The 245,122-nt window shown below is 40.2% G+C and overlaps 1 protein-coding gene across 4 annotated transcripts; it reads right to left on the reverse strand.

The window, feature by feature from the left end:
* Positions 1 to 27,602: 27,602 nt before the first annotated feature.
* LOC306770124 (RNA-binding motif, single-stranded-interacting protein 3) lies at positions 27,603 to 243,000 on the reverse strand (the record flags this gene model as incomplete). 4 transcript variants are annotated; one of them, XM_079258937.1, is made up of 14 exons in its annotated part: positions 241,813 to 243,000; positions 206,084 to 206,241; positions 188,637 to 188,695; positions 167,676 to 167,767; positions 113,747 to 113,904; positions 105,500 to 105,579; positions 73,800 to 73,906; positions 65,953 to 65,996; positions 62,269 to 62,365; positions 57,602 to 57,652; positions 38,655 to 38,765; positions 31,156 to 31,245; positions 29,706 to 29,830; positions 27,603 to 28,207 (listed from the first exon to the last, which is right to left on the reverse strand). In XM_079258937.1, exons 1-14 carry the CDS (start codon positions 241,885 to 241,887, stop codon positions 28,144 to 28,146), a joined length of 1,311 nt encoding a protein of 436 aa, XP_079115063.1. In that variant the 5' UTR covers positions 241,888 to 243,000. The 4 variants fall into 4 exon arrangements, with proteins under 4 accessions (XP_079115063.1, XP_079115060.1, XP_079115062.1 ...); XM_079258934.1 differs by having other exon boundaries at positions 27,603 to 28,211; XM_079258936.1 differs by lacking the exon at positions 31,156 to 31,245 and having other exon boundaries at positions 27,603 to 28,211.
* Positions 243,001 to 245,122: the final 2,122 nt, after the last annotated feature.

Genomic DNA, 245,122 nt, shown 5'->3' on the forward strand with positions numbered 1-245,122 from the left:
TCAGGATGTACCTCCACAATCCTTCAGATACCACTTTTGCTCCAGAGATCTAGCTTCATCTCTCACAGTATTAAAGTCAAACTGCTCAAGACCCAATATTGTGCAGTTTTCAGGGGTTTTCTAAGGACTTGAGATGAATGAGGACAGCGAAACGGAAAAGATATGAAGTTTGCAAGTGAAGGCAAAAAGAACAGAGAACTGAGAAACCAAAGCAGAGCACATGTGATCAGGTCGAGCTGCTGCTTGGATAATTGGCTCTGTCAGGATTTTTTTTCTTTCAATCTTCCAGGTCTTTCACACAGAAAAGCTTGAAGAGGTGCACAGGCTTAACATTTTTGTTGCCATGTTTTCACTGCAGGGTGTCTATCAATGAGCAGATTTAGAAATATAGAAATAGCAAAAAAGGTCAAACGTTTGTGGATGATGGAAAATTAATGAGTTATGCCGGCTTATAATAAAAAAAAACAAAAAAAACCCAAAGTTCATACATAAAATGTTGATGAAACTGTTCTCATGTTGCACTCGGAGCTAGCTTTTAGCAAGTTTCCTCTGAAAACAATCACTGACTGATTAAAAAAAAAAAAAAAAAAAAAAAAAACCCAAAAAACCTTGCAACACAACAAAACCAATTCTCCGAAGCGAGACAGCTGAAAAATGTTTAGCTTGTATTCACATGTGGAAGTTGTAGGAGGATATCAGCGTGCACACAGTCACATTTCAGCAATCACTATCCGACAAATGAGTGAGAATTCAGGTCAGATATAGAGCGCTTATAACCTCATGCTTTACAGTTTGATGCAAACACTTTACCAGTGTTTCTGAAAGGCTGACTTCAGCGTGACATGCATGTGGCTTTGTGTGCACGCTCAGGCAGACGCAATTAACATCAGAGGCATGGTTACATCGTCATGCATAATAGCACAAACACTCCTACACAATGGAGTTTTCTTGGTGTCACAACAGTCTCTGTCTTCTCCCACTGCTTGTCTCTCCCAGCGTTTGTTAGAAGCTGTGGAGGAAGGGAGGGTTTACTCTAAAAGCCTTAAAGGTTACAACCTTTCGTATTGCAAAGCTTTTAAGGCTATTGTTCTCAGGCAGAGTACGAATAGGTGTCTAAAACTGTGCCAAAAGACGTTTTAGAAAAAAACACAGCACAAGTAGGAGAAGGGGGGGGGGGGAGTGAACGTGTGAACAAATGCTGCAGCATGTGACTCCTCTCTGTGGGACAGGCAACATCCTGTTTCATGTGTGGTGAAGAAGTAAAAGATGTCAGGTGAAACGATCTGATCTGGTGTGAAAATGTAAATTTCAGAAAGCTGTTGTCCATGAAATATAGTGATTTAAAGAAAAGTGAAATCTTTCAGATTCAACGCATTAATTATCAGAACATTATTAAGAAAAAAAATCAACTTATTGTTACCATGTGTGCAAACAACATCCATATTAGTTCATATGAATTTCAAACAATATGTTACCCTGTTATTTACAGCAAACAAAATCCACAAACAGTGAGGGACAAGCTGGGTACATGCTGGCACAGGAATTAGACAAGTTTAGTTATAATATATAGTACTGCCGCATATCAATACAGTTACTTTATGCCACCGGACAGCGGAGGAAGTCTGGTGATTTAAACTTGTTTTGGACCCACAGAACCTGGACTTTTTGCTGTCACTGGGTCAAATATGTTGTTATGTTATATGGACTCACATGTGACTGAAATGTAAAATGAAGAGTCAGCACATCAGCAAATCTAAAACAGAATAACTGAAAAGGAAAAATAAAGTGCCGACCTCAGTCTGGCTGAATTTAAAAGAACAGAAACAATGTTGTGAAGAAAAGTGGACCAAAAGTCCTCTCCAATAATGCAAGACACTGATAATGTCATGAAGAAAACGTCTTCAAGTTGTTGCTGCTAAAGATGGTTTGCAAGACTTCTTTCAACTAATTCTTTTTTTTAACAAGCTTAGTTTTTGCTGAATAATTGTAACATGACATTGAAACCCCATATGCAGTTATTTGGCATCATTTTTTAGACCTGCAGTTTTTTTTTGTTTTTTTTTGCATTATGTCCTCATGCAAAACCTGAGAACTGAAAGATGGTCCTATTATGTTTTAAAACAACTGTATAGGACTTAAAACAGTAGATTGGGTTTAGCTAAAGGCAAAAGGAAATGAAACATATCCTTGCACAGTGTTTGCAAATCACCTCTTTGCATGAACACTATTGGTCACCTTTGGCCATTTGATTCCTTTTAACCACAGATTTTGCTTTAACAGGAGTCACGTCGTGAACTGCTCAGTGTAAGGTTAAAGCATTTTCAGCCTTTTTCTGTTATTACTCCCCAGCCTCTAACTACTTCTGTGGTTCAGCAATGCAGAGACAAGATGATGAAGATGATGGTTTGGCCATTAACCAAACCCAGATTACAGGGAACAGACCATTTAAGCAAAGAGGGGGGAAGATTTAGTTGCCCTGCCCTCAATAAATGTTTCAATATGGCTCTTAATGTTGCAAGGGATATAGTTACAATCAAGTGTAATCGAGGTTTCTGATGCTGTGAAGAAATAAATGCAGTAAATCAAAGAATTCCATGCATACTAAACAGGAAACATTATGCACTGAATGTTGTCTCTGCATGAATAAACGTACGTTATTACATTTTTTGTTTCCAACATATAAACCACAGATATGTCAATTAATACTTTCCAGACCTATCCAAGTGAGTCAGTTAAGCAAATCTAATCATACAGAAAGTAAGGATGAATAGAAAGTGTAAAACTAAATAAAGTTTCAACATAAACTCTGGAGCCATGATATTACTAAATGTTAAACCACCACCACCCCTCCTGCCTCCTGATGCAGAAACTGTCGTACGTGTCTTTCTGTTATGGTCCATGTACTCCAAAACAGTAATTAATATTTCTAAAATGAATCAAATTTTTAATTTTTTACAAACAAAATGGTATATGTTGTATATATTTCCAAGCATAATATACCTAAAGTAGCAGCAGAGACAGCAATGTGATGAAAATCCTTAAATCAGGGATCAGGCAAGTTCCGGTTTTGTCTCATCCAGTAAATGACCAGCTAAGTGTTGGCTGTAGAAACTGACATACTCAAGCTTTGTTGTGTATTTGATGCTAGTTTTACTATCTGCTATCACTAAGCAACTTCACCCCCTCATATTTTTCAGCATAATTTCTATTGGTGAATTTATTTTTTAGGAAAGATAGTTTGCCAAACTTATCAGTAATCACTTTCTTTCCCGCTGAGCTGTCGGTGTGTTTTTGCTTTGGGGGGGCTAAACTAACATGGTGGGGCAATGGAGGAATAACTTTTCACAAAAACAACAGAAACAAACAAACAAACTAAACAAAATATAATGCTAAGCCGAACAAGTGTTATATTGTAGATTTTTTTGTTTATCGCCGTTTTTGCAGCTGAATACCACCTGTTGCTCTGCATTATTGGATGCATGATGATATCTTGCATAATATAATATTACTCACTTTTCAAATGTTTTTGTATTATAGACTTTACATTCATGCTAACTGTATTAGTGCACACTAAGATACATCCTGAATGGGACAGATTCAGATCTGGTATGCAGCCTGGAAAAGGGATGTTGAAACCTCAACTATGAGCTGGACCTAGGGAAGAACTTATTAAAGTGGAACTATTATGTGCATTTCAGGCTAATTTATTTTTATTTCTGAGCCCAGAAGGGCTGGGATTGATCGAGTTATTGTCACAAATCGCTTTATTTACTTCAGACCGACCCTCTCCGTAGGCTGTCAGATCAGCCTGTGGGCAAAACGAGTGGATTGAGACTCTTCCGCATTAAGCCCCGCCTCCCGCCACTGCGCTACATCGGGAGCACGCACCTCAACTGCTTTTGCCGTCATTGTAACATCTCATAAACAGAAGGATAAGGCTAATATGAACTCATTAAAAAAAAACAAGATACAAAGTCAACACACATATACAGCCCTACATGTTGGAACCTGAATCAGACCCTGAAAACGAAGTGGAAAACAGCAACCCACAGCAATGAATTCTGCAGGATGTCTCTCTTTGGTAAACTCACCAGCCATCATTGGAAATAACTTTATCCGACGTTTTCCACCCGCCTGATGTATTTGTACATGCCCTTGTTAACCAGTAGAAGGTAACCAATCACCGAACCTTATCCCCCGGGACGTCACAAGGAAAAAACTCTCTAAAACGACACGTTTTTTGTCGCCATGGAAACCGAACGGAGAGCGTGCTGGAACTCAAACTCAAACTCAAACATTCGTTTAGGTGATAAAAAACAGTGTCGTTCATATGTCTGATGAGGATTCAACCCTGTAACACTGTAGAAAGCTCAGAAAACTCCAAATACCATAATAGCACCCCTTTAATGAACGCCTGTTTGTTATGATGTGGTGGTTTGTGCTTTGCCTAAGTTTCAGGTTTCCTGTTTTATTTTGTAGTTTTTCCTGTTTGGTACCCTTGTTTGTTGTTTAGATGTATTGATTTCCTCATTGAGTTCACCTGGTCTTGTTTTAGTTCATTCCATACACCTGTTTCTTGTTTGGTTCCCCAGTATATTTATACCCCTCAGTTTCAGTCTTGCATTGCTGGATCATTTTGTTGTACCTTGTTGTTAGTTCCCTGAGTGCCTTGTTTAGAATAAACCTTCTGGAATCTGCATCCCTGTTTCCCTCATCTCTGCATTTGGGTCCACACCTTTACCATCCCTCACTGCCACCCCATGACACTGTTGGTCCGGCCCAATGCATTATGTAGACCATTAAAATATTAAAATAAATCATGAGGTACTGTTTATCATCATGAGGTATAGATATATGTTTTGGGACAAGTTTAGGACATGTGCTTTATGTTGCACTTATGAGCAATGCATTAAAGGTGTTACATCATTAACCTGCACCATGAAATAACGTGGAATCTAAAGCAAGTTCCTGATTATAACACATGACAGGAACTAGTTGCTTTTGTTTATAATAGCACAGTGCTATTTTTGGTGATCATTGTTTCCTTCTGCAGGAGCCTAGTTTTCAGAATAAAATAACCTGCTTTCCACCAAAAAAAAGGAGATCAAACCTATAACTCTTCAGTTATTTCATACCATCCTGACATAGTGAGCTTCTGTATGTATCACTGCCTATTGGATTAACGATTCAAATACTAAGTTTGAGAATAGAAATTCACCCTCTTATTTAGAATCAGCACAGCGTAAGCTGCAGCTTGAAGATCTGGATGAATCAAGGAAACTCAAGTCCAGATGACACACCACAGGCTGTGCTCCAAAATACATCTACAGGGCAATCCCAGTGATCATGGCTTCCAATGAAACCCACTTCAATAAACACTCAACATCAGAGTGTTGGAAGGGCATGTCCTCCCGGGTTTCAGCGGCTGCTTGCATATTTACAATCATCTGCAGATCGCCTCGATGAGACCGAAGTTTCTCCCATGTCCTTCCCATGGGAAAAGCTGTGCTGAGCTCGAGATGAAACAACATTCCAGTCAAACACGGTTTCCACAATATAAACAGTGACTGACAGTATTTTAATGTCACACAAAGAGCCCTCCTTACCCAAGAGGGGGCTCTTTCAGACTCATAGGGAGGGTCGAAAAAGAACACTGAAGTGGAGGATATTAAAGTGAATTTTAAAAAACATCAAAGGCAAAGTTAGAGCATGTTTGCTGACATTTATCCTTTTAGTTCAAGTCAAATATTGTCCAGATAAAGTTTCCCTCTGAAAGCATGGAATTAATGAGCTTTCTAGTCTGTATTTATAATGTCAGGGATTCGTGCATTGTTAATCTAAAATGCTCTACACTGGAAGCCACCCTCCTCTCTTTATCTTAATCTTGTGATTATGGCAAAGCATTTTAAGCTTAAGTAGCACCATTTAAAAGTCTTACGATTCAACACCTCTAAAGGTGTTTGAGTGTCTTATGCCCCTGCTAATGATAAAAGGGAGTTTGAAAGGGAAACCACTCGATTATAACCGGCATAAAATTGTTGACCCAGTTTTTTTTCTTGAGCGCACTTTGTCAAATGAACATAAGCATATTCATGAAAAGCCATTAATCTCGTTTGCATGAAATTGCAAATGAACTACTATGAGCTAATCACTTTGCTGCCATGTTGCAGTTATCTTTTGATCTCCGAGAAACAGATGTATGAGTTAGTGGGTGAGGACGTGCACTGTGCATTGGGTGAAACTCCACGATCCCACTCTAACACTTCCTGCGACCACAGAGCAGGGTGGATGGGGCCAGTGGGTACATGCTGGGTGTGCCAGCACAGGAAGCAGCACTCATCCTGTGCCACCTTCTGCTCTTGTTGCAGGCAGGAAATACCAACATGACCTGACACTGATAAGAACAGAGAGCTGAACTGCGGCCATGTAGTAAACATAGTGAGACAATAGAAGAACTCATATGATCTGTGTTTATGTGGGTGCAAAAGGGAGGAAAAGCGTCGGATTTTATTTGTTTTCTGGTCAGTTCTGCTAATGTTATACTTCGCACAAAACTTTTAAAACGAGCACAAAAATGGAAAACAGATGATGTGTTTAGAAACAAGTCAGAAATGTGAGGGTATATAATAAGCATCACAGGTTGGCTGAATGTTTCTGCCAACCTATAAAATATGGGTTGGTTGAAAATAAAATATGGAGAGGTCCATTACAATGTTATTAGTGCACTAACAATGTTGGACAAAGTTATTTGGAAAAAAAGAACAACTAATTTTTACTTTCTTTTTTTAAGTCAGCAAATACTGTTCTTTATTTTGTTAAACTCTAATAATTCCTTGTGCCCTTTGTTTATAATGTCAGACAACACTTGACTTTGAATGAAGAGGCTACTTTACCTCATCCCACACTGTTTAATGGTATTTAATCTGATGTTTTGCAGGCTAATGACAGGAATGACAACATATAATTTCCTCCTTTGAAGCAATAGCTTTGACTTAGTTGAAAGCTAGCTATTGTTTTGGGGGTGTAGCTGTGGACTCACAAGTGTTGTGGAGCTTATTTTGTGTAGTATGAAGATGCTTTCAAGCTTGAAGTAGAGTCCTTGGGTGCTGACAGACAGTTTTAATAATCCATCACAACATGCATTTCAAAGTGCTTCTGTTTTCACTCAAAAATACAAAATAATGTGATGTGAGTCTTCATGATGCAAACATTGTCCTCTAGCGTGTCATGCTAGATGAGTTAGCTGCCCATGTGCTAAGCAAAACAAATGCAAAGCAAGTCAAGGATTTTCTTTTTCATTTCATCATTTCTGTTTAGCTTGTTATATGTCAACAAAATGCACAGACTGATATACTAAAATTACAAGAGTAGGATTGGATTTGTGAGAAAGAAAACTTTATTAACAAATGTGTCACATCAAGTATTGTTCATAAGCTAGCATCTGTGTGGAGTTTGCACTGTTAGCCTAGCGAAGGATACACAAGTTGGGAAATTTCTAGCCACTGCTGATGTTGAAAATATTCATTTGGCTCACACTGATTACTTTGGTCTTTTATTTTTCCTAGAATATGCAGCAACAACGGGCACACTGACATAGTAAAAGTCCAAAATTCAAACTCATATTTAAAGAAGAAGAAGAAGAAGAATGGGGACTCAAATGAAAGAATAATATGGTGAAATGATCTGGTAATAGAACTGTAACAATGTAGATGTATAAATGCTGTATTTTGGTAAGAAAACTGGGAAGGCCTATTTACATTCCACTTACGCACGCATAGGTACATCTGTGTTAAAGGTTGCTACCCTCATCCCTTACATTGTCATGGTTTTGCCAATACATCCACTAGAGGGGAGGCCAGAGTTCACTTCCGAGTTCTGATGTCAGTTTCAGACAACAGCAGACACGGTGACAGTGGAGGGGCTCATGATAATGCACAGTCTCAGAGGAGACATAAAAAAAAGTCAGTGTAGTAGCCAGCAGTAGTCTGAGCAACCTTTTTCTTTTCTTTATTCCTTTTCCTGGTCACATATCAGCCATACTGCTCAACATTGCCCTTGTAGTTTTTGGTGATACAACTCCTTTTGTTACGACAGGGGACACATTGGCAAAGCCCCTGAAAACAGAATAAATTCTGTTTGTAAATGATACAGAAGGCAAACAAAACGCTCTGTATTGGACTTTAACATAGTGCACAAATGGCCCTTTGAATATTAACAAAAACTAACTTTTTATTATAATATTGTATTATTTATTATATATTATTTACCAACAGATTATTAACCAATCGACATTATATTTCCAACTCTTAGCAAACCCATATTCCTAAAGTTCCCACAAAGCTATTATGTTCCACTTTTTGTTTTTACATGGTTATTATCTAATCATCACATATTTATTACCAGAGTATTATACCTCTATTACCATCTTATTACCAAGCTGGAATGTAAAATGAAACCACGCCACTGCATGTGCGTTTATAGTGTGTGTTACTTTTTAAACTGTGTAAAATGAATTTATTCTGAGAAGTTGCAATCGCAATAAAGTATTCTGTTTATTTGGCTCATCTCCCTAATACTAACACGTTTGAGGATTTCATTATGAATGACATATGTATTGATACAAAAATAAACTGTTACAGAGATCATCTAAACTCTCATATTACTGCAGGGGAATACATTTTGACATTTGTAGTACACTCACTTCAGGAGATCAAGAATGCCCCAAATACGTTTGACATTACCAATATCATATTAAGCAATCCGCCAACATGTTCATGCTCTCGGCCCAGCGAGAAATATGTCAAACATTTTAAGATGCTGTTGAAAAGCACTGCTGTGACGTTGTCAGTCCAAATGGATTTAATTTAATGCCTCATTCCATAAGCCTTTCCTTAGCCGAGGCACTCATTTTCCATCCCTGGTTTGTAAATTTACCATGACTGTGAACATGCATTTATTTTCAGCCATTCAATAGATGGAAGTCGAGGCAAGATCTGCTTTTGTGGAGAACTTTGATGAGAGAAACCTGCTCCCTATTTCTTCCTTTTTTTAAACAAACTTTCATGACTTAGCGTGAGCTTGAGTCTCCGAAGATTTCCTGCAGCTTGTGCACCCACTCAGCATGAAAGATGACAAGAAAATTACAATCCTCTTCTAAAGGAGCTATTGAAGGCTTTATTCCTCTCATGCACTGTGTTACAGCTGCATACAGTCCAGCTAATGAGGTTTCAAGCAAGCTGCCTCTCAAGTCATAGGTTTAGATGTCAGGGTTGAATGCTTGCGCTTGCTGAATAAACTTCCTCTACATAAAATGATTTCTCCATTCGGGTAAAGGCATCAATTTCACCTTCCCATACATTTTTTCTCTGATCTGATGATTTTTACTTTGGCTGTCATAATTCTTTATTTTGTCTCCAGATCTAAAAAAAAAAAAAGAAAAGTGACTGCCAGCTATCTCATGGTGAAGAATTTCCTTATAGAACTCTCCCACCACCTCCGCTGACAGCTGGATGATTTAGATATTTCAGGAAATCAGACTTAAGCTGCCAATTCCGCCAACTGCTGGACGTTTTAACCATCATTTTTAGAGGAATTGCATCATGAAGTCGAGTTTAAAAATAATGATTGCTCTCATGTGAATTGCACCTTCCTTAGTTAAGTCATTTCGGTTCTCCACCCCCAAACCCATCATGCACTTTCAGTCTTTGTTTAGCTTGGTTATGTTATTCAGCACTAAGTGGGATCCAGTTTATACTGTATATTAAGATGTAAAAGTCAAAACAGTGCAGAACTTACCCTATAGTCTTATTTTCCAGTGCAAAGCAAGATTAAAATCCAAATTTTCTTGTTTTGTTCTGCATCTAGTCATCACTGTGACTGGGATGCAAAAAAGGGGTCTTACAGCATAATCAGCTGCTGCTCACACAATACAGACACAGTCAGAAATGTGTTGGTCTTTGTTAACAAGACAACACAACAGGTCTTTTCTTTGCTCTCTCAAGCAGTTTTCACCAGCAGGAAAAGAACTGAAGAGCACTAAATGTTTCAGATCATTTTCTTTTAATAATACAAGATTGAGAGTTGAAGGAAGGAAGACGAGAGATTTCAAAGCTGCCAACGTATTACTCTGAATCTGCAACATTTATTCCGCAGAGCAGACCAGACCAGACCTCAGCCATTATAGATTAGCAAAGGAGGATCTCGAAAAATGTGCTTTCAGTGTGCTAAGATGAAAATCTGAGAGGGGTTAGGCAGAGCAAACCACTGTGATCCAGTCAGGACTTTATATTCCACAATGTGTTCCACAAAAAAAGCCAATTTTGTCCACAGCAGCCTCTTTTCTCGCATGCTGAGCTCTGTTCTAAAAACCTACAGAGGAAATAGAGCATGGTGCGTTTATTTCCAGGACATCCTCTCTGGTCCAGCCTCATTATAATGCTCTGCCGTTATTGCTCTACTAAAACCCCAAGTTGCTGCCTAAACTCTTTGTTTTAAGCGCAGCTGCCAGGTGAGTTGAATTTTCCCTCGTCTACTCTCCTCACAGATATATTGTTCGAGGCCCACGAGATGAAAAGGTTCAATGTTTCCAATCTGATAAGCATGACAGAGAAGGAGTGTGTGCGTGGAGACTTTCCAAATGACTCAAACTCTGCGAGCATTCTCTAACCGCTGGACAGACTGCAAGAACAATGATGGCAGCAGCTGTGTGTGTTGGAAGGTTTTTACATTGTAGGAACCGCTGCTGCTACTGTGGGTCATTGCTGCTCGGAGGAAAGACAATCAGACATAAAATTACAGCCCACTGTCGTGGTGAGGAATTTTAAAGTGCCTATTGTGTCCGAGACAATTTGTGGCGCACTAAAAAAGAAACAAAGTATGTCAAATATTTTCTTCAAGAGAATCCCGTAGTGCATGGATAAGACCCGAGCAGGAGTAACACACACTGCTCTGCAAGTTCACGCCCACTTCAGCACGTGAACATTAAATGTGCTTGAGTGTGTCTAATTACAATTAATCTGCATCAGTTATGTTATTTTTGTGCGTTTATTATTTATAACAACCCATTTATGCTCATTTGATTGGAGCGGATCAGCCATGGTGTGTGTGTTCAAAATGACCAGTGGGTTGAAACCCAGTTGCCACATGACGCTCCAGGCTGGAACATAAAGCTGTGATTTGCAGTTTTCTCTGCTGCAAGACGCGGCAGGCCAGGAATGTGCTGAATGAATGTCAGTGTGACATCAAAAGGAATCAAACTCACAGGGGAACATATGGAGGGTTGTTTTCTGGTTTGTTGTGGACCGCATCGATAATTTTCTGTATTTTATGCCAACATCTTCTTATTTTGGTCATTCTGAACCATCTGAAACATTGCTTTTCCTCCATTCTGCACTAAATTGGTTCAAAATGTCAAAATGTGAAACTGATATTGGACCTTTAGACTTTTTTACATCCTCTTTGTCTGCAGTTACTCCATGGATACATAATAGGTCACCAATTCTTCTATTATCTTTCTTGTATCCTGATTTTTTTTTTAACAGAAAGAGACTTTATACACTTTATGCTACAAACCAGGCAACAGAAATAGTACACAGAACATGACAAAATGAGCTCACAGTGCAACTTATTGCAGAGCTGTAAAATGTGTTCCATGGAAAGAGCGGCCAGATGTGTAAAAAGAAAAACTTGAGCTTTTCAAAAACTTTGTTAAAACTTTATATAAACTACATTTTTCATTGTTTTAGCCTGTATTATTAAGCTTTTGGAAAAGTAAAGCAAAAACATTACATGGCTTGGGTTTTGTAATGGGATGAAAATAAGGTGGATCATTTAGTTAAACAGAAGTCTTGTGGGGGTTTCTTGACATAGATTAGCTCATAGTTTCCCCCATGTTTCCAGTCTTAATGATAAACCATGTTGACCAGTTCAGCTTTGAGGTTAATCTTTAATAGAAAGGTATGACAAAACCTCTGATCCGACTGTTGGGGAGAAAGACCAAACACATTCCCCAGAGTGAGATCTTGCTTTATAAGGAAACGTTGCGGCATACCTCGGCCTTTCCTCTGTGTTTCCAGTTTGCTGAAGATCTTGCAGATTAAGCTCAGACCCCTCCGGTCTTTCTCAGCCTTTTGCATCTGCAGGGACGCAGAATGACTTCAGAAAGACTATATATGCACACACAGGTATATAATTTCACCGTTACACTCCTACTCATCCAGCACTCATCTTTCATCTAATGAGGCTCAGAACTCCAGATGTTTTGACTCCAGCAGCTGCTTGCTACATCCATCAAGTATTCTGTGGATCAGCGCCACTTTCTCTCTCTCTCTCTTTCTGTCTTTTCTCCTCTTTATCTTTCTGTCTTTTAGTTGCTTTTCGCAGTTTCATGGAAAACAGTGAGGAATGTCCTGGCGCTCTGAAACAGCATCATCAGCCACAATGAAGCTCTTTTTCATGCTCACTGCCAGCTCCTGCCTACACGTCTTAATCTTCACTGCTGTGTACACTTATTGACCAGCTGGTGCCATGGCAACGGGGCTGCGCTCCACTGGACCTTTACTATGATATCTAGAGTTTCAGAGAAACACACACACACACACACATACACACACACACACACACACACACACATTTTGGCTGAAAGACTAACAGGAGGAATGGCAGTATAGAGAATCGTTTATGTCGGGCAGCTCCTAAACAAAAGCATCCAACTGAACATGAAGCCCGTTCACAGAGCTCTGTTGGTCTTAGATAGTGATGGTTTGTGTTTGATGGTCACCCAGTAGCTCTCATCATTAGTCAGTTACAAGTTTCACCAGAGTATAAACCACACACCAGAACAAAGGCCAAGATCTACTTAAATATCAAAATATATACCAGTCCTATTTTCTTTTTAAAAGAAAAACAAACTAATTGTGGCCAAACGCCGGGCACAAGTCCAAACAAATGGCAAAAAAAAAGAACACATAACTTTCTGTGTTTACGGAAACAACCCATAGAGCTGAAGTTTAGAGGCTGGCAGATGTTTCAAACCCAGCTGATCAGCCAATCAATATTCCCCCAACTGCTTGATTGACAGGTCTGTTGTTCTGACAGGATGCTTATAATTATTAAGCCCATCTAGCTTTGAGCTGATCAGTTTTTCCCCTGTGCTAGCGTGCTGCACCTAAAAAAAAAAAGCATACTATTTCAGGAGAATTAGTAGAATTGGTTCATTTGTGTTTTGGAACTGTAACTTCTTTGTTTTGTACACATGAATATGAATTGTCACTAAAAAGGACATAAAGTATATCAGGAATTTATGTATCTGCAAGAGAAGGACTAATTGCATCAAATACATGGAAGCGTAGCGCCGTCGCCAAACATTTATCCTCAACAAGAAGAAATGAAATGTTTCTGTTTTGTGCCAGTATTTGTTGGTCACAACATCTGCATAAAATACATGTGAATCATGATCTTACAATAAAATGATCACAGTATAATGTGATATGGTTCATGCTTTTACAATAAAACAATTGGTGAAAAGGTAATTTCTGCTACATTTCTGACCTTAAAACTGCTTCTGATTTCTTATGATAGTACACTGACACCCATTATGCACATTCCTGGAGACTTTATTGTCCTGTTGCTGAGAAACTGTACTTCAAATTTGTGTGCTCCAGCCGGAAGCATCACATGACAGCTGTGCTTTTCTTTATCATCCCCTGTTACACACCCGCAGCCGGATGTCAACACTATGGTCATTTCTGATACGCATCACTGCCGATTCAAATAAACCGAAGAGGCAAACAGAGACAAAGACATAAGATACGAGTTGACAGACTTTTACAGGATACAAAAGATGCTGCATTGGCCTTTTTTTGGGTTCCAAAAAAGTACAAAAATCTGCCAAAGTTCAGTAGAGCTGCTTTAAAATAAAAAAATTGCAAATGCCACCAGTCACAATAGCCACCATGATGAAATAACTGCTTTATGTTTTGCTTTTAACTCTTTCAAATACACAAAGAAGACAGAAAGACAAACATGTTTCACTTTTGGACAACAATAATAAAAACTAGAAAAGCACTCGGAGAACGAAAACCTCCGCCAAGGCCTTTTATAAGTTCTTGGATCCAAATGGTGATCCAGATCACCACCAAAATGAAATCAGTTCTTCCTTTTCACATTTCCAACAACTCCTAAAAAAATTAATGAAAATCCATCCATAACTTTTTACGTTATCTTGAACACAAACAAACAAACAAACAAACAAACAGATAAGCACCAGGTAAAACATAACCTCCTTGGCATAGGCAATAAGTGTTTTTTTTTTTAAATTTTTTTATTTTTTTTTACAAATGGTTGAGGTAGCAGTTAATGATGTAGTAACAGCAGTGAGCCATATTCCAAAAACTATCAAACTTGTTTGAGGTGGGGGCAGCCATCTATGTTTAGATGAACACTTTAACTTTTCATAATATCTTAAACATGGCTACTTTAGCATTTTAGGAAAGCACATTAAAGTGCATCGAAGACAATGGGCTTTACATTTACAGAAACTCAACTGTTTGACTGCTTCCGCTCCACCTCGACTCTCCAGGTGGGAATGTTGCCTCATGAGCTTTATTGGAAAACCTTTTTCATGGAATCCATAGCAGACAGTGTAGATTCCAGCGGTTAATCTCTGCTGGTGGATACTTTGCTTTATTCCTTTATTTTTTGTCCTCAGACCCTATCCCATGTGACAGACACACGCTAATGTAAAAATGATGTCATGCTTGCACGCATTCATGTGGGCTGGCTGAGTTCCTAAATATTAAAAAAGAAAATTGCACAGAAATGTGCAAACACACAAAAGCTGGCACATATAGACACGCACAGCACCATGTGGGAGTGCTTAGGAGAGTTTGGGCCCCTTTCTGACTTCAGCCTCACCTATGTCGAGCCTCTGTGTAGTTCAGCAGTGGGTTAGTCTACTGAAGCCATAACATGTGTAATGTACCGTAACACTGCAAAGATCAGAACGCACTGTGCTGAACTTGGAAAACACAGTACGAGGTTTGGTGAGAAGTATGTATGTGTGTGTGAGGCAAAGAGAAAAAATTGACACTTTCTGCGTATTTGTAGGCTTGTTTTAGGTGTGCTTTGTGAATGTCTACTGATCCAGAATAAGCAGCTTGATTGTCTTTGCTCCACTTACAGTCTGCACTCCCCTGTGTAGTATTAAATCCAGATCCACCTCCGTTAGTCATCACAGACCTTTCACAGACACAGCGCTCCAAATGTATTTATAGACCGGTATTTCCCCTGCTTGTTGCCCTAAACCAAGTCCTCGTTCCATTGTTACTCTTGCTGTAAGAGGGCATGTCATTCTGGCAAGATACACCACTCTTTCACTAAGTGTTCATAACTTGAGGGCAAAGGGTTATCCAGCTGACAGATGATAAGAACAGTAAGTGAAGTGACAACAGGAGCAAACAATGTCATTTTCCTGCTTTACTTTAAAATATAAAACCATTGCAACACCAGCTGAAAAAGTTTCTGGTAATAAATGCTGAGAAAAAGAAAACAAGGAGAAAATGTGTTTGGATTGGGAGGATGGCCGGTAAAATGTCTTTTTTGTTGCATCAAAATAAATGTGGAGCTTTTCTTGTGTGCAGTGAGCAGAGGATATTGAGATTAAAACGACTCTTATTACCTGTCAAAGTATCGCTAACATAAATGAATCAATATGCAGCTTGTTTGTGTTCGGGGCTGTTTTCTACAACATTACCTTAGCAAGTCTCATGTTAGATATTTAACACATAAAAGGTCACATGTGGAGGTGTGGGGCCATGTTGGGCTTTCTGTGGAAGCGCTGGTGCAGCACTGGAGCCGGCTCCCTGGAGCACGTGTGGTCCTCTTCTTACCAGGGAGATGTTTATCCACCTGCATGGTGCTGCTGAGGATTGCTTCACTTAGCCTGGAGGTGATAGTTAGCCCACATGGCCTGCCTAGCTGCTCATGTTCTTTTCCTCTTGCTCTTTTGCCATCTGATACACTTCTGCACTCCTATGCTATAAATTTTGCATCGTCTTGGAATGCTGTGCATTGTCTCACATTAACTTTTCATTCACCCCCTGAAACACAGCGAAAGCTTGGGTTGTTTTATATTTGTGCATAATGTAAAGGATTGCCTCTGGTTGAGGATGGCTGACTGTGGCTCTCAGCTGTGACTGCTCCTGCAGTGGTTTGCACAGACGTATGCAGACAGATCTAGAGGAAATAACTCAGTGGACCAGATGAGATGGGCCGTAGCTGCAAGTATTACTGCAGCCAGTGTGATGGAAAAGCCTTGGCTGGGCTTCGGTTGTTAAGCTATAATGTATTTGGTTATTATAACGGGTGGAGGAGCTTACTGGTTTTTTGCAGTGGCAGCACAGCCATCATGCACAGCTTTGTAGATTTAACCAGGAAACCTTCAGCTGTTTATAAACTGCAGGCCTCAGCTTATTAGAGGGAACAAAGCAGAATAAATACATATGTCTGCTGCGTCTTCCTGAAATGGTAGAATATTATTTATACAGAGGTATAGTTATTAAACAGATTTATAAACCAGTGTGCCACAACAGCTGAAAGACTGGAAAACTCTTATAAGACGTATATGGACGAATTGCATGGTGGAGCCGTTTGTAATCCATTTTATTTGGAATTACCTGGGATTTACATGGACGTGAGAGGGTTGGAAAATGAGTGTGAGATAGTGGAAAAAAGTCTTAAAGTCTTAAAGTCTTGAGTGATTTGTATTTTGTTAAAATAGTGAATTTAAGTGAATGCACCAGAAGCAGACGATTCAGTGCAGCGGTCTACTAATAGTGTGTAGAATATGAAACAGGAAACCGTGGGTTTAACAAGGAAAAAGCGGTTTTGTACTGACACTTGTTATAGTAAAAAAACAAATAAAACAGATGCTAGCTTGAACTGGTTTTCAATACAAGATCAAGACAATACAATAAAAACCCTTTACAGCCCAACATTAGACCCACTGGGCAGAAAAGTACAGGTTTTAAAATCTGTAGTCTTTTTTTGCCCTTTAACAAAATTTAAAAAAAAAAAAAAAAGATTATCATCATTATTTTTTATTTTTTGGTATTTTCATTATTCATTACCATTTGAAAGGTCAAAATGATTGTGGTGTAATATTTTGCTTTTCCACCAGGGGGCAGGAGGCTAGTATTGTACAGCGTACAACGGGGTTTTGAGTAAAGTTTCTACAATAAAATGATGCCAAATGTCTCAGAAACTGCATGCATCAAATATGATAAGTTTACCTATACAGTGTTAGGATCTTTTCATGTTAAACCAGATGAGGTGATCAATGTGGATCCGAGGAAATACGTAAAACAAATATTGCGAAGAAAGCGTTCTCACAACAACCCTTTCTGAACACTTCCAAGCTTTTCAGCAGCTGAGAGTGCCCAAACACACACCGTCCAAGAGGGACTGCAGTCACTTTCAGATCCTGCAGACAGCTGAATGGCATAACCCTCATGTTAGACTCCAATAGCGGTAAAAAAAAAAAAATCTCTTAGCTTGGTTAAAAAGATCCAGATAAAAATAAAGAGGCTGGTGGCTAACCTCAACTTCTACTTTAGTATTGAGAATTTAAAGTCTTTTCTTTGCATCTCTACTTTAACACTTGTAAACTGCTTTTCCAGGAGCCACGTGAATCATCCAGTCATCAGTTTAACCACTTTCATCTTCTTATTTCCGCTCTGGTTCATCATGGTACATCATGGTTCATTGCAGCATTTAAGTCAGAGTTATGGACATTCTTCACATCTTCAACGAACACTTACCATCATCAGTGTGTTTTAGAGGAGCTGCTTCGCCACCTGGGGAACAATACCTTCCGTGTAGCCCCCCTCCCCCCATATCTCCTGGGAAACAATTGTTCCCCTAATGTTGCTGAAAACTTCAATAGCCTTTGGCAATTCTCCCAATTCCTGCAACACAATGACAGTAATTCATCATGGGAATATTGAAATGGAGCTGCTGTCTGAATGAGTGTGTTGCCACATGGTTGCCACATGGTATTTGCACATGGGGGGGGGGGGGGGGGGGGGGGGGGGGGGCAAGACGTCCGTGCTTTTCATTTGTTCCTCGGCTGGCAGAGGAGCACATCTGGCAGAGACGTTTGCAGCATGTTTCTTAATACACGCTGTAAAAAAAAAAAACAGCTTTAAAGCTGCAAGTTAAAGTCGTGCTGCCCACTAGGGGGCAGAACTTCCCCATTAACATGGCAGAAAAAAGTCCCACAGAGTTGATGTAGTGTGTGTGAAAGCTTATAATGTTGTCCAGCTGATTTCAGTCATGGTTTACTCACGCAGCTCAACGTTAACATGCAGCTGGAGTCATATCATGAATGACTTGTTGAATTTATGGCTAGTTAGTCTTCTTCTGAGGGGAATATGGCTGTCGTGTTTATTAACCTGATTAACTCATTAAGCCCCTGTCAGAGCTGGGTGTGGATGTGAACCACAGTGTTAGAGTTTCTGTCTGTAAAGTAATGTGCAAAAATATCCAATCTACTCACAGCTTAAATGAAATGACCTGCAGGAAGACCCAAACTCAACCCTTGTAGGTGGAAGAGAGACATGCAGGAAGGGGGGTATTTGCACATGGTAGTTGCAAGTCTGGACATATGCTCACTGAATGTGACTGTAGGCAAGACCAGACAACTAAAGAACAGACCAAACAACAGGAATGTAGATTATAAAACAAGATAAATGTTGGACAAACTTACCCAAACTCAACTAAGAGAAACTGGAAATCAGAGCAACAAAAAACACACAGATTAGCAAATTATATGAGAAACTGGAAACAATGAGTGAAATATATGTATAATAAGACAAAAGCCTGGAGGCTTTGGTACATCGACAGCTTACAAATACAGAAAGATAAAATGAACTGTGACATATGATAAATTAGGGATTAAAATGGAGGGATGTAATAAATGCAGTGGAATTAATAATACTTTTATTTTTTAAACTGAGGTGTGCAGATATTATTGCAATTAAGGTCATGGCTTGATATGATACATATTTGGGAAAGTGACTTATTGTATTGCTTCCTTTTGTTTTTTATGTGGAAATTTGATCAGAAAAATAATATAAAAATATGACGTTACTGTAAATTACAGACCAGCCTCGGCTTTGTGACACTGGAGGAATTTGCACTTTCATTTTAGTCATTTGCTTAGTATCCGGGATGCATTTTCATATCATAGTAGAATCATCACTTTTCACAAGAATGTGACTGGATTCAGACTGAAACTCAGTAAACTCGAATAATCATGTCGTCTTGCTGCCCTGCTGACATATTACCTATTTAATAACAAACATAAAAAACGTAAAAACACAAATCATGCATTTTTCTATCTAATGACATGCACTCCTTTGGCTTCTTGTGATGAGGTTTACTGGCCCAGTGTCGCAGTTCCAGTCCCCAAACTTATCATATAATGAATTTCCCAACAACATCTGCTGGGTGGATATTATTTAGATTTCTGTCCAGCAGCACAGATACCCCTTCTGGTTAATTATGTCTCTCGAAGGAGGCGCCAAGTGTGTTCAGTAGTTGGATTAAAAATGATTTAATCTGCTCTTGGAGGCGCTGGGCCATTAAAGACCACAGCCCCAAAAATGCCAAATTTAACAGCAATCCTTGTTCAGACTAGTCTGCAGTGAAATGAGTTGCTGGGAGCTGAAACACCATCATCCCAGAGGTCCACAAAGATCATCTGTTGGAGGCAAATTGATAACCTTTACAACCTAAATAATGATTAAAGCTAATTACTTCTGCTTGCTCTGCACCATGCAAGTCATGTTTATTACATCAGGACAATTAAGAGAGCGCAGCGCTTGCAGTTATGTCCCCTGGATGAAGACATGAAGGGGAAAAAAAAAGCTCATTAACTAATTAACGGGCAGCAGTTTTTCTTAAAACATTTTTATGTTTGCATTGCTGCACTTAAGTGCGTCTGGCTGTAAATTAGACGTCCAAAGCATTTTTAAACATTTTAATAATGATCTGTGTTACAAACTAGACAGATTTATTTAATATGTCTGAAGAGTTTTGGTTCTTAATTTTTTGCATATACTGAGCAGATGGCACATGCTTGATGGAAGTGCTGGCTGTGTTGTTGTTTTCCCCAGTGGAGATGTCCTTGATCTCTATCCAGCGTGTGGATGTGCCATTCTGTGCATGCTGAAGGGGGAGAGGGGGAGGAGGGGGTCGTCCTCAATCCTCTGTGAAATGCACACAAAAGATAACATCTGTGTTGGTATGCTGCACCCTTGTGGTGCTCAGCTGCTACATCTCTATAAGCTCAGATAAGGAGGCTGCTCGGCTGCAAGGGAGCCAGATTGAATCTGTGGCATTTCACTCGATAAAGGATCCCACACCATTTTCACAGCTTTGACAGCCATATACTGTGAAGTTGAGAAAACCACAGTACACGGAGAGGGTCTCTCAGAGAAGTATACATTTTGAAATAGCTGTAAAGGTAACACACGTCTGTTATCTCTGCTGAGCACTGAGGCACTTGTGTTTATCTCCAGATCAGCAGCTGGAAGAGAGAAGCATCAACACTTGATATTCAATCCAAGTCAACCAGTCAATTGTTCTCCATTAAGCCATCTCGGAGTGTCGGTCCTGTTGTTTTCATCTTGCAGACACGGCTCAGCAAGCGGCTACTGTGCAGCTGCAGCACTGACAGTGAAGGGGTCCTAGGAGGTGACAAGGACAGCAATTGATTGGGCCTAAATGAGAGTGAAGAAGAAGATTGATTGTTATTGATCCACTTCTTCCTCCAGCAGACTCCTTCGTCTTTGATTATGACCACTTTACGCCCAATCAAGTGCATGTGAGCTGCGGTGGGGGGGGGAGGAATCCCATCGAGAGGTATTAGCTCGATTTGTGGAGGCTGTAATTATGTGAGGCTGTGAGGGCCCAAGGTCAACACGCAGCAGGTGCCATCAACCCGGATGGTAATGACAGGGCTTCTTCTGGCTTCCCACTGCAATTTAGTCATATAGATAATAGGCTAGGAGGAAGATTTTTCTGTGTGTTACTTGTGGGATAATAATCACTTGACAGGAGGACAGCGAGTTGTGATGAAACAATCATTTGTGAAGTAAGCTGAAAAAATGAAAACAAAACGCACACTCCTGGCTGCTTTTTCCCAGATTTTCTTTTTTTTATTGAAAGCTTCATCAGAGAGAAAAAAACAACTCATAAAACCCAAGTCAAATCCTAACATCCACAGATGAACAGATAAATTCTCAAAGATCACACACACTGAGCAGCGTGTGCGAGGCGTGACCACGTCCTCCTCGGTGCTAAAAAAGAAGAAAAGTGGAGAACACAACTGAAAGAATCAAACTAACAAAAAACAAAGTAAAAACCGCTCTGCTGTCCTTATAAATAGTTCCTCTTCTTCTTTATTTTTTTAAAATTCTGGTAAATGAGTCCCATTTTTTTGTGCTGGCTATCCTAAAATAATTTCTTCAGCCATTTCCTACGGATTGTTGGATTCAGTACTTTTCTCGGAGACGTTTGAACTCCACATGGGCTGTGCTGGCTGGAGCTCCTGGGGTTGTGTAGCCAATCGATAGCTCTCATCAAAGGTGGACCGAAGCATCAATTAAAAGCCCAGGGCCTTGCTCTTGTAGCAGAAAGGGGGGGGGGAGTAGTTTGAGCAATTTTCCCACTGCATTATGTGTGAGTGTGTGAAAGTGCTGGTCTGCGATGAGTTATTGAGCCACTGTTCTCCTTGACACTCTGCTGAGAGACAGTCTGCAAGAGTAACTCTGAACTACTGTTTTCCTAACACACAAACGATCAATGTGGAATGGCTTCGAGTTCGTTCACAAAAGAACCTCACAACAGAACATGACATGGAATATGTCTAATGAGTATACAACTGTGACACTGTGGTGGCAGTGATTCTGAGAAATGGTGAGTTAAGGATGTTTTTTTTTTTATTTAAAGGCAGTGAAGTAAGCACCTCGCCTTGAGAGAGACTGACACCGGAGAAGATGGAGATGTAGTTAGAGAGATTTCATTGGGTAGCTCTGGGTGGGTAAGCTCATGGGAGATTAGAGCTACGCTATCGAACATGTGAGAGCTAGCTTCACAACGTTTACTCCTCATTTACTGAACTTCTCCTCTAGCTAATTGAAGTCGGGTAAAAACTCAAACTTAGAGCCTCCAGTGAAATCTCATCGGGGCATCATGCCAGTGAGATTTACTGCATGACTTGGAAGTTGGACAAAATGAGATATGATTGCATAAACTTTACCACGAAGCTGTGAGAGTAAGGCCCAGCTGAAAAACAACACAAATGATAATGATAAGGATGCTATACCCCTCCAACCTGATATTCACACTCAGCATGAAGCAAAGAGGACTAGAATCCTGACACTTATCTTACAAAGCTAAGTAAGAGACAACGATACTGGATCCATCGCGTTTTAAAGCTACTGCATTGTACATGCATGGGTTGCAAATCTAATGCTTGTGTTATGTGAGAAAAACCATGAGAACGTGGTCCCAGGTTGCAAAGCACAGATTAGACTCTTGTGCTTTCTCCAACAGAAGAAAAGGATACTAATGTTGACATGCGGAAGAAAAAAACAACAAAAGGTCTGATGTGAAGTGATGGCTGGAAGAAGGACAGAAAGTATGTCAGAGTTGAAACTGAAGACTCAGAGAGGCACAACATGATGAGCAGTTATGTGTTGGTGTGATGGACAAAGAAAGGAGGAGAATGCAGTCTTAATTAGAGAGGGATCACATCGGTCACCTCCTTTAGTGCGGTACAGGGCACATAGAGCTGGACGAACTAGAAGCTAGGACCAGTTTTGCCCGGCAACAGGAGCTAATGATCATCCTCTCCTTTTACACACAGCCTTTCTCTCCTGGTATGGCTGGCTCCTGGTTTGTGCTGACACATGAGCTGACTGGGGGCAGATTTTTTTTTTCTTTTGCTAGAGCCTCCTTAAAATTGCAGGCATGCCCTCTGCAGACTACCAAGAAGGTATTTTGTATTCAGAAAAGGTACATTATGCCATTGTGCTATTAAGAAAAAGCCATTTCAGTTTGTTGGGTAATCTTTCAGATCTTTGTGAAATATTGGTAGCAAACACCTGCCTTCACATCTTTTTCTTTCTTGAATCTCCATTAGCAAAATGGAGCTGATGTTCTTTGTTGTGCATTTTTTCCCCTTAATCTCTTGGCTATTTGTAACCCTATTTCCCATAAAGCCATCACTACAGAAACTCAAGCCATTTGTAGGACGCTCTGCTCTTTGATGTGCAACCCGTACATTACGAGTCCTATTAGACTTCAAATGATCCTCTGTACTATAAAACAGCAGCTATAAAAGTCTGGAGAACTCGGTTTTAGCTATGCTGGATTCCAAACCTTGCTGAAAAGTTGACACATTAACAAAAAATAACTCTTCGCACATGCACACAGACGCTCACATACTAGCTTAAAACTGGTAAAGTGAAAAATGTAGCAGCTCTGTTGTTCCGTCAGGACAATTAAAATGGAATAAGTACAGATGAGCGGTGTTGGCACATCCAGCTAGCGTTAAACCTCAACATTAGCAAGTTGTTAAAGACTCTGTTTCACCGGCAGATAAGAGAAAACTGCAGCTTCGAGGCAAGTGAAAGCAGATGCTGAGTGACAGATCCGATGGAAGAAAAAGCAGCAGAAGCTGAATTGACTGGACAGTAAACAGCTGGATGGACAGTTTGACGACACATGTGGCCTCTGTTGGCAGATGGAAGACAATCTACAGCAGGTAGTGGTTTGTTTGATTAAAAACAAATGCAAAATTATGGCTTTAACTCAAGTTCGGCTGAAGAACTTGTGTGCCTGTTGTTTTCTTTCTGCACTGGCCAGCGAACATGGTGAGTTCTGGGCCAAATGATCAACAGTGGCCAGCTTTTCACTGAAGACAGGGCAGCTCCATCTTTAGCACCATTGAGCAGGTTTAATATTTGAGCGCATTTCCTTTGCACCACTTCCTCTGCAAGCTCTTCCATGTGCTTTGCTTTAGTAACTACACACAACGTGGAATCATTTGGAAGCTTTGTTAAAAGGCACTCAGTATGCAGTTTGATTGTTACGTACAAACACCGTCATGCATGACGACACAGTTCTGTAATGTGCAGGCCATCGGTTGCACTGTATTTGAATGAGTCACATGAACTGCAAGAGCTCACTTGCAATTGTCCCCAAACAAAAAGCTCCCTCTCTGTCAGGAAGAAAGGAGTCTTTTGAGGGACACTGGAGTGGATCCTATCGCCCTGGAGGGAGACAAATTGGGCCCGTCAAGCCTCATTGCGGGAGTGACTGAAATTGGTTTGTAGTTCTGCTTCTGCACCGTCCAATAAAGAGGAGAAACCTCAGAGAGAGTGTGAGAGGAGGGCGGGGGGAGAGGAGGACATGCGAGGAAAATTAGAGCAAAGGAGCCCGGCTTGACCATGGCACATTAACGGTGCCAGTGGTCTTTTTTCTTTTTTTTTTTTTACTGCTGTAGCACCAGAGCTGGGGCAGAGTTGGAGGGCACGGGTGAATAGAGAAAACATACACACAGGCTGCTGTAATGTGGGTTGTAATGGCTGCAGTCCCAAAGGCAATTTCCTTGGGGACAATCCTCAGACATGAAGTCAGTGAAAACCTCATGTAGCTCAGGGGTGGAAAGAACGGATCAGAAGGGAGGGGGCTGTTTGTGCAACCTGGTGGGATAACGAGGGGTGGAACTGACACTCAGCGGAGAGGTCGAGGATGGAACTTCCATCAACATCTTGTTATGGCTGGTGAGGAGCCCACTTTGCTCCCACAGGTGTGCTGAACTTGTACTGGGCAAATGATCAGGAGGATGTTCAGGACATTCAGTCCTGTTTTATTTTATTTTTAGCTTTCTGCCTTGTTAGTGTCACAGTGATGGAAGAGTAGAAATGTAGTTTGTTATGTAAATGAAATCTTATAAACACAGCAAACGATCGGCTTTGCTGTTGTCCAATACATCTGAAAGGAGTTGGCTCTGATGGTTGTGGTCGACCTCGCAGTGATGACTGTGATGACCTGCAACCAGCCAAACAACAGTCCAGCCGGCCCAGTAGTCGTTTTTACAGCTTTTTGTGAGAACATTTAACGTGCTCCTGCATGGACTTTACACGTGCAGTTACACACACATGCATGCAGTTTAGGATGTCTCACTTATACATTTCTAATTAAGACAACAATTTTCTCTTCTTACAGTACTTCTAAAACAATATCAACCCCATTGCCAAAGTAAAACTTGTTTCAGATTGATAAAATCCTTGGCTACGTTTCACTCCAGTGACTGTCATGCAGGGTCTGCTTTCTTACCTCGACATATAAACTGGTTAAGAATGCACTAATTTACCCTCAAACCCCCATGTATACTTGGATCTTGTGAGATTAATGTGATCAAAATGATGATAATTTATCTAGCAAGTCTCTAAGATATCCATTTGTGGGCAAAAGATAAAAGATGCTATTGCAGCGAGTTTTAGATGTGAAAACAGTCAACAATATGGCTCCTATTCAACAAGTGGCTCATGAGAAGAGCTCTTGTTGAGCCCTCTGTAGAGTTGATAGGCTGAAGTGAAGGAGATGTTTCGTGCAAATGGTTTCTATGGAGAATGTTCCGGATGGTTCGGTGTGACAAACCATCTGGCATGCTAAGCTGCAACCAAAAACAATGCCATGTCACAGGACTTCAGAAGAAACTGTTTGGAAAGCCCAGCGACGTTTACCACCACGATTTGCTGGCTGATAAAACACATGTCATATTATGACTTCCTGTAACATAAAATGATTTTCGACACTGGTGATGGGTTGGCTGGGCTTCAGATTGGTTGGCTTTTAGATACATTAGACGATGCCGTTTAGTGCCATAAAGTTTATGCAATCATTGCTAAAATGTCTAAATCAGTCCTGAACATGATTTATAACTTACCTGCTGTACAAAAACAAAAAATATGATTTATGACGAGCCATTTATTAAACATGAAAGAATGTGATCTGTGGTGGGATGACAAAGTGATCAACGTAGGGTCAAACAGCAGCAGGGAGATTCCTACTGAAGCTTAGTATGCTGAACATGGATGAGTTAAGGATGGCTGAGTCAAAGAGAAAAGAGACGGACAGAAATCACAAAGAGGACAAAAGCTGGATGCAACACATCGATGACCACAGAGCGTACGAAACAACATTCCCCCGTCTGTTTCTTAAAGTTTTCCCTGCAGGATCCAAGAGAAAGGTGGAACGCGCCCACGGTTTTGTGAAAGCGTCATAGAGGAGATGAGACATACAAACAAAAGAAAAGACAAAAGCAAGCTGGAGAAAACCTGGCGTGTCACACTTTTAAATACTGTCTGAAGTGTGTGTACGAGTTCAGAGTGTGAGCGTGTTTTGTGATATGGGTGCACAAACAGTATCTGGGTGTGTGTGTCTGTGTGTGACAACTTGAACAACCATCAAATGATTAGAAACCCGGAGAAAAGAACATGAACAGAAGGACAGTAAGGACTGGTCCGGCCATCAAGGTCAGAGGAAAAATAAAAAAGGAACGACAATAGCAACAACAACAGCAATATCAACAATAACATCAACAACGACATCACCATCAACGACAACAAAATCAAACTGAATAAAGGAAAAAAAAAAACAAAAAAAAAACAAAGAAAGAACAAAGAAAACCAGAAAAACCAAACTCTGGTTCAGAGTGTCTCTTCATCTTTGGTATAAAAATGGCCATCCATGGGCTGCATTTGATCCACAACTAGGAAAACTACAGAAATTGTCAACAATTTCTTCTATTGCTTTTGCGCTGATTGGTTTCAACCATAAGCTCCTACTGAATCTACTGTTTCTATTTTACTGCCAGAATTTTTTTCCACAAGGTTTTTTTTTTTATTGATTTTTTTTGTTTTTTTCTGCTCATTTTGTAGTTTTTTTTTCCTCTTTCTGTTTTTCTTTTCGCCGTGAGACAAGCAAAGCGGGCTAAAAACATCTTAAAGCTCATAAAAAAGGTAAAATGTGGCAGATAAAAAGCACTAATGTCATCGACAGCAACTTTGCCATGTAAAATAATAATGATAATAAAAAACAATTCAGCATTAGCAACAGACTGCATCCACAGTGCAGCATGTCTTCTTATGTTTTCTTTTTTTCTCCTCATTGTGAAAAATCTCTTCAACGCTTCACCCCCACCTCCCCACCTCCCTCCCCAACCCGAGTCTTTTTGTTTTTTAACCTCAAACAGACATTTTTGTTTACTTCTGACACTTAGTTACCTCTGACGATAATAATTATCAAAGTTTTCTTCTAATGAAGAAAAGAAAACGCTTTTCTCTATTAAATCTGTACAGCTTATGTGATAGATTCTTTTTTTTTTTCCTCTGTAGAGTAACTCGTTCAGCATCTTGTACCCTCCAAGTGGTCCAAGAGACTGTTTTCCCCCCACCCCCCCCACCCCGAACAGACGTCAGACTTCAACTCTGTAAAAAGTTTCTGGCGCCCTTGAAATTAAGGCCATGAAGATTCAAGAAAGAAAAAAAAAAACCACTTTGTTTTTGAATATATCTAGAAAACTAAGATTTAACACTAAAACATAAAAAAGACTGAAAGGAAACGGTAGCTTAATATCTGAGGAAGACAATCTCTGCGTATCTTAAACTTGACTCCCCTTTTTTCTAATTAGAAAATAAACTTCATCGCCTACCTGCACATTCAACCTTTTCTTTCCTTTTTTAAAATGTGATTTTCTGTATTTTTTAATTTTTTTTTGGTCTTTTATTTTTCTTAACTGGTTGGGAATTTCCTTTGAGAAACTTTTCAAGCTTCAGCCCAGCCCTTCAGGCAGGTTCCCAGACTAAACTATTTCACTTCTTTGCACTGTGCCCAGTAATTTCCCCACATCCCCTTTCCTCAGCACTCTTCGCCTCAGTCTTGACTTTTTTCTCTCTTTTTTTGTTTTTTTTTTCTCATAGGCCAGGTAGGAAATGAAAAAAAGTGTCTCTTTTTTTTGGTGCCTGGGCAATCTGGAAGCAATCTCTTTCTTTTCTCTTTTCCTCACATTCACAGTGCAGCCACCCTCTGTCTCAAGGCAACGCTGTCACAGGAACATTCGCTCAGGCCGTTGCTATCTGATGAAAGAGGAGAAAACAGGGCGGTTTGTAATGAAAGCACAATTTTACAAACACAGAAGAGCAATAGAGCTGACAGCTGACAGCGCATTAAAGAGTGAAAGCGCTGCCAAAATGACAGGAAAATGACAACAGCAGCCAGGAGTAATTTGAATCGTTTTATAATGGCACTATTTTTCATTTTAAGATCAGCGTTAAAACCCTGCGCTGCTCAACAAAAAAACATTTGTCACACAGACATTCCTGACAAGCTGATTACTTCGCTTATTCATAAAACATCGCCCAAATTGTGATGGAAGGAAAATTCCTTCAGTTTAACACATACTTCGCAGGAAAGAGGCTCATCCATTCATGTTGAAATAAAACTAGAAGTTTGCGAAAAACTTCTCTTGCAATCAGTTTTTAATCTTAGAAGATTATCTTATCTCCAGAATAAACAACATTTTAAACACTATTAAACAAAGATATGTAGTGTTAAAGTTTTGAAAAAAGTTTGAGATTTTATTTAAGTTTTATATTTCAATCAGAAAGCTATGCTTCTTACTTTCTGACTGAAGATTTAAAAAGCTTTATAAAAATTCAGACTCTTTAAATCATGTTCTAACAATCAGCTGACTTTTGCTTCTCCAAACTCACGGTCAGACTAACATAAATGATTTCAAAAGGTTGGAAAAGTCTGTAAAATCCCATTAAAGTCTTTTAATGTGGCTGATTTTATTCATTTTGCTGTGCGACAGAACTGTGGAGGTAGAGCTGGGGTTTGGAAAATTAAAAAAGAAATAAAAAACTAGGGATTGCAATGATTTGCAATAAGCAACAGAAAGTTTGGAGAAAACATTGCACCAAATTTCATAAAAAAAAGAACACCTCTCCAGCTATTAAAACCCGCAGTGGATCAATTGCACCTTGGGTCTGTGTGGCAGCCTGCGGTACAGAAAACATTTCACTCCTGGAGTGAATAATAGATTAAATTAAATAGCAGCAAATTCAGAAAACAAACCTACAGGCTGGTAAAAAGGTTAAGGTGTTACCTTGACCCTCACAGTTCCTCGACTTAAACATTACAGAAAATATGAGGCAACCCCAAATCCTCTCCTGTATAAAGGGAAGAATGAAGGAAAATTTAAAACCTTAGCAGGCTACAAAAAGCTTCTGCAAGCTGTGGTGAATGCCAAACAGGGTGTTGACATGTACTGACCACACAGGATGACGTCGTCTTTCACTTTGGGCCTTTTCGCTTTTAGTTCAGATAAAACTAAAAACTATAAATGATTCATTTGTTTTTCTTGCGCTTTGGAAATCAGGTCATATTTTACTTATTTAACTTTCAAAACAAACAGAAAATTTGACCGACGGAACTCAAAGTCTGCTGATGCCATTTATACATTACACAAAACGTAACGAAAATAAGCCGAAATGTGTAAAGAAATGGCTGAAAGAAATGTGACACATTCAAAGCCTGATCGGATCTGACCCCTTCCGTGTTGGACTTACTTGGACTGGTATGAGTAAGCAGGAACATGGTCGGCAGCACTGTCCACCTGGATCTGTTGCTGCTGGCCAGCCACCTCCTGTGATGAAGGAGCCACTGTCTGGGGCGAGGCGTCTGTCACCACTCCCTGGAGGGGACACATGAGAGGATGTGTGTCAGTTCACCAACAACAACACCGTGTGACTAGTTAACTTCTACTCCACAAAACTCTGCTTCAACATCTGCTGTCTCGGAGGAGGGCCCTCCTCTGCTTCTGCTTTTTACTTTATTTACATTTATTTCTGGCAGAATTTTACTCATTTTAAACATCGGATAAGGACAGAAGAAATAAATGAACAAACAAAACACAAAAAAGTTGAGGAGCATCAGCTTTCTGGGATTTGGATCCACAGACATATTTGTGCGTGGGAACGGTCTTTGGGGGAAAAACATCTTAATGCATGGCTGCGTGCACTGAATCCATCACAACAACCTCTTAGCCTTTTTATGTGTCTAGCATTACTGATTGCTCCCATTACTGAGTCATCTCAATCACCTTTAACAAGCTCTCAAGGATACGTCGTCCTGTCCATACATCAGGCCTGCAGACACAGGCTGATTCAGTGATGTACACCCCGCTGCCGACGTTGGCGCTGAGAGGACAATGGTCAGGATGAAAGAGGTAGACGGTGCCGTGGGCAACAATACAACTACATCTCTTTTCTCCATCCCACTCCCTCATAAGGAAGACTGCAACTTTCTGAGGAGGGGGATACCAAGAGGGGCACACAGGAGAGGAAGGAGCAACTAATGGGTCTGTCAGGGGGGACTGTCATCGTCTGAGGCTGGCGGGCTAACCAGAGCTCTGTGGCTGACGGATGCATGCGTTCCAGCTACCTACTGGCCCGAACAGGCTGTTGGGGGAGAGAGACAGCGCTGCCGGCACTGTGTCTCACTTCAGCTCCTGTCATCTGAAACACGACTGATAGTCCATCTGAATATGACCGCCAGACAGCTGGCCCGCTCTCCTCGCCGGCCTCCCTTCTATCCCGCCCGCCCGTTCTCCACGTTCATCATTTCTGGGGCTGGGCTGCCCGAACCTGCCAGGAGCTCAGACAGCCTCCGAGAAAGTGAGAGTCTAAACCGCACTTCAAATGTCTTTCCCAAAAACTATAAAACTTCTGACTCATCTCGCTTTGCTTGCAGTTTGAATCCTCGTTATTTGCCCGTGGTGCTGAGCTATTTTTTTTTTTTTTTTTGAGGAAATAAGAGCAATTTTCAGCTCGCTTTAAAAGCAATCTGTCAGTTTAATGACTGCTTTAGTCTATAGAGGTGGTGAGCAGGTCCTAATAGCATGAAGAGAGTGTTTGTGTAAGCAAGTTGATGGGCTCTTAGTAGGAATGATATCCTCACTCTGAGAAGCAGCGAGTTCTGATTCATGGTAGGTACCGTGTGCATGCATGCAGGTCTTACTTCGACAGGGACGGCTGTTGGAGGCACAGGAGTGTACTGGGGAATGTATGTCCCTTGCATAGGCGCCGCGGCAGCTGCAGCAGTCATGTACTGAAACATACACAAAAGACACACATCCAGTCAAACAAAATCCTTGCACATGAAAATTCTTGCGACACTCGTTGCAATTACAAATCCCAATCTCACATTAGACAAAAATACTTTTCAGACATCAAACACAGACTGTAATTCCCCGGAACGCTCATTCAGTGTAATTATTCCCAGAAGTACAAAAGAGGAGAACTTGCTATGCCTTGAGCATCCTTTAGAGGGCGCTAAAAGAGCATGTGAACACGTGCAGGAGAGCATCAGATAAGCGTTTGTGAGGGAGAGTCAGGAAAAGGAGGAGATGGCCTACTGTCCCACCAAGACATCACATGAAAGCAAATACACAGCTGAAAAGATTGAAAATATATAAATAAATAAATGTTGTCTAAAGTGAATGAACTGTGTGTGAAAGAGAGTGAGAGAGGAGGAGGATAAGAAAGCAGGAGGTCTGTTGCTTGTGGCCTATATTCCTTTAGTCATGCCTACCCGGGCTTTTAACCGGGCGCTGGCTCGCTCTGCGATGGGCATTTTACAGACGTGACACAGGTTTGGTTACATGACAGCCAGGGGGCTTTCACATGCAATATGGATGAGGACACGCACTTCATGCAAAGCTTTTTCTGCAACTCGCTGTGCACGCTTTGAGTGTAAGGTACTGAGCCTGATTTGCCATTGTGAGTGTGTGTGTGCTTATTTTAATTAACACATGCCTCTGCATAAAATAAGACTTATCACTACTTGTGTGTGCAACTGTGTATGTATAGGCTACATAAGGGTTCTCCTGTGCAGATGTGTGTGTGGGATGCATATATTGCATGCCTGTGCCTCTGACTGAGAGAAAAAGACAGACAAAGACAAAAGGGCTTGGAATGATAATGTTGCAGTACAGCGCCAGCGGATGTGATCCTAGATAAAAGCCAACAGGCTGCCTCCCCTCGCCTTCCTGCTGCCTTCCGGACTGAGGGAAAAGGAAAGTACAATCCCTTTCTTTGGTTTTATTTTTTTCCTTTGCCTCTCAGTCCGCCTGCCAGTGCTAAAAAGCGTGGTGGCAGTTTGCAGTAGGAGGTGGTAATGGAAGGGCTACGGCGGGGCTGCGAAGCCTTTTCTTGGCTATGGGCCCGGCGGTGCTGGTGAAGTGTCATTACCGGCAGCGTTGCTAATGGATCGGGTACGGCTCCACCGCTCACCGCTAATGAGAGCAGCTAAAGGCCATGGACATGGGTGATTAACTCCCCACCGTCGCTACACAGAGCCAGGAGGATGCCCTGGGATGGATGTTAGTGTGCGTTCGCATGCGAGTGTGATCGTGTGGGTCTTTGTATGTGAATTTAAGGTTATCACACCTCCAGGGCTGTCACACTCAGAACAGGGTGAGGCAGCATATCCAGACCTCCTGACACATTACCACATTACCTCTCCGTCTAATCCCTTCTTTCCTTCTCACCTTCCTGTCACTCTCTCTTTCTTACTCCTTCGCTTTCAACCGGCTATCTTCTAAAAGGGCCTATCAGATTGTTGAAGTGACCTTCTCCCTGGTGAATTGAAACCATGCATACAAATTTTCCCCGGGACTTAAGGTCTTCGCCTCTACTCCCCATTAACTTATTCAGCCAACTCACCTGTGAGGGCTGCATGAAAGCAAATGAAGGAAAGTAAGAGATAATTAGCCAATATCACAATCCCCCTGTCATGGGGAGAATGTCTGTTTGAAATGTTATATTTCTCTGCAGGACGGCAAACGGAATTTAAATTAGATTTAACAAGAAAATTTAATAAGATCAGATTTTTCCTCTCACCATGGCTATTAGTTAACCTATTTAATATGGCAGGTTGAGCAAAGCATATTTTTGCGATAGCATCAGTGGCAAGTCAAAGGGACACTGAGCCTGGCTATAGTGAATTGGGTTGCTATGGCGATAAAGATGGTTTTTTTTTTTGTCCAATTTCAACTCCTTTAATACTTTGTCCATAGTCAGGGGATGAGTTTGGGTAATATAAAACATCCCTAATTGGCCATAAATGGCGTTTCATCTCGCAGTCACACACAGCTGCACATATACATCCATGCTCATGCACACACACCTGCGCCTGAAGCAGATGGCGTGCGAGTATGTTTGATGAACGGGAGACCTGAATAACTCCTTAACGAGGCTGGTGTGAGTAGACTCCTTAAGTCTCTTCTCTGCCATCACTCTCCGTGACACACACCAATGACTACAGTATAAATTCAGACTGCAATGCAGCAATGCCAAGATGAAAATCCATAGCATAGACAAAAATACTCTGGTACCACAGCGGATTGAGCCTCTGCATCACACCGACTCATTAGACAATTTATGTTTGGTGGCTGCAACGAGGAACGGATGGTTTGGCTGCTGCATTTAGTTTTCAACATCAACGAGAATTTCTCCATAAATTGTTGTTCCGGCAGCTACGTGGCGTAGCACAGAGGCTCAGCTAAATATCCCAATAAATCCCCCGCCTTCCAGTTTGTCACCCTGTCTCTATATCCATCTTCTTGGTGATGACATGCTGTTCTGTTGTATCATCTGCAAGGTGAAGGATAACAGTTGGTCAAGGCAAGAGCATCCAGTTACTCGGTGTAGGTTATTAATGGCAGTGCGGTGTGGGGGGATGGGTTTGATGACAATTGATCCAAGCTGTGGGTGTTCAACACTACAGGAAATATTGCAGTGAATGACTTTTAGCACTCAGCTACTTCACCAGAAAAGCTCTTCATACCTTCATTGCTGGGCTTTTTAAGTGCTTATGCTGCAGTCTCTTTCTTTTTAGCATGCTTTCACTGTAGGCAACTCTGCTTCTTTAATATTGACTTAATCAATCACATGGACTTTATGTTACCTGAGTGACCTAAAATTACATTATGATTCGTATTTTGAAGATTATGTTTCTGAAAATGACAAAAAAGAGAAACCAAACAAAAAAAAAAAAAAACAAAGTCCAGTAACACGATGCTCAATGGGATGTATGCAAAGTTTGAGTGCCTTTTTTAAATGTTCATATTCTGGCCCTATGACTTTAGATTCTACCACTGACTGATCACCACAAGCCAACTGGGAGTTATGGGTTTGGATTGTTGGATGTTTGCAGGTTTCAGCCCACAAACTTTTTAAAGGAGTTTTAAATGTTTTATACCATTTCTTGAGCAAATCACTAGTTCATATATGGACCCACCAAGAAAAACACAAAGCAACTCAATGCATTGGAGAGCATTTAGACACAGTCAAGACAACTTGCTGAAGTTCAAACATAAGAATTAGGATGGGGAAGAAAGAAAATTAAGGTGACTTGAACTCAACATGGTTGTCATCTGTAAGATTTAAAGAGAATTGTCCAATAAAGAGACAATACCCAGCGAGGAGCAGTTGTCTGCCTTGTTGTCAGAGGGAAAAAGGGCAAACTGGTTGAAAATCACAGAAAGGCAACCAAAAGCTACACCACACAGAATCCGGACACTGTCTCTGAATGCACAACTTGCTGAAGCTTAAAGCAGATGGGCTACATCAGCAGAATACCACACAAACTTTCCCTCCTGTTAGATAAAAATGTTCAGCCAAAGTTATTTTACACTGGGCATCAAACCAAGCTATCGAAGGTTTCACTCTCTGCAGGTAAGATGTATTTTAAGGATTTAAAAGGCAATAAATGAGTCTATCCTCCCATGGTAATTGCCTTAAAGGCCTTGCAAGAGGCAAACTGCTCTGGCGTACTGGGAATCACCCTAGTGTCAATATGTCTTACTGTTTGAACGTGAAGAATGAGGACAAAGTGCATCCTCAATCAGCTTTCTGTGCAGGTGAAGGTTAAATATAGTAATTCACATTTAAGGAAATGTAGAATAACATACTGTCCTTACAGTTCCCACAGAAGTCTCAGATAATAGAAGCAAGTGCTTCTTACAAATCTGTCTAGAAGGGACACAGAATCTGTCAATCATCACTGTCACCATGACAACAAAGACTTGGGTTCTACATGTCATGACAGGAATAGGATGGAGAGCACAGAGGGAAGGTCACCTCTTGTCATGTCAAACATCATGTTGCTCACACACAAACGCAGACACTGGGAGGTTTGCAAACACACACACATCACACACACACACACACAAACAAACAAATGTGGAAGTAACAAAGAAAGCATCTGGACTTCCATGCATGCACAGCACCTAACAAGTGCACGCTGTGTGACAGGCAGACTCCTGTAAAACTGTGAGAGCGTGGAGATGGTAAATAAATCAGTAACTGAGCAATATGCACCAAACATGCTAAGATAAATCAGCGAGGATCAGGGATGGCATGTTTATGTGCACCATCCATAAACATGAAGCCTGAGGTTCTTCAGCCTTCTGTAATTCCAGCCAAACAGACTCCAAGCTCAACTGGATGACATGAAAACAGAGCATTTTCTGGAGAAGCAGCTAAATTCCAAGGCAGTGACCATCTGCCGGCAACGGTCCATTCTTTTTCGCCACTTCTTTTTAAGGCCTAACCCTCCGCGCCGATCCGCACTGCAAAACAACACGACATTCTCGGAAAGCTACGGTCACCACACCAGTGTCACAGCTTTGGGCGGACAGGGAACATTTGGTTCTTTTTTGGGAGAAGAGAAGGAAGCCACAGCCATACATGACCAGCCGCAGCGAGCCCTGGAACAGCCAAGAGTATTCTGAGGTATGGCTTCTCCTTCAGCAGCCAGAGGCTGTCGGGGTAAGCTGACTATGGAGACGCGGCTCACTGCAGGTGCTCCTTTGTGGCCATGCTCGAGTCATGTGACCAGCTGAGGAAATCAAAACAACTTCACCGCATGCGTGTACACTTGAGGAATGTGCATGGGGAGTATGTGGTGTCAAGTCCAGTTTACTACACGGATAGTTACAGATCCTGGTTTCTAATGGGCTTTTCCAGTCAAGCTGAATGAAAGAGCTTTCACATGTTGCGTAAGAGTCAACTTTTACAGGAAACGTGTCTCAACTCCCATTGATGATAAAGTGCGGCATGGTGTGTGAAGTAGTCCAGCCATAGAGAAATTATGCTACGCGACACAGTGCCTCATGAAAACTAGGCAAAGAGAGGGGAGAGCCGAAAAGTCGGAGGGGGGGGGAGCTGAATTGGAAAAAATGGAGAGAAAGTAGCATAACCCACTCTCCCCTTCAATGCAGTCCATCAAACATCAGAAGCCATCATCATAGATTAGCCTGTCTCTAATCCTGGCTGTTAGCACAGCTGGGGCAGATTAAGGATAGGGGCATTCCTGACAGAGCCAACATGGCGTCACAGTCGCTGACAGCTCACCTGGAAACACATGGCTAACTGTACAATACAGCACTGTTTCAATCATGCACACACAAACACGCACAGAGAGATCAAACATCGTGCTGGAGCAAAGCTGTCTGCTTGACTGCCCTTGGGCAGCGGAGTTAGGGCAGGAAGTCAAGCTTCAGAACTGTGTGACACCTCTAAGTCGACTTGATCCTGAAACGGGGGTGGGGGTGGGGGTGGCTCATGGTTTAGGGGCAGCGACTGTACAGCCGGTGAGTGCATGGAGTCAGGAATACTGATGTTGCGATAGATTTGATGTGTGATTTAGAGAGTGAGGGTGAGGAAGTGTGTGAGAAAGAAACAGAAATTAGTGGGTGAAAGTGAAGAAGGTGGAGAACAGAGCAGTCTGTCACACTGTTAAGCTGCACAGGAAATCTGTTTAATGTGGAAGATCAGGGAGGAAATACGCTCTCTCACTATTTGCCGGTGAATGCATGCAGTTTCAAACAGATGATACGGCAGCTCATGGCTGAGCACATGTGGCGACAGTCTGAGCGCTTTGGCTCTCTGGAAAGGAAACGTAAAATCCATTTCTTACTCAGCGTGGACTAATGTTTCTCGACTAAACCAGCGATGTTCCCAAAGATAAAACCTCCAACATGGCCGTAGTGAACAGAAACCAACAGTGCAATGCCCAGAAGAATCTTTTTCTGCAAACATTTAATTCTGTAGGTTTTCACTTTGAGTAGTTTGAAGTAGTTGGAATATTTTCAGATATTTTGTTTTATTTCTGCAGTGAGAATGTTAGATTGAAAACCAGAAAACACCTGGCCTGAAGTATATGTCGTGTCTTTGATGCATGTATGGAAGTGGTTTTATTGTTGGACACTGATGATACAATAAATGTTATCCTACACATCATGTGTGTGAGAGCAATTTCCCCCCTTATTGTTTTTTTTCTATTTTTTATTGCAACAGATTTAGAAATGACCTGTAGATTTTTTTCTTATCAGGGATGCAAGTTTCTTAACAACTCGTACATAATATATCAAATGTTGCTCAAGGCGATGTATGGTGCCAGAGGGGAAGCTGAGATGGCAGGTATGCACACATCCATACAATAACTTTTTGTTTTGTGAAGGGGGCAAGTTTAAGCTTGATTTAAACTAGGTTTTATGAGGACAGGGTATCTTTGTGTAGTGAAATAAGAGTAACAGACTAGATAAGCTGTCATTTGCATGCAGAAACCTTTGTTCAGGAACTAGGGTCTTTTGTGGGGTTCTTCCCTCAATCCCCGTTCATTTCCATAGCAGGAAACAAGGGATAAAAAGATTTCCAAGAAAGAAATGTTACCCCTAAAATGCCCCCAGTAAGGAAATAGTACGTTACTTCTTATATTAACCAGGACTTCAGGATAGGAGTTGAAGTTCTGACAGATCTAAGTGGTTGAACATTTTTTCTGCCTTTTTGTTTCAGTTGTCTCACTTAACTCTAATCTGTACTGCATGAATAGTTGTTTCTGTATGGAAAGACAGCATTTAAACTCAGCCAGCTGTGCTGGCTACAAACAGTTGGGGATGTGCACACCAAGCTATGGCGGTGAACTTGAGAATTAATGAGAAGGGAGACTGCCAATCGCAACAAGACAGCAATAAATTAAACCTGTAAAATGTTCACTTGATCTAGGAAAGACAGGATTTAGTTTGTCTAATCTGTTCTGTACTTTTGGTCCAAATGCACCTGACTTCAGACAACAAAAATCTGTTTATATTCTAAATCATCGTTGTTAGTTGATTTACATTTAATTGAAAGTATCGAGCATTAGCTTTCCCTGGCTGGAGGCTAACACAGCCGTGCTGGTGAACCACTGCTTCGGACAGGATTTGTCCTTCTATTTGTTTAAAATTTGAAACCACGCAAAAAAAACAAAAAAACAAAAACAGATAAAGCTCAAATCCTACTGCTGTGGTTACATAGTGATAACTGAAGTCCACCTTGAGAATCAGAGTGTAGAAACGCTTCTCTTTTTTTGTCAGCTTAGAAGTCCTTTTGGGATGACTGCGGCATGATGTGGGCCTGTGAGAGAGCGTGTGTGTCTGTGTGATTCATTGTGGCACAATGAAGAGTACTCACACTTCCTGTAGTGCCCAGGGACAGATGGTTCATCTGCTGAGTGAGAGGGCCCATCATGCTGGCAGGCTGCATGGACATAGTGTGGTCCATGGCTGGCGTGATCACTGCACCCTGGAGGAAGAGCATGAAAGATAAGGACAAGATAAGAGGAAGGCAACAGAGGAAATGATGGAGACGGCAAACATTCCTCTATAACATCAAACGTCGCTTCGTCTGATCCCTCTTGGAGCCACAATTTCTATCCAATGACGAGTAACTTCCACAAAGTAGTAGCTAGTTACCATGCCGTCCTTGCACAGATCATTTAAATATAAGGCACAAAAAAAGAAGTGAAACAACTTTCAGGATGTGACTCTGGTGGCGCTGAGAGAAAGAAGACAGTAAGTAGGACAGAAAGAAGGACGATGAATGATGAATTATTGTGACTTTTTTTAAACAAAAAGAGGGAAATGAGGTTCTGACAAAGAGAAGAGCCAGAAAAGAAATAAAGGAAAAGTATCAACAGAGCAGAAGCACATTTTTGAGATCAATACACACTACTGTCTTCCTGCAGCTGATGTATCAACACTGTGGGTGTGTCTGCTTCACTAGTTGCAGGAAAAGGAAGCTTTCTCCGTGTCCCTCTTCACTGTCTCACTCTTGAGCCGCTGCTCTTGGTAAATGCACAGCATGTTTTCCCTAACGGGTGGATGAGAGCGCTAGAAGCTTCTTTTTCACGCTGCGGTGAAACATGAGGGAAAGTGACGAAACCATTGTTGCTCTTTTATCTCCTGTCATGATAGCTCCATTTCCCCAGCATTGAAGCCTTGGGAGGAACACATTTAAAACCACTCCTTGTCCTCTGTTCGGCTCGCCTCTCTTCTCGCTTTGTGTATGTGCCTGTACTGTAAGTGTGTGTTTCTGTAAACCAGAAACACACAGTGTGTAACTTGACTGACAGCGTCTGTCTTTCTGTGTGCGTGAAAGAGAGTGCGCAACTCAATAGTGCATGTTTGCAAGTGTGAGGCTGTGTGCACCCCACTGGTGACTGTGTGTGGGCCTATTGGAGAACAAACTGTGCAGACACAGCCTGTCAGAATCGCTCTGCTTGTCTACATCCTGCATTCACAACACAGCCAGCTAACGCCGTTTCCTCCCTTCTCCACCTCCTTTTCCGTCTCTCTCCCTCCTTTCCTCTCCAACTCAATATGCAAGCTTCATGTGATTCCTGTTGGAAGTTACAATCCCACACAGATAGAAAGCAACTGGGTGGATCAGTGGAGGAAGGTGCTCCTTTTGCAGGGTGTTTAGACTATGTGCAGTTAACATGACTTTTGGGATGAATACTACTCAAAGAAATAGGTTAAAAAAGATTTAATAAGCAACAAATTGATCTTAAATGCTTAATTAAAGAATATTTATGAATTTTAAGCAGTGAGTTTTATTATTGCTGGCAGTCAAGAATTACACAAAACCTCCTTAAGTAATAAATGAGGGGAAGATAAAGGAGAATTTTATCAATACAATCCCAAGTCTATGCTAGAAAGACTAAAATAATTACATATGCCTGGGTGTCTTATAACTTGGTTAGGTGTGTAAAGCTGTTCTATTGCAATTCAGCATATTTGTCATTTGATTACCATTAGAGGGTTGCATAGTGATTGAATCTGCTGGGTCCTTTGGGACCGAACTCATGGGAGCAGGTATAAGAAGAACATACATGTTGTGGGAAGCAGGAAGTAGTAGTCATGACACAGCAGGACACATGCAGAAGTATCACTCATGCAGAGGTGTGTCACGTTGTCTGCATCTACAGAAGTTATTCCGAAACACTATGTTCACAACACATTCTCTACCTACTATTTAAACATGTACTCAATGAATACTAATAATAGTTAAGCTAAGCAAGTACTTTAGAGAGACTAACTAGATTAATTAAATAATTAACCTTGCTTAGAATAAGGAGAAAATAACATAATAAAGTCTAGTCGACATATTCCATATTAAGAGAGGGGGGAAAAAAAGGAAAAAGAAGTTGTAATGAGGGAAACTAAAGTTCAACAGAATTATATCAGGAATCTTCAGCTCTGGTCTTCTAGGGCCGCGGGGTCCAGCACAGTCAGTATTTCCCTGCTTCAACACATCAGACTCAAATTAACAGGTCATAGTGCAGGATCGGATAACAAGCTGTTGGATCCTTTTCATTACCACATTTTCATCCATTGTCTATCGTCTTATCCTGTGGTGCATATGTCTCATCCAGGTCCTCAGGACCCACTGCCCTGCAGGTTTTTTAGAGGTAGCCCTTCTTTCCCACACCTGAAGAACGGCTCATTGACTGGCTTACAAAGAACTTGATGAGTAAAGTAGTAATAATCAGAGTCAGGTGTGTTTGAACACGTCAAAAACATGCAAGTCGGTGTGTTCTGAGGATCTGGATATAAAAACACTGAATAGATTTGATCCCCAACCCTGGTCCTCAAAGCCCACAACCCTGCAGGTATCAGATGTTTTCCTGATGCAGCACAACTGAGCACATTTCTAAGTTTGCAGGTAGATCCCCAGTCTTTCCCAGTCAATCCCAGTCTATACAGACAAAAGCTTTAACATGAACTACTCTACATGTGAAGATAAATTTTAATAGCATACATGCTACTTGGAATTTTTTTACTTCATAAATGTAAACAAAAAAATTTTTAAAAATGTTACATCAAATCCAAGGGGCAACAAATCAATAGATCAGAATAAATTAGCAAATATAAAATACCTTGTACTCCATACCATTCCTCTTCTTGTAGTGAAAAGAGAATTACAGGAAGAGGGAAATGAGGGAGAGACTGCAAGACAGTGTGAGGAAAGATGATTAAGGAAAGAGCTGATGGAGGTCATGTGGAAGGTGATAAAAGATGGACAAGAAGAGGAAGGAAGAAGAATTAGAAAGGCTGAGACATATAGAAAAATGAAAGCGGGCATGGAGGAAGAAGAAAGAAAGAAGGCAGAAGAAGAGAGAAGCGAAGAGAAAGGGAAGAGCAAGAGGGAAGCAGCAGGAGCTGTGGGCTACCCGTTACTGATTCAGCGTCTGACAATGCCTTTATAATGGGAAAAGGAGAGCAACGGAAAAGCTTAATTCACAGACGTGTCAGGGAGAGTTAAGCCGATTTGTGATTTCGATTTTCTGTGTTTGTGAGACTGAGTGTCTATGAGAGAGTTGGCTTTAGTGGGTGTGTGCGTATTCATGTGAGCTCATGAGCTGATGTCTGCCTGGTCATGTGGCAGTCCATTGACAGGCTAGAGAGGAAAGAAAATGAGAAAAAGATTGACACAAATAGACAATATATGTTTTTGATTTGTCCTGTGTGTGTAGAAGAGGGGAGAGAGCATGATAAGGGATGCTGTAGACGTATCTGTCACAAATGTATGAGCTGATGTTTACCAAGCCCCTCAATGTATGCACATGATTTGGTGGTATTGATCCTTCTGTAGACACGAGACGAGATGATATCACCTCCCTAGTTGTAAAACACATTGATATACGCTCAATAATGTGAATAAATATACAGTAAATAAGAAATCTTGTGAAAGAAAAGAAAAACTTATGAGCAGCGTTGTTTCTAAAGAGCCCTCATTACAAGTCTATAGGAATCAGAAGCGATGAAGCACTGATCAGTACTAACGACTTGCTCTTTATGTTTGCTGATTAGAGGTAAAAACTGTAAAACCGGTGGGACACATGCATAAATGTCACACAAATGGAGACGGTTTTTACTGCCTGATCTATAATGGCTGAAGGATGTCCACCACAAGCGGCAGGCTGTTAAAGTAATTTACATTCTGGTCTGGATCCACGCACACAGCTAGCTTAGCAGCATCTTCAGGCTGCTAAGGGCAGTTTTTTTTTTTTTTTGGTACTTTTGGAGGATGATTTTGTTTTTATTTGATTTGTGGAAACAATTTTTTGTGAATGCAAGAACACCAAGGCAGGATCAAGGTTTGGGTCTCCAGCATATCACACAATGTATGAGGTAGATTGTAGGACGTATCTATTAAGGGTAGGAAATCAAATTAAAAAAAAAAAAAAAAAAAAAAAAATCAAATTTTGGGTTTTTTTGTTTTACAATTTAATTTTTTTTTTCTTTTTGTAAAAAAATTTTTTTTTTTGTTAAAATTTTTTTTTTTCAATTAAAAAATTCTATAGTAAAATTTTTGTTTTTATTGTTTTATTGATCTTTATACTTATCTTCTTGTGGATTATAGCAGCAGAAGAGGGTCTGGCCACTGTGTTGTTTTTTCCTAATTGAAAGAAATAAAAAACCTTGCAAAAAAAAAGTTTTGTACATTTCTTTGTTTTTGGTTGACAAAAATCAGCAATATCGAAGAGTTGTGAGAATTGCAATTTAAATTGATTCGGCACCCAAAAAAATTGGAATTAACTTGGGATGAAAGCATATTGTCACAGTCCTAGTATCTATCCACTGCAGTATCAGTCTCCTGTTGACTTGTTTGCATTCTGAAGCCCCACTAAACTTTGGGACCCCCTAAAAATGGTTATTTTGGCTTCCTGTCTCTTCTCTGAGCTACTTCCATCTAGTAAAAGTCAGTTTGGGGTGGACCCTTGTCTTGTCTCTTGTTTTGTCACTTTCTCTTTTATTTTCCCCAAGTCATCCTGTAATGTTCTCTTGTATTTCTTTACTTAGTCAGCCATGATATTTGTTTTAAAAAGCCAGTATGTTGATGTCCCGTGGCTGGTGTGTGACATTGTGCCAATAAAAAGAAAAAGAAAATGTAATGTAGATGAAATTTTCCCAGCTCTGGGCTGGGAAAATAAAAGTTGTGAGGTGCAATTTCTCATCATCGGAATGCTGCAGGGCAGCAATAGCTCCAGAAATGTACATAATGAATGTTATTGTGCTTTAAAAACAAATAAGAGGCAGAAGAGCGTTGAAGTTGGAAAGTTATTTAGCATGGCTTCAAGTTAAGCATTTATATCTCAGCGGCTTAGTGTTGTAAAAATCCCATCTTATAACTGAGTGGTAGATCTGAATGATTTCCTGACAACACAAACTGTGGAGTTACTGAACTGATCCAAACATGTTGCAGGTTTACAACAAGATTAAAAACTTGTGTGATTCTTATGTCCTTCTGATTTTTTTTAAGGAATATATAATCAACTCATGTCTCTTCATGATGACGTTCCTCTGTGATGTGGGTATTGTAAGTAGGATGGGTGAAGGGGTGGTGTCAGTCTTATGCAAGAAACCAATGGATTAAGAACCATATGAAATTAGCAAATTATGAATGAGCTCAGATATGTTGGAGTTAAATTTAGATTCAATACTTATAAAAAAAAACAAAACAAAACATGTAGAGAAGGTCATAAGTATTGTGAAGATTGAATAACCCCAGCAGACGTATTAGAAACATCCTTGACTGAAGGTCCCTCGATGATTACTTGCACTTATTGATATTTACATGCATAGTTAAGTGTACAACAAGCTGATCTTTTACAGGTTCAATAGCATCAGAAACCCCGAGAATCCATTACAAAAACCTCCAAATATCCTAGACAGTAAACTCATCATCATCTCATTGTAGTATAAAATCCAAATACTATTTGCTAAGTATCGAAAATTTCAGAAACTTTAAAGTAAGCTGCATGACTGTTAAAATATTACATGATTTAGTTGTGCCACCACTGCATCAAGACATTAAACAAAGACTTACTGGCAATGGCAGAATATGCACCACAAGGGCACTTAGCAGTGGTGACTGTGTACTACTATACAGAAAATACATCTTCAGCAAAAACACAGTTTCTGTTCTTGTTATAGAAAAGTTCATTAAAACAAAGTTCTAGTCTGTCTGTTTTCAAAAGAAACATGAAAACCTTTTTTCTTTTAAATTCCAGTTGGGTGAGTATGTAATGTAAGTGTATAAATAAAACACAATAATTGCACTTAATGATTGTTATAACTTTTTCTGACTAATATAATTTATTTAATAAATGATGATTTGCAATAATTTAGATTATGTAATTTTAAGCATTTCATTGTACTTTTTAGTGTTGTATATGACAACAGTGTGCCAAGGCTGAACAGATGGAGATTAGCCAATTGTTAAAATATGACACATTCACCTATCAGTGTTCATTAAAATGTACTTTCACTATTTTAAGTTAAAAAAAAAAAAAAAATCATCCACAGAGCTTTTCAATCTGCTTTCACTTAAAGTTCCTTATTTTTCTACTTTATTGCCAATTATGACTGGTTAGCATTCAGAGGTAAAAAAAAAACACAGTTAGGTAGCTAGAAAATACTCTGTTTGGGTTAAAATATTTCTATTTAATAATGATGATGCAAATCCTCCTACACGAATAAATAAATAAATAAATAAACAAAAAAAAACTCACTAAGCATCAACCTTCACAACAATGATGCCATCCTGTGATTCATGACCATGAACACTACTGATTTTTAAAGGTATATTTTTAATGACAAGTGTGCCATCATGTTTCAGGTGAAACTTGTCTGGACTGGGAACTATGGAAACTTATATCATCCCTGTACATACCCTCATTCATCATCTATTTTACTTTATTTGCAAAAATAACATCCAGCGTCAAAAATTTTTTTTTTCATACAGTCTGGAAGCCAAACGTATAAAATACAATGATCTGCAGTGTTTTATTAGCTGATGACATAATGACAGTAGCCAATCACAGTGATGCAATTTCTTCATCTCTAGAAGTTGTTTATCATGTTTATTGTTTTATTCACTCAGACTATCTTCAGTCTGAGTGAAAACATACCGAAGCCATGACGGGAAGTTCACAATCTGATGTCACCATGCGGGTCCTGACATTTAACTGCTTGCAAGGACACATCTGGTCATTGAAAGCAGCACGGTGGTCTGTACAAATAATGTACCCAAACTCACAGCCTGCCTGGTAAAGATGTGCTCATTATTAGTTAAAATTCAAGACCACGAAACGGGATTGAGGCTGTCTTTGCAAGTCTTTCACTACAACAAAGCACCACTTGTGTCGTTCACATGAAAGGAGACCGACTCAACACATTCCACGTCAAAACTGACAGTTGGTTTCTCCACGTGAGGCTCTGCGGTCGGGATTTTGACGCTGGTGTGTTGAAGTAGTGTACTTTGTGTCAGTGGGAATGTGTCATGAGCACGGCAGGGTTTGGGTAATTCTGCTAAAGCCTTAGGACTGCAAAGATATTTCTCCATCTTTGGTCACAGACCCACATAAAGAAACTAAGTCTGCTCAGTCATTCTTGGGGTGGAAAGCCTGGTGTAAAAGAACATCTGCTGATGATTGAGAGGTAACTTTATACAGAATTCCACAGACCCTGAAGACTACAAGCTGGCCCACCTGAAGGCAATACACTATAGGTAATGAACCTGACTCCACAGGAGCAAAAATGTTCACTTATTTTTTATGAAACGTAATATGAATAAAGTTTGAATTTCAAAACTCTTCTAACATCTGAATGGGGTGTGTGTGTGTCCTTAATCATCTTGTTCTATGCTTATGTTGTAAGAAAGTTCAGCGTGGTACCTATAAGTCTCCCCTCACCTACCTCCCGTCTCTGACCACATTTCCCAGATGCCTTCAGGCAGCTTTTTTGTTTGGATAAGCCTTGAAAAGGGAGCTGGCATCCTGAGTCTTTCCCTCTAATCTGCAGCATGAAACCCTCCTTGGGGCAAACAGACTTCCAGGGTTGCCCTACTATTACCAACACAGTCTGTTGAGAAGACATAAAGTAACCTGGCTTAGACAGAGTTAGGAAGGCAAACTGCTCATGTTTGAGCCAGCAGAGATGCAGGAGTGGACACTAAAGGCAGGAAATGAATGACACCCTCCCAAGCTGACAGAGTTATAGGTAGTGGCTTATTTATGTCTTTGCCATCACATGGAAATTTAAATGAAATTTTTTTTCCCCATTTAAAGGTTTAGAAAATCTTAATTGCAAACATAAGAAAGGCCTGTAGGGAGAAGAGAATCATTACTGTGAAATTGAATCAGCTATAAGTCAACAAAGTACACACTAACACACTGACATCTGGAACCTGACACAGATGAGGAATTTCTCATCTCTGACAGCAATGTTTATCTATTGTGTGTGTCCTCTTTAGCGTAATGACTATGAGAGGGATGGCGGATAAACCTCGCTTCCCTTTATTGATTCTTTCTGACTGGATGCAAACTGAATTACAGATCAAGCTAGATGTGTTTTTAATGCTGTGATTTAAAATACTCTAAATGACAGGAGGTGGCCTGTGAGGTACTGTTCTCAAACATTACATCTGAAAATCAGGGTATTTATGCAGCAACCTGGGCAATAGATGGTTTATGTTCATGCTGTTGCTTTGTCATCCATTGCTTTTTATGATGTCATGCAGCTCTAAGCCTTTAAATTGATTTGAAGAAATAACCACTAACTTGGCACTACTGGTATTTGGATAGATTTGTGGTGAGTATATATTTACATAAAGTTTGTTTAAAAGGGTGGGGGTGCAAGATGAAGCATGTAACTCCATTTGTCACATCGTCACTCGATTGTGCTCATTTATCTGTCAATCTTTTAAAGCTGCAGAGTGTAACAACGGTCTGTCACAGAAAAATGCAACATGACGTTAACAGCTGTGTTTCTATTAGTATCTAATCACTTTACTATAATAACTGCCATGTTTATATAATCTTAGAATGAACCATTTATACCCACTGGGGGTCCACATACATGCCAAATGCCACCATTTTTACAATGGTGACTCTGAATGGACAAACAACTCTGTGTTTCTTTGGTAGCAGCTAAAGAACTATTTGGTATTAGTTAAAGCACCATAGAAGAAGACAGTACACATTTAGTAAAGTTATCGCTGCACCTGAGACACTAGATCCACTCGCACATGAAAACAACTTCATGTCAGGAGTAATTTTGGCCACTGATGGCCACCGTACATTCACAACTGTGTTATACCCATCTTGACTACTAGATGTCAGTAATTTTTTTACACAGTAAATCTTTAAGAACTCTTTATGTATGGTATCATTTATTCACTTTCTTAGCCTCATAGTCCAACTAAGGGTTTAGGGTAAGCTGGAGCCCATCCCAGCAATCATTGGGTTAGAGGAAGGGTAAACCCTGGACAGGCTGCCAGTATTTATTTATAATAGTATTTATTACAGTTTTAAAAAAGTTTTAAAAAATCAACTAAAAATATACAAACAAACAAAATCTGTGTCTTTTGTCTCAATGTTTCTGCTGCTTAGCAAAATTTGTTGAAGGGATATTCAAACGCTTGGTGAAACTGTAGTGTCACCATCTCCAGTTGTTCACCATGTGACACCATGCAACAAGATCCTTTATTTGTATAAAACTTTAACTCTGAGCATATTGTTTTTCTGCTCTCTGGCAGTCGAGCTGCAGTTGTACAGTAAAGGAGGAGTGTGATACAGGCATGGAGAGAGATGATTAAAGAGATAATCGAAACAATGTATAGAAAAAGAGAGCTTTAGGATGGGAAAGACAGAGAAAGAAGAGAGAAATGACACCGAGAGCAGCCAAGGACAAATGTAGGCCTGTCTCAAATTCTGCCTCGGCAGTCAAATTCCTGAGCCCAACATCATGTTCCCCGTCTGAATCCACGGAGTGTTTTTAATGTCAAGCGGGGAGACTGGTATCAGATAGTGCTCTGATTCCCCTCGAGCCGATGAGGACAGATAGTTATGGTTCAGTTCTAAGAGGCCCAGTGAGCACCCGCTCAAAAGCAGTGCCAGAAAGTACTGGCTGGGGTGCAACAGAGAGGAATTCAATAATTCACCTCCAGTAGGTAGGAGCCAGTGCACGTTGGCAAATGCACACATGACGCACATACAGCTCAGAGTGAGATGCAAAAGAAAAAAGAAAAGATGGATAAGTCACAGAGAAAAACAGCAATGCTGTGCATGGCTGGCGCAGCAGTTACTCCGGCACTCTGAGCTAGTGTGAAGTGAATTTGAGTCTGTATTTGATTGATGATCTGTTCCTCAGTGAGATTTACCATTATGTGGAATGAGTTTCTGCACTCAGACAATATGTGTGTTTAGGCAGTTGTGCATCTGTGTGTGAGCTGCACATATGTATTTGTCATTTGGGGCTTTTAGTTCTTCAGTTTTCTCTGAAGTTTGTTTACCAAAGTGGAGGACAAAAAACTAAATTGGTTCTGCAGTTCTGACAACATAAACCTAACGGATGAACACAGCATACATCTGGTGGAGAGAAGACAAGCGATGAACTGAGGAGAAGGCAAAGAGGAGATGGCTCTACTGTACATCATGTGCTTCTTGCTCATTAACTCTGGATAAAGAAATAATTAAAATGAATCTCTAATCACTTTCTTGTCACTGCAAACAAAGAACTTGCTGATCTGTGGATAAAGACCGGTTACATATCAGGAGATCCATCCAGTTGGATACAAACACACAGGTTTGGTGAAGCAGTACAAGGAGCAGTGCTGAGCAATAAACCAACATTTGATCAACTTTGGCTTATTGTTATAAAACACATTCAATGTGAAATTCTGGGCAAACAGACGGAGACAAGTACCAACTTTCACTTTAATGACAGGAAATCAGTGTAAAATGGATTATAAAATACAACAGAAGAGGTTTTAAGTGTTTTAGTCCAAGTTTGCTAAAAAAAAAAAAAAAAAAAAAAAAAAAAAAAAAAAAAAGAATGAAAAAAAGGCTGGAAAAAAGCTCAAAATCTTTTTTAGGCCTACCAATATAAAGCATGAATACATTTAGCCAATTTCAATGACACACTTGATAAACATCTCCCACTGCCACTGCTTGCGGTTTTCCTTTTTCCACGCTGAATGTCAGCTGATCCAGATTCGACGCTGCTTCATCGATGCATCCCTACAACACCTTGTCAATTTCTTCCAACAATCACGATTCAACAGATTCTAAAGGAGACACGCGTTAAATGACTTCAAACAAGCGTAAGAAGATCTAGAGTCTTACAATAAACACAAAGAGCCTTTTGGAAAAATCCAATGAAATTTAAACCAACAACAGCATCTGCTGCCTTTTAAAGGTGGATTGAGTTTGGATGAAGTACGTGACATCCCCATCTACGAGGGAAACTGCTCTTTGCAGATGTTTCCATTTAGAGCGGAAAGCTTGCTGAGTTTCTTAAATTTGATATACGCTCAAAAGATGGACATTATTTATGGTCTTACTGTCATTTTTACATGAAGCAAAGTTGTACTACAGGTGGGCTTGAAATGATGCCAGAGTATGATCAGTCAAGCACATTGCCTCTGTAGAAACAATCCCCTCATCACAAACAGCTGGTTTCTGTTGAGTTTTCTGTTGCTAAGAGCAACCAGCCAGGAGTACAGCTTTATAACTCGCACAGTTCTTTGTTAATCTGCTGCAAACAAGCAAAAAAAATGTACGTATTATTTAGTTAGTATTTGTAATTTCTAAGTCTAGTCTCCTGTAAATTAAGCAAACAAACAATTTCAAATGCAGTCTAGAGATACACCTAGTTTTGCTTTGTGTTTTTGGTGCCTCTGTGTGGAAGTCCTTGATGCATCAAGTTGAGCCTCACAAGCTAAAAGTTCAAATTTGTTGAACCGGCATCAGTTGTTTTATTGACGCAGAAATTAGCTCATAAACACCAAATTAATTGAATAATGGAGGAAAATATATAATTTGTCCAACATAGCAGAGGAACGCCACACTAAAACCAGACATAAACAACTGCAAACATTTGTAACTCTAGGTACCTTACCACTGGCTGAACAGTAACGTCTGCTACATACTGCATGAGAAACGAGAACTTTTTTGTTGTTTGTCATTTCTTGATGTCATTTTGTTCTCACGGACGTGACTGAAGATAGTTCTCGACACATCAGCCCTGCAGAACTTTTCTCTTGTGGGGCTCTGAGAAGTGCTGTGTGATTGGTCCGACATTTAAGGTGGGGGTGATTAACACGGAAAAACATGACAATTGTTTTAATAAAACAGCTGATCAAGGTGGTGAGAAAGTATGAATGCGTTTACATGTAGCATTAAATCACACAGACACAGCTGCACGCAAAAGCCGCCCTTTCCCGGCAGTTTCTCGTTAAATATGAAATAACAGGGTTTATAGCACACGATAACAGACACCTGCAGTGATCCCGTCCTGTTGCAGACCAAGCATCTCATGGAGTATGAATGGACCAGACCAGACTTGTTCTTGTGGCCTTGTTCTCGCTTCTTGCGGAGTATGTTAGAAGCTTAAGCTGCTTGCAAAAATGTCTTCTGGTGATAACATTTTGGCAAAAATGTTCAATAATGTGACAAATTCTTATGAACTGCTTATTTGTTTTGAGCAAATATTAAGTGGTTTTATTACCTACAGAAAATACGTCTAATTCTGGATTACATATATATTAGAAATGCTTTTCCAGTTAAAATGTTTTCTTTCTTTCTTTTTTTTCCTTTTACTTAAATGATCTATTTGAGACATTTCATGCCTTCATAGGATGAACATTTGATTGACACAATAGACAAGGAGGAGAATTATCTAATGACTTTATTAAGAGATTTATAGGATTACACTCTGGGCGTTTATGTCCATGTGATATTCAGTATTACTATATTATTTTCTATTCTGTACAGTCAGTCTGGCTGGCAGTGACCTCTTCCCTTTTCATGCCTGGTTGCCTCCGTATTGCCCGGACAACAGAAGCACCATTGCACAACGCTCCATTGGTTTAACATGCAACATGAGTAGGGAGATGCCAAATTGTAGCACAATCAATTGGTTTTTAATGTTTTCAGTGGCCCCCTCAAGCACCTGAAGCTAGGCTGCTTGGCTAATTTGTTGTGAGCCACTGAGCTGATGGCTGATTGTGTGTGTGAAGAGTGGTCTGCTGTGTACGTAGCTGATAGTAAATATCGGCGTGGGTCATACGAGGGGTGGGGGGGGGTATTGGTGGCTATGATCCACTGATGGCAGTGACAGCTGGGGTTTGTGCCGAGCAGCCGTTTGGTGACAGGAAGACGCTGGAAGACAATGAGGACAGGGCCACAGGGAGAGATACGGCCACATGGCTACTGTTGGCATCAAAACATAATGGGATGTAGACCACAGTACAATGTGGCTGCTGGTTAATGGCTAGTGCCAAGCACTCCAAGAGGCCTCATGACAGAGGGCCGGAAGATGGATGGCCATCAGGCATTGCACAAACTCAATGGGAATAACCAGAATGAAGCCCACATATGGCAACAGGAAACACAAACAGAGCATGCAAACATGTGAAGACAAACATGAGCGTTGACACAAACATACTGTAGATGATCAGGCTGTGTATATTTTTCTACCACATGACAGACAAACCGTAACAACACATGACTAAACAGTATGAGACCAGAAGACGAATGCACGCATACATGCAGATGTATAGATGTTATTCTTCATTCGTTTTATCAGTGCCGTCTCCTGGCCGCTACTTCACACTCCCAACAGGGAGACCCGGCAGGAGAACCTTGCTTTAATAGTGCATGTCCCTCTCAGTCGGGTGTGCACTTACCTGGTTGTGTCACCAGGTAAAGGCACACCTGACTGATTGGACAGGAAAGTACAAGACGAAAGAAGAGAGGAGCTGAGTTTCCCTCAAAAAAGACTGAAGTTGCACAGTTGAAAGGCAAACTACCTCAGAGGGCAGCTGCTGCAGGGTGTGGTGTATGAGTGTGTGTGTGTGTGTGTGTGGTGGCCTGCTGTGACCAGATTACATGTTCACTGTCCCGCAGCGGGAGAGGAAGTGAGATGGGTAGGGCTGAGTGGTAAATGGCCACAGCGGGGAGCTGCTCGGCTGGTTGAGCTTTCCTCCAGTAAGGAAGTGCTGGACCATCGGCTACAGAGTTCCCAATTTGTTCACTTGTACGGACTCACAAGCAGTTGTCCTCTTGGCGGAAGCTTACAATACTACCAACACTGACAGACTGCTAGAGGCAAGAATGTTTCTTTCATGTAAAGAATCAACAACTAAGAGAAAACAGGAATGACATTTTACAGACTCCTGCTGAACCATAATTTGTGGGTTTAGGAAACTCCTTCATTTAACATCGGTGAATAATTATCTACAAGTGGTAGATTTTTTTTATTTTTATAATTCTTTATGTTATATTACCTCTTGTAGGTTGGCATCTTGTATTTCCAGAGTATTAAACACGTTACTTTAAGTGGAACTATTATGTGCATTTCAGGCTAATTTATTTTTATTTTTGAGACCAAAAGGGCTGGGATTGATCAAGTTATTGTCACAAATCACTTTATTCCCTCTCCGTAGGCTGTCAGATCAGCCTGTGGGCAAAACGAGTGGACTGAGACCCTTCCGCATTAAGCCCCGCCTCCCTCCACTGCACTACATCGGAAGCGCGCACCGCACCTGCTTTCGCCGTCATTGTAACATCTCATAAACAGAAGGATTAGGCTAATCAAAAAAACAAACTACAATGTCAACACATAGCATACAGCCCTACATGTTGGAACCTGAATCAGACCCTGAAAACAAAGTGGAAAACAGCAACGAATGCAGCAGGATGTCTCTCTTTGGTAAACTCACCAGCCATCATTGGAAATAACTTTATCCAACATTTTCCACCCGCCTGATGTATTTGTACATGCCCTTGTTAACCAGTAGAAGGTAACCAATCACCGAACCTTATCCCCCGGGACGTCACAAGGATTTCCAAGTAGAAAAAACTCTAAAACGACGCGTTTTTCGTCGCCATGGAAACCGAACGGAGAGAGTGGTGGAAGTCAAACTCAAACTCAAACATGCGTTGAGGTGATAAAAAAACAGTGTCGTTCACATGTCTGATGAGGATTCAACACTATAACACTGTAGAAAGCTCAGAAAACTCCAAATACCATGATAGCACCCCTTTAACCACATTGCAGTAGACGGAAAGATACTTTTGCCTCGGGCCAAGAATCCTACCTCTAAGATTCATCTGTTTGCATATTCATTTGCTCATTAGTACAGACTAGTGAACTTTGATATTAAAGCATCTTGTAAATTATGTGGCAATGTGATTCATTACAGGTAACTTTCATGAAAATAACCATAACCCTCAGGGTGGTAATTTCTTCTCCAAAGAGAAAATAACTTGTTCTGTAAATGAAGTTATATCCACAAAGCAATATTTACATGCTTCTTATGTGTGTTGCTGGCTTAGTTTAACCTGGTTCAGGGAGAAATATGCTTTATGATGGCAGAGCAAATCACTGAAGTTCATTAAAGTACAAAGCAGTAGCTGTAAGAAGTGTATTTACAGCAGCTGTGATGAAGTGATGCTATTTTGTAGTTGTAAAAAACAGAATACATAAGCCGTTTGTGTTGAATTCACTCTAATTTTGTCAATAAACTGAGAGCAACATAGAACAAAACAGACCGAATGTGTTTCAGGAGGAACAAAAACGCCTCAAGCGAACACCAAGACCTCTGGCAGAAAGATTTAAACCCCTCTAAGCAACTTAACAAGAACACTTGTGTTGCTAGGATCAATAAAAAAGCTTAACCTGGAAATAATTTACCTAACTGCTAATGCTCTTTATTGTAAAAACATTAGGGAGGAAGTGTGGCAAACATTTACATACAGTGCCACTGCTCAGAGGCGGCCTGTGGCGTCATTAGGCTGAAAAATGTCAGGGTAGCGCGGGTTTGCAAAAAGATAAAAACTGATAATATTACAGTAACATTAGCAATAAAAATGACATTTAATCATGAGAATATGTATTCTGCTCCATAGAAATGCCAAACAACAATTAAATTAACTGTCTGTTATTGATGCAAACAACCAAAGTGTGACAGCATGTGTGCAGGAGAGGGAGTCTAAAATCCCCTCCTTTATGTAAAAGAGCTATATGGATTATATGGTCTGAATATCAGGCCATTTTGTCATTATCCTGCACCAGCACTGAGCTACTAATATCCTATCGAGCACCAAAAACACAGTTTACCTGCCCAAGTTGCCAGAGGCAGATACACAGGCTTGTCTGCAAGACGTTGTAAATGAGACTCACCAGAATGCAGGTTTATAAAATGTTAACAGCAGCTGAACTTGTGTTTATTGCTGACAAGTGTTTGCAGGAGCCTCTCCTCTGAAATGAGGAAACATTGCACACAGCTTTCCACAGCACAAGGATTCACACAAGAATCCCCCAAAAAAACACTTTCGCAAATTTATGGACGTGGCACAAACAGTGTAATGGCATTAATTATGTATACCTGTCACTTATTCCAAAAACAGAGATGGGGTCATCAGGAACAAATGGTAAATCACCAAGAGCACTTTTCTACTCCAGAGACAGGTCAGATGTGACCTACAGTCAGTTTTCATATTGTTCACAAAGTGGCTTTTCTCAGGTTGAACACAAACTTCCTGTATAGAAAATTACTAAGGCTTTATGCAGAGTTGGAAGTAACTCAAGGAAAAATTAAATAACATATATAAAAAACAAATACAGTGAAAATAGAAAAAGAACAATTAGATTTAAAAACAAATCAACATATAAAACAGGGTGTCACTATAAAACCAGACAGTCATGTCTGACCAACTAAGTAAATTTAAAATGTTGGAAACACATCATACTTGCTCGAACACATCAGAAGATAAGAAGTGTGTTGCAGTGAATTGAGGAGTCAGACAGTTTAAATATTTTTTCCTGCAGAAGGCAATGAAGGAAAACAAATGCCAGCCCAGATGGTGCAAAACACCATCTGCCTCAACTGTGTATGTGACAACTAGCTAGCTAGCTGACAGATTCTGCAGAACAACTGGATTGGTTGGATTTGAACATGCCAGATTCAGAAAATCTGATTTGGTGGACTGATGCACAAAGTTAAGGATTTTATATCACAGTTGTTTGGATAAATGTCATACAGAAACAAAAAACCAACCAACCAAACAAAAAAAAAAAAGATTTTAAAAAGTAAACCCTAGAGGACAATAAAAAAATAACTTGACACCTGCCAATCTTAAATCTGATTCTTTTTACACACTTTCACCCAAGTCAGCAGAGATAAATATCACACTGCTTTCCACAGCCAGACTAACTCTCCCTGCAAACATGTTGAGTTGGAACGATGCAGGTCAGAGTGCAGCTCGGACAGTTTAATAACAGTGTTAACTTAGAGCACAGCTGACCAGGATGGGATTTCACATCCAAGCAGCAGGGTGTGACTAATAAACTGATCTTTGTTGAGCTGGTCTGAGATCTGTTGACTTCAGCAAAAACACCTCTAAAAGCAGTAATGGCACATTCTCTGTGAAATGAGAAAAATCTGTTTCACTTAAAGCAGAAATTATTAAGTGGTTGTGTGTGTGTGGGGAGTCTTAACTATTAAATAACATTTCAATAAGACATATGACTTTAATAAACTGTGAAAATGAAGATGTCTGTGGAATACCAAGCACGGTAATCTGTGGGGGTGGGGCGGTGCTGGGAGTGGTGGGCGTTGGTCATGGAGGCCCCCTTCTCTCATTCTTTCCTTCTCTCTCGCTCCCTTTTACTCTCTACTAGGTGTTTCTGTTTTTTCTTCCTTAGGGTTAAGGCTAAGAGGTAAACCCTGACTCTCTTTATGTCCCTCTTCTATCCTCTCTGGTCCAGTCCAGCAGTATACAATGCTGTCCATGTAATTCAAACAATTATGCAAAATAAAAATAAAAAATCCAGAACATCAAGGGGAGGATTGTGTCTTTAAAGCTCCTCTTGGATAATCATTCAAAAAAAAAAAAAAAAAAAGGGAAAAAAAAGGGATACTGAGCTCAGTCTTCTCATCTTTAGCCAACACAAGAAAATGTCCAGTTTTGTCTTGTCCAGTTAACAATTTTTTTTTCTTTTTAGCTTTTCTTCTTATTTAATGTCAATATTTTCAATATGAATGGCACGAGCGCAGCCCAGGACAGAACAACTCAGCACAAGGCAGTTAAACCTGCCCGAAACATCATCTGCATGAACCTACCAAACACAAGACGTTGCATCAGTGAGGGGCGGCGTCTACATACAGCTACAGTCTGCTGTTGCTTGGCGTGTCACACATTATTTTCCACGCTGTGACATAAATCATATATAAATGTATTTATGTATAATTTGTTCTGATATATAGTTTATGTTTACAACTGTCGAGGACTGCCTTATGAATTTAGTTGGTCACTGACTGAATCATGATGATACACATTGACATTTTCTCTAAGATGACACGTGAATCATCCATTAAATCAAATTAAAATGAATGACGTTTTTTTTCCCTGTTAAATGATTTTGGAAATGACTGCAAAGTGTGAGCAATAGAAAGTTTTTATACTCAGTCTTTCCAGAATGCTAAAATACCTCTGGATGCAACTTGGTCACCTTTACTGTTAAACTAATATTGCAGTTAATATTTTCTATTTTTTGCTTTGAAGGAATAACCTTGAGCATCAATAAAAATAAAAAATAAAAAAAGCCTGTCTTGTGAAGCCGTCTGGTAAATGCATCCCTTCCTGGCACAACCTGTACCTATAAACTTAAAATCAAAAAATGTGCTTGCATACTTGAGACAGATGGAAACTTGTGGCCATCAAAATTGGATAATGTGCTCCACAGAAGTCTAATTTGGTAAGTGCACACCAAAATAGTGTAATCATTCAGCCGTAAGAAGTTTTCATGCAGTCCGGTTGGTTTAACATTTGACCTGCAGCAGAAGGATAATGTTTTAAATGTTTTTTCCAGACAGTCTTTTCTCTGAGTCAGAAATACAGCACTAAATATATAGAAAATTCCACATTGTAAACTATTTTCAGTACAAACATAAAATAAATGTCTTTTCAAAAGTTGCTCCAAAAACAGTGTAGAGAACAAAACATGAGAGAAAAGTGCTTGAGGAATCAAAACGAAGACTCTAAATGTGATCGGTGGAGGACTTACTGTTGGTTGCATAACATATTGTTGATGAGGCATCCATGATGTACTCTGGACCTGAGGAGAAGCAGAAAAAGACTGAAATGATGGTGAAAATGCCAGTGATCTATTTAACCCTACAAAGCCAAACATATGCTTATACATTCAGTTACAGGGACCTTTTGCATCACTTTAATGAAGAAACTTTGCTCAAAACCCTTTTGTAGACAAGCTGATACCCGTCTTCTGTCCCTAAGTGCAGTGTTTTTCAACCACTGTGCTGTGGCACACTCGTGTGCTGTGAGAGATCATCAGGTGTGCCCTGAGAAATTATCCAAATTCACCTGGTTGGTCTAAAAAGCAGATCTGGGTTCAAAGAGGCCCAGGTGAAAGATTATAAAATTCCCTTTTCTTGTGTTTATCTTATTTCTATTCAAGACACTATGACAAGATGACTTTATATTAATATGTGCTTTAAAACAAACAAACCCCCCCCCCCCCCCCCCAAAAAAAAAAAACATTTTTGTTTGTGGTGTGCCTTGTGGTTGTCAGTGAAAAAAAGTGTGCCTTGGCTCAGAAAAGGTTGAAAAACACTCCCCTAGTGGATATAGGAAGCAGACAATAATTTGGACCTATCACACAGTAAGAAATGGTAAAAATTTAGGGGACTTAAATGCAATATTAAAATTAACTAATTACAGTTAGTGTCAGTGCACTATTTGCAGGTACAGCGATTACACTGATTCACACGGAGACCTCCTTTTCGAACTTGGCAACTTTGTTTATTTAGCCATTTTTCAGACTTTTTTAATGAGTCTGCTATAAAAAAACCCAAAAAAAACTATCGCCCAGCGCAGTGGCTTTTGGTGATATTGGAGACTTCTGGTGAGTAATAATAAAGAACGTGTAGTTTACTATCTGTTAACAGCAGCAACTGCTGCATAAGCCCCTCCCCCCAGCCCAAAAGATCACACAAGAGGCTTGGTCGCAGCTTCCAGCTTCAAGCTGCAGGCAGAGCAGGAGGCGGTCACTTCTGCAACATGACCAGACTGACACTGACTGATCCACCTTGGTTTACTGTCAGATATTAGTGCATATTAATGACGTGTGGATGAAAACATTTTTTAAAAATTACTGTAACATGTTGTAGACTCTTAATTAGAGAACATCTGGAGCTGGTAAAGTATTTAAAATGATGCTAACTTTAGACCTGATCAGTTTGGCATATTTTAATTTCTTTTTAACCATTTAAAAATCAAATTAATTTTTCCAGACATCAATACAGATCGAATTTATAATTATAATGCCTATGTCTGTTTTTTTAAATGAATTATTTAGCCATCCTCCAAAGTCCATTCAAATGAAAAGAATGCAGCTTTTAGGGGCAAATATTATTATGTGATTAAAATGTGATTAATCGAGATTTATTTATTACAAAATCTGTAGTTACTGAGATCAATTTATTTAATTGAGTCCCACCACTGGTATAAATACATTTCTTTGCAGATTTTGGTAAAGTGCCAAATAAAGACTTCAGATAAAAAAAGAAATTGACATTTTCCTGAGTTTTTATTAGGTGGGGCTTTAAAGAGTTGAAGCAAAAGTTGCTCAGAAATGTTCATATACTGTTTCTGCTTAAAGGTTTTTAAATGAAAGCTGCAATGGTTCATGTTTATGATGATCAGCCCCCAAAAATAAACATAATTTGAAATGCTTGAGACAGCAAATCTCCCACCTGCTTCCTTATTATTGCCAAAATGCAACTATTAATCAAGTCTGTTCGCTTTTAGCGTTGTGTTGCTGCCTGAAACGGTGCTGCGGCATGAACAGTAAGTGAGACCTCAACAGAAAATTCACAGAACAGCAACAACTATTTTGTTATTTTTGAAGAAGATTATTTAGCAGAGACATGACATGGTTCTACCAAAGGAAGCACACATTAATTTACAAATGTGGATTACAAAAATATATTGCTATTATGGTGCTGAGTTAAAAGAATGCTGTAACAGTGATCGTGTCAGGTACCAAGGAGCTAAAGGAATGGCCGATGAACAAACAGCTTTTTGATATGCTGGAGGGAGGAATTAGACAGCTTGTAGCTGACAAGCACACAGACTGGCCGCAGATCCTTCTAAAATGATTAGATTAAACAACGGCAAACAAGGAATAATCTGCTATAAGAGCAATCAATCCTCTGAGCCAACACAAATGCGTGATTTGGATCCCCACCTAAACAAGGCAGATATTCTCGAACACGCAGCCAAGTCTGCTTGTTTACACACAACAATATTTATTTTCTCCAGCTGAATGAGACAGCAGATTGACACAGAAAAAGCTTATCTTTAATCACTTATCTTAAGCATTTCTAACGATGAAGCTGCGTGACCACCATGTGATTTGTGCTCCGCCAAGGTGGAGCCGGTGCGGTGTGCTTTCAGAGAATTTAGCTCGTCTGTTTGCAAGATTAGACAAAATCTATCAACCTGAATTCCCAGAAACAGAGGAAATAATACACTAGATTTTGTTGCTGTGCTTTCTTTAAAACAGCGCCGGCCTCTGTAAAGGACGCGCACCCTGATGACCTTTTCAGCTTCACCGATGCCAAGGCAGGAGTCTTTAAACTTAAATGCTACTCAGGTTTCAGAGTCTTTCACATTAGCTGTCCAAGATCAAAGAGAATCATTAGAGAAATGTGGTAAAATCTTAACATTTTAATTAAAAACAGAGGTTTTAGAATGTGAGAAAGGCTGATCTCATGTTTATAAGAGCAAAGACGTGTGATCGCTTTCTGGCTCAGCCTTCTTGCTCTTTTGCAACTTTTCTTTTTTCTTCTTTTTTTTTTTTTTTTCCATAAATGGGAGATGTCGTGGAATAACAGTTTGATTAGGGGTATTTTTCCCTCATCTGTCCCCTTTCCTCAAACGACTAAAATCAGCTTTACTGAGTTCCAGCAATAAGTCACAGTGATACGACCGTATCGGCTTCAGAGAAAGTGAACGGTAAAATGTGCACAACCTAAGAAGATTCCTACCCCTGGCTGAACTTCACAGCTTGCATTACAATTTAAAAACAGCCTGTCAGCCAATAAGCTGGTCAGTCAGTTGTTCAGCCGCGCGGTCAGCCAGTTGGCTCCCCGTTTAACCAGTCAGCCAAACAGCCTGCCAGTTAGCTAGTTAGTGAGCCAGCCAGCTCCTCGTCCAGCCAGCCGCCAGTGATGTAAAGCAGGCCACGGCTGGCTGGCGACACTACAGCTGAAATCTTAGTAGTGATCTGGTCTGGACTGGCTCCTGTCATGTGGATCATCAAAGTTATTTTTCCAGGTAACAAAGTTAATCATCATTCACGCTCACAAAAGGCGGGCCTATAAGCACAACAGCCCACTCCTGTTGGTGCTGTACGGGTCATTTGCTGATTTGATAAATCAGTCCTATCAGAAGTGGCCCTCAAAACGTATCACCTCAACAGAAACATAAAAGAGTGAACGGCATAACAGAGTCATTTCGATGCACCTCAAGATTTTCAGCATAAAGCCAATTCTTTTCATCATAAAGGGAAGTGATTTTCTTTTGTGTGGCATACTGTGTATCGCTGCTACGTGGCTTGTCTTCTCTTCCTTTTTTTTCCCCGAGTCTCTTTGTACTTCAGCAGAAGATGAAGGACTCACCTTCCTGCTGTGACTGGCTGAAGGGCAATATTACAGGAAGCGGCAGCAGAGCTGCCTGATATTGAAACTGTGAGGATTAATATTCCTCAAAAGCCTGGTCATTGTTTTTGATAAATCAATTTGGGAAGCCTTCCGAGAGCGGATTAAAGACGTGCCCTGGCCCACTTTTCTCCCTTCTCCTCTCTCCCCTGCACCTACACCGCAGGTACTGGACTGGAGTTTTAATCAGGCGTGTCTCAAAGACGGGCACAGCAACCTTCAGCAGCATCCCTCCCTCTGCTCATCCAGCCAAGCCTTTACCATCGCTGCTAGTTGCCCTGTTGTCTCTCTCCCCATCTGTCTCTTATATCTTTTTATTTTTTACCTCTCCTTCATCTTCTCATCTGTCTGTCAGTGTGTACCTGGCAAAGTTGACAGTAAGTGATAGTGTCTGTGGGAGAGGGCACGGTGGCAGAGCCTCTTGATGTTTCAGAGTATGTTGTGTGAAATGTGCAGTGACGGAGGATGGTTGTTCTCCTGACATAACTACAGGGCCAATTTTAGCGTTCCTGCTCTCTTCAGTTGCCTGACTCCACGGATCACGGCCATGATGATTGTGGAAAATTGACTTTGGGAGAGGAAGGGTTTGTGTTTAAGACAGTGAAAATACACAAATGAAAAAGAAGAAAGGTAAGAAAAGTGGAGCGAGGAAACTGTTAGCTTTCGCCTCCATACAGTACTGTCACTGCAGAGGAGTGAGTCTTTTTTCCTCTCTGTCAGCCTTTTTATTTCTTTTCTAATCCACCTTTTTTATGTAGCTTGTTATCTGATGCCTGTTGTGTTTGCCGCCCACGAAACAGATGTCGTCGAGCACAGCTGGAGCGTTGGGAAAAAAAAACGAGAAGAAGAAGAAGAAGAAAAAGAAGAAGAAGAGAGTACTTCCTGCTGTTTTGCAGCCGGTCCTCTCTCTTGCATCTCCCTACACAAAGTAAACTTTCCTATTACACATGCAGACTGCAATCTAGCCATAATTGAGTGCATTATGGCCTACCTGATATGTGGAAACGGGGGAAGCAGCGATGAAGGGCGTGATGGAGGTCTGTGCGATCATGCGGTTGGTGGCGATGCTGTAAGGCGAGGAGTAAAACCTGAAATAAAAAAGAATGATAAAAACGTTAAGTGGAGAACAGTGAACAAAGTAGACAGAAGAGGTAGTTTGTAAAAGAAATATCAGGTAAATATGAATCTGGTATCCTACTATAAAGGAGTGCTAAAAAACCACTGAAGGAGATATTGATGTGTAAATTTACAACAGACTTTGTGGTTTCAGCTCAACAGCTTCTGTATAAAACCGGATATCTAAATATTCATTCTGCCCTCCGTTTGCCTAAAATGATGTTTAGGTTTTCGTTTTTTATTTTCAAGTAAGGTCTTTGTAAAGTATAAGCAGTCAGTGTCTGAATGTGCACTGACTCCAACAGTGCTTTTTACCAAACTGCTTTGTCATGCTGGGAATTTTTGACTTTTTCTTTCTCTCAGGTAACACTGTTTAGAACATGATGGGGTCAGCTGATCATGACAGGCAGAACTTTTTGGTCTTATTCAGACTAAATTTTCTGTTCCAACCCACAGACTACTATTTGCTTTGAAGAATGATGAATCCTTCCTTTCCTTCATCTACACAGAAGGTTTAGCAAGTCTCTGAAGAATGGAGTGTCACTGCTCCTTTTCAAATCAATGAATAAATGTATTAATTTGAGAATTTGACAATAAACATTAGTCAACATTGTATTTTTCCTGTCTAAACATCCTCACTATGTTGTATATAGATATATATTAATATTTATGCTTTTCATCCTCTCATGCACTCTCTTACTGCGTCACTACATAAACGTGGATAAATAAGTTAAGAGCTCTGTTCTAACCTCTGCTAAATGCCAGTATGTCTCAACGCACACCAAGCATGTGGCATTGCTTCCCCCCCAGCCCGACAAGAGGACACAAATTGGAGACAGCTAATGAAAAGCTTTTGTGAGGCTTTTATAGAAAAATATTAAAACCAAAAAAGTACTGGATAAAGCTGCTTCTTTGACATCTGATCTTCTGAACACTTTTTGTGCCATATTTAAAACAGGTTAATAACAGCATATTTATTTACCTACACAAACATCTGGGATGATTTCTGAATGTTACTGTAATTGAAGGAAGTATGACCTTTAATACAAAATAAACACGTTCAGAGTTTCACACCAAAGCAGTGAGAAAATGCTGCCAAAAATCACATGAACGTAACATCACAGCAGTGTGGTCGAAACTCGGAAAATGTGAGGGATGAATTGGAGGTTTGAAACTCAGCTGAAACAAAAAGCAAGGTTGCACCTGGATCTCACCTACAAAATAATGCTTGCAGAAGATTTGAACATTTCAAGGTTTCCAAAGTTTTTTGCAAACATGCAGACAGCAGTTTTCTGATCTCATATTACAGGGTTTCAGAGGTTCTTTGCAAACTGATGTGGTGGGACAACAACGTCATATCTGTCATATCTGTCATATCTGTCATATCTGTCATATCTGATTCTCGGAAAATGTTGACTTGAAACCTGCAATGCTGAAACAAGATATCTGAATCTTTAAAAATGGAGACTGAAACTCTGCAAAGTGCACTTATGACGAATACTAATTGAACTCTAAAGTCATGTTTGCCAAGATTCAACCTTTTTTCAAGCCTTTCAAATACTTTTAAAAGTTTAAAAACTTTATTTCAGGTTTTTAAGTTTCAAACACAGAATTTCAAGGTTTTAAAATGCTTTTTTTGGGTTTCGGATTATGGCCGAATTCTCAGCCCATACATACCACAGGCATGCTAAAGTTTGATTCCTAGGAGTAAGCATTCAGTTTGTCAAACCCTCATTATTTCCAAGTTTACATAAAATGACAGATTCTCAGTGAGGGACCCACACAAGACACACAGGTTTCATGTCCAGAGGATGGAAAATCTACTTGCAAAGACGCACCAACACATTGTGAAATGATCCTGTAGCCTGTTTAGAACAAATAACTGCCTTATATAACTCTCAAAGTGAGAAGCTGTTTTCACCACATCAAACTGAGTTTTGTATTTGCATAAAACAGGAGGAATTCTGTATTTATTTTCATGTTTGCACATGTAGCTTCTGGCAATTAGAGTACACTCTACTATGCTGGCTACTGACTTAAGTAGAATGCTTGCCGGCTAGGCTTTGAGAAACTTTGCATATAAAGAAGTTATGGCTGGAATTGCGGAGGAGTAAGGTGACTGCCTACATGACTGTATCTTTGTTGAAGGTTTAAAGCTCCTGAAAGTCACTGAGGTACCTGGAAGGCAGCTGTGTAACCGTCTTTGCCAAGTACAAAGGCCAACCCTCACACCGCATGTTGTTACAACACTATATTTAAACTTAATGTACTGTGTGGCGTCCTGGAGACCTTCAAATTGAGCAGAAATGTAAGTGAAATTATGGACAGCTGTTGGTCAAGAGGTAGAGTGGTTGTCTCTCAGTTGGAAAATTTTTGGTTTGATCCTCAAGTTTTAACAGTTTTTATGTCTAAGTCTGGACAAGACACTGAATTATTGCTAATCCCCCAAAGCTTATCTTACTTGTGGACCGTTTCTGATAACAGTACAAGCAGAACTTTGTTTTGTTTTATATAATAATTTGTGCAGATACTATTATAGTTCCTAAACAATGACATATTGAGCCAAATCATACACATTCTATTTGTGAGAGGCTTTTATTTTAGGTTTGATTCAGTCTTCTGGTAGACCAGAACAGGTTTAACAAATCTTTAAATATAGGTGCAAAAACAAACAAAAAAAGGGGGAAATTTAAATCAAATTTTTGGATATGCACGCATGCTCATTAGAATGAGATCATTTGCATCACAATTATTTGATCTAATTTGCAGTTGGATGCAAATGTACCTGTGTGCCAAAGTGCAGTGTGCTGACTGTGACGCAGCGCTTCAGGTCTACGCTTCCATTATTCTTAAGTTCTCTGCTTGGCTGACATTGAATACTTGTCTACTTTACTTGTATTATGATGATTTTTCAGGAAGCTGCCAAAATGCCAGCTGGGATGTCTTGAGAATGAAACATTTCTTTTCCAGCAGGTTTGTTGGTTCACAAAAATATCTTTGGGATCACAATTTGGCAGATTTGTAGCAGCAGAGGCATTTACATGGCAGGGAGTGTAAAGTGAGTGATGCTCTTCATCCAGGTTGTTGGTTAAGATTGACTCTGAGTCACAAGGGGATAAGTGGTTTAGGAAGTGGGAGTGAGGGGTTTCCTGTGAATGACTGAGGCCAGAGGGGAGATGGAGGCGGCCTCAGCGCTCTCCTTCCTGTCTTGGTAGAATGGGGGAAAATAAAACACATTGCCGGGCCATTTATTTCCACAGCACCATTAAGTCATGACATAAAGGCACACAGGAACGCACACATACGCTAAGACGCCAAGAGAAAACACACATACACACAAGCTAACTCAACTTCCTCCTCTTAGCTCCACATTTCTCATCCAACCCCACCAATGAAAACCAATACCCGGAGTCCATATAGATTTCCCTAATCAAACAGTAACAAAGTGCAGACACTACATTAATCTTTGTGTATGACAGTAGTATTGACTTGGGCCCTATGAGCCAGGAGGTGAGTGTATTAGACGGTGCCAAGGATAGATTGACTATCAAGCTCTTACCCATTCTGCATTGCAGCAGGATCATATGTTAACGCCATGCCAGTCTGAAAGAGAGACACAGAAAAAACATAGGATTGATCAGAAAAACACTAAATTACAGAAAGAATCAGCAGCCAAAGGAACATTTATAAATAAGGATTAAAAAAACACCTTGAGACAGGCCTTCATTGTTCATCCTGCTTTTCCATTACAGGAAATTATTCATATTATTTTAAGCGCTGGAAATGTGCTTCTTCGTTTTTCTTAAATGGTTTTTCATGTGAACTTTTTAAACGCTGCAACAAGCCAAGCTTGCAGGAATTTCTACATTTACAGAAGCAGGATAGCAGTTTTTCATTCATCATTTATCTGCTGAACCTACCGTACTATCTGCAGACTCCAGCTTTGTGTAAGCAGAAGGAAGACATTAAACTTCCCATCAAACTCCCAAATCTCCCAAGTGACCATTCCAATAACTCTTATTTACAGATGGACATGAAAACAAATATGAAAAGTAACTAAAACACTGTCACTGTCAACCACATGGGTTCATTTTATGAGTTTACAACCTTTCAATTCCACCCTGCATGTCCCTGACAAGGGCTGTCGATACGTTCCAATGTCACAAGATAATTCTTGTACGTTTATTGTACTTAGGGAATAACATGACTTAGATCCGGATTTTTTTTTGTGCAAACTAAATTAAATCAAACTTAAATCAACTCATTTTGAATTGGAAAAACTGACAAGTGACGAAGCCAATGTGGGACAAAGTTCAGTCAATAAGGCAAAGTGAATTAGTACCGAAGAGGCTCATTTTGTATCTCAGTCACGTGGGATCGTCTTTTTATGAATGAATGGGAAATGAAAAAATAGCTTTTAGAGAGAAAAGGAGCACGGGGAAAACTGAGTTCCTTGTCTTGTGATAGTGTGTGTGTGTGTTCATTGGTGTGTGTGTGTGTGTGTGTGTGTGTGTGTGTGTGTGTGGGGCCCTCTAAGAGTCCAGGGGAGAAACCTGTACGCCACAATCCTTCATCTGCATTCCTGAAGGTTCTCTCCCGGAGGAGAGCTAATCCGATTTCTTTTAACAGGAGGCTGCTGAGGATGGCAGATTTCATCAGAATACACACATACACACTTTTCTTGTCCTTCCTGTCTCTCTCTCTCTCTCACACACACACACACACACACTTTGCTCTGTCTCATTCTCCTTCTTCAAAATCTGGTGCTCTCCTTTTTTCTTTCTTCATCCCTCACTCTACTCATCCCTCCTCCTCTCCTCCCCATCCTTCTGTCCCCCCTTTGCCCTTGTTCCTCCAGAGACCAACTACACATGCAGTTGAGGGAAATGTGGCTCGGAGGAGCAACAAGATCAGTGAGCCTGGACCAAACCCCCGAGAATGAACAAAAAACGAGAATCTAGGTGGAGCAAAGGATGTGTGGACACATAGTTTCCAGCATCTCCAGTAAAAGCATCACATTCTGTGAATTAAACATGTGCAGGTCTTTGCATATGGGGTTGTAGCTTCTATTTACAAATGTGAGATGAAGAACATCTTAACGTCTTCTTGCCTGTGCTGTGTGCTAACAGCATATAGCATAGTCTTGCAGTAAGACTATCCTGTTTGCTAAAAGCACAGCATAGGCCTCCATTAAGACTATGCTGTGTGTTAACAGCATAAAGTGTAGGCTTCCAGTGAGAGTATGCTGCTAATAGCATAAAGTGTTGGCTTGCAGTAAGATTGTGCTGTGTTCTAATAGCATACAGTGCAGGCCTGCAGTAAGACATTGCTATGTGCTAACAGTGGCAGCAGAGATGGCCAGCTGTTTGGTGAGCCTGAAAACTCCCCTTAGTGTTGCCCTTACTTCCATGCGGTGATGAATTTCACAGCAGAGAAGCTCCTGACCGGAGACCCTGCATAGCCAATGACTGATTACTGATGCAGTCAGCTTCTGGCTCTGTCACAAGGACAGGAAATGAAAAGACACAGACAGACTGTGCTGAGCTTGATCCAAGAATGGAAAAAAAGATTCTTAATACTGTTCAGACCCCTTGAACAAAGCCTGGCTTGACTTTCAGAGGTGTTGAAGCTATTTATGTTCACTTTCCAAACTTCCTCCACTTCTGCTGTCAGTCTAGAAAAATTTGAAGAGATACTTTTTGTAATGAGACTTACAATTTTTGATGAAATGTGGAGCGTGAAGTGCACTCCAGCTGACTTTTCTCATGGTCGATCATTGATCCAGTAATTTGTGAAGAATTATTTTACATGAACGATCTTTTAGCTGGACTTTTGGCTTCACAGGATGAACTCAGTCAAGAATTTACCCGCATAGCAAACTAAAGAGGTGTTTCTGAGGTGTGAATTTGAGTTTGCATACTGAGGAAATGAAAAAAAAAAAAAAAATAAGCAGCTTTAAAGGACACCTGCTGTGCAGTTCTCATTCAGGAAACCCAAACTGGGCTATCGTCTATGGATCCCTTCTTGGATTTTTTTCCTTCCATGCACACATTTTCTCCCTATTTTTCTGCCTATTGGCCACATACGCACAGACGTCTGTCTGGCTTTCACGCAGAGTTAAAAGCAGGATGTTTTCTTTTTCTTCATCTACACTCCCCTGGAGTATATGCTTGAGAAGTGTGACTTTGAAAGTTTCTTTTTTTTCTGTGTGTGACTTGGTGAAAGATAGTGAAAACTGGGGGAAGGGTGGAGATAAGTACCCACGATGCCTCTGTGTACATGTGTCTGAATTCATGTGTGGTGTTAAACAAGAAAATAAATGGAAAAAAAACAACAAACTAACTAATATGTTTGTCAGCATGAGACAGCAAGAAACAGCACTTTCCAGACTCCCACTCTGGGTAGTTTACAAGAAAATCTGTCATATATTTCTCAATCCACGCCACCAGCCACCCTGCAGCACTCAGCCCTTTGCAACTCCTGACTGATCATGCAATGTGTTCCTTCTCTGTTTCTCTCTCTTAGTTTCAGTGAGTCACTTGCTCTTTCTCTCTCCATATGTTGCTGTGGGATCTTGGAAGACTTCAAACACAGTGAGACAAAGTGGAAGAGAAAGAGACTGTGCGAGGAAAAGAGCACTTAAAGACAGAACAAGAGGAGGAGTGAGCGAAAGCAAAAGATTGCAGGCAGCGTGAGATATACTGTAGAGGCCGACACGTAGAAAGAGATTAATGGATGGTGTGGGCTGGTTCTCTCCTTCATCTGCATGCCAGAGGGAGCAAAGTGAGAAATGTCCTCAGCTCTGATAAACAGACGAACATGTGATGCCTATCTCCCATCTCTCCTGCCCACAGCTGATCAATGACCACAGGGAAGCACACACACTTGCATGACATACTAAACTTATCGAGGGCTTTTGTATTGTGGTGTAAATTCATGCAGAAAGCATTGCAGCCTGACTGCTATCACATCAGCTAGACCGTATCTGAAAATGATCTGACACCCACTGTGTCCAGATGGGTGCCAGGTGCTAATGTAGTCTGCACTTGCAGATGTCAATATGTGAATAATGTATCAGAATGAATGTTTAAATCAGATCTCTGCTGTGGCCTGTTAACATAACATTCTCTGAAGCAACACAGGCCTTCAAACTAACACTTGGGTGTTTCACTTACATGTGTGATGCATTTCATAGTTAATCTTTGTTGCTTTTAAGATTATAATGATTTAGTTATCAAATAATAGGAATTCTAATGTTACCCAAGTTTATAAGCTACATCAGTAACACAGATATGGTGTAAATTTATTTAAAAAAAATGTATTAATACATAGAGCAATTTGTTTATTCTCAACTGTTTTTTTTTTTTTTTTTTTGTCAAGTTCAAAGTCTAATGATTTTATTATGAGATTCCTGCATTGAACCTAAATCGGGAAAGCTTACTTCCTCAGAAAAAGAGAGTTTGTGGCGCCGTTGGAGGGAATTAGATGTGTATAACCTCAATCTTATGACCAATTTAAAAATGATGAAATAAACTTAGTCTAAGCTCAAGCCCTTAGTGTGATATCTTTCTAAATTTAAGCCATGATTGCACTGGATCCGTAACAAGTATCCCTGTTGATCCAATTACAGCATATAGCGAAGGTGTGAAAGGATGCAGGATATCTCGATGATGAAGCTGGATGTGATTGCATGAGTGACTGAATCGGATTTAACATGTTTCTCCCACTTTCTACAAGTATCTAATGTTCATCTGCTACATTGTACCACATGCCTGCAACATCCGACAATGCATTTAACAATGTTCTGTAAAACGTCACCCATCATTAGCTAATTGCTTTGCATGATGCTGATTGTTTTTGTGCAGTAATTATATTAGAAAAGCTGAGATCAGGTTAACTGCACAGGGTGGGTCAGTGGATGCAGGTTTGTGAAACTACATCCATGCAACACAATGGCATGTAGTCATTGCAGATGGAATTTAAGAATGTTTTTTGTAGGAGACATAAGGAGATAAATTTATAAGCTCTTCTTGTGACTCCCCCCCCCCCCCTTCAAAGTAGCTTCTGGCTTGTTCTCGCCCGCAAGGAAAGTTTCTGATTCTCCAAAGTGAGTCACTGATGACTCATAAGTAATTTATTTAACCCATCTAACAAACAAAAATCCCTTTAAGTAGAGCCTCGTCATAAAATCACTTCTTTGGTCAAATATTTAAATCTGAAAAAAAACAAAAAAAAAAAAACAAAAAAAACCCCCTTCTGTTAAAACCTCTTTATTCTGAGTCAGGTCTAATTTTGGAAACCCTTATTAATAAATAAAGCTTGCAGGGGCATGTTCAGCTTCACACAAGCACACAACCTTGAATTCAAGCAGTTAAACCATGACTTCTAAAGCCATGTTGTGATGCTTTAACATTTTAACAGTGATGGGGGGGGGGGGGGGGGGGGGGGGGGGGCAGCATCGGAGGCAGAGAAAGAAAGGAGGAGATGGCTGTGAAGAAGAATAGATATGTCTTATACAAGCACACAAATATCTGCACACACACCTTCTACTTAAATTGAAATAAAAAGGTCCTAATTGGACGGACCTAAGCTACAAGCTAGCGAGCAACAGATGCAACAACTGTGTCTGTAAAAGTCGGGTTGTGTGTTTTTGTTCAGTTCAGCCTTTGGCTGAACTCAGAACTCTCCAAAAGTTCTGGGTCTGTTTTATTTCTCTCTGGCCTTTTTTCCCCCAATCTCCCTCTGGTCCCTGTATGTTTATAAAGTCCTGCGACACACATTTTTTTCTTAAGATGAAGCCTGAATTAAAGGTTATTTGGAGCCAAATCATCATTTTAACCACTTTCCGAAGCACATGCAAACGTCATGTTACCTTGTGAAGGTTGACTAAAGCAACAGACCTGACTGGACTGCTGTCGTACCCAGCAGTAGTGATTCCCCCCAGATCACTGGGTTGCTTCTGGGGTGCCTGGAAGTTAACCAGCTAGTTAGACAAGCTAATGGGCTTTTCTTTCCTCTCTCCTCTGAGGTGTCCAAGGGACATAGGTTCGGGACTGTATTCACAAGATGATGTAGCAAAAAGAAAAGAAAAAGAAGAAGAAGAAAACAAAAAAGAAAAGGAAAACAAAAGCAGAAAAGAAACCAGAAAATGCTCACAAGAGTAATTAAAAATAAAAACACTGGCAATAGTTGCACGGCCCGGTAAATGGAAAGAAAGTGTTCTGAGTTGGCTTTAGAGGTAGATGTAGATGGTGATTATAATGAAACGGTCGGTTAGCTATTGGAAATGGCAATTTCAGCGTGTAATGGAACTATACATAATATTTAAGTTCATTTGTTGCAAGATAAACACAAGAATGAAAAAGGGTAAAATCAGATGTGGTATGGTCTGATTTAAGACCTGGCTGTAAATATCTCCATACACAGATTTGTGGGGTAAGTGTGTTTCTCAGAGTCATTGTACCTGAAGTGAACTCAAATGCCTCTTCTCCAACTAGCAATTTACCAGCAGTCGAGTCCTCTTTTGGGACCAGTAAATCCTCTGGTCACCCTGTTTAATTTCCAACTGTGAAGTCTGTTGATCAATGAAATCCCACAGGACACCTTTACTGGTGCATCTTTTTCTGCTGAGGTCATTTGTCCAAACAGATTTACTGCACATGCACTGTCCAAACTTCTGACTGGCACTGCATGATGTATTTTTGCAGCAAAACAATTCGAGGAAGAATCTCCTCAAAAAGAAGCATCCAAATAATCACACTCATCCATATGCAGCAAACCGGTTTTATATCAAGTCAACTGAGGTGTTCGGGCTGCTGAATATGTGATGCACACACTCCCATACATGTAGAACCCCATCTACCACCAACACACCCACACAGACACACAGAGAGCATGTGTTTCCTGAAGGACAAACATTTCATCTCTCTTGGTCTCCCCTACCTTGCCGTTTCAGCATTACTGTCAGCCTCACTGTAGGCGTGTGGTGGGTGGATGTATGTGTGTGTGTGTGTGTGTGTGTGTGTGTGTGTGTTCCCTCTCATCTATATAGTCCGGTGCGAAGTACTTCTCTACACGTCTCCTCTGTGTGTCCTTTCCAGTATGGCTGTTTGGCAGCCAGTGAGGAGACTTTAACCTTGTTTTCGCATGTTATCGTTCTGCAACCAGTTTCATGTTTCCTGCATCCTGATGTGTGGCGGAAATACTCGGTTCAGCGAGGCGTTTGGCTTGAGATGCGGTTTACATGACAGTTCGTGTACATCCAGGGGCACTTTGATAGACATTTGGGGTATTTTTTTTGTCATATTTTTCTTTGACTAGTGCTATACATTAGAGTGAATACAAATGAAAGGCAGTAATGGTTTACATAAACAGCAGATGTTGCAGGCAACCTCTCCTGGGTGATTGTGAGAAGGGGTGGGGCTTGTTCTTGGAGACACAATTACTTCAGAGGTAAATGCCTTGTTCAGAACGTCATCATATTATTCTGGAGATAGTTTAAGAGAGATATTGTGGTAGCATTTTTATTTCAAGGACTGCGATATGTCATAACACTGTCATATCACACGTTTCTATGCAATATGACAGACTGCAGATGGATGGATGGAGCTATGGCTCAATCTGGTGTATGGCATCTTTTGTTATGTTTTTTACACATGGTCCCTGACAAATAAACTAAAAAAAAAAAAAAAAAGGAAATGAAAAGTCGTGTTACTGCAGCAATGATTTTTGTTTAAATTAAAGCGCAAAAACATTTGTTTTGATGCATTTCTCTCAGTTAAAAATAATTTTATATGGTAGATTTTGGTGAATTGGGTGTAAATGGTGTAAAAACTGTTATTTCTTAAAAAATAAAATATAAAGATATTCTTAAAATACATGAAAGTGTATTGTTTACCTTGGCAGAATTTAGGAAATATTATCATCACAAAGCACATTCATTGTTTCTTCCTGCAGCTCACTGGTCATGACCTAATTGTTTTAACATGACCCAAGCCTGGAGCTCATAGGATAACAACGACGTGTATATTAGGACACGGTGGGTGTGACGGAAGTTTCTTCCCTTGAGCTATTGTTTGATGATTGTGACGGATTAAAAGGAATGTTGGAGGACAGCTAGAGGAAGATCAAGGCGGCTCCTCTGAGACTCCTCGTGCACAGAAATGTAATTTACAGACAGATGACAGCTACTAGTAAATACTTCTATTGGCAAATTCTGCAGCACGTTCACAGAGATTTGTGACCAAACCTGCACAAGGTTCAGTAGAAAAAACATTTATTTCACTCAAAGTTAACGAGTAACAGTGATGGTGTAAGATGAGATCCACCAACATAGTTTTTTTTTCTGTTTATCTAGAAGCAAATAAACTGAACCCACTTCCCTCTGTGTTTCGTGGAACATCTTACCTCGCCTTCTCTGTGCCATGGCCTCCCATTTTGAGGGTACTTGCTCTGGCTTTGGCGTTTCTTCTGCCCTCCGTCGGCAAATTTGCACAGCAAAGGCTCCGTGGGGGCTGCAGAGAAAGTAAAATGAAGGTCAAATACTGTATCTAGTGACCCCACTGAAAGACACAAGCCCTCTTGAACTTTGTCCCTGTTTTTCCTCCGTCTTGTACCATTACCCCCCCACCCTCTCTCTTCCTTTTCTCTGCCTTCCTATGGAGCTGCTAGACAAATTCCCACTCCGGTGATGTTGGCAGGCCCTCCCTGTCCTTGCCCCGACTGGCAGCCCATGAAAGAGCGTTGCAGGGTATTGTTGAAATAATAATCACAATAATCGCTCTTGTAAATACCTCTGAGATGGTAATGCAGGACCGCTCTGTCAGCCAAAGCTTATTTCTAAAAGGCGTTCCTGTTCCTGACGCATAATCCCTGTGTGTTTTACTGTAACAGCCATCTCCCCTTTTATTTGAAATTTTATGTCTTTTTCCTTTCGGCAACCAGCAATGTAAGCACAACACTGTAGTGTATTGTTTGAGTGAAGGCTGCTGTTGATGATGCTGTTCTTCATACAAATACTGAGGAGAGTCTTAGGTTTTCTAATAATGAAAGGAAAAAGTTACAAAAGATTGAAACATGCCCTCTCCACGGAGCTGGCAAGTGTCTGTAATCAACAGTAGGAAAGCATGACATAGATGTTATAAATCCAGTTATAAAACGAAAGAAAAAAAAAAAACGCCCTCTGCAGCATGACCTTATCTAAGCTGTTGCTGTATCAACAGGCTTTTGTATGCATAATTACCAATCAAAGGTCAATGAAAGCGTTGTGATGACCTACGTCGCTCGAAAGATAACTTATCAAAGGGCACGTTCTCACGCTCAGGCTGCAGGTGAGCTCCAAGACAGACAAAAATGGATTCAGGCAGAGAATCTACTGATGAGATAGTGTGTATAGTGAGAGGAAAAAAGAACTGAGAAAAGACAGTCTCAAGGAAAGAAGAAAGTGAAGGAAAAAAAAGCATGTGAAACTGGTGGCTCTCTTGGCTAGGGATATGGGAGTCTTGACAGTGTCCGTTTCCTTTTTCAGTCTGCGTCAGCAAGATTGCAATCTCTTAAGAGGCTGGCTGTGGAGATGAGAGAAGGGGAGGGACACCAGTATGAGCACAGAAGACAAAAAAAAAAAAAAAAAAATGAGACAATAAATGATAATGGGAAAACAAGATCATATTAAGGCTACTGGAGATGAAAAAATTTAAATAAAAAATGCTCTCTAAGGGTGAAGTCGACATACACTAGGGAAAAACAGTTTTTGAGGAAAAAGTAGACGAAAGCTTAGAAAGATTGCTGATAAATTTACAAGAAGAAAAACCATTTTGCATGGCTGGATAAACCTTGTTACACCAGAAAAGTCACTACTTGTCTTGTTTTACCACAAGGACCTTATTAATTAAATAAAAGTTTGCAATAAATAAGTTATTTTAAGCCAGTAAACACACATTACACATCTTCATGCTTTGCTTCAGGCTGTGAAAAAGATCTTTTCAGGTTCGAACTTCATACATCATACAGCACTAACTGATTTCAATGATATTTTGTACATTAAAAATAAAACAAGACAGATGCAAAGACATCACTAAATACTTCTACAGGATATTTTTTATAGAATCACACAGAGACGGAAAAAACTTAGTTTCGTATAAGTCAAACTAAATATTTCTAGGCATGTTTTCCTTCTTCTCTGACAATAATTGCCCTAACACAGTTGTAACAACTGGCTGGGAAGGGGGCTGTACAGTTTGGTAATAGCAAACCGAGGGTGAGTAAGCCTGTGCAAACTCTGACCCATTGCCGCCGTGCACCTGTTGGCTCAGGAAGGACCTGATGGCTCTCCTGTCATCGCATTCACATTACAGGCCTGGCAGCTCATGACACGGCTGCTCTGTGACGACACAGGCCAATGACGGGGCTGTCTGCAGGAGGCTCTGCAACGGGACCTTTCATCATGCAATGCCAGAGACGACGCCCACAGAGAGAGCTGGTGATGCTTTAATCTACGTTCACAGATGTTTGAGGGTCTTGTGCCTTGATATCACATGACAGGAAAGAAAGAGGTTCTGCTTGGCCTGAAAGCAGCAATGGTGAATAAAACAACCTGAAGAGAAGGGACTTTTTCCAGCTGATTAAATGCCTTCAGCATAATTAAGCTAGGCAGGTGATTTGTTTATTCATTTCATTTGATCACATGTCAGAGCTGTATCTGCTGCCAGATGCTACGGATAATTATTTGCTAACTTCAGCAGGTGTCTGCAATGCAGATTAAGAAAATGGGGGAAAAGGGTGTGGTGCTTTTGTGTGGATTAATGCCACTAAATGCACACTATGGAGCCGAACCCATGCAGACAATTCTGTGGGAGAAAGGAAATAACTGGGTTTAGTGTATTTATGAGCCTTAAGGGTCTACTATAGAACTAAACCTTTTAGAGTCAGCTCAGGAGAATGTAGCCGGAAAAGGGAGCGCTTGAGAGCCGCCACAGAAGAAAACCAACAAAAGCTCTTCCAAACCTCTCCTCTGGCACTCTGGGAGATAATTAGCTATTGGAGAAATTTGGAGAATCTGACACAGAGCACGCTGACGCTCCCTGTGTGACTACATCCCCAGTTCCCACAGCGGACCAGCCAATTTGTTTAAAACTCAAGTCCAAGATCAACAGCCTCACACCGCCCCACCCACCCTGTGAATACACTCACCACTCTGTAGCCCACAAACAACCCCCCTCCTTTTTTGCCCTTAAAGTCTCCTTGCTCCAACCAATGAAAACACACACACACATACACACAAACACACAATACACACTACTGCTACCCAAAAGAACACCCCGTCTTAGACCCCTCACCACACTCAGTCATCACTGGCCCATCTCAGCATAAACTAATAGTGTAGCTTTCTGTGTGTGCTAGCTCGCTGATGTTGTGTCAACACATTTCACATTGGCTCCAGTGGCTCCAGAAAATGTGTTGTAGGGGGGCTTTAAAAAAAACAAACAAACCAAAACACACACACACACACAAACACACACACACACACACACACACACACACACACACACACACACACACACACACACACACACACACACACACACACACACACACACACACACACACAGACTTATGGACCAATTTTCCTACCTTTTAATGACCCTAAATCATGGGAGAAAGACATGAAGTTCTCTTGGTCAGAGGTCAATAACTGCTGCTAACAAGGTGCTCCATGGGAACTCCTAATTGTTTTTTTATTTGGCTGCTGTAGGAACTGGTAAATACATTAATGAGGGCGAGTACCAATGCACGCATATGCATCTGTACTTTGGTAAATGCACTCCGAAGCCACACTCAGAATTACACAAACACACACACACGCACACACACACGTACAAACGAGCAGTGGAAGACAATATACTGACTGTAAGAAGCCTGTGCTGCTGGCCTCATTCGATCATAAGCTCAGCTCAATCTTACTCCTCACTGTGCATTTGGCTCTGAAGAGATAGTCATGGCTTCCTGCTCATCAATGGAGGCATTACCACCCAGTAAAATGAACCACTAAATGCATGCACATGTACTTTTATACAAGACAGTACAATTACAACAGCAATTTAAATTGAAGCTTGTTGCTAGTTACACTTATTAGCACAGTGTGCATCAGTAATTATTGCTGTTACTGTTGCTGTTTCCTATGGGCCAGCATCTGGTTGAAATCAGTCCTTTTCTTTCCGGTATTCGTAGACAAAGAAAGATGGTCTCATAAAGCCTGTTGAAAAACATCTAAGTCCATAAATGCAAATCAGTACGTGTATTATAACCCCTCCATTTTAGCATCTCATATATTCATTTGCATGGTCTGAATAGGACTGTACATCTGTTTGGCTTGAATGGTGAAATCAATGCAGCAATGCCCCAGATTGAAAGCAAAGCTGGCAGATAGATTATGTGCAGTGAAACAGTCAGTTTTTCACCATCAAGACTGTTACAAAGGAGGCCTCTCACAAGGGTTTGGAGTCAAACTAGGCTGGTCTTGCTTAGCTCTTAATATCCAAATCTAGAAAAGGCAAACAGAGGGAACTGCTCAGCCACTTGCACCACAATATGTCCGTCTGAAAAGCTTCAGTAAAAAGAGGTGCTCTTTGTTTCAGCAATAATTTTGGTTGAAGAGTTGCTACAGATGACATGGCTGCTCCATGAACTAAGCACATCTGAAAAGTCTTTGGTTGGGTTGTTTGTGTTTTACTGCAAGGTCATATTTAGTGAGATCATGAAAAGGCAAGAAAGAGGACAGTGTTTTATTGGAAGGCTGCAGTGCTCTGGGTGCTTGAGGGGATCTCTAATTGGATCAACAACTGTCCGATTTCCATCAGCCAGCCTGACCCGTTTGTCCAGACTGAAGAGGAACTGTCTTATAGGAATGAGAATGAAATAGGCTGGGGATTGACATAGTGACAGACATAGGCTGAAACAAAGATATAGGAGAAAGACGAGCTTGCAAGGACAGTGTCATAAAACTAGATGAGGATGAGGAAAAATGGAGGCTGTAATGTGAAATATATGACAGGTGAGCATAATGGATGAAAAGTACAGCAGAGCCGCATATATGTCGACATTTTGAGAGTCAAACAAACAAGCTCAGAATGGCTGCCAACTAGGAAAGCAGGCAGCAGCTTTCCTACAGGGAGGGCTTTGACGGATCCCGGTCGATAGCTCTCACAACTGCCACACTGGCCTCACATCCTTCAGCTTGGAAATGAAGACAGTCTGCCAGCCGTTTTGCTGACAGGGATGGCACACATGGCTCAATGACACAGCCCAATAAATGGAGCCGGCGCTGAGGAGAGAGCAATGGCAGAGAGCGACACAAAGAGGAGAGGAAAGAGATAGATGGAAAGACAGATACAGTGTCATAGACAGGCAAAAAGACATGAGGAGGCCGTGACAGTAAGAGGCAGAGGGGCAAGAGATTCACAGAGGTTAGATGTGACAGGCACAGTCCAGCCCCCCCCTTTCAATCCATACTGTAGAGCTCATCTATATGAGTGGGATGGGTGTAGGGAGAAGGTTGTCAACAAACGCTTTGCTTCTCGCCTTACATTTGCTACACATGCTCCATAGCTATTGATCCTCTTTTACTCAGACATTTCCATGGAGAGCCTCTGCAGCAGGCCAAGCGGTTCAGGCCTGAGATCATATTATAGATTACGGGAGGGGAAATGCAGGGAAGAGCCCTGGATGCAGGCAGTAGAAACCTGATCGATGAGCCACTGCACACTTAACAAGAGTAATGTTATGTAGGGTGTCTCTGACATGCTAATCCATCTCTCACTTCTCTGTCAGTCTCCATTTATTGCATTTCTCTCTGCCATAGTTATTTGTCTATCTATCTATCTATCTATCTATCTATCTATCTATAGATTTGACATTCAATCTATACCAAAGACCATTGATCCCAGACCAGATTTACACAAATAAATAAAAATCATAGATGACATGAGCTCCATGTGTCTGGCTTTCAATCAATCCATAATGCAGCATTTAACAAGAATTGATTGAGACTTTTCTATAGTGATGAGAAAACTCTGGTGTGGGCATAATTAACAGGTGAGGAATTTCCTGCTTCAACAAGGAGGTGTTATTATTTAGCAGGAATGTGATTAAACATTTTCAGATTCTACTCTTAGACAGAATTTAATGCCAGAACAGCACCAGACAGGCAATAGGTTTCCAGTCACTCGCCACCTCCAGGAAGAGAAACTCTGAGGTACCGGTAAATTAGATCTTTGTTTTAGCTTAATCAGCTAATTCCACTAGCTGTTCCCGACAACATTGTTGCTATGGAGAGAAAACAAATTAAAAACAACAGAACAGACAGAAGTTTGTGAAGAAGTGGAATGTAGTGTACAGTGTAAGAGTTTGCCAGTAATAAAACAGGTCACGATCCTGCATCCATATATTCCAGTAACAATTATACAAGCAGACAGTCCTCACCACATTCGTTCCAAATGGCACAGCTGAGTGTCTATGGGCCCTACAGTCAGCAGCAACCTTATAAAGTAGCGGTGGCAGATGTTTCTAATGCTAAAGCCACAGATGCAGCTCCAAACTGCCAACATATTTGTTGGTGCTGTGGGTTTCAGTATCAATAGCTGCTTTAGACAGCTGTCCAAGGTGCAATTACTGTACAAGTAGCTGTATGTAGTTGGTTTAGAATTGTAAGAAAATGGCATGAAAGTGAGAAGACTTCTCGCAGAGAATTCAAATGATAATTTAAGCTAAGAAAAGGGCAAAGTGCACCAGACAATGTAGGATAATGTGTCACAGATGAATCAACAACCATTGAAACAAAGAAACTTCCTAGAATATGTCGAGGACGCATAAGACTCATGTAAAAATGTAAATCTCTGTCATCACTGAGCTGTTAAAGACTAAGTAGAAGAGTAAAGGACGCAATCTATTGTCTGATCAGTGACAGCAAATATACTAAATGTCTAGAATGACTTGGGAATTATGCTTGAGCCTATCCTAGCAATTACTGGGCAAGAAGCAGGGTACACCCAGGACAGGTCGTCAGTCCATCATTGGGCTTAATCGTGATTCATTAGTCAGATTCAGTCCTTATATCAGTTTGGTTGTTGTAGTTCAATTAGAAAAACAGGTATTTTCCTCCAATAAAGTCCCTTTTGCTTCCAAAAACACATACATGGCAAGCTTTAACGTATAGTAGCAGTTCTCAAAGCAGTGGGTGACTTCTTGATGTTTTTAATATAGAGTTTGAGGTTTACAGACATATACAACACAGAATGGTAACATTGAGAACAAATACATGTTGACTTTGAAAACTTTTTGATGATTTGTTGTTAGCAAAATGTGGTTTCAGCCTTAATTCAACAGGATGACAGGTGGAAAAGTCTTTGTGGTGTGTTTGAGTGCTATTTAGTCTGTTCAGATGTGAGGAGCTCCAGTAAGAGGCCTCCCATTTGTGTTCTTCACCTTAGTTTGTTGTACAAGAACCCTTAGACTTTACCATGAAAATCGTCATGTTTGGATCGGCTACTTTTGTATTAATCTCTTTCAAGATCAAAGCTGCCAGATTTATCTAAACACATAATGCAGACAAAACTTCAGCCCATATGTGTGGCAACTCACACCTCGATTCAAAAGGCTGGTGGGCAGCTGCTTTCTGTGCAAGCAGGAAAACCTGTTGCATTTTGAAGGAATTATCTCATCACTTAGCTGTTGTTGTTTACTTCACTTCAGCTCTCTTGGCTGAGAAGACACAACTGAGTACAACACTTAAAAACATACTCAAAACAATAGCAGTCTGTCGAGCCATATGTGCCAGTCATTAAATGTGTGTGACAGGTAATTGCAGTCCAACTGTATCAATTACATGCTTTAGCTATGTTAATTTGCTACATTAAAATAGCTCAGAGCTCATTTTCAAAGAAAGCTGCATTAAATCTGTCAGTCCACACGCAGCGTTTTACCAGCTGTGTGTAGACAAGCAGAAGTAAGACATAACAACATGACATGAAACTTGGAATTAAACAGGATCAACACTAGTCTGAATTAATGTATGTGAATAATGTTGTCGGGTGATGACAAGTATTCACCTTTTTGGTCAGCTCTCATTCACCTTGCAGTTTAAAACTAGCAGTGGCCTGCAGCGCTCTCCTTTCACGGTGAGCAGTTCTGGCTTCTGACGGACTGAAGAGTGGCTTTTACTGGACTTTGCCTGTGGGGGTTGACTTGTGCTTTTACTGTCTGTGTCACTGCCTGTATGGGCAGACTGCGAAGCTTTCTCTGTCCCTGTTAGCACAGCATTATAACATTGCCAACGCCTCCAGTGACCCGTGAAAACTCCTTTCTATAGAGATGAATCATACAGGTCAGTGCATTGTAATTCAGCCGAACTGCCCATCCAACAAACCTGCAACAAACATTTTTCAGCACATGACGCTGTGCCAGACTCACCACAGGCACTGAAAGTATACTTTGCAATTGTTTTGAAGGAAAGAATATAAGTTTTCTTATGAAAGATGTCATTGTTTACATCAAGCATTGGGATTTAAATGTATTTTAATGACTTTATCAGCCCCTCATAACCACTACCTGATGTTCCAGCCAAATAATGTAGATTTATTTATTGAGGCGATGTTATGCTGAGCAAGTATTTTATGGTACCTTAGAGTGACTCAAGTCCATGCTCATAGAGTGTATTACTAACATCCTTCAGTTATTGGCTATTGTGAAACAAAGGAAGAAGCAGATGTTTTGTTAAATAGCAAATTGCCTCTCTGAGATTCTCCCAGATGGTCTAAAGAGTTAAACTTTAAATCCTCTTGTTAAAAGGAGATTTTTCTAACCTTCAAGCTTGTAAATTGATACTGATACTGAAACAGAAGTAGTCATGTTTGCTGTCATTACTACAAAGCCATATTTGTTTTAATAGCATGGTGAAACAGAAAAAAAAAGGCAGCTCTTAACTTGGTTTCCACCGTAGGGGCTTCCAGTAACAATGTAATGGACGGGAAAGAAAATGAAATTACAGCACAATAAATGAATTATCAATAAAGAACCCTCAATACTGTATCTGAAGGTGGATCAATATGCCACAGCCAGGCTGCAATGTGGGCCCTGGGTTGAGGACAGACCTATAGCTGAGGGAGCAGCCGGGTCGATAATGTCACTGAGGGTGATTGACGATCAATGCTAGCAGTGACGTTGATTTATGATCAATGTAAGCAGGGCACCCGGCTAATAAGGGAGGAGGGTGTGGAGGTGGGCCATGTGTGAATGGGATTCCATAGAGTCCCCTTTACTGTAACTGATTGGGGATCAATGAAGGGTGGCACTGTGGCTGATTAGGGATCAGGTGAGTCTGTGTCAGAGGAAAGCAGCTGTGTGTGAGAGGATTTGGTTGGCTGAGTGGAGACCAGCTTGTCTGAGCTGAGCAGAGCTGCAGAGACTGTAATTAAAGCTGTGCTGAAAGGAGCTTTCCACTGTTTGATGGGAGCTGCAGGTGTAGCTCTCTTTGCTCTTTCACTTTCAAAAGTTAGCCACACACACAGGCAGACACACATATGTACAGTTTATACGCTTATTCAAACTCCAACATATATACACAAAAAAAAGAGAGCAGGAAGTGCTGAAGCTCTTCTATACCTGAAATCATGAACTGAAATGACTTTCATTTCTTTTAAAAAATCAGTTTAAAGGTAAGTACAGCTGTAGCTGATCTGTAGATGACTCTTAGCATCAGTCACCACCTTGTGCACGGTGTTACTCGTATGAGGACCCTGTTATAGTTCAACTCTTAATACTATATGATTTTCAATGAAAACATACATGAGGGTACAGATCTTTACACACCAACATCATTTACACTACTGGGGGGTTTTGGTCCACATACCGTAGGAACATCCGCATGCTACACATTCCAACTGTGCTCAGGCTAAAAAATGTCCTTGAACAAGAGGAGTGAGGAGTATTTATGAATGTACTACCGGGGCTAGAATTTCTCAACTAATTTTTTAAATATTTTATATGTTTAAACACCAGTTTGATGATATCCTGGCAACAGTGAAAGAAAAAAGATCAATTCAAAATAAACTAGAGACCACCATAGGACCACCTCGTTAAAGGCAGTATGATACTTTGCCATTTGTAATTTCTGGCTTTAAATATGGTCACTTAAACATTTAAAACTTATGAACCTGTAACCAAAGATGGGTGATATTAGAGAAAAAGTTATTCCTTGACTGTATATTAGTATAGAAAAAAAAGCATGAAAGGTTTGCCAGAAACAGCAAAAAATGACATCAATAAAGCATATAATTTTCCTTTATTTATATCTAATAAAAGTGATATCGATGATATAAATCAAACAGTGTGAAATTCAATCCGAGTTGTTGGCATTTCTACACCACAAAGGAGAGACGTGATCCAGCTGTATTTCGATAGGCTAAAAATATTTTGTTGTACATGAAATTGATCTGAAATTGAACCCACGGATGAAATTTGCCAATACTCCAGTTGTTAGATTAGTTGTGATGCAGATCCAATCATCTTTTCATAGTTCCCATCATAGATACAGTTCTTAGTGAGCTTTTCTTCTTATAGGAATGAAAAAGAAACTTTTTAGCAGAAGAAAGATTATGCTGGCAGAACAAGAAGAAGACAGCAATCTGTGTTGTTGCAGACTTACTTTTAGATAGTGAATGATAAATTGATGGATTGTGGCAAATCTCCTCACGGATTCTCTTTTCCAAACAGGCTACACATGTTCTCTTAAAATCTGAAATTACATCCAGTCACTACTACTTTTGTTTTTCTGGCTCACACACTCTGCAGTCAGTGGGGGACACCCCCCATGGACTGTTCAGGATTGAGAAAGATGAAAATGACATGGACACGTGTACCAAATTGGACACAAGTATGAAACTTTTCTGTACTTGCTGATTTTTATCAACAGTAAATATTTATGCAGTGAGTCATTTCGGTTTCTGACCAACTAAAAACTAATCTCATCCTTGGGGAGCTCCATAACTGACTTGTCTTTCATTTTTGTTGTTTCTAAATGGCATCCTGAAATGACATCACTAACATACAAAATGACCCATAGTCCTTATCTATTCTATGAGAAATGATTCCATGACCTTAAAAATAAAACAACTAACATGATTAATGAAGTATTAATACTACTTTCCACGGTTTCAAAGATTAGGCACCGACTGCCTTTGCCTTTAAACAAGCTGGACCATTGAAATTAGCCCTCCAACAAAGGTTGTTCTTCATGATCTGTAAATATAGTTTTATGATCTATGAAGTTAAAACCAACATTAGAAGCACCATTCAGTCATCTGTGCTCCATCTGAAAGATCAGTACATGTCTGAACTTCAAACAGTGCATCAGACATCCCAAAGGCTCATAATTCATTCATTTCTTAGGTATTCTCTTTGTTGTTGAGCAGCGTTGATGGTAATTGTCCTCGGTCTTTCCAGATGAGACAAGGAAAAGATTCTCATACAAACAGTTAAATCTTTGTTTTGACTGAATATGTAAACCATTCTCCACACAAAATGTAAAATCTCCAGACTTAATTGAACAAATCTGACAAAGAAGATTATGCTTTGGATTGTAAAGTAAATCTGGAGCGATAACATAAATCAAAATGTGAAGAATTTCCACCCAAATAAATATAAGATATCATGTGTTTGCTGTGTGATAAATATCCTGTCACATTTGTAATAATCAACATTACCATCACATGACCGGTGGGGTGTAATTTGAGAGAGGAGGAAGTGCCGTCAATTAAACTAAAATCTTGAAAATGTTTTTCTTGAGAACATCCATCTACGTTTCGCTCTCAGTCTTTCCACTTTCTCAAAGAAAAAGGTAGACAAAAAAATAGAGAGATTCTGATGACACGTTTCACTTGTGGGAAAAAATACACACATTGCAAACCCTAATAGCATCTACAGCAGCATTCCTCCCCTCCCCCTGGGACAGAAATATCAGAGCAATAACCAGAGAGAAAGGCTGACCTGTGTAGAACAACTTTGAGTAAGTCCTTGCTTAAACATCTCGGACATGATGAAAGGCTTTGTTTTTCTCAGTATGCGTTAATGGGCCTCAATCGATATGGTACAGCAGTGTTTTTTCTCCGCATGTCCTGACCCTTGGGGAAACACGGGGAGGTAAAGTGGGAGGGGAGAGATATTGACAACATCGATATCACTAGGGTTCAAAAGCAGCAGGACGGTAAAGGTAAGTCCTTATTTGAAGTTGAGGCTGGCTACCATGAAATCACTAATGCAGCATCAAGGGCAGAAGTACACGGTAACAGAGTCTGGCAGACTGTAAATTAGCAGTTAGATATAAACAAATACTGGTGTTATATTGATGGCATTCAGTAGCTTTCATGTTTCGCCCGTCCAAAACGGTCCACCTGTCCCTGACACAGCAATGAATTAACCTAAACCATGTCAGGAATGTGGGGCAGCGCTATGTGGCTGCAGAGGCAAGTGCATCGCCGTGCAGGCTCTCATCTGTCACCAACTGAAACGAGCCTGCCAGCCGCCATGATGTGCAGCCTAATTGGGGGAGCTGATGAGGTCTGATGAGGCCAGTACTTATTGAATTCCCCTGCCTGTTATTTAGATAATGCAGGAGAGGAGCGGCCTCCCCTCATCTTTCCCATTCTCATCTATTCACTGTCCCAGCAGGGGGCCATTGCCTAATCTACTCTTGCTTATAATGGCCGAATGAACGGAGGGGGATTTGGACACCGTCTCCTATTGCTAGCACACATTTATCACTTCCCACTGTTGGTTTTACCTCATAATGGGTCTATTACACAAGTTAACCAGGTTCCCAACAACAAGCTCAACTCCTTCAGTCTGTCTTTCCTTTATCTTTAGCTTATCCTGAAGAGATTTTTCCAAAAGCAGTTATCAAACATTAAATATGTGGTTCTTTGGTAATCGCTGCTTTACAAGACGAGTGTGAAAAGAGAGAAAGGTGTGGGGATAAAAGTGTGAGAGAGGGAAAGAAAAGCAGGGAGAATCAGGAAGTTGCAGAACAGATGGCTGAATGGCAGGACTACAAACTTTGGAGATGCAGACAATGAAGTCACAGAGGGATGCCAAGACTACTCCTCAGTAAGAACAAGCGATGCATTGCAGCTGATTAATGCCTCTGCTGCAGAACACAGTGATGGATTGGAATTTTAAAAGTAATTTTCTATGGAAACAATCTGGCAAAGCATATAATAAGGATAACTTCCCCTGAATATGACAAACACTACAGACTTTCTACTGACTTTGTGGTCCTTGGAGTATACAATGTTATCTAGAAAAACGAAAGGCTGTATTTATAGGGGGCAGTTGTTGTAGCCTTATGGATCAGGGACCGAGCTGGTGAGGGGGGGGGGCATTACTGCTACAACATTTAAAAGCTTACATGGAGAAGGTACAACCTGGAGTTCACCAGGGGCACGGCGAATCAATACTAGCTCGACTCAGAAATCTGCTGTATAATCCTTGATCTCCAAGGCCATTTGCTTTTCTGTCTGAAATTGGATACACTCAGGCTGCATCCGCCATGCACCCCTGTTGTGCAGAGCCAACTGCTCCCCTACCCAAATAAGACATCCTGAAAAATTGATCTGGATTCCTCTGTGGCAAGATTACATCCCTGGCTCAGAGAGAAATATGACCAGCTCAAACTAATTCATAAATCTGTGTGTCTGTGTGCTAGAGGATAAGAAGAGGGCCTGCTGAATGGGATAAACTTGTGTGTTTATTATCAAAGATGCATCACTGGTATCTGGAAGACCACTGCAGAAAAATAGGCCACAATGTAAAAACCTCTTCAAATGAAACTGGGTGGTGAAGGCTTCATGCTATTATAAATGCTGAGAAATGCTATTATAAATTCTATACAGTAGGTATGATTTACAATGACATAAGGAAAATAAATCATCTTTGTTTATTTTGCTGTAAGCAATGATGTCATCTGTGGTATTATACATTTTCTTTGATGAATGACTTGAGCAGAACACTCTGAAATAGCATTTTTGATTCTACATTTCTTTTTTTTATTTTAATCCATGTAACCCCTGGGTTTTTCTATAAACAGGTTTTTGCATATTTTCTTTGTTTGGTTGTAATTTTATTGATATATATTGTGAATGGATGTTTATTTGATTTGTAAATGTGAGTTGTCTGTTTTCCAATTACCTTGAATGTTACATGAAAATGTGGGAAACAATGTGGTGAAGGGAGAGACAATCTAACTTTATATGTCGTTCGTTTACTATTGGTTCCCCTGAAAACTACCAGGACCTTTATGGTGTGGGGGCAGGACAATCACGCTCCGGTCGGGACAGGTGGAGAGAAGAATAAACTGCTCGCTCTCTCGAACTTTCTACCGTCCATGGCTGCGGTGTTCCGCCACAACAAGAAGCGGAAGAACCGAGTAGTATAAGACGTTCTGCAACACGATGTTGCGTTGGACCTGCTCCTAATCAGCCCGACAGGAGAGAAGAGGCGGTAAGCTGAAACAGCGGACTTTTCATGGGACATCTACATGAAAGAATGGCGCCGTATGGTTGCTGATGAGGACGTACAGCCGCCGTTTGCCTCTCTCTCAGTTGGAGCCTGTGACTCTCTCTATTTTGGAGAAGGTTGTTAGTGGAATGAAGCCTGCGGGCTCACCTGATGATTCCATTCCTCCGCGCCTCTTTAAAGAGGTGTTTCCAACCATAGCACCCTTTGTTGTACATCTTGTGAATGGAAGCTTGGTAAAAGGAGTGGTGCCAAAATGCTTTAAGCACGCTGTTGTTCAGCCATTAATAAAAAAAAGTCTGGCCTTGATAACAATGATCCTTCAAACTTTCGTCCAATTTCTAAGCTTCCATTCCTGTCCAAAATTCTAGAGAAAATTGTATTTTGTCAATTGAAGGCATTTCTGGATGCACATGAGATCCCTGAAGTTTTTCAGTCTGGTTTTAAAAATTTGCACAGCACAGAGTCTGCTCTACTTAAAGTCTTTAATGACATTTTGATGTATACTGACTGGTCATACTGTTGCACTGGTTTTGTTAGATCGGACCGCTGCGTTCGACACAGTGGATCATGAAATCCTACTGTGCCGACTTGAGAACACAGTGGGCATTCATGGGGCTGCCTTGGAGTGGTTCCGTTCCTACTTAGCAGATAGGAGTTTTTGTGTGAGATTGGGTGACTTTGCTTCATCCTCGGCCCCCTTGAATTGTGGCGTGCCGCAAGGATCAATCCTTGGTCCGCTCCTTTTTTCATTGTATCTGTTGCCGCTGGGGTCTATTCTCCGAAGGCTTGGTGTGTCTTTTCATCTTTATGCTGATGATAGCCAAATTTACTTTCCCCTCAAACATCAAGAAAGCTTCAGTGCCACTGAACTTTTAAAGTGCATTGATGAAATTAAAATTTGGATGTCAATACATTTTTTGCATTTTAATGATAAAAAAACAGAGGTTCTTCTTCTTGGACCTAGCAGTGCTGGTGATGCTGTCTCAGTTAACCTTGGATCCTTGTCACAGTTTGTTAAGCCTACTGTCTGCAATCTTGGTGTGAAAATGGATCAGGAACTTAAATTGGACAAACAAATTAGTGCTGTGGTGAAAGCAAGTTTTTTCCACCTAAGACAGCTTGCAAAAATAAGGTCCTCACTCTCAAGACATGATTTTGAAATTTTGATCCATGCTTTTGTAACTACACGGCTTGACTATTGTAACGCCCTGTACTGTGGGATCAGTCAGTCCTCTCTCGCACGGCTGCAGCTGGTGCAGAACGCTGCAGCGCGTCTTTTAACTGGATCTCGAAAGTCTGACCATGTTTCACCAATTTTGTCTTCCCTTCACTGGCTCCCTGCCCGTTACAGAATTGATTTTAAGATTCTTTTATTTGTTTTTAAATGCCTGAACGGTCTGGCCCCTCGCTACCTGTCAGACCTGCTGGTGAGGTATTCCCCTACACGCTCTCTGAGGTCCACAGATCAACTTCTGCTTGTGGTTCCTAAGACAAAGCGTAAACTGAGAGGTGACCGAGCTTTTTCTGTTATTGGTCCCAAGTTGTGGAACAAGCTGCCCCTGTACATTAGACAGGCTGAATCGCTTCTTGTTTTTAAGTCTTGTCTGAAGATTCATTTTTTCTCTTTGGCGTTTGACTAATTTAAAGGGTTGTTTTACTATTAACAATGTGCTGATGCCCCATTATGATGTAAATATGTATGTTTTATTGTTTCTTCTGTACAGCACTTTGGTCAACTTTGTTGTTTTTAACGGTGCTTTATAAATAAACTGGATTGGATTGGATTAAAGAGCAAAACAGTGTTACATATCTAAATAATTTGTAAGTTTTAAAAGCATTTCATCCCTTATCACTAAATCTGCCTCTCCTTACATAACAGATTTCTCTATCTAGCAGACCATTGTATGAGTCATTTTTCATCAAATCTGCATTACTAATGACCACCTACTCCCTACTGACTGGAGGTGGACTTCGGTAATCGGATACGAGGGAAGAATAATACAGATTGTCCTCATTACTGCGAGCTTTGGCTGCAGTTAGAGATAAAACACATATTAGAACATATTAAAATCACTAAAAATAGTAAGAATCTGCTGGTACAGATTTTGACGCTGTTTCAGGATGGCAAGTTTCCTCATGAAATAAACTAGGAAGTCTCATTTAGGCCAATTAAAGTTGTGATGTCATCAATAATAAGTACCATCTTTTACACATTTACAGTTTTTGGGACTGTAGTAGCCTTTACAGTGCAGTAGATACACAAGAAAGAGAACAGAGAGGAAGGTGTTACGGAGCTAAAGTCCCCAGGATTCAAACCTGCACCAGATGGATCACAGAGCTGTAGTTTCTGTTGACAAGGCGGCTGCTCTACCATGTGAGTTAAATCCTGCTCACATATGAGCATTTAGGCACAACAAAACAAGCATTCAATTTCGTCTTTCAAGCAGAGTTTTTTACTCCTAATTGCAACATTTTCTGAACAGTTTAGTAGGCGAGTCCACAACACGCCGGCAGACCCATGCAAAAAAGGCTTCATCCCACATTATGTGCATTTGACTTGGTTGACCAGTTAAGTGAAATACTGCCAAGCTTACCTGTGTTTGGCTGCTGTTGCCAATGTCTGCTCCAGACTACTTCTGCTATTTGTGCAAACATAGTGCTGTATACGTTACTTCCATGTCTGCCTGGTGAAACATAAGTGTCTTCCAGCTCTGAACAAAAAAACTCGGAGAAATCGAGGTCAACTATGTGGGCCATTCTGACTTATTGACTAATCAACTAAGCCATTAGATGTGCACATCCCTAAAATGAACTTTTATTCTCTCATGGTAGCAAAAGGACTAGCTTTGCTTTAGCACCGTTAACACAGTTTACTAATAAAGGGCATAATCTACAGGAGAAGCTCCCAATTTACTAGATTATGTGACTTACTGACATAATGTAGTCCGATTTCTTTGGTGTTCATTTTTCTCCCTTATTCTGACAGCTGTAACATTTTTAACAATACCTGTAACTTAATATGTTGTTTTTATTTATCATTCCCTTGTTGCAACAAAGAAGAGCAAAGAAACTGAAGGAAACATAAAGTATCACAATAGTAATATAATAAAAAAAAAAAAAACATAACAAAATATGGCAGTGACTCACACTGAGCTGCATGGAAGTTAATATGAATTAAGTTAATATGAATGATATTTATTTTTTCTTTGGTTTGGCACAGTGAGGGACTGAGGCTCCAGAGTGCGACTGATTAGGCTTTTGATTTTTACTTGGCATTGATTCTAGCAGTTTAAAGAAATGATTATTTTAGCTTGGTGGGGGTTCTTGCTGGCTTGTTGCACTGCCAAACTTATATAAATGTCGAGAAAATGAAAAGGAACCCGCAGACACCTTAGATCACCACCTGGGTTTTCTTATTTGTTTTTTTTTTTGTTTTGTTTGTTTTTTGCACATTTGTAAGAATCATGAATGCAATACCTTCTCCAAGATGGAATATCTCCCTTAGACAATATAATGAAAATGCTTCAATTTAATAATAACTTGAGCAGATTTTCCTTAGTTTTTCTCTCTTTTTTTTTTTAGTATCCTAACCTTAAACATTGAATTCAGAGGTGGTTTTTTCCACAAACTTTTAAAGTGCTTCAAACTGTTTAGTTACCTGACCCTCTCTCGTGCCTCCTGGCAGGTGAAACAAAGCAAACAAAACATTCCTCTTGAAGACAAAAGCTGTACTCCAGTAACAACACTTTACTGCCGTGCAACAACCAAGACATGAAAAGTGAGGTTTGCAGGAGGTGTATATCTTTGGGTGCTTCTCTGCTGTTAGTGTGAGCTGCCTGTGTTTCATTATTCCCATGGTTGTGTGTGTATTGTTAGAGTGGCAGTTGTTGGACTCTCTGAGGCCTTTAAGCTTGCTGTTTTCTCCCCATTACTTGTGCCCGGTGGGGGACAAGCAGTTGTAGTGAGATGCGATGCGGCGCAGCAGGGGTGGTCCCCAGATACCATGGATTCATACTTTCCACCTGACGCACAGGATGGAGAGAACACAGAGCTGGCAATTACCAGACTTCTCTCTCTATACTGCGATTCTGGTCAGCTCCGCTCTGCTGTGCTCCACTCTGAAGGCTGTCTCAGGGCCAAGCTGGAGGTAATGAAAGCAACACATTCCTAACGGACTATTGATGTGAGTGTATTTGTGGGTGTGTGGATGTATGAGAGAAAGATAGGGAAAGAACAAAGAAAAAGAAGGGGACTGTAAAAAGTCCTTTCTTCTGGCATATTACTGCGCTCTTACTTTAATTTTTTTTAGCTGTGGCACAAAGTGAGCATCCATGTCTGTAGGGTGCAGTAAATCATCTATATGGGCTTAGTAAAAGCAGCAGAAATAAACTGTAAGTGTGATCCAATAGCCATAATGTGCTGTACTGCCAGCAAAGGAAAGAGACAGACAGAGACACTCTGTCTGAGACATGAGGTCACTGAGCAACCAGGTGTGTTTCCATCGTCCTTCAGCTCAAACACCAGCAGGCAGGTCTCATACAAACACACTCACATATAAAGAAAATGACACAAATAGCTCCAGATGACAAACACGCTGGCAACTTGGATACTATCACAGTAAATTTCACTGAATGGATCATGTCCCACTCCCGCTGATGGTCCACTTGCAGAGCCTGTGAAGTGTGTGCACATTCTTTTTTCTGTCACTGTGTGTGTCCGCTAACTTGCTGGCTGGCTATCGGATGAATGAATAGGCATCCACTCCTGGAGGTCCAGTGGCATTACAGAAATAACTCTGCTGACCAACGTGACCTCTGCTTGTTCCCAAACAGCCCGCGTCCTGTTCCAATGGAGGCTCCAGCTCTATTTCAGGGACAGCAGCTAGATTTATCTCACTGCCCTCTGTGTCCCGGGACGGTGACAGTGACGTGGCCTGGTGTAACTGATGCCTTGCCTTTTTTTTTTTTTTTTTCCTTCGTCCTACTTCCCTGACGCAAACACCCACAGGATACAATAAGTCAATTTTGGGCAGTCAGATGACCTGGCTGCCTCATCGCTGTTTGTTTTTATTTTCCATTTCATACCTTAAACCATGCTAAAAATACATCAGAGTGGTAAACAGAGAGCTGTAATGAATCATACGCAAGTGTTCGGGATAATGCAGCTTGATAGTCTGATGTTTCATGATGAAAGGTGGGGGAACAGCAAAGAGCTGACCAGTGAACCAGTAAAAGTAAGCTTGCTGAATTGCTTGCATACCACAGAGACCTTGGAGCATGATTATCCTCCTCAGCAAACTTAATCTTCATTCTGGTGGATGGGCAGGCTGGCAGAAGGCTATGAGCTCAGTGACCTACTGTATCTGCTCAGAGGCTGAATATTATTCTTTAGAAAAGAAATGCATTGCCTCGGGTCCTGCATTAGATTAAGTTGAGTGATAGCTAAAACCTGGAATCTACGGATCTGGGAAGATAACCTGCACATTTGAAGCCCTCATTTCTACAGGAGTGGATTGCCTTTTAGGATTTAGAGAAAAAATTGAGTGGCTCTTCCATATAATTGTGATTTTGACGTCTGATTCTAGAGTATGGCAGAGTTAAATTTGCAGTAAAAAAAAACAAAAAAAACCTGAAACTGTTAAACTATTATTGTACTGCAGAACAATGCATTTGCATTTTGGCATATGTGTAAAATCATAACTTCTTTTTTTAATAGAAACTGGGAACCCACAAGCAAATATGACTCAAGATTAACAACAGAAGAACTAATGAGGAAAAAAAAAACCTTCTTACTCAAAGGCAACCAGTCTGACTGCACATCTGGAGTTGGGAAACTAGCCCTAACTTTCACTTAAGTGCAACATAATCTAGCCAATCAAATAAGGTACATTCCTGCTAGATTACTTTGTAGCACTGTGTATTTCTGATGTTTACCTTGCGATAAATCTATTCCTAGCACGATAAGAGCTGCAAAATCCCGTGTTATAAATGGCTGCACAGTATTTAGCCATCTGATAAAACCCCCAAATCCATAGATCCTTTCGTCAAACAGCCCTATTATTTAGCAACAGCAAGCCCCCACCAGCACAGCCCCTTGTATTGTTTTTATGCACACAGTCATTTAAACAATGCAATGGCTGGTATGAATGTTTATGTTGGTGGAGTTTAATATAAACGCCATAACAGGAATGTGCTCACAGTGACAAAACTACAGCAGCTGTTGTGTTAACTTCTGTCTGCATCTTAGGGCCAAATTTACTAAACTGGGTAAATTGGAGTGTGGTGACAAATCTTGAATGGTGCTGATGAGTAAGGTCCAGCTCTGTGGGTGGCATTACAACATCAATGAATAGAGGTGAAGCAATTTATTTTCTACCAGGAACAGGGAAAGTCAGAGCGGAGTCACGAACAGAGAGATCTGGTAATAATTAGAACCTGGTAATTTATCTTGTTACAACACAGGCTGTATGGGCCTGAACCTGATTACCTGTTAACCTATTTAAGATGTGGTCATTGTTCTCATCAAAACAGGTTGGTTTATCAGTTCTACTTTGACAATTAAACAATCTTAGTGAGGGTCAGTAAGTCAGTCTCTGTTTAATTATATCAGGGATGTCCAGGCAGGTTTTCCATATATCCCTGTTGCAACAGACCTGACTCAAATGAATCAAATGAATGTGTACGAGGTATGTGGGAAGTGGGATGCATTGAAAACCTGCACGATTTTGGCCCTTGAGGACCAACTTTGGGAGCGCTGGATTATAGAAAAGACACATAAGCTAAGTTATACTCGTTTGCCAGTGGACAATGACAGTAAAATATTGCTTTCATTGATCAGTTTGTGACTCACATATCTCCCCCATAGAATTTAGCTCTCTTGAAGGGAAACTAAAATAAATCTATATGAAGCAGGTTTAGACCCAAAGGTCCCAATTTTCCTTAATATTCAGCTTTCAAGGTTGACCTGTTGATAAGTAAACCAAAACTCTAACATAAAACCAGGATCTGTCCCATGCACATCATGTAATCATCATGTCCTCACCACTACGGTAGCCTTCATTTGATGCAACTCTGAAACATTAGCATATTGTAACCACATGAACCACCACTAAACAAAGTGAGAGAAACAGAATGGTGGAAGGTGGGCGTGATTATTCAATGAACTACTCAACACTTTCAGCAGTTATACCAAAACAATGTTATCTCTGCTCCTCAGTCTATTTTATGTGTCTTTGCTGCTATGCTGTACACAAATCTTGCTTCATTAAAATCTTCATATAGAATAACTTTACTTGTATTAGTTATGCATAAAACATTTCATGAACATCAGTAAACTGTCTTGTATTGCTGTAGTTTGCACGTGAAGCATTATGGCGAGATGCCTTCCTAAAGAAAAACATAGATAAATCTCATGACAATAAATCCTGTGATAAATCCTGTGGTCAATGAGGCATTTCACCCATACTCACATATTTGTTGATCTCATGGTAATGAGAGAGGAAAAACATGGATTCTACAAAAATTCACTGGGATTTTTTCTTTAAGAATGGTGGACGTACAAGAAAACGAAGGGGGATTTTAGATTTCTGCAAAAAAACATCTAGTGTTGAGATCCCACTTCACAAGTTCCAACCTCCCAAGGACACAGTGTTCAATCCTCTACAGATTCAGGATTGTCCGTAACCCTTGCTTGGGCAGTCTTCACAGGTAAAGCAAGACCGCTGCGTGCTTGTTGAGAGGATCAAACGAAGGAACACATCACTGAAGCTTGCCCTCTTCAAGGCTTAGAATGAGGATTAGTCAGACTCCATGCAGCAAATTTGGAGGCAACCGGTGTGATTCAGGATGGTGCATTTGCCAAAACCAACAAATTTACAAAAGACTGCAGTCATAGCAGTCACTCAGCAGACCTGTTCCTGTAGCTGTTGCCTACATGAGCTCAGTTAGTTAAAGTACAATTTGAAGCATCGTATCCTTCATACATGGCTGTTAAATAAGTTCGTCAGCATTTAACACCTAGAAGTAAAACACTTTTTTTTTCTCCAAGCTCAAGTTTACATTGTAACCTTTCTTGCTTCTCTGCTTTGATGTGTAAAAAAATGTAAACAGAAGAACAAAAAAACTTGTGTCATATCAGTCAGCTGTCCACTCTGTCAGCACATTCGCTGCATAAAAGAAAGGTGAGCACATCAATGAGCAGGCTGAACTCATGTCAAACAAAGAAACAAAGAAAACATTTGACACAAATAAAATCTGTATTACTTGTGTGTGTATGTGTGTGTGTGTCCATTTGTTTAAATTCAGAAACATGAGTATGAGGGAGGCATGTGCAGGAATATGTGTGATGCTTAGTGTAAGACAGCGAATGTGTGCAGAGAAAGTGAGGGATGAAAGAGTGGCAGCAGGGCAGATCAGAGAGGGAGGGGTGGATGAGGGAGAGCATAAAAGCAAGGGCAACAAAAAGTGCAAGGAGAGGTATGAGCAGGGCGGGAGGGGAAAAAAAAAAAAAGACAGAAGGGGGATCAACTTGGCGAACAGCTGGGCCAGTGTCACAGGGGTCAAGCTCAGGAAGCGGTCGCACAGTCAATGTCATCCTTTCATCTCGTCTGCGAGAGATGCAGCAACCTAAACTGTGCTCAAATTTAACCTTCCAAAAGCACAGGTTGATCCAACTTTCATGCCTCTCTCTGCTGCACCACCCACCTCTTTCTTCCCCTCTCTGGCCTTTTCCATCTGTTCTTTTTTATCACCCTCACTTATTTCTGTCACACATCTTCAACTCTTAATACATTTCTTCCCTCCACATGCTTTCTCTCTATTACTCTCTCGTTATCAATCTTTTCCTCATGATAACTGCCCTTCAATCAGTCTCTTTCCATTTAAGATGTGGTTGAGTGGAGAGCAAAGTCGATCCTTCCTGTCTGAACCCCTCCAGGAGTTCGAGCTCCTCTCCTCTGCCTAAACAAACTTTGAAGCCAATCAAAGGGCTCATATTATTTTCTGTGGAAGGAGACGGCAGTAGGTGAATACTTTATATCTTGGTGACGGAGCCACTCACAACGGCTCCTCCTCATCTCTGCAAGCCATTGGCTTCGCTCATGAATGATACAGTTCAGTGGCAAAACAAACAAAGCGTGACAAATCCAGATTATTGTCTGTAGGCGAGATAAGGTTATAATGAGAAAGTGCATCGGGGGAAATTGATCCTTTTTTCAGGAAGCTGTCTGATTTACTGGGGGATGCCAATAATAACTTCCTGTGTGTCCTGCCCCTAATGGGTGGCGTGTGAAATGAGGGGTTGTGGGTGGAAGGTTTGAGCTACGAGGACAGATTTCATTATGATGCAATATCCTGATAAGTGCATTTGAAAGGGGGTATTTGGTGCCTAATTATTGTCTGTGGCAGGGTTTATTGAAAAGCTGTCTGATTGCCATTGATGGTCACAGACAGAGACAGAAATATAGCGACTTTACAATCGGTGACAAAAGCAATAAATGAGTTATCAATACATAAAGCTTTTGACCTTTTATTTCTGTCAGAGTGGAAGAAGGAAAAAGATTAGCCACTACAATTCACAGATCAGCACTAACACATGATTCACAGATGTAGCATAGGAAATACGTGCCTTTGTGTATTAAGAAAAGCAGTCATGTCTGAGAAACACTGACAGCCAAGCCACCAACCTACTTGGCTGCACATTAAATCTACATGCCATAGGGGAGAGAAATGGGCCTGCCGACAGGCCAGTTATTAGCTGGGGGAACGTGGGAGGAATGGCAGACATTAACATAGATTACTCGAGTATGACTGACAGTTTCAGAAGGGCTTTTTGTGACTTACCAAGTGATTTGGGACTTGCCTTAATTCAGCGAGGGACGCTTTAATACCGTGGGCTGTCTCTGCTATCTTGGCACCGCTGCCTTGGTAAGGATGCCAGCAGGGAGGAAATCTTTTTCTTTTCCTGCAATAGCATCCCCCTCCCCTCCCAGGAAAAACACCCACCACTCCCAGGGGTTTAGATTCTGTGTTTCTGCAAGTAATGATGGGAAGGGTTGTCGGGCCAGCAGCTGCAGTTAAGGGCCGTCTTTTGGACGATTCTGAATGTACTGTGGTGCCTGTGAAGTCTGTCTGGAGCTATGCAAGACGGATGTGGTTGTTCGCATAACGCCAGAGCGTAGCATGGACCTCTGAGAGATCAGGACAACAAATCAGGAAATGAGAAATGTGATTGAAATTGATTTTCAAACAATCACATTCAAGTCTTGTCTGGGACATTTACATGAGCAAGGAACATTTTGGCTTTTACTGTGGGCCTAAGTGAAGAAAACTTAAAGATAAGAATGAGTGACATCAGACAGAAAACACTCTGCTTTAAAACAAAATTCAAAAAACAGATCAAATGAAACAGAGCGACGCCAGAGCGCTGCTCCAGAAAAAAGCTGGAAAGCTTGGACATATTGCATGTTTCTGTTTGGTTCCATCTCTCAGGGCCACAGTGGCTCCTTCCTGATGTGGTTTTCATTATTTATCCAGCATCTATTGGACAATATTGGACCAGACTCTGAGCTCTGCTGCCATATTGGCAGCAGGACTTTGGAACAAGCAACAACAGCGGAAGTGAGGAGGAAGAAGCAGCAGTGTTACTGAACATTCAGTCTGGACTGAATCATTGTTTGCAAAGATTTAAAAATAAAAAAACTGTCTTTTACTTTTTAAAGGGTAAACACTATTGAGTCACTTAAAGAACACATTTCACTGTTTATTTAGCTGTTGTGTATTTGTTATAATATTACTGGTACGTAAATCCTACAAAGAGCAGCAATTTACTAAGCAGCGCAGCACATACAGTGTCTTAAAGGTTATCTTTTTACCACTGCAGACACAAAGTATGGTATGCACATGAGATTAGTTACCTGCCAAAACCAAACAAAGGCTAATGTATCTCCGGTTCAAATTACATTTACCATTGGGTGTCATCTCTAAGCTGTTTAACGCATTGTGGGACGAAGAGCTTTAATCAGAGAGGCTCCGTGGAGCCGGTGGATTAAATCACTTTTTATCTGCACTTCCTTTGACTTTCCCTGTGCAAAGGGTTGCAGTGTAAATCATAACACGTCCCTGTTGGGCTCACTTCAGTATAGTTTATTGCTGTAGTCACATTTCATAAATTCTATTTATTTTGTGTATTGAGTAAATCCACAACCAGTCAAAACAAGGATAACTCTTTTATCTCCTCTCCGGGTACAAAGTTGATCTTTTCCAAGAAAGGAGTAAACTGTGTATGAGTGTCATCTGTGTGACAATAATCTTAATGCTCAGAACACATGCTAACATTAATGTGAATGCATCCACATGTGAAATCACAGACAGGGGATGTGTTTGAAGCAGATTGTGCAACATGTGTTGTACAAGTTTTTTTGTTTGTGTGCGCATGTATGCATGCTCACAGCCAACAACAGCGACAGGGAGTGCCGCTGCCGCATTGCACAGAATACCTAAACAGCCGTAGTGCTCCATCAGGGCTATCGATCATGTCCCTCTCTCTGAATCACAATCAGACGTGGGCCGAGCCGAGCGGCTGGAGCAGGCCTCTGTGACTAGCTTGTTGGACAACTGCTACGCACCTCTCATATCAACGAGGCCTCAACAAACAAACCTGACCTGGATAGTTGATGGGATGCATCTATATCTCAGTGATATGGTGCATATTTCTGAAGAAGTTACTGGAATGCAGGACCATTACATGCAGATTTTACTTATGTTTCATTAATGAGGATGTCCGAACAATTCCAGTTAGAGGATGACATTAAAACATTTTATTTATGTAACATTATATTTTCTCAAATAAAAACTGATTAGATTGGGATGTGGTTCACATAAACAGTTCAATTCTTCTCCCAGAAGAGATACAAGCAAACAGATACAAGCAAAGGCTCTTAGCCATGGAGATATTGATCCCTTTCCTGTTTGTCACACTTCACACAGACACCTGTGAGAGTGATGGATACAGTCACACTGCTAATGTGATATAAATCATAAACTGAACTAACCAACTCACTACATGCAGCAGTATCAACCTGATAAAAACTTGACCTTTAACTTTTATTAAGGACACCATCTACAAATTACCTTTGCTATTTCCATGTCCACACCAAAACATCATAATTTCTTATATTAAAGAGGGCAAGGCAAGTTTATACGGCACAGTTCATGTGACAAAACAAGACCATTCAAAATGCTTGATGTAAAACATTAAAAGCTTTACAGATGGTGCAAAGAAAAAAATAAAACAGAATAGAAGTCCTAAATGGCAGCAACAAGTAGCAAAAATCTCAATAAAATCATGAATTAAATTATTTTAAATAAAAGAAAAGCTACTGAAGTTTGGCATAGATTTTCTTATTAGCCTAATAATGATAATAATTAGCCAAATAATGGCTAACTTGGCATCCATCTTGCATCCTACCAGTACTCTAAGCTCTTTCCAGTCAGTAACAGTCAGTCTGATCTCGGCTTTTCTCTTGCTCTGTGCTTCTCAGTCTTTCTTTTCCTCTCTTTCCTCACTGTGCCATCAAAATAAGTCAACACACATTCTTAATGATCAGAAAGCCACTTTAACATGTTGTTTTGCCCATGAAAAATAACATTAAAACTAACATGGAATACTGTGTCAAATAGGTTGCACTTGAGAAGATTAATCTATTCAACAGAAAAAGAAAGCTTCGGCATCACAGATCACTTCGCATCTGCTTGTTTTTTGGTTCAGTTTCTGAAGAGAAATCTGCCTGTGTGTTGCTTCAAAAAAAATCAAAGGTAAATCCACAAAATTGAAGATTAAACCAGCTCTGGTCTTTATTTAATAACGCTTTCTATCGCGTTTCTTTTAACACCTGATCATGTGTCAAATTAACCCACTGCTGCTGCGCTACATGTGCATTAATGTGACTGCAGCGGTTCACACTTGGAGCTGTTGAAAGTGATAGGAATACGTTACGAGCTTCTACCTTGTTAGACTGCTGTAACAAAATGTTACAGATGAGCACTGGGGGGAGTGACACATAACACCATCATGTTCAGCAGTTGTGATTAATGGAGAGTGGTGCATGTCTGCAAAGGGGATATAAAGGATAAAAAAAAGATAGTCATATAATGCACGATACTTAAGCATGGGGTATATTTATGTTAGATTAATTATATGACTCAAGCTATATAATTCCCAATAAATGTGCACGGTATGTTCTACAGGGTTCAAAGTGACAGGACGTTGGTGTTTGATTCATTCGTTCTGACTTCACTTTGCTTGTCCTTTAAGCCCACCCGGCTGTTGTTGCATATGGAGTGCCAGCATACCGTATGCTAAACTGTAAAAGCCATGTTAGAAAAGGAAGGGTTTCTATTCTCTGAAGTGCTTCAGGGCTGAATTCGAAATGCTCGGCTTTGTGGGACAAAATAGAGTGGATCAAAATGAGACTTTCTATGACCAATTATTCCTATCAAACAGAGAAAATTACAAGTAAAGGCTTGCTGCTAAAAGATAATGCAAACACAGCTTGACTCAAGGCAAAGAAACATACTGGTCAGTATTTGATGAAATGCATTTACACATATTTTATTCAGAACTTGCAGTAAAAAAAAAAAAAGGGGGAAGTAAGTATCATTAGCTACCATCTGCTAATGCATCTCTACATTGAAATCAGCTCAATATCTCTTGTAATCATAAGGAAGTTAGATGTCATTACATTAAAATTAAAGCGGGAAATGCGTGAAACCTGTCTATGGCCTTATTAGCTGCCATCTGCTAGCTTCTCCACAATTCCCTGCTCCGCTCCATATGTTCCTGCTCCCTGATTTAGTGTGTTATCTGTAACTCAGCGTTAACTTCCTGTCGAGATGGTGGCTTCCTCGTCATTTGTTTTCCCAAGGTCAGTTGAATTTAATGACCTGGCACATGACATCCAGAAATGCACTTCCTAGTGTGGAACAGCTGGGTTACAACTCAATATCCTCTTCTATCGAGACTGGACACACCTGAATAGAGGAGGGCAGCGATGACAACGCCAACTCCCTAAACACACATGCATGCACAACCTCATACACACATCCTCATCTCTCGACTTGACATGTGTGATTGAGTGGCTGAGATGGAAATGCATGGGCGTGTCAGATAGAGGCTGGAGAGGATTGGTGGGAAAGCATAGAGATGTGTGTGCGTGCATATGAGGAATACTGTTCCTGTGTGTGCTCCCACAGTCACTTTGAGATGTGGGTTATGTTTAAACACTAAATTGTGAGGGGTAAAAAACATTCTCATTAGCATTATATGGATGCTGACATTCTATTTGGGTCAAAATCATCGGTGCATGACGATGTTTGTGTTTATGTGTGTGTTTGTGTCAAAACTCAAACAGTACAGTCATGGCTGTCGCACGAGCGTAGCCATGCACGTGTGAAAGTGCAACTCAGACGATCCTGCTGTGCTATGTGTGGTGGGAGCCCATCCCGGTGGGTGCTGCTGAGATGTCAAAGCAGGATGGATAAGGAAGCTGGCCTGCATAGCAAAGGGCTCAGGGGAAATCCCACCACCATGACACTTACACACACAAAATTGTAGAGACTGTCAGTGCACAGGAGGCTGGTGTACCTGCTTTAAACTGCTAAATGTGAGCATGCATGCTGAAGTCTCAACACTGAAAGAAATCTAAACGTGAGCACACAGAAGGTGTGCACGCAACCACACACACACTGCATCTGTGAGAAACCGGAACAGCCCTCGGGGTCCTTTGCAGAGGAACATCTGAGTCTGATAACAGAAGAATGTCCAGAAATCCCCATTTAGCAGACAGAAGGGCAACATGGACAGTGTCAGAGAGGAAAGGAACAGCTCTCTCACTCAAACTCCTTTTCAAAAATACAAAACAGAAAGTCCTTAACCTTCATTATTCATGAACTGAAAACGGATCAGGAAAAAAAAAAAAGACCCAAATAATTCAACATTAATTGTTTCATCAATTTAACAACCTAAATGTTGTGGACGTTTTGCTCACGGAGATCAAAACTGTAGTCATCCAGTTCATGTGGTGAAATCTGGGAACTATTTACAGTGAACAAAGAGGTCAGTAAGGGATGTAACAAAAGAAGAGTTTTCATTCAGAAAATGTTACTGATTTGATTGATTTCTGATGTTCTGACTCGTGTTTTGGCTCACGCACCTATCCGCTGTCAGGCTGTTTAGAACTTGTCTGATTATTGGCTGCTTGTATTTCTTCCCCCTCAGGCTCTTTCACTATCTAAGATCCAAGCAACTACTTTGCAGACTAGAATACTAGTGGAAGTTACCGGTACATAAAAAATGGCAAACATGACAGAAATTAAGTTCAACCTTTTATTTACCATAAAAATCCTCTGAAGGATTAACTTATGCTGCTCTCTGGCTGAAATCACAACAGTGAAGAAAAGAAAAGCAGCTATGCTTTTCCACAGGCCAGTTTTTGGAAGCGCTTATTCAAGAACAAAGCAAGGAAGAGGGAGATTTCATAGACCCCTTAGAGGGAAGCATAGTAGCAACAGACCAAAGCAGACCCTGTAAATTTAACCATTCTTAATTCAACAGAAGGATTTCCTCGATCAGGGCGGTAAATCTCCATGCTTGGCACAAGCCTGAACAATCCATTAACAATAATAAAGCCTGAGCGGCAGGGAGATAGACCCTTAAAGGCGAAGGTCAGCCTGATATTACAGCTTTAAAGGTTTCCTATTACGGCTAAACTTCAATATAACCGCTCACCTTGCCTTTAATGGCTGCTGGCTATGCAGTGGCTGAGCACATATGGACATTCTAAATCCACTCTTTCTGAGATATTACTGGATAGTGGGGAACGATTTATGGGTCCGTTTCTGGGCTGCTGGTTGAAGGTGTGAGTGTTGTTAATAAAAATGCAACAGCGGCGAATGAGATCTCACAGTCTCATCCTCTCTGGCCTGCACATGCTGCTGGGATGCAGAGAGGGAGAATGTGAGTGCTGCACCACCTGGCCTCAAAAGTGCTTGAAAAGCATTTTTTTTTTTTTTTTTTTACATCAAGACCTTTTTTTCTGACACTTTCATATCTTTATCCTCCTTTTCTGGCTGCCACCCCCTGACACCCTTACACTTCTGAAGACTTGCTTTGCTTCCCGACTATTCCTTCTTTCTGGAATTATAATGCCTTGTTGGACACAGAAACATTTCTGTGCAAAACACACATTGGGTTGTAATCTTGTGTCTACATCTTTCGTGACATTCTTTCCTTAACCCACTTTTCCCTGCCTGTTTTCTCCTTGGCTGCTCTCTAAAGGGTGACTTCAGAAAAGAGAAAGGAAGGAGAGAGGACACTGCAACACCGAGCAGGAGCAGAAGAGGAAAGAGGCGAGAGTGCAAGCTCTTAAGTAGATTGCAAAGAACAGCACAGAGGCATGAGTGTGAATATTAAGAGGGTTTTCTCCTGACCGAGAAGTTCGAGTCTGCAGCAAGAGTACCACTGGGGAGAAAAAAAAGAAGGTAACACAGAGAGAAATAAGAGTCCAGCTAAATAATCTCAGCTATTGAGCCAAAAGCCACGACGATTAGCTTCAGGTGTCACACATCAGAGTGGACACAATCTGTCCGGCTGACCAGCTGAGCTGTGATGAGACATCTCTATAACTGAATTAGAAAGGTGATCATTTTTCTGTTAAAGAAATTAAACGGGTCAAAGGAGAGTAACTGAATTCAACAGAGGAGTTTAAGTTGATCTAATAACAGAAGATATAATACTTACGTTGGTCCAAATACCGTAGTTTCACAGTAAAGCCTCCATAATTGTACCATGACAACATTTCACGTGTATCTCTCTTCATGGAGCAATTAAGAGAGCAATGAATCGTGTTCATGTCCGGACTCACAAAGGACAGCGGGATCGAGACTGAGCTGACAATGATTTCCAAAGTTTTTGTGTTTCCATCTGACTCACTTGCAGACAGTCAGGGTTAGGACTAACAAAGCGCGTTAGGGATGGGAGTGTATGCATGGTTCGGGCTGGCACGTAATGTTTACCCTGTGGATCTGTGGATATCCTCGACAGAAAAACGTTTACATTCATGTTTACATTTAAGGCCGTCTCAGGATCTCCTGATTGATGACGTGACTATGATTTGGATACATGAATAAACATTCTCATCGCATGGAAACTAAACTATACTCCCTCAAGGATGAATCAAGTATTACTGGAAACCAAACATTCAGTCTTTTGCATTTACTCAGGCCAGACTATGAGAAGGAGTGGATTCTGCACCACCGCTGCACAACAGGCAAGAACAGCGATAGTACTTTTACTCTCTTCATACGCAGTCTTAATTATCTTGGTTTCAGACAGTAAGTAAGAAAATTAAGGCTAGCTGGAACTGAGCCCCCTGATACAGCAACAAGCAAACAGTCCCCCTGACTTTACACACACAAACTGTCACTCAACGCTTCCTTTCTTCAACACCTATTACATGTTTTCTTGTAAGACAAGCTTTAAGTGAGACTCACCTGGAATGCCTGGTGGGGTTTTCAGGTATTTCCCATTGAAATGCTGTATCACAACTTCACACTTCTCTGTAGACTCCATCCTGCAATGAAAAGTGATACAAAGAGTTCAATTTGAAATATGTGTTGCCCATATGAGGGAAAAGTTCAAATAAAACGATTGTAGTTACAAAAAGCCCAATCACCGATGCATTTCTCACTTTGTGTGGGAACCGCATAGGGCTGCTGTTTGGGTCATATGAATGCTTCTTTATGACATGACGTCCAGATGGAAAAGGTTCGATTCATATTTGGAACATGAGGTAAATACTGTCAACGATGCAGATGTAAAGAATAACTTAATGCGTCCCCCTGGATGGCTCGGATCAGTACGTTTATTCTAAAAATCCCAGGAAGACTATCCGGAGTTTCTGTTTCTATCTGCTGCAGAACATCATTGTCTGCATGCCAAAGAGGTTCATAATGAAATTCAGGGCTTTCAGGGAAAGACTTGTGATGCAGCCTCTCCCTATGCCTAATAAAAAATACAAAGGATCGAAAAAGAGGAGGAGCAGGTGTGAAAGCGGCAGAAATGCAGAGGAAGGTAAGGAGGAGGAGAAGATAGAGATGACAAGCTTACGCTGACTGGATAAAATAGTCTGATTTCAGACGGGCGGAGGAGAAAAAAATGCAGGAAACTGACTGACTTGTCTTCACTCCTCCAGACACTGGATCAAAGGCTGCAAACAGGCCAAGCAGCTGGCCAGCAGGGGGGCTCTGATCTCTTACATCACAAGCCTACAGACACTTGTGTCAGACACACATTACTTCAAAACATGTACATAAATATATCAAACACATGTGATGCACAAGCCTACAGTTTGTTGGCATATACACACACATTCTCTATTCATGCACTGATGAAAAATCATTTTAGCCCCTAAAAATGCCAACCCTTTTACTCTAATAAAGGCCAAAACAGTTGAATGCTAAAGTTTGGATACCAAATTATCTGAAATCTTTGTGAATGCAGGTGAAACATTAAGCCTTTTGCTTTATTATATTATTCTTTTTTTTTAATATCAGCCTTTTACAGTTTAAAAACAACAAAAGGGAAAATGTGCTTAATTCCCTCTCGGCATCCTGTACGGTCATTACTTGAAAGCAATCCCTACCGGGACCATCACAGCTGGTAAACTTTTCCATCCTTTCTCCAAACTGTTCATTCAGGGGATTGTGGTGTCTTCGGTTTGCACTTCATGAGCCGGTCCATTGTAGATTCAGCGTTGTATTAGGGATTATTATCCCACTGTATACAGCATCCTTCTTTCATCTTCAGCTTCCTTACATACTGTATGATGTTTACTTCCATAGTTTGCTGGTATTTAATTGAATTCATTCATCCTGCTACTGGGAAACTGTTTCACACACTGCTGCTTGCAACACAAGCCTGGAGTGTGACAACAAGTTCACAACTGAAGAAGTGGTCTGTTTTTGTTATTAAATTCTGTACCCATTGGTCTTCATGCATAAAAAGTTGTATTTTAACTTCATCAGTCCACTGAATTGGTATAATATTTACATTAATGTCCATCTCCAGACTTGGTAAAGTTGATGTTGTGTTGAGGATGCAGGAAAGGTTTTGCTTTGATAGCTCTTCCATGAAGGCTGCGTGATGAAACATGGCACAGTCTTTCTAGAGCAGATTAAATCTTCTTTAAGATTTCTGTAATCAAATGTGGGTGTGGTTGTTGTTGTTTTAGCAACAACACAAGCAGCTCTCTTTCAAAATACTTTTATACTCATAAAAACTCAACTTCACCATATTTTTTTTCACATCAGTCATGAAAACTTATGCTTCAAACCATGGAAACAGAAACATCCTCCCCATTCTGTATGAGTGAAGGTGTTGGACTGTTTACTGCAGGGGTGTCCAAAGTATGTCCTCAAGGGCCGGTGTCCTCCAGGTTTTTGATGTATTCCTGTTCCAACACACATGGCTTGTTTTAAATGGATCCAACAGCCAGAGAAATTCTGCACAGTGACTGATTTTATTGAGTCAGGTGTGTTGGAGCAGGGATACATTGAAAACCTGCGGGATTGTGGCCCTCAAGGACTGGAGCTGGACAGCCTGGTTTACTAGATGGGCTGAGCAACTTCTTGGAGCTCAGCCTGTATTAACCTCCAACTTCACTGATAACAGCGTTATGTGCTCGGCACACGGGGAACGACAAAACAGCAGCGACAGCGGCAGTGTCGCGCATCACACTCTCAGATCAATTGTCTCAAAGAAATTTGATTGGTTATGGTACTGGAGGGAATTCTGGCATTTTAACTTCAGTACGCGACGGATAAAGCATGAAGAATGACAAGACGGAAGGTTTTGCTTGAACTGACAGAAATCTTGCCGTTAATGCTACTTTACAAAAGAAAAAAAAATAAAATGCTGGGTTCATGTTATTTTAAAAACAATGAAACATCCTCATGAATATCATCATCTGATGTCAGATCTCAAGGCCGATCCAGAAAAATTCACATTTTACTTGAACAGTCAGTGAAAACCTTGTTGACTGGTTGTAGTGGCACGCAGCAGCGGCATAGGTTGAACATTTTTCAACTTTCTCGTGTGAAATTTCACATGCACGAATGTCTCCTGTCACTTGGCGGGACAAGGCAGCCATTTTTGCCTCATCACTATCAGAAATGAATGGAGAACATGCAATGTTGCTCCGGTGTGTTGAGCCCATTAGAAATACCTGAACACATCATCCAAGTAAAAATACATTTATTTCTTTACTTTTGCACATTTTAATTTGGACAAACATAATAACAGGTGAAATTTACAAAGACTTCTTGTTTTCTACTATAATGCTGACTTGAGCTTTGAGCCAAATGAAAAATTTTCCAAGCATCGTCTATCTACTAATACATTTATAGTAACTGGTTGTCACAGATCAGCGGGGGTGGCACCATCTACTACAAAATTAGATGCAAATGGACAATGTGAGGTAACAATGGTTTTGCACACATGAAAGAATTTCTACAAAACCTGCACATGACAAAAGCTAAGCTGAAAAGAGAAGCACAATGGCCGTCTCCTCTTTGACCTCTGCTCAGCCGCTCAGTGTCAGTGTGATGTGGGTGTGAACGCTGAACTGCTGGTCAGCACACACCCACTCTATCTGAGACCGGAAAGGTATCGGTGGGGAAGGTTTCCCAAGCCGACCGACCGTCCAACACAAAGTTCAGACAGACAGTAAATTCTCCTGAAATGAAGTATATAATAATCAAAAAAGGAAGGCCAGTGATGAGTCTCAGACCTGGATTTCCATTTCTCTGCACAAAGTTTGTTAGAAAAATCTGGTGTGTTGAACCGTTGTGACATATTAATAATAAACACTCTTCAGCATGAATTTGCACACGATTTACACAACACATTTCAGATCTCCTCGTGCGCACAGAGGACTGACATCATAATGGGACTGCTTTGGAAGGAGGCGTGAGCGATTGCTGTGCCTTTATGATTATATGCTCCTGGAATGTCCAGAATTCATCGCATTTCAGATTTTCATGCTTTTTTTCAGCCTCACCTCCTGAAATACTCATATCATCCTGTCAGCCTCCCATTTCTCTGTCCTCTGTCTCTCATCCCTCTCCTATCGCTACCCTCATCCTTCTTTTTTTCCCAACCATAGCTTCTTTATCACTCTCTCCGTCCCATCCATCTTACTCCCGGCCTGTCTACACCCTTTCTTTTTGACGTCTCTCTCATTCCTCCCCGTCTTTCAACCTTGGTTATTTCCTCCATCTTTCACCATTACCCTCACACTCTCCTGCCCCATCTCTCTCAGTTTCCATGCCCTCCTTTCCTTCCTTCTCTGTCCATTCTTTTCTTTCTCTATTATGCCCAGTGCACATCACCATGCTCCTGTCGTTCCTTTCCCTTCAAGTATATTTTTAAATATGTAATCTTGTACACTTCATGGCATAATCAACTCTCTCTCTCGCCATCTCATTGACCAGCTCTCTCTCCTCTGCCTCTGTCCGGTGTGTGTGTTTGGGAAAACTGACACAAAGCAGCCAATCTGACTCAGCTGATCACTGATCGCAGCAACTGGCCACGTGCACATCACTAGCACTCAGAAGGTCACAATTAGATTAGCAAAAATATCCAACTGAATAAGAATACACACACTGGAAAGGGGTTGGGACACTTTAAGACAATTGAATGAATTATTTTATATTGTGTGCATGGCATCTGTGTTGGCTTTAACAGTCAAAACCAGAAAACTTCAATGATAAATATCTAAATACAATCAATGTGAAGTCATCTAGATTTAGAGGCGGAGACATTTATATGTACAAACTTTGATGTCATGGCAACATAAAAATCACATTTGAATTGTTCATGCCCTTTCCACCAGGTATACCCTTTTATTTCATTTTTATTTGTATAAATGTTAACTATCTGTACTGTGTCTGCAAAGATGCTCTTACAAACACATTTTATTTTAATTAAGAATTATACTAAAATAATAGTGTTAAATAAAACAGAGTGTAGAAAGAAATGTCAATTAACTTGCGGATGTGTTCTTGGTAACTAGTGGGACATTTAAAGAGCTTAATAGAAAATTAATCTTAACGATGGGAGATAAAAGGAGAAAAAAACCTCCATACAAGGAGGAATAATTTAATCAGGAAAAGTAAATACATATGATTGAAGTTAGTTTTTTTAACGTTGTTTAAGGGGATTCTTTAAAAATGTACCTATTTGATATATTTTTCGATTTACTTTGTAATATTCCCTCTGAGATAAATAAAGTATTTTTTATATTTTCAGTTTAGTTGGGAAATTTGGACAAAATTGTACTGTTATTGGTCACTTGGTACATTTTGTTATAAATTGGGAAAATAAATTTAACAAAAAGAAGCACACATAAACAAAATTCTACATTACTTTGGGTAACGATTTGAAAAATATCCATCAGATAATAGCTCAGTTATAAAAATCAAATCGCTTGTAGGAATGAAGATGTGCAAAATTTTGTAAAAACAAATGATAAAAAAATAAACAAGAATTCTACAAATAAAGAAACAAAAGATAAATAAAAAAAAACAAATCCTTGAAGGGAGTTTTGTGGTTTATCTGTGATGTTTGGAGAATATAAACCAAGCAGAGCGCTTAGATCCAAATACTAGACCAGACCAGAGTCCAGAATAAACATGGAGAAGCAGCATTTAGCTGTTATACTGCAAACAAGTGGAACAAATCGCCAGTGGAGATTAAATGTAGACACTTCAAGGTTAAAAACATTTTTCTTCTCATGCACATTTGTATCAAATCTGCAAGGTAACTTTTAATTGACCATGGTTTTGATTATTCATTTATGATTTTATAGTGATTTTTGCCACTGAGTTGTCTTGGATACGAAAGGTGCAAATAAACAAACAAACCTGTTTTGCATAAATAAATCTATTAAAGGTTGGATTCTCAGGTCAAAAAACAAAAAAGCAAGAAAACTTCCACTCGTGTCTAAAAATAAGGGCACAGAAATAAGGGCACAGTTCAGGCACAGAAATGCAAATAGACAGGAAATGCCAGAGACTTTAAATGGTTAAGTCCATGAAATTTCCCTGATTGATAACTTGAATTAAAACAATAATTTTCTTCTGTACAAATAAATTTTGTACAAAAGTCAAACTAATCTTTTGTCTGAAATCTTTCTGTTTCATACTTTTTGAGATGCTGATTTTACAATCTGTAGAACATACGCTCAAACTTTACTCTTATTTGTTTAATGCAGTCAGGAACAGACTGAAGCCCTTTTACTTCATTCATTTAGGTAAAAATATTTATACTCCTGCATCTGTAAAAGAGATTGCAACTGGAAAATACTACTCCAGAACCGGAATAATTTAAATTTGTCCATCATGTGGCGTATATTCAGTCGAGATGAAATGAACAGGTACAAACTCTTCAACAAATGCAGAAAACCTGCGATATTTCTGATGCTTTACCTTGTGATATGATGTTACCTATTTAACGGGATTGTTTTGCAGCTTTCAACTATTAATTTGTTTACACACACACACACACACACACACACACGCTTCTAAATCTTAGTCCAGACATCCAATCATGCCATGTAATGCTTGTGTGTAATGTATATATGTATTGCAATGCATTTAAGTGTGCATCTTTTGTTTTAATAAAAGCCTAACAACCTTGTATGAAGTAATAATTTACGAAGTTGGGATCTTCATTGAGACAAAAGCTGTTTGAGATTTTTTGAGATGTTTTTGTTGATGTTTCTGACATGCAGAATACAGGATTGTGTGCTTTCGGCCTTCTGTGACTGGAACTGTTAATGCTGCTCATCTCTCAGTATCAACGTGTGTTCCACATTTTATTCCACCAAGAACACCACTCTGGTGTTTATTGTGTCTTTAATACCATTTCTACTTTATTCTCTTCATCAGAAGAATACACAGCAACAGTGAAAGAGTAAATCAGGCGGGCCGAGCAGGGAAACAAAGCAGTCAGTGAGGCTTTTGGCCTAGACAGTAGGTGCGAGTCGGACAGGTAGACAGTGAGAAAGGCCGGCTTTTCTATGTGTGCTGCTGGTTAATGGCATCAGGTGCTGCTGTCTACAATGATTAGTGCTGGGGCCAGGGTAATGGGCTCTGATAACAGTAATGGATCAGCCCACAAACACTTAGCTCAGTTTACTCTCTCTAATGCTGCTCACAGTCCAGCCCCGAGCAGCTGCCTGTATGTCTGTTTGTTGACACAGCTAATGGCAGTTTTACATTTCACAAAAAACATTGATTTGTTTTGTCTCCTTTCGATGTTTTTCTTCTACTTTTACTGACATGTTTTACTGTTCTCTCCATCCATATCTATTTTTTCCAGTTTGCTTTCAAAATATTTATATTATTACTAACATAACAATGTCTCTTAATAGTCTTCACTTCTTCAAAACTAGAATGAGTTTTTTCTACCTGACCAGTCTTTCACACACATGTCTCCCTGCCTCCCTGCTCTCAGTCTTCCGTTTCATCACGTTACCTCCTTCCTCCACTGAGAGCTGCTTGAACAGGTGGTGTGTGGCAGGTTGTTGCTGTGCTCGGCTTGTTGGTCTGCAGGAGGCTGCCTACCTGTCTGAGGGAGCACAGGTGAAAGCCTGCTTTTTAATGTGTGTTAGTATATGTGCACATGCACTTGCAAGTGCACCGATGCACGGGTGTGTAGAGGCCTATCTGTGCATATGTTGATATTTGTGGGTAAGTGCCTTGTTTGTGTGTGTGTGTGTGTGTGTGTTTTTTTGCTTGTCTGTCCTGTTTTAACCTCTGGTAATAGAGCAGGGAATTGGAGAGGAGTTCAGCCAGAGCAGGTGATTAAGAAAAATCCCTGCAAGATGGCGGTTATGTGGCCGTCAGCGGCCTCCTCTGGGTAAACAGGGAGGGAAGTGTGGAGAGAAATGAGAGCCTGGTGGCTGCTGTCGAGGACAAGGACAGAACGGTTTATGACTTTGGGGGATTAACAAGTTGAAGTGGAAACTTTCCTAAGTAGCAAAAAAGAACTAAACTTTGCAGTTATGGACATGGTTTTGGGAATATTGAATCAGTGAATCAACGATAAGGATTACAGAATTTCTAGTGTCCATGAATGTTTATGAATACACAGATACACACATGATGGTGCACTGAAACAAAGAGGCTCCAGAAAAAAAAAAAAGACTAAACAAGTCACTGCACACTGAATGTCAGTGCTCATATATTCATTCATGTACATGTGAATCTGTTTCTGTGCACATCTACAGTACGTTAGAAACCTTTATTCTGATAGATGAATGGCAGGAAACTTGTGTATGTGTACAGACATGGAATTTTTATTAAACTTGGACTATTATTATTAAACTTATTTCTGCAAGATGATTGTAAAGGTGCACATGTGATGAGCTAAATCTCATTCTGGTCCGTTCCTTCCTAACATTTCCTGTCACTGTTAGAATATGTCTCCAGAGAGCTTTCCAGTATTTACAATTTACTACAATTTACAATTTATGCTGATAAGTGTGTTTAACAAAAATGATCTCAACAAGCTTTTCAGGTTTATCATTTAAAACAAAAAGCTTTTTATTTTCTTTTTAACTAATTTATAAGATTAGACAAAAACTGCACAAAGGATTTTGAGTGTAAACTACAAATCATGTCGAGACTAAAAAGGCGCAGTTTCATGATAAGAATGGTTTCATTTTCCTTGTTTACCTTGCGAAGCCAACCCCTCTGCTGACCCCATTGGCATCCCTCAGTATCCTCGTGGAGATGACGTGACCCAGGGGCTTCAGCATATTCTCCAGCTCCTGCTCATCCATGGACACTGGCAGGTTGGAGATGTACAGGTTGGTGGGGTCCTGCTCTTGTTGCTGTGTGGAAGGATGTTGGGGTGCAGGGGGGCAGGGGAAAGGGGGAGAGATGTCAAAGAAAAAGAGAGGAAAAGCAAAGGTCAAATTAGAAAAAAAAATTGCATTTCTATATTTCGTGAATGTAAAAATTTCATCAGCTTTGTGGGTAATGACGTAACGTGTTGCAATATGGCAAAGTGAGCAACTAAATTCTGGATGAATATGTGACATTTGGCCCATCTACTCACATGCTAGGTGGATATAAATCAATAATTCAATGTGCCTCGGGCTTTGTATGTGTGACTGAATATGTGTGCTGGTTACATTACGAAGCTATCTGATCTGCAGCTTTTATGGCAGTGGAGTTTGGATTAACATGGACTACGATGCATATATCTACAATGACAGTAAAAAGTCGTCTGCTTGCTTCATGGCTGGATTTAAAAATCAGGAGAAAGACAGAGATGAGCTGCATCATGTGCAGCTCGTTGTGTTCAACCGCACAGCTGGTGGCTGGTTGAGCCTGAGGTGGCAGAGGGTGTACGGTGAGCTCCACATAAAAGCAGCTTGAGACAACGCCACCAGTCAATCAGTCACCGAGCTGTCACCGTACAAGTCCCAACAATATGCATCTATCTGTGTTTCAAGCCACTCAGTCTCTAAATTAAGCATGAAATGCCATCCGCATTGCTAATTATGTATTTATGATGCTGTAGGCTCCAAGCACATTAGCATACTTTTCAAACTTTCCAAATCACATTGAATCAATCCTTCCTCCAGGTAGTAGGTGACTCATTCAATCAGGCAGCCAGCCAGTCGCTCATGTTCACAATCCCATGTCAAAACCTTTTACTGAACAGCGGCCAGGACCAGAACAACTTAAATCCGTCAAGGACAAATGCAATACATCTTCGTGTGTTTACCAACAGTGTAGTATGATGACTAAACGCACAATGCAGTATTTTGATAAAGTTTGTATCATCTTCAGTCATATTTTGTAAAACTCAATATAGTACCAACCAGTACATTTAATTAGAGTATGATGAGTTATTTAATCTAAAGATGAGGTCAGTTTCATTCAAATGTAGTATCTTCTTTCATTATATAATATTAAAAAGCTGAGAGCGTTGTTGGATTGAGGGCAATTTTTGAGATTCCAACATTAAAATGCATTTTAAGTGTGAATAATGTACGTCAGTTATGTTAGACATCCTTTTGATTTGACATAAAAGTCTGTAACATTAGTTGAGATCAATAATGTGCATAATGAAGAGATTCTAAAAGAGGCATTATCATTAAAATTAGCAATCTGTTCAGTGGTGCACCAACTACTTATGAATAATGCTGCTGAATTTAGGAAGAATTACATAAAACTTAGTTTACATAATTTTACATAATTTAGGAAGAACTACATAAAACTACACATTTTGTTGTATTTTTGTCTAAATCCCAAATAGTCTTGTAGAAATTCTCCTTTAAAGATGAGCTGATTTTGCCATGAAAATATGATCTGATATATGGGGGGGGGGGGGGGTTTGAGGCCATACACACTACATAGACGGCGTTCTAAAAGGAATGAATTCTTAAAGGCTGAGATTCACCACAGGCAACGCCGTTTCTCTATCGTGCTCTGCTTCCCGTTGATGACTGAGGACGAGCTTAAAGGAAGTGTCTCCACCAGTGCCCTGCCGCCATCTTTCCATCTGTCAGTAGAAAGGGCCAGTCCCTCCCCTGATTAATTAGCTTCCTTATCTGACAGGACATGTTTGATCTGATTAAAATCTTTGGGAGGAAGCTGGTGCCTCAGACTGTGGCTTCTTCCTCCTTTAACCAGGAAGTCAATTAAACCACTCCTTCCTTAGCAGGTTGGTTGCATTTGTGTGCTCCAGAATGTAAGAGGAAAAATCTCACAAGAGTTTGTATAACACAGGATTTGCCCGTGAATGAGGCTTAATTAAATCGGCCTGTAAAAATCTACTGTACATGTGTCACTCTCCTGGTAAGTCCCTTGAGAGTGCATAGCCTTGCAGCTGCGCTCTCCTTTTGAGTTTCATTGCTTATATGAGCTGCTGTTTTTCAGGATTATGCTAGATAGGCTTCATATTTGAATGCAGAAAAGAAGTCTGGATCAAAGAGTTAAATGACTGACTCACTCACTCATTGGACTAAGCCAATGATAAGAGTTTGCATGTGTATGTGTGTGTGTGTGTGTATGTGTGAGCAATTGAATGAGAGCACTTTCTCCTATAAGCATGAGACGGTATGCACGGTGGAAGAGTGCACAAGAATGTGAAGCTGTAATTTGGGTGCGTGGGCTAATTGTAGAGGGCTCCGTTTGCAGTGGGGATTATCACGAGGAGGCCTCCTCTACGCACGGCCGCCTCGCTAACTTTTCTCTTTGATGACGTTCCGCACCACAAAGCCCTAAATACCCAGATGAGAAGGTTAGGGAGAGGAGTGGAAACTGGAGTATTTTGACGGGAGGTGAGATGGGCTGGCCCATTCCACGAGGAGATTTAATTTCCTTTAATGTCAGCCTTTGCACATGCCGTGCTGTCAGGATATGAATGAAAAGGTAATTGAGGTGTGTGCGCTTGTGTGTAACTGTGTGTATCCTTTCTCAATGTAATTATGTATGTGCTTTTATGCCACTAAAGGTACAGTTTACACCCCACACTTGCTGCTTTATGAGTGTGTTATCAAGAAGAGTAAGCCGGTCTGCTTCTAGTGTGTGTGTCATGGCAGGTTGCGTCTGTCCCCTCACCATTGACCAGTGTTGTAGAAGGTTAATGGAAAGGCTCCAGGCTACGCTGGGGCTTTGATGAGCATAATTCCTTCACCTTGCCACCAGGAGGACAGGAGGAATCCAACTGTGTGTGTGACAGAAGGGGGTATAGGAGGATGGGGGTGGACGACATGTCATTTCCTGCTGACGGATGGCCCCCTCGCTGGAGCTGACAGCCCTGTAGCTGTTATTTCATTTCGACACCCTGCTCTGTTTACCTCACTGTAATTTCAGAGAACATTACCATGCTACAGGGGAGGGGGTCGGGGGGGGGGGGGGGGGGGGGGGGGGGGAGTTTAGTAGAGGATAAAATATAAAAAGAGAAATAGGCGAAGATTTGAGTCGCAGCTCGTGTGCAGAAGGTTAAAGAATGAAAAGGTAAGAAGAAAAGCTGAAGAGAAAGAGAGGTGGAGGCAGCTGACATGACAGGCAGATATAACATTAAAGAAAGTCCTTGTTGCCTTTTGACAACGCTTGAGGGATAAGAGACGTCAAGCGTTAGAAGTCTCTGGTTGTGCCTATGGGGCTCTCAGGGCTATACCCGTTTAACTGATAAAAGTTAGAGAGACAGATATATGTCTTGACTGGGGGCACTGCATCTAACTCGGTGTAGAGCCTGAGAGCTGGCCTCATGCTCTTTCCAACACCTTATCTTTCCCATCAGTAAAACTCCTACATTCCTCACCTCTTTCTCAGCCTTTTTCCTCCTTTCTTCATACTGTGTATTTCATAATAGGCCTCTGTTTTCAATTTTCAAACCTCTTTCAGTTTCTGTTTCATTTCTTCTACCTGCATTACTTTATTGCATCAATCAATTCTAGTTTTGCTTGCCATGCCTCCTATCTGCTATTGCCATCTCTCATCTCTTCAGCTGCTCATCCCCGCTTCGCTCTCATCTTCTTCTTTGGCTTGCTCAAGAGATTAGAGCTGTATGTGTAATTGGCACTACAGGGCTTTTTGGCTGCTCTAAGCATAGATACACACTCAACCAGTCTACTGTCAGTCCTTGCTATAACAACATACTAGTCACTGCCCTCAGGTTTGGCACTCTGGCCTTTTGTGTGACTAACCAGCAGCTTGAAAGAAAACAATTTAAGACAAAAACAATGGTGTATGTGTCGACTGTGTGGAGAAAAATGGAAAGAAGCTGTAGTTGCTATGTCTCTGCTTCAGTGAGGATGCATTGCTGACAAGTTTTCAAATGCCAGAGGGAGTGTTCCTGTTTTCTTCTATATACATGTTAAAGAATCTCAGATCTTTCAGTGGGAGTCTGAATCTGCAAAATGCATTCAGAAAGATAAGCGGGCCAACCGAAAAGGAAGGAAAGAGGTAAGGGGGGGTGCGATGATAGGAAGCTGGAGAGGTGGGAAAGTATATGAGCTCACTTCAAAAGCTTGATATTAATTTGCGAAGAGCCAGAGAAATCAGAGACAAAAAGGTACAGTAGCACTACAAAGGGTCTATCATTCTGTCAGCTGGTCAGACAACAGCAGGCAAAGTTAGCCAGGCAGCTCGCTGGCCCTTTGATGAGTGCTTCCTAACAGCTTCTGTTTCCACTCATGAGCGGATGGCTGAATCACCGAATTTTTCCTTCTTGTAGAAGTTGTTGTCAGATACTTCCTGGATGTGTGAGCATTCTGCCTTTGCAGCACTTGGATGTCAACATATCCTGGGCTTTACATTACAGCTTGTACCTACGGCAGCCTGATTGGTGCAGACAGTTGCAGCACCTGTAAGACGTTTGCAAAACCCCAAATACCACCATAATCACTTTTGCAGAAGCAAATATAAATGTTCTGCATGGGGAATTTGTTATGCTTAAACTTTTAATTGTGTATCTATTCATTAAATTCACACTCTACCGACAGATGGTGCAACATTTTGGCCTGATTCTTCATTCCAATGCACTTCCTCGCGTACACATTGTAATGTGCAAACAAACATTATAGTCCACCATATGCATAAATATCTCCAACTTAGACGTGTTCAGTCACGGAACAGCATGTTACACCACAAAGGAAGGACAACAAGAGTGCAAACTGGCGATGTGTGAGGTTCTTCCGCTGCTTAGCAGGGGGCTGACGATATCAGCATTTCAGATTCAAACCGTCTGCCAGAAACACAGAGCTGGGAGGCAGAGTGTGTGCCATCACCAAGGACAGCCTTATCCAATCAAATTATCATGCAAAGTCTGAACAAACAACTTAAAGAAAGCCCCTTTAATTTAAATATGCTTTTTATGTTGCTGGAATAATTGGATACTGGTTTAATCCACAAAACAGCAAACATACCATGACAGCACGCACTTGTCAGTGCATCACAATTAGCTTACAACATTTCTTATGATAGTATTGCATGTATACACAATTAGGCATGGGAAATTTAAAAAAAAAAAAAAAAAAAAAATTGAATATCTGGATTTTTTGCAATTTTAAAATTGACTTTTTTTTTTTTAAATAAATACAAATAATCCATTATAACATTTTTGTCATTAATATTGTCTTATTGTTCTTTGCAATTGTCTTCTAGGGCATTGTAGCAGTAGTAAGATGGTCTGGCTACTGTGTTGTTTTTTCCTAATTTAAATTAAGAAAAAAGATGAGCAAAAAAAGTTTTGTTATTTTTTCTTTTTTTTTTTAGTCTACAATAATAAGCAATATCAAAGAAACACGAGAATCACAATTTAAATCGAATCGGCACCCGAAAAATCTGATTCAAATCGAATTGGGACAAAGCATATCGTCACAGCCTAATACACACCGCAATTTGTATGTGCAATAAAACACCACATTGAAAATGTTTCCTCAATGTCAATAATGTCAATTGGGTAAGTAGTGGTTTGTTAATACAATGCACTGCACTCATCGAGGAGGTTACACTGTCCCTTAAACATAAATTTATTTGTTATAGATGATGCGAAATTATTAAATGCATTAAAGTAGATTACTCACATAGTGAAGCTACTTGTGTCTGGAGCATAGCCTGTCAGCATCGACTGAGAATTAGTTGCATATGGTCCATATGTTCATGTGTGTGTATTTGTATGCATGTCTGATGGATGAGGAGTGCTGGGAAAATGGTGTGTATCTGACATCTTAGATGTCTGGCAGTCATATGACTTGAGGTTGCGCTCTCATTGCTTTTGACAAGACTTTTCCTGAAGTGCAGCTTTCTATTTCCCTGATCAGTCAGCATTGCTTTAGTTCTTTTATTTAGGTGATGGGACTGATTGTACACCTGTCAATCAAACTGACACCCCTGGTCACAGCACTAAGCATATGACTAGTGACAAACTGATGCAAGCAGACAAACTTTTGGAGAAACTTTGGAAAAAAGAACTTTTGGCAGCTTTGGAAAAAATGTATGAAAGTTCATATATTTATTTTGTAAATAAGGTGGACAAAAGACCCCCATTCAAAAAAAAAACAACAAAAAACCCTACAGCAGGCAAGTGACAGAGAATGGAGTTAAACCTGAGGTGTTAGGATCAGAATTAGAGTCAGCGGAGCCTTTGCTGTCATTGTGCATGACAAAATAACATTTTCGTGCCCTACATGAAAAAAGAATAAGAATAATAAAAAAAATCAAACAAATAAGCTTCAAATAACAGAAAAATAAATTCCACGTCCAGAAGTTTTTTCCTCTGCACCAGAACATCGATGCCCATGCCACATTAAATTATACTGGGCAGATTAGTACATAAAAATGTAAAATATTACTTTAGCAGAGGAGATACGTTTTACTGCATGTGTTGTCTGAAAAACTTATCACCTCCTTCCTTGCAGCTACATAAGTCTGTTTTCTTGCCTCGTAATTCTCTTTACTGTCAAAGTGATCAATTATTTCATTTGTTCACATCAGGATGCTGAAATGATCAATTGGCCTTTGCAGCTGCAACAGGATAGCCCACTCAGCAACAGATGGAGGGCAACAAGATGCCCATTAATTAACATTTCACTAATATTTTCACAGCAGAGAAAAACTTTAAGTTTGTGCCCAGAAACAAAATTGCCCCCCCCCCCCCCCCATCAGATGCAAAGATAAAAAACAGCTGAAATTTAAGCTCAGGGCAAAAGATTAGAGGTTCACCTTGATCATGCACTGTTCCATTTGAAGTACAATGTTACCTGATTAAATAAATGTCTTATAAATTACCGTACGTTGCTGCAGAGCACATCACATCATTCAGCCACAGAGTTCTTCCCATCAGCACAATTCAAGCCAATGACAACTCTGCGTGTCCGGGTACCCCGAGGCGCCGGGGTGTTTAGTTTAGTTTTAAGACCTACGCTCATTCACTCGCGAGTCGCATAATTACACACAATACTCCTGCACAGAGCTGTGTCTCATAAATGCAAAGCAGGTTCTACACGGGGTGGTACACACAAACATACACACACTGTCAATCTCTGTCCTATTACTGCTTATGGAAAATGGCTTTCCAGCTTTCTGTGTTACGCTGAGATGATAGATGCTGTGTAAGTAACAAAAGTGGGTGATGTATTATTGAGCTTTTGAGAATGTGAACACAGTGGTTGGGCTTTGCTTCACTTATTCTCTCAGTTGGGCCTGATCTTTGCTGGGGCTTTTGGTAAATATGCATCCAAGAAAGCACAGCTCCTCGTCTCTAAAACTCACTTTTGGTACATTCATCCATGTCCCAGTTAAACAACCAACTCCAGGGAAGTGCCTTTCAAAGTACAGGGGGAAGCAAGGAGTGTCTCCGTGACAAATGCTATTGTGCTCACAGTGTCATGCTCACGCTTTAATACTTTTTTCTAATGTCATCATGTCAAAATGTCATCCTGAGAGATACCAATGACAACAATGTGTTAACTCATATTCAAATTCATCCTTATCAATTGTATTCAGCTCCCATTTAATTTTCACACAGATTATATATACATACATATCTGCAATGGGTGGTGACTTAAAAAGGACAATTACTGTAGGCTCAACCACTACAATAACTAAACCGTCTACTCAGACTTGCATCAAACATTTTGAAGAAAGTTATATCAAGTATATTCGGTGTGCTCACAAATAAATATGTATTCATATTTGTCCAATAAAACTCTGAATGAAACACAAAGTTGCAGCCAAAACAGTGGTTGATGCTTTAGATGAGGGTTTTTTTTTTTTTGTTTAAAGGCAGAGTATGTAAGTTTCAAGGTGATTCTCTCCACCACTAGGTGGCAAACACCAGGTCGTGAGCCAAACCACAAAACTGCTACCTCCACAAACGACCACAGGTTGGCAAAACTCACCCCTCACCCCTCCTCCTTGCCAGCTCCAATGAGGGCAGGAATTGCTTGTGAGTTGTAGCTCAAAGTTGCTCTGCAATAAATGGGCTTATACTCCCCCTACTGGTGGAAAAAAAGTACTTTTTTTTTTTTTACTGGTCAGAAAACATTCAAGAAGGGTCTTTGTCATTAATTAAACTTGTAATTTAATAACGCATCAAATATGGACAGACTGGAACCTACATTTAAAAAAAAAACTAATTATGATTGTAGTTATTTTTTTAGTTAATTTATTTTGAAAATATTGAAAATCTTACATACTCCACCTTTAAAGAAGCCAAATAGTGTTGATCTTTACATACAATAACTGTTAAGACTAGTTTATGTAATTCGCAGCTACGGGCAAAAACTTTTTTTTAGAGAAGTCAAACAAAACACTGAAATCCTCCGGTTATTGTTGTTGTTTCTTCGGCATGAGAAGGCTCATCTTATGCTGAGGAGACATTGTGGATGACTGATTTACAGAGCATAATGTAAGCACAGATGTCATGCCAACACTGCTGTGCTAGGAAGAACTGATTCAGTCCAGCTAGCGTTACCTTCAGGCAGACAATACAAAGCCTGCAAGCATAAATCAAACTGCCTCAAGCTGTTATTCATTCCTACATCCAAACGAAGGAAATTTGTTTATTTGGACACAAATGAACCTTTTCATTCAGACTCCAGGGCTTTAACACCACCTTTTGTGGTTGATGTTTTTGTTTTGTAAAATTTTAGCTACATCTTGTATATTGATGTGAGCAAATGATTTATCCTGCTGTAATGTTTCCTGATGGTTTAGCATCATGCTCAGTCTTAGACCAACAGTAGCCTTTTGACCATGAGAGATTTTCCCATGGGGGGTGGGGGGGCAGAGGGTATATTTCACATGATTTTGTATCAGTCGATGGTGGAGTCACATAAAAAAAATCCCCTATAAATTGTCAATTTATGGGGGATTATTTGTAGCCATAGATTATAACAGATTAGCTTTCACAGCCCCCAGGAATGATTAGAAATAAACTACATGAAGCCACATTCAGTGTGATGGAGGAACATGTAATGGGATGTCTCACAGATGCTTTCTAATTGTCTTTGACAACAATGGATGTCTACAGCCCCAAAGGGTGACCTAAATCCGGTCAACTCTGCCTATGCCGTATAGATAATTTAATTGCTTAGCTTTGATACTGCTGACGATAGGAAGCATCAACTTCATGAGGCATATCCTTCGATATTTCCAAGCACCCTGAAAGATCACCAAGCCTCATTTTCTCTTTTTTGCAGATGTGTGATGAATTCATCACACCTTTACTTTGCAAAACAGACATAACACCACTAAATTATGTCTGCCATCGATGTCATGGCTCATACATTTTGATGCTGGGTTAATGTGAATTTAAATGGGTCGATATGGGCTTCACCCGCTTAATCACGACCCTGTGATTTGATTTTGTATCTCCCTGGGTGAGCTAATATTCCAGAGATTAAAATTTCATGTGGAACTCATATCAAAAATCCATTATTAACATGGAAGATGGGCATGCCAGCTTTTACCTCGGTGCTCTTCCAAAAGGAGACAAAACTCCTGCACGGACAAGCGGGCAGGTATACATGCATGCAAAGTCTCTGCTCTTTCAAGACCTGAAGACAAATTCACCCTTCCTATGTAGAAATAGGGAGGATTTTCCCCATAAGCCGCTCCTTCGTCTGAGCTCCCTCAGCTCAGGAGTAGACAACATTCACAAATGTCGTCCTGGTTTCATAATGCATTGTCATCACTGTAACCTTCGTATTTTTCCATTATGGTGTTTGCAACAACAGCTCATTGTGTTGTCGCCAGGGTAAATGCATTTTTCAATCTTATGCATCATTCATGATATCATTTCTGAGATTGAATTCCTCCTGGCTGGCATCACGTGGAGGCTGAAAGTAGTGGTGAAGGTTTTGGTGTCGGACTGAGATGGGGGTGTGTGAATGTGGGGTGGGTGTTAAAAGGAAATGGTGGTGAGCTTTTTGATTTCCACTACTGACAAATATGAGGAGTTCTGTTGGCATATGCAGTATGCCCATTGAATCTGTATATTGCAGGTACTTATTCAGTTTGAACAAGAGTTCATCCCCTTTTTTGGCCCGCCAACATATCAAGACTTTCCAAATTTTTACTTTTAGATGTTTCGTTTCGACCACATTAAGCCTGTTTCACTAGTTTCCCTTTTCTTATACAGACCACACATTAGAAAAGAACTGATTTATTGTTTGCCGATTAGAGATAGAGCACCAAAGTGAACATTGTATATGTTGTTACTGCTGTCAGACTGAGAAAGCATGGGATGAGCTCTCTCCAGGAATCGCAGACGTGTCATTTAATGACATTATTAATATAAAATCTTAAGCTACAATAGGAAAAAATGACTACGAAAGATATTCCTAACAGACTTGAAAAGGAGGCTCAGAACCATATTTTTCTTTTTGTTTAATTTCTGTGGAGTTAAAAAAAAAAAAAAAAAAAAAAAACAGAAATGGCAAATTGCTGACGATTAGCAAACAACATAATTTGCAAAGATTGCCAGTTATTAACAAACACAAACAATGTGAACAGTATAAATTCTTGCATGCAACCTCAAGAAAAACACAGATTTTTAACTATTATTGTGATTGGCCTGGAGCTAGCTCAAATAAACAGGCTGAAATAAACTTTTGCAAGTACACAATTCCACCAAGCTGTGTTTTCTTTAGGTCCAGGTTTTGGTAGAGGAAACACAATGAACACCTCCAAAGCTCTTGGTCCCTGGGAAAGTTCCTGAAGTCAATATGCAGATTAAATCTGCATTTTTATTGTCAATGTTGCTGGACGGTCTGGAATACAACACCAAGAACTCAATAGTGCGTGAGCGGTGCATGAGTGATGGCTTATGTGATTTTGCTTTAGTTGCCATGGAAAAACAAATACTGTTTGAGAAAAATATGATAAATGCAAACATGTATTTGTAGAGAAGGAGCAGAACTGATTACATGACTTTTATTTGAAAAAAAAACAACCCATTTTTTAAAAGTAGAATAAACATTTGAATTACAACTCATTTAAGTCAAGAATCAGTTGCAGCCACCGTGGTTTGACTGCCATGAAAGAACAGATTAACAATTCCCCGAGGGTGCTGTCTTCATGGAAGGATCATGTTTGGGAAGTGCATGAACCATTCTGGGCTGTTTTGAATTGTGGAACATCACCAGACAGACAGAAATTGGGAACCAGTGCTTGTCTCACAAGATCACAGGAATGCTGCACATTGACCTATGCACTTAAAACTCCAAAAATCCCCATGTGTTTCCAACATACCACAGTCCCATCTCCACTTCACAGAGGCTGTCTGATGCAGTACATGCTGTTCTCGGAGCCACATGCAATCCTCAGAAGTGCCCTCAGCGGGGTTTACCGCATCATAAAATTGTCATACATGTTAACGTCACGGTGCATGGGTCAAATGAGCCGTGGCGGTGGATGTTAAGTGGCTTCAACAGGAGGCACATGTCTGTCGGAGGAATGTGTTCACCAGACAGACTGGGTGAGAGGATCAAAGCTTCCAGATAGTTAAGAATGCAGAGTCTAATGGAAGCACTTCAACATGCATCAGCTACTTTCACAAATACACAAGCACTAACACACAGTTTCTTTTCAGTGTAATTTAGAAGCCAGGTACACAACATATGTTGACAAGTCAGATTTCGTATTAAGATGACAGCTAGCTATGTCTGAGCCTTTCAGCAGAGTGGGATCGCATCCCCAGAAACATGGAGAGTGACAATCTCTTTGTTTCCTTCCACACTCCATCACCTGCTCTCCAAATGGAGGCACAATGCAATTTTCACTTATGAATCTACTGCAAAGCAAATAGCATATGCTGTTTTCTTGCTCTGGAAACACACCCCGAGTAAGTACCCTGGGTCACGAACTCATTTGTTATTCCTTAATGTGACAATACTCACCGGGGAACGCTACAACTGCCACATGAAACTACGCAGCGATGTGATCATCATATGTCTAACTGTAGTAGATATACTCTGCCTTAACTCCGCCACATCTGCGTTGAAGAAATGAACACACAGTCGAGGCGAGAACCACAGAAATATTGAAATATTTATTACAGAATTATTTCTCAATGGAAAACAGCAACAACAAAAATAATAAAAAAGCAATAATGGAGTGTTGAGCGGGGAAAGCCACTCAGAACAAATCAACATTTATGTGAAATCAGTCAGGTTCAGCGCTGGAGCTGATGCAATGATTTTCAATTACAAACGGCGATTTGGAGTATTACTTCCATTCAATCAAAAACAAAACAAAACAAACAAACAAAAAAAACAATTTTATTGCTGCTGTTTGTATGCTGAATAATTCCTAATTTCAACAGTTTTCTGAACACTTAATCAGAGTTACTGAGATTTGTGTTTCTCAGATTTATAGTTGTCGCACATTATCATAAAACATCGAACATATTTCATGCATGGTCGGAAGCATCAGAGGTAAGAGATGGATCTTCATGACATGATGATCAGGCCATATAAAATAAAACATATGAATGAAAATGAAATAAATGAACGAAAATTAAAATAAATAAGCTTTTAGAAATTGTTTCTGATGCAGTGGAAAATTATGCACACTGTCCTACAAATGACAAGAAACCTAAATGTATCCAAACAGCTGTATATCACATGAAATTATTGTTACAAATCCCATTTTATAGATGTAACAGTTTGTTTTCCCAATGTGTGACAGCTGCCTTTTGGGACTAATTATGTACAAACGTACAACTGAGCTTCATCATAAGTATTTCCATCTTAATGAATTGGCCTTGATGTCCTATGTGACACGTTTTCAGCATGACGTTTAAATTAGTTGCCACTCTCTGTTCCAAGTAGGAAGTAAAAAGATGTGCTCCCAATATGTTTGCTGGTTCAATAAAATGATTAATAGGCTGATGTTAGTGATGTCATGCATTTAAATGGTCTCAGGATTAAGGTGTTTAACTTTAGCTAAGTAAATTGTTACAAGGAGGGAAAAGAAAGTTACAATTAATCTCCTCCTACTGAACAATTGTGTTGACCTGTTCAAAGCAGCATCCAGCTCAAAGCCGATCCAGTGTCTACATCAGTGAGAAGGACATTAACACCAGATGACCTAAATAAAAGGGACGGCTGCTTGTTACAGTCTAATTATCACCCTAAATGGCCTGGAGGAGGGGTGGTACAGTGGGTGATAATGTGTTTGTTACGGACACTAATGATACAGAAGAAGCAAGCTAACGATCCGCCCAGGGTTTCCCACAGAGTTCAGCGGCTTCATCACTTCCTTTCTATAAAAACTTGGAAAAGTATTTCCTTATTTGGGTGAACAAAGGACATAGTAAAGGCAGAGAGGAGAAAATAAGAAAAATTCCAGAAATTCTATCAAATTTCATAGTAGCAATTCACTGATGCTGAGATCTAATAACGGAAGAAATAGACCTGATAGAATAAATGAAGCGGCGGGAACTTCATTCATCTAATTCCTAAAGCATTACATCCCTCTGTTTTGTGAGGAACTGCTGGTGTATGACTATCAACTTAATTCAGGATTAATATTAAGAAAAGGGGTGAAATAAACCCAGGAACGATCTTCCCCTCTACGTGTTGGATATGCAGTCCTCAAGGCTAATCTATGAAAAAGTAGCTGTCTTCGATGGAGGATCAAAAATGCAAAAAGAAGGAAAGATTTCAGATCAGCATTTGATTTTACATTCCGGTAATTCTAAAACCAGATGTGGAAAGTAGATAATAACATTTCTCATGAATGAACTGCTTTAAAGTTTATTTAAAACAGTGTTGAATTATCCAGATTTATGGATTTATTTTGTCCTTTGTTTACATCAGGTAAATGAAAGTAACTAAGTAACTAAGTAAATTTTGTGCTTTTTTACTTTTACTAAAGTACATTTTTAAATGGATCATTTTACTTTTACTCGAGTAGAATTTAAGCAAAGTAAAGATACTTTCACTACATTCCAATTTTTCAGTCCCCTTTTTCCACCCATCTAAAACCTGCCAGAAGATAACGGGCTCAAAAAAATTAGGCTGCAAAAATCCTCAGAGACTGAACAGAACCGCTGTCCGTACAGTCAAAACACTGTTTTTGTAAGTTTGTAAAACTCAAACTCCACCAGCTGAGCAACCAGTTACCCCTAAACATCAAAGGAGCATCCGCAGATCCAGCACCATCAATGAGATTTTTCCCAGTTTCCCACTGAAATAACATGACTTAGTTCATAAGCAGTTGTTTCTCTTTGCTGAGTATTGTAGATTTTAACTGAACAGACCGAAGGAGAACTGTCACTCAGAGCATTGACAAGGCAAGTTTTAAAATTATGGCAAGATGAACTAAACATAAAGACTGAATAAACAGATGTATAGTTTCATGCAGAAAGAAAGAAAGAAAGTGTTGTTATCATGCAATAAAACAAGTAAATAAATGACTAAATAAAAAACGAAGAAATAAACATGTATCTGCAGGGTGATGTCGTGGTTACCGCCGTGTCCTCATGACAAGATGGTTGTTCTTTCAAGCCACTTTCTGTACGAAGTATAAATATAAAAGCCTTTCCTTGTATGCGTGGGGTCTCACCGGGTACTCCGGCGTCCTCCCACCATCCAGAGACACGCATGTTCGGTGGTAGTTTGTTTGTTTGTCTGTGTGTTGGACCTGTGATGGACTGGCAAACTGCACAGGGTGTACCCTGCCTTTTGCCTGCTGATTGCTGGGATAAGCTCCAGCTGAAAAAAAGAAGTTTTCAAGTAGACACGTGATTGTTAAGTGAATGCTTTTTAAAAGATAGTGGAACTAGATTTACAACAGGTGGGAAGCATCACAGGAGAAAAAGCAAGAGACAGGGGAGAGGCTGTCAGGAGACAAAGACGGAGAAAGGGGAGGGACTGTCATCATGAGGAAAAAGAGTCCTCAGTGTGGAAGCCAAGAGAAAATAAGCTTCTAGACAGATATCATGGGTTGTGGCAGCAGAGACAGGGACATCAGGGTCCACATGACAGAGGCCAGTGAAAGAGCCATGACTGATATGCATACTGCAAGAAGGAAGAGGGTCAACTTATCCAGAGGTCACAGTGGGCCAAGAGTGAGACAGGAAGAAGAGAATCACATATCAAGTGACTCTAAATTACCTTCACTCATTTAATGTCCATCTCTGCATTATATCTCCAGATAATTAACAGTCACACGCGCCCCTGCAGGTCTGAACTTTTCCATAATCGCACCATCATTTATCAATGCCACTCAAGAAGATAACATCATGGCAAATGCCACTGTCATTGCACTTGTTTGGATCTTTTTCTTCATATCAAGTGTGAGACTCCACCTACACCAGTTAATACTGGAAAGAAAACAATATGCATTCAGGAAGCAATGCTAAGCTCCACTGTACAAGACTATCCTGCAAACTGCTACTTTAAAAAGAAATACTAGCTTTACTTATAAAGACTTCAACAAAATGTCACGATTCATCATCGTGTTCTGACGAGCTCCTGGTTTGAGTGTTTGCATCGCAACGTATCTTGTTGTTTGAAGCTATAAATGTTAAATGATACTTTAATCCCAAAATAAATACAGGGAATGCATGTTAATTATGTGTTTGCACTTGTTTACAACGCATCCACTTCCACAAGTGTTTGAATTTCTCACATTATAATTGTGTGAAATAAAGATGTGAGCGAGTAATTTAAAAAAAAAAAGAAAAAAAAAAGAAAGAAATATAATGACTTAATACTTTGGTTTATAGTGTCTGTAGATAATGTCATTGAAAGGTGTTTTGAGAAGCAGAACAGCAGCGTAGAGAGACAAAGGAGCAAAATCTCCTAAACAGAGCAAGTGTTTGCCATCTCTGAGCAGATTTGTAGGGAAAAAAAAAAAAAAAAGTCCCAGTGCAGTCCAGTGCCCTGACATCTCCTCCTGAGCAGTCGGCTGTGAAAACTATCACGATCACCTGCAGCACTGTTAGCTCAGCAGCATATGAAAGGTGTCATTCTGTGTAAGGTCGTCAGAGATTGCTACGGGGACTTGCAGGTGTCAAACATGACTTCAGTGAGCAAGAAGGGATTTGTTAAATGACGTCCTTTTACAAGACAAACCAAGGGGATTACTGTTCATCACGTCATAGTGTGATTAACAACACCCATGTCCTTCCATTAGCATGACCTTGCTAAGTATATGCGCTGTGATTACATGATCTGTCACTATCATGCATTTCCACCATTACAAACTACAGCCAGTGTGGAAGAAATCTTTGCAGCTGTTGCTGTGATGTTGCAAGCACTTTTTGTTGTTGGTTACTGTTGTTGTTGTTGTTGCCTTTTGAGTGGCCTTAAGCCCGCCTCGCTACGCATGCATTCCTGCTCTCCTAAGTGTGAACGCTCGCCATGTTCTTCTCGCTTGCACTAACTCCTTTTTTTTCCCTTTGTCTCTCCCCGTATCTCTCTCCCCTCTCACTCACAACCCTGGCTGCTATAATTAGAGTAATTGGAATCAGATGATGCTAGCTTAATTGGAAAGGAATGCAGAAGGGGCTATGGGGCTTTTCCGCACGGGGAAATCAGCTGGCAGAGAGAGCACGAGGCAGTAGGGAGGCATGGCAGAGGAACGGGGTCTACAGTCACGCATTCGGCCACTCTGGCTTTAATAAAAGCAGCAGGATTCTGCAGTAAACGCAAAAAACAAATTGCAGAGAGCCTGTTGGAGTCTGAATACTGTTGGCAATACAAAAAGTATGATGTCAGGTAACGTAATAGATGCGAAGTAAGTTTGGCAAAGCATTCAAATTATAGCAGCATGATTTATGTACAGAAATGAGTCAAAGTTGAAATTCAGTCTCCCCATCTGACAGTTGCCTGGGCTTTTGGGTAGAGAGATGCACAAACATTTCATAGTGAAGGTTAGAAGGCCACAAGGTGATAATGACACATATTGCATGATGAAAGTTGGATATACACTTGCCAACAAAGGGCCAGAATATTAAAGGTTAGAATCCATTGGTAAGAGGGCAAGTTTAATTTAAACTGTGCCAGGAGCAAATTTTTCCTCTAAGTTGAAAGAGACTGTGGGAGAGAGGGTGAAAGAGAATGAGAGTAAGAGAGAGGAAGGCGGAAAAGGAAGCAAGGGTGGTTTAATTCTCCTGAAAGTCACAGTTGAAAGTCAGCCTGATTGTTTGCTGTTTGTGCACTGAGTCCGCTGATGCGTGGGAAGAGTGTTAGATTCCCTGCAGGCACTGGGAGCTTAATGAAGGAATGAGACACACTCCTGCTTCAAGAGCTAGGACTTCCTCATTTACACCAAACCCTGAAGGAAGTCATTCTGCAGCTGGCCTCCTCATCAAAAGGGGGCAGTGTGGCATTTAATGTTCATCTCCTCTGCAACCAAGAATGTGTGTTTGTTCTGTTTGTTTATCTAGTTAAAGAGCTGGAACTGCAAGAAGTCAACAGAGGTTGATTCAATTACTCCAACCATCCCACCGTCTCCACACGAGTCATTTTCTACCAGCAGAGTTTGCGCACCGTGTCTGGAGATCCTGATGGATAGCCTCGTTTGTCAGGTTCAGACTCTCTTTCCTGCTACATCTCATTATTCTTAACATGGGGGTGGTGACCAGGGAGGGCTTGCAGAAAACTGTGAGCATACCTCCATCTCTGTCTCCCACACTCCTTCCATTTGTCCGTGTGGGCTTTGAATGTGTGTGTGCAGCACTTTTGTTTTTTTCTGCCGATCGCCACCGGACTGCTCAGAGCCTTTGTCTTCCTGTGATGCTCCCTAGATCTCAGTTCGTTACAGAGTGTAATTAGCATGGCGCGAGCGGCTCCCCAGCCAAAACACAAAACTCATTATATTCCACTAGCCTGCTTTGAGCTGGCACGCTCTTCTTGCTCCATATTAATCTTCCTTCCAACCCAAACTTTCATTCTCGGAGAAAATGTTTATGGAAGGAATTACATCTTCCACCCTCACATGCAATAACAGGGTACCTATTTAATGTGTTTAGGGGGTTTTTTCCTCTTAAAGTCAATGCAGCATTGCCATCCAAGGTCAGGTTTAATGACTGTCTGGCTAATCAGATGCAAGGTGCCACACTGCCTCCCTAAAGCAAGCAGCAGGTCGAATATGAGACCTGTGCACATTTCCTTCGTCCCTCTTTCTGCCTTTGTTTCATCTCCCTCTCTGTGTGCTTGCCCGCATCTCCAGACAATGACCAGACTCATTTCCAGACTCCCTTGCCCAGACTGCCTCACCACTAACAGGGCCACACAAACAAGGTCATTTGGCCGGCTGTAAGAGGAAGATGTATCATTTACCAGGAGATGGATGACATGATGCCTTTGCAAAAAGCTTTTATTCTGACCAGAAGTATTTTTTGCAACCCTCCAGTTCTCGTCCCCCCTCCTCCCATCTAATTGAACAAAGAGGCAGAAGACAACTGCCACTTGAGCTGCAAAGGAAATTGCTTCTTTAGTATGGTGGAAAAACGCAAACCCTTGTTGAAAAATTGCTGTATTTGTTGAACCACCTGGTTTAAGGAGGGCTAAAGACAAATTCAGCAAATTGGAGATGGGTGTTTTTGATGACCTATTGGGCCAGTAGTATAAAGGCCAGTAAACATCTTCACATAACTCCCCATAAAGTTCTTATTAGGTGCTGATAGATCACATTTCCTTTCAGTGCCCGCAGTAAAAATCTTTCTTTCTTTCAGCTGTGTGCTGGACACTTTTCCTTGGCCATCAAACATCCTCCATAAGTAAAAATCCCAATCTTTCACCATGAGGGTGATAGCTTTGAGTGGAATGTGTCAAACAATATTTTATAACTGTCATGAAATAAAAAAATGCAGGTACTAAACTAAAGACAGACTGTTGTAACACAAGTATAAATCAGCTATTCTGTATAATTATTAGATATATTACCCATGATGAGTATTGCAAGTCTGCAGTGGAGCACAGTTCATAAGTGTCCAACATCATGTGGGGTCAGACTTTTGAAGTAACATCACAGTGAAGAAAGAACAGTGATGTAGCTGAAGAGACTGACAGCTCCTGTAGAGGTTTGGGGCAAAACGAGAAAAAAGCCAGAGCTCCCGTGGGTCCAACACCTGCCAGATTCAGCAGGATCTGAGCATGACACAGTGGGGTATCAGAACCCTTGTACCCTCCTTAAGCCATGGTGAAAAAGAGAAACCTCACTAGGCCTGCTGAAGAGACAGCTACCACTGGGACTTCCACACCGCTGCCTAACATTTAATTTAACCTCCTTGATGGGTGACTGACTGCATTAACTTGACATTTGCTTCTGCACATCACGTCAGCTGGCAGAGGATATGGGTAAATTAGTTGAAACACCACGGTATCACAGAGTTTAGCTCTGAGTTTTTAACGTCTATATATTAATTTATTTGATCATATTATCTTTCCATCACTAAGGTGATGAGTTTTTAATTAGTCATAGAATTAACTGCATCATGAGTGGTGACCTTAGAGGAGCAGAGGCTGATGGCAAAAAGCAGAGTAGAATTAAACAGAACAAAAAAGAGAACAAAAAAAGTCAACACTGCTCAGCAGTTTACTCAAACTACAGCCTATTATTATCCAAGTCCCCATCAAGTGAGACATCAAAGCAAATATTTGAGCCAAAAGAAGTCTGGACTCTGGGATATGAACTTCAATAGCTCCCATGACTACAGTTCCCAAGTCCATTCAGCCCATTAGCACACTGCAGGTTTTGCTAATGTCTAAAGCTACCCAGGCAGGTAGCAGTCCCTTGTTAAGATAATGCTTTCACCCAACTCTTTGAAGGCACACTGGCTGTAATGGCGTCTAAAGAGAGCGATTGCAGGGTACAACCCTCCAGGGACTCATTAGCGAGGAGTGGAGCTATTTGCAAAAGGCTGCGTAGCAAGTCACAGCACAGACTGGGACAAACTGGTTGATTGTCATCGTGGACAGCAGCAGTTGGTGGGAATGCTAGAGAGCCTAAGCAGCATCATAGGCCACAATAAGAGATAGAATAGAGCCGTCATTTTTTGGTAAAGTGCAAAGACCACACAGACAGTGTGAGTGGGAGTGGGGAATAGCCATGGGATGCCGTCTCTTAGTTCCAGCACAAGCTCACAGCAGGGTTCTTAGCAGGGAGCCATCACAAATGTGCTGGGACTGCACAAGCTGACAAGTACATTAGATGTTGGTTAGTTTGATCCGCGATGACACAGTAACGGTGATGGAGGGGGGTGAGGGGGGGGGGTGGTGCATCTTTCTTGAATAAACTGAACAATTTTTCTCCGGGTACTGATAATAAGAAAGTGCTGCGAGCTAGAAAATGCAGATCAAGTTTCTTACTATATAATGGATGTTTGATATGATGTAGTATATTCCGCAGCTCTGTAACGTAAAAGTTGATGTAGTATGAAGATGGCATATTTACCAAGGAATATTTGGTGCCTTCAAAGAACATACCAGAGCCACCTACATGTCTCTTATCCAAGGCACTGCAGCCTTTTCTCCTACGGGATTAGAATATTGTTGAGCCTGTATCGAGTTCCGCTTAAGAAAATGTTTATATTGCTTTGCTTTGTGTCACAATATTTCATCAACCTGAATTGTCTGAAATCAACACAAAAGACTAAAAATACATCCATGAATCCATTTTCATCCTCACTTTGTCACATCAAGACAAAAAAGAAAAAAAGTCGGCAGTGCAGAAAATGCTGGAGCGTGAGGTGTTCGTTAACTGGAAGATCTCTTCTTTAAAAAAAAAAAAAAAAAAAAAAAAGAATGAAAGAAAAAAAAAAAAAAGACCCCCAGCATTTACATTCCCCTAAACCCTCGCCTTTCATTCCAAGCCTGCTTTCAATATCAAAGCTCCTTTTGAGAGCCTCTGGTGGAATGATAACAGAGAGAAGGGGACTTTAGTGAAAATGTAAGATCTTGAAAAGAGGGAGAGATGACGAGAAGAGAGGAAGAGGGGGAGGGTGGGCGCCAGGAAGACGGCATATCAATCGCCCCCTTTAACTGACACAACCATTCTGAAGTGAGGTGTTTTTTATTTTCTTTTAAACACGCAGAGAAATGTGAACACAATGCTGACAGTGTGATAAAACATCATTAGGCATCCATGAAAGAAGCTCCGAGTTTTGGTGACAATAGAATCCTTCTGTCAGATATGGTGAGGATTACACACAGCAGCGAGGTGACATGACTTGTTAAGGAAGAAGAAAGCCTGTCTTTTTTTGGCCCTTGGATGACATGTGTGCACACATATGTGGGTCTGCTTGTCTGTGTTCCACTATGGCTATGTGTGTGAGTACAGTATGAACATAAGTCTGCATGTTTATGCTCCGTGTCTTGCGGGAATGTGTGCAAGCTTGCTGCACCTGGAAGCTGTTTGAGATAAACTCAGCCTGTTCAGGATTACTTGAGACAGTGCAACATGCATGCCAATCCGTGTACACATGTAGGCATTTGTGTGTGAGCATGTGTGGCCTGCACAGCTTCATTTATATGTGCATATTTTCAGGTATCATAAAAAGGACGTAAATATTGTTAAAACCACAAGCATAACGAGACAACTTGCAACTGTAGACTGTAAATAAGGAAAAATACTAATATACTGAAAAAATCCAGAGGTTGCCAGTTATTCTGAAGAAAGACCAAACAAGCATTTTTTCTTTGTATCATATTAAAAATGTGCCTTCATTTGCATTTGTGCTGGTGCGCTCTTTGAACTTCTCAAGGCAATGCTCACCAGGCAACTGCTCTTTGACAAAATTCACTCAGCCACTATGCTGTCTAGTTCTTGTTTTTAGTTCTGCTATGTCTAACTTTGTTCGTGTCAAATTAGTTTTATATTTATTTCCCAAAGTCTCTGATGACTTTGGTGCTTGTGCAGCATGTAACATTCTGTCCTCAGAACAGAAATAAAGAGAAACCTCCGTAAATGAAAGCTCCTCTTACAGAATGGTGTGAAACACAGAGAGTATACAGCAGTGGAAGTCATTAAAATAAATAGATGATGCTGTAGTTATAAGTTGGAGTCAACAATGAATGAACACAGAATATTGATGGGCTTCTTTCCTGTCACAATATATGATGCTTTCAGTTGTCTGACAGCAGAAAAAAAGTGTGAAAAATGCAGCTTTATTAGAAATTTAAGGATATGAGGTCTACACATATACATACAGTTTCTTGTTTTTCTAAAGATGTATAAAGATGGAGCATGGGCAGAATGTCTGGGTCCATTTAAGCCTGATTCAGTAGATAGATGGAGGAATTGTTTGTTCCCCAAACACATTGTCTGCATGTGTTAATCCAGTTTAAAAAGCTTCAGTTTCATATGATTCTTGTTTCAGCCCACATGCATTTAAAAAGTCTCCGTTGGTCAGACTAACACAATGATTCAGTTTGGTCTAGTATCAAATAAACATGTTAAATTACATGAAAAAAACTTTCAGTGTACATGAAGCAGAAGTTGCATTTAGACTGAAGTTCCTGGCTAATGCATTCACACTACCTGAAAGTCTGCTTTAACCTAAATCATTGCTCAACAGCAGCGTTGGAGATATGTTCATATCTGATGACCTTCATCATTATAATTTTATTTATTTAAGTTTACATAAATAAATAAGGTAAATAGTCAGGAGTTATCTTAACTTCTTAGACTTATTGATTACTCCTCAGGAGATTTTTCCAAATCTAATATCTTACCACTTCTGCTGTCAGGTTTGGAAAACAGACAGATTTCTCTTACTGTACATTGCTGCAGAAGCTTCTGCTACTTTCAATCTGAGCTGTTTCTTCTCCTGTCTCTTTGAGGCAACCAAAAGCTTGCATCTAATGTGTAAACACTGTTGTTTGTGTGTCTTTGTTACTGTGTGACCTCTGTCTTGCAATCCAGGCATCGTGAAGCATGATGGAGGAAATATTACCTCCCTCCCTGTCTTTATCCATACTTCTAATCATCATTCACTCCTCAGCTGTAAACATCACCTCCAAGTTGTGAGATTGATGGAGGAGCCCCCCTACCAACCTGAGGAACCCTGCCACTAAAGACTATAATAGATAATTGTGTGTCTTGTGAAAGAGGGAGAAATAAAGAGTATAAAAGTCAAGTAATTTTTGCATGAGTTATTTGTAAATGTTTGCATAGATATAAATGTTAAAGAAGTGGCGTACCTCCATTTGGAAAATATCCACCCCCACATGAAGCAATGTTTTTATTTTTTCTCAGGTTTGATGAAAAAACTGAAGGAAAACACCAATAAATCCAGGAGTTAATTAAAACAGAAGTTATAATGAACAGAAAATAAATAACCCAAGTAAGCAGGTTGTTAGTCTTTTGCTTCCTAAGCCACAAATTTCAAGCTCAGAAATATTCAGTTAACTTATAGCCGCAGTTTCCCCCAGGAGTTCTCTAGACAGGACCCCCACATAGATAATGACTTCTCCTGCCTCTCCTTTTTCTTTCAGCTCTGCTCGAACAGTTAATGTGTCGGCAGGGGAACTCTGACCTGAACATAGTCTCTGGCTTCCTGGATACTAAGGCTCTGGATAACCAGCAGGCCTGCAGGGCCTTAGTGTGAGCACGACACGGCACCTGCATGACAAACTGGTGTAACACTCAGAACCCAAAACCTTGTGAAACTTGCCCCAGCAATTTAAAAAGCATTGTTTCTTCATCTTATTTAACTCCACTTTCTCAATATCCTGCCTTTTATCTATCTATTTGCTTCTGTCAACTTCACCTTCCTGTGTTACTTGGACCTTGCAGATCCTTATCTAATGCTTGGAGATTTAACATCTGATTCCAGCTTCTGTTTTCTCCACCCTACATGAACTGCTCTCTGTGCACACAAACACAGTCAGCAGGCAACCAGTCAAAACCACCAGAAGTCTGTCAATTTTCTGCAAATAATACAAACAGAGAACCAGAATCAGACACAGCACCTCCTGAAGCAAAGCAATGGCAATTTTCCTCTATTGTGTTTCTGACAGGCTGAACACCCAGGAGGAGGGGGTAAAAAGGGAGGTTTCCCTTTGGGAGGGAGTTAACAGCATGCTGAAGGCTTTTCATTTGGAGGAGAGGCTTGGCATGTGCCACTGTAAACAAGCTGAAATGCTGGGAAGTTCAGTGAGTGAGCGGTGCCCCGAGTAAAGCTATTCCAACATGACACACTGCTTTTGATGTGCTGGCCAAGTGTGTATTCTCAACTACTATGACACTTACAAAGTCAGATGCACACAAAAATCAGCTTCCCACGTTCAAAAGCACACAATAACTGGATGCAATGGGAACAGATGCATGGAACATAGTCACACTTGCACGACTGCTGGGTGTTTTCTCCACTACACAGAATGGACATAAACATGAGCCAGGCATAATTACAGTACAGTATGGTGGCAGCTTCCCTGCAGACCACTTAATCAAAACTATTCAATATTTTTTCTGCTCAACCATGCCTGGCCTGGCACACAATGTCGCTAACATCTTAAGCAAGGTGCCACCAGTTGATGGTTGTGTTTCTTTTCTCTTTTTGTGGAGTAAATGATGGTGCCTCACTTTTGACAAAATGATTAAAACCTGAATCTAATACAGCTGCCAACAAAAATATTAAACCTCCATTATACAGTAAATGTCATGCAAAGGGAGGGTTGAATAATTTGCTGGTGACTGTATTAAAATTCAAGCCAGTAGAGCAACCAGAAACATCTGACAGGGAGGTACCGGATGATTCTTCTAATCGAGGAATTCAGCAAATCCATCACTTTGACAGGTATCAACCTCTCTGGGATTCATCCAAACTAAACAAGAGGGATACGAAAACTGCTTGGGGTTGCATTCATTTTCTTTTCTTTTTTTTTTTTTTAGAAAGTATTTTCTATACAATCTATAGAATCTTTTTCCATCCACATCCTATTCGTCTCCCCTCTGGCAGTGGGTATATAGAAAACTTGCCTCGACCAAAACTCCGGCGGCTGACAGAGGGAGATGTCTGGCATCCCGTGTGGGAGGAGACCGAGATTTGATTACACTCTGTCACAGAGCACTTGGATGAAAAACACAAACCTCTGCCAGAGCCAAAATGGCGTCTGGGCTGAGGGAACAGGCCACACACTGTGATTAATGGAGAAAGCAAGCAACATGGGCCTTTCAAAGATGTCACAAAGTGAAACAAAATGCCAAAATACAAAAATACTACCAATTTCTTTTGCTGCAGCCAGGAATCAAGGCACTTTTCATAGGTGCCATGATGAAGTTTAAATTTTTTATGAATGCACCATGTTACCAGCTAAATTTTTTGGAGTATGGATCAGTGAACAAGTTTAAAACTCAGATGAGAACTTTAAACTGTGGAATAAATGAGAAATCACTGCTTGGAGATTCTTTGTAGGGTCTTTTTTATCTCTTGATAGTCAATATTTAAGGTTGTTGGCTAATTCAGTTTAGGTTATTTTATTAGTGCTGAGCATGTTAACGTGTTATCACATTGCTAAACGACTTGGTTTAGAAAATAAACCTCCTTCATGTATAAAGAACTTGTCCATGGTGCATCTGTGGCTCTTTTCTCTCCTTTGACATGCAAACATGGAAAACATGACACAGGGACAGGAGCAGCAAATACCCAAGGAGTACAAAAAACCAAGTAAGCATCAACAACAATAGATATGACAGTGATTAGTTCAGGAACAGTAGGAAAAAGGAAAAGCAGGTGTTGAGATGTGCTGCAAAGAGGTTTGGGAGAGGGCAGCTAGGATGGACAGGTTAAGGCTGCTTAAATAGTTTGCCCTGTACAAGATTTTAACAAATTGATGCGTTAAGGGGTAAAAAAGTTAAGCTGTTATCTAATGTAGGCCGGTACCGGGATCAGCTGCTATCAGATGATACGGTGTGACAATGGAAAAAGATTGTATTTGTACCCTGCTTTAACAATATGATTTATTTTTTATACAGATCATTTTAAATGCTTTGTTGCTCAATGAAGAATAATACATGTCCTACAGCTAAGGATATCTAAACTATGCTGCAAAGATGCAAACTTGCTAAGGATGAAGTAATTTAATGCACAAAAAAAACAAGCCTGGTAAGATGCATTTTCTCCAGATAAAGTATTGCATACTTAAATAAAAACTCATAAAAAAGAAAAAGTGTATGCATTTTCATGAAAATACTCCTCTATATAAAACAAGCATATCTGAGACAAACCTTTGATCATCCATATAATTTCTGGTTTAGATGACTTCTGAGAATTCCTCGGCTCTGATTCATGTGGACAAAAAAACATCTTATACAGACACAGTATGTAAATCATTACTGCTTGCTTGTACTGATCATTTTCTGGCTGCCACTGGTGGAGTCATGAGCGGTGACCATCTGGTTTCCCCGTGTTTACTTCTCTCCGGGTTCAGTTCGGTAGTCCAAGCAGGAACGGCATGGTGAAGCTGACTCTATATCTCTGTATTCAAACATGAAACTATTGCATTTGTTGGGATTTGTGACTGTGTTATATTCCATCAACATTTCTTTGATCACAGGACACAGACAGATCACAAATTTAGATTTAAGAAACTTCTCCTTTTTTGTTGTGAGTAGCTCAGGCTCTCATCTTTCAAGTGAAATTTTGAAGCATCTTTGCTCAGATATAAGACTTAACAGGTAACAGCTGAAAAAATGCACCAATTTACCAAAGCCCCAAGGCCAGACACATAGGCATTAATCGTTGCTGCTTTCCACCGTCAGATTGAGTTAGTGGGATTAAAATACATCATTTGATAATTAAAAAAGCAGATGTTTCCGTCACCAGGCACGCTAGCTGGATTAGCTGGGCTGAAGTGTGGATTCCAGGAAGTGCAGGACAAGGTCAGCCTGCCAAACTGCCATGTGCTGTGATACTTCTGCCTGACAGCGGTTGATGCACACACTGAGCTGGTAGGGTGCGGCAAGCAAGCGCCAGACAGGGATACAGTTAGACAGTATGAGACCAGATGGAGATGGAGACAGGCTAGCTGGATGATACATGACAAAAATACAGTAAAGATGGAGGGAAAACAGGAGAACTATAGGTGATATCAGCTGAAGCTAATTGACAGACAGATAGACAGACAGACATAGATAGACAGATAAACAGATAGACAGATAGACAGATAAATAGACAGATAGACAGATAAACAGACAGATAGACAGATAGAGAGACAGATAGACAGATAAACAGACAGATAGACAGATAGAGAGACAGATAGACAGATAGATAGATAATGCTTTAACAGAGTTGTCCCAATGACAAGGTCAAAGATACTAAGAACCTTGACATGATAATAGAGTGTAGAGAGAAGAAGAATCTGATGAAGAAACCTATTAAAATGCATGAAACTATAGTGGAAATGTCTATAACACTTAAAGGGAGCTTGACATCCCACAAAAACAGAATCTAAGAAAAGTGAAGATTTATCCATGTGCTAGTTGAGACTTAGATAATTTGCAAAGGGATTTCTTTCCTTTTTTTTTTTTTTTTAATCAGAATGACAACATCAAGATCTTTGCATTGACAAGTTGTATCCCAGCTATGTGCTAACATGTCAAAGAAAACTGAAGCAAGCTGTGTTGCGTTTCAATTAAAAAAAGAGCTAAAATATAAAGCAAAGCAAATATTCTGGGTTACCAGAGGACTTGGTAACATGCCATTGTACACAGAGGCCTAATAACTGGTTGGAATGACAGAAAGTCAAGACCCTGCCAGCCTGCCAGTGATAAGGTCACAGGATTAGGGAGCCAGTGGGCAACCAGTTAGTCATAATCTTGGCCCATCCATCAGAGTTGTTAGGATAATAAATCTGTACTGACAGCGATCGTAGCTTGAGCTTAAGCAGTAAAGAACTGGCCAGAACAGTTCAGGCTTTGAGGTGTGCAACATTTAAAGCTTTTTAAACTTTCTAAGCTGAGAGGGAGAGACTGGCCATGATGGAAGTATTTAGTAAAAAACATTAATTCCAGCTGAAGGCAACTCATCAAATTCTGTTTATATCCAGAGAAAAATTAAGGTAAGATTAGAGGTTGCAGCTCAAATTTCTCATCAGACAGACAGACTCATTCTGTAGGTTTCTAATCTCACATCAACACGCCAACACAGCTGACTAATGTTGAAAATGAAAACAGCAACACTCCGAGACATTGGCAGCATAAAACATAACAGTCCAAAGGGCCATAAGATATTTCATCAGCCTTTGGGCGTTCAAGTGGAGAATGTATCCTTTATAGATGGTACTTAAGAGGCCTTTAGATCTCTCAAGGCCGTTAATGTCTAAACAAAGAAGATGAGATGCTTGCGTCCCAAAGGACATATGACAGTGGGGCCTTTTATGCCAGCATGTCATCTGCGTGCATAGTGCTGTCTGTAAAGGTTTAAGGTTCTATCAGTGCAGAACAAGTTCAGGGAATTGAACTCTCAACCCCTCTAGTAATTTGTGAAATATGAAGCACAATGACCGTATTATGCTGACCAAAAATGTCACACTGCCCTTTCCTGTTGTCAGAAAGAGCTTGTCACAGTCCTGAGGGCACTAACTAATTATCGTCCCCTCTGCTGGGTTGGCAGCATGGAAAGGGTGTGTATACTCTTTTTGTATGTGCGTGAGATGTCTCTGCGATGTTTTGTATAAGTGTGAGTCTGTGTCCATCTAAATGACTTATCACCACTTCAGTGAAGGTCAAGCTCAACTTGTGTATCGGCTCCTTTGTGAGATGATAAGCAGGCGCGCAAACAAGCCCCCGCTAGCTATGACAGGTAGAGGAAGTGGAGGTACGTGGAAGTGAACTAAGTGATGTGTGTTGTTATTTTTAGAGGACGAAGGACTGAAACAGAAACCTGCAACATATTGAAAAAAGAAATCAATTGTCCAACTATGTCTTCTTAAATATGAAAACAAAAATCCAATCAATTCATGATCTGATTTCTTTTCTCTTTTATCCTGTTATCTAATTATCTAAAAGACCCTGCAGCTGTTAATTCACATCCTCCCTCCACTTCTATTTGAGTTGTCAAGGAACCCTTCATAGAGAGCAACTGTATGTGAACTATAAAAATGGTGTCAATAAAGGCAGCTCCCACATTATAGAAAGAGTAGGTTTTATTCCGAGCCATGATCAGATAGTAACCCTGTAAACAAGTAGCTTTGATTTCAAATTCTAACCAAGTGAAGTTGAAGTGTAAATCAATGAAACACAAGGCTGAAAGTGAAGAGGAGACTGTTCTCGTTGCCTTAAGACGCAGTGATTGGTCACAAAGGCCAGTACATCCTTTACTTATGTTTAAGTTTTGAGAACAATAGCAGGGTTATAAGGACATCCATGATCATTGTAGAAAGACTGTTTTAGTTCTGACCAGGACTGTTTTGTAATTCTAACCAAGCGTTGCTTTGTTAGTCCAACGACATGATGTTACAGCCTAAGCCTTGGACTAGTTAATGTATTAAAACTCATTTTAAGTTTAAGCTTATGCTGGTCTTTGACCCACTGACAGCACTACGCACACACACACAACCACACCATCCAGCCATATGTACAGGCAGTGTCAGAATAATATCATATTTAATGGTATGAACTAACAGACTACATGATCTTTTCAATTAAAGGACTTGGATTTTGAACAACAATTTTGTGCTTTAAATTGAGAGTTTTCAGACATGCTTAACTGGCCTGACAAAGGCATGTGTTCATGTTTATCCAGGTTTATTGTTTTGATTAATATATGTTTACACTGAGCCAATGGAAACTTTTCTTTTTTTCTAGGAAGTAAGAACCCCCCTCAGCTAATAATACACAGCCGTCACAGACTACACCTGCTTCTGTATTCAGCTGTGTAGGAGATCTCTCTGGAAGATATATCGAGTCATCAGCAAGTTATCAGCCTATGTGGACGGAGAGCTTCATTAGCACAAACACTGCATGCCAGCTAACGCTGCATAATTTTACACCCCCACTCACCCCTTGTGTGCGTGTGTAAGTGTGTATTAGTCTGTGTATGTTGTGATGCATAATAGAATGTGTGTGGGTATGTATGCAAGGAGAAAGTGGATGGATCTAATCTCACACATCTTTACATGTATGGAAAAGAAGAATTCACATCTTTTTTTTTTCTAGCCAGGAAAAAAATCTTTGGGGTATTAACAGTCGCAGTATCCTACATTGTTTCATGCCTTGATGACATGTGAACACAGGAAAACTTATAGGCTACTATAGAGAATAGAATGGAAATTAGCTAACCCTGCTGCAGCATTGCTCCATGATAACTTGCTTTATTAGTTGAATAATGTATGCAGTGTGACGTGTTTGAATATGACTCACTTTGAGTTGGCAAGTGGGCGGAGGACAGCTGTGTCCTTTGTCATACTTGAGTTGGTGATTTAGGCCAAGGTGATTAAGGAGTGTTTGTGTGTGTTACAGGGGAAGAAGCATGCTATAGTCAGCAGAACAAGGTTGTGGCTCAGTGTTTGTCCCTGCAATGTGTTTAATGGCCCTCCACACATAACGCCTCCCTGGTGAGAGTGATGCTAATTACTGTACAGCACCTCACCACTCTTTCCTGCTGCTCATCAGATGCTCACAGGAGCACAAGTGCATCTGCACACATATGGATGTACCTAAACACACATGCACTCTTACACAAATCCTGAAATGATCCATCCAAGCAAGCAGGCAAATAAAACTGAACAAATAAACTCACACAGTTGGATGCACACTCACATTCATGAGCTTGCACACACAATATCCCCACACTACCAGAGTTAAACAAGACGCAACCCTCAGCATATCTCTGGTCTTAGCATAGTTTCATTTCAGCTCCATACCATTGTCGTACTGCCAAAGATCTTCCGCTTTTCACTCACTGCTTTAATTTGACTTCACATTGAAATACTTAGTGGAACTACACTGACTTCAGGCCTGAAAACATAAAAAAAACAGATTTTTGGACATGGAAAGCATAGGTAGAACAGTCTCTCCAGACCTCAGAAAATCATGCTGTCAATCATGACATCCTGCTGATATTCAAAGCTAATCAGTGAACAGAAAACACGGTTTTTCAGTGACTGCTGACAGTAACACAACAACTATATGCCAACTACAGCATATTTACTGGACATAAATAAGACCTATTTTTGCTGCAGCCATTGCTTGGGTGACACCTTCCTTAAAGTGCATAGCCTCGTGTTCTCGGGCATCAGCTTTAACCATTAAACCTTTAACATCCAGCTGTAATCAAGCTATAAAAGATCTGGCAAAGAAACTACAGGATTTTATCGCTGCACTTTTTTTTTCCAAGATGAACTCTCCTCAGTTTTTACATATATAATATTTCTTCATACATCATGTTTATGTCGAACATCCTAAAAATATATACATGTGAAGAAAAGTGCAGCATTTGATATTACTGTATCAGGAAGAAAAAATAAAGAGCAAAAAGCAGCATATATTTTAGAATTTTGGACTTGAGCCTTTGGAAGTCCTTTTGTAACTATTTAAAACAGATTTGGCTTTTTGAAGCTTCTTCTACATGCAAAATCTGCCCAGACCTCTACAACTCTGGCATGTGCATTCAGGTTCATTTATAGTTGGACAAAAATTAAAGTTTTGTTCATTTTCTTTTTTTTTTTCTTTTTTACTGTGTATAGTTACCTTGATCATGCACTTACAGATCAGACTGGTATAACTGAACATGTTTACCATGTTAACAGAATAAAGACAAAGAAATGATTATTTTAACAATTGCTGATTTCATCTATGCTTATGCCTTTTATTGAAAATTAGCCCGCAGTCTATGTGAATACATGAACATAAATACCGATTCGCATCTCTTCTTGTATAAGAAACTTTTCCGCTCATCCATTCTGCAATCCTATCATGTTTCCAACATGCAAACTTCTTTTTTGTCACTCACCTCATCACTGACATGGGTTGAGGACTATCCAAATCTACAGGTGGTGAATGGGAATTAATCTATAGGAAGTGGGATCAACCTCTTCAGTTATGTTAGCTCAGCTTTGCAGAGATCGAGCCTTACATTTTAAACCTTGCAACCACTGAAAGCTTCTTATTCAAACGGATGCAGTGAAGCTTGTGTGGATATCTCTTTGAGTATGGGAACTATACTGTATATGTATGAGCATCTTTATGCACATTTGGAAGTGTGCGAGCTAGACACACCCACACATACACAAACTAATAGGATGCAGAAAGTGGTGCAGGCCTTTAAGAGAGGGTATGGTGTGTGCTGCCTTTGGCTGCAATCAATTACAAAGCGTTGGGGCTGCATGTTCTAATCAGAAGCATAAATGTCAGCTCCTTTCCCTCGCACACTCCTCCATTTGCATCCATTAATGCAGAAGGAAAAGAAAGTGTGTGTGCGTGAGAGTGAGTGAAAAAAGGGGGAGAGAGAGAGAGAGAGAGAGAAGCTGCCTCTTGTTTCACACTGGAGGTGAGTGCAGGCTAGGTGGTGAAAAGCAAGGTGGAACAAATAGGGTCAATCAGCACAAGCAAAAATAACCCGCCATATATAAAGCCAGATATGTGCTCAATTTTCCCGAGCAAAAAATAAGGTTAATCTTTCTTTATTTCCTCTTTTCTTTTCCTTTCTGCTTTTGCAGTTTGCAAATACATTTTTGAATCCCACACCCGATCATGTAATGATGTAAACCAGGCCTGGTGTGTAACCAATTTGGTCGGGTGTCTAAATGGACCCCCATCAGTGCCTCACTTCTAGTGCCTGCGGCTAAATGGCAGCAAAATATCTAGAAACCCATCGGCTATGGTCGGCTTTTGTTTTACACAGGGACAGGGGACTTTATTTACCACCAGATAACTAAATGACAAATAATGGATATTCATGCCCAAACTTCTGGGTTTGTTCACAAATAATGGACACAAGCACATCCGAATAAAGCTAATACAAAGTTTTCATTAGTGGTTAATGGTTTTGAGATTTAACTTTGATGCCTTTGGGTTAGTGGTATTATTCCCCTGTACCCATGTGTGTAAGTCATACATGTGGACTTACAGGTAAATTACATGTGTGAGGAAGTGTAATGCTTGTAGGCAATGCAGATGTATTTGTAAAGAACAATTCAACAACAGGGTGAGTAAAAGTGTTTGTAGCTTGAATGGTCTGGAAGGCTAGTAAGGTGTTACAAAAAGGCACACCTGAAAACTTCTAGTCTTGGTCAAAAATAATTTTTTTGGACATTTGTTTCTGTATTTTCTGATTAATACACGTGTTTTTATGCAACAAACAAACATCCAAAATCAAATAGGCCAAATCACTTGAGAATCTATCTCATATCTGATAATGTTAAAATGTAGGTATTATTAAGCACTGATGTTCTTATGGAGTTTAGAAGATAGTGAGCTAACATAAAGTAAAAAAAAAAAAAAAAAAAGTTTAAAAAGAAGGGGATATTCAAGATTAAAAAACAAAATATGGACTGTTTAGAGCCAATAATAAAACCTCTTTCCATTCAGGGGAGTATGAGGAGAGACATGAAAGACCTGGTGCAGCGCTCATACAGACAAGCAATGGCGCCGCAGCTGTGATAGTAATTACACTTTTATGTATTAAACATACCTTTGCCGAGAGTAAAAAGAAAAAAGCGAAGGGGAAAGGCAAAAGGAGAAAAAGAGGAGGATGAATAGTAGCCAGAGGAGCCACAGAAGCATATCTCTTCCTCTCTTCCTTCCTCTCCGTCTCCCTAAACAGCATAACAGTGAAAGCTATTCCCCTAGCTCAGTCTGAAAAGCTTCCAAAGTGATTAAAAGTGTGACAGCGTACACTTGTATATGTCTGCATAGGATGTAAACAACTAACTCTCCCTTGTGCTGGCTCCTTTTGCCTCCTCCCAGGCTTATAACCAGCAAAAAGGCACTGGCTTTGGATATTCTGCAGTTCAGTTCCTCTCCATCCTTTTTGAGCACTAATTGACCTTTCTCTTGATTTTAATTGATGTTGCATCTGCAAGCACTGGCTCTTGGATTATTCAGTCAAACATGTTTAAGTGGTTCCCAGGCTGGAGGCTGGGAAAACATCTTGATAGTAATAAAGCAGTCAAGCTGCAATATTATATATATTAAAGAAAACAAAGCTTTAGCAAACTGATGCACGATAACTTCCTGTTTGTGATGGATTGACTGGAAACCATTAATGGTGTTGATTAAAATTCACACTTCACTGTTAGAAATACCATTAAAAGTAATTAAATATTTCATTTTTTCAATTTCTTATGTTGTAATTCTGTTTATCCTGTGATTCTTTCATGGCTGCTATTTATTGACCAGTTTTTCCAAGAACAGTGCAGATTGATTGTTACAACTCTAAACATGTCAGACTTAAAAAAAAAAAAAAAAAAAAAAAAAAAAAAAAGCCTTGTAACCAGACCAGATGTTAAAATATCCATTAAAAACAACAGTAAAACATAACAACATTTAAAATCAGAACAGTAAAAATCTGACAATTTGGCAAGCAGCATTCAAAGAGAAACACACACAATGCAAAAGGAAAAAAAACAACTGATATTAAGCTGTACGGAGGAGACTTTTAGTACAGGCAGTTAAAGTAAAACACAAAATTAAGCTGATGGAAGTAAGTTTAGATGGGAAAAAACAGGGAAAAAAAAGGGGGAAAAAGGAAGTCAAAGCAGAAAAGGACAAGAGTGCAACAGCTAAGCAGTATGGAAGGTCAAGTAAAGGGCACATGCAAAGGAATGAGAAGAATCCCCAGAGGATTTTTATTCTTCTGTGATCAAACTACGTTCTCCATTATAATCAATCTTCTGGATGTGTCCAACATTTTTCCGAACACTGTGAAAAGTGTGTGTTAAAGTGTGAAAGCACTAGCTGCATTGTGGTAAACATGCTTATCTGGGATTTGGAAATAAATGGTGCATCAGGATGATCATGTCTGCAGCTAAATTAATAATGAAACATAATAATCAGCAAAAAAAAAAAAAAAAGAAAAAAAAAAAGAAGACAATAAATAAAAGTAATACCAAGACATTATGTTATGTGACTGACACCGTCATTTACATGTGGGCCTTGTTTGTGTAATGCCTGACGGGGGGTGAGGGAGGAGGGAAATGTTTTACGGGATCAGGTTATTCATTGGTTGTTGTGTTAACCAGGAACACTGTTGACCCTGTCACTTCCTCTTGAGCTGATGGACTTTATTAGTGAACGGAAGAACGCTTGTGTTTATTCATGCTTAGTCTACGGCACATGGCGTGTGCCAAACTAGATCCACCGTGCATAAGCTTTTTACATTCGCTCAACTGGTGCTGCATTGGTACAATGGCTTTAGTCAGTTCGTGGTGATGGAATCAGATTTGTTCCTGAGAATGTGTGTGTGGGAGAACAGGGACACACGCCACAATACTGGGAGAAGGCAGAGTGCCAGAGCTGTGAGAAAAAGAGAAGAAAAAAAAAAAAAAAAGGGTGATTGCTCATTTATGGAGACTTGCGGTGGTGATATCACAACAATGGACCTTTTTTTTTGTTTTTTAATGGATGTCTGACTGTCTTCCACAAATAAGCATATGGCTGAAATTAGAAAAAAAAAAATAGATTTCAGCACCCCCAGAGCACTCTCTCTCTCTCACACACACACACACACACACACACACACACTTCTGAACTTCATTCTATTTGGCTGTTGTTTTTGTCAGTTTATGACCTAAACCCCCCATTGTTGAATTAACCACGGAGAGAGGGGTGGGTGGCTGGAGCCACGGTGCCAGGGCTACACTGGCCCAGAAAAAAGCCACAACACAAACTAACTCTTGGCAGGGAATGGAGAGGCAGTATTTTTCCAAAAACTGATTACCTACCCTTTCTCTAGTGCTCGCTCTCCCTCTCTCCGAGACAAGCTGTTCCCTTGGCAGCTGTTTTGACAATCCAGATCCCCAAGCATGAGGGGAAAATGGAGTGTATATGTGCACGCATGTGTCCATGCAAGATGGGGGAGGGAGGTCACAAATCCAGGAACACTCCATATGCAAATCACTATGGAAACGTGCCAAGTTTTTTTCTCAGAAAGGCCCTGGGGATGCTGAAACTGAGCACGATTAGCTCTCAACAGCAGTGTTAGATGCCGGAAACCCTTCTCTTTCTGAGGGCTTGGCCTATTGTTGAAGCTCCTTCCGTTCAATGGCTGGCCCCATTGCCATGTTTTTCCAGGTGTAAGCTCTCCTGGAGAACTGCATTCACCCCACCAGTTAAACTGGACTCTGCCAGGCTGGGAGACAGACAAAATCCTCCAGTGAATTCTACACAGCCGAGCTTTACTGACAAAGTAGGCAATGAATTCATCTTATGCAATCATATTATATGCTGTATAAACGCTGTATGTTGTGGAAAATGCTAATGAGACCTTGGCAGGTTCTCATTTCAGGCTAGTTGATACTTTTCCCAAAAAATGTAGTCAAATGTGGTCAGGGAGCCTACAGGTAGGAAAAGATACACGACAACCTTTCTCTGTAATTGGTTTAAAAAAGATATTTGCTGCTAAACAATGGCGTGGGAGAAGATGGCAAAAGAAGGGTGATGTAAACCTCTTTGCATGGATTTTTTCTTTTACTATTCCAAAAGGTAAAGAGACAGGCAACATTTCAGTAACCCAACAGATTGCCTATCTTTGACTCATAAACACACCACCAAATGTAAATCTCCCATCAAAGCACCTTTTCCCCAAGACCTCCCACTGAGCATGCTAAGAGCCTGCCTTCCAGCCCTTAATGCACAGGCAATGAGATTAGGACCGTTGATGTAAGCCTTGAATTACTCAAGTTATGGCTTGATTGGCCAATAATTTAATTGGAGTCACATCTCTACTTCCCCTGGTTCTTCAGATTCCATCTTCCCTGTCCCTCCTTCTCTCCCATTTTCTCCTCCCTGTCTCCCTCTCGCCTGAGGCAACAACAAGAAGTCTGGCTGTCAGCTTTTGAAGCTGGGTGTGACTGTTTCCATGGAGATTGCAAAACTGATTTATTAAAAAGAGAGAGGGGAGTGGGAGCTTCCATGTAACCTGTTAAACTATAAAAGAAGACCATCTAATCTCTCGCAGCAGCAGAGGACTCAATACCCTTTGTTTTATTATATTGTGATACTCTTTCTGAATACTTACTAACCGGTATGACGTTAAACTGAAGGAGATACATACTGATGGACAGTCCAACAAGGCTGTCATTGCTATAAATAAAATGTGAAAAGGAGGAATTCATACAAGGAAGACAAAACAATATTAATATTAATACATTTATATATAGTAATATGTCCAAATTATTATCATTATCATTGATAACAATATAATAATTTAAATAATAATTTACAAAATATGGCTAAATAATGACAAGCATAACCTAGATAAGCAGTTCTTGGAAACATAAAAATGAGACAGTTAGATTTTAGATCTTAGAGTTTCACAGTTTGTTGTCCCCTCTTGAGGGCTAATTCAGCATCTGTCTTGCATCCTGTTTCTTCTCTGAGCTCTTTCATGACAGTAAAAATCAGTACAATGCTGACTCTTGTCTTATCTTCTGTTACTATTTCTCTTCCTTCTCCCCCCATTTTCTGATAATGACCTGTAATCTTTCTTATCCAATCAGTTACTTCACATCAGTGCACATTCAAAGTGTGTTGATATCCAGTTGCTGGCATGTGACGTGCTGACGGAAAGCAAGATGCAGCTGTCTTCAAGCTCCAGGCTGGAACACAAAATTGTCAAGTGCAGTTTCTCAACCACATGATGCTGCAGGATGATGACGGCCCAGGAATGTGCATGATGAATGACAGTGTTGCATCAAAACAAGTCAGAAGTTGACATCTTTTATGTCAGAAACCTTTGTAGAATTGCTTTATGTAAATGATAGGATTTGCATTGTAAATTTACTTAGTTTTTTGTGTCAAACGACCGACAAAGGAAAAAAGAACATCCTGACACTGTTGAGCTACTCTGAGCAGCGTACAGACTGTCAAACACACACATTGGTGTGACATGTTTCTGGTATAAAATTTGTGGACACACGCAATTTAAAAATAGAAACAGTAGTAGTTTTTCCTGAAAATTTTAATTTTATTTTCTATAAGTATTATAGTCATTAAACTATGTGACAGGTGGGGATAATTCCTGAAATTTACAGGCGTTGGCCAGAAAAGTTACATTGTTTTTTTAGTGTACTGATGTAAATATAATTAATAAAGTGTGAAAGCGAGGATCTGTGTCAAAGCATTTACGGGATTCAATTTACAGAATCCCATTATAATTCATGTACTTCATATCTGACTACTCAGTTTTCCTTTAAACTGATCAGACATGTGATAAAAGCTGCATGAAAAACTCAAGATTCAGAAATGTTGTAATTCTTAAGCAGCCGATGTTTTACAAAGCTGTTAGGAAAGCTCTTCATTTTCTGACATTTTTACTTAAAAAGACTTAATTATATATTCCAAAACTGCTGATTAGAAATATTTATGCTTCATTGGGTTTTTCTTAACACACTTGGCTCAGATCAAGGCCTCGCCAGTCCAGACAGAGAGTGATGGGATGTAGTGAAGAAAAACATCCCTATATGTAAGCTTAATCTCGCAGAGGCGCCTCTCAGAGACTGATCATTATTGGACATGGCAGAGCCTCCCTACCAGTTCGCTTATCAAGGCTGCTTCTTCCTTTTTCTGACAGCTGTGAGGTGTCTGTACCCTGTTAATAAGGGTATACTGACTCTGTGCTTTGAGCTGTGGTTGCTATAGTGCAGGTCGTAACACTGCTATGAAAACAAATGGTATCCAAAGCTCTGACTTGTTCTCATGAGGACCAGCAGAGTCTGGGAGAGACATCCAGTGTACTGTTTAGATAAGGTGGTTGTCAAGATACTGCACATGAGGAGCAAAAAGGAAGGAAAAGAGGCATTAGCAGATCAACTGATGTGCAAACAGCTTCGAGTACACATTGGAGGGGGTCTCTGGACTTGTTTAACTATATGGAGGCTAAAGAGCTGATTCTGTTTGACTACTTACTTCAAAATGAATTTGTGAAGAGCGTTCGCTACTCTGCAAATTAGCCTGGGAGACATTTTCCATCCATGTCAGAAACCAAGCAGAGAGAAGGATGCGGATGGATGCTTCGTCTACTGAGCTGGTGGCTTGATGGTAATCACATCTCTAGTTTTTTCTCCCTTTTCCAGCTTGTTTACTGTTCTCAGTTTTAACGTTCTTCAGCTGTCAGACTCTTGGATGAAGGCAACCATCTGCTATAAATCACATCATGCTCTGAATCAAATGTAACAACACACACACAGTCATGTAAACACAGGCATACAAAAGTGATGGCAGGAGACAAATCACAGTTTCTGGCAAAAACAGAGATTTCAATAAGAGCCGAACATGTTTGACGCATATGACAAAGCATTCATCTAGGCGCAAGCTGTGGAACATACACAAAGTCTGGAAAGCATGCACGTGGAACAAAAAAGATCAAATCATCTAAAATTCAACACACAAAATAGATACACAAGCTAAAAAAAAAAAAAAAAAAAAAAAGGACTTTTATCATCCATGGCAGTTAGATCAACCCCACAGGAACTGCCAGGACATCTCTAAGAGCATGTTCAGAAGAATTCAAAGAAAAAGGTCACCACCTCGATGGTGCCATGTGATAACAGGGGGACAACAGCACTGAGATAACCCGAGAGATAACACAATGATAAAAACAAAAGACAGCAACACGATAAGGTGCACACAACACAACAGCAACCCAAGGCATGAAGAACACAGACATGACACGGAAACACAAATGCATCACGAGCAAAGCACAGGAAACCAGCACTTTGACCAGCTATCAGGCATACAGTAAGTGAAGGAGACAGAATAGCTACTTTTAAAAGTGGAGTGCAGAAATGAGAAACTGACAGACATAACAAAGACAAATGGAGATAACAGGAAAGAGAGAGAGAGAGAGAGGGAAATAACAGAAGACAGCACACAGTAGCAAAACTGACATCACAATGCACACAACAAAATATTGACACTGCAGCGACAACAGGGGCAGCAGAGGATTCAGCAACCGCTGGAAAAGAGTTGTTTTGAGTACTTGTGCATTTGCATGACAAGCTCTTTCTAAAAGTGACATTTGCAAATAAGCTGCTCATTAAAACAGCGAGAAAACGGGACGAAATTAATAAAAAAGAAACAAAGCTGAAGACAGGTACAGCGTTAAGCTGGTTTAAATCATATTTATCTGATAGACTTCAGTTTGTTCATGTAAATGACAAGTCCTCCTCCCAAACTACAGTAAGTCATGGAGTTCCTCAAGGTTCTGTACTTGGACCAATACTCTTCACACTATATACGCTCCCTTTAGGCAAAATTATTAGACAGCATGGAATAAACTTTCATTGTTATGCAGATGATACTCAACTATACTTATCCTTTAAACCAGATGAAACAAATCAGCCCAATAGGCTACAAAATTGTCTCATAGACATAAAGACTTGGATGTCTAGAAATTTTCTCCTCTTAAACTCAGATAAGACTGAAGTAATTCTCATTGGATCTGAAAAACTCAGAGCTAAATTTTCCGGTTTTGTAATGAACCTGGATGGCATTACTTTAGCTTCCAGTGCTACAGTGAGAAACCTTGGAGTAATATTTGACCCTGACCTGTCCTTTGGCCCACATATTAAGCAGGTTACTAAAACAGCCTTCTTTCATTTACGTAATATAGCCAAAATTAGGGACATTCTGTCTCGGAGTGATGCAGAAAAACTGGTTCACGCTTTTGTTACTTCGAGACTAGATTACTGTAACTCTCTATTACTGGGCTGTCCTAAATATGCCCTGAAAAGCCTTCAGCTGATCCAGAATTCTGCAGCCAGAGTCCTGACCAGAACCAGCATGAGAGATCATATTTCTCCAGTTTTAGCCTCTCTTCATTGGCTGCCTGTTGAATCTAGAATAGAATTTAAAATCCTTCTCCTTACATATAAAGCCCTCCACAACCAGGCACCACTATATATCAAAGACCTCATTGTTCCTTATATACCAAGTAGAGTACTTCGTTCACAGACTGCAGGCTTACTTGTGGTTCCTAGAGTCTCAAAGAGCCGAGCAGGTAGCAGAGCCTTTGGTTATCAGGCCCCTCTCTTATGGAATAAGCTCCCAGTTAGTGTTAGGGAAGCAGACACCCTCCCCACCTTTAAGACTAGGCTGAAGACTTATCTTTTTGATAAGTCCTATAGCTAGGGATGGTTAGCATCCCTTAGTTATGCTGCTATAGGTTTAGACTGCTGAGGGACATTTCCTGATACACTGAGCTTCTTTCTTTTTCTCTTTATCTCTTTCTTTTACCCCCCCCCCATAACAGTGTTGCATCATTAACATGTATGTCTCCTGTCTCAGCAGGTCTCCCTGGCCGGGAGTAGCAGTTCCTGTTGTCTGTTGTCTTTCTGTCCTCTTCCCCCCACACAGCAGAGGCAGATGGCTGCCTGTCCTGAGCCGGGTTCTGCCGGAGGTTTCCTTCCTGTTAAAAGGGAGTTTTTTCCTTCCCACTGTTGCCAGTGTGCTTGCTCAGGATGGGAGATTGAGTTGGACTCAACTCAATCTGTTGGTTTCCTTATATAGGCTGTTATGAATTGGCCTTCATTATGTTTTCCCCTCTGTCTGTAAAGCGTCTTGAGATGGCATTGCCGTGATTTGACGCTATATAAATAAAGTTGAATTGAATCACCAAGTTTCAAGTGTGTGTTTCATTGTGTGGAAGAAACACATCCTTGGAGTGGGTTTTACAAATGTGCTGATGCTTTGTTTTCTTAGGGAAAACACTTAGATGGAGGGGCAGTGATCTAAAATCACCTCAGAGGGGCCTAAGTTACCTGTGCACCATAAATCTACCTAAGTCTAAGTCTCCTCTTGATTTCTTCTTCTGAACTGCTGACCATCTCCAACTCCACTCCCACCCTGGAGAAAACCATGGAGTTATAGGATTCCCTACACCACCACACTTGAAGCTCTAATCCTCCTCTTTACTTTTTCCTCTTTTCTCCTCCTTTCCAGCAAAGTCACATTCACAGTGGGACTTACAGGACATGGCTTTAGGTCTTGCCCTCTTTTCACATATAAACCACACAGATCTTTCTGTTATTTATTTGTCTTTTTCTTTTGGAAAGTCAGGATGAAAGTTGAACAATACAAGATGAGGCATGAAGGGAGAAAATGCACAAAGGTACACACAGAATAAAGCATTTATTACAATCTACAAGAATGGATAATCGGATGTGGAGCTTCCTTGCTTTTTTATTATCACTTCTTCTTGCATGGCCATGTCCACACCCCAAGCCTCATGGAAGCAGAGCCAGTGAGATGAAAATGATGAAAAGGGACCCGTTGCTCTGGCTTTCCTCTTCCTCATTAGGCAAAATGAGCGACGGACTTTGTGTCAAAGAGCTGATCATCAACTCCAGCCCTGATCTGCCCTGCCTGGACTTGCAGCTCCCCTTCTACTACAGGCCTCTCACATATGATTGAAGCCACTGGAAATGGAAACAGTCAGTATAATTTCACATGGCATACCCGTGGAATTCATTAAACAGCCAGATAGAGAGGAAGGCTGAGTGCAAGATGGGTTGCTATGAGAAGAGGGAAGTAAGGGAACATGAAAAACAGAGGGGCTTTTGAATAATGAAAGTTCTGGTGAGGGTTTAAGAAAAGCAACCCAATGAAAAAAGAAGCAGATGTGTCTGATGGTACACATGATGCATACATCTAATTGTTGCTCTAACACAGAGACAAAAAACTGGAAAATATGACAATACTCCGTCTAATTTTCCAAGTATATGCAATGCTACATACCAATGCAATCTAGCAGAGTTTCCGACACATAGACCGATGTGTGACACAATTTACGCCAAATTTTTCTTGTTCTATAGATGGAAGCAATCACGCTCCAGTGAGAAGCAAAAGAAGTAATTGTCCTGCTCTGACGTTATCAGGAAAACTTCATCCCCATCGCGGAACAAGCAAAATCTGTCATTCTAGTTAGTTCTGATTCATGTTTCAGATTAAAATGGATCCACAATGTTTTCATAACATCAACACATTATCAAAGCTGTGAACTTCAAGAGTATCTGATCCGCGATGATTTTTGGCATTCATTTCAGATGCGATGTGAATTCACAGCTGAGTCTAGTTGTCAGACAATGTTTAAATTAGGCCGTTTTTTCTGTATCAGGCGTCAGATCCCCACTGGGGTACGTTACCTGTTACTGGTGCAGAGTTCATGAACTCATGATTCATCAGAGCTGATTTCAAAGTTGAGATTTTCACCCATGTTATTAAGCCTGTATCTACTTACACATATGAAACTAAAGAATAAAAAGTTGAAATCAGTCTGAAAAAAAGTTGAATAGTTGTTGTTACACTGTACTAATTATTCCATTTGACCAAAAAGCTGATGTTTTTTTTAATTTTTTTCCCTGAATATCGCAGAACCTAAAGATTGCTACTAAAATAAACTTGAATTAAAATTTTGGTGTGCATGTTCATGTAATTACTATGATGACTTACTTGATCCCGTATCACATGTAAGTCGCTTTGGATAAAAGCGTCTGCCAAATGACTGGAGAATATACAATACAATAACTCTCAATGTGTAACATTAGACAGTATTTGACAGGTGACCCTGAAGAACAAGAGACAATCACACAGGCATATATTTAATGTGGCAGAACAGAAAATGATAGTTTGAATGCATCTGTTGCACACACTTTGCATATATCCTGATGACTCCACCCACCACTACGACAAACAGTTTCTTCAGCGGCGCCAGAGCAGCACCACAAGTTGCTACCTGGTCTGTGGGAAACACTGCAACGTGCCATTGCTTCATGGGCTGCAGACACACAGGTTTGCCTTTCGGCTTCAAATTCAGCACTGATACAAGCTCTGATTGAGATGCATAGTCATTAACTATGACGTATGTGGAGTGACTCTGTGGAGTGGGGCGGCTGTAGCTCAGGAGGAAGAGTAGTTGTCCTTCAACTGGTAAGTTGGGGGATCGATTCCAGGCTTCCCCTGAAATGCCAAAGTTACCTAGGGAAAGACACTGAACCCCAAACTGCCCCCCCAATGTGCCTATCATGGTATGAGTGTGTGTGAATGGGTGAATGTGACAAGTAGTGTAAAGCGCTTTGAGTGGTCTGTATGACTAGAAAAGCGCTATAGAAGTACAAGTCCATTTACCATTTACTCTCAGGCAACTGAAATGTGAACTCACACAAGTGTGGAAGTAAAGGGTATCTTAAATCGCTGGGCCGGTTTCATTAATCAAATTTCATTTTCTACTAAATTAAATGTGAATTTTAAGGACCTACACTAAGCTGAACCCATTTAGGAAGGGCTCCAAAAGTCACACTGTGGAAAGGTTTCTACTGCACAGACATAATTAAAATGATTTTTTGACCATCATGACAAATGTCTGTGAGAATGAGGCACATCAAACACTGCTGATTCTAACAGAGGCATGTTGAATACACATTGTTTGTGCATTTCATAAAGCCCATTTGCAACCTACTAACACCTGACTTTAGTTGTGTACAAATGTTGCTCTTCATGGATGTTTTCAATCTCTACAATGAGACCAACAACTGGAGGGAGTGTCCTGAATCCAACTTCATGTCGAGCAAAGAAGTCCGAAGTGGACACTGCAAGGGAGCCAAAACAGTTTCTGTCTTCATAGAGAGAAACTGAGAGAAACTATACACTAATTTAGTCAGCAATGATCTGTGCACCAATTTCCAGCGTGTGACCATGATTTAACAGGAAACTGAATCATGTTTCACTGATCTTGATGCTGCTTATTAGTGGTTGCTTACAGTCAAGTTCAGTCTGTGTCCAAGAAATATTTTTAAACAGGTGCAGAAAAGTCCACTTGGAAACATCAAGGACAAATCAAGGCAACTGAAAAAGACAGATTCACTCCCTTTCAACAAAACATACCTGAACAACCTGATACTTGCAGGGATGCAAGGAGATTTTTGTTTTGTCCATTTTCTTTTATTTACATACAAATGAAAGGACAACAAACTGGGATTCACTGTTTGATAATGTCACTTAATTACATTTTATAAACTAACAAAAACTCTGTCTTTTCTACACAACATTTTCTCTTGCAGGAATTTTACCGTTTTATTACCTTTGCTCTCACTGGCTATAACAGAAATAGCCCAACACCTGCTCTTTGGAAAAACTAAACTCGTTTAATGGCCTATAACGCATCAGTTACAGCAGCATTACTGAAAACAGGCACAATAATTTGTTATCCTATTGAATATTTGGAAAAGCTCCTTTGGCACTGATTCCGCTGTGTGTGAAGGTAATACTATAAAACCCTGCTTGTCAGATCATACGCCAAAACTGCTGATCATCAAGTCTCACATAAGTCAGCTGAATACATGAGGAAGCAACAACATGACAAATACCAAGTATAAAATAAAAAAAAAATAAAAAAAAAAGCTGTTCAGTTGAGGAGGTTGGGGAGAAGAAGGATAAAAAAGGGGAGGATGAAGAAGAATCTGCAAGTTTAGCCAATTGCTGAAAAGTCTCAACATAATACCTAAAGTTTGGCTTCATAAATGTTTAGTCACATCGCTACCACATGGAGGACGGATGGAGGGAAAGAAGGGATGAATATGTGAGGATGCCTTGTTCTGGTTGGAACTAAGGACTGTAATCTGAGTTTATTTGAAAGACTGATGAAGACAAATTAAAAGCAAAATCATGGAAAAGGGAAGGAGAATATGCATTCAGAAGCCCCAAAGTAATAATAATAATAATAATTTAAAAAAGATGGTGACATTATGTAAGTAGGGATTTACTCAAATCCCATTTCAGTGCTGGGGGGAAATTAAAGAGTACTGGTAAAAGAATGTGCCAAACACTTGATGAAAGCTTTCTTCAACACCGATGCTGCACCACTGATTTTTCAATACTCACGTCTTTTCACGGGTTTTCTTCTCAAAGCCAACTGAGTAAATGAATGCAAAGCGTTTCACCTGGTCTGTGTGCGTGTGTGCACGCCTGTGTCAGTGCTGAGTTGTGGGAGCCCAGTCCTTTGAACGCCGTCTCCGTGGGCCTCGCTAATTGAGCCAGATCAATTCACAGAGACGGCGAGCAGGTTGGCACAGTTGCCACATCAAAGAGATTCTAATAACTGCACACTGTGGCCATTACCAAGCCAGGAAAAGCCATATTTATGTTTGCTTCAAAGCAAGCATGGCTGCATTGAACACACTGAGAATGTAGGCTTTGAGTGTTCTTTTTCAAGCCAATGATTTAGCCACAAAGCCACTTTAACGCAATTTTACACCAGAAAAGACAATTCACACATACATAAACACAAGCATTCAAATTGAGCTTTAATTAGATCCATTTTTGCAGCGAGTGTATGGCAATAAAAATAACACTTGGAAAAACACCCTAATGGCAGGCTAATACTCTGAAGCAGAACCTGCAATAATTTTCAAATTAGTGCATGTCAGTTCCTTAAACACAAAGAGTATAAAGCACTGCATATGGCATGGTCCCAGCGAACGGTGATATGCTGGTCCTGTATGCAGAGCCTTACAAAACATTCAATTGGAGTAGACTATAGTTCATGCATGTATCTTAATGGTTGCAGCATAGAAATAGGAAAAGGAGATGGATTGGAAATTGAAACATTTCCAATAGTAAAACTATTACAGGTAGTTTTGTCAGCTGTTTGGCATCACCAGTCTCTGACAAGTCTGTCCAAAGCCTTGAGGCTAACAGGCCTATCAGTACAAAGTCTGATGCTGGTACAGGACCGAATCCAATGATCTCTCATGCTCCTTCAGTCCGTCTCAGAGGAGCTTGCGTGAGCATAAGTTGAGCCAATTTAGGTATAAATGGCTCTTATTGGACTGTGTGGTTTGAGTTGGGAGGATATACAGCTTTGGTAAACCCTGGGAACAAAATGCATATCAGACAGCAGCTGCATGGCTTCAAAAAGAGAAAAAAAGAGAAGCAAAGCTTCACTACATGTTACTAAAGCTGATTTCTAACTGTATTTATTCTTCCATTTACACAGCTGGCCATTAGTTTTGTAATACGTAAAAGCTGAGTAGGCGTAGGAGAGTAAATGTTTTTGTCATGTCAGACTTTCCAGTATAAGCATATGGCTATTTCCTGAAGACAGAGGATATTAGTGTGAACCTGAGTCAACCGGTGCCATCTAAGATAAAAGCAGAAACTACTTGGTTATTGTTTCTCGGCCACTCCTGCTCTGATCTCTCCCTACCGCAAGATTAGTCACGCTGATGCTGACAGTTATCTTCTCCCCCATCATCTCTCCATGGATCACTTTCTCATTCACCTCTCTCGGCCCGATGAGTGATAAGTTTGTAACTTTGTTCATTAGTGCTGGTCCGTCTCCCGCCGCACAGGCTGTCTGAGATGACATTACGGGTGGCAGTATTCTCACCTTCACCTTCCAGTGCACTTACTTTTTCCAGCATCTCATTTCTTGAGTGTCTCAAATCCATTTTCCTCAACTTTCTTTGCTTCGTCTTTTTTTTTTTTCACTTCAACTCTCTGTGTCTGATTCTCTCACTTTCTCTCACGCTTGCAGCTCGGCACGTCTCCGCGTTGCTCTGCAAAATAATTTACCACACGCAGTGCTCCCGCAGATGATTGAAGCGTAATTAGACAGCAGAGACAGAGGAAGCCAACAGAGGTGCTTGGGAGCCAGCGCTCGTCAGATGGTCCGTCTCACTCTCACTGGCTTTGCCCTTCAAAAGTATCACTTCTGCACGAGAAACAGGGTGGGAATGGTGTGCTGCACGGGGCTAAATTTAGTAAAAAGAAAAAAAAACCCACACAGATTTGCAAGCGATCCCATCTTTTTAAATGAGTCATATTGTCTCACTGCAATGCAGATATTTCTGGAGGCTTTCATTTAACCACATATTTGCCATAATCTTTAAATTGAAACGTCACAGATTTAATTGATTAAACTGTATTTTTAAACTGAATGAAAAAAATTGGACAAACATGACAACAGAACTGCAGACCTGCTACGTTAATTTGAAGTGACATGGGCATCTTAGAGAGCCATACCATCACCTTGGTGAAGTAAATCAGAGCTGCATGTGATTGTAAAGGGCTAAAACTGAACATAAAGGATTTACACGCTATGCTTATGCGACGACAAGCATTGTTCAGATCCTTCTGCTGCATACAGATGCCGAGTGTGGAAGGCAACAAATATGGAAGCAATGAGCTGCTGTGAGTGACTGTAATCATTAGGATGCCAGTGTTGATGGCAGCTTCAGGGGGAAAGTGCTGAACACCACACTGACACCATATGCTTTGCCAACAAACAGAGGCACATGTCAGAGGGGAATTGGCATTGCATTCAAGGTGGCACATCGCATGATAGGTGTGTGATGCTGCTGAGTGAGCACCTGTATCCCAGAAGTCTGTCCAATTATCCAGCTGCATAGTTCGTTGTATTCCTGCTGTACTTTCTCCAGATTTAAAGCATGCTGAGGGGGAAGCAGGCCTCACTGGGACTAGCTGTTGTAAGCAACCAGCTGTAACAGCACTGTCAGCCGTCCCTTTGATTATCGCCCAAAGGTCACCCTGTGTTCAGCCAAACCGTGGGGTCCTGGGTGTCAGCGGAGCTAAGACGTCAGAGGAGTCACCTTTAAAGGATAATAAGAGGACTGCTGACTGACTGCAGAGCACCTGGGGGGGGGGGGGGGGGGGGGGGGTAGTGGCGGCTTGTGCTTTTCACATGAATATAAATGTGATATTGATAGGAAATGTTCCCCAGGAGAGAGGAAGGAAAAGACTGCAGAGTGTAAAAATGAGCCAAGAGGAAGTGGTTTGTATCACACTGTTAAACAATCTGAAGCTTCCACTGGTGACTACCTGTTGACAGGCCAGTTCTTGCTCTCTGTTATAATAAAGATTTGAGATTCACTTCATTGAGGCACTTTAATGGTGCTTTTAACATAATTTCTCCACTTTTGGGGGAAGGGAGAAGCGAGCAGCGCCTTTCTGTCTGCCTTAAGCTTCTATGAACCCAATAAATATTGGTTATAATGGAGACGCTCAGCAGCACAGGCTTCAACTGCTTCAACTAAGGCATCTTCAAAACGCTAAGACATTAGATGCTGGAGGCACAGCTCTCAGAAAATATGTAGAAGAAACAGATCTAACGTGGCAGATATAAAAAAACAAAAACAAACCAGAAATAAACTTTGAGCAAAGAAACTTAAAATAGCACTGATGTAGATGCATCTTTATGAGTGTCACAAGATTTCTAGAAAGATCCAAAGTTAATATTAGCAGAATAAGAAGTTCAGCAAAGTATGGTACAAAGTATGTTGTTGAAAGATATAAGAGCTGCGTTGCTCCTTTTCAGCTGTCCAAACTGAAAAATATGGGGGTAAAAAAGCACAACAAGAACAAAAAAAGACAGCTTTGTTTTCATCCGGGCTGTTATCAGCAGAAGCCGACTGCAGCGAGAATAGGGAGGGATGATTTCCATAAAGACTGGCTGTTGTCTGAAAGCAAGCAGCTGTCAGGCAGAATTACCTCTCCGACACAGACACCACAATCGAGGGCGCCCTTCCCATAATTCAGTCTGATTGGCTCAAGGGGAAAATGGCAGCCTGTGGAGAGTGAGGCGAGCGGCTGCTTGACAGGTTTGCATCTGCGAAGCTAGACGCGCTATTTGCCTGTTATCATTCTGTCTGCTCGACATGTCAGTTTTCTCACTTCGGAAAGCTACCTGAACAAAGTGGCAAAGAGAATAGAGTCCACCATGCAAGGAGAATCATATGCGTCCGTGCTCTGTTTAACAAACACACATACACACATCGCAAATGATGAAGCTGTGCTGTTTTATCACAAGAAAGGCACTTTTCCCCTTTACTTTATAAAGAAACAAACTTTTCAAACTATTTAAACTGCTACAAGGGCACACAGCGCCGACAGTAATAAATCCACTCTTTCATCTTCAAAATCTAATAAATTTCATAAGGCAATAGTTTAATTCAATATTCAAAAAATCATCTTGTGAGGATTCATACTCATGTCAAGCTTTATCATACTGTAATACTTAACGTATCAAACAAGCATGTGTTCTGGACCGTCGCTGTTTAACTGCTTCGGGTTATCATGCTAAGTGTATGAAATCATGTATTCAAGACAAAAAACTAACTTCATAGTTAACTCTTTTTTTAATGCATCAACCATATTGTATGCACAAACAAATATGCTGACATTCACTGTCAAGTTGCAAGCACAAACCTAAATTTGCAAAAGACCCACACTCAGAGACGCACAAACTCATGCTTCTCACCTACGATCAGTGCTCTTATCTATGACTTGTGTAGAGGTGAGTGACAGGGAGGGAGGCACAGGGGGGAGTGTCCTTTAGGTGTCTTAATTATGGCTCCTCTCCTCCCTCTCGCTGTCACCATCCCCAGGGGAGGGCAAGACAAAAGGAAGGCAATGTTTCATCTCCGCTGCCTTGGTATTTCAAATTCCAAGGGGAGCAAGAGGAGAGAGACATCGTGCTGTTTCTTTGGTGGAAAGAAGAGGAATTCGAGTGATGCTTCCCTTTTTCCCTCTGTTCCTTGCCTCCTTTCCAGCTGTGTTTGAAATAAGGCACCTTAATAAAAGCGTTTTAATGGCGGCAAGGCAGGAAAAAAGGTGCAACTTGATTACTGTGACAGTTTTATTTAATGAGCTCAAAGCCTCTGGCTCTGACTTGCTGTTCGTTTATTACTTTGTTGTGGAGAGATATATGTGACAAAACGGAGCAGAGGGAGATAACGAATGAGGCTGAATGTTCTTATTGAGGAAGTAGTCGGTGTGATTTACACCCTCCTCAGAGCTCACCTGTGCTTTCATCCAGCCCCACCGGGGAATGCTGGATGAGAGAGACACCTTGGCAGGTAGGCAGATGCAAGAAACAACACGCTGTTAATTATTGATGGGAATAAACTGCACTCATTGGACGCTGGCACAGTTGATGCAAATGAAAATGCGATTATGTGTGTGTGTTGCTGATGGGAAAGGAAAGGTGGTCGGAGAAAGCCGGATTAAATAAAAGAAACAGAAACGGGTGAAGGGGTGATGTGGAGGCGGTAGGAGGAGGAGCTGGTAGAGTGATGGTAGCTGTACCTGGTAAAGAGACATTAGAGAGATGCAGAAGGAGTCTATAAAAGCAAACTACTTCTTAATGTCTCTCACCAGTGTGATAAAAAAGCACAGAGCTGCAGCAGAGCATGCTGGCCTTTCCATTTGTGTGAACTAAGCAAGGGAGCATTCAAAGCTAAACTATTATACACAAAATGCTAATAGAAAATGATTCTGTGAATGTGCTCACACACTCATATGCAAACAAAGATTTTTTAAAAAGGTCAGCTCTTTTGTTTTGGGACACAAGACCCCTCTCATGAAAATATTGACTGAAAGAAAGGGAGCAGAGCAAAGCGCGGTCTTAAAGATGAGACGGACAAAGATCTTATCTATATTCTGAGAGCTTGCCCTCTTATAAATATTGGAAGAAGGACACTGGTGGGGAAAGGAAATGGCCAAATGGTGCATTTGAGAAATGGCACACCTGAGCACCACACAGAATATCATCTCCTCCTGTCAGATCCCATCCCATTTCATCAAAATAATTGCCACCTTCATCGTTATCATCAATTCTGTCATCTTTACTGGCGCCATTCTCCATCTCATCATGCCTTCTTTGGCTTCAAGGGGAGGGGATTTTTTTTTTTTTTTGGGATCAGATCAAATGCTTACATCTCATCTGAGAAAATCACTCAAAGCCATCACCATATTTATTGCTTCAGTGCTACTGACATTTTCCTCGCCTATTTAGATATTCCAGCGCAACCAAATATTTGATTGGTGCAAGAATAGCCTGGTTGATGTCGACTTGTCAATCACAGATGTCTACAAAAAACAGGGACTTGCTCTGTTTTAGTTCATGACTCTGTGTTGTAAAAAATGAAACAGTTTAAGATAAATATGAGGGGAAAAAAAAGGCATGAACACAGATGAGGGTTGCAAAGCAAAACAAAAATAATTCCATTATTGTACAGGCTCTCACTGAGGTTCTTCTTGTCCACTAAACACTTATTTACCCCCATTGTTCGTAATGAGTACAGAACACATATGGCAGGATATGTGGTGACCTTAATCCCCATTTTTTGTTTTGTATGTGTGTGTGTGTGTGTGTGTGCACCTGCTCCGACCAAAACTTTTAAGTTGAGCAGAATTACCTGATGTGTGAATTTTTCAAACACAAACTATTCATGTGATGACACTTTTTTAAGTAATTAAGGTTACATTAATAAAGATATGGAAGAGACAAAATTGTTTTATGAAATGTGTGTGTCCACACATAACGACTGATAATGCTGTAATATACACGCCAGTAAGTAGTACTTTGACACTGCCACAGAAACATGTGCATGTGCACCAATCATGTGACAACATAGGAAGATAAAGCTGGTGGACAGTCGAGCAGAAAAGGAGACATTTGTGTTAATTTCAGAGAGCTATTATTCGTTATCTCAGTTGCTTCCGCAGAACAAACAACTCTGGAATCCGCCATTGCTGTTGGCAAAGTATAAGGTAGAGACGGGACTACGGCGCCGTCGCTTCAGGAAAACTTTGTTAACACAGAAACAAAAGAGTGGTGTTTTCAGATTTAGTCACTGTGGAACCCAGTTTCAAAGTGGAGGTTTTCAGGTTCCAAAAAACACTGTTTCACATGGATGAAATGTACAAAAGGATAAAAAAAGACTTTATACTCCTAAACTCATCTCCTTGCCGACATCGGTGCATTAAAACAGCAAAAACGGTCATTTTGAAACCAAGAAAATGGAGGATAATCGTGCATTCACTGTGTCTGTATTTCCTAAGAAGCGGGCTACAGCAGAAATTATCGGAAGAAAGAAAAATAAAATCCTTTTGAACATCTTTTGAAATGTGTAATAAAATATCATGTGAGATTCTCAAAGTTGATGGTAACTGTAAACAATGTTGTGGCTGAAGAGCTGCAGCAGTCACAACACAGAACAGGTGGCTGGCCAAAGCTTTGTAAGAGCAGAGCTCGCGAGCTCACGCGATGACATACTGTGATGTGGCACACATTCATACTCCAACCCATAACAACCTGCCAATGACACCTCATCAAATAAGTGGTCACACTTGCACACATCTTGTACACAGTGTCAGCAAGATAAAGCAGACCTACACACACCACAGTGACCTTCAACATGTCATGTAATGACATTTAAAGGCAGTTAACAGCCCACACTGAAGTCTTCTTACATTAAAGTGAACAAGTTTGTCATTAATCCACAAAGTACTGTGAAAAATACTTCCTATAAAAGTGTGTTTATAGTCCAAAGCAGTTTGTATGTGGGATCTTTCAGATCCGTTCCAGGTCTATTAAGTCTGTTAAATGTAAAAAAAAAAAATAAAAATAAATAATAAAAAAAAAAATCCTGTAGGAAGCTGAATGAGTGCTAATGATAATGCATCAGGAAGTGGAGATGCTCACATAATAGAAACTCCTTACCTTGGCCATTTGGGCCTGCACCCCAGTGGCTTTGAGAGACGACACGGCCTTCTGTGCTGCAGATGGGCTGTCAAAATCCACAAAGCCATAGCCTGGAGAGAGAACAGTAGAGAGGGAGTTAAAAAAAAAAAAAAAAAAGGAAAAAAAAAATAGACTTTAGTCAGGAAAAAATGAAGTCAGATGACTAACAAGGAGAATGACAGGCACTTGGTAATTGTAGCAGTAATAGGTTGGTAACATGACTACAGAGGCTGCCAGTTCTCATATCTAGTGAGCACTACATTGTTTGATAATTAGCGACACTGACGTTCATAGGGGGGATGCTATGCATCTTAATTAGTAGCATGGATGAGCGATTTAGTAATAACAAACCCCCGGCACCCTGCCCACCTCTACCTCTACACACACACATACACACACACACACACACACACACACACACAGACAATCGGATTCCCTGACTCAAACACTGTTACACACTGCAAACATGCATAAACAAAACCACACTGAGTCGCTATCTGATATCGTTTGGGAATTAATAACTCATACGCTTTAATTACAATAAATGAAATGCTAATTTATGAAAAGTTCATGATTTTAAATCAATAATTAAAGAATACTGCAGTTGCTCACACACATATGCAGAGAAGTGTCAATTAATTCTTCAAAACGTCAGTTTTCACTTGTTCAGCTTTTTGAATTTTGGAGACTGTGAAGTTGGCAGGCCCCCATCGTGTTCCTCAACGTCCAGCATATTAACACAAGCCCATTTCACAGCCTCCATAATCCTCTCCCCGGTAACAAATCTCTCAAAGGTTGACAGCATACCAGAGCTACTGCCATTCCTCTCTCTCGCTTTCTTCAACGCCATCTCTCACACATACTCATAAAGACACACTATTTCTCACAATTTAACCTCTCCGTTCATCTTCTTCTGTCCCTCTGTGCCTCTAAAACACTTTCTCTCTCTGTCTATCTCTCATATTTTTCCCGACATTAACAGCCACCAGCCCCCATCTGGAAATTCATCAGCTGAGAGAAGTGGGGGGAATGAAATCTGTGGCTGTGATTTATGAGTTATTGTGATCCCAACGTTCTGCGGGATGTATCAGAGACGGGGGTCACGTCTGTGTTAATTAAAATTTGGTGGCGGATTAAAAGCAGTCAATGGTGCCCTCTGATCCACTGTTTCAGATGGAAAGTGTAATTAGAAAAGGATAATAGCTGTGAGATGTGGGCAGGGAGGTGGGGAGAGGATTCGCCTTTGTGGTTACCACGTCAACTTACTGACAATCATATGCTAACATGTATGAGCATAAATAGAAACAACACGTGAGTGTGGTTCATACAAACAGTTGCTGTCATTAGAGGTGTGTGCTGTAGTAAAGCGGGGTCATTCTCCCGTTGGATGGCAGTGAAGGAGCGCTGGGTAATGTGAAAATCATAACCTGTGGCAAAAGAGAAATTGAGCGCGAGGACTGATTAATGGCCAGCTGTTAGAGTAGGGCTGGGAGGGGCGGCTCTTTAATTGTAGAAATATGAAGAGCTGGAGTAATATGTCCAGATTCAAGTAGGCAGTCATGAGAAACTGGAGCTTTTCTTGTGTTTTTCAAGGATTACTTTTCAAGCCGCTGCAATTACACAATGCGGTCCACCATTATGCTACATCAGAAAAAGGACAGATTTGCAGTTTAAGTTCTTAAAGAAAGTGTGACTTATAAGTGAAATTGTTTTATTTCACCAGGTATCTAAGAATTTTCTATAACTGGGCCAATTTTATTTTTTGTCAAGAGATATCTGCTCCATCCTTAATCCAATGGATTTGAAATAATTATTCTTAGTGATAAACTGGCATCCCATTGGTTTTCAGGTTTCCTGATATGTTTGAGAACGTTCAATGCACAGACTGAGGATTAACCAGTCGCAGGAAGTGTTTCTCCACACTGTTGAATCCAATGGCGTGTTTGCATACTTAAAAGCAACAATATATTATGTAAAAACTAGGGGTGGGAAAATCGAATCGAAAAATCGGAAATCTGGATTTTTTTTCTTCACAATTTTTTTGTTAAAAAAAAACAATTTTTTTTTTCAAATAAATAAAATGAATCCACTGTAAAATTTTTGTCATTTTCATTAGTTTTATCGATCATTTTACTTCTCTTCTTGGGCATTATAGCAGCAGAATGATGATCTGGCTGCTGTATTGGTTTTTCCTAACTGAAATCAAGAAAAATTACTAGCAAAAAGAAGTTTTTTGTAATTAAAAACAAAAAAAAAAATTAATAAAACTTCTTTTTGCTAGTAATTTTTCATCAATATTGAAGAATTTTGAGAATTGCAATTTAAATCAAATCGGCACCCAAAAAAATTGGAATCGAATCAAATCGGGACAAAAGCATTTTGTCACAGCCTTAGTAAAAACCCTGAAGTAAAAAAAAACCCAAAAAACTGTAAATTCAGCTACAGCAGAAGTGTTGGCTGGGTCTTGATGACGTCATATTAATAATGAAGTGCCAGGGTGGAAGCATCATACTACAGTCAGAGCAGTTGAAGCCAAAGATATAAAAAACGACTTCATATATCAGTTTTTTATATACAGAAGCATGTGATAAATCTGAGTGACTGTGGGATGAGTAATTGGACAGGATAGAAAAAAGTTTACATACATAAATCTGTTTTAGTTTTCAGACTTTTTCCCCTCTACATTTGATTATGGGAAGACATTTTATCAATTTATATCGCAAGTTTAAAAGAAAAAACAAAAACAAACAAAAAAAAAAAACCTTATAGGGATTTGAAAAGTGGCCAACTAAAATTTAAAAGCCGAAACCAAAGAAAAGGAAAGAAAAGGAAAGAAAAGAAAGGAAAAAACACTTTCTTTAAAATCTTTCTGCATGTAACTTAGATGCAGTGGATCAAAACACATCCACAAAAACAAATAACTAAAGCATGTAGTAGGCAGAACAACATTTATCTCTTGGATATTAAGCTCATATGGTTTACAGGTAATTAAAATGACAATACCAGAGGTACATCAGTGTATTTAGTTGCTTTCAGCAAGGGATCCATCTATGTGTTATGCAACATGTGTCTACTGTATATGGATAACAGTGTAGCATTTCTTGCTTTGGTGTTTTCATCATGCTGGTATAGAGAGTTAACATTTCAAAACCCCTCAAATTTTGTTCTACTTGACTGTATCTGAGGTGGCCTTTGCAGAGATACTGTTTTCATATCATACTACTTGACAGAGCTTCAGCTGCATCATTTTGGATTTTCATATCCATCCTAAATGTTTTTTTTTTTTTTAAAGGACATCTACAGCTTGTTTCATTTGTGCTATGTCCCATCTTCATTTATATCATATTTAGATATTCACTCGTCTTACTACCCATCAAATAACAGACAAAGAATCTTAGAGCATTTCTATATACTGAACCAATATGATCTTGCATTTTTCTTTCTAAATGTACTTCACAACAAACAACCAAAAACGAAACAGGTTCTGAAAAAAGTCATATCAAAATAGAAGTCTGAGTCACTAGTTTTCTGGTTTTGATGAAGTTATAATAAAGTTGAGAATTATCAGCATCAACATGTCAGCCTCAATTCTTCCCAAGATCCTCACTTTGCTTGGGATGCAGACAGGTAGAGGTGATTTTTACATGCACATGCTCAGTGACATCCCGTGTCTTTCTGAAATAGCCAATAATAGTCATGTTCCTCACTTCATCTTTTACTGAGTGATTTCCCTTTAATGAAACTGTCACATGTTGTACAGCTGTGTGTTCTGGGATATGCAAAATAAACTGGGATAGTGTTAGAAAATATCTTTTACTGTAATATATTTATGAATCTTTAAACATTGTGAGCAAACCGTTACATGTCTATTCTGAAAAATGAGACAGAAAAACAAAACATAAAAGCTTGCTTTCTTTGGAATTTGGGTGAAGTGATGTAGCATGTGCCCCTCTTTTGTGCTTGTTGGAGCAATTTAACAGCACATTTAGAGAACCACATATTATAACGGGGGCCTTCTGGGAAATGATTCACTTTAATAATCAGAATATTCCAGAGGTGGATACTTGGAACCAGTGATTACAAATTTAATATTCGCTCCACTACCACCTGGAGTGCACTTATCAAACTTTAAACAGAATGAGGATTTTAGAAAACGGTTACCTATATTCACACTGTTCTTAGTGGAGTAGGGCAGAAAGAAAGAGAGCATCTGAAAAGGTGTGTTCGAAAGAAGCACAGAGAGAAGAAAGGGGCTGTTTGGGGTCAGCTGATACACTAAAAGAAACTCTACTGACACTCAGTAATAGATCCAGTTTGCTCTTCCCCTCTGCAGTTATTGTAGCTGATATTTGCATAACTATTCCACAATGAGGAATATCTAAAGTGTAGCCACAGGCTAAAACTGTTAAAGGCTTGTTTAGTTGAAAAAGGGGCATGGTAATTGAGATATGGAGAAATTTTAAAGCTCCAGTCGTGCTTCATCAGGCACAATGGTTGCGGTGTTCTTTCTGCATTCTAAATTTCTGACTTATTCCGACTCATCCACAGTCAGTTTTTACAAGTAATGTTTTACATCTTATATATACATTAATAAAATCTATTTATTGAAGATGTTAATGCTGAACTGTCCTTACTTTGTGTGGAAAAATACAAGATATAATGGGAGAGCAGTTTTTACACATCTTTGTACTTTAGGATCGGCTGTAGCTCAGCAGGAAGAGACGTTTTCTTCCAACTGGAAAGTTGGGAGATCAATTCCAGGCTTTTCCTGACTATGTGCCAAAGTGTCCTTGAGCAAAACACTAAAACCCCCAGTCGCCCCCTGCTGTGCCTATCGGGATATGAGTCTGTATGTAAGTCGCTTTAGATGAAAGCGTCTGCTAAATGACTGTAGAATAGAATAGAACAAATAAGTATAAAATGTTTGGAGACAAGCAGAAAGAGAGTCATAGAGCTCTAAGGGAAGCATTGTTGTTGTTATTAAGTCCATCATAGCTGTGTAATCAGTGCAAAGAAATATTAATCTACACCAGGGGTGATGTCCTGCAAGTTTTCAATGTATCCCTTTTCCAACACACCTGGCTCACATTAATCTGATCCAGTAGTCAATGAAGTTCTGCGCTGTGACACATTCCTTTGAGCCAAGTGTGTTGGAACAGGGATACATGGAAAACGTGCAGGATTGTGGTCCTCGTGGAATGAAGCTGGACACCCCCAATCCACACTAGAATAGAATAAAAAATGCCTTCAATTTGAGTGTGTTGTGTGATAAAGTCAGGTGCAGAATATACAAGCAAACAAAAAAATCCATTCAAAGCAAGTATCACTGTGTTTTTGGATATCAATATACATCATTAAGAGGCCTTTTATTGAACTGAAAGGTTCAGGCAGAAAAATGGCAGGAAGATAAACTAAACAGAAAAAAAAAAAAACATTACAAATGTGATAATAAATACGGGTTGTAGAATTTAGTGACCATCTTTGAAGGGATGAAATGAGCAGCAGCTTTCACATGCAATGGTAGCAATTTCCAGGATGTTGCTTCTCTGGCAGAAGAAAAAAAAAAAAGAATAAATACAGATCTAAAGCTCAGTTTGGTTAAAACCAGCAGCTTGGTTTAGACATCTCATTTTACTCATTTGATCTTTTCACAACACTACCAAATGAAAACCTATTCTGATGTATTCCACCTTTGAGTAGGTAAAATGATAGCTACCAGAGAGGTAGCATGGTTGTGGCTGCACATGACCATTTAGCACATGCAACCCCTGCATGCCAATTCTAAATAAGCAAATTTGACTATAACTGGGCAGGTGCACAACAACAAGTATAAAAAAAAAAAAAAAAAAAAAATATATATATATATATATACATATATATATATATATATATATATATATATATATATATATATATATGAACATAACAAAACCTAACACAGCAGTTACAAAAATCAGAATAATAAAGCAACATTAGAACTGAACCAAATAAACAACAAAACCCACCTACCATAACAGCAAAACAGTATGTGATTTTGTGTAGAAGTACTTGAAACATCTTTAGTATAAATTGACAGATGTTGCGTGAGCATCTGGAGCTGTGAGAGGGTTTGTGGAGAATGTCTCCACAGGGCAGTCAGTAAATCATGTTCTCTGAATACAAGCAGCCAGAGCAGCTTGTTCCTGTTTGCAAAACAATGTAGTCATTATTGCATGTGGTCTTTCCAAGTGTGCTGAGAGGTCGAGAAATGCTATAGTTCACATGCTCCTATCATTACAGCTTATGAGTACATTTTAACATAACTATAAAGTACTTTAACTGTGCTCAGTGGTTATTCGATAATTTGAATATCTTCTTTACACTGAGTGAAGAGACAGCATATAAGCCATAAATCTACTTTATTGGAGTGGTGACAGACATCTCACTGCAGAAACAAAAGTATCATAATATGACTTAATTCAATAGGAGGTAGATTTTATATGAAATTTTAGAATTTCAGGGACCTCTAAAACTTGACTTGCGTACTCATTTGTATACTTTAATAGTTGTTTTGCATGCATGACTTTGGCGAGCTGTATTTTGCCTTGATGCCTCGTGAATCACAGAGTTGAAGAAACAGCAGATTTTCTTTTGAAAAAGCAGCAGGGTCAAGAGACAATGTTCCACTCGCTTTAAGACATCCCATTCCTCACAACTCGGCAACGAACACCTACACACAGATGTGCAGACGTTCCTTGAGAAAGACTTCCCGAAGCCAAGCGCAAGCCGCGCTGTTACTGTATTCAATGCGGGTGCTCTGGAGTTACAATCTCAAGTGGGATGCAGAGGGCAAGGTGTTGCTTTGAAGCTCCTGCGCAAACACAAACACCCAATCGATAGCTGTCACTTAAAAGCAGCTCAAAGTGACTGACTATATGCGTGGCTGCTGATAATGCTGTGCAGCTGCACACTAATAGAAACATGCACACCCAGTTGCTGAAGGACACAAGCACATAGGGAGAATGACATCTACAACATAGTCCCAAACACACCCACACACACACCCACACACACACACACACACACACACACACACACACACACACACACACAGCATACACAGATACTGAAAGTCTCTCTTTGAGAGGAATAAAGAGAACCTGAGCTGCCATATCATATTTCCTGGTTTGGCTCCTAACTGGGAGCCTGTCAAGATAAAAAGGGCCATCTTCAATCAGTTACAACATGATAGTGCTATGCAACCACAACTCTCTACTCTATGTGACCATACTTGGAAGAGGGAGGGTGCGCCTTAACACAGTCCGCTTGAGGTGTGTTAACACGGGTGATGTTACCTCAGGCTATGCTTCACACAAAAGTCTTCAGTGGGGGAGTAAAGATAAAGGAATCATTACAGTGAGTATCGACGTATCAATCAACTTTGCATCATTCATGCATTCTCCATCAAATTATGCTAATCCTAATTACTAGTGGGGAAATTACTATTCTTTATCTGCTATTAGTCAGGATTGTTTAGGGTTTTTTAATACCTACAAAATCCACCATTATTTTCCCCAAGTATATCAATTTTTCACATTCTCATATTCACCGCTAATGATCCTGTTTTGCACCCCATACAATAGAATAATAATGCATTAAGTATGAATAATGAATCAACAACAAGATACGGTGCATTACAATGGTGTGCAGGGCATTGCTGTGTAATTGTTTATGTCCATGTGAGTTATAAAGAAGAGTTCTGAAGCTGCTGTTGCACATGGATGATTAATCTCTGTGGTTACATGTATGTCCATAACTCAAACTTTGCATGTATTAGAGTAATTATGGTTAATGGTGGAGATAGATGAGCCACTCAAAGGACAAATATGCATAAGAATGTGGTAATATGATTCTAATGATTAATGGATTCATTGCGAAATACTGTATCATGCTCTATCTTACACTTCATTGCTTATACCTCACTCTGCCTAAAGATATGTTGTTTATGTGCTAGAATGCAAGTTCTACCAGTTTTCTATGCATACTTAAGTATGTACTGTAACATACAGGTATATGAAGTGCTAAACACATATTTAATTATCTAATGATTCATGAAACTGTAAATGAGCAAATTGACAAAGACAAAAAAAAAAACCAAACATTAATGTTGTACATAAAAAAGTATTTTTATATAATATCAGATAAACAATAATATTTTGGGAGCTTAACATAACCATGTCTTGGATTACTGCATCAGTTTCCAAACAACTTAATTGGCCGTGACAAGGCTCTGACTTTGTCCTTGCTCCACCTTTTTTTGTATTACAGCGATCAAGTTCAAAATTAGCTAACATTTTTCCTGTAATGCCAACATATTTAACATACTTCCTGTGACTGAATTATTGGTTTGTGAGACTTTTTTTTTTAAATTTACATTTTAGCCACTGTCCCAATGTTTTGTAAAGTGTTGTTATTTAGCCTTTTTTTCCTCTCTCTTTTTTAGCCTTGTGGATGTAGGGGTGTGACAAGTCTTTTTTTCACCCTGCAGGGTGGGTGGGTGTTGGTTTTGGGAGCCTGTGGCTAGCTGTGCAAACACTGAGGGAGAGAATGGTGGTTTTGTAAAAGCGAGATGGTATCCATGACTAACTGTGGCCAAGCCAAGACCGCTTTGGTCACAATCCAAATCCAGAGGAGAGCATCCTACTTTGGACAGCATTTCTCGTTCCTCCATTTATCTTGCGCCACCAACAGCTGACTGATGATGCATTTTGTGGCTACCAGTCACTAGACCATGTGTGTTTGTTGTATGGGTGTGTACAAATGCTTGTATGTGACCTCTAACTTTCGAGTTCTTTTGTGTGCATGTGAAAATGAAAGATTGAACAGAAATCAGCGTTTCTGTTTCAAGATCCCACAGCGAACCATCTGGATTGCAAATAATGGTGCAATGCTATGTATTAAAACTTGAGACCACATCACTTCTGCTGGGGCATTAACACTAAACTGAAGTGACAGGTCATAAGCCAGCCTTCTCCTACAATACTACAGCTTCATGTGCATCTGACAGCCTAAGAAATAAACAGCCTTGCTTCCATCTGAAATGACAAAACAGTTCAAAATGCACAAACATCTCTTTGGCCTCTCAAAATAAAGACACCCCTTGGTTTTTCATCCAGTGTTACAATCCTGCCTTCTTTGTGCTTGGAGACAGAACTCGTGTTGTAAAATATCTCTCCCAGAGGACAATTTTATATTAGACACTGGTGACGAGATAGCCGTACAAGCAATTAACTTATCAACCCTGTACCACGGATTTATAGCTAAAGCATTTGTCTTGGGCTGAAATAGGCAGCCTATTGGCTGTATTGTATTTCTTGTCATCTTCTGCAGGTGTAGGAGTGTCCTTGTCAGAGAGCTGCAGTCAGGACCTGCAGAGGGCACAGAGCCAGGGCTCAGGGCCAAGGAGGCCATTGGCAGCTTGTGTTGATGACAAGCTGAGCTTGAGGTTAAGCAAAAAAAGTAATTCTTCCCAATATGTGTGCAAGCATTATAGATGAGATCTTCTTACCTGGAAGGCAGATAAATAACTTATGCATATACATGCAAAAACACTTCCTGCACAAAATGGATGAAATTACACTGCAATGTTGCTGTAAGTCACACATTTTCTCATTTTAGGTCATTTATTTGTGAGGCTATTTTGATCAAACTTAGGTAGAAGCGTAATGTGCCGCAATCATATTAAAAATATAATATTAGAAAAATCTGCAGGAACACAATCAATGTAGAGCATAGCTCATATGTAAGGACAGAGGATACAAACCAAGGGCCTCTGACATGTGGACTGTGGAATCCAGGGATCAAACTAGTGGCTGGTCTGCTGTCCTTCATTGTTCATGGCATTCTGATAAATGAATCTATTAATCAATCTAAACAACAGAGGCTCAGAGTTTCTCAGTTTGCATCCTTTGTTTAATGATTAAATTAATTTTTTTGTCTCTGTGAAATATACAAAATATAGTCTATGCCAACAGTGTTGCAGTTCTTTGCAACATCGAGTTCATCCAGACTTGTGTGGTGTAGCAAACCTTTGCTTTAAAAAATGTGAGAAATTTATAAACAAGAAAATGTTTTACTTTTACAATGTGGTGAGTTTACACTAATTGTAAAGTACAAACTGCAGCTTACAGATCTAATTGCCTAATTATCTGGAGGCTATCTTCGCAATTATAACTAACTAGCTAAGGGCTTCGACAGGATAATAAACAGCATTAGGTTAAATATTGGCAAGAAAACCCATGTTTGTATATTTCTGAACTTAAACAATTTAGAGGGAAAACTGCCAGTTTTCTTTATTAATACAGTTTTCTGTCCAGTATGAGCTGCGAGGGAGGCATTGGACAATCCAGTGTGTTGTGCAGAGGCATGTTTTGCTGTCCATCCTCTCTTTAGTTCACCAAACAGTGCCTTCACACTGACAGCAAAGCTCACCTGAGTTCACTTGTAAGTAGCCAAGACTCCTAGTTTTCAACCAGTGTTAGCTTCCTTGGTTCCCACCAGAGTGAACAAGTGTTTAAAGTGGACAAGTGGTCAATTTGTCTTAATGGTATGTACAACAAATGCTCGGATGGACATAATATAGATGTTCAAAAGCTGAATTTTAGTTGAGTGGACTTTTTATCTTACTGGAGAAATTAGCATATTTATAAATACTCCTTATATAAGTAAGTGGGTGCTGAGAAAGTGGAAATCCTCAAAAACCTACAGAACTCAGGCTGTAGAGCAGGGGTGGGGAATCCTGGTCCTCAAGGGACAGAACCCTGCAGGTTTTCCATGTATTCCTGGTCCAGCGCATCTGATTCAAATCAAATGGATCTAACAGCTTATCTACATCTGCACAGTGATTCATTCATTCTGGTTTGTTCATGAAAACTTTCAGGATGAGAACCAAGGTTCCCCACTCCTGCTGTAGAGGGTCCTCTTCTTAATTACTCCAGTTATTTATTTATTTTTTTGCTTTACCAATAAGTTAACTGTTAGGTTAAAAGTTGTTAACTTAAAACTAATAATTCAACCCAGGTGAAAAATGTCAACAAGGTAGGTTTCTGACTCTACAGACCACATGTGCTAAAATTAATTAAATCCAGTATGGATAGACAAAATCATTTGCTCTTTGTCAGAATTCTCTCCATCTTCGTTTTTCTCTTTTCATTCGTTTCTGCTCCATCTTCTGATCATCCTTTAATTAATTCATATTGGTTCACGCTCATTAGCTCTAGCTCAGCACCATATGGCATCTAAAACATTTCCAGCTATAAATTCAGCGTGTTGAAAGGCTATTTATCATAAATGTGTTTGTAAGATGGGTAGCCTTCAGTTCTATGGCTTCCTAGGGTGTGTTCCTAAACTGTGGGGAAAAGACAATCAAGCTTAGGGAAGCTCATTTTTCTAATTACCTTGGAGATATAATATCATCTTCCAAAATCATTTAAAATCAGAGTAGGCTACTTATTGCTCCCGTTTAGAGGTTTAATCCGAAGGAGAAACTAAAAATGGGCACATTGGTTGGCAATCTGACAGCCTCATCAGCTAACAGCAAGACCCTGATGCATTTGGAACAACATGTGAAGAGCACTTGAGAAAAGGTTTGAGACCTAAAGGGTGTTAATTACTTGTCAAGAGCTTTTTAAAATGAGACCCATGGCGAAAAACTAGAGTGGCTTTATAGAGCTTACACATGTTCTAAAGGTCCATACATGAATATTAATCATGAGTTCCTACACTGGGTAAAAACTCTGATCTAAAAGCAAATAAATTCCAGAAGACACATGTATGTACAAACACACATGAGAGTGTACTGCACTGAACCTCACACTCAGACTGTAAAACAATTTTGCTCATTGATAATGATGTGAAAATGCAAGAGGAGGCTCAGTGCAGTGCTTCCTTCACACTTCTCCATCACTTCACTTATAGAGTGTCTTAAAATAACTGCTCATCCTTTCTTCTGCCTCTACCTGGAGATTACCAACTTCAGTATTCAGGTTGGATATTATGTTCTGCAGCAACATTTTATCCCTAGCTGAGCATCACTTTATAATAAGTAATAAAATCACATTCAGTGTCTGGCTTGGAAACACCAACTGTAAGACAAGGGGACAAGCTAAATATCTGAACAAAACCAGATCAATTAAAACAAACAAAAAAAAAAAGCTAGTGCCCCAGGATCCTGTAGGAAATCTCAGCTAATGACAAACAATAAAATTTGGAAAAAGACAAATTATCTCCTGCCTCAAAACAACCATGCAGCCCTTTTCTTCAGTCCTGCATCTGTTAGTCATTCATGAGGAACTGTCTGACCGCCCCTAGTTCGTCTTCCTGTTCATTGGACTTATGATTTATGCCTTCCTTAACTAATCAAGGGTATGATCATTAGTCAGGGGATGTGCAAGGGGCGAGGGCCTTGGCAGGTCAGTGGAAGGCCGTATCTCATGTTGTGGTTTCCCTGCCGTCCACGAGTGCGGTCCAGGATAAGAGATGACTGGAGATACGCCTCCTTACCTTCCACAAGTGCCTACCAAGGCATTTGTCAACAAACAAGACAAGGAAAGAAGCCACAAAATGGGTTCAAAGAATGAAAAAAAGCAGTGTTGAGGAGAATATCATGATTATTTCAAAAACCTTCAACCGATTCACTGATGCAGATTCTGCATGAACTCATTAAGATGCAAGCAGGCTGTAATAAGAGTTTTGAAGTGAACAAATTCTATGAACTTGCAGTTGAACTGACCTGTGTGCAAAAAATAAATAAATAAAAACTCATACTCCTTAAACTCATCTCCATTTTCTGCAAGAAAAATTAAAAATGCAAATGCATAAACAGCAGGCGACTACACTGCATGCAAAAACAGCACAGGAAGTGGAGTGGGTACAAAAGGTTAGAGCTCAAGGAATGTGGTGCTCGAAGCTTGGCTGCTTCTATTTATGACACGCTTGGCCAATCAGACGCCTATTTGGTGAGTGGCCAACTCGGAACTTACTAGAATGGAGACTTAGATTGGGTAGACGGGGCTGGAGTGGTTTTTTTGTGTGTGTATGTGATTAGGAGGTGTTAACAAAGGCTGCGGGTGTTATCTAGGGAAGTTCCGAATGCTGAATCTGTCCAAATCAATGTGATTATGTCTCAGCTATTGTTAATTAGAGTCATTAATACGCAATGCAAGCAAGAAACGGCACATGCTTTCTCTCCCTTCTCCTTTAGCTGATTTAGCCTTTTTCTGGAATGGCTTTGAGGGAGTGCAGGCACTTGGAAAGGTCCGTTGTTGGCCACACTTCAGTCGAGATTCTCATCTGCACATAATTCACTTTCAAAGGGCAAAGAGGGCAGCAAAGACAATCCTTAATTGCGCCGGCACAGTGTACAACATAGACAAATGTTTATATCTTGGCCCTTTAATGAGAAACCAATAACGGATGCAAAAAGCACTCACTGCCCCCCCCCCCCCCCCCCCCCCCTTCCCCAACTGCAAATACATGCAAATGACAATGAAAAACAGGCCTTTTAGCACTGATAGAGCAATAAATAGTTTTTTAACAGATTAAAAAACTGCCTGTATGTCTTGATGAGGTTGACCCTGTGGTCAGTAAAGGGATGCCTTAGTTTGCATTACTTCCTTCCTTAGACAAGTTGCTTGTGCCATTGAGAAAGGTAAAAAACTATTCATTATTTCAAAGGAATAAAGTTTACATTTCATTAAAACCATTTTGATATTCTATGAAGGGAAATTAATTTGATGTTAGATGGTGATACTTTTAGCTTGGCTTAAAATGTGATTTAAAACACGAGTTTAGTGTTCACATCAAGCCACCCACATAATAAACTAAATGTGACAATAATTATTTCAAGATGTGCGTTTATGTAATGCCCTTGAGAGTTTGTAGCATCCTCATGTAAAATGAATGGTGACTTAGATGGCGAAGAAGCGAACAACAACAAACTGCTGAACACATGGCCACAAGAGAGCTATCTTCTCATCTCATCTATCTCCCACAATTCACTGCGGTGGGCTGTCGCGGCCGAGCGCCAGTCAGGCCGGTGAATCTCGGTGCAGTCTTATCTCCCAGCGGCGGAGGAGGAAACAGAGGTCCTTCAAAGGGCTGAGGTCATTTCCTCTGCCTCCAGGCTCTGGCAGGGAAAATAAAATGTCTCCATTCGGTCAGCCCTGCTTTATTTCAAATGCCGCCGCTGCCTTTTAAGAGACCCTTGTGGGCAAGGATGGCAAATGAGCGGTTTTGGATTCTCGCAATCTATTTCTTTTCTTATTCCCTCTGCCATTTTCAATCCCCAACTCCATCTTTGATGTAAACCCCAAATCACTGTTGTATTTTTACAGTATATGTGGAAGTGCAGGGATAGATATATGGATTGTGTCATGAGAGGGAGGGAGGAAACATTCAAGCGAGAGCGTGGAGGAGCATGAGAGAGACAGATTGAGATGAAGAGCTGAATGCATCCTCTTACCCACAGCACTCAACAGCCCTGAAGCTCTTTCACAACTTCCTGTTTCTCTCTGAACTGGGATACATCCAAAGCATGTGTGTGTACTTGGAATACACAGTTCATATGTGACTGATGTGTACTCTTGTAAGCTCACAGATATGTGTGTCATAGAGTAAGGAAAGCAGTGAGGGAGTGACTCAGCGTTGGGAAGATAGAGAGGCTCATTGAAGGGCCTGTGTGGTGCGGTGGTGGAAGAGAGCAGCCAGAACAGGCAGACAGGCAGGCACACATGCTGTGATGTTAGAAAGAGGATTGATAGATCTGTTGCACGGCCACTGCTGCTGCAAGAGGCGAACACACCTCAGGCAGATGGATAGGGAGTGCATGCGGGGGTATGATTAGTCTTTGTGAGTTTGTGTACGTGTTAGTGAGTGTGCCCTTTGTGTTAGTGTGTGGGAGAGCTGTAATACATGGTCTTGGAGTGTAGTTTTGTGATGTGGTACTTCAAACACAGCTTTACTGTACTTTACAGCTGCTGAGGATAAATGTGCAGACAGATGTATGGTAGTGCAAAAATGCTGCGTGGTCTCTTCGATGCGTGGGTATTTGTGTTGGTTTATGTTTGTTTTCACACTATAATCCACCTGACCTGTAAGTACAGAAAGCATCAACCGTTTTTCTGCTTTTCCGCAACTGGCAGCCTCCACTCCCACGCTCACTATTTCATCTAACATCTCATCTGCTGGACTTCTTGTATCACCTTTATTATGTTGAATTTCAATGTTCTAAAAAGGCAGAAAAATAATAAAATAAAAATTAATGAAAAAAAAAAACACTACCTTTATGAACGGGTATACTTTCACATAGAAGAACCATGAAAATCTATGTTGAGCACACATATGTATACACACTGCTTAAAAATAAAGGGAACACTTAAACAACACAATGTAACTCCAAGTCAATCACACTTCTGTGAAATCGAACAGTCCACTTAGCAACACTGATTGACAATCAATTTCACATGCTGTTATGCAAATAGAATGGACAACAGGTGGTAATTATAGGGAAATGGCAAGACACACCCAATAAAGGAGTGGTTCTGCAGGTGGTGACCACAGACCACTTCTCAGTTCTGATGCTTTCTGCCTGATGTTTTGGCCACTTTTGAAGGCTGGCGGTGCTTTCACTCTCGTGGCAGCATGAGACGGAGTCTACAGCCCACAAAATGGCTCATGTAGTGCAGCTCATCCAGGATGGCACATCAATGCGAGCCGTGGCAAGAAGGTTTGCTGTGTCTGTCAGCGTAGTGTCCAGAGCATGGAGACGCAACTAGGAGAAAGGCCAGTACATCAGGTGATGTGGAAGAGGCTGTGGGAGGGCAACAACCCAGCAGCAGGACCACTACCTCCTTCTTTGTCCAAGGAGGAACAGGAGGAGCACTGCCAGAGCCCTGGAAAATGAGCTCCAGCAGGCCACAAATGTGCATGTGTCTGCTCAAACAGTCAGAAACAGACTCCATGAGGGTGGTATGAGGGCCTGACGTCCACAGGTGGGGGTTGTGCTTAGAGAACAACTCCGTGCAGGACGTTTGGCATTTGCCAGAGAACACCAAGATTGGCAAATTCACCACTGGCACCCTGTGCTCTTCATAGATGAAAGCAAGTTCACACTGAGGACATGTGACAGACGTGGCAGTCTAGAGACGCCATGGAGAACGTTCTGCTGCCTGCAGCATTCTCCAGCATGACCGGTTTGGCAGTGGGTCAGTAATGTTGTGGGGTGGCATTTCTTTGGAGGGCCGCACAGCCCTCTATGTGCTCACCAGAGGTAGCCTGACTGCCATTAAGTACCAAGATGAGATCCTCAGACCCCTTGTGGGACCATATGCTGGTGCGGTTGGCCCTAGGTTCCTCCGAATGCAAGACAGTGCTCGACCTCATGTGGCTGGAGTGTGTCAGCTGTTCCCACAACTCACAGGCATTGATGTTATGGACTGGCCCGCCCGTTCCCCAGACCTGAATCCAATTGAGCACATCTGGGACATCATGTCTCGCTCCATCAACCAACGCCAAGTTGCTCCACAGACTGAGTTTACCAAGCTAACCCGGAGCTAATAGGAGATAACAGGACTGCTGGAGTCCAGTTGGACGCTGGTCTTGACGTGTAGTGCTACAGCTACACGTCAAGACCTAGTCTGGCTAGTTACTTTTAACCTTAGTTTATACAAAGCCTTTGTTTGGTCATTTCTCTGTTGCAGCCACCTCTATTTTCTTAGTCAGTCAAGACAAAGCATCTGATTGACTATAGGGCTACTTGAGCAACACTGAATTTTATTATTAAAATGTTCATATTACAATCCTCATTTACACAGAAAATGTGTTGTAGATTGATTCAAAATGCAAGTGAGCGAGTGGAGGTGGCATCTATTTAGTGAAACAATAGTTAAACATAAAAACTATGTGCAAAACTTTACATTCAAACTTGTATTTATATGGAGAGACAGTAATGAGGATACATACACATACTCATTTATTTAGAGCGAATGAGGCCTGACAGAAAGAAATGGTAATTTGCAGGTAATTAATAAGTAATTATATAGTAATTAAAGTTGTAAGTATTTGACAGTTTCACCAGGATAGTAAGATTAATTATCTGTACAATAAACTAAATAGTTTAAAACATTATTTCATTTAAAAACTTTTAAGAAGGATAAGTAATTAGAGATCATTCTTACTTTTTGACATATAATTGGCTGATTTGCTGCTTTAGAATTTCATGGTTCAGTCTGACGTCTTGTGAGAGATGATGTGTATTTTGTCTCATTTGTAATCTGACTATAGAACTGACAAAATTTATTTCCTTTGTCAGTTTCATTCAGTAGCTTACTCTCATAACTTCACAACTGAGACATGCAGATAAAACTAACGTGATTTTCCCATTTCATTCGCAAGTGTTTTAGTTTTAACCTTAGTAAAAAGAAATTTACCTCTTCAGACACTATCATGCAAACATGCAGAAGACTATATAAGGCAGTGCCAGTGTTCATGTAACTGCTGTGGACTTAAGGCTCGTGTGTCTGCATATAATTTCACAATGATTAAGCTCTGTGAAAGAGAACCAAACAACCGCATGACATTATCAACAGGGTAAAAACAATGCATATGAACATTTCTAGCTTTTTTTATGCACAATATTAGTCATGAAATGACACTGTTGAATGCATCTAGTCCTTAGACCACAGCTTCCCTGGGTTTTCAGTTGAACCATGACTTCCTTCCCACCTTCGCTTTTAGTATTTTTCAGTAATTCTAATCCATATTGAGGAGGTGAGAAATGAGTGGAGAGATGCAGAATTTTTTATGAATGGCTTTGCCTCTACATGTAATGTAGTTCGCTTTAACTTTTTCTTTAAACCCTCCATATACTCTCATTGAGTCATACACCATAAGTATGCTATCTTGAAATTACAATGACAAAAAATGTACTTCTTTTCTATCTATTAAATAATGTTTTGACTGCAAAATTACAATAAAAACTGAATGAGGAGCCTTTATTCAAGGATTTTAATGTAAAAAAAAAATACTAACAAAATATTTAGAAATTGCAGTTTATTCTAAAAGCTTAATTGAAAAATGGGAACTTATTGGAAGTTTATGCATTCTTCTAAATTCTCAATTTCTGCTAATTTGATCCTATTCACATCATACAATATACACTACCATAACATGAAGCAAAAAGCTTTTGAACAAGTACTAATAAAGATGAGTGTGAAAAAAAAGTTGGGAAATTACTTTAAGTTCAAGATATGTTGGGCTTTTTGATTTCTGGTGGCTGATTGCTGATCTCTTTCTCTCATGAGTGCCCCCCTCATAGATGACTGGTCCTGACCTCTTTTCTAGCCCATCTTTTTCTCTGTTTTGGCAGCGTGCTCATTGAACTGAACTAAAAACAAATAACAAAAGGGAGGGGACAAGAGATAGAAGAGAGGGATAGTCGCTGTGTGGTGGGAGAACAATGGTGATAAACCACCACCCTGACATTTAAACAGGTGTCAGGGTCAGGGGGTGAGATGACTGGAAACAATGAATGGAGGTGATGCACTGATTTTCCTTTTTTTTCTGTTATCTGGAGCATCTATCAGGCTTCAGTATTCCTGCTTGGTTCATTTGTTTTAATACCTGCTCACCTTTTCAGACACTTTAACATACATATGGAAAAGATGAGCAGCCGTGCCAGCAAGCTAAACCCTTCTCCTTACATTCTTCTCAGCAGCTTCATACGCATCTTGCCTCTATCCACCTCCCTCTTTCCACTCATAAAATCTGTTTGCTTATATTTGCCTCTTGGCATCTCAGCAGTGCTGCATACCAGGAGGGTGAGTTATGGGAAATGTTGTCTCCCACATAACACAGTCCTAAGCTGGTTGATGCTTTTTGTGCTGAGCATAACTCAGATCAGCTGCAGAGTAATCATTTGATTTTTTCTATGTCATCAATGGCATAATGCTGGTGTGGTGTTTAGCACTGTGGATTAAGCCTGTATAGAAAACAGATGGATGTCATTTTGAGCAGGTTTCTCTTTTTTTACAGATCCCTGTCATCCTCAATCCACTCTCCACCGAATTCTGCAGGCAAATCCGTCCTGCTGCTTCCGGTTTCAAATTTCCAGAAAGACTCAAAAAGCACCTGTCAACATGATCACACTTTTTATTCTATGTTCTGAAGAGAGAGAGTTTCTTTTTTCCTCAACATTTTGAACCTGAGAATGCCTGGCAGGAGAAACTCATGTGCGAAGCAGGGTTGGGAAGGCAGCTTCACCTTGAAAGGCCATGCTCCAGAGACAGGGAAACTACAAAAAGCAATTAAAAGTATCGATGGTACTTCAATAGCTCTTAAATAGTGCTGCCGGGCACCACAGGGCGTGCACATTTTTTTCTCTTTATTCGTCGATCTAATTCTCCCTGTTTCACAGTTTTCTTGCTTACGACTTCACTAGTCTTCATCACCTGCAACTGCTTGATTGAATTAAAATAAAACAAAAAAAAAAGGTAAAACTTATTGACAAGCTATGTGGACAAGACACTAGAAAAATGAAGTAGACAATCATATGAACTGATGTTTATCCAATACCAACTAGCTTGTTAGCTTTTTCTAATTGGTCAAAATGTATGTTCAACTGTAACTGTGTTTACTGAAGATGTTATCAAAAATAATCCGCAGTCACCACTGCAAATGTGCATCAGTCACTGATTTCCAGCAGATTGTCATCTACTGAACTAGAAATCAAAAGGGAGATTGGGAAGAACGGAGACTGCCTAGGAAACAGCATCATCCAACAGATGATTGTTTTTATGAATCCTTTCAGTCTGCCGTTTTGACTGAAATCAATGATTTACAACATGCAGAAACACAAAAAACACACACGTTCTCAAAATGTATGTGAAGGCTTGAATTGGCGTTGCTGTAACCGGAGAGCCTAACGAACAGAGGCAGAGGAAGAGTTGCTAAAAATTGTACTCAAGTATGAGTAGGATTACTTTACAATAATACTAATCAAGTAGAATTAAAAACCACCAAAAAAATTAGTCAAATAAGACAAAAAAAAGCATTTGGTGAAAAGACAACACAAACGCTGATTGACTGATTCTGATCTGAAATTTGTTTTTCTGATTAATCTATTTTATCAATAAATATGGGCACTAAAATACAATGTGATATTAAAGATGCATTATGTAACTTTCTGATCATAAATCTCTGCGTCCCGGACTTGCTTGATGACACAGTGACATCTATCGTGTGCATTTCTAAGGCCGCTGCTGCCCAGGGGGATGAGAAACTGCACTATACAACTTTTACATCCGCGGCCTAACACGACGTCGCAGCAGAGTTTTGTTTCATGGTAAAATGAGAAACTGGATGTTTTGAACATGCAACACCTTTGATTCAGAAAAGAAATGCAAGTAAATTAAAAGAGAGAAAAGGACAAAACAAGATTTATCATGAGATCGTCTTTTGCTGGCTGTAGAGAGCTAACAGATCAGGTAGGATTCAAGATGGATGCCGAGTTAGCTGTTGATAGGAGGTGCATGACGGGAAAATGGCAAAAGTTCTGCATGTCTCTAAAACTGAACTAAAATAGCAAATATTTATCACAGTCAATGGTTTGCGTGTGTGGTCATGTGACTACACAGCTATGTTTAGTTGGTGAAACAATATCATGATGACTGTTACTGAAACGAGCAGCATCTTATTTCTACTTGAAAAAATGATTATAGAAATTCAAGGAAAAAATACTGAATTAAGTATTGCCAAGGTTTCAGAGCAAGAGTAGCAGTTCTTCTAAAAGTCCAAGTAGGATGCAGTAAAATTACTTAATAGTTGGGTTTTTCTCTTTAAAAACTACTCAAGTAAATCTAAACATAGCTGGTGCACTAAAATGAAGCAAAACTACTCTCAACTTACCTTTGCACTGGTTAGTGTTTTTATCCAGAATGGCCTTGGTTGACACTATTTTTCCATACCTGTAAAGAAAGAGAGATTAAATTTACTATTTTTAACAGACATGGCTTTTCACTCTTGGGGTAGTTCATTCAGAGCACAACCCTGTGGTTTAAGTAGATGCCTCATTTCCCATACCCTCGCCATTTACTTGCAACAAGCAATTTGTAGAGTCGCACAAATGTCAAAAGCCACTGCAAAGAGAAATCACTTGGGGTTAATAACATTATGTGTATGGCTGACTTCAAATGACTGTGCAAGCCTCTGACATTTCAGAGAGTCATTGGACATTTTCAAAAGGTCTGACAGCACACAGCAGCAATAAAGGCTCTTTTTATGTTCATGTAGTGGACAGCATCTTTAATCCTTTCAAAACTATAAAATCAACCGAAAGACAGAGGAAAAGTGATCTGATGTGTAAATGAGCACATAGGGTTTAGCATTAAACTTTCTGATTCAGCCTTGTTGCTCCCAATTTCCATCCATTATGCTAAGATAACAGATGTTTTTAGCTTCGTACTGAACCAACATATAGCAGTGGACTAAAATCTAGTCATTCGGCTTGAAGTAAATAATGCTGATTACAGGATATCCTAACAAGGGCATCTCTTTGAGGTTTGGAGATGTAATGAGAGTGATCTGTAAAAAGAAAAAGAAAAAGAAAAAAAAAGGAAAACCCAATTAATATAGTTAACGTGTTGAATGAATCATGAGCTGGTCCATTGTGGACAGCGGAAGCACTTTTAGGATGATTAGCCTAAAGAAGTAAACATTTCTTTATAATCCAGTTATTGTCTTTCACAGGTTGCGTGATGTTTGACTCCAGTATGTCCTGAAAAGATTGATTTTCCATTGTTCCCCGTGCCTCTGGCTGCAGAATAACCCTATAAAACAAGATCAATGTGCACCTTTACGAGGACAAAACTCAATTCTGCTCCATGTGGATAAAAATGCTTTATTTCAACAGCATAAATTCTCTAATAAGTTAATTCCAAAATCGATGAAGCTTGTTATTTTTATTTGAAAACATTTGAAGGAAGTGAGGATGCAAACCCATACCTGCACATGTGTCAAGACACAACGCGGTAAAAAGTGCACTCCATTCCAAGTCCACATAGTTTCCCTTTAGTTCTTTTGCAGACAAGCAACAGTTTTAATTCACCTTTTTAGAAGTCCTAGGATGACGTGTCTAAAAGCAGCTGCATTCAAGGAAAATAGCTCTTGAAAAGGAGTTGCATCTTAGGAATCACAATGTGATACAGTACAATACGATACAATAGGCTTGATTGTCCCTATACGATAATTTGACTCGAATGCAAGTGCTTTTACATTTGCTGTCTAGAAAACATCAAGAGACCTGACAGCACATGATATTTTCTTAGTCTCATTTGTAGGTTGCTTTGGATAAAAGCGTCTGCTAAATGACTGTAGAATAGAATAGAATAGTTAAAGAGCAAATTCTGTGCTTATGGTGTCTTACAGAAGTAAAAGTTTTTCTGAAGAAAGCTGCTTTCGTTGTCTCCTTGATCTAACACACCTGATTCAAATTAAATGTCAAGTTTGGTTCAATTATGATTACCCAGCAATCTAATTCAGGTGTGCTGCGACAGGAAACATTCAAGAACTGCAAGACAGCAGCCCTTAAGGACCAACTTTGGCTTACAGGAACCTAAGGTGTCTGATCATTGGGATAGAAGGGGTTGACTTAGCTTCAGAACATCCATAACCATAACATATCCATAACAGAGTGTTTACTGATGAAGGTGAAAAAGTAGAGCTCATTGAGAAGTAGAGGTCCTGACATTTGGACAAATAGAGTACACTTTCTAAGGTATTCAAATTTTTTACATCTCGTGATTTTCCTTGTTTTGTTTGTTTATTTACAAAACAAAGTTAAAAACTAAATTTGCCTCTGTTCCATCTTGTAATCGAATAAACATTTACAGTGAGAAAACTTTTACAACAGGTGCCCAAACTTTTTTATGCTCCTTCATTATAACGCTTGGCGCCTGAACGCTGCATAATGAGTTGCTATGGAGATTTCTGAAAATGAAAGACGAACCTGAAGCGCTGCATGACAGCAAGTTATTCTATCTGCTTGTCTCAGCTAAAATGGCAACACGCTGCATTGTTTGCAGTGTGAGAAGCGCTGCAGTGTGTGTGCCGACTTCGGTGTGTGGATAAAGCTCTGAGTGTCTATCCGTATATGTGCGTTCAGATGTTTGTACAATTACATGTGATGCAAATGTGTCTGATTTAGATAGAACAATTCAGTGTGTATCGAATGCACACCACAATGAGTGAACAGAGGAAAAGCACACCCACACACACACACACAAGCAAACATTCTGTGGGGAAGAAGCAGTGGTGCATCCCGACCCATATTTCACCAGCAGGGGATAATTGTGCCATTTCTCAACGAGTGCCGGAGACTCTATTTACTGCATGCTGCGGTGGGATGGGTGGTGGATATGAACTGATGAGCTCCGAGAGGAAAACTACCAGCTCTCACATACACACACTAATACAGATACCACAGTGGTGTACTCACAAACACATACAAATACACACACGGAAAGCACTCACAAATCAGTGACTTGTCTCCTTTCAGTAGATGAAATAGGCCATTTTAGCTATAGGGATGCATAATCTGCTGCAACAGAGCAACCCTGGGGTGAAATGTTTGATCAAACTGAGATCCTCTCAAACATAAGTACACAAGATGAACATAGAACAGAGTGTTCATTTGATTAGAGAACAATCAAAGATTTCTCTAATTCAGGGTTTACTGAAACAAACAATGCAGGAACTTAAGCAAAGCGATCGGCAGTAGAGCTAAACCCGCCATTACTGTTTTCATTCATTTTTAGAATAAATGTCTTGAAATTGTGTTGATTTCTAGTCCTAATGTGTAAGGAAGCTATTACAAGGCTGTTTACTTGCACACAGGTGTCTTCTTTCCCTCAGTGAAAATGTTACTTTCAGTCTGGGAAGCAGTTTAAAAGCTCCATGCTTTTGGCACAAATTAGGGGAAAAGTTCTCATTAAAACTTTGTTTGGACTACATGGAAGCAGGAAACGGTAGCTTTCCGATGCCAACTCATCAGCGCTCGCCTCATTAAATGTTAAAGATGGCTCATCAATGCATCCTATCTGCTGTCCAAACATACAGCACAAAGACACTGCAGGGAGATGAAAAGACAAGGAGGAAGGAGCCAGCTTCATGAACATAATGGAGACATGTTGGATATGGATGGAGGAGGTGATCAGCATGTCTATGTATGGGGTGTGCGTGTGTGTGTGTGTGTGTGTGTTTGTGGCTGTGGATGACCCTGCTGGAGGCTTCTTCGCCTCTCTGCCAGGTGGGCCTGGGGAGGCTTTGATGTGACAGAGGCAGTCCCTGTGAAGCGCAGGTTTAACACTGATGCTGTGGCCGGGATGCAGAGCTTGTCTCCACTAATCCTATTTCAATCACTCTTGCAGCCTCTTATCTCTGACTCCGCTGGCCCTCTGCCCTCCCTTTTCACACATATCTTCTCCTCTCTCTCTTGTTCTTCTCTTTCCTCCTCCACTCTTAATGTCTCTACCATCCTTTCTGTTTTTGCTTTCTCCCCTATGTCCTTTATGTTTTTCCATTTGTGTCCTTCCTCCTCTCTACTAATAGGAATGCCATGACAATCATTCTGATGCAATGACGGATCAACCCTAAGAAAATGCCAGAAATGAAACATCTTATGAAAATGATGAATAAATAAATTTAAAAAAAAAAGAGGATTTGTGAGCTATTTTAAGCTGATGAAAATGTACAAATTGTGGTGGATGTAAAACATGTCATTCATTCGACAGCTGCCTTGGAACTGAAATGTGATAAAACTGAAACTCAGAATAAACGCTCAGCTACATGTTTAAGTAAACAGCTGCGCGTGCACGAGTGACAATCGTAGCACCACTTTTCCTTCTTTTTTTCACGTTCTTGCTGGATGAAAGGATCCAGGACGAGAAAGAAGCGGCTCTTTGCTGTACCTCAGCAGAAGCAGAGCAGGCCAGGACCATAGCACGTCACTGTGGTGTTGCTGGCATGTACGAAAGCAAAGCACTGGAAAAAGATGGATGGACCACCCAAGTGTTTTGCTCATACCATGGCCTCAGCCTCTGGACACACTCTCCAAAGGTCTGTGATTATATCTGCATGATTAGACAACACAGCAACGCCTTGAACAGCAGGTCAGTGAAACCTGAGAGATTTTTCTACTTGATTTTTGATTTTTTTTTTTTTTCTTTCCCACAAAGTCTTCGTATGCTTAGTGTTAAAGTCCATCTTTCTTATATGCATAAAAGCAAACAAAAAAAATGTGTTTTCTCTATTTATTAATGCTTTATTTAATCTCAGTCAGATGAAGATTTAAATGTATGCAATACATTGTAAAATTATTTTCATCCCCAGAAAAAAAACACAAGAACACAAAGATTATAACTAACCTTACTGATATCAGCTGTGAAATTGAATAAACACCAGCTTCTGGCTTGTTCAGCATCTTTAAAGCACCTGTGCAGGGAAATGGTGCAGGTGCACACTATGGAAACAATAACTATACTTTATCACCTCTTGTAGACCTTTATAGAAATTAATTAGCAGACTACTAAAAAGAAAAGGCAGCACACCAAGAGTTCTTCTCATGTGGAAGCAGGTGCAGCAGACACCCACTACCCAGATACACCATTTGCAGCACATTTTACCCTGAGGGATTTCATAAACTTAAAACAATGTTATCAAAAATGAAAAAAGTAGCATCTATATTTGTACTAAAATGCATAGCAACATTCACATATATAATGGGTTTTTTTTTGTTACTGTGAGTAGTATTTGCTGGCTAAACTGTAATACATTTTTAGAAAGAGCTATAAGCTGCAATAAATTCTGCCAGTATTAGTTTTAGACTGAAGAACTCCTGCAGGCTGTTCAACAGTATGATATAACACATTACATCAGCTCTGAATGCTGTATTCTTGTCTTGACAGAGGCATGGCCATGTCCCAGATGCTTGCTAATTAATCATAGACATAAAAATAAAATAATTGCCCAACTGACATAACTTTTTTTTCATCAATTGAAAAAAAAATCAGTATCAATACTTATGGCAAAATAAAATGTAGCTTACCTACAATTTTCTAAAATGTTTTCTCATCTGTAAAATCTTAAATGTCTGTTTAAGAGAGGTTTTTGGGTATTTAAATAAAAAAAAGTCAAAGCTGGATATAAAACAGAGCTGAATCAAGACAGTAACAAAAAGAGACATAAAAAAAGATGTCCCACATATGACTAGTCACAGACATTCAGAGCCTTTTTGTGCATTAAAGCACTGTGTGGCAGCTGCCCTTGACTGTCATCTCCTGTTGTAACTACAGTGTCTCACAGCTTACACATTCCTGTGGCTCAGACAGAGCTCAACCCTCCCAGGCACACTTGAAGAAGAAATGTCAGACAGATGTTGATGTGAAATGGTTTTGCAGTTGTGAAGGTACTATATAACTCCTGAAAATGAGTTTGTATGCGGTTAAGCTTTAGTTTAATAAATATCTATTTATTGTTTTATTGATAATGTTTTCCACTGTGAGTGCTGAAGACATACTAAACTACCACACTGACAGGAACGTTAACTCTTGTAATTCACTTCTCCAAGTGCCGACTGAAATTGCTGGAAACATTTTAACCAATCAGAGAAGTGAAGGTATCATGATGGCGTGAAACTGCTTTACTGATAAAGGATTTAAAATCTTGCAGTTGGAATAAAACACAGACTTTGATTTTGAGTAGCTAATCAATCGCTTGGATTGGATGATTTAAAACTGAATGCTTATGTATAAAACACTTATAGAACATATATAACATTTATATTATTCAGTCTTTGTGGAGCATCGTGGTTGTGCCATATTGAATTTAAATATAGTCTCCAGGAGTAAAAACTGTGATATTCAAATTAACGTGCTGTGCAAGCACAAATGTAAAATGATGATAGATTTGACCGAATGATACACAATATGTCCTGAACATGAGTAACATACTGAAGTGCATGACAATGCAGTCAGTAATCCACCGAGGGACTTTGCGGATTAATTTACCTTAAACCTACATCTTTTATTTCCTTCAGCAAACAACAAAAGTAATGGGAGTACATCTAAAGTATGCTGTACAGATATGCATTATAATATTACACTAAGATACATATAATGAGGAAAATGATATAAAAATCCCTCATCACACCAAAAACTACAGCTTAAATATCACAGCGTTTTGTTGGCAAGAATGGGTAGCAATAAATCAAAAAGCCTCAACAAATTGGATAATTCCTTTCCTGGCTTCAGTACACATCTTTTTCTTGGCAGAATTTCATTATGTTCTTCGAGGTACTGGGATTCCCCTGCGTTTTGCTGGTAGATTTACCATAAACTGGCAAATGTTTACTTTTTATACCTTTCACGGCTCTGAACGTGAGAAGCATCCTAAAAAAGAAGGGTAATCCTAGGACTGTTCTTTTTCACTTTTCTTCTCTCAGTAAATGGCAACATCACAGACATCCTAGCAAACTGATAAACCATTCAGTAATCTAGTTGAATATTTGGGCAGAAAAAAAAAAGAAGAAAAACAGTGTAATCAACGTGCAATCCAAAGTTCATTAATTTCCTGCAGAACTGAGCAACAACAGCGTCTTGGCCAATGTGTGTCATCGCAGCCATCTGTTGAAGTTGGACGTAGTCTCGTACACATTGTGGTCATTTGCTGTCATTAACTATTCTGATTCCAATTTTTCCTTATTTCCCCACTGATGTGGTTCCTTTTTTATAAAAACATTCCTTTTACCTGCTGAGACTGAAACAGATGACAAGTTAATTAGAACCATTCAAACTTCCCCAACTCCCTAAAACACAGGAATGGATTACGTCTGGATCCAGCACTATAGCCCCAGGGCTTCTGTCAAGTCATTTACAAAAGAAAAGAGATGTTTCATTTACATTTCTTTTAGCTCGTATTCAGAATTCACTTTTAGAGACTTACATTGTAACCTTTCATTTTCAATTAAAGAAGCAGTGTTATATAAATAGGTAGACAGGAAAATTGTTTCCACAATTTCAACCAAGTTACAGGTTGAAATGGTCATTGCAGTCTGTTGGTATTTTATGTTATATATGTTTCCATGAGTAATGAACTACATTTACTTTTTCATTATTTAACTGATGCAAAATTCATATTTTGACCAGTTTTCCAGTTTGAGATAAATGAAGTAATTCACATGTTTACATCCAAAACCACTGTTTGTAATTTACACAGATAATTAAACAAACAAAAAAAAAAGAATTAAAGCATATATTTATGTGCTATTTCATAATCGACCCATTTATAGCAATCTAGACAAGAGAAAGTTATGGACAAAAAAAAAAAAAAACAAGCAAACAATAAAACAGAAGTGGTTGGAACCAAATGCAGGACTCACAGACAATGGTGGAGAGATGATTATAGACTTCTTGAATTAAACTGAAAAAACTGAATGAGTATGAAAGCTGGGAAATAAACTAACAAGACCAAACAATGAAAACTGAAAAACAAGCAGCAGAAGAACAAACTAACAACTTTTCAAGAACTGACGATGAATAAAGGAAAATCTGGACCACATATACAGAAGAGCTGATTACAAAACCAGAAGCAGGTGTGACTATTTATGACTAGAAATAGGGAATAAAGCATTCAAAAAAAGAACTCGAAAAATGAGAAAACTAAATATACAGCAACAGAATGAGAACAAAAATGCACAGATCACAGCATGTAAATGGGCTGGTTAGAGGGTGCCTATGTACAGAGTGGAACTATTTGAAATGTCAAGGCTAATCCTAATTATAAGGCCTCTGGCTGAAGCAGATATCAGTCAAATCAGGAAGATTTCTAATTTTTTAAAATTTAACTCATGCTTAAAAAAAAACAATTTACCCCCAAACAAACATTTATCAAGGTTGGACCACCTTACAGGAGGAATAGATGTCAATAATCAGCTCCCCTTGGTGTCAAGAATCAGCTCCCCTTGCTAACACATCATGTTACTAACTTTCAAGAATGTATTGTATTTGATGCTCTGCATATGTGCAACTTGAATGCTTCTGTCTTTGCTACTGACTCCCAACCAAGCAGCAGTACGTATCCACTATCCAGTCTGCAGTACTCTGTTTTAGATTTTATATTCTATTGGAATAGTAAAATTGTTTTACAGATGATGAAAACCTGTGCAGGTGTACTTTCTTAAATTAAGGTTAAGAGTCAATAATGGCATCAATATCAATTCCCATCCATACCACACTCTACGTTATTTTACTTATTTGACACTTTAGCAATCGGATATTAATGCCACTTAAATGCCCACCATGCCTGACCCAAACAAACGCAGGAGTACATTATCAGAAGAGGCAAAAAAAAAAAAAAAAAAACCCACGACAGAGCTTTCAGTGTTTAGAGAGAGCTCAGAGAAGAGACAGGGTGCAAGATGGATGCAAACTTAGTTGTCAATCAACCCTACCAATATAAAAGATATCACTCGATGTTAAAAGGTGGTTCCCAATAGTCGTCTTCTCTTTTCTTTTTTTTTTTCTTTTTTTAACTTTGGCTGTTTTGATTCGTTGCTACAGTGGATCAGCTGTTTCCAACTATTAACCATATTTTTACATCCAGGGGATCTGAGCATATGTCTCTCTGTGGATATGGAATTTTGTCCTTTTCACTTGACCTTGTCACCCTTCTGCATACAAACTGGCAGGCTGAACATGTACAGTATTTGGAAATAATATGATGCAAAAAATGGTTTACGTAAGAGGCCAGGCATCCAATAAAAGCTCTACACTGAGCTTGGGGAAAGTGAAAAACAGACTTGTTACGGTGCGAGATATCTTCAAGTCCGCATGTTGCAAGCCACTTACCCTCTTTTACTCTGTCCTCTATCACACACATTGACACACACTGGTTGCCTTCAGAGCCAGCATTACAGAATCGCTTCTGTTTGTTTGGAAGTGTCCAACCTGTCAAACCCACATGCCATGAAGTGCTGTCTGATACGCACAAATGAACACATCTCATCTGTGCGGGTGCTGCTTCTGCTTTCTAGATACTACTTCAAAGGGGAAGTCAGCAGAGAGAAAAAGTTTTTTTTTCCTAAAAAAAAAAAAATTACAAGGGAAGGACAGAGGGAAGGATAGGGAGATAAAGCCAGAGTCCAGAGATCTCAGGTTTTCTCCTTCACATCAATCAGCCTTTTTGTACCACAGACTCTACTGCTGCTTCTGTTGGGCTTAAAAATTGCCTTCCTCTGAATGGCTGGAGTCTGATAAAATGCTAAGTATGAGGGGGAAGGGTTGTAGCGCACATAGAGGACTCCCAAATCAGCATGTTACAGCGGTGACTGGATTGGTTGCTATGGTTATTGGTTTGCAATTAGTTCTCAGGGGAAAGTAACCCAGTACTCAGAAATCTTGATATTTTTTTAAAACTTTGCGCGAATCTAAAGATGAGTTTATGCTGAATAAACTAATACAACTATCTAAGAAATGAGCTGTTAAAGGATTAAATGTCAACAAAGTTAAATACAGTGTACAAGTAGGAGACAAGCTCCTGCCAACCTCTAAATAGCCAAGCTGCCTATGTGTCGTGTGTATAGTAATAGGGGGATAAATAATTCAAAAAGCAGCCTAAGGCTAAATCAGCTCCTCCTCTAACCCTTGCTCTAAAATCAATGTTTGGGGAGGAAAAAGGCGTAGTGTTTCAGTCAACTTTGCTTGACCACCTAAATTTTTGTATCACTTCTGCTAGAACAGATAACTGGAGGGTTGGGCGTAATGATCAGAGCAGAGAAAGCAAAGAAAAAATGAAAGCAGGAGGGAGGGGAAGGTGAAACAGAAAGGGAGGTGGGGAGGGGGGGGGGGGGGGGGGGGGGGGGGACACTTTAACACAGAAAAAGTGCATATTCTGGATTTGAGTTCCAAGAATAGCAGATGTCTCTTCTCAACATGAGGATGTAGCTGTGGGAGTAGTTTAGCTATTCTTATGATATACTTTTCCAAGGTTAAGTACCACGATCTGTTTACACCATTCCTCATGCGTAAACTGACCCAGCTTGGGAAAAAAAAGCTATAGATATTCAAAACCAAAAACTTGTTTTTTTTAGTATATTAAAAAAAGAACTATTTAAACCAGGAGCACCCAATGCTTGTACAGAACAGGACTTCTCAAAAGTACTTAAAATATCACTGGGTCTTTTTTGCTGTCTACTATACGTTTATTGACTAGAGAGACACTAGCCTGCTTCAATCCACTCTTACTCCGGAGAGCTAGTTTTAGCTAGCTCTCTGGAGGTGCACCATACATATCTGCAGGGGACTCTTTTTTTTTTTTTGTATTGGTACTACATCTCTGTTATATCATTCAGATGTCAAATTGGACACAAATTACTACCAATATTCATCAAAGCATATAATACTGAATGCGATAAAGCATATAGTACATACAGACAATGCATCTTTTTAAATGATAGTAATGCACCCTCTCACTGCTGGGTTTAGCTGGAGCAATAACATGCTTTGCCAACTTACAAAGAATCACACATAATTTTTCTAGGGTTCCTTTTTTTTGTTTTGTAACTGGGTTTTGTTCATTATTTGCTGGAACATCATGGTCACATGTAATGCCTGTCAAATAAGCTCTTAAATCCTAAAATTAGATGTCTGTATTATAAAGGCTGCTACTCAGCAGCTGGTCGCAGAGCAGGTTGTGGTTGTTGCTCAGAAGTGACATTTCTTACATGTCTAACTTTGTCATAACTTTGGGTGAATTTCATCCATGCTACATTGGTTTTAAAAGGCTACTCACTCAATTATGGTGTTCTATGGTTTACCAGACCCCTCAGTATAACCACTGAAGAACTGGCCAGAGGAAAGGATGAGGACACTGCACAGATGTCCAAAACTACATACACCACTTAATCTATTTGTACTATCTCAAATCAATTAAGCTAGATAGCATAAAAAGATCTTATAAACAGGTTTGTGTGCAGGCAAGACCCACAAATTCAGTACAATGCACTATATTGCTCCCACAAAGAAAATTTAAAATTGGGAAGAAAATGTGGGACTTATAACATATTTCTGCCACAAAATTTCTACTTTTGCTTAGGGCTGGGAGATATAACGATATATATCCTTTGGTGATAGAAAATGTCGATCATTTCATATGAGGCTCTATCGTTTACGCCACAATTATGTGCTTTACTGCAGTATTTTATGTCAAGATGTGCTTCACAGCATGCATGCTGCAATACATAAACAAACATGGATGAAGACGTCAGACACATTTCACCAACAGATGACCCGCCAACCCAAACAATTAAGCTTGTTCATAAAAGAGTGGAAATTTCTGTCGCATGGATGCAGTTTGGATATAAAAAGACAGACGTGGAACTGACAACAGACTAGCTCACAGTCCCAACAACGGACTCGGACACAACTAACTCAGTTTATCACCTGTGCAAGAATCAGGACAAAGAATACAGAAAGTCAACAGGAAAAACCTGCAAAAGCAGCATCAAGTGGTGGCGAAAGTGCTCATAATAAACTCCAGATGTTAACGCTGAAGCAGGCATTTACCCGTGAGACATTGGACATGAGATGTTGGTCATATCACCCAGTCCTACCTTTGCTTATATTATTTCTATGTAAAAATGTCTCTCTGCTGCTTTATCAATAATAATCTTGCACATGTTGACAAAATTCATGTGTAGCCCTATTACTGATGAACTGTAGTTTAGCTGGTAGAGTATGTTGCAGGGATTGTGATTCAATGAGTCCTTGAGTGAGTTGTGAATGGCAGGTGACTACTTTGCATAGCAGCTCCACCGTTACTGGTTCATGAGAGTGAATAGATAAATCAGAAACAGATTGTAGAGTGCGGTGTAAAAGCCAGGTTAAAAGGCGTCATATAAGTGCACACTATTTAACATTTACTGGTGAGCTGGGTGATAGGAAATTTGGGGCTTTGAAGTTGGATTAAAGAGCCTCTGCTCACCCTTTTTCTCACCCTCTGACAGTTTTTGGAAATGAGGCCATGGGATGGGCTAGCTCTGATAGCTGAGAGTCATTAAGGATAATGTGGTGCTGATGAGTGTCTGGGCTTCTGCTCCATAAAAACAGGTGCTCCCAGGGTCACTCCTCCTTTCCTACCAACTCACCTCCTCTTGGGTTGAAACCTCACAGCTCTCTCTCCCCCTCCTCTCTTGCTCTCTAGCTGCCCCCTCCACTATTCCCCCAGCACACATGGGAAAGGTTATTTGCACAATTGGTGGTGATTAGCTCTTGATTTGGCTCACTTTATTTGTGTGATCAGGTCAGTGCATGGATGCCAAAACCAGTCCTGCTGAGGGCACAGCTGTGGTTTGGCTCTGACTGAATTTGGGTGAAGAGAACCAGACCGAGGAAGAGGAGGAGGTCGGCAGCAGATTAGAGAAGAAATGACAGGAGCAGAGGGGGTTCAGGATCCTTTAGCGTCATTTGCTCTCTGCCGTTTAAAGTCTGGATTCTTGCAGTCGTGGGAGAAAATATAAAACATTTTGGCCCTGTTATTCCAGGTGTGAGGCCCTAATGATAAAAAGAAAAGTCCCTATCTTTTTTCCTTCCAGGGTTTTATTGAACTACCTGATTCCAGTCACTCTATTGATCTGCTGGGGTGGGATTGCTAACAAGAATAATGTGGGTGCTGCTTTATATTTGGCAGGTGAAATAGCTTATAAAGTCTACTTTGCACCAAAGTGATTTGGGGGTATGTTGGCTTTAATGGCTGAGTTGGATGTGCTGGCTGCACCACGTAGTTGGTTTTGGGCTTAGGGTTGGCTCACGGCCTCAACATAGCTGGTTAGGGCAAAGAATTGTTCTCACAATAATGACTTTTCTCACCATTGCTCCATCTCTACATCCATATGTCCATCCATCCACTCATGCAGCTAGCCAGGCGAGTAGGAAGGCCTCTTTCTATCTGGGTGTTCTGCCAACAAATCCCCACTCCACTCCTTTGGCCTCCTCTCCACAACCATATATCAGACTGACGGCTGGTGGAGAACCCTGCATCCAGCCAGCTGAATAAAACAGAGATTAAGCACCCACCCGAATTCATTTAATTACTCATTCAACAGCTCACGGCATGCAACTCCAACCGCTGGTGAGAACTTTGGTATTCTTTAGTGTTTACTTTCACTCCTGCAGACTACAGGGAGGTTGAAGGAAGTGGCTGATCACAAAGAAATCTTGGACTTACCAATAAAAATAATCACATACTCAGCTGCTCCCAGCTGCATATTTGTGTCTCTGTGATTTAAGGCTTGGTTACCAGAATGTACAAAGTGAGGGGTTAAAGGAAAACTATTTGTATTTGTAAAGACAAGGCATCCCATAAATTACCATTTCCAAAAACCTAAAGTATGTGAACAAGTGTAGTGAGCATTTAGGAGTTTCTATCACTATTTACAAGAAAAAAAGGGTTAAAAACTAGTACTTTAGTGCAAGATTATCACTATAGCCTAACAAATTTTCTCAAGTCACTAAGTTCAAGCTTTCATTGATGTGCAATCTTATTCAACAAAAATATGTTCTGTATGTACTGGTGATTGTCACTTGAAGTGTAAAAATCTGACAGAGATCAACAAGGCAAGAAAATTACTACAAGATCATTTATGCAAGTTTTATGCATGTAAAGTTGTTCTCAAATTTATTTATACCTTCCCATTAAAGAAATGAAGAAATGCCTGTGAAATAAGCTAAAATTGACCGAAGTAATAATAAATAAATTATTAAAATCATTACATTATTTTCTAATTCTTATTCAACAGAAATATCTTTGTTCAAAAGCAAACAAATATGACAAAATAATATATGTTACATGAGTCAAACTGATATTTGTTGAACAAGGGGCAGCTGGAGCTCAGGAGGAAGATCCGTCTTTCAACTGGAAAGCTGGGAGATCGCTTCCATGCCAAAGTGTCCTTGGGCAAGACACTGAACACCAATTTGCCCCCCAATGTGCCTATCAGGGTACGAGTGCGTATGAGTGTGTGCGTGTCCTTTGGCGTTTCCACTGCAGTCAGGTGTTTTCTGTACCTCTCAGTCAGACTTCTGCACCTGGTAGTTTGTCCTACTGTTCATCAGAAAAGTGCTCTAATTTGTCCAGGACCGATTTGTTTGTTTTGTTTTTCTTTTATCAACTCAATTAAATAAAAAAAAAAAAACAAAACAACAACAACGAAAAACAGTGTCTTATATCACTAAGATACAATTTTACTAATTTTTTTCAATTGTTCCTTTTTTTTAGTCTCAAATTATATGAGTGACTGTTGTAAATTCAGTTTTTTCTTTAATGAAAAGGTAAGAAAATATTTAAGGACAACTGTAAATGGGTATGTACGTTTCAAATGTCTTAGGTGGGCAGTGCGGGGGTCAAAATTCACCTACGAGCATCAATGTCCATCCCAGATAATAGCAAACACGGTCACGATAGAGAAGATCATGATAATGTACCGTATAATTACAGAAAAAGACATTCAAATACGATTCTTCTTTGTTTCTTTTCTGGTTGCACAAAGCTTACAGCTCAACACTGACCCCATGGTTTACCAGTGAGACTGTTTTGTTTTTTCATGTGAGGCTATGCATCTGGAGACGGACCAAAGTATACACAGAAAGGATGCAAAGATGGGTGAAAGGCTCCAAATCCATCTTTAGCATGTAGCACAAACGAGCCTTAAATCAGCTGCAAAAAGTCACATTGCATCTTAGTGTACGGTGAATATGATGATCATACTTTAGCAGTTTTACAGTTTTTTTTGTGCTTCATCTAAATAAAATAAGAAAAAAAATACATCATCTATGTAAACACAGAGCTATGACTTCAAAGTTTTTCTATATTTTAAGAAAGCACTGAGAATCTTTAGAGGTTGTGAGGCCTTAATAAAGGTTGCTGGATCTGAATGTGACAGAATCTTGGCAATGAAATATTTAAGTTCACAAGGACAGGGTTACAACCACAGCAGAAGGCATTTACTTTTCTGGCATGTCCTAGGGATATTCTGCAGCCTCCAATCAACAGTTACGATATGGCCTGTTGTCAAGAATGCATCAGTTTGGCAACAGCCTGTTTGCTTTTGAGATAGTGGTGAACGGGTAAGCAAGAGCTGCTTCTGTGTGACACAACAAACTCAGGTCCATGGATTGGCTTTGTCTTGTCATACTGCCAGCATGAGGATTTCTATCACAGACAAACATTCATCCCAGAGTGAGCTGGCAGTCTGAGTAAGATTAGTTAAGATAGCCAACATGACTGAAACCCTTTTTTTTAAAAACTATTTTAAAAAATAAGGAGACAAATGTGTTGCTAGATGAGCTGCTGGGGTTGAGATCCATGAGAGGAGGTGATTTGTGCTGGAGGGGGACTGGGCATCTGGGGGAAAAAAAAAAACAAAAAAAACCTGAGGGGGGCCCAGGGTGCTGCAGACTGCAGAACAGTTGCATGACCTTTTCTAAAATGCTGCCACCCGCCTGCCACTGAAACAGAGTCTGGCTAATTAAAGTTTCAGTGGCATTGAATTTTCACTAGCATAGCACACCTCTGGCAACCTTGGGGGCTCTGAGGCAGGCAATACACAAAGAGGGAAAAATGGGCAATATGAGAAAAGATGGATCAGAGGAAAAAAGGCTCAACAGAAGGACAGCCACTGGAGGACAGCCACTAGAGGACAACACGGCAAATCCAAGCCATAACAGACAAAGTGGGTAGATTCCCACAACACACAGGAGAAGAGCAACATATTAGAATGCAGATCTGCACACAGAGTATTTTACATAAGCTCTGACATGCTTTGCCCTTTCGAATGGTTATACTAAAAACATTAAAGATCATATGGAATTAGATGTCAAATTGAAACTGTCCAACTGTGTACAGCCGGGTGAATGTAAGAGCTAAGTGAGAGAGATCCAATGTCAAAAAGCTGAGTGCTTTTCCAAATCTTATTTGGAAGGCCTCTCAGCCTAATGGAATCTTGATGGGTCAGTTTCAAGAATAAATGCATGACTTATGACATGGCTACTGGGAGCATTACCCAATATACTGGACAGCATGTTCCCATCTCCAAAGCATCATTGAATAATTGACCACATTTGACCAGGACATTTCTGGAAATATGGCCAAGAAAAGGTTATGCAACCAGACAGACTTGCTCATGCCCTGTATTTCACAATATGCTGGCCTTGTCTCCATTAATGATCTTGACCCCTTTTCAGCATTTTGGAAGTGAAAAGAACTAAATGAAGCTGAACAAAGCTGCTTGTGTGTGAGAGAGAGACAGAGACACAGAAAAAAAGAAGGCCCTTGTGACTGTGTTACTGCCTGATGAGGTCTTGGTCTGTGATTCCTGGGGGAGGCGGTCCAATCTAGACTTTATTAGGCCTTATTGAGCTGTGTATGGCAGGTTTGTGCACGTTTTTTTCTCTTTTAGAATATTTTGGAGAGTACTTTTGTGTATGTCTCTAAAAACACTCTGCTGGTAGCAGTTTAATGGTGCACGCAAGATATCAGTCTTTATCATGCCTGTAATGTCTCCTTAAAAAGGTTAATACAACTACTCAAATACGACAAAAATAATATTTCCTCTTTTCGGCTTGAAAAATGTGTTTATTATGAATGTATTGGCAGGAACTTAAAAAAAGATGAGCACCAAATTGCTGCTAAATTACAACTAACTACATGACAGCCAAAAGTAACCAAGAGGACTTGATTTTACAACAATATCTTAGAGATATTAATATTTAAACATTTTTAAACATTTAAACATTTTTTAAAAATAATTTTTATTTAAGTAAAACTGCTCAATTAAAATTTTTAGAGAAGTTGGAGGAATCTCTGTATACCCAGGACAAAGAAAAAGCACAACAGCTGAAATCTGTGGGTTCTCAGGTACTTGTGCATAAAACACTACCTTAAATTAAACATTTACAAAACATTTGCTTTTCTGCTATTTCAAATTAAATATAGGTGATAGGTGAACCATTGCATCTCCATTGATTATTCATACACATGTACAGTGGACTGATTTTATTTGAATTAGAGTTTACTCGATAACTAGAGTTGCAGTTATACAAATGATCTTTACATTTCCATGTTCACTAGGGTACATTAAGTGTTTAATAATGACTATATGAAAAGATTAATTTGTACATACATATTGAGATGAAGAAATTCCACTCTTTGTGCTGCCCATTACAAATGGAGGTCAAATGTAATTAGGTTAATAATAAAGCAACAACCACAAAAATGTGAAGTTTGGAATTAGTTTAGATGGTACTCACGGTTGGCAGAGCTTGATGAGGTCCTGGTCAGTGGTCCCAGGTGGCAAGCCACGAATGTACAGGTTGGTCTTACTCAGCTGCTCTGCCCCTCCCTGGTTGCAGCTGTTGGTACTGGGGCTGGGAGGAGCCATGGGATGAGGGGGTGGAGCATAGGGCTGCTGGGAAAAGAAAGTAAATAGAAGAAAGATTTTATACAAACAGCCAAAAATAGGGTTTAGCTGAAGACATGGTGCGTTAAAAAGAAGAAAGAATTTAAGTGACACCAAGAGGAGAGGTGTGAAAAAAAAAGTCCAAAGAAGAAGCTGGAAATGTGAGAAACTGAGTTGAAAAATATTCCTTTTGAAGAAACAGCAGGCACTACCAGTTCAGTGTCACTGCAGTCATGAGGCAAGGCATTTTAGGGCAGTTGTGACTCAGAGAGGAGATGAGATCAACGTTGCTGAGAGACAAAAACGCAACAGCAGATTTTAATGGGGAAAATTCTGATAATATAACCATAACTTCAAATAAGAATACACTGCAAAGGACACATTTTTCACACAGAGACAACAAGATTCAATGACAAAAAGTTAAAGAGACAAAATAAAGAGAGCTCTGAGTAAGATTACAGGAGGCACATTATGCATCTGCATCTTCACATTTACTTGTTTTCTTCTCTTTCAGTTCATTTAATTTAGTATTTTTAAGTAAACATTTTGCCAAGGAGACTGAAATTGGGCTTCATATGGCTTCCAGCAGCTTATAAACACTTTTAAATGATGGCAACCTCCCGCTCTCTACTAATATTGCCAGAACCAATTTCATTACACTGTGAAACAATTTACACCTCCGAGGGTGTGAGTTCCTGATGCAATAATCCACTCCAGCATATTTTATAAACATCTACATATGAATGTCTTCAAACTGTGACAGAAATGTGATTGTCTCCTTTGTTTTTCTCCTTCTCTTTTCCATCCCCTGCTCTCTTTATGTGCTTGTTGTGCTGTTAGCGTAGATTTATGGTATAGGAGTCAGGGCCCCCTGCTCACACACCATTTATATCTCTATTGCAGGGACACTGCACATAATGACAGAGAGGGAGAGCTGCAGCCCTGTGGGCATAAGAGGAAAGAAAGACAAAAAGAGGCGGAAACACATCGAAAGAGTGTAAGCATAAAGGTGTAAGGAGGAGAGTGCAAGAGACAATGCACAATATAAGAAAAGTAACTGAGTGATGGATGAAGCCGAAGAAAGAAAAAAACGGTTTAGGGAGCGAGAACGGCATGACAAAATACCACCACCAGCTCTAGTTAACCATGTTAACCCTTATCCTCCCCAGGGAGAACCCCAAGACCTCATACTATGCTGTAAAAACACATACACACACAGTTTAGCATGTGCACACCCACAGACACACACACCATTAGCCCTCCAATCTGCCCCGCACGTTAGCAGCGACTGTTGGAGCATGGCTGATTTGATGCGCTATTTTAAGCGTGTGTGTGCCTTGCCAGCGTGTCGCCTCCCACTTCTCAGACAAAGAGCCGGGGTCCCTGGAGCGTGAAGAGGGAGCCACGTCCATCAATGGACGGCCAATTACCACGCTGAGCTAAATGGAACTGATGGGCAGACGCTCACTGTGCCGTACTAACACACACCATGGTCCATATGTCTGTGGTTGCACAAACCCACGCACACATGCAATGCGATAACACGGAGACACCTTTTTCACATGGAAGCAAAAAAAAACTGCTAGCTACAAAGACGGGTACATACATTACTTTTACAGCTCGTGGCTTTGGGGCGTCTCTAACCTGGAACAGATTCGAGTAAAGTCTTCATACAAACATCCAAAGGAAATATGTTTCAGGTGTCTGACCAGTGGATGAGTTGATGTTTCTTCACACTTGACCTAGTTAGCGAATAAGAAGACTTGTGATTGTACTGATTTTTCAAGTGGGTCTCGGGAAACTTTTTTCAAGTTTACAATGCAAGTTGTGTCTCATATTTGATAGACTTAGTTGGAAAGGCTACAGAGATGTAAAAGGAGCCCGGCTGGAGAAGCTTGTGTTTCCATGCTGCGACAGCAGAAAAGGAAGCATCAGAATCTCTTGCTTGCTCCATTGGAGTCATTTCTTCCCTCTTAAAATCACTAGAAACTCCACAGCTGCAGTTTAAACCATGACTTAGAGGCTTTAACCTTTTGCATCCCCCTCTCACCTCTTTCTTTTATTTTGTCCGCGTCTGTTGGAGCCTAAATTAGGCTCACAAAACCAAACATGGTGCACAATGTGTGCAAATGTGCCAGCACAATCAGGGACACAACACAGAGATGCTGTTGGTGCTGAATCTTAATTGTAAGCCTTTTTCTTTCTTTGTTTCAGCGCTTCAATGATACACACAGCCTTCCTCGTCCTCATCCACCTCCTCCTCCTCATTTCTAGGCTCCAGGCTTGGCTTGCATCCTGGTCTTTGGAATTTGTGTGTCCCGCCCTATTGATTTGCTTTCATTTTTTAAGGTCAGAAGCTGAAATCTTACACAATGAGGCATAGAGGGTCAAAACGAGCCCATTACTTACAGTGCTGCGAGAAGAGGAACAGAGTGAGGTTATCCAAGGGGAAAGAAAAAAGGCTGGAAAAGTCCCCCGGGATGAAGAATGGACTGGGTGCTAAAAGTCTCAAAGGATTGGAAGACTGTAGGGTGGATGGTGGGAAGGCATGAGTGCATTTAATTGAGGTTTTGCAGACTAATGGTTGTATTATATGTTTGTTTTATGCACAGTAAAAAGCATAAAAGGAACTGATGAGTCTAATTCTCTTTATGCTTTTAAGAAAAAATGGATTCAATAGGAGGCTCTTCATATCCAATCATCACTGATCACTTCAATAACAGACATTTTGTGCTTAATCTAATGAGATTTTCTTGTATTATGCCATGGGCGGGTATATAAATGATTGTGCATGAAACACAAAAGTTAGTGAGAACACGACTTATTGCTGCTTCAGCAGATGCGACAGATTTAGCCATTTTCAATCCAATTCTCTCACGGATTACTGCTCACTTCAGTGGAGGTTAATGATCAAGGTTGTTTTTCTTTTTATTTACGAATAGCGTCATGACTGCTGTTTACTTTAATTCTATCATATCTATTCTCATAAATTATATTCAATACTGGCCTCATTTGTCAGAGTGATGGAGAGTGAATACAGCCCTTAGCAAAGCAGGCTGGAATACTAAGGTATAAAAAAAAGATAGAAAGACTTGAAGAGATAAATGGAGGAGAGTGGAAGGAGAGCTGGTTATGACACTTGAAAAAACCTCCAGGTGGTAAATGAGAAAACCTCCATTCTCCTGCCTCCCTATCCAGCTGTGACATGCAGCTACACGGGCTTACTGGGGATTTCAATTTGCTGCACTGTATTTTAGACAGGCAAAATGGTTTACACAAGCTCAATTTACCAAGGCAGCCGTGCGGGGGGGTTCACAGCCTCTATGACATGCCAGGGAATGTTTATGTGAGTGTATTAAGTGAGGATGATAAATCTAGCATACATTGCATAGGCTGAGGGCACACAGCATTGCGCTAATATATTCAGGTAACTGCACAAGGACAATACACATATTTTTAAATTTTTTTTTTGTCACAGAGTAAAATATCTCGCAAATAATATGCACATAGTGTGTGCTTTGTTCATGCACTGCAGCATAAGAAAAATAAATTAAATGTAGCCATGAATTCAAAACATTCAATATTTCATGAGCTGACCCCGTGCATATACACCACTTGACTTCTAATGGTTTATTTAAATTTAAAAGGATGGAGATTTTCTCAAATCATAATGCAAAACTTAACCGTTCTGTTAAAAATCAGTGAAAAATGAGCACAGCATTGATGCGATGAGTACAAATGTTTAAATTAATCAAACAGATGAGCTTGAAATTGTAGCTGAACCAAGACGCACAAGAAAAGCACCACACAGAAAGTCATGTTGGAGTTTAACTGTGCCATTTACGTCCGATGCATCGGAACATTGTTTTTACTATCTGAGTTCAAAACCAGTAAAATCACCAAAGTGTGCCTGCCAAATTTACATGCCAAATGCCAAAAAAACCACTGGCCCCTGACACCCCACTTGACTGTGTCAGCGATGTGGTTAGCCCCACCCCCTTTTTTTTGTATTTAACTGAAAAAGAGAAAGACGGACATTGTTGTGTTTGTGAAAGCCATCTTCGACTGAAGACCACTCCAAAATGACGCGCGTGCCAAAGTCACCAGCCTTGGCGTCACCATGGATGGCAATTTTAAATTTGATAAACAGGTCAATCTCATTTTGAAATAGAGTTTTTATCACCTTCATGTTTTATCAATAGTGAAATCTTTTTATCTTTTAGTCTTGTTGAACAAGTTGTTTAGGCATTTATTTCTTCTTGTCTAGACTATTGCAACGCTGTTTCCCTTCCCACCTTTCTGATCTTAATCCTAATGTATATTTCAAGCTTGTGACGTACTCCACGAGAAGCAAGAACTGTGCTTGCACCTGAGGCCACAAGAACAAGAAAAAAATGATTTTTTGTCCTATCAATTCATCCAACGAGAGAAGTTTCGTCTGGAATGGGGCGGTGATCACTGATGGGGGATGTCTGTGCATTTATGTGCAATGAACCCAATTATCTAATATATATCGAGAAACTTTGTGCAAAAGGCTGGATCCGTGTGATTAAAAGTCACATGAAAATGTTTGTACTTTCTCCCCACCTCAGTCAGCCGTTTCACTAAAACAATCCATTTAACTTGCTTCAGCTAAAATGTGGAAGCAGCAATTTTCCGCTTTGTCTTGTTTTGTGTTAACCACGCCTACCTTAAATGTGCGACAAATCACACAATTCTTTTTGGAGCTCCTCAATAAAAAAGATCTGTTGGCCTGATGTGTTGAGAATTCTCTGCAGCCTCGTCCGTGACAACAAAATTACTTCCTTTTCTTCTCGGGGCCTCGATAAGAAAACAAAAAAAAAAAAGTTCTTGCTTTTCTCATGGAGTTTGTAGCAGGCTTGCCACATTGCCATCAGTGTCTTAGAAGCTTACGCTGCACTCAGGTTCAGAATAAAAGGTCGGAACAGAGGTCATGTTTATGTCACTGTCAGGTGGAGAGATAAAGTCCTTTAACGCCCAGCTGATGTCGGCAACATAATGCAGTGCAATGAAAACAAAAACAATGGTCTATGAGTGAAATAATTTCTTTCTAGTGTTATAAAAACACAAAGGCATCTTGAGTCTTTTAATGTAATAAGCCATACAAATCATATCAGTACAGGCTTTTTTTTCTCAAATAAGATGGTAGATCTAGGAGGTGATCTGGTAATTACAGCATAGTCTTAATTACATTGCAAATTTAATTTAATTTATTTGACATGTGAGATTATATTTCTGTATAAAGTACTTGGAAAGTTGAATGTTTAATTTTGATGAGTTGATTACATTAAAGCAGTTGCATCCTCTGCCATTACAATAGAATACAATACAGAGGAGGAAAGCCAAAGCAGTAATTTGAGCAGGGTTAGGTTATCTCTAGCCTGTTTTTTTCCTTCTGTACACTCTGTAGGGCAGGGCTGGATGAGGTGGCTGTGCACCGTTATGGTAATTGGCCCTCATTTATAGAAGGCCAGAGCAACCGGTGAGAGCTTGCAAAACACTGGCACCAGACCAGATAAGACCAATAAACCAGCCTAAGCCTGCCCATACCTCCGTCATGGTCATGACGCTACCATTACAGAACCACCATCATCATCTAGGCAGAGGCGTATGTGTGCATGTGCTCCTGCTTTTTGCACTGTGTGTGTGTGCGCACATGTGTGTGTGTGTGTGTGTGTGTGTGTGTGTGTGTGTGTGTGTGTGTGTGCATGCACATATGTGCTTGTGTCTGTTTGACTTCAATGCCACAAACTGACAGTCCCCACAAACTGGAGGACAAAAGCCTCTCAGCTTGTTCACCATTAATTCATGCTAGCAAAGACTCTACAAAGACTCTTAGAGACGGGCAAAGTCCCAGAGGCATCCCTTCCAAACTGCCAGAGCTAACAGCCAGCTCGGCGGTCGGCTGCATTCACAGCAGCCTTTAAGCACAGGAGGAACACAAATCCCCTGTCCATCCTGGATAGCTGCTTCCAAACCTTTAGCCCTCAAACATGTGTTTTGAGAACCGCAGCTGCATCTCAATGCTGAAAGAAAAGCGAGGGACACTGGAAGACTGCCTGTCATCCTCTCATTTCACTCTCTTTCTGTCTTTGTGCCTGTCTTGGTAAATCCATAGCCAGAGGACTGAATAGCAAATCATTCCCAATTCACCTGGGAATGAAGTAGTGCTGATTCTATAGCAAAATGTATCTTAATAAGGAAAAACTGAGAGCGCTCTGCGTGCAGGGGCATACACAGGGCAGAAGAGGAAAGAGGGGATGAGAGAGAAGATGAGAAGGGAAGATATATTTTCAGGTATGAATGAGTTTAAATCAAGGTGCAAAAGACTTGTGAGGTGAGTAAAAAGAAAACGTGAAAAAGGCTCCAACACATGTAATTCAAAACTGCTGTGGATAATGATGTGTTTAATGGCTTATTTAAATATGCTGATAGGTCAATTTGCAGATTTTTTCAAAACATCATGAGTCTCTCTCTTCTTATTTCTCACCTACTCTCAAATCTCTTTTTCTCCAATTTTATTATTTCCTATTCGCTCTCCTTTTGTCTCTTTCTTCGGTTTACTTTGGGGCAGATAAGCGAGCGATGTTGTGCTGCATCAGGACCCATATATCTTGATACAGAGCCCCCGGGGTTAAAATGCTGACTATATCTTCTGCAGTGTTAAGAGGTAGAACACATACATGTTATCTGACAGAAAGAACAAAAGCTATGGAGGTAAACAAGGGGGCCTTTTTCGATCACTGTTTGAACACAAAATGGTTCAGGGTAAATATGAAGGACTGATAGAAAGTATATTCACTCATGTATTAAAAACACCAAAATAAGTCTGTTTGAAATGTTTGACATTAAAATGAAACAAGGCTGTTGTGAGATCATATATTGTAAATTTGGCATCAATGAAATGGCAGAAGGATTAAAATGAAATTACATTAGCTTTTTAGAGGAATTTTTGCTCTTATTCAGTTAAGTTGAATCACATTTGTAAGTCATAACCATTAAATTGTAGGAGACTTTTAAAAAAATGTGCTTCATACACAAAGCTCTTGAATGTCACTCAGCTTAGCAGTCTGCTCACTGTGATACATACATATTTAAATGCTATTTGACTATATTTATTTTGGGTTGTCTTATAACAACATATTTCTTGATTAAGTGTCAATGAATAAGTCTCATTGTTATTTATTAAAGACGCACTCGGTAATATTTTGACCTTAAAACTACGCGTCCCGAACTTGTTCGATGACACAATGACATCTCTCATGTGCATTTTTAGAGCCACTGCTACCCAGCAGCGGCCCGAGGCTGAGAAACTCACACTACACGACTTTTACATCCAGGACACGATGTGATCCTTCGCAGTAAAAAGGAACTGGAAATGGTAAAAGGAACTGGCTGTCTAACTTGAAACATCGCTGATTCAGCAAAGAAACGCAAGAGAATTAAAAGACAACACAAAAGTCATCATAAGTTTGCTGGCTAAGAAATGGCACCAAAGATGGTGCAATATTCAATTCAGCTTTACTTGTATGGCACCACTTCAAAACAATGTTGTCACAAGGGGCTTTACATACACATCATTTCAAGCCAATTCATCCTATAATAGAAACCAACTGATTGCATCGAGTCATGACTTCGATCCAATCCCCCATCCTGAGCATGCACAAGGCGGCAGTGGGAAGGAAAAAATTCCCTTTTAACCGGAAGAAAACCTCCGGCAGAACCCGGCTCAGGGAGGGCAGCCATCTGCCTCGACTGGTTGGGGTGGAGAGGACAATGTTATGTCCTTAGCAAAGACAAAGAGGTTACATGTGCCAGATAACTAGCGGTTAGCATGCAACGCTTCCATTGTGTTGTGTTTGAGGATACGGCGCACACATGGATGTGTCATTATCGTTTTCTTCGTCCAGAGGCCTAGCACATACATTACATTTTACTGGTCTTTATTGCATTTACCCCTGCATGGAGATTGTTTATTCTTCTGTTGTGTAAAAGCAGTTGTTTTCAATTATGCAAAAGAAAAAGTTTTGCGTGGGAACGCTGTGGTATAAACAGGGCCATAGTCCAGCCTACAAAAGAACACATCCCATGCTGCCTGAGAAAGTCCACATATTTATTTTACAAGCATGTCACTACTGTATGTTACTGTATGTGACATGTTTGCATATTAAGTGACTAGCTAACCTCTTTGTCATCTTATTTGACCAATAACTGGACCAATTTCAGGACAGATCCTAAACCCACACTACTCCAGGTGGATTTCCTCACCAGGTGCCCCTAGTGGAGGCTAATATGGCATCTGTCTTGCATCCTGTCTCTTCTCTGATCTCTCATCAACCAGAAAAACTCAGATGTTGGCTCATTGTATCTTCTGCTTTGTCACCTTCTCTCCTTTTCCCTATTTCCTTCAGAAAATGATGTCATAATGCAGGATGTTCATGCATTATGACAAACAGTTAAATAATTTTCTTTCTATAATTTCTGTTGAATTTGTAAATCCATTTTTTTACCTCCTTTTCATCTTGTTTAGTCTTTAGAAAGCCAGTAGGACCTGGCACAAACATTTTATGTTTTCCACTATAAAATACACAATGTGCATCACTTCTACACAGCAAGTTGTTCACTTAGCCCACACAAAAATGTACAAATGCACTTTGTAAGCCTCTATGTTTATACCACTCCTCCAACAACCTTAATCTTGGATCTCCACGGACATTAAGAGTCAGTCGGTGTTTAGGTGACATAACCAGAGCTAAAGTGTGTTTGTGCAGCGTGATTATGACGCTTTGGCTGCAAGTACACTGACTGCCGCAGAGGGATCCGTAAAAGAAAGCAGAGAGCCAGCCGTGGGCAGAGCCAAAGTGAAACTCCTTGGACATAAATATTTGGGCTGATTTGTCATCATTATAGCCAGCTGGGTCCGTTTGCACGCTCGCCAGTGTGGGAGTGGAGACTGCAGGATGGCTGCAGTAACAGAGTGGGAAGACAGAGATGCTCATTTAAAGACAGGGCAGCCAAGAAAGGACAGATTTAGAAAGTAAGTGCTTGAAACTGCTCACTTACTAAACTTACCAGCTGGAATAATGAGATGATTATCTAAACACAATAGGAACTGGTCACCAGGTCAGGTATATGGCTTTTTTATAGAAAGCCAAAGGTTATGCCTCATGATGCTTATATGACCAACAAAGATAATAAGTTCAGGACATTTCTTCTGTTAGAACATTATTCCATTAACCTGGAAAGCTCCTCCTCACCATTGTTCTGAAACATTTCAATCTGAAGCAGCAGCCACTGAGCCCCGTCCCCTTCCACCCCACTCTCCGTCTCTAATTGGGCACATTCTTTAGGAGTCAGTTATGTTTTTCACAGGAAGTAGAAGCACAAACACAGGACTGTGGAAGCTGGGAAGAGGGAGTAAAGAGCCATGTTGCTGTCTCTCACTGAGACAAATGTCTCGCAGTCATGCACATGGGTTGGCATCGTGCCCTGAAATGTCTTTATAGGCTGCATTAAGGACCCAGAAGGAGAAAGGGAGCGCCTGCATGGCAAACACTTAACTGCAAGTTGTTTTTTTCTTTATCCTTTCATTTTAAAAGTACCTTTTCTCTCGGATGTATCAGCTTTCCATGTTACAGCAGTTCTAGGTGCACTTGCCTTTGTCTGACAGTCCGGGACCAATTTGTTGACACGTTGCTATTTGTGAATGAATGACTATAGATGGCTGAATGCCAGAAGGGGGAGAGGGACAGCAACGGGATAGATTGATAGCAAGGAAAGCCGACCATTTGTTATGCTGTTCTCCAGACAAACAAATTTAGGTCCCCCTTTTCCAGAAGGTCAACTGTGCTCAAATTCATAAATAAGCCTGTAATTGACAAAGAAGCTGCAGAGGCTCAAAGGTTCCCGAACAGCTTAGTGTATGAGTTACTGCCTGACACTGACCTCAGAACTGTATGTGTGTTTGACTGTGAGCCAACAACCATATGTTACAGGAACTATGTAATGTTTGCATAACTGACTGATGTTAACTGCTCTGACAAACAACCTTTTTTATTCCCCTTTTTTTTTCTTTAACAGGGAGTTTTGAAAGCAGGTATTTGAGCACTCAAAAGCACAAATGACTGGTATAAACCAATCCACACTAGTTACAAATTCCTATATCACATTAATAAGGAAATGTGATAATACAATGTCCAACTTTAGGAACGTTTCCCCTCACATACTGATGCTGTATTTCTTACATATGTTTGACATTGAGCTTATGTAAATGGACGGATCGGCTTATGCCGTTCACACCAAGCTTTCGTTGTTTCATTAAGTAAATTTGAGGCATAAGGAGCTTCATGAAAAATAAGTGTTGCTGATACATGCAAAAAAAAAAAAAAAAAAAAAAAAAAAAAAATCAACCTTTTTTTTTTTTTTTATCATGATGTGGATTTCCTCTTCATCTGCTAACAGTGGAGTTAACAGCAGGTCAATAATGTGTGCTATTATAATTATCCTGCACTCTGTCTACTAACATGTTACATGATAGGTAGCTCATACCATGTGCACTGGACTAAACCCTTTCTCTTTTGAATATGCAGTTTCTTTTGAGTACAGAGCACTTGCTCTGGGTCTGGAATGTCACTTTTGGCCCCTAAGGTACATACTCAAATGAAGCGTCTCTGACAATTGCCAGACTAAATACTGGCACTAAACACCAGCCGCTCTTGCGGCAGGAAGGCTTGGGACAGCCATAACAAATCAGCTGGGGAGTGGAGAATGGTTGGTTTGTGGTAGTTTATAGGGTTATTTTATGGCATGCATCTGAAAAACATATCCAGGGATTTTGCACTGGGACCCTAACCAACTACACTGCGTTCTTCTTTTATTCCTGCCAGAAAAATCAGGTGTATAAGCAGAAGCACAAGGAGAATATCTAACCTAATGCATAAATGGAGAGACCAGATATGTATCATCCATTTGGAACCCACTGTTGCTTAGATTATTGTCCAAATATTTCAACTGTGTGGACATGAGTCAAATGAGGCACAAAGTAACTAGTTTCCGAATATTTGTCAATATGACAACTGAAAAATACTTTATTGTGCGAAGACCGAAATTGCTTTGAAAGGGTGCCACTCTAATTGCCAGGCAAGCTGTAAATGAGATTTTGATGGATGTGAACTTCAAGATGAGTTTCTGAAAAGGTCATGCAGCAGCAGGCAATCAAACTAACAAGAATGCTTTTGTTTTCTTTAAACTGAGGGAAAAGGAGCTTTCTAAAAAAAAAAAAAAAAAAAAAATGCATTAACATTTATGCAAAAATGAATATTGTATTCAAGTATTTGCTGGAAAGTATGACACTTTACAAGAAAAAAACAAAACAAAAAACATACATTGATCAGTCACATTAAGACCACTGCCAGGTTAAATGGCTAACATTAATTACACAGTTGGGTAAAATTGGGACCTGGCACGCATATGGATGTTTCTTTGGCTTGTGCCACCCACCTAAACATTGTTATAGAACAAGCACAGCTGCCATGGCAACAGCAGCCTGGCCATTAGTTTAGCGCACCCTGCCACACTGTTCAGTACTGGCTTGAGGAACATGACAAAGAATCCTGGCTTGGACCCAGGTTTATCAAAACTCTCCAAATCCTAATCCGATTGAGTGTTTGTGGGATGTGCTGAAACAAGCCAAATTCCCAAAGATCCCACTTTGGAACTCACAGAACTGAAAAAAACTCTTGCCAACATTCTGGCGCCAAATTCCAGAAGAAACCGCCAAACTTTATGTCCATACAGGACTTTTTAATTGTATGTGTGTAAAACCCAAATACAAAAATTAGGGGTGTATGAGGTGTAAAACAGGAAATACTGTTAGCAGAGCACATGCTCCGATAGTGACTGGTCCCACCAAAACCTACAGAAGCAGTTTGGACATGGAGGCTTTCAGTCTTTGTGTACCACCGCTCGGTAATGACTTTTGGTCTTACATCCTAAGGAGTGCCTGATAAGGCAACTGTTTTTCAGGTTTCTGTGACCACACATCACCTATACATCCAGAAATTAGGTGCAACTCAAGACCACCTGTTATAAACGCCATTTCTTCTGCCTGCATGCTGGGAAACTGTATGTCACTGAGAGAGTACTTCATGTACCAAATCATTCTGTGAAGTTTACGTACCAAACCCTGTATTACGTATAAATAGCAAAGTAGTTTGTTATATGACAAACTGAAATGTCTTTACTGCTAAACTCTGAACGATAACCACCCCCCCTTTTTGAACCCTCAATAACCGAATCCATCCGCCCATAGTCTTCCATCCATTCTCTCTTCACCTTCTCCAATCCGTTTAGTCAGTTCTCATCTATCTCTAAATCCATCCCAATCCTCATCTGGCTGCTCGTCCTCAATTTCTCCTTTGTGCTTTCTCCTCTGAATCTCTCTCCACCCTGTTTCTCCTCCCCATCTAAGAGCCATTGGGAGTTTTTACTTAGTGTTGAGGAGAGTTTAGTAGGCCAAAGAAGACGATGTGCCAGATTCTGTTCTGTGTGTTAAACAACTATTCCCCTTGAAGGAATATCTGAATTACTCAACACAAAAAAACCTCTGTATCCACCTGCCTCCTTGGGCTTAAGCACACATACTGCATCGCTGCCGTCAGCAGCAAGCAGCCGGGCTATACAGGGGATTGTTTTACTCAGGTCCAATCTGAGAACAATGCCGCATTGTAAGATCTTTGCAACCGCCAACTACCATTTGCCTCTGTGCACCTGGATGTGTTGTACCAATAAAAATCTATGCACCTTTTTATCCTATAAATACATGTATTCTACTGTACTGTCTGCTTCAGCTTTTCCATCCCGGTGCTTTTTTTTCTTTTTTTTTTTTTTTTTTCTTTTTGACATGCTGGCATTAGTTGTTGAGTTAGAGACTTTTCAGAAGTGCCTTTGTGAGTGATTTATAGGATGAGAGACAGCCTCTTCTGGGCAGACCATCCACCGCTGTCAATCGCATGACTTACTGGAAATCAAAGTGCTTCCCAGCCCTTACAAATGCAGTTCAATCAGTGTGGGTGTGCAGCTTTATCCAAAAGTGTCACAATCGTGTGATAAATAAAGTGCAGGAACCTAAGGCGAGAAATTTGAGAAATAAGATGCTGGAAGAGGAAGCTGCGGGGGAAAAAAAGACAAGGTAACACAGAACGAGCGAGAGAGAGAGAAAAAGAAAGAAAGAAAGAAAGATGAATTGGGATGCAGACATCTGCCAAAAGAGGAGAGGTGCAGCATCTGAGTTGCCCGGACCTTGGTAGTGTGATTTATTCATGAGATAAGTCACCATGTCTGTGGAACAGGTGAATGTAATGGTGTAATGTTTCCACATTGCCTGACTGCTTGCCTCAGTGACTGGCTTGCTGTGTCCTTGCCAGGCTGCTGGAAGAGTTTAATGCATGCAACACTTGGACACGGTGAGGGATCACAGCCAGTTTTATGGATAAACACAGGCCATCTGGGTTAAAACAAACTCAAAGACTGATGCCATCAATCCTTCTGCATCTTCAAAGGTAACTCAAGTTATTACTTCTTTCCACTTCATGGCAGTTTGAAGTAAAAAAAAAAAAACAAACAAAAAAAACAACAACGTTTTTTTCTTTTCTTTCAAGCAGGAACAACTTGTTGTTTAGCTCTCTGTATCCTTCTACAGCTGTATCTCTTCATAAAGCATCTTGGGAGTCTAAGTCAGCATCACACTGCAAGCTGAAAGGCTATAAATTTTAGGACAACATGTGAAATTGCCCCACATCAGCACTCCTGTTGCACACATCTTTATATGTCTTTTCCCTCAGATAAAGGTTTAAGTCTATCTCGTTCAGATGTTCTTCCTCATTAGAGCATAAAAACAGAAGAAGGGCAGCAACGCAATCACAGTTTCAGTCACATAATGATTACTGTTGATACTCAGGAGTTGTCCCACAGCTAATAAACCCAACTACTGGCTTTTCTCCAATTTCACGTTTAAATCGGGATGAAAACGATCTTGAATCATTTAACATTAATAACTCAGATATTCCCTGCAGCACTCCTTCAAGGAGATACACAGTTGAGTTTCTTGATTCTTTTTTTTTTGTTTTTGGCAATTTCCCTTTCCAGCCTAATATTGTATTCTCATAAAGCAGCACAAATTGTGAGGAGACATCAAAGATGACAATCAGAGGTGGTCTAGTCTATTGTATTTGCTAAAAGGTTTCTAAACTATTTATTTACCCTTCAATGGAGACTTTTCATGAGATGATAGCAGTGGACTGTTATTGTTGTGGTGTGTGGCCTTTCATTTTCTGCTTGAATGTGAGGGGTTGGGCTGTGAGAGAACACCGCTCGCTCTATTGTACAGACGTACAGATTACCACATGAACAGGAAGCTCCTCCGCTCGGTCGCTAGCCAGCAGCAGGCCACCTCTTAAATATCCGAGACAGAGGCGTCATTGTGGGATTGAATATGAAGGAGCTGGCCAACAACTGTGGATGGGCCATTACCATCACAATGAGCTTCATGCTGTTTTTATTTTTATTCTCTTTTTTCATATATATATATATATATATATATATATATATATATTGAGACCAAGCAAATCAAGGAGGTGAGACTTGCCACATGGAGGAAGCTCTCGCCAAAGCCAGGGTGGCCTTTCCTCATTTCTTAGTCAAGAAAGAATTAACAAGAAATGCATAATTAATTAGTTGCTGGCTGCTTTATGGCCTACAAAAGCTTCAACTTATCTTACTACAGTCCCATCTGCCCCATCATATTTTGCAATGTCTCCAGGGTCATTGATCTATTAATCGTATTCTGTTACCAAAGCAGAACTATGGAAAGATGCCATATTTCATATTATTTCAATGATCCGTGAGCATGTATCCTTTCAATTACATCCAGTTGTGGTTTCCAAGGTAAATAAAGGGGAGGGAAAAAAAGTCCAACATGCAAGGTGCATATTAAAGCTGTAGCTCCATGGGAGCTGGAAAAGGGATAGTAACGGGGTCACTTTGGGTAAAATACTTAGAGCTTAAAATGCTGGTTCATGCAGGCTCCTTCTCAAAAATGAAGCAACTATCTTACAGATCCCTGATCATCCGTTGGGGAAGAGAACTGAATAAAGTCAAAGAAGAAATCTCAGAGGATGCTGTCTGCACTTCTAAGAGTCTATTTTTGCTTTCCACAGCTGAAATTAGAATAAAGATTTTGTTGAAACTTTGATTACTGACAACAGCTTTACTTGCTGGCAGGCAACATTTGCTGGTTTGACCTCCCTTCCTTACTGGAAACTAAATTTGTTATATATTTTTTTATTTATTATAACCCTTTTATCCTTCTTACCTTAAATATGAAGTGAATCCAAGCAAAAAAGTGATACATTTAAGTTAGATCAATTTATACATGAATCACTTTTATCATCAACAGAACTTTCAGTCATATTCTCAAACTACTTCAACACATTGCCGAACTCTTCAAGCATCAGCTGTCAGTAAGAAACAGCTGTGGAAAAAAAAGGTGAAAAATAAATGTTTTTAAGTGAAAAAAGAGAGAAAAAGCCTGAAGATCATCATATCTGAGCATTTTTCCAATTCAAGCCTGAGCTTGGTATTTTGTGTCATTATATATATGTTTTTCAGACAGGGAGTCGAGCTGATATATGAGCAGACCTCTTGAGCAAGCATTAAACTACTCTGGCCCAGTGATTTTTCTGAAACAACACAGCAAGTGAGAAGAAATACGGAACAGAACACCAGCTAAAGGGCACTTAAGCTATTTTAGTGACAAACAGGACTGTAGTTAATGTATATTACTGTGCAGAGATTGAACCAGCCATTTCTGAGTACAAGCAAGCAGGAAAGTAGGCTGTCAGGATCTCTATTTAAAGACATCTGAGAAACCAGCCTTTTTCTTCTCGCCTCATTCCCTGCAGCATAACAATAAATAACTAAATCACAAAACACTTAAAAGCGCCGCCGTGTCACAGTATCCACATATATCCCTTCCTCTATGCTTCCACTCCCTGCCATAATTTCCTTTTTTTCCTCCTAATTCTACAAAGAGAAAAAAATAAGTCATTCATAAATAGAAATCAGTCTTGGCTGAATCTCTCATTTTCGGACTTATTTGACCACTCGGCTACATTAAAACAGCCCGCTGGTGAGAAGAGTCGGAAAAAAGGCTTGAATGCATCTAATTATTCAAGCGTAATGATAGCCACGTTATCCAGTAAAGCAGGGGCTCCCACACAAAGTCTCCCTCATTTAATACATCTGAAATATTGACAATTACCTGGAATCACATTTGACCGGTGCTTCATTTTGTTCAGTTCTCCTCAGTGCTTAAGCTACAGCCCACTGGAGACATCTCGGAAGCTTACAGTATTTACAATGCAGTGATGGTCTTGGGAACATTAACTTGGTGTTCCCCCTCAAAAGAAGGCCTAGCAGCAGATCTTAGCAGATACCATCATGGGGTTGGATGCAGCTAGAGCGCCGAATAGAGAGTTAACAAGAACGACTCTTCAGTCCCCCCCCCCCTCCTCCCACTTCAAGACCCTGTATATGACTGTGAAGACCTTCTGTGTCGACATGGGCTCAAGGTTCACAGCACCTCATTGCCTTTGCCACTACAAGGCAATAAATTCTACACCAGGAATGAATTGGTTGACCTCGAGGGTAGCCAGTGTTGCAAGTTGCAATCTAATACCGTACATCATCCTATCCATGTCTCTGTTCCTTTTTTTTTTTCCCCTCCCGAAACATGGATGTGGCTGAATATTAATGCATTTATCTGTACATTTTGTTACACACAACGTAATCAAAGTCAGCTTATAAAAGAAACAACATAAAACAGCTAAGCTGCTTTTTAGGAGGTTATTTGTAGTGTAATTATACTAGTGATGGTAAAGAATGAAGACAGCTTACGCTTTAATAAATGAAGCCATGGTGCTCAGGTGGCTTGGCTCCCTCTCTTGCCCTCCGTCATTGCTCCTAGTCGATGGGGTGCTTTTAATAATTCATGGGCTGTAAGAATCGGCATGCCCTAATTGGTGGGCAGGCTTACTCTCTCAGCACTGCTGGGACCGAAAACAAAGGCAGAAAGCATTTTCTGCTTTTATTTTCCTTCTTCACTTCCAAACGCACACAGAAAAAAAGCAAACATACCTTTTAAAGTTTCCAGCTAAGAGGCCCCTCCTGAAATTCAACAAGCACACCTTGAAGCGAACCAGCTCATTCACGAGGGAGTGAACACCACAAGCACTTAAATCAGACAATCTTTAATATGCTTCTCCAATGAAGAACGGCGGGATATTTTCAGTCTGTGCCAGCCTCAAGCGGGAAGTAGTCCTGCTGATTGCTGAGGTAAAAAGGGCACCACAAAAAATTGCATTTGTGATGAAGATGATGCCACTGCATTATGCATTGACGTCTGTTCAGCAGTCAGCGATCACTAGATCAGCCTTTGGGGAATACATTTAGCATTGTGTGCATTATGGAAATTTATTTATACATTTATTTATTAGTACAAGATGGAGCAGTTTGCATGAGATCCTACATGAAAAGAAGAAAGAAAAAAAAATGATGATGACAGGGAAAAGTTTAGGATTGATACCTGCTGGCATGTCATTACAGAGCTCATCAAGGTCAGAGTCCAGATGGAAAGGCAAAAAACATAAAGAGTGGCCCTCTGGATTCCTATCAGACAATGAAAAATATATGTTCCTGTGTGAGCATTACATTAAAGAAGGGTCAAAGGTGAAAACTCCTCAATACAAACACACTTCAGTGTGTTTTCTTTAGAAAAATAAAAACAATTGAGCAGCATTACATCACAACAGAATATATTTAAACAGGGGTGAGCGGTATTTGTTTGGCTGTATAGTGAGATGTTGTATTCATTTAGGTTTTTAATTTAACAGATTTATCAAAAACATATTTCTTTTTGTTGAGGTGGATTTTGTTTTTATGTAAATAAGAGCACACACTGCATCTTTCTAACAATATATACTTTGACAAATACTTTCATCAATGCTTTATATCATCCATCTCTTAAAGAAAGTAAAGAAAAAAAAGATGTATGTGTCCATGTTTGCATCACACTAACGCAGGGATGGATCAACAAACGAAAACTTTACCCATTTATCCAGCCACCATTTTATCTAATCTCTTCACTGTTTGACTCTAATTATTTGGAATTCTCAAGTTGCCAGTCATTGTGGGATAAGCAGCAGAGTTAACTACTCGCTCTCAGTAAAATTAGACTGAAGACTCTCAGCAGGTTGCTGATGTCTGATTGCAATCTTCAGCATCTCTCCACCCCAAGATCCAAACACAATTTCTCCTTCTTGCTTTTAATTGCATTGTATTACTGCTAAAAACATTCCCCTATCACTGCTTAGCAACCTGCTTCAGTCTTTCACTTGAAATTTTTCTTTTAACAACTATTCTCGGTAATCAGAGCAAGTTTTTTAGCTGTTAAGAACTTCCATGATACCTATTCTTCATCTACCACCTTGACATTATCCATATCTTGTGGAATATGAGCTTGGAGAAGCTAATCTGCATGGTGAAATCTTGTTAGACACAAGCCCAGTTGTTCAGGTCAAGAGTTGAATTTGTGAACTGAATTATGGAAGTAAGAAAGTAAACATGAAAAAGCTGTTGATGATCTACCTAGAAGCCCTTTTGTGAGCCTTCAGCCTTGCCATTCCTCACTCTTGCATCCCTTCCCTGAGTTCACTTTTATTGAATTACAGGGGAGCAGCCTCATCCTGCGCCATGCTTAACATGGCATTAATGCATCTCAGTGTGAGGCGGCGGAGCTGTGTCAGAGCTGGTGTATTCCACAAAAAACATCAGAACAGAGAACAAGCCGAGGCCCAAAGGGAGAAAGAAATTAAACCGGTGCAGAAAAACATTTATTTAGATGAGACCCTCGGGGCCATGTGATCCAAGTTTCCCCTCAAAGAGCCTGAACGATGCTGCTGTTCTGAAACCATTGACATCTTCCTCCTCAACTTCTAATTGGAATAAGAGTAAGTATAATTTGAAAACACAAGTGAGTTGCACCCTTCAATAGGACTGAATCTGAAATGATAATTTAGGTATTATGTAGTCTCATTGATTTAAGTGTAATTCAGTGATTCAGTGTAGCAGCAATTGATTAGCAGTCACTTCATTAACCCGTAAAATTGATCTAATATAATCCAACATGGTGGCACGGATGATTTTTGTCTGATGGTGCAGACTGAGTTTCATTTAATTGAAATTTCTTTCCTTTTCTAAAAACAGGACAAAGATGATTTCCAGTTTTTCTCTTGCAATCCAGTGAAAGAGTAGAGAGCAGGACGGGCCTGACGGGATTAAACAAACGCTCTATTGCCACCCGTGAGCCACAAAACCCTCCTAACCCAGGTCTTCAGAGGTGACAGCGAAGCAGGTTGTATTTGGGAATGATCGACAGTTTTTCTGGAGTGGAGGGGGGGGGACAGTTATCAGATTGGATTGCTAAAACATAACATGCACCATATCCCTGTGAGGAGATTGGATTTTCAAATGCAGGCTCAGGGCAGCACTACTGAGGTCACTCCACAATCTGCACGGGTCAGAGCCAAGGCAGTGCTACAAGCTGGTTTGACGTTCTCCATTAACTCACCCTTCCTAACCCACAAAATAAACCCGAGCTGCTAAAGAGAAAAGGAAAACAACACAGGAAGAGAGAGAAGAAAAAAGCGGAGGGAGTACACATATTCACACAGAACATCTTTGCAAATTCCTGTTTGATAAACTGGTTGTGACGGAAAAGATTGCATTCAAACATGAACTTGCAGCAAAGTCTTCTAAGAGATTATTATCAAATGTCCAATTTTCAATGAAAAACAATGTTCACACAGTCCAAAACAAAACCGAAGATGCAGGGAAGCGTTTAATTTGAGTTTATCAATTCACACAGCTTCTGATTAAAAAATAAATACAAGGGCTCCAGAGCGAAACCCTGGCACTAAAAGCTGCTGCATTACCAACTATTTCGAGTCCAGCTTCCAGCTAAAACATCTCGGCCCAGAACCTTATGTTAGGTCTCCAGACTGCTCAGTGTTTGGAAACATGATCGCAAAAGAGCTTGTTTGGCACAGGCCGTGCCTGGCTAGCATATACAAAGCATATAGATTCAGCTTGCTGCCACAAGCCGCAGCTTTATTTAAAACTTCACCCAACCTCTAACTGAGTTGTTGAGGGAAGGTTATTCAGGGTAGCTGAACACAAAGAACACTGAAAACAACATTTTATCTTAAAAAAAAAAAGAAAAAAAAAATCATGCTTACACTGAGAAAAAAAAATGGTAGACATTTAGTTTATGAGTATCTCTGGTATTGATACAGAAAAGTGAATGTTAAAAGTGAGTGGATCTGTAATGTTCCCATTCAGGCAGCTTTAAAGTCACGACAAAATTACAATATACACTTATATTTTAACCTGAAAAGTTGCATTGCAGTGCTTCGCTTGACCCAATTTTACCCATCAGTCTGTGTCAGGGAGGAAATGCTTCCACTCCACATCACAACCATGAAACTAACAACTTTGCAGAAAATATATTCCCAGTATTTACTTTTATCTTGCAGTTTTCCATTTTAATAACATCTGAAGAAGTGCAGTCGTTTTACAATCACTGAAAACCACGGCACTAAAACCTGACAATAGGACCTCATGGAAATGGTGCATGTGTGCGTGCTGGGATTTGATTTGTGGTTCCTGCAGCAACGATCACCTCTGCTGGAGACATCATGGGGGCTGTTGGTGATTGCCAACAAAAACAAGAAACCATGCCAGCGCAATTATGCGTGTCCATTTTAACATAATATGGAGAGAACATGAGATGCGTGGGAGCGAGAGGTGGCGGTTATGTCGTGGGGGTGGAGGGATTGTGAAAGAGCGTACACAGTTGTGTAGAAGTGTGCTGGGAAAAGACTGTGTGCTAGTGTGAGTGTGGAATAATGTATACAGCATCCTGTATGTGTATCAGACTGACTGGATGTGGGTGTCCATGTTGTCTGCATGTGTGACAAGAGAACAGGAGCCGGGATCTGAAGAACACATGTTTAGGGCTCTTTTGTGACCGGTGCTTTGAGTTGACAGAATTGTTTGGGTTTGGGAGTGCATATCAAAGGCCTGTTTGGGATAAAAGAAGCCTCTGGAGCTTACACTTGCAACACTTTTTCCAGTTTAGGATTTCTGCAGCAGTCAACTTTAAGAGATGGAAGGGTGTGTTATTCTTTCACACAAGATGACAGAGAGGACTACAGTGTCATGATGGATTTTTTTGAGCAAATGAAAGACTTTTGAGACATAACTAATTCATTAAGTGGTGATAATGGTCAGCGTGGGATTTAGTGTCAGTGTTTTTTCTGTAATATTTGTGTTTGATGGCAATAAATTGTGATGAGATGTTTTTGTTTGAATAATTGGCAAACATTGGTGTTTAAGTTGAATATTTCAGTTTTAGTCAGTGTTTTTGTTATTCATAATCAAACCAAACTATTTATGAAGCTCTTTTCATACAGAAAATGAAGCATAAAGTGCTGCAAGCCTTTATTCATTATCAATGTCTGTAAATATGGTGACAACAGAAGAATCCATATAATCAGGAATGAGAATGCACACACACACACACACACACACACACACACACACACACACACACACACACACACACACACACACACACACACACACATCTAAGAATTAACTTATTTTGGTACAATTACTAATGGCAAAACTAAATACCTATTCTTTAATGATTAAACTATGATTTATTGAAATCTTTCTGAGCCATGAGGGTATATAAAACATTTCCTTTACTGTCAGAGATACACCACTACATAAGCTCTACTAAGGGAGGAAATTGCCAAATGGCCTCAGATGGTTTCTCTGAAATATTTGGTTTTAATGTGACTGCATTTGTGTGTGTGTGTGTGTGTGCGTGTGTGTGTGTGTGTGTGTTGAGGGGTGGGGGGGTTAGCTGGCAGGCAGGATCAGTCGGTCAGGGTGACCTCATATGTTTGGCTCAGTGAAGACTGATCAGGTTTCCCTATGTGCAGATTCCAGCTTGTTCACTCCACACTACCCAAGACTCAACCTCATGAGGTGTGTGTGTGTGAAAATGTGCATAAATGCATGTGTGTGTGCATGTGTAAGAGTGTGTTGTGTGTATGAGATAGAGAGGTAGAGAGATAAATTATAGGAGATAAATTATTCACATCAACCATGGTCGGGAGAGAAAGAGAGACACTATGGGAGTGTGAGCTGTGTGTCAGTCCCTCCAGTGAACTCAGTGAACCCAACGGGACTCCCACCCTTCCTCACACACCGCTCCCCCACCTCCCTCCTCAGCTCTAAATGTCCACTCCTCTCAGGTTTTCCTTCAGTCTTCTTACACATGCACCTGATAATATGGGTCAGTATGCATGTTGTGGTTAAGGGGATTTAATTTGCATCCTTTAATCTCTCACCATATCAATGTAGGTTTAAATAAAGTTCTATTAAAATACATAAACACGGATCTCTTTAGAATGAAGGTTACAGTAATTGGTGGTCTTGATAACGACGGTGAGTTTGTGCTGTTTTATTAGCATGAGCACATCTGGTTGCCATAACAGCTGTGTCATTTGAGCTGGCAACATCATCTGTGAGGCTATAGATTTTATTACAGCTTAAATTACCTTGAACTGATGAACCAGAAACATGTACCTTGATTAAAGATAAATAAGATTAATCAAGATTTATCGAGTTACATTTACATCAATTCAAAACCTTGTTAATAGAAACAACTAGTTGATAATTGAGAATATATCAGTGTTTTTATGTTAGTGTCACTAGAAAAGCACATCCACTGTTTTGCAACACCTCTGTGTTTCTTTGACCCCGTTTAACTGGAGGAGGATGTAAAATCTGTACATGCAGTAAGGAACAAGCAAACTTTACAATTTTCCTGCACTGAATACACCAGGTTTAGTTTTGTTTGTTTTGGAATGAAATCATGCTGCTCAAGTGTGAAGACCAGTATCGTTTTGGGATTTTATAATAAACTTTTCACCTGCTTAACATGTTTTACTGGCATAAAAACCTGCAACGGGGAACTTTTTGCTGATTCATATGGTGTTATAAACTGTTAGTGGCTACTTTGAAGAATTTTGCTGCTGAATTTAGTGAACATAACTGCGGGACAGTGCTGTGAAATGTGTCACAAGAAGTAGCCTAAATTGATACAAATGTGTAAATAATTATATTAATTTTAGATTAAAATAATAAGGCATTTCCTCAGCTATTCTGTCCCTTATATTGAGTTCTATTGCCGCTTGGATTGGTTGGGTAGGTTGAGATCATTGTTTTTTATTATTATCATTTGATTGTTTTAATAGAATTTAATTGATCCCTTTAGTCTCTTTGCTACATTAATTTGTTGATGAATAGTGCAACACAAATTTTATGTATTAATTTACAAAAAAAAGAGGTTTTAACAGGAACTGTTCAATAGCTCATGCTAATTTAATGCTGATTAAACTCACTTAAGAATGCCTGACAATATTTTGTAAATTCATTGTGATTTGTTTACTTTAAGTGAACCTGAAACCAGCTTGCTGCTGTTGGCTTTAATTATCAGTGAATTTGCTCTTGTCTGCTGAATACAAAATAGGCTGGAATCTGCAAACTGCTCCTCGATGCAAAGTTTAGCACTATTAGCCATGCAGTAATTACAGTAAAAACAAAACAAAACAGCCCTTAAGCGCAATGAATAGTGCTACTGACACAATGGAGCAAACTGGAAACAGGTAATCTGAAAACTTCTGTTAAAAATGCTGACAAAATTTAATACAGATTTACATTTGGTTTTTTTTGGTATTTTTTATCAATACAAAGATAAAAGATCAATTATTTATATATAATACCTTAGAATTTCACAAACTTCAAATCAAGGACACAAAATTTTTTATCTTTAAAGGAGTCCTATCGTGGTATTTGGAGTTTTCTGATCTTTCTACAGTGTTACAGTGTTGAATCCTCATCAGACATGTGAACGGCACTGTTTTTTTTATCACCTAAACGCATGTTTGAGTTTGAGATCCAGCACTCTCTCTGTTCGGTTTCCATGACAACGAAAAACGCATCGTTTTAGAGAGTTTTTTTCTACTTGGAAATCCTTGTGACATCCCGGGGGATAAGGTTCGGTGATTGGTTACCTTTAACTGGTTAACAAGGGCATGTACAAATACATCAGGCGGGTGGAAAACGTCAGATAAAGTTATTTCCAACGATGGCTGGTGAGTTTACCAAAGAGAGACATCCTGCTGCATTCGTTGCTGTGGGTTGCTGTTTTCCACTTCGTTTTCAGGGTCTGATTCAGGTTCCAACATGTAGGGCTGTATGCTATGTGTTGACATTGTATTTTGTTTTTTTTATTGAGTTCATATTAGCCTAATCCTTCTGTTTATGAGATGTAAAAATGACGGCGAAAGCCGTTGCGGTGTGCACTCCCGATATAGTGCAGTGGCGGGAGGCGGGGCTTAATGCAGAAGAGTCTCAGTCCACTCGTTTTGCCCACAGGCTGATCTGACAGCCTACGGAGAGGGTTGGTCTGAAGTAAATAAAGCGATTTGTGACAATAACTCGATCAATCCCAGCCCTTCTGGTCTCAGAAATAAAAATAAATTAGCCTGAAATGCACAAAACAGTTCAACTTTAAACTTTCTCGAGTCGTTTTGTAACCTTGTCTGACTTGCTGCTGTTCAGGCTGGTAAGTAGGCACACACTGTTGGCCACTATCACTGTAGTAACAATAAAGCACCTACTGCCTGCAATCCTCTCGATAAAGCCTCAAAAGAGCGAGGGGTTTCCTGTGCATCAGATCACTGTGGTAACTACTGTGCAGTCATACTGGCAAACAAATGTGCAATGCCAAACACACACAAGGGTTACACAGATGCAACATCGACGTTAATATTGCCGTGATTGCTGTTGAGTGGACTGGTGGAAGAAGGGCAGCCTCACGTAGTTCTCGCTGACGGTTAAGCTGCTAGTCATGACTAAACAAATCAGCATATCACCCTGCGCTCTACTGTCTACATAACTGGGCCACAGAGTCCCTAAACACTTTTCAGAGAGACAAGTGTCAACAGTTGTCTTTACAATTACCCAGAGTCTTCAGAGGAGAATACTGGCTCAACGTTGCCGTAGTGTTTATCCAACGTTCACAAGAAGGCAGGCTAATGCCAGCTTAGTGATTAATTGTGGGCTCAAAGTGCTGAGGACACAGAATCTGCTCTCTATGGCGCCGACTGTAACTCCTACAAGGGTTTATTGCTTTATCGGCTGAATCTTAATGTGACCCTCTTCTCTCCTTATGATGGCTCCAAGTGATGCTGGAGCATGCGGGAATACCTGGAAAGGTGGCACTGTGGTTAATTGCCCAACACACTGTTCACTGAAGCGTCTGCTGTTGACAAAAAAAAAAAAAAAAGAAAAAAAAAAAAGCAACTTTTAAGAAACAAAATGCAAAATGTCTTCAGTATAAACAGATCTCTGTGGGTTGATATGAAGCTCCCTATAGACTATGATTCCTTTCAATATGTTGGAAGAAACATAACATATGGCAGTTACACAAGAATGCAGCTGTTGTTGTTTTGGGGGTAGTGATAAATAATGGATACAAGTCTTCCACAGGGTACTCAATACAGCTAATGAGAGAGAGAAAGCAGACAGGGAATTAGTGACTAACTGTTTTTCAAAGCCGCTGTTTTCTAACATTTTCGTAAGTGCCCAAGGACAAGAAAATAAAGGAAGATGAAAACATCAGTATTCATCAACAGAAAAATGTACAAATGCATTTTTCAACTCCTACAAGTAATACTTAGCATATTCTAACATAGAAAAAATGGATTGTTTTTAATGTATAAAAGTGCGTTGATCCCTGTTTACACTTCGTAACTTAAAAATGCATGCGATCCTTGGAATTTAAGGAGGAAGGAGAAAGAAAGAAGCCCAAACTCAACCTCAATCTTCTCAATCTATGCACAGTGGGTGTCCATGATTAACTACTGAAAAGGATAAAAACAGTTACTTGTAAGGAGATCACATATCATAATGATACTCTTTAATTCTGTTGCCAATGGCTGTTTATGTGCTATTAATTACCAGCAGAGAATAATAATCTCTCCTCCACTTGGACTTTCATCACGCCAAGGGCTTTCTCCCTTCGTTCTCTTTCCATTCATCTTGGTTTGTGACTCTGCTGGCCAGGTTGGCGCTTTACATCAGTGTCCTTGCAAATCTAATTCATGCCGCCTACCTGTCCAAGACAGTGTTTTTCCATACGCTGAATAATGTGCACACGTTGCGGCCTCGGAGGCAGCTGGAGCAGTGGAGGGGTCTGCCAAAGAGACCATTCAGGCAAAATCTAAGAGGGTGGCTTGAGTCATTTAACTCAAATAAAGCCAGGAGAAAGGAATGTTTGCTCTTGGTAATCCCCCACTTGCTCGACAAGGCTTCACAAGGTTCATCTGCTGTGCTAAATTGGTGCACGTATTCTTATTTGTATAGGAGCTCATTGTGGCTGGGTGAGAGGGGGGAATCTGACAGGACTGGCAGCCATTCAAGCCCTCATGCCTATTTGCTTATCCTCATTCATGGCAGAATTGGCTTTTTCCGGAGCCATTTTTCAAACCATGCGTGACACGGTATTTTCATTGAGCCTGCCACTACTAATGCAGCTGTGTAGAGTAAATGTTGCAGGCAGCCTGTATGTGCGGCGAGCAGAGGGGGCGGCCGAGGCCTCCTACTGTACTCGCAACGGTAAAGCTACACTGCCATTTGCATGTCTGTCGTCGCGATGTCCTCTACTTGCCTCTTGTCTGAATATCTGAGTGATGATAACAATCACGGGGGGTGTTGGTTTGTGTGGCCACAAAAGTAAATGAGGAGCAAATCCTTCAAAGTGAAATGTACCAAGGCAAGGTATTTCTTTTTCGGTCAGACTGTGACATCATTAAGTAAAAAAAAAAGAAAAAAAGAAAAAAAAAAAAGAAAGACCACTGTAAAAAATAATATCATTAATATTTCCACCTGCTGTGCATCTCTCTGCAGGTGGCGTTCCCGCACTAGCTTTGAATTGGATGGGAGGGTAGAAAAATTAAACTCCTTTTTTCAAGACTTTCCAGGAAAACAGTTTAATGAAATACACATTCTTGCCTACAGAGTCGACTGTTGTGATTATGAATTCTTCTCAGTTTACCATAACATGTGTCTCGTTATGAGGCAGACCACAGACTAGGAATAAAGCCCAGTGCTTAGTTAAAACCATATGACAAAACTGTCTGTGTCATCGGGATCAGCACGGGAAACAGCACTTCACACGCACAAGGGTTTCATGTGATCATCATAATACATTCACAACACTACTCGTCACGGCAATTTGCTAATGAATTTGTAAGTGAGGGTTGACGTGGACTTCCTGCTGTGTGAAGAGACATTTAAGTCTGATTAGGTACAACTGTGGTCATTGCTAGGATCTGGAACCATTGAAGGCTCAGGAAATCTCAAGATTTTTGTATGACAGATGTATCGTTTTCAAATTATTCAGGAGTGAAATGAATCGAAGATGTGTAGAACCCGTAACAGGCTGGCTTTTCAAAAATATGAAACCGAAAGAAAATTAGTACAATGTGAGGTCTTTGTTATAATTTTTAATGTTAGCAGCAGGAGTAAGACATCCTAAAAATCCTAGATCCTAAAAACACATGGTATTTAAAAATCTATTTCATATGTGCTCAGACACAACAACACATGTGCCTTAAGAGAAGTTTCATCATGGTGATTTCGGCTCTAACAGCTCAACTTCTGCTTTCTGTTTAGCTCTGCACATAGAGTACTTCTAACTATTAAATCATAGGGTATTATAGTGTCATTTTCTATTATTCAGATATTTCTATTTTTTTACCTACTAGTCATAAGCCAATATTTTTTCTAATTATTGTTACACATTTATTGTATTGTTGTAACTTTCTTGCAAAGCAATAATATTTTTTTTAAAAAGGGTTTTTAGTGTTGTTGCAAACGCTGTGCATTGTTATACATGATATCAAAACCAGATAAGATGTTACTTTGGTTATTAAAACTGCCGGAAACAACTTCTTTTTCAGCTCTTCTTTTCCAACTTGAACTCATTGTTGTGAGCTATTGCACAAAATGAACATTCATCAACCCACTGTGCATGCTCTTTGTTTCTATTTAGCAATTTAAGCCTGTCAGATCTACACAGACATGATGACAATGCAAGTCTGCTTGCAGGAGATGCAGTGAAACTCAAAGATTGTGCTATCCCAGTCAATTATTAGATTTTAAAAGATCCTCATTTCAATCTCTTCTCTGTGTTGTGACAGGAAGATATGAAGAAAGCATGAAACACCAGACTCCCAGGCTTAATAATCCTTATTGTATGCTTATATATAGAAGCTGGTTGTCTATTTAGATCCCCTCATTCAGAAAAGTGGACAAACAGTTCAGCTGCACCAGGAGCCATGCAGGGTTCCTCTGGTGCACTGCTCCTCAAAGTGGACGCAGCAGCCAATCATTAAAAATTTAAGAGCAATTACCCTGGCTGAGTCTGACTCAATGAATGCTACCATGCCGAGCTTCAGGCCCAACCTCCTCACCTCTTCTTACCTTTCCACTGCCTACACTAGCAACCTGAGTACTCTTCATGAGAACCGCTAAAGGTAGGGCAGCAGACTCAGCAGAAACAGAGCGCTTCAGTTACACAAGAGCAACAAAAACCCTTCGCTGTATCTCCACTTGTCTGTCTCTCACAAGGTGCATTTTTCTCTCTTGCCATCATCTTTCTCGAGCATGTGGCTCACATCCCTCACACTTGGCTTGCTCTGCTGTACTGATCCAGCTCTTCATCTGCCTATTTTGCTATCTTCTGCCTTGTTTTGGCCTATTGGGTCAAAACAAGGATTTCTTATGATCTTTTAGCTAGCTCAAACCCTCTGTGAAACATTCGAGTTGAGGGAAAACTGCAATTCGGGCAAAGATCAACTCCTGTTTCAAAAATCTGCTGTGGTTTCTCAGATAATACGCAAGGTTTTTTGTGCTAAACAGCTTCTTTTGGGTCCAGCGCAAAGCCAGAATTATTGAACCACAAGCTGCAAAGATTCATCACTAATCAGGCAAAACCCAGCTGAAGTTTCAACAATGATTGCAAGCAAAACATATTTAATTTAATCTTAGCTTTTACATGCTCACTAAACTACAACAGAAACTTTAATTAAAAGTTTGTAGGTGTATTTGACTTTCATTATACCTTATATGTTTCTGGTGTATGTTGATGTGAGCTGTATGCATTAAGAGGGTCAACACAGGAGGCATCTCTCCAGCCACTTATGCCACACTGCACAGATGGCAGAACACCAGGCCGAACAGACAGCGGGGGCTCCCGGAAACAGAGTAAGAGGCATGCAAAAGCGATGGAGGATGGGAAATTATAATAGTAATTATAAAAGGGGACAAGATGAAAGAGAATCCAAAAGATGAAGGCAAGTGTTGGGGAAAAAAGGGGGGAGCAAAATGCAAGATTTGAGCAAAAACTTGTCGGGGGGGATATATACATAAACAAAGATGAAACGAGACAACAATTTTCAACTATACCCCTCTATTCTGTAAGGCAAAGGGGGGCAGAACAGAGCGTGAAAGCACAAGGCAAGCTCCTTGCCAGTGAGGCAGGAGGGTGAAACAGTGGGCCAGACCAGACAGCTCCAGGCAGAGACTGTGTTACAAAAAGAAATGCTAGTAAAAACAAGGAGCGGGGGGAAAAAAAGGGGGGCAGGTGTGTTTGCAGAGTCCTGCTGCACTGGTGGGTTTGAAGGGCACATCATATGTCTCATCTCATCTGGCTCGAAATCTGAAGCAACATCTTTTCTGTCTCTTTCTGTTTCACTTCATGTTGTCTCTGCACGACTCTTTCTCTGTTCTCTGAAAACAAAAAGAAAGCCCATCCCATCATGACAGTTTGCTTATCTGGCATCACATTCTCAAGGCAAATAATCCTCATGGAGTGAAAAATGTTTAAAAAGTTCTAGCTATGTTTCACATGCAAAAATATTTCTGTCTGCTTATGGCTGCAGGTTCACTTAATCAATTCATTTAATATAATAATGAGGAGTGACATGTCTTTCTCTCTGTCTCCCTTTTATTTGCACAATATGCATCCTTTTCCACAGCAGAGCCTTCAAAAGCTAGCAGGGGATTTGGTGTCTTAACTCAGGTTTTGCAGCTGAAAAAGAGTCAGTCAATTTACAGCTCTGTCCTCACCCCCAAATGCCACAATTCACCACACAGGTAGGAGTTCCTTCCTTACAGTGCAGACTAAAGTAGCTGCTTATCTCCAGATGGTCAGGGAAGGTGAGTTCACAGACAGAATTCCCCAGGGCAAGAACTCCACCACCAAGAACATCATTTTATACTTTAGACATTTATCTTGGAAGTTTTTTCAGGTTGTTTTTACCTTCACAGTAACCTCCTATGTGTGAGCAGGTACTTCATTCTGTGACTTGCTCAAGGACACTTCAAAATTCAAAAACATATTGCTGAGAAGAAATATGTGACCTGGTTTTGAGACGTTCACTTGAAGTATGACTCCACTTACTTGGTGTTTGTGTTCACATTTCACCTAACTATATTAGGTTAAATGGTCTTCACTAAACTGATTTTCATATTCACACACGTATATAGCTGGAGCTCCTAAGATCCTCAAAGCACTCTAAAATAATAGAGCGTCCGTCACTAGAACATAAAAATGGTTTTCTCTCTTTTATATGTTTGGTTTTTCTTGTTGCTCTTCGAACAAAATGGAAAGCAATTTCCAGAGAGCACTCTGGTAAAGCAGCTCTAACGAGATGTGTGTGTCAGCATGTAGAAGGCTGGGTCTTAGAACCGAACTCTGTGGTGGTGTACAGTATGACAAGCCACAAGAAGCCGTAATTCAAACACAACCTTAATGTATGGGTGTGGAGATAGGGCTGTGCTGTCAGTTGATAGATGAGAAGGGTTAAAAGCACTCCCAGCTGGAGTGTGTGTCTGTGTGCGTGCATGTTTGTGAATCCAGACAAAAGCCAGAGCTCATAAATGGAGTGATCTGCCGTGCTGACTGACATATAGACGTTTGGCAGACGGCTAGAGTCTAAATCATACTCAGATATGTATAAGAGATTAATAATTATCAACAACACTTTCCAACTTTATGAGGTTAAAAACTGAGGAACCAAAAAGTGGGAAAAAAAAAAAAAAAGCAAAAGTTTTTCAATAAAATTCTGCTAATTTATGTGAGCTCTGACAGAACATGTGATGTAGTCATTTACAGCAAGACAGGGACGGGATTTTGTTTCGTGCAGTCAGTTGTGAAACACATATCAAAAATTACAAGATGGGAAATGAGATGCATTACTAGTAATAAAACCCATTATCCCAGACTATAACAGGACTGGGCTTTTGTAGATGCAGTTTAAGAGTTGTACATTTCCATGCTTCAAACAGCTTGACAAACTCTTCAAAGTACAGTCATGTTAGTGAAAAGAAAAGGAACTACACTACTATCTTAGTTTATGCCACAGATAACCAATTTAACAAAACACTTTAGTATCAGGGTCTTTTTGGTATTTATTTCACTTTGCTTGCCGTCTACGTACTGTACAGTTGTCTTGCCTTTTTTGTCTGAATGCATGTTTTTTTTTTCCTCCACCGATGCATTAAGGGAGGATTCAGACGGCTCTGTTGTTATTTCTGCAGCACAATGGATCAACTTTTGTAATGTAACCAAACCCTTTTCCTTGCTTTTAACTTGCCCTTCCCTTCTTGCGTTCCCATAACTTTCACCCTCCACTCAGTCTTTCTGTCACACGGTCAACCCTTCCCTCCACAGCCACCACCATTTATAAAGAATCAGACGTTTAAATGTTGCCTGTGGCAGAGGCAGAGACGGGCACAGATCCTCTCAAAGGGCTCCATTGACTGGTGTTTACTTAAGGCCAGGGACTTTAGCGGCTGCTAAATCTACCTCAATCTGCCCTTCTCAGCTTCGGGTCTGACGGCAACGCAACCTCCTGGCTCCCACGACATGGCTGCAGAACAGTGCATATGTACATCCTTGTGTGTGTGTGTGTGTGTGTGTGTGTTTGACTGCTGACAGTAAGCATTCAGTGACCTCGCCTATCAGTGGTGCAACAGCACAAGGTTACAACAACATCAGTTATACAGTGCAGCAACATTAAAGCTAACTGAATAGCACAAGAGGGGGACATTTTCAGCAGGTAGTCAAGGCAAATTATCAGCAACGTGAATGTTCCCTCTGAGAGTTGTGTGCCTAATAATGAAACGCAGAACTGAAAAAGCCCGGTCACTGAGAAAATGAGATGCAACACATCCTGAATAACATCACTGAAAAAAAATAATTAATCTGTGTGTGGAAATTATTCCTTTGGGTGAGGAGGGGCAAGGCTAAGACCTGAATGAGGCATTTCACTGTTACACTCTCATTTAGGATGTACATCTATTTTCTGTCATTAAATCTGAATGCACAGCAAGCTGTGAACAGCAATAGCCATCATGCTCACAATGAAAGACAGGCTGAATAAAGGTTGAATTTTGGCAAATGACTGATCATTTTGGGGATAGACAGAAATAGGGCCTTTAAAGTATCCTTTCATCAAAGCAACATCCTGCCAGCTCCCCGCAGCCATAACCTCATATAAAAGCCACACACACACACACACACACACACACACACACACACACACACACACACACACACACACAGAGAGACACACAATCCTTCTTCAGGAATCAATAATTCAGCTAAAGAGAAGCACATGCTACGCCCCACTGCACTAATCAATAGAAAGCCAAATGTTATTGTTTCATCTCATTCTCTGACTTTCCCATTCTAATATGGGCTACCTGGCATGTGCTGCACATACATCTTATTATGATGTAATGTGAAAAACGGGAAAATTGGAGCCCAAGTTGGAGAGGTGTCATAGTTTATTCTGACAGAGCAATGGAGACATTTCCTTCAGAATGGTGACATCAATTGCAGGTAAATATGATCAGATTTCTGTGTATAGATTAAAAAACAAGCCTAAAAGAGGAAAGAATAAGGTAGAACTGTCGTGTGTGTTACACCTCACTCTTCCCTTCCTAACATGTTATTTATATCCCCTTCACAAATGTCTCTTGAGACCATGAGGCCATACATCGATAATGCAACAATGACTACGCATGGAAATACCTGAGTGATTTGAGCCTGAACAGAACATGTTTCCAGAAAGGGGAACCTTTCTGTGCATTTGTGTGTTTTTGCATGCAGAATCCAGGCTAAAGCAACAACCGTGTGATTTCGTTAAGTGGTGTGCCAGCCAAGGCACTTCTCCCCTCCCTGTAATCGAGCTATCAATGATCATTAATGAGAGTGTGACATAGCTCTCCACAGCCCTCTTGGCCACATTGCCCAACACTCTGGCCTCTCTCCCAGCCTCCCTTTCTCCTATTGACCCTGTCTGCAGCACTGTCACATTAACCTACAAGGCCACTGGCAACACGATCTAACCGCAAAAATGAATACGAATGTTGGCTGCCAATCTATAAACAGAATGCAGGCTTTTCTTGCCCCACATACCCCACTTTGTGTCTGGTTTGCATGACACAGGACCCTAGTGGCTCGCTCAAGGATACATCAAACGCTGACGATGGCAAGATCGGATCAGTGCTGACCTTGGAAGTGAACTGCAGCATGGGCAAAGGAGGAGGGTAGCGGTTTGGGGGGGCTAGGTTTCAACAAAGCTGGGGATGCAGAAAGTATATAGTGGAAAAAAGAAGGGGGAAAAGAAAATCTGAAGGGAGGGCACGGGAAAACGGAGGGGCATGCCTTGATTGAGAGGCCCTTGAGATGAGCAACTCTGAGATATGAGAAGAGGGAGGAAGGGAGGGAGAGAGAGGGGGATGAGGGAAGGAGTAGAGGAGGAGGGGTGGGAGGGAGAGGGAAGCCATATGGCAGCAGTACAAATGTATTAAACTATAAATCAGGGGGAAAGCTAGTGGACTGCCAGGTGGGGCTGCAGTCAGGTCTTCCCAGCTGGAGGTGCAATGGTTCACAAGGAAAAGGATGAAAACATCATCATTGTCAGTTATTTGTTTGTTATAAACACGGCAAAATCGAGCTCTTACACCTTTTCCCCCCAATTTTACTCAGCAAATCTGAAAATACTTAATAGAAATATTCTTTTTGACAAATACATTTTGGAGCTAAAACTATCTCTGTATGTGGATAAAGTAAATCAAGACTAAGATCTGTGCTGTAATAAAAAGTTGACTGAAATGAGGACAGCATTGGAAAGTATTTCTCTTAGTATTTAACCCTACCGTGTTCATTATTTTTGGTACATAACTGGAGATGGTAAACAGGCAGGTAATAATGTTAAATTAGACTTAATTATATCACAATGCTTGTTTACACCTGTGCAATTTTGTTCTGCTCCTGCTGTGTTTCACAGTTTCACTAAAGGACAGAAGTTAGCGTTACACATTGAGGTAGAAAAAAAAAAAAAAAAACCCACAAAAAAAAAAAAAAGTAATCCCCCAAAGGCTTCCATTTTAATCCCTTGATGATGTCTGGGTAGTGAGTCCAGCCAGTGTCCTGGCAGCCACTGGGACCCAGGCCTGGGCTTTCGTCCCAGAGGCACTGATGCATACTGTAGCTAGAACAAACACGGGCAGCCTACCCCATGCCTGCTCTGTGTCAGAAACAAAACGTCAACAAAGTGGAAAAAAAAGAAAAGAAGGGTTCATAACCTGTGCTTCAAGAAGACATCTGTAAATTTGCAACGTCATAGTGTAATTAGTTGTTCTAGAAAACTGGCAACCGAGCTTTAAACCATGACCTATATTTAGCTTGCAAATACTTCATTAGAAAATTAAATTTAGGTCCTCATTCTTTAATTTGCTTAATGTGTGACAGCACAAAAAAAAGGAAAAAAAAAGCTCTTAGTTTGTAATTTTGATCAGTAGATGCCTGTGAATTTTCAGTGCATGTTATCCAGTATTTTTTGCCATCATTAGGAGCTAAGCAGTGTGCATGTATAGGCTGGAAGGGTGTTACTGGACAGCTCCTTGTTACGCTCTACTCCTACGGACTAACAGTTGCTTTGACCCTCCAGCCTTGATCCCTCATCTTTAATCATTTGTTCAGCGATACACATGCACATGCTCAACACTCAGCCTCTAAAATAGACATTTAAACTCCAAGAGGCACCTGCCATCAGCAACCATCAAAGTCAAGGCCAACAATCCACCAATCCACCATCTCCAGTGAGAGATGACAAGAGGAAGGAGGGATGATCAGGATAAGGAAGGGTGGGAGTCAGACAGGACAAGAGTGAAGGAGTACATGAGTGGGTCTAAGGAATTTTGAGAAGAGCCGAAGTGAAAGCATACCTTGGTTTGGAGATAGTGGGGGTAGTAGTAGGTGTACTGAGGGTACATTGGCTGCTGCTCCAAACGCTTGCCCATGTAGCTGGAATCCTTAGCACTGAGGCAGGGAATGGTGACACGGGGGCGGGAGCTGCCAAGTAGCTAGCAATGAGACAGAGGCAACGGAGGAGCTGTGCAATTCCAGTCTTTGCTGTCTGCACCACCGAGTCGCAAGCTGATCCTCCGGGAAGAAGGCAGGCTCTGCGTGCCGGACAGTGGCTGGGAGAAGGTCTGCCTCTGATGAGGAAGCTCTTGCCACAACTGTGCCTCACTGGTCCAGAGACTTAGAATCAGGCAGGTGCTCGCTCAGTCACTCGCTGCTGGATCAATGGAAATATTTCCACAAGTGCTAGAACCAAGAGCGGCGTGTTTGTCAGCGGCTGCTATCGGATAGTGAGGGTGAGGTAGAGGAGGAGGAGGAAAGAGAACACACAAGGAGGTGCAGGTGGCAGTAGCTCTGGCAGTCCTAAGAATGTTGAAAATGGGAGAGGAAGAGGAGGAAGAGAGGAGGAGGAAAGGAATGGTAAGGAAAGCGGGAGAGGACGTATAGGTTCACTTCTCTATTTAAGCTGTTTCGCTCCAGTCTTTTGCCTGGGCTTTAATCTGACTCTCTCTCACTGCCCCTCGCAATCTCTCTTTCCTTCTCTCGCACACACACACACACACACACACACACACACACACACACACACACTTCCTCTCTCGCCTGATTCGACGATGGCTGTGCGCTGTCCTGCTTGACAGAGGGGGAGATATCCTCGGTGCCGGCTGCCGATAGATGCACTTTGAGTAGGGAGCAGAATCACAACACAAGAGCTCAGCACAGACACAGAAAGCAATCTCAGTCTGTAGCGCTGGAGCCAGCAAGAGGACAATAACACAGAAATGATTCCAGTTTTTAAATGATGTGGCACAAGCGCTTTTTTTTTTTTTTTTTAAATCCACTGGTTGGTTTGTCAATCCACTGAGTTCCAGCTATTAGGCAAGCTGAGGAAAAAAAAAAAAAAAAAAAGATAGTGACTGTGTCCCGAGTGTCCGGTGGAGACGGAGTCCCTCTCCTGCGATCCTCCCTCTTTCTGCGCTTATAAAATGTGTTCCTTATTCTTCCTTGGCTCTCTCACTCCTCTAAGCAGCCTGCCTCGCTCGCGTGCACTTTCTCTATCACTCAGCCTCTCTCTCTCCTTCTCCTCCACACTGACAGGGTGGTAAAGGGGGCTCGTCCGACGCTGCGAGCAGAGCAGACTGCCACCTCCTTCCCCAGCCCAGCCAGTGGGAGGGTCTTGAAGCAGCTCTGTGTGAGTGAGGGATCCAGACACAGACCAGCGGGCTGCAGCGTTTCCACAACCTGGGAGAACGCAGGGAAGAGGAGAAGAGGAGTGAAGAGCAGAGGGGACGGTGCCAGCACGAGCAGTCGATTCCCCCTACTGGCTGCACATGGAGCTGACAGCTAGAACACAGTGTCTTCAGTCTTACCGAAGCAGGCTGATTAACCTCCAACCCACTTTGTTGAATAACTTTTCATGTGCAAACTTGAAAAAAGCATCCTACAGTCATATAAAAAATGGAAAAAGTAACTAAACAGTCTGAACTTAATTTAACTGTGATTTGAACACAAGGACGAATTTAATGATCGGCTGATCTTAATGACATCTTCAGAACATGGTGAATAAAAACAATACTGCACACACGTAGGTGCTCATGCCAGGATTTATTTACAGCAGTGATCTTAATATGATAAATTCTTAATGCTGAATAAGTGATGTTGAAAATACTGGAAAAAGTACTTCGAGCGCTTCTCCTGCAGTGCAAGACCAAAAGTTGGCAAAAGAGCATAAATACTTATACAAAGTAAACAATATCCTAACATGCAGCGTGCTTCTCGATGATGCTAGTGTTCATTTGTAAAATAATTTGAGTAAGCAATCCCAAATGTAAGTTGAAAATGCATTTTATTTGCAAACATATTAAAAAACTCATGCTATTTTTTTTTAGTATATGAGTATGTGATCTCATATTTTTAAAATTGGATTTTAAATTGGAGCAAAATTATTAAATATATAACTTTACTTGTAATTCAAGAGATTAAACTTCTTAACATATATCTGGTAATACGTTGACCACAAAGTTCTCACACCCAGCTCTTAATTTTTCCTTGTTGGTTTAATTGACAGACTTGTCTTTCACTATCACATACTTCCATTTTTGTTTAAACGATGGCAAAACAGAGATGAACAATAAATCAAAGCAAACATCTGAACCGCTGACCCTGTCGGACATGAATCTTATTCCTCCGTTATGCAGAGTGGGGGCCGTTTCAGCAGAATGGTGAACTTGTCCTCTTTGAACGAAGGTCTGTGAGAATCATTACAAAGGTTGTTTTATCCTCTTTACTCAGGATGACCGTAATAATATCTGCAAGGCATGGATAGTTTAATGAGTATGAAATGTGATATCAACCTCATCTAGCATCTTGGAGATTGGTCAAAGATGTAAGACAGAGTGTTCCAGGTGAAGAATATTTTAACTATTGTATCAGACTAATTGGGCTACCATCTTGAATGATGATATGATAAATAGGTGCGTACAAAGATTTTTTTGTTGTTGTTTTTATGACCCATCTGTAACTAAGGTTAATGACACTACACACATGAATGTGAGAGGAAACCTAAGGGCACAGAAAGATCATTCAAACTCCAGCCAGGAAAACTGCTTACAATAAGCCCATGGGACGTTTTCTCATTCAAACATCCTAATTTTAGTTCCACTGCACCAATATGTCAACCAATAGCAGTATTGAATGCAAAGACTGTAGGGAAGATGGCCTTCTGTGCAACTTCAAGAACTGATAAAAAAAAAGGTCCATCTCTAAATAACTGATCACAAGTAAAAACATGACAAAAAGAATATTTGGTGAAGTAAAAATACATTACCCTGGCATGCAACTGAATTAAAAAACTAAAGTTTTTGTACCTGGATGATGGTACGACCAGTAGATCTGCAGCTTGACTTCTCACTCAGGCTAATCAGTATAATTTCCCCTGAAATAAACTGAACTGGAGAAAAGTGCAGTTAATGACAACAACATGAAGCTACTTCACTGTCAACATATATACTCCATATATTCCAAACAGAGCTCTTTGCTCTCAGACAGCAGGTCTACTTGTTGTTCCCAGAGTCTCTAAGAGTACAATAGGAAGTGGGGCCTTTGGCCATCAGGCTCGTCTTTTATGGAACCAGCTCCCACTGTGGGTTCAGGAGGCAGACATCCTCTCTA

This window comes from Telmatherina bonti, assembly GCF_933228915.1.
Source record: "Telmatherina bonti genome assembly, chromosome: 19".
NCBI lineage: Eukaryota > Metazoa > Chordata > Actinopteri > Atheriniformes > Telmatherinidae > Telmatherina > Telmatherina bonti.